Raw genomic sequence first — 288,358 nt, 5'->3', positions numbered from 1 at the left:
TTGTTCTCCACTAACTTAGACTCCGCATTGAATGCAGTTGATCTTCTTTGATCTTGTTAATCTGTGTATCCCGTTTCTCAGGGACTCTCTGTTGGGAAACATGTCAGCCAAAGAATCATAATTCATATATTAACACGTGTTGACTCTTCTTTGCAGCAGCCAAGTACGTATATAAGTTGGGGGGGGGGGAGGGAGTCGAGGTTCATAATAATTATGATGATGAAGCACAAATATCTCGTACCATATGCCATGTGTCGAAGCAGTTCGATTTCAAGCTGTCAACCGAGCTCCAGCTGAAGGGAGGGGGGAGGGGGGAGAGACGGAGAGAGACTCTGCAATGATGATGATGAAGCGCAAATACCTCTTGCCATTTGTCATGTTTTCATGTGTTTGACCATTTCAATTACATGCTGTCAGCTGGAGAGAGAGCGAGATAGAGGGTGAGAGAGTCCATGAGAGAGAGAGAGAGAGAGCGAGAGAGAGAGAGAGAGCGCATGCCGGAGGGAGTGCGAGTGACACATGTTGCACAGAGTGAGTGAGGGGAGACACATGGTAGGCCGACACAAAAAGAAAGAAAGAAGAAAGCGAGGGCAGAATTTCATGCGAGAGAAAGCTGGCAGCAGAGAGACAGAGGGGTTTATAGAGAGTGAGAGCAGTTAGGGGACAAGCACAGGGGTATCAACTATCTTTGACCCTCCATCGCCTCCTAAAAACCCACCCTGCCCCCAAACAGCCCACCCTGTGAGCCTCAGCACTGGTGCGTCAAACGAGTCCTATTTATAACCTGTGGATGGATGAGGGAATCAGGTGGACTCCTCTCTAGAAACAGACAACACCAGACGTGTGTGTGTGTGTGTATGTGACAATGTAGAGATGTGTTGGGAGGGGTGGGATGGTACTATTAGTGCAACTGCAACCATGGGAACGCGGCGCTCTCACTGATCTGCTGTGTTAATGTATAAATGTGAGTAAAGAGTCTGACATTTTACTTTACAGTCGTTTCTCTTTCATGTCTAATTTGAAAACCCCCTTAAAGGATATTAATCTTATCTAAATAAGACTGCTTTAACTTTTTGTTCTATTTACTTTCTATCATTGGAAGTACACAGACACAATGGACATGTCTATAAATAAAATGCAAAGACGTTTAGAGTTGGGTTTCATTTCTTTTTTTCTTTCTTTTTTGTTAACAACATTAACACTGAACTATAGCATGACATGTGTTCCCTGATGATAAGAGAAGGACTTTTTATTTGATAACATGCATAATATAAAACTGCCTCCTTTTTTCCCACATCATGCAATTGTATTTCTCTTTGTCGAAACCTATTCCAATGCTGTATCAATGCACTCTAAGAAACCATATAGCATTACATGAAAAATATTAATTCAAAAATATTTAGAAACATTCACATGCAAAATCAAATGGATGTACAGTACACTTGCATTTTCTTTTTTTTTTTTTTTAAATGCAACAAACATATATTTGAAAAAATAAGAAATCCAGATACTTTACTTATAGGCTATACAAAGGTAGACTATGATCTATGTGAGTAGAAATCTTTAATTGAAGAAACCATCTATGTGGTACAGATTTTTACCTAACTGTGTCAAAATCAGATTCCATATAGAGTAATAATTGTCAGGACAAAAAACATCGGTGGGTGAAAAACACATTTACAATCAAATACCTTAAACTTCTTCTTTGAAATCAGACTTGATGATATGATCCAGATACTGATGGTGAAAAATCTTCAGGTTTATATATCTGGTTGTCTTCATAAGCTCATTAAGCGCCAACAGTATTTGAGACTGGAGGGATTTATTCAGTGGAGTGACATGTGCTGTTTGGGGTTGGTTGAAGACCAGTGTTGTTGCGTTTTTGATCATCTGCAGAGGTTTGACTGTGCATGCAGGACGACCTGCTAGTAAGAAGTTGCAGTAATCAATGCGTGATATGACAAGAGCTATGACACGATAGGGCAATAGCGAAAACACAAACTTTAATTTTTAGCTGGTCATCAGTGACACCAGGGTTCCAGGCAGACTTGGTTTCATTGATGGTCCAAGCTGGATATGGGTCTGTAGTTGTCCTCTGACTACTCAACACGTTTTTTACACCACAGGTCACACTTACTCATTCATACACTGATGGCAGAGGCTGCGATGTAGTATTTACTAATCATTCATACTCTTTCACATGCTGCTTACACAGCAGCAAGAGCAATTGGAGGTTAAGTGTCTTGCCCAAGGACACTTGGACATGTTGCTGCAGGAGCTGGGGATTGAAACCCCAAACTTCTAGTAGAGAGTCGACCGACTCTACCACTCAGACACAGCCACTCCATGACCTAGGAGATCAGTCTTCATTGATAGGTTGAGTTGGCAAACATTAATCCGTTCATATTTTAAAGCTGATCACATCATCTCCAGTTCCTCTTTCCCTGTCTCCTTGGTTTCCATAATTATCAGTGTGTGTGTGTGTGTGTGTGTGTGTGTGTGTGTGTGTGTGTGTGTGTGTCTGTGTGTGTGTCAAGGGGCCGAGGTGAAAGGCTAAACCTGTGCTAACACTGGACGGCTAATAGGCTCATCCATCATGCAGGAAATGAGACAGGCTGTGCCCTGCTCCCTCTCTCCTTCCTATGCTATGTCTCCCTCAGCCAACTTTTTAGCCCAGACAGTCACACACTTACTGGCAAAATAACTGCAAAGTTCTCCACCAGGGTATCCTTTCTTTATTATTCTAAGTGAACAAGGGAGCCCTTCAGAGTCAACGTAATTTATCCAGTGTCTCATTTCGGATAAAAAAGTTCAGAAATGAAGCAATAAGGAGTGAGAAGGTCGTTGTGGTTAGAAACCTCCAAACCTCAGGCCTTCCTGAGTGTCCTGAACGTGTAAGAGAGGCCAGCGGGTCATGAGGAGGCCCATTCAGTTCTGGCTTCATTTTGACATGGGTAAAAACATAGATCCATCAGTAAGACCATTCACAAACCCTTGCATTCTTACATTTTGTTCCCTTCTTAATATGCTGGCTTGTAGGTTTAGAAAATGTTATGACCTGAAGAAGCTGGCACAACAACGTCTTAACAAACATTGTTTTTGTTCCAAGAGATACCAGATGTTTTCAGTCAAGAGCTTATCAATATTCAGAAATATAGCGTTTATTTCATATACTTCATATATAAGCTGTATAACATAAATTACATTTGATACATATTAACTTTTTAAAGCTCCAGTAGTCTTCAGCTGGTTATAATACAGACTAAAATAAATACACATGTTGCAGAGAAGATTTACCTTTTCTATAAGATTATATTTATATTTAGTTTTGGTTTGATGTCTGTACACGCTGAGGCAGGGTAGCTGTCAGGCTAGGCAATAAACAGATTGCAGCCAAAACACCTTAATCTTTTTTTCTCACATGTACTGGACAAAGCAAGTAGACCCACAGTGCCCTCTTTTCCCCAGGAAGCGCCAAAATTGACACAAACCAAAGGTTCCTCAGGAGCTTTGATGCTGCTCTTTTATGTTGTGATGTCCTACAGGTAGCTCAGTATCATGGTTTGAACTACGTTAAAGTTGTTTCACTTTTCGACCAGGACAGTGCTTAACATCTACTGTATGTAAAAGCCTACACTGTGTATTGTAGAGAAGGGTACCTCATACTAGCCACCCAACAAAATAAAAATATATAAATATACAACATGTTCTTAGGATGGCATCTTAAAGTTTGTTTTCAAATCACATTTTGATTGATGACCTTGACTCAGCAAGTGTTGAAACGCTGCAAAGGAAAAGTTGTAAATGTAGAATAGTGGCGAGCATTAGCAAGCTAGTTAACACTTTTGGAACGTTAGCTAGCTAGCCTAGCTTACACTTGTCCTGTGCTGCTAATGTGCTGCTCCAGTTATAATGAATGTTGAAAAGAAAAAGATGTTTTGAAAAACTAGCAGTAAGCTATAACCGATGCCTAATTGGCAAACATGAAGTCAACATGGCTTAGAATTACTCGAAGTCAGTCACGCCATATGGAATTTAACAATAAGTCTATTAGCCACAATCAGCATTCAAATGTAAGTCAATAGTGTTTAGGAGACACTCAGTGGGCCTCATTCACCAAAACCTTCTTTAGAAGAGAAGTTCTTCTTAAGAAGACTCTCCATCAGATTCATCAACGTGTTCTTAAATGACCAAATTACTCGCAGCTGTGTTTTTATCTCCTTGTGTTCGTAAATTGAAAAAGCATGCATGTTGTTCCTAATTGGCATAGGTAACCCCCCACTAATGCCCATAAAAGGGCATGAGTACAGAGGCTGGCAGCAAAAAAAAAACAAGGTTTTGGAGATGCCTGACGGAGCACTGAAAACGACGTCAGCGGAGCACCGGACACCTAACAGAGAAGAAAGTTTATCAGCTGTGAAATGCAGGTAACAAAATAGTGTAATGTAACTATTCTATTATACAACTGTGGTGTTAAATGAAATGCAATAACCAGTCATTCTGCTCGGGTAGGTCAGCACTCAAATGTGCGTAAGAGTTCTCTTGAGTGTTTGTAAATTCTGTTCTAAGAACAAATCACACATAAGAAAACATTGGTGAATCCCAGAATCTTCTTAAAAAGTTTGTAAGTAGGATTTAAGAACAAATGTGTTCTTAAGAACGGTTGGTGAATGAGGCCCAGTGTCCTAAAGCTACGACAGCTAACCAAGTTTTTATCCACCTGCTGAGGGAACAAGTTTGCATATTGAAAAGGAATGGAGAGGAAATTAAGAAAAAAGAGCTAAAGTTTGTAACGCGTGACTCAGAAAGTTATGTATCCATAAAAGATAAATGCACTGAAACTGATTTGGCGGATTAAAACATCATATACATACACTGAAGAGACAGCAACATTAGATCTAACTGGATTCATGAGGAGACAGTAACCTTTTTTTAGATCCTCTTCCTGGGCTCTCTTTCTCTGCTATATGAAACTCTACTGGACAATATATGCCATCCCTTTCTCAATTTAACTGAACGTGAACACTGATCCACTTTGACATGGGAGAAAATATAAACAGACACTTTAATACCATTACATTTTATTTACACATACAATAAGGAGAATTTGCTGCTTACATTAAGCTTGATTAGTCACTAGTCTAATTTATATTTGTGTTTCACAAGCAAACATGTGCAGGAAACATAGTTTACAGATAGACAGACATGCAAACAAAATATCACACACTCTCAAACACATACTCACACACACACATTAACACACCTTTTGATGGTAAAAGGCGTCTTTGATTTTGTCCCAAGTGCTTTACCCAGAAGTCTGTATGTTTTCCTAAAAGCAGGAAAATCATAAAAAGTCTCAGTTCCTAAATTACTGTCACTCAAAGACTTTCTTTCTCCTTCTCTCTCTCTCTCCTCCCGTCTCCGTTCACCTCTCCTCCTCCTCGCCAGCCCCACAGTCTCCGACCCTTTCCTGCTTCCACCAGCAGCAATGGGGGCTTTCTCTTGTTTCCTGGTGCTGGCGCTGCTGGATAAACACACAACCTCCCCCTCATATAAAGGCTCAATTCTTCTCCATCATGTTTAAATATGGATACAAAGAGAAACTTGTATGATAATTTTTGGCATATGGTGGTGGTTGGGGTCAGGGGTGGTGGTGTGTGTGAGTGTGTGTGGTAGTGCGTGTGTGTGCGTGTGTGTGTATGTGTATAAGAAGGGTGGAGGGGAGGGGGTGCAGGCTAGACAGAGTTCTGCCTTGTTCTGATACTTGTCTAAGATTTCAAGGTTTTTTGTTTTGTTTTATGCAAGACCAGACCGATGCCATCTGATGGAGTGGGTGAGTCTGTGTTCGAGCGTGCCTGAAAATGTGAGCTTCAACAAACGGCTGGCTCCCTCCAGTCGAACACGCTGATATGATAAGTGTTGGCGGGGTGTGTTGCAGCATAAAGCAGCACTGTTATGGAATTTGGGTGGCATGTGGAAACACACAGAGAGGCCACAGATTAAACAAAGGCTTAATTGCAAAAAGCTCAAATGAAGGAGATCTCCTCTCCGATGGTGGGCTGTCTGGTCCCTTGAGCACGCAGCCATCTTTCATCTTTGATTCTGCGATGCAGTAATGGAAATGGAGACAGATTCTGGCTCCTGGGTTGGAACATGCCGGAGATGACAGAGATACCCTGGATGATACTGATGGCCTGCTGATAGCCTGTAGATCACCTTACTGCCTCGCTGCCAGCAGCAGTGCAGCCGGTTAATACAGGCCCCTGTGGAGCGTGATGTTACCCTCTGTGGATGCTTCAGAGGCCACAGCTTACAGCAAAGTAGCTTAAAAATACAGTTGTATACAGAAGATGTTTGCTATGAAATGTTCTTTCTTTAAAGTATAAAAAGCATTACTTTAACAAGACATATTTATAAAGAATATATAGTGAAAGTTATAACTAGCCCTTAATTGGACAGCTTTTGCAATGCTGTGAATACATATTAAGATTTTAGCTAATAAATCCACTTCCCTGTCTCTCGTTGTTGTTTTATTATAGTTTAAAAACGGTGCGCGTCCTGTTTGAGTACAGGGAGGACCATCGGCTACATGGTGCCGGGCTTCTCCAGGCGTACCGAGGGATGCTCTCATTGAATCCCCGCTCAGGTCGGGATGTGGGGGGAGAGAGACGGGGAGGTGGATTTAATTAAACACCACCGGAGCAGCGTTTCGCCGGGGCTCTGCCCCACACACAAACACGACTTTATAACATGTAGCGGGGAAAAAACACACAACTTTGTGAAATGAGGTCTCATTGACCGGTAGCTTTGTTAAGTTGGTTGCCCGGCTACTGACACCGTTGCCCGGCTTTAGTACGGGACCTCCGTTCACCAGGATTTTGAACTCGTCAGGCCCGGGGCAGAGGGCTCTCCGTGGGTGAAGTGTCAGTGTTTGATGACAGGGAGTAATGTTAAACTGTAGCAAAGAGATGAGCAGCGAGTTCAACACAGACTCCGGGGATGGCGAAAGCACAAAGTGTCAGGCTGGGAAAGCGGGTGCAGAGGGATGAGTAGGAGCTGGAGCTCATATCCCCAGAGCTAGCACTAGCTCCAGGCATCCCGGGGCTACAGCCACAGACCCACACTCAGCTCTCGTCCCCGATGTCAAAATCCCGGTCGGACTCGCTTTAATCTCTGCGTTTCATTAACATTGATGTTATTCTATAATAATACTTTATTCAAGTTAAACATTAGGGGTGTAATTATTCACAGAGGTCATGGTTTGGTTCGTACCTCGGTTTTGGGGTCACAGTTCAGGACGAGTTCAGTTCAATGGGATAAAAGCACCAAAAAATCCCAGATGCATATTTCTAGAAGATTGGCACATCTGGGTGATGCTGTCTGATATTCATAAACGCGTTTGATGTGTTTACAATTACATACACAAGTGAAATAAAAATGCAGGCGGGTCTTAGACACTGTGTCATCTTGCTACTGTATATTACTATTCTTCTTTGTGTGTTTGTTTTGTCTTTGTTTGTTGTTTAGAAGCAGTTAGTAAACAGTTTCGCACATTGCCACTGGATTGGAGCGTATATGCTGCCATGTTTACAATGTTACAATTCACTTAGCAGACGCTTTTATCCAAAGCGACGTACATCAGAGAGTAAGTACAACACTAATGCATTCATACACCGCCACCGAAGCAGCGGGAACAATGAGGGGTTACGTGTCTTGCCCAAGGACACATTGGACATGTTGCTCAGCTGGGGATCGAACCCTGGACCTGTCGGTTGAAAGGCGATGACCAACTGAGCCACAGCCGGCCAGTAGTCTGGCTAATGAAAGTAATGAAACGATATGCTTTATTTTACTGTACAATGTTGAGGGAACTATATCGTTTTTTAAGTTAAGAAATGCTAAGTTTAGCATCTCTAGAGCATGTTACACTGCAGCTGTGTCATTGGTCAAACGTTGGTGGCCTGTGGGCTGAGTGAATGTAGGCCGAAGGATCAGCAAATCAAGGGGGTGTGCGCCATGACAGCTGTCACTCATTTACTCTGTGGAAGTGAATCTAAGGGGATGCTGCAGTGCTTTGGCTGCAAACAAAATGTACAACCTGTTGAAAGTAATTTGAAGATTCATTTTCTCATCTTTTTAAGAAATTGAGTGCTCAGCCCTGCTAGCCCATTTATACCAGCCATCCCTGGTAGACTTTCTTCATGACAAACACAAATACCGTTACACCCCGATGGACAGTGTACCTTGTACCAGTGTTTAAGATATTATGGTTCTAGTATGTCAGCAGATCTATTTTGCTTCAAAGGTTTAAGGACAATATATAATTTGATGACCTCTGGGAATGCAACCAATCATCCATCAGATAGGAGTCAGCTCCAGGATTCCTCCGGTGCGCTTCTAGTGATAAACGGGATGAGGTGTGATTTAAGTTGGATTTGAAGAGTGACACTGGGAGTAGGTGGAGTGTTTAGGTAGCTGAAAATAAATGGTCTGATGTGGATTATTCTTTAGAGTCATAATGACGGCAATGCACGGTGAAAACGGTGGAGAATACAAAGTCCTCTTTGTGAGAAGAGGGACTATTTGAATCATCACAGCGTCACTTTATGATTTGCACATTATTATATTAGGGGGATAATGAATATTTGTGCACATGGAATTATATATCTGAACTGGTTCGGGGTGTTTTTGCACCACTGTGAGGTATACCTGTGATGATTGGCAGACCTGCACAGAGGTAATAAAGCAGCTCATTCTTCTGTCCGTCAGAACATAGAGGGTACATTCACCAGCCGCCAACCGGCACAGCTTACTCTGAGGAGGACATATAAAAGTTCTGTTTCTTTTGTAATTGCCCCAAAAGCCTGTTTGATCTTTTAATCCAATCACCTTGTACCCCCTGTCTCTTTAAATGAAAAACACATATTTCAGCTAGGACTTATTCCAATGAGAAAGTTTGTGTTTCTGTGGAATAAGAAAGAAGTCCAAATCAAATCGAGGATAGTTACTCTTGTTGGTTTCAAGGGGAACTATTGACCATCACAGCTACACTTGGATCATTTTACAAGATTTCCAACCAGATAAAACCTTCCAAACTCAACAAAGCAGACTTTATTCATGCATTTACTGAGCATGGATTGTTGATTTTTTTCCCCCACACAAACTATAATCTACCTGCTAGCGGCCTTGCTACGTTAATCTTTGTGCTTGTTTAACAAATAGCAAGCAGCGATTCTCCACTCTCCACTTATGATGTCTTTCTCTTGGGTGGCTTGTCTGAGCAGTGACCTTTCATAACATTTTGAACTCATTCACATTTAATCAGGTGTAATTACATCCATACAGCACAATGCAGAGAAAGGATGTATTTTTCACTTCTATATGTGTTGTACACAGTATGTGTTGGGTCACCTTATGCCCTCATCTAACACAAAGGCAGGGGGGATTAGCAGACGTACTGCAGGCAGGATGATGTGAGATAAAGCGCCCCCATGCCAAAATGTACACCACAAACTGATCTCAGAGATAATAAAGATCTTACACTCTGATGGTCAGGTTTCCAGTCGGTAACTCTGACTCATAACAAACTCCTCGGTGCAGCGGGCATGAAAGAAATACTCTGAATGATTCTGACATGTGGAGGAGTGAGAGATATGGTCGGAGTAAAAAGGCAGGAAGAAAACAGACAAGGCTCGTAGTGTTTCCAGCAAGGCGCATTTGACATTTTTTGTTGCTTGTTTGGTATGGCGGGATGTGTACATAAACACAAGTCATGACTCTGTAGCTTGTTTCAACCCTTCCCCGTCTTCCCCTGCACATTAGACTAGGAGAGCTGCAAAAAAAAGAAAGATCAATTAGTAAAATAAACACACTTTACAACCATCAGTTTGATTTTCTTTTGCTAATATTACTTAATTATTTCAATATGTGTGGTTAAAAACTAAATCATTGTAGCCTGGAAAGTATCATCTTTCAATCATTCATTTGTTTAGAAGAAAAGATATTTGCATTTTAATGGTGATGCACTTTTAAATATGATGCTGTGTGTGGAGACGAACTATCAATAAAAACAACGAAAAACAAAATACATAACTACACCTAGTGTCCTTTTGAACAACAGGCAGGCTGTTATAGATCTATGGCCTAAATGAATAATACAATAAGTGTGTCTGCAAGGCTCTGTCTGCTCTGAGGTTGTCGAACTGTATTGCACATGTTAGCTAAAAATAATGATCACACATTGACAGTATAGTTTATTCAAAGGTATGAGGATAAAACAAAATAAAAATGTTTCCTCAGTTGAATATGTCAGGCTACTTCTGTTGATTCAGTTTATAATGAAATCCCTTAAAAGAGATGAGATTGTTTTTTGTGTTGCCTGTTATTTCTCCCTCTACACATGAAATATAGCTACGTGAAACTTCACCAGAATATGACTGCTTTTATATTGCCAAATAAGCACTTAAACTTCAGTTTGTTTGCTAACTCAGACAACTTAAGGCATCCTTACTGATATCCTTAGTGATATCTGATGCTGGCTCTTCCAACTCGTTTCCAGTTAAAAATCAGTGCAACCTTTCTTATTTTAGAAGAAGTGTTGCATCAGAAATTGCATTTAGTTACAGAAGCTAGTAGACCTGCATCTGGCTTGGATGTGGCAATTTCACTTTGGCTATTGTTCAAGTCAGGCCTCAGACTCTTGAACTGCAAGTTTGTCATTTGCAATAAGTTCATTATCAGCACTGTAACAGGCATCTATACTTTATGTTACTAACTTGGGAAGAGGCATGCAAAATCACTCAGAAGTTAACATTAACAGTTAGCATTACATCATAAAACCAGTAATCGTATCATTCATGCAGAACTCAACTTCACCCATGAACATTACTTAGTCTGCTGTCCTGTTGCATGCTTGGAGGCCTCTATACTTGGCTTGTTGCTACATTTCATTGTATCCTCCTCGTCTATATATCACTTGCATGCTAAACTCACTATATGTATTTTATAGATTTTCTGGCTTTTGGCTTTAAAAGGAAGTTAATATTCATTAAACCTGGGTTAACTGAGGTCAAAGCAGTACACTTTATACACTGCAAGAGATCTCCTTTTTTAAGCATATGGACGAACACATTCTGCTCCCTCACAGTGCACATGTTGTCTCAGCATGTCAGTGCAGTGATATGATTTTGGGAAAGCAGCCACTGCGTAGCGCATAAATCAGCCAGAGCTTAGCCTGTCAACATTTAATAATGTACTTTACTGTGTTCTTGATCCTGTAAATCCGCAGCCAGCATTGCACACTCTCCCAGCCTGAACGAGGATGAGCTGAAATATTGATTGCTCGTACTTCTCTACATAAATCCTGTTAACAAGAATGCTTCATCTCTCACAGCTGTTGGAGAACTTTGGGTCTGCAGGAATGAGAAAAACATTAATATTGTATGTGAATCTCTAAAAGCCATGTTCTCTGAAAGAGATATTTTCTACATTGAGAGATAGAGGGGAATGAAAGACAGTTAGTGCATATAAGGCATTATAACTTTTTGGCTTGGCTTCAGATTGAGTTAAAAGTTGAGAGCGCTCACTCCCCTTCAGATTAAAGAGTCTTTCTCTCCAGGTTAAGCAGACATGAGCTATGATACATGTTCACCAACCAGAGAGTTTAAGCTTCCTTGGGTGTCATTGTTCTGGCCTGTTGATTTACAGCACGTGTCTGAACCGTTTCCTGTGGCCTGAAGAGCCCAGACTATGTGGTTTAGGGGTGCTTTTGACCAATCAGAAGCCAGAGCAGTCCAGGTCAAGCTGGCGACGTGGTTCCAAAGGGAGGCATACTGAAGTCTAATAAAGATTGCGCGTGTTGGAGAGCAGAGAGGCCCCGATCCATTGGGGGGACTCAATCTGTCATGACCCATCAGTGAAGCCTTAAAGCACAGCAATAGCTCTATTCGTCACTGGAGAAGTGTTTGTTGCTGAACAGGCCTGAGCTGCTGCTTCCTCTATACTGCAAAAACACAACATGCATGCAATGAGCCAACACGCCTGTTCTGTTCTGGCATGGTTTAGCACTAAATGACAAGAGAAGTTGACTGACAAACGCGGTGCATTACAGATTGTATGTTTCACTCTACTTCACCTGGTGAGAAACATCCCTTAGGCTGCATTTATGTAAAAATGTTTTAAAAGATAAAGCTGGAAGTATATTCACAACTATCACTACTATAACTGTAAGTAATTATATTTGAAAAAAATAATAAAATATTCCATAGAAATTGATTTATTGAGTCAGGCTGCATTCATGAAACAATAACTGTGGTCACATCTGAAATAGATGGCTCACTATTCTTTCCCTCCACACTAAAATATCAATGATCAATTAAAAGTTTGTCAGCAAATTGCTTCCTCACCTAAGCTGTTAATATTTTAAATGTTACAAAACAGTGAACATATCATCACAACTAATCAAGAGTAACTAGTAATCGGGCACCATTTGAGATTCTTGTGGTGTTAAGGGGACTCAAGAGGAGAACCTCTGGTAATCCCAGACAACTTTTTTTGGGTTTCTAGTGTAGCCAACGATTCACACTCATTTTTGTTTCCAGGCTGAACAGCAAACTGAGAGAGGGGAAAAATGGATGTGGAATTAAGAGAGGATGTAAGACGGAATTGTTCTTTGCACTTGTTTGCAAATATCATTGCTTAAGAAGCTTGTTGTAAGATCATTGCTGACAGGACTCTGCATTACAACTGATGCGATCGGCCTCTTTTGACTTCCACACAGTCTGTTTTCTTCAGTGCACAACCCAACTGTACTAAAGGAACATGGGCACCCCGTCATGCATGATGAATACCTCTGAGTCGAGAAAAAAGGCAATCACACACGGCAGTATTCACAACCTGAACCAACCCAACGCAAACTGCTATTAAACAACAATAGAAGAAGCAGACACAACAAAACATGTGAAGAATAACAGTAATCTACGATAGCAAGATGACATGTCGGAGGAAGAAGACCTGCCTTCTTTAAATCAGTTGTGTGTGGGGAAACTTTTGGTACACATTGGCCATGTCCCAAATAAAGGGCTGCGTCCTTCCGAGTGCGCATTTGAAGGCTGATTTTGTCACAGTGGTGTGGTGGAGACTGTCACATTGCGCAGGCTCTTTCAAATGTGGCCGACAAATGCAACAAAATCAAACTTCTTTCCTTGATCAAAGAAGGCTCCAACCGATGCATCCTCTCGTTCTTGAAGTTGAGGACAGTGGTCTGGTCTTCATCAATCTACATTTGAGGATGAATCGTTTGGTGATAGTAATCAGGGCATTTTGCTTAAGTCCATTCAGGTGCTGCTGTTGAAGTTGCTAGGCGACATGGGGTGGTGCTTAACAGGGTAAGGGGGACAGTTGGTGAAGCAAATGGGAAATCCTCCGTAGACTAGACTAGACCCGACTCATTTCAGTTCGGCCTGAGTGGTCTACACAGCCTACGAATGCCACCATTCGTCTGTGTAGACCTTTGTGTCCTTCTTGGGTTGGGTCCTTGGAAGGATGCCACCTCCGAAATGAGACATAAAAAAAAAACCTCTGGACTTGAGAGCAGAGAGGGATGAAGACATGACCGAAGCTAATACATTTTTAAGGTTAAGCAGACATTAGCAGTGGAGGTCCAGTGTGTGGTCCTTCACAGGAGCGCAGATTGATAAAAAAAAAAACGTTGCATCCACTGTTCACCAGCAACAGATGGATGGACCTCTTGTGTTACTTAAAGCTTTGTGACCGCACACTTCAGAAATCCTAAATAAAGTATGTTACTCCTAAAGGCACATACTTGTCTTATATTTTAAGTTGTACTTATTGTATATTTTCAAATCTGGAGATATTATTCATTTCTGTGTTGCTTTTTTATTTTGCACAATTATTTAGTTTAACCTCTCTTTTTTGTTAAATGCTGAACCAACTATCACAGGTGGTTCTAAAAGAGACTTGATAATAAAAACTCTAACTTGCACTACTGCCTGTTCAAAATAAATATATAGAGGTACGAACCGAACCATGACCTCTGTGAACTGTTAGCACTAACCCTTAGTGCTTTGACATCGGAGCATGGTGAAAGAGCTGCACAGAGGTTCACTTCAGATGTGATTTGTATTTTCCTCGGCCAGGTTGTCTGGGGTCGCCTCTACAGATCTGAGTTAAAATGGCATTTTGTTTGGCTTAAGTGGTTTCTAAAATGGATTAGTTCACATTTAGAGGCATGTTGTCAGATTCGGGCTAAACGTAGAAGACAGACTCAGGCTAGCGCTGCTCTCCCCACAGTGGGACGATTCGAGCCTCCAGGAGCTGACAGGTAGTGTTTGTGCTCCAGCCACTCAGCCGAGCCAAATCAAACTCAGTCACTGTGCCGCATTTTCAGAGGGGCCAACAGAAACAAGAGAGCAATGAGGTGAGTCAGTGTTTCTTTGGACTGAAGGTCGGTATCTGATACATTAATCTTTTCTTTTTTCATTTTGATTATCTAAATGTATCTGAGTTGAATTTTAATGCTGCACAACATACACATTTACAGTTTTACTGTCTTCTAGTCACTCTACAGTCACTGTTCAGTTATGTGTAAATGCAGTGCCTGTTGTGTTTGCAGACTGGTCAGGAGGACAGAAACACCGTCAGAGAGTGAGATAAGGGACTTGGGGGCTAAATTCAGATAAACAAGTGAGACTTTGGACCATAGTCTGGCAACATCATACACCTACTAGTACCTAGAGCTACACTGAGTACAGGATTTTGACAAGCCTTAATCACTTAAAGTGATCCAATGTCCCTTTAATGGTTGTCGAGAATCATTCTAGATAAATATGTATCCACTTACCAGCTTTTCAACATGCAGTATCTTCCATTAGTTTTTTTTTTATCACATGACCACTAGCTTAAAGTATTTCAACTTTAACTGAACTTTAAGGTCACATTTTATTTTCACAATTTTCAGCTAACATTCAAATGATATCACAGCTTAAAGTTCACTAGAATCTTCATTACCTTTCACGTTGACTTCACTTTAACTCAGCACTTACTCATGAAAGGACACTCCAGCTTCACCAAGATCTTCACCGAAGCTTCAAGTGAAATCTTCATCTTTCCTCCCTTCAAGGCAAGGCAAGGCAAGTTTATTTATACAGCACATTTCAACAACAAGGCAATTCAAAGTGCTTCACACAAGACATCAAAAGCATCATGACAGAGGAAAGAAAAGAAACATTAAAATAGAAAATAAAAAAATCACTGAAATTATTAAATCTGAAAATATGTTCAAATAAAAATAATTCAAATTAAATTAATTGAAATAAATAAACTAAAAATATAAAACGAGTTAAAAGTTACAGTGTAGATTTAAAGTTTAAAACCTTATTAAAGCTGTTTAATGAAAGGCAGCTGTAAACAGGTGTGTCTTCAACCTCGATTTAAAAGAGCTGAGAGTTTCAGCAGATCTGCAGTTTTCTGGGAGTTTGTTCCAGATATAAGGAGCATAGAAACTGAACGCTGCTTCTCCGTGTTTGGTTCTGACTCTGGGGACAGAGAGCAAACCTGTCCCAGACGACCTAAGCGGTCTGGATGGTTCGTAGTTAATAAGGAGGTCACTAATGAATTTTGGCTCTAAACCATTAAGTGCTTTATAAACCAGCAGCAGGATTTTAAAGTCTATTCTCTGACAGACTGGGAGCCAGTGTAAAGACCTCAGAACTGGACTGATGTGATCCATTTTCTTGGTCTTGGTGAGGACTCTAGCAGCAGCATTCTGGATCAACTGCAGTTGTCTGACTGATTTTTTTAGGTAAACCTGTAAAGACACTGTTACAGTAATCACGACAACTGAAGATAAAAGCATGGACAAGCTTTTCCAGGTCATAAGTCCTCTAATTCTTGATATGTTCTTCATGTGATAGTAGGCTCATTTTGTAATTGTCTTAATGTGGCTTTTAAAATTGAGGTCTGAGTCCATCACTACGCCCAGATTTCTTGCCTGGTCTGTGGTTTTCAGTCTTACTGACTGAAGCTGATTGCTGACTCTTAGTCGCTCCTCCTTTGCTCCAAAAACAACAACCTCAGTTTTGTCTTTGTTTAGCTGGAGAAAATTTTTGCACATCCACTCATTGATTTTCTCTATGCATTTACCCAGGGCTTTTATGGGACCATGGTTGCCTGGCAACATTGTAATATATATTTGTGTGTCGTCTGCGTAGTTATGATAACTTATTTTATTGTTTTTTATAATCTGAGCTAGTGGGAGGATGTAGACGTTAAACAGAAGAGGCCCCAGGATGGAACCTTGGGGAACTCCACAAGTAATTTTTGTTTGCTAAGATTTTAAGTTACCTAGAGTCACGAAGAAGTCCCTGTCCTTGAAGTAGGATTCAAACCAGTTTAGTGCTGTGCCAGAAACTCCCACTGTCTGTGTTTAAACGGATGTCATTAAACACTTTAACCAGAGCTGTCTCAGTGCTGTGATTTTGTCTAAAACTTGACTGGAAGACATCAAAACAGTCGCTCAAACCTTCCTAACCTTCCCTTTCGCAACTGTCCACGACTGTGTCCCTCTAGATACAGGGGTTGAAGAGGCACTTTGCAGGAGAGGTAATGCAGGCCGGCCGGTCTCATCACATTTCTCAGCTCGCTGTGCTCTGCCTGTTATCCGTCCTCCCATTTCCCAGAGAAATTATTTCTTCTTTGGCTTAGCACCAAGACAGTTCCAAGGAGGACAACCATTCGTAGACTTATTAGACAATACAGAGCCCACCTTTGTCTTTGTAGAGGTCTCTGTGCTCCTTAGCCTGTGTTAGCTTGCTCTTGTCCACTATTCTGAGTTAGTGGTAATGTGGTGTCATTCCCGCACAGTCCATTCAGTTCCACATTCACTTCTAGGCGATTCATATTTGTCTCCAGCACTGCAATTTTCTGAAGAAGTTTGTGGTAATCGTCCTTGGAGAAGGGAGGCATCTTGTTGCTGATTAGCTTATAGCTGTGTACAGCGGCACAGGCTTGTGCTCTTGTCAGGCCACAGTCGTGTAGCGATGCAGGTCAAAATTTTTTAAAAAATATGGCTAAAGACCTCCTGTATCTATCAAAAAATACAGTCCTGAGGATTTGGAAATGTCCAGGACCGGCTGTCGATTAAATTAGATTTAGAAAAAGGAAGATATCAGCAAAAGAATGTAAGCAAAGCAGAGAGCAAGAAGAAAAGCGTCTGCACTGTAAGAAAGCAGGAAGCAATAACAACTGAAAATGAGAATTTACTTTTAAAATTTTCTCAAATGTCACTCAAATAAAAAACCCTAACACATAAACTTACTGCAGCAGCTTTCAGTAGTAGTTCCTACCAGCCGTCTTTGATGTAACATCTGGGGTTTCCATGGCAATGATAAACATGTCGTGTCTGTCATGGCAGCTCTGTCATGGCAGCCGCCACGCAAGACAGGGCCTGTTACAACTGTAAAATTAAGGATTTCCCTGGCTTCGATAACTGTTGATAAAATATTAGAGGTAATGTAAGTACTCAACAACAAAAAATATATAATATAGGTTTAGTCCATTTTTTAAATGAATTTAGATATTTTAGTGTCTGATAGTGTATTCTACGTCTGATACCTTTAACTAAAGTGTAAAGTTAATTTTCCTCTCTTATACACGAGCTGAAGAAATGTAAAACCAACTCTTAAGAATGTTGTTTTCCATTTAAAGTGTTGCTGATACCGGGCGTAAAGACATGCCTTTCCTCTCTGCAACTCACCCTGCCACTCAATGCTGTCCACCATCATACAGCTGTGTGACCCAGACTGTGGAAATGTCAAACCAGTGCAGCTTACGGCCTCTGTAAGGGACACACACCTCTCTGTTACACACTCTCTACCACAGATGCCAGTCAGGGAAGAGCGGGCCTCACTAATACATGCTAATACATTCAGAGTGGAGCATATGCCACCGACCGCACATTTCTCCATAGCTTCATTCATACTGTACATTGATGCTTATATTTGAAACATTTAACCTTTTAGTCTTGATATCAGTGTTAAGTACAATGAGTGATCTGGCCTCCCTCGTTGTGATTGGTCCAATGGCCACACCTCTGAAGCACATGAACGCCCTCATGAAGCATATTTACAAAGGATTACCTCAATGATCTGCGATAAAGTGCTCAACTGTTTTCCACGCAGTGCTCTCATGGCCACAAGGGCATTAGAGACGGATGAAAACGGGGAGAGAAAGAGAGGGAGGGGGACAGAAATAGTAAGTGTGCAAGATGGACACAGACATTGAGAAGGAAAAAAACAGAGGTGGAAATACGGCCTGGCAGAAGGAGAAATGAGCGATGTCAAAAGCGACAGACTGCGAGTGTGAGATGGCCGAGAGGGAGAGTGAGAGAAGGAGGGGAACAAAGAGCATATTGTCAGTGCTGGGTGCTAATCGTCCCCTCTTAGGCTGCCAGAGACAACAGGTGAGAGCAGTTTGACTCCCTGCAGGCTCCACAAGGCTTTCAGGGCTGTGTGTGTGTGTGTGTGTGTGTGTGTGTGTGTGTGTGTGTGTGCGCGTGCGCGCACAGAGGCCAGAGGACCTCGGGAGAACTCTGCCAATGCCAACGCAAACAGCAAATGAAGAGTGAGGGCCGCACCATCAAAGGGGTCTTTCAAACATGCAATGGGCTGTGTATAAAAATATGTGTGTGTGTGTGTGTGTGTGTGTGTGTGTGTGTGTGTTCGTGTGTGTGTTATATGTAAGTGCAGAAGTGTATTGTGCAGAAGTGTATTGTGCTATTTGTACGTGTATTCTGTCTATACACCATCTTCCAAGAAATTCTTCATGTCCTCTCCTCAAAGGTAATAACAGTTCCTGTTCAAAGCAACTAAGAGGACGCTGCATCCAACATGGAAAAGAAAAGAGACACTTTGATGTTTACAACAGTGTGTCGGCTCATTATGTGTTAACAATCTGACAAAGCATGTGACCCAAAGCAGCTGTTTGCAGAACGGTCACCTGTAGAAGGCTTGAAGTGGCTGCAGGATTTCAAGCAGGAGACACTTTGATGGAAAAGCAAGGTGGGTTGTTATTGTTCATGTTTTAACTATCTGAAGAGGTACAAGAAGTCATCTTCTCATAGACCACATTGTAATGGTAACATGCCATATTGCCAGAACATGAGCTTTTACTTGATGAGTGTATACTATTGGTGGTGCAGATCTGGAACTGTGTATGCAGTTACAGACAGAAGACTAAGATACAAATGAACACATGGTTAGTCTGTAATACGAGCGTTAGTGTATAGAGGTTTTTTTATTTGTTTTTTAATTTTAAATCCAAAATGTATTTAAAACCAAAATTTTCCTTGAAAATCTGATCTTTATGATTGGTTAAATTCCAGACATTTCCTTGACTCATTAGTGATGGTATCTATCAAAGTACATGATGTGCTACTGTATGACACAGCACTGCATGTAAGGACATAGAAAGAAATATATTCATTTCTATAGTTACTCTGTAAAGGAAGTCATTGTGCATAACAAGTACTTTTATTTTTAATACTTGTAAATACTTGCAAACACATTGAAGGGACATGTTAAAAATGTGTAAAAGAGTATTTTTAGATAGTGGTATTCATACTCTTACTAAAGGATCAAACCCCTTGCCTTCACAACAATTGTTCACCCACACAGGTGTTCCCACTCATGCTTCCTGATCACCTGGAGTATGTAGTATGACTTAGTCGGTGGTTATTTTGCAGTTTGCAAACAACAGCCCAGCTGACGGTAAAAGCTGCTACAGTTCAGCATCCACTTACAGTCTGAAAAAAAGCTGGTTTCATTTGATTTGAATGGTTTTTAGAATCAAAAGACATTATTGGTTGTATCTTTGTGTGGTTCTGTTTGGTCTGATTGGCATTATTTCCCCTGTTACGATGGCCATTGCCGTCCGAAAACGAATCTCTGACCTTGCCCTTTAAATTGTGGGAAACAGTACTAGAGGAACACTGGTCTGATGCATACTGTACATTTTTTCCGAATCAGTATGACATCCGAATATTTTTGGCACACAGCAGACTTGCATTAGTTCTCAAACTGCATACTGCATACTCCATTTTGGCCAAATCAGTACGTACTAGTAGTATAGTCGGTGGTTTTGGATACAGCCCCTGTTATCATTCTTTTTCAAACCCAGAGTGTACTGACATCAGGTAAATCCAAGCACAGCAGCATCCAGCTTCCTGTCTGGAGGTTTAATTAGCCATAGTTATTGAAAACGCCTATGAGAGTGTGCAGGTGTTTGATTAAAGGCGGTTGGAAGAACCATCATAATTTCATGAAGATTCATTTAAATTAAAATAAATATTCCTTTCACAGCAGAATTAGTGAGCGCTCAGTTGGAAGGCACATTTAGGACACAGGCTTTGCACCTCTGAAAATGCAGGAATATGTGTTGGTTTGCTGGTGATGTACAAGAGAGAAAAAAACTGAACCCTATCATTTTAGGAGCACTAATGAACATTTTCTATTGTGTCTGTGGTGGGTTTGAAGACTTATGGATGTGTGAGTGGAAAAGAGTTACAGTGGAAAAGTGTGCAGAGCTCTGTTGTGCAGAGCATGCAGAGTTAATTCTGCATGCAGGGATAAACAAATGTACCGGAGCCACAGCAGACCATGTCAAGAAACATCTGGGGGCAGTGTGTGTGTGTGTGTGTGTGTGTATTCATGCTGGTATTCTTGCATTAGTGAGTGGGAGACCACATCCTCATGATGATCACAAGATCAGGCCCATTAATCCATCATGCGTTACATGTGAGTATAAAACGTCATTCACTGCAGATAAAAATAAGGGTGATAAGGTTACAGTGTGGAGTTTTTAGATATGTGCCGCGGAAGTATTCGCAACTGAAGTTATGGCCGTCAGTTTACTGGTCAGGCAACTTGAGCTCAGTTGAGTTTTAAATGCCAAGAGATGGCCTGCAGCAAGAAAGAGCCTTAAATTAGTACTGCCTGTCAAAACAAGATGTAGTACCTCAGAGGAGGACGCACTGTTCACCTACTGTCTATAAACTCTATTTTCCATCTTGGAATTGACATTATCAATCCCTTTTTGCTATAAAGCACACAATATTGAACTATAAGAAAGGTTTATTTTTGGTTTTGGCCTTTGGAACAAAATAATGACGTAACAACATTTAGAGGGAACATGAAAGGAAAATCCTTTCACAGATGTTTGCTAAGCTGAAATATATCACCAGCAGCCAATGTTTTGAGATGAGCTTTAATAGGCTATGTTAATCTGTTTCATATATATACCTCCATATTCCTCTTCCTCTAGTGGGAAGAACAGTTGGGTTTTGGTACCGGGAAGCATCTGCAGTGCTTTGCTTTTTTCAAAAGCCACGCTTTTCTGTTTGTTGCCCTTGATTTCTTAACTTTAGATAGATACTTTCTTAATTTGCGCAATCAATGCTTGAGACATCTTGAGAGAGTCGAAATAAAAATATATGTAGACATGTTTTGTTATCTGACATTTTTGGTGATTGTGTGTCCCCTTTAGTTATTGCAAATAAAAAAAAATGTATTCAATGATTGGTTGATTTTAAGTGTCTTGCATCAACTGGTGCCATACTTACACTAAAGAGCAACAACACCTATCTGATCACTATGCAGCTCTACAATTTCAGCACATTTTAAAAAGGTTACATATCAGAAGAATCGTGTTATGCAGATGATGCAGTGTTCTCTGTGTTAACTGTGCAAGACAAAAATCAACTCATCACCCATAAAACAAAATATCTAATAGCTATTTTAAGATATTCTTCATATCTAGGGCGAAAAGAAATGTTTACATTTGTGCCTCACCATTTTTTTCAACCGATTTACCAAACTGAAAGTCAGTCTCACAAACGTCTAACCCAACTATCCACGGAAATACTGTACCTAAACTCTTCCATCTGAAGCAGCTCCTTCTCATTCACCTGGGACAATTCAGAAACCCAGAAACGTTACATCATCTCAAAACAGCAGAGAAGCCAGGCTTTGACGCCAGACGCTAAACTGACTTTTCTAATTATAATCAATTAAACAAGGGAACAAGTTGCATCCTTGGATGAGTCTTAATGTTTTCCATAAATACACCTCTTCCTCTTTGCTCTGCAGGGACAAATTGAGTCATGGAGCGAGGGGTACCTGTGAGGAAATAGTACGTATTGGACATTGTATAAAGAGTAGTTAGGTTGTCTCTTTCAGTGTTGAAGACACCTGACCCTTGTCTCTCAACAAAAAAACAGCAGGTTCAGACACATCTTAAAGTGTATTATCCATTAGCATCTGTGCATCAACACACCCCAGATGTCCAGGGATGGAGGGATAGGAGCAAATTAAGTCCCACAACTTCACACAGACAGTGATATTGAGAGTATGAAATGCAGCGACAGACTAGCATAGGCAGGTTTCAGACTCTCAGATCATACACACTAACAGCAGAGATGGTCTTGGATTCTAGCCAGACGTCCTGCCACGCCAACTGTCAGTCATATTACACCGCTAACAAAGAATGCAATAAGTACCAGCTAATTAAATCAAACTGGATACACTCTTAGAAACCAATACCTCCTTACAGCTTAGATTTCTGTTTTTGTGTCACAGACAGCCAACGCTGTGGAAAAGATCGCTATTATACCTGCTGCTGCGCACTTCACTCATTTACTGAATACACACACATACACACCCACACACACACACAAACAAACCCAGATGGTGAAACCCGTTCGGTCAGTGACCCTGAGGCAGCATGTTGTACTGTAATCAAAGTACATTAACACATGCACCACAACTTTCCTCCATAGTTCAGGATGAGGGGCTGTAAAGTGTTTCCCTGATAGTATTCTGTATCATCATATCCCTCTGCCTTCGTTTGATGTGCTGATCTTCAATCAGCCTGCAGTTGAGGGCTGAGAAACATCAGAAAGCTTTACACTGCAGCCAACTCGGGTTTCAGGATGCTGTAACTTTTTGAACTTTAAGCTGTTTCCTTGGGACTGTCTACCAAGGGAAAAGAACTTTATTCCTGGTGACAGGTGACCGGAGTGATGTGGCATTGAGCTGATCTTGGAAATGGGTAAACTCTGAACATTAATGGGAGAGATTGCACTTTGGTGTAGTTCCAGACTAATGAACGGATTGAATTGCATCCATTCAGACGTCTGGAAAAGGACAAGCTTATAGGCCTTTTGTCTATATACTGCAGTCTCAAAAATCAGTAGAAAGTACTCAACACATTATGTGAATGAAATACACAATTGATTTTAAACTTATGAAAAGATAGTTGACAAAAAATCAGTTAATGAATTGTTACAAAAGAAAGTATAGGCCATCGTATGAATGACTATGACTTTAAAATAACAATCAGTCTTTGGTTCAATTAAACTTTATGTAGAAATACACATCATGAGAGATTAACTTGTTATGACATTTAAAGTCTTGAAGCATAATTTTAAATCATGTTCTTTCTGTAAAGCCAAAAAGATCATAAACTGAAGGAAACATCTTAGTTGATGTTGTTCATATTGTAGATTCCTCTGCAAATCTGCATTTAATCAAGTCATCAACATCCAAATGATATATACTCACTGGCAGTGGAAGGGGTCTGAGGTCTGGGTGCCATGGAAACTGCCCATTGGACCTCAGTGGGGAGGAACATCATGCACACACACGCTCTGTTTCTGTTGGACCGCCCGACAGGAATTTACTTATTTGTGGAAATGTTAAGAATTCAAGCAATGAACCTTAGAAATTTGAACGTTACCCAAAAAACACACACTTCCCCAGGAGTAGTGCGATCACTCTGGCAGCTCGGTATGATGACAGTCGGATCCTAAACTGAAACATAATTTGAATGAGCTATTTTATTAGTTAAAATGGGATGAAAGATGTCCAGGGAAAAAAAAATCAAACATTATAACAGATTTTGGCACTTCAAAATAAAAGCCTCTAAGTATATAATATAATGTGCAACGGTCCTCGTCCTCCTTCAATCTCTCTCCCACATGGCTGCTCTCACTTTCTCTCAGTAGACAATGGCCTCTCTGTCTCCACTGTTTAACCACTCTCTCACCTATCCTAAACACTCACACACACTTCTGCAGACACACCTTTGTGCACACACAAAGGCTTACATTGACACAAATCAGCATTTTTGTAATGTTTAGATCCATGGAAACAAATGCAGACACACATCTATGCACACACAGATAAATGCAGGCACACACAGCCAAAGAAGTGAAAAAGCTGGGATATCGCTGGTGTGGTACCGTCCTGAGGATGCCGGGGCAGAGCTGAAGTGTGGCACATGTCTTTGATGTGAATCCAGAGCATGGGCATGTAACAAACGCAGATACCAAATTACACCCTAGCCTGCTTTGATCTCTAAAACCCCCATACTTCTACAGCAGTAATAAGATTGTGTGTGTGTGTATGTGTGTGTGTGCATGAAACAAACTTCTTTAAAGTGTCTGGAGCTTGTCTTCACTCACATAATAAAAACACAAATCTACACTTCTTCTAAATGCATGCATATCTGTATGTCCGCATGCAAAAGTGCAAATGTGCAGTGATTTTTGCAGTCTGTTTGTGTATGCGTGTTTGGTTGCTGAGTGGCTGCAGTGTGTGTATCAGAGGACAGAAGTTGAAGCGTTGGGCCATGGGGGAACTAGACCCTGGCAGAGGCTTGTAGGCGCCTGGTAAAAACATGTTCTTGGAGACCTTGTCTTGTCGTCACGTCATCCACAGTGGACTCCCCACTCTGCCTTCACAGCCGACGATGATCGAGTTGCGTCTTGGATTTCCGTCTGAACTAGCCTCTAATCTCATGATAGTCAAGCGTGAACGGAACCACTTCTCAGCCCTGTAAGGTTGGCCTCTCACAGGAATTAGCACAACACATGTTTATGTGTCCCTCATTACCTAAAAGTGTTTGAGGTTTTGGAGTGAGACACCAAGTGAAGGATGATACACTCTGAATCAAATATTGAGGTTACATAATGCAGTAGCAATAAATGTAGTGCGGTTACAGCACAGTTAAAGAGTCAAGCTCCTTCCTACTCACGCTGTTTGGATATATTTTGATGGATGATACATCTGCGGAGAGATGAGCAACAAGAGGATAATCAAAGTAACTGCATCACTGCTATGCTTTAACTTTGAATGTCATCACCATGATGACTTATTTGTTAAAAATTATCACCACAGCAGTGAAGCACAAGGCATTGCTTTAAAGTTTAATAGAAAAGAGCAAAAACACATTGTGAAAAGATCTGAATGAGGCAACAAAGTATCACAAAGTATGGACGCCTAAAGAGGACATGCATCCATTCATTATATTTACACTATTTTGGTAACAAGTAATTAAAGCCTCCTGTGGACAGCTAAAACACTAATTGGTGCTTGTTTTCTTGAGGATCTCGACTTATTTATCTTGAGTTGCAAAAGCTTACCATATTAGTGTGGCCAATGGCAGTATGGTATGATGTGGCCTGCCCTATCACAGTGAGCAGCCACTCTTTTTGTTATCTGGACTCTCAGAAAAATATCCTTTTATCAGGAGACAATAATCTCATCTATCTTTAAAAAGATAAAAAAGATAAATAATCTGTTACAGTGAGAAAACCAGTGAGTTAATGAAATAACTAAGTTGAGATCTTGAGAAAACAACCAAAAAGTGCTCCTTATCACGTGAAAACAGAGTAAACAGAATGTTTGGATACATGTCTGCTTGGAGCTAAGTAGCAAACCATATAAAAACATCCCTACAGTGCAAAACTGTCACATTATACATAATGTTAAGTCATCATAGCAAAACCCCCCTGAATGTTAAAATGATCTTTGGCACTGACAATCCAGCTTTGTATGTACAGTAAGATTTGAGTAAAATATGACACATATGGATAACTTAAGAATAGCAGGCTGGAGGAAAACAAAGGTTAAAAATGACAAATACACATAAGACACATTTGGTATTACAGATTTTAGATTTGTGTTTGCAAAGTTCCTGGTTTGAGTCTGACAAGAGGTCATGTTACCCACCTTCTATCTCCTACTCATGACCTCTCTACCTCACCAAAAAAACATAATGAAAAAGAAAATAAATTAAATCTCCTTTGTTTCTTTAAGTAGAGTTCAAATATCTCTAATCACTGTCATCAACTACTGTATAAGAATAATCAATTATACAGAATCCATTCACAACAGTATGGATATTGTACAATAACAAACATTGATGTTGTTTTTTGTGGCCATGTTTTAAGTTGACAACTTGTCTTTCTGAGACTGGCTTGTAAACACTGGGTGATGGGGGGGGGGGTGTTAAAAGGGGGGTTAGTTTTGCATTGCTTAAGCTGAAAATTCAATGGGTGACTTTTTTTAATTTAGTGGAAAAACAATGTGTGTACGACAAACAGTCTCCCTGCATCCCCTTGTTAAACCTGAACGAGTCATCCAGTGCTTATAAATACCAGAGGAGCTGCACAGCCAAGTCGACGGGGAGGATGAAGAGCGCTGCAGGAGGCTCAATGCACTTCATGGGTGTCTGGCGGCACTTAGTGGTGAAAGTCTGCCACTGATAGACATTCAGTGTGCAGCACAGAGGTCATAGAAGCAGAAGGCATTCATGGCATTACTGTAAAGAGTTCAATCTATCTAACCAATGTGGCACGTTGGTGCAAATATTGAAGATAATCCTGCTGCTGTTTAAAGACATGCAGCCATTGGGGAGCTTACTTACAAACACATGTAAACACTATGGCCTGCCAAAATGGCTGAGTGATGTAATGGAAACTATGAATGTGCTATCTCACCAGGAGTAGAGGGAAAAGTATATAGCAGCAGTTGCAGAACATTATCAATGTTTTACCATCCATTACCATTTTGAGACTGAAAACATAAAAGTCAAGATGTATTTTAACATTGAGGCAGATGTCTCATTTAGTTTTGCTGTAGCACCAAAAACAATATGATGTTGTTTTTTTAAGAGATAGACACGTATAATTCCTGTTTGGTCACACAAAACTTTCAGATGACGGAAAAGATAGCAGCAGTTTAAAAGACTTACTTGAGGCACTTGTTTTAGTATTTGGAAGTAATTAGGAATGTGAATGCTCACAAAATGATGCACATCCTTGATTTCCAGTCGCTCTCATAACCATGACCATTTCGTTCCTGGCTGTTCAGTTCGTCAAACACTCCAGTGTCAATCATCTCCTTCTGCCACTGGATGGCGACGGCGCCCGTGTTGAACTCCTTGAAGAATTTCATGTCCTTGGAATCAAACAAAATGTCCTCGATATCAGAGGTTTCCCTGAGCTTGTGTGCATCCTTGGCATAGACGATGTCGGGTTTTGGCATCCATGGGGCTTCCAGTACCCCGGCCTCCAGACGGTGGAGATTGATGCTCTTGAAAAATGAATGGTTTCGTGGGTCATCGCCACTTCTAGATGGAAACAAACAGATATACAATGATTAAACAAAGATTTAGAATGATGGTTTCTTTCAAGGGAGAAAACATTGTTTTCAACTTCCCAACACTGGCGGTCATTAAACTCATAAAAACTAACAGGGAAATATTATTTTCCTAAAACATATGCAAGGCTCTTCTTTAAAAGAATCACCTTAAACTGCAGGTCCAGCAATCAGTTTTACAAGCGCTCACTGACTACATCATCAACTTCACAAAATCTATTAATAAACAGATGACTAAAAAAGAAGATCCAATATATCCAATCTCCAATTATTACCTCCACTCAACTTCAACATGAGTAAGATTCTGATCATGGAATATCACAAACGAGGCACTGAATTTCCCTTGAATTTGAATTTCCCTCGGGATCAATAAAGTATCTATCTATCTATCTATGTACATGAGACTGTATGCTATAGTCAGCATGGCTGTGTTTTTTTCATGAGCACAAGGCTACAGGCCAAGTGCTGAAGGTGCAGAGCAGCTGATATTCAGCTGCATATTCTTGAGTGTTCTTTTACAGAACATTTTTACATTTATTGCGCAACATCTGAAAAAAGAGTATTTCTTTATTCAATTTACTTTTGAATAACACACAGAATTAATTAAAACACACCTGTTTAAGCGCAAAGGGCAGTGGAAATGTGCAAGAAAAAATGATTTGGTGTTACAGTGAGCGTTAAAAGGTCTTGAAGAGGTCAGCAAACAAGTTTCCTTAGAGGAACACTTAACAGCGGTAGATTGTCCCTCAGATGAAGAGCCCTGTTAGAAAGGGTATGGTACGACGCAACATCTTGTATCTTATTGTTTTGATCGTATTGCATTGTCTCACATCGTGCATCGCATCATGTCCCATCAAAACGTATTGCATCACACAGTATCGCTCTGTACCGGTCTGTAACGTACCATATCGTATTGTACTGAAACGCTGCGGTTGGTTTGGTTTCATTCAATACCGTATTGTAATCTTGGTCCTGTACCATACTTAGATTGCAGAACAAGTTGCCAAGGAGGATTCAATTGTTCTGAAGGACTAGTTTCAAGACATATAAACCAACTTGTACCATCTTACATAAGCATACTTGAGGAAAAAACTGTTTTGCTTACCGGCACCCCAGACGATGTGCCACCTTCTTCTTAAGAAAGCGACTGATGATATCCTTTGTGGTATCGTCAAAGAGTTTTTGTTCAAACTTGCACTCATCATCAAGTGTGCGACGAGTCACCTCCTCTTTCTGCACCTTTTCTCTAAAGTCTTTGAAAGGCAAACGGGCGGCAACCATCTCATACATGCTGCAGCCGAGGGCCCACCAGTCCACAGACATGCGGTAGTTCTCCTGCCTCAGAATCTCAGGAGCCATGTAACCAGTTGTACCAGCCTGTTGACACACAAGGGGGAGCCAGTAAGAGGAGTGAGGGGCAGTTCACAGAGACATAAGCCCTCTCCTGTGGTGCACGAGTTGCATCATTTGTACAAATGTGAAATGTGAATTTCATAATACTCATGACCCTCCTAAGAAAGAGAGTTAAAAATGAATAAATTAACGTTTCATCTCTTCTCTTTTCTCAAAGACCAAACAGTCATCTAGTCTGGTAAATAAATCAGTTTTTGATTTTTACGTAATTTCAGTTATCTAGAACAGACTGGACCAACAATCCACATTACAAACAAAATTACATAATGAAACATGAAGACAAAAATAGAGAAGGAGAAATTTGGTCTACACAATAAGACACTGTTAATACTGCATTTATTGCCCTCAACCAGGTCCGTCATCTGACAAATGAGACATCATTGTTCACTTTGTATCCCCTGTCATGTGAGTGGAGGCCAGCTGTACATCTCCTGACTCATCTATTGGACAGACATGTCGGGGCCATATCTGGTATTAGTAAGCATTGCTTAACCGGCTGAAGCTAACATGCTCATGGTCAGCTTCCTTTCACCTCTTAGCTGGTGCAGCATCCAACCGGGGGGGGGGGGGGGGGGGGGAGGGGGCTGGGGGTCAGGCACCTTATAATAAGATTTATTTAGGTCCCACAGGTTTTTGCTCAGCCAGCTTATCTATTCCTGGTAAGCTACTTGTAGAGGTGGGCCTCCCATAGAAAATGCAATTGTACCGGGTCCAGAATTTTGTCCAATGTCTAATGGTGTATGAACATTATGCACGGTGTAGTTGCATTAAATACAGAGCAAATCTTGTCTCTTGAGGGTAACAACCAAGTTGCTTTGTTCCCAAAACTTAAGGTACGATCAGGTGTACCAAAAAATATCTGGAGATTTTGTAAGGTCGAACAAACCACAAAGAGGCGTTGCAGAGTGCAAGGCCGTACAAAAGTCTGACAGTGAGAATTGTAGGCTAATCTAAGGTCACGGCCACAACACTAACCTTCTGGCAGATCGTCTTGCTCTTTGGCAGCTCCACAGCCAATCCGAGATCTGACAGCCGACACTGTCCTTTGGCATCAAGCAGCACGTTCTCGGGCTTCATATCCCTGTACACGATGTTCATCGCGTGCAGGTGGAGAATCCCAGTGGTTATTTGGGCTGAGTAGTAAATGACACGGTCAAGGCGAATACCCCACTCCCCAAGCTCATAGATATGGAACTTGAGGTCTCCTCCATTCATGAGATCCATGACCAGGCACAGGTGGTTCTTGCTGTCGTAAGCGTAGGCCAAGTTAACGATGAAGAGACTGTTGACCTTCTCCAGGATGTGCTTCTCCAGGAGAGCAAACCTCTCGCCGCCTTTCTTCTTCAGGCGCCTCTTGTCAAGCTTCTTGCAGGCATACATCTGGCCTGTGTGTTTCACCTGCATTGCACACACCTGCAAGACAGAGCTACGTTACTTTAGAGTTTAAATCTGTCAAACACATGCTTTTTCCTCTGTCAGTACTGGTAGTTACTGGTTCATTTAGCAGTTCAAAGAGAGATGTACAAGTCAGTCATATAGTCATCTACAGTATGTACATTTCACAGAGCTTAAGATTCAACATGAGCCTCCAATATCTCATAGAGAGTTTCAACTGAGGCTATAGCAGCAAGACCCTTGCATTACACTTAGCTTTGAGTGCCCTTGAATTTAGCCCTTCCATTCATGTCAGAGAAAGTGTGTTGTTTTAAATTTTAAAGTTTCTGATGAACAATGACTTGTAAGTCCATTAAGAAATCTGAAATTTTAATTCCCATCACAAGCTGAGTTTACATTACCTACCTCACCAAAGCCTCCTCTTCCCAAAGTCCGAAACTCGTAAAAATATTTGTCACTTATTTTCTGCTTCTCGTGCTCCTTCCACTGCAAGAACCTGTAAAAATAGGGGCTTTTCAGATACTCTGAGAAAGGTCTCCCCTTCAGAAAGTCCCTTGTGGCTTCTCTAATCTGGCCCATCACCACCTCATTGAAGTTCTTCTCTGATAACTTCTTTTGTTTCTCAGCTGCCTCTCCTGTGAGGTAGGAGAGAAAACTTTTCGACTCTGGTTGACAGAACTTAGCGAGGATGCTCTGTTTGACCTTCTCTCTGGTTTCATCTTCAGTAAAGCTCCAGTTATTGAGCTCCTCCAGAAACTCAATGGCGGCCAAATACTGCGGGTTAGTGGCCCGGATGAACTGCTGGAACAAATTTCTTCCGATTGGCTGTTGCTCACACAGAGATTCGTACTTCCGTCCCACTTCCACTCGCAGAGCAGAGGTCCTCTTTGGTTTTGGCAACGTCATGGAGAGTCTCAGCTTCCTCAGCTCATTGCTGTCTACATGCTGAGCATTCAGGTAAGCTGTGCTGGCCACAAGGTTGTCCAGTCTCATCAGGTCATCCACATTGGATGAATTCTGTGAAACAGCCAACATTAGGGCAGTCATATCTGCTACTGACCACCTACAGCACCTGCATCCAGAACATCTTCTACCTTTTGTTCCACATCTCTCTGAGCATTACAAGTCCCTCCGTTCTGAGGGATAACCAAGTGTCTGTGCACGCTTATTCGTAGACAGGACTAAGGGAAAGCAACTTATGTGGTTTGAACTTAAGAGGCTTTCGGCTCATCTATTTATAGGAGACGCAAAGTGCCTGTGTGCAGTACTGTAACTGTGCAGCCAGCATTACATGATGAGGTGGCAGATCATGACCTTAACAAGGTATGGTTGATTGTAGCCTGTTGTGAGATAAGAGGAACCTGAGAGAGTGTGTTCTAAGTATGTGCAGGATGCAGATAAGTGTTCACATTGTAAGGCTTATTACAGGGGAGATAAAGGTTCAGTATGAATTTCTTAATTTTGCAAACTAAAATTAAAAAAATTCTGAGCCTTTCTACTTAGTATACGGCTGCTCACCACAACATATTTTATATTTGGAGCCATATTTGTTTTAAAACTTCATCTTGATTCACTTGAACATCACAGTTGGCATTGAATGCACCCTCCTCCCAATATATTTATATTGTAAAAAGCAAAGCTGTGACTGAAGAACCAAAGTTGTATCATTTATGCCGCAGTTTGAAGTGTTGATGGTAACCTCACTTAGAACAATTCTTCTAAAGGTAAAGAGTACCTCATCAGCCTTACAGTTACCATTAACTGAAATCAACCTCTCTGACATAACGAGTAATCATCTCTGAATGAGTGGCTACCGATGAGTCAACAAACAGAAGTATTTATGTTTCATTAGCAGCTAACTGTAAAGACCAATGAAAGCTGCAGTGATAAGTAGGTTAATCTTTTGATCCGTCATCAGGACACAATGTGAAAAGTTATCAAACATTTGATAAAAACAAATTATCTGGTGACATCACCTTGCTTACAGGTACTGAGACAGGTTTTTTTTTTTCAGTTTTCACTTAGGTGCAGCTGTGAAATCTGTTATGTAGGCTCCACACATCGTTTGATAAAATTGGTAGCCGAGAAATCTACAGGCTATTTCACGTTGGACTTTAAGTCTCTGTCTTCACTTGCATTGAAAACTAACAGAAATGGAATCCAAACATGAGTGCAGATGATTTAATGAACAGACGTTTTTTGTGAACATGGACACATTGGATAGTGTTTCGGATGAGTAGTTGTCAAATGTGCATTTATTTTTTCACCTTGTTACATTTATCAACAATTTTGAATTGAAATCCTCAAAAAAGTGGCAAAACTTTCCTTTGAATGCAAAGACCGGATCATTTTAAATAGATGGTAGCTTATTGTATGCTGTGATAGACATTAATGTCCAGTTAATGTTGGAGTCACAGAAACCAGACAAAGGGACTGATTCTTGTTCACCTCCCCCACGTTAGGAAGTAGTTTGAAGCTGCGACCTTCCAGTCATTAGCCTCATGACTAAGTGAATTATCCCGATCAGTCTTTACCACTTACACTATTCCCTGACAAGAGAACAGTGCTCAGCAGTTTTCTGGAGGACACTGAGCTCTCCTGTAAAGATTCTGAAACATACCCATCACACTTACACCCAGGAAAGACAAACAATATGAACTGAAAAAAATGTTGTTTCAATTCTGGCGGGACTTGATCATTTCAGAAAGTGGCTTTCTAAACCAGGTAAAGTCTTGTTTTCTGAGATTTCTGAAGTAAAAAATAGTAAAATAACTCACCCTGTAAAATGGCCTACTTTAACATATATATTATAGATATTTATATATTCAAATTTCAATCCTAATTTATTCCATTCAAAGCAGCTTTGGAAGTTTTTCATGGGAGAGGACAGAACAGTATTATTTCCACAAATTACTAGAAGAAAAAACAACCTGTTTGCCACTATACTCATTTCTTTATTTTTAAAAAGACAGCCACATATTCAATATGTGTTTAACAGCACCACAGATAATTATGTGAAGCTCACGAGACCAAACACTGAAACAAAGTTCATCCTTCTCTTTGAGACTCTCGATCCCTTCCAGCCTCCTCAAACTATCCGTAACAACTGGTCTGCACTGCTTTCATTTTTAGTCCATTGTCCTCCTTTGACAACCGGGACTACTGGAACATGCAATCATAAATAGGAGGACTGTTGTCAATGGCCAAGTTGCTCTGCACACTGTAGTGATCACTGTACAGTCCGTCATCACTTTTAGGTGAATGCAGGTGCGGTCTGAGAATCAGACAGCCTGGAGTCGATGTTTATTTGCCGATTCTCTGAACCACCCAGTCCTGCTGGCAGAGGGGGCAGCGATTGTTCTGCTTCACCCAAAGGGACATGCAGCAGTTATGGAAGGAGTGGTTGCATTCTCCCCAAACAACTGAGAAAAGATGCAGATAAAGAAACACGGTGAGAGACAACAAATTAATTCCTGCAGGGATGAGATAAGGTTACTGCAATATGAGAGTACGTATAAATAGTTTCAATTATGATTATTTCCTCTCAACAGATCAATTGCTTCCGAATGTCCAAAGGAATAGATTTAAGCTAAGTGGCGACCGAGCATTTTCAGTTTGCTTTTTGGCTGTGCTTGAGAGTTGGTTATTATCCCCTTTTCCTTCCTATTTGTCTTAATAATAATAATAATAATAATAATAATAATAATTCCTCAAAGACACTTAACAAGGAATAACAACAAAAACAGTTGAAAGTTGAGATTGTTATGGTTGTAGGCAATGTTGAAGAGGTGAGTTTTTAGGGATTTCTTGAAGGAAGTCAGTGTGACTCTAATGATTTTTGGGAGTGAGGTTCAGAGGGTGGGAGCGGCAATGGAGAAGGCCATGTCCCCCCAGGACTGATGGTTTGCATCAGCAGACCTGAGAGTGCGGGTGGGAGTGTGCCGGTGGAGGAGCTCAGACAGGTAGGGGAGAGCCAGGCTATGGAGGGCTTTGTAGGTGAGGATGAGGAGTTGGAAGTGGAGATACGCTGGAGGATGGGGAGCCAGTGGAGGTCATGAAGGACGGGGGTGATGTGGTCATGGGTGCGGGAATGTGTGAGAAGATAAGCAGCGGAGTTTTAGATATATTGCCTTTTCCTGAGTGTTTTGGATGATGAACACTTTTTTATTTTTCATGTCCTACTGTTTCTGCATTGGTGTGTGTTTTTATTATTTTTTAAGTGTGACTGTACAGCACTTTGTTCAACTTTTTGTTGTTTTTAAATGTGCTTCATAAATAAATATGGATTGGATTATTTTTTATATAGTTAAAATGTATCAGTGTTTAATTATTTCTTACGAGCACAATCATTGGCACCTATGACATGCTTTCATGCAGTCAAACTTTCTGTTAATAGTTTTCAGCCATGATAAATAAGCAGGATTTTTTACTCTATTGTAATTAAACTACACGAAATTGTTTATGAACACAGTAAACAAATAAATGTAAATGTAAACAAGTGTCATTATTCTACAGAAATCCTTTACACATTAAAACAGAAGAGACATGTTATTTATGACTCTAAATAATGGAGCTGAAATGATTTCCATCTCCTTCCAGTGTGATAAGCTGACTGTGACGGTGTTAATGTGTTTGACAGCTTCGACTAACAAGCTTATGAATGTTAGCCTGTAGGATAAACATGATGTGTGATATACTGGTCAAACTGGGCTTGTTTCTTCTCACCAACACAGTCCTCTTGTTTGTTTTCCGCCTGACATCGGAGGCAAGCGTCTGCAAATAAAAAAAAAATACGTTACAGAAGCACCGTGCAGGAGATTTAGGCCAGTGATGGTATTATTAGCCATGTTAGCTACATTAGCCGGTATCTGAGCGAAGCTAGCCGACTATCGCCGTCTGTTCCCCGGACTCACCCATGACTTGTACCCGGCAGATGGCACAAGTGTCACACTCGACGTCCCAGCTCCACATAGCGACAGCGTTCCACTTCTTTAGGGAAAACATTTTGTCCCCGCCGGACTTTGAGCCTGAGGAAGTGTTGTGAGAGAGAGAGACTAAACCCGGCTCGTCACCGTCATCCATCTCTGCTGCACAGGTCGGAGGTAAAGTTAGCCGCGCAAGCTAAGCTAAACAAAATGGATGAACTGGGCTAGGCGATGCTAAATGCTTAAATGGTTTACGTCTCCATGACGACAATGGAGGGCGCTGTTTCCCAGCTTTTGTCTGTGGGAAATCATAGAGCAGGGTTGGGGCAACTTTGGTCACAGCAAGGGCCACACTCATTTAATTCTCACTGCCAAAGGGCCAAATTGCAGTAAACAAAAACGATCAATTATGAATCAATTATAAAAAAAATCAATTATCAATGATCAATTATGTCTCAAATTTAACTCAACATATGCCAGTGATCAAATATTATCATGGACGTATTTCTGGTTTTCATGATTTCATGGCAGATTTTGTCACATTTTCTTCATGTTTCCAATTCATTGATATGTAAAAATTGACCTGAGGGCCACAATGAGGGTTGATGGGGGCCGCCAGTTGCCCACCCCTGTCATAGACAATTATTAAATGAATAAATCAATGAATTTATAAACGAATGAAGGTTACACTAACTAGGCTAACTTTTCAAAAGTACAATCGGTTTACTGCACATTGCACATATTGCACAAGTTTACTTTTTCTTTACATTTTATTTTATTTTATTTACCATTTTGTACCTTTTGCACAATTTGGAATTTATTACTGTAAATATTATTTATCTTATTTTACCTCATTTTATTTGATCTATTTTACCTTATCTTATTTTACCTTATTTTGGTTGTATTGCACCGTGGGATGGAGACAAACGCAATTTCGATTCCACTGTATGTCTGGCATATTTTGAAATTGACAATAAAGTTGACTTTGACTTTGACTTTGAAGTTGGCCTAGGCTAAATAAACAATCAGAAATATATCGGCATATATATCCATATTTTTTAATTATTGTAAAATTATAGAAAATTACTACACACTTGTGTTTGTTTCCATGTATATTTTATGCAAGGTTTTTCTTGCCAAATTAAGCCAAAACATACGGTCAAGTTAAGACAAAAGGTTCAAAATGAAAGTCTAACAATTTTTATTTTTAAAAATGACATAAAGGAATTACAAACAAGCGATTAAAAATGTGATTAATCGTGTTGAACTATTGAAGGGTAAGTATTACTGATTGGCAGCCCTTACATAATAATATAGGCATATTAAAGCATTAAGTTCAAAAGGTGTAAAGTATTGAAGAAATGAGTGTTGCTCAAGAAGTGCAGAGTTGAGGAAATAAAGCAAAAGTGTACAAACAGCACAATACTGAACAGTATAGATGTTGCACATGCAGAGTACTGCACAGTAAGCTCATCGGAAAACAATTTGATATGATGTGAATTTTAATTTATTTCAAATCCTCATTAATGTGGTGTTCAGCTGTGTTTGCTCCTATACATTTACATTCTCCATAAGTCAAACAAGTAAGCCTCCAGCTGGATATATGGATGTGCCGCAATGAGACACAAGTCACGCATCTGCAAAAATGTATCACAAAGGAGATAACATTCATATTTCATATGATTTATAAGCATATAATTTAAACAAACCCACGTGTTCATGCATAGGGCATAGATACAGAACATGTGAGTTAAATCTTTTAATTCCATCTTCAAATCTTATACATAACTTTTTATTACTTTGAACTCAACATATAATGTAGGCCTATAGGATTGTTAGCCAATAAATGTGCTGACCTTCCAGTGTCTTGATGCATGTCAGACTCAGGATCAGATAAGAGTGAGTGCACTTGGAGGTGCTAAGAGTATGTTTTGCAGCTTCCAGGAAGATTTCTTAGTGTTTGTATGCATGTTTTATGGTTAGGCCTACAGGCTCGAAAGATGGTTGCTCCAAAGTAGTTTTTTAAACAAAACAAAGAAACATAAGACTTTAAAGATGACTTCATGCATCAATACAAACAGCCATATCAGAGAGATGAAAAGAAAAAATTGAATCGATTATTTTATTCACATTTCCTTCTACTGATTTAAAAAAATGTTGTAATCATATATAAGTTTCAAGCTTGCAGGTGTGCTCACTGAAGGGATACATGGATACCACTCTTTAAAAGCACTGGATGCCTTCAACAGGGTTGATTAAAGATTTCTCTTATCTCAGTTTGTCCACCGATCTTCCTGCTCCATAAAAATAACTTGTATAGTACATTTTCATTGACTCTTAAAATGGTATAATATATAGACTTTCCTGTTGATGTCCAGCTGTGTGTTGAGAAATGAATGATACCAGTGGTTAGGGGTGGTTACAGAGAACAAGATGCACTCATTCTTATGACTTTGAGCTGCCCCACTTCTCAAGCAAACCTGTGCTCTTTTGAATAATTTCAGATTTAAAATCAGCTGCAAATACTATCCTACAGTTCAGACAGTATGCTCTTCTAAAAATGACATATGATACTAGAGAGATTAAACAAAACAGAAACGTTACGTCAAAGTTTAAAAAACACAGAGTTAAAAGTAGGGCATTTTGAATACTTGCTTGCATGAAACTGTCATGTCATTTCAGACCTATACACAGCATCCTAATCAACTTTGACGTTGCTCTCGACATGATACTGGATGTCTGCTCCACCATGCTATCGCCCTTGATTGTCGTCTTGGTTATTTGCTCTGTCCTCAAATGAGCATACATTGTCTGATCTACACATAGACTGGTCACGTAGAAATATCCTTTGGTTGAGCCCTCACTGATACTCACTTCCTCAGCTCTGCCTGGAGTTCAAAAGCAATATCTGTAGATGAAAGAGATGTTCAGTAAGACCATGAGCCACCACATCAACCATCCATTGTGCCATTGGGCTGCTCCCATGGGGCATGTCCCCTTTTTTTCCTAACCATTCCCTGGAACTATACATCCATGGAATGGTTCATGTGCGACACACTGGCAGCAGACATCCTCTAGCCTTCCTCTTCTTCTCCTCTGTCAAAATCATGAGCCTTCTTCCACTCTTCACCCCATGAAGTCACTGTCTTCTTGCACGCCCCCTCACTGTCTACTTGTCAGATTGGCTTGTGTGTTCAGCCTAGTTATCAAGTTTGACCCTGTTAATGCCCTTCCTGCTGTACCTGTGTTTGATCCAATCTATCTGTTTCCCAGAAACACACATTTCAGATTTTCAATGATGTTGTGATATTCTGACCCCTGGCTTCCTTTCCAGTAAACTAAACATGATTGCATAATGACATTTTCAGTGTCTGTCAGAGACACTAAAGTAGAATCTGGTCACAAAACAAAAAATTAAATTAAATTAAAACTGCAAGCGGGGATGAAGGGCCCTCGCACCCCTGTGCATGTCGGGGTGTGTTGCGACCGCGGGAGTGCAGCAGCAGTGGAACGTGGCTAAGCAGCAGGCCGTGCAGTTCGATTTGTGTAAAAGTCGTACTATGGTATGCTGAAATAGGCAGCGTAATGAAGATCACAGAATTTTTTGACGTAGAGCAGTTCAGGATGGCACTGTCATGATAGCTATGAAATTTGGAGAAAATTGAGCATTGTATATAGGATGTAGTACTTACTCTTTGCAGTAGGGGGCGCTATGGTTGAAGTTGACTATTGTTATGTCAATGTGTTCAGAGGCGAACCCTGATCATACATGTGAAATTTCAATCAGATCAGACAAAGTATATAGGATGTAGTACTTATTCTTTGCAGTAGGGGGCACTATGGTTAAAGTTGACTATTGTTATGTCAATGTATTCAGAGGCCAACCCTGATCATACCTGGGAAATTTTAAGCAGATCCGACAAAGTATGTATGATGTAGTACTTAGTCCTTGCATTAGGAGGCGCTATGGTTAAACTTTATTATTGTTTTGTGTCACTGTGTTCAGAGGCCAACCCTGATCATACCTATGTCATTTCAAGAAGATCAGACAAAGTATATAAGAGTTACAGCCACTTCCTGTTTGATGGCGATGTGATTTGTGGACTTCCTGTTGAGTTTTGGGCATGGGTTGAAGAGGCTTTTTTGTAGGTTTTGTCATGTTGGAAATGCATAGTAAAATTCAGAATTGTAGGTTCAACGTGCTGCGGGGGCTGAATATTTGAAATATTGTAGGGGGCGCCACTGAGCCAGTAAGCCACGCCCACTCACTTAAACGGTTTAAGATGTTTGACTTTACTACCAGGATTATATGTATGAAATTTGGGGACAGTACGACTATGTTAAGCCCGTGAAAAAACGACTTCCTGTTTGATGGCGAGTGACGCGTCCGTACGGCGAGAGCGTTGGACGTAGGCGTTTGAGCTTGTAAGTGTTGTATGGCCAAGGTGGTAGCATGGTCCACACCAATTTTGAGGGGAAAATGAGCTACCGTGTAGCAATGGCTAATGCTAATTGAGAAGAAGTAACTTCCTGTTGTCAACAGGTGGCGCTGTGACTAATCAAAAAATGTCAATCATGGATGTGTTCAGGGCGGGTCCCGTATCATGCATGAGAAATTTTAATATGATTGAACACTAGATGGCAGAGAGATAAGCATTTACTTTTTTGGCAACTTGCCAAAATGCTCCAAAAAGTTCAAACGCACGCCACGGCCACGCCCTTTGACGAAATAACGTGCAGAGCACAACGAGATATGTTGAGCCTGTGTAGAACGCACTGACACTGAGATTGCGCCGATCGGATGAGCGCCCTCGGACAAGTGCGTTCAAATAGGAAGGCTGAAATCGGTGATTTTGGGCCGTTATTGTGAAATTCAACGTTAATTTGTGGACTTCCTGTCGGGTTTTTTGAAACGCTGCAAGAGGATTTTTTGTCCGTCCCGAGAAGCTTAATATGCGTACCAATTTTCGTGAGTGTACGTGAAAAAACCCTTTATGGGGAGGCCATTTTCAAAATTTCAAGGGGGCGCCACTGAGCCATTTTGCAAACTCCGTTTACGAAACCACCAAAATATCAAATTTTTCACCAGACCTGATGACCGTGGAAAGTTTGGTGAGTTTTCGGACACGTTCAGGCCCTCAAAAGTGGCCGCAAAGTGGCGTAAGAAAAATAAGGAGGATAAAAATAATAATCACTAGGGTTTGAAGAGGGTCCTCGCATGGTTCGTGCTCGGGCCCTAATAAACCTTTTTAGCTTCCTGTTTCTGAAATGTTAATTAAGTTTAAATTAAATTAAATTGAACATTAATTTGTGAACTAGGATGGACCAGAAAATACAAGAATTGACAGGATAATGGCCTTTTAACTTTGCTTCTGCTTTGTTTCCAAATAGTGAGGCCCTGTGTAGAAGGTCTCCTACAGGCTGTTTATGCCAAATTAACATGTTTAGGGCGCTGCCACTGCTGGGAGCAAGTATAGAAAAATACATTTCACAGGTAACTGGAGGAACTTGAGGTGTAGAGGATCCCAGCAAACAGCTCACTTCAATAACCTTTGAAATCAAAAATTGCAGATATTTGCCTTTAAATTGTATTTATTTATTTTTATTTATTTCAATAAATGTGCCTTTGTCCTGTTTCATTCAGTTCTATCCAGGTATTTTTTATATAATCATTTTCAAAAATTGCTGATACTGAGCATGGCATGGTAGGTTTTTTTTTTCCCCAACACAATAATGCTAACACGTGCTAACACAACACAGAGGTGGTTCTCGTGTGCTAGCTTTCTTCTAATGTGCTTACAAGACATAAGGGATTGGAAATGTCTTGTGATATTGGTCTGATGTGTAAAATAGATATACGAATAAAGCACAGACAAACATGTATTTGTGACTTCTTGATTTACGAATGAAGTGTCAAATGTTTATAATTTGAAAAAAAAAACAACGAAAAAAACGCTGATTTTTTCCACATCCTGAAACGTCAGGAGTGTTTTGACAGCAGTAGACACTTACATTTCCGACCGTCCTTGAACGCAGCAACCTTGAACGTAGCATAGGATCTTCACGCACTTTACTGAAGTGCGCCTCCATCCACACGCGCACATGCAGTAGTAGTAGAAACCTGTGATACAGCTCCTAGGAAAACTTTGTAAGCCTGATCAGAAAGCAGAACTGGTTGCAGACTTGAAGCTGTCGGACTCGTGGAAATTGGTGTTTTGGATTTGCCATGACTGCAAGGATTCAGGGAGCAGCCGGCCGGGACAAACCCGAACCAAAGAGCCGTGAAACAGGTAAGTTATAAACTGGAAGCAGGGATATATCTTTTTTAATTTTTTTTTTTATTGAAGACAGTGTTGCTGGATTAATCTTACAAATGCAGACAAGATCGTTTTATTATTCAAGGCATACTTCTTAAGTTTATGAGGCCTACATATAAATTACGTTTGTTTGTATGTATGTCTATCTCATTAGATGTAGCAGAGTGCTTACATTTCACTGAAGGCGAAATGTTTTCCCATGATGGTGACATCGCCTATTAGTGTTGTTCATGACTGAATGATAGTTTGGAGAATGGAATAATGCATTTTCTTTCTTTTATAATTAGGTAAGGTTAGAGAGTCAGGTGACCTGATGACTGAAAGGTGTCTATGTGTCTGATGCTCTGTTTAGATGTTTTAAATGAAGAGTTTAACCTCAGTCTCAGGGAATGTGAGGGCTGCATTCACAGAAGCTTTCTTCCTGAATGTCATGGAAATAATACATGAATTTACTTCAGTCAACAACAATTTGTAGGGAATAAATGTGTCATGGGATATGTGTTGTGTGTACTTGGAAACGTTTTTATCTACAAACTTTACAACTACAAACTTTTATTGACATATATTGTGGGTTTATATGTAATATTAGTAAATGATGGTTAAAAGCTAAAGTTTATTTACATTGAATACACAGAAGCAGTGGAACCAATTCCATTTATTAGAGTTGATCTGAACAAGATGGCGACATTGAGTTGGGATCATTGTTTTTTTTTTTTTAATGAAATTAAGCACAGTTAGATTAAATCAGTTTAAATCAGGTTTCTTTTTTTGACCCTGAGATCAAACTAGAAATACACAGGCAGGCAGGGAGGCGGCTGCTAAGGAGCTCCAATCCGGCAAGCATGTGGTCTTGTGTTTTCTTTGTCCTGCTCTGTGTCATATAACACTGATATATGATGCAAGGACTGACCATATGACTCTATGGTTTCTCTCTTCTCTTTTTGCTGCAGAGATGATGGTGCGAGCCAGGAGAGCTCTGTATTTGGTATTGGGAATGCTAAGTCTCTCCCTGCTGCTGGTGGTGCTGGGAGTCTACACGACGACCAGAACAGAGAGCCTGAATGTGACTGGCTACACCTCTGGAGTTATTGTGAGTTGTTTATTTGACCCATAATGATCATCTTCTGAGTAAGAAAAAGCTAAATGACATATATAGGATTAGAAAAACAAGACTTGTTGTTTGAAACCAAATCAAATCATCCTCCAGCATGTGATATCCATCATGAAGATGATATCCTTTAGTTGCACTCCTCCGGCCAAACATTTTGCTTTACCCAAAAGATATCGGACGTGCAGGACTTTAAATTGATGACTGGCGGTTCTTTGCAGCAGTCATGATCATTTCATACATTGATTACACTGAAAACTGGAGTCAGAGAGAAGATAATGGTTCTTCTGGAATTACTGTCAAATTATATGCATGGAAATCAGTACTGGAAGCATCAGCTGCGAGATCTTGGTCATGCATTCATGACTCACTTTATATCCATCAACCACCTTTAATAACACTATACAACATAATACTGTGTGCTTTAACATTTTCCACCAAGAGATCTTCTTTAAAAACCGTCAAATGCTATTATTATTTGTTCTTTCCTTCGAAAACAAACCATATCATAACAAAGCCTCACAGCTCTTGTGTAAATTGACCACAGGTTTTGTTTTGTCGAACACTTATCGTGTTTCTTTTGTGATGCTCTCTTCAGCTAACCCTTGGATCATTCCTGGGACTTCTTGGACTCCGGCTGGAAGAAAACCGCAAACAGCTGGTATTATCGTCTGCTCTGCTTGTATCTCTTTTATCTCACACAGTCATACACACGCATACACCTACAGTATATCCCAGATCATAATTTTTCCTCATGTTTTCTCTGTGCACACCCAGTCCCCAATCCGCCAAGATATGGGTGTACTTTGGCAAAGAGAGCGATACAGAATATAAGAGTGGTGATCTGCGACTTGAAGCTGTAGCAGACATCTTGTGGCTTCCTGAACTCCGAACATCCTCAACACATAATAGTTGATTCAATTCTTTGAGTTGAGTTTACAAACACAAATGATAACCTCATCATTTTGCATCATCAATGAAAGCTATTAAGTGACTCAACTGTAATTTCAGACTTGGGTATGTACATTCTGACTCATCATGTGGAATTGTTAGCTGAATGTATTTTGAATGCGATGGCCATTTTTGTTAAATTCATTTATAGGGCATCATACAGGTTAGTACAGACTTGAAAAACATTGCTGACAGTTTATGTAGAGAGATTTTGGACACAGCCTGCATGTCGAAACAATAGGCAGGGAGCTTTATGAAGAGTAATACTCATTTAAACATTTAAAGAGTGTGAAGCCTGGTGTCTTTAAAAACCTAAAGGATTGATTAAGCAGTGTGCTCACCTGCTTTAATGTCAGCAGCCATGTTTATTATCACTAGCTAACAAGCTACCTAGCACACTACCTGGGGTAGTAATCAAAACTTTACTTTTTACACAACAATCCTTACAATGTTTTGTTGGGTGAGAGCAACTGGCACATTAACATGATTTCCTAATTGTATTAAAGCTCAAATCTATTGCAGACATGCTTATTTTTGTACTCGTGTCCATGATTATTGGGTTGGGAACTTCCCCAGTCAACATAATCTGAGTTAGCAGAATAATTGCTAATCACACTGGTTAGTCCTCTTCTTTTTAAAAACGTATTAAGCTAAAGAGAGAAAGTCATTATATATAGAATAGTTATTCGGTGTAGTGAAATGTTGGGTGCCTTATGATCATTGGCCTAAACTTAACTGAGCTAAAAGACTGAATCGTTTTGCTCAATGTCAGAATGCCACCATTTCAAAATGTATACAACTTTCACAGGATCTCCTTTTGAAACGAGTCAGTCAAAAACACAGAATTTTTTCAGCCAACTTTAGTAACGTTTGCCAAATTAGCTAAATAGCCACAGCTGATAATCTCTTCCTAGGAAAGTTGTCATTTCAAGTGTGGTAGTGTTCTGTCTGAAGACCAGGAACAATAAAAAGAAAAACACGAAGGGTTTTTTGGGGGGTATCTCGCCGATGTATGAACTGCATCTGTGCCGTGTTAGAACAAAAAGCTTGACAAATAAAGAGTAACTTGGCTAGGTTCATCAGTAGAAGAGTAACTTTGGGCTCATCAGTAGAAGAGTAACTTTAGTTTCATCGGTAGAAGAGTAACTTTGGTTTCATCGGTAGAAGAGTAACTTTGGTTTCATCAGTAGAAGAGTAACTTTGGTTTCATCAGTAGAAGAGTAACTTTGGGCTCATCAGTATACACAGTTTTTAAAATGCAAAAGACTTGACAGCTGCCACATAAAGGAGCCAATATATGAACATTTAACATGTAGTATTTTTAGACTAAAGTAAACAAGATTTGTGTGTTTTTGTTATTTTGATTTCAATTTAGCAGCAGGTTCACTGTTTTAGATCATCTAGACACTACAGTAAGCCTCGGCAGTATCAATACTTTTCATTTCAATCTGCTTCCCTGTCCTTTAACATACATTCCTTTGTCTGAAGTATCACTCTATGACTCATCCCAGTGTTATTTCAACTTTGTAAAGCAGAGATTTTCCTCTGAGAGAAGTACAACAAAGAGCCATAAAAAATAAGTACGTTAGCCAGATGTAACTTATAGTATGACTGTTCACATAATGAGAACAGGAAATGGAGTATATCTGATTAGATCCACTCAGGTTATTGTTGACACAATCCCACAGATATCATGATAATCAAAAACATTACTCAACAAACTGTCCGACAGTTAATGAGTCATTTGTGTCAGATGTCATGTCTGGGGTTAATATTTAGGGTTCTGATAGAGATGTTCTATCTTTCCTTTTCTCTTTACTAATATGGTAATATTATATACAGTGCCTATTGGCCAGATATTTCCCCTTCAACAAATAAAATAACAAAATCCAAGAGATTGTCAAGATGCCAAAGCAGCTTCAAGCTAATGAATATTATCTGAAGGTGCAGTTCATATTAGAATACTCATGCCTATTACCTCATCCTTAAGTGATATGCTATCAAAATATTCCCAGTAAACGTTAAATACATCAGATAATCCCAATAATGAGGGGCATAAGGGCATTTGCGAACAAGACTTCCCATTTATGGAATTCTTGGATAGAGCAAATTTTGCTTGGAAGTTGTGTTGTGTTTTTATTGATTTAATTTGTGAGATAAGCCTCGTGATAAGAATTTCAAATGTCAGAAAAGAAAGAAGACAGATCCAGTAATGTTTGAAAGAGGAAGATTAATTTAACTTCATTTTCATTATGAGGTGCTGATGACATTTTCCCAAGACGTTTGGAGTTAGGAATGTGATTAATGCATAGCAAGAAAGAAGAAAAGATTCACTGTGAGCCTATACAGACTCTCAGCTCTGCACAGTGAGTGGCTTGAATTTAAAATGATCTTGCTTTGATTGATCCCAAGCCATCTGATAGAGACATTGTTTAAAATAAAAGAAACATATCATATTACTGTTCTGAGACTGATATCAAGCATTCAGAGAATTTTTTACCTGAACTTACCTGACCTACAGAACCCTGAATGCTCATGAATTGGGATATTTCCTTTTGTCAGCACTGTGAACATTTTCAACTATTAAAGTAAGATGACATGAACACAATTGAATACACATGCATTTATAAATGCAAAATTGAAATGATAAAGTCTACATAAGTAAAAAGCAAACAAAATCCTGTGCAGGAGAGGTAGTACGGCTATACCAACATACTGGAAATACTGGGAGAAAAGAATGAATACTAGGTAATATTTTCTTTACACTTTCATTTTATAGTAGTATTACTTAATATTCAAATATGTCCCACATGTATCATAAATAAAAGAAATCGAAAAATTCAAACATTATTCTCTTTAGTTTAAAAGGCCACATATAATGCAAAATGCAAAGACTTATATGTGAAGTCCATCCTCTCTGTCTTCTGCCTGCTCCACGTTTCAGAAAATGTGTACTCAATCAGGCCGTTTGGAGATTCCCCTTCATGACATCACAAAGGGCAGTAACCCCTCCGCCAGGTGGGTGACACTCCCACAGCTAGGTCTTTGTTCTACCATCTGAGTCTGCCTTTCCACTGTTAACTATTGGGCATGGAACAAGAAAGCCCAAACCACATGCATTTCCAGAGGGGCGTGGTCAGACACAGTTTTTTTGCATTTAAAGCTACAGACACAGAAACAGCCTGTCCTGAGCAGGGCTGAAATAGAGGGGGTTATAGGCATGATAAAATACAGGATCAGAGTGGATTTTTAGCAACAAAAAAAATGTAACAGACATGTTTGGTGGCGCTCTGAGACTTATTGAAACTAATAGCTTCACATGTTTGAGACAGTACCAGTTCAAAACAATCTCTGCTCAGGGCCTGACTGGCAAAACTTTAAATATCTCTGTCATTTCTGTATGTAAATTCACTCATTTATACTTTTTTTTTGTCTTCCTCCAGCTGACGGCTGCAATTGTATTCTTGAGCTTTGGGATCATCACCTCATTTCTGTGTCTTTTGATTGATGGCGCCTGTATTGCCATTAATATGGTGAGTTCCCTGAACTTTATGCACATCAACACCAGAAACGATTGTAAATAAAACAAAGTAGTCACAGTAAAAATAAAGCACTATGTGGGTTGACTGATCCACTATGACAGCCTCTGGGACTGCCATTTGTGCCAAGATCAATCTGTTTTGCCCCCCATTTAAAGTTTAATAGTCATAAGTAAAATGAGCAATATGTAATGAACTAAAATTGGTGCTGCAGTCCAAATTCAAAACATTGGGGAGAGCTGACCCCCTCCCTCCTCTGTGGGTTTAGCCAGTTCTGCATCAGTCTTCAAACCTTTCTGTGCTCTAATCTCACCCGCTTCCATCATTGCAACACCTGTTGGTTTGCCGTGATAACTGCCTAATTTCTGGTAAACTGAGGGGCGTCCAAAACCGCTGTGTGGGGTTGCCTTAAAACCGCCTATTTCTCTGGTCAAAACAAAAAAGAACATACCGGACCGGATTCTAAACTTAAGGAGGACATACCGGCTGAGAAGCCAGCACAAATAAGTCCACTCATCTGTCAACAGACAGTCACTGAGTGGGATTGATGTTGCTGATATAGACAGCAAGCTGCCTCCCTAAATACATTGAATAGCTTGAAAAAGCAAAGATACATTCCTTTTTTCTAACCTTTTTTTTGACCTGAGCTTACAGTTTTTGTTTTGCAATTGTTCAACATATTGATTATCTTACAAGCCGCCAGGCAACAATCAGCGACTCCAGAAAAATTGTGAGGAAAGCAAGGTCAGTCTAGGACAGCACTGACCATCATCTCTGGAAGGAATTTGTTCTTCTCCCTTCTAGTCGGAGGTACAGGCTGCCCAGGGCTACGAGCAACAGATGCACATTTTAGTATGTTTTAGTGCAATTCATTCACTTAATCTTCCTTCAACCTTGGCTGCACTATAGCACCAGTGGAATTTTTAACTAAGAGTTACATTTACTTATCTTGGTTGGATTCCATCAGGTTGTGTTGCACTGTCCTACGTCTTTTTATACGTTGTGTTTGTGTTTTTACCAACTGCTATAAAAAACACATTTCCCTTCCAGGGACAATAAAGGTCTGAACTGAAGTGAACTGAACTCCAGGAGGTTTCTGTGCCTGGCCAAGAAATAACTAAAACCACAATTAATTTTTTAAATGTTTAATACAAATTTAAAAAAAACACTGTTAATTTCTGAACTTCAGATCTTCCATTTTGATGAACTATATTTTATCCATTAAATGATATTGTTCTGTTAGGGTTAACCATTTACATGTATCAGCTTTCTATACAATAGGAGCAGACAAGTGAGCCATCTGTATATTCATGCCAGGAGTTAATTAGCGGGGAATGACTCTGCGTCTGATTCCATGCATACTGAGAGAATGATGAAATAAGAAAATAAGGTGAAGGAATCATACTGTCACCTTAAACTGTGGGCCTGTCAACAGATTTTTCATAATGTGCTAAGGAAGAAGGAAGTATCTTTAATAAAGAGGGTTTGGAGCTTTTATGGCACCAAGCCTCTCCTTTGAAAGATGAGATGATTTAATGTATAATGATAACGCCTTTGTACTAATAGTATACAAAGAGTTATGGATGAAGGCCTGCCTTTATAAATAAATCCTCAAAGAGATGATGTAGTGTTAAACCTTGAATTCTTCCTCTGAGTCTATTCATTGTCGTAATTTATGATGAAAGGTTAAAGCTACACCTCTTCTTTCCTCAGTTCAATTAAACCCAGATAAGGAAACATAAATCACTTCTTCTACGACTCTGAACCGGTTTGTACCATATAACATATTTTATAGTCATGGTATTAGAATAGGGGCAATGGTTTATCAAACATAGTTAAATCACTATGTGAAGAATTCAGTTCTGTAGGATGTAGCATGGTGGTGCAGTGGTTTGCGCTGGTGCCTCACAGCGAGGATGGAGCATTTGTGTGCTGGAGGTGTTGTTGTAGAAATTCTCTGGGTTTAGTTTGGGCCATGGTAGGGGCCCTATGTGAGATCTTTTCATGGGGCCCGGAGTTCCTGGCAACGCCCCTGGACCAGGGTGTACCCTCTCACCCAATGACAGCTGGGATCTGCCCTCCGTGACCCCGAACGGGAAAAGCAGTATACTGTAGATAATAGATGGATGAATTTCTTTATATTTGCCAGCTCATTTAAAAGGGGTCGCTTTTCACAAAGATGTAATACAGAGCGTAACATCTTTACCAGTGTTCTTTGACATTTACCACAGAACAGAAAATTGAAAGTTATTTTTACAAATTTAAAGGAGCCATTAACAACCCTATGTTCACAGTTTGTGGCTCACCGCTAAAAACAAACTCAACACTCACATCAGTGTGATTTATTATCCTTCTCCACATGTGGCCATCTGGAATATCTTCAGTAATAAATAACAAGTCACTGTGACATTTTTAAAACTCTACTCTTGATATTGATAGATGGCTGATTGAAGGTTTTCTACCATTAAACCCTATAGGCTGATATTTCTTCATGTTTTAACTTTATCCAGGACATGCGTCCTCTGACAGCAGGCAGATGCCAGTATTACAGCAGTGGTGGAAGTTACATCTATGAGAACTTCTACACCCCAGTGAGTAACAATGTACTTGTGTGTGCAAGGAAACAATACAGTCCAGCTTTTTTTAAATTCAAGTCGGCTATAATCCTATTTTGTCTTTAAAGAAACACACCTTTTATGATAGTTTTCTACCCCAGCTAAAGTTATTGTTGTTGAACTTGTTCAGGTTGTGATTCGATTTTGGACTTTTGTTTTAGGTGTCGTGTTGGAATCTAAAGGATTCTTGTACCATGACGGTACGGAGTGGGACCTGCTACTGCTGTGATCTGTATAACTGTGCCAAGTGAGACAAAAAACAATATCCTATGAAATCCTTTAATCATAATGTGACCCCACTATGTCCAAAACCAACTCACACCTGCTAAAAAAATAATAATGCTAAAAATATCACTTCAGACTTTTTCTGTTCATTGATTCGTTTTCCTAATTAACAAATGATGTTTGATTCTAAATAAATGCTGATGTCGTTTTGTCCTGCAGTGGAGGCTACCTCAGCAACTTCTATGAGTTTGTTGGAGTTGAAAGCTGTGAGGAAGTTTTCACTTTGTACATTTTGATTTGGACTCTGGTCAGCCTGAACCTCCTGGCCTTCTTCACTGGAATCCTCACCACAGCAGTGTTGGGCAGCATCAAAGGCATGGTAGGACACGCATAACCAGACACAAACGCATAATGATAAAGGTCCATATTGTATATGGATCTGCTACATCAGATTACTTCCCTGTGCAGTTTTTTTTAAATGCAGGGACTCTTTTGGTAAATACATGATCTGTATGAGGATATAATGTGAACTGACTCTACAGGCCTGTTAGGTTAAGATCTTTCCCACATAATCAGATGATAACATCAAAAGTCCAAAAGAGAGGCTTTGTGTTTTTCCTACCAAATAAACCTGATGTAGTACTTGATGAACATAAAAAGCTGGATTTAGTGACCGAATTTTTTAACTCACCAACTCACCAATATGCAGGTTGCTGTATATTTCACAATTTATTACGTGTCACGCTCAGTTTCCCAGAGATGTTGCTGATTCGACTGGTAAATTAAAACACAAAGTGACATATAAAGCAGTTTTCTTTCCCTCAAAAGGGACTCAGTGATCTTCGGTTGCATCCTGGTATTTTATTCAATTTGACCCATTTACTAGAAAGCCTTGTCAGAACACCATAAATACTTGGTCTTCAGTCAGCGTGATTATCACACACACTTTTGGTTGGATGTCTGAAAGAATCAGTCATGCCATAATCAGGAACACTCAGGTTCTTATGTTCTCATGTTCGTTTTAGTCCACTAATATTATTCATGTGGTTTAAGCATTTCTTACATTGTGTCTTAAGTGAAAACGATAAACACAACAACAAAAGTTTTTATTTTTAGAATAACATTTTATTGGTGAAAATACATGAAAACAATAGTGACACTAACAACAAAACCATAAGTAGGAAAAAAAAAACAGAACATAAAAGACACCAAGGAATGTGTACCACTAAAAATGTTCATTTGATTTATTCTGTTCCCTTCTGTTCCCTTCTGACCTTTAAATCCATTATTTGTTTTGTCCAGGACATTTCATACCCTTATTATTCTACTCAGACAAAATGGTTTTTTTTGCAGGAAAGCAGAACATAAAACAAGATCTGATTGGATTATGCAGGGCGCTGGTTTAGCTCAGAGCATGTGCCCCCTGTACCGAGGCTACAGACTCTAAACATAGATCACTCTAAACCTCTTTCGCTTTACATAACCTAACTCCAATGTAAAGACTGCTTTACATGTTAGTGTTGAGATGTTACAACTAACAGCTGACCTTGTCCGATCCCCAGAGCAGCTTGACGTGTCTCATTTAGTTGATAAGAAAACTTCTTCATTACCAATGTGTCATTTTTTTGTTGTTGTCTGCAGAGTCCATAGAGCGTTATGCTGCCAGACATCCAGCTAACTTAAACGCTGCAGTGAGACTGCCAGCAGACCACACAGCTTCCTGAATCTCTCTGCATGCTGCCAGAATGACTCTATTTCATCTCATGCAGAAAGTCTCCTTTCTGTAAATAATCCGCAACAATTAAGAGACTTCTTGAAATATTACACTTCTCCTTACATCGTGAGTTTAACTGTAGGAGTATATTCAGATTTTTCTCGTACAGTCTTACACTGAATACGATTTAACTCTACCAGTCAGTTAATAAAGGAGTCCCTGGAGATTACAGATCTGTAGAAGTTGGAAACTGTGTGTAAATTGTTAATCTCATATTAACAAAATACCTATTAAGTTGTAATTTGTCACGTAATGTGTTTTTTTTTTTTTTTAAATATTTATTTTTGGGCTTTTTGTGCCTTTAATGGAGAGATAGGACCGTGGATAGAGTCGGGAATCAGGGAGAGAAAGAGAGGGGAATGACATGCGGGAAAGGAGCCACAGGTGGGATTTTGATCCTGGGCCGCCCGCTTAGAGGACTATGGCCTCCATACACGGGGGCGCGTGCACATAACAACATAATGTGTGTTTATCGCCCTGCCCCCATCCGACTGCAGTCAATTACATAAAAAATGGAAGTTACCAGGTTGTAAAATTGATAGATTTCTCACATCTGGTCAGTTCTGCTGTCACCTTTACTTCACATCTGTCTTTTTTTTTCGGTCTCCTTAATCTTCTTTCATCTCAAAATGGAAAAACAGTTTTCTTACACATGTCCATACAAAACCCCAGTTATCATAAAGCAAAATTTGACATAGCGTGTAATCAAAGTAAAGTGAGACGTGAGCTTTATGTTGCATGACTAAAAACAAGCAAATCTGTCAAACTGTCCTGATGAAGCAGGTTTTCCCGACTCCCTCTTCTGAAATCACAACTACATAAGTACGTTATTTAAACAAACTTAAGTTTTGATTATTTAATCTGGACATTTACAGTCTAACATTTAAATATCCACGTTTGTTTTAGAAGTATCGTTCTATCATTATTCTTTGGAGAGCTTCAAACAGCAGAGCCTTCTCTGCTAAACTAACTGTAGAAATGTGTGTTATTGTTTCCCGTCCCTGACTGAACTACAAATGTTGGTCGCTCTGTGCAGTTTTCAGTTATCCAAACACACATTCAGATTTGTTTGGATCACAGCTATACATGGAAGTTGTTATTAGAGGGATTCCAAATAGCTCAATCCTCCTTTTTGACAATCTGTAATGATTGTTCACGGTGCAGATTTTCCATTTTCATGGCCAAAAGAGGTTGTAATCAGTGTTCTGATAGTTTAAGACCTTCTTAATCATCAATGTAAACATTTGTATTGGCTGAATGTCAGTGTTTTATTAGTGTGAGCACTTTAATCATCAGAGCATCGTACTCATAGTAATATGTGTGTGTGTTTGTGTGTGTGCATGTGTGTGTCTGTTTGTGTGTACTGTCTGTTTCAGAGGAGTAGCAGCCCTGTGACCGAGCCTTCTGAGAGCACAACATCTTCCCCTACAGCTCCTCTGCTGACTGACGCCAACACACACACAGCCTACCAACTCCACCCAGTGAGTGTGCGATGAACACACACACATGCTCACACACACACACACACACATGCACACACACACACACACACGCACACACACATGCACGCACACACTTTGAAAACATACCTCTACATCTGGTTTCTCTCTCTGTCTTCAACTCTGCACTTTAATCTTTCCATCTCACTGTCATACAAAACAAAAACACACACCTCTTCTCCACAGACATACATAAACACCCTTTAATATTCACACTGTTGATGAATGAAAGATAAGAGATAAGATAATCCTTTATTTATCCTACAATGGGGAAATTTACAGTGTTACAGCAGCAAAGAGCAAAGATTGTGAACACAATACAATTTAAATATAAAAAGAAAACAAGAAAATAGATAATTAATAAAAATAAAAAATAGATCAGCTATTTGACAAAAGTGTAGTCCGTAATATTAAGTGTTACACAGACATGTGACATAAAGTGTAACATGTTATTGCACAAAGTGGTTTGATAAACATAATATAACATTAATATAACATTATTATTGCACAATGTCAGAGTGAATTGTCCAGTTGTGTGTGTGTTTTGTGATCTACTGGGAGCAGGCTTGGTTAAACAGTCTGACTGCAGCAGGAAGGAAGGACCTGCGGAAAACCATGTAAACCGGGAAATAAGTTACATCTACTCATTTGACTGTACATTTTAATTCAGCGTCCCTTTGCTCACCATGGCCTGGTATTCATTTCTGCTGAGTCTGAACTAAAGAGTTTCTAAAACATCTAATAGAGACTAATCAGTAAGTCAAACACATGTGAAGGAAAATGAAGTAATGCTAAATAAGATAACATAGGTTTTTTTTTATGTTTCTTCACTTGTCCATGTAGTTACTGTTATCCAAAGATAAGAACGTCCAACAAGAAATGCCTAAGCATCTTAAATTATAAACATAAAGGTTTGGACAAAATTTAGATAAGTTGATTACATACAGTTCGGTCTGGTTTTAGCTGATTCAAATCAAAGCTAATTCTTTTCCACAGGAGGTTTCTGTCTCTTTGTTGTATTTCAAAAAGGTTCCCGGGATTTTAGGTTCCTCCTAATGCACAGGGGACTGAGAGGAAATGTTGCTGCCTATTATTCAATGTTATTTACTCTCCTATAAGCCTTTTAAAGCGTTCAGAAGTTATTGCTAATGATTAACTAACATTCCATAATTTTGCTGCTGCATTAAATGTTAAACTGGCAAATAACTAAAAGTCATTATAAAGCATAAGAGGAAACACGATACACCTGCCCCTTTTCTACAAAACAGTGGTTTCAGTTTTATGTGAGAACAAACACTCTTGTCATTTGTTATAAATTGTGACAGATTGCAGTATTAGGTATGCACACACCAACATTTCTGCCGTCAACTTTTTTTTCTTCTTCTGTGTTTTATTGTCCAGGGAGCCATGATGTATTTCCCTCCAGCAGAAGAGACGGCTGCAACACAAAGTAATACTTCATCATCACCGCTCCACACAGAGTCCCACACGTTTCCCTTCGCCCCGCTTACCAGCCTGCTGCCTCACAAAGTCCAGGGTCTCGCTGCCTGAGTCCCACCACCATCAGCCACCAAAACAACATGCGCAAGAAACATCAGAACGGGATAAACAGATGCTTCCCTAATGTCATCATCCGTAATGTTGTTGTAAGGAAAGGGTAGAGAACACCGTGGACCACTAAAAGAAAAATACATTGGTCTGCATATTTTGCAGAAATCTACATTATTTTTAATCCAAAAGCAGAAGTTTTAAGCTTCACAGAAAGTGCTTCTTGCTACTTTTTATTGTATGAAAGATATACAAACAACATGAAGGTCTTGTGTCGTAAAATGTTTGTAAGTTAAATGTTCTGTAGTATAAAAGTATGGACTGTATATAAGAGGACTTGTAGGCTGTAACATTTGAGAAACATTACACAAGAGTTAACACCACATGTGAACATAAATGAAATGCACCATAAAATGTGTCAATAGCGTGACGTCCAAGCAGCAAAACTGTTGTTGTGGTTCTTCTGAAATGTTCTTTGATATATGACCAACAAGGCCCCTCAAACATGTGATTAACATCCATATGTGTCGTGTATATTTGTAATAACTGATGTCCTGTGAGATTTATTTGACACGTATGACTATCATTCACTGTTATCATACAGAAACAGAGTAAGGACGGTGACAGGAGGATTAAAGTGATGAATTAGTAACGGAAAGATAAACAGACAGTGGTTTGAACTTCAACTGATCATGATAAGACACAAGTCTTTTTTTTATTACAATCATTAAACAGGTTTGTTTAATAAATGACAAATCAAACCACATTTGTACAAATGATTATTTTATTTTTTTAAATTAATTTTTTACTTTATTTAGATAGGACAGAATTCTTGAAGTCATCATATATGGGAGGTAAAATGAGTTAAGAATGTTTCTCATTTTGCAAAAGGATTGGTTGAATGTGTTGTCAGTAAATTTAGACCACTAACAAGAAAGTTAACTCAATATAACGACATCTATTAATGTAGGCCTTGATTCCTGTAATGTAACCTCTCTGGCTTCAACTATAAAATATTAACAACATCAAATGGTTTACAGTTTGTACTTCTTGATTTTATTTCAGCATTCATGCAGAGTTTGGTTAATGCAGATGTGCCATCTTTCAGAATATATGAGATTATATGAGATACTCTAGTTTTAGATGGAAAAATATCCACTTCAAGTTGTTTTCTGCAGCATAGTTCACTTCAAGTTTATGTGGAAGTATATGAGGCAGGAAGCAGCTCATGGCAAAGCTTGTGGAGTGTGAGGAGGGTCTGGCAACATAAATGTTGGCAAAAACAAGAAGGACTGACAAAACGCCAGCTCTGTGGGTATTACAGGGAATATTTCTCTGTATAACAACTCAGACCAAAGTCCTGACCTCCAGTTAAAGATTACGATGCTGCATTTATATTCATCCATAAACATGTTGACTTCAAAATACAAGTTGTAATATTTTGAAGCAGTCAGAAAAAAGGAATCACTTAGTTAAAAACATACACGTAAAAATATCTGTATTTTTTAAAAGCTGCTTTGATGAAGCGCAGGCTGCCTGTAGCGGTTAGGTCACTCCCCATGTATGGAGACTTTAGTCCTCCAAGTGGGCGGTGCGGGTTCAAGTCCAACCAGTGGTTCCTTTCCTGAATGTCTTAACCCACTCTCTCCCCCTAATTTCCTACTCTACCCAGTGTCCTATCAAATAAAGGCTAAAGGCTCAAAATAAACCTTCAAATAAAAAAGCTACTTTAATGCCTTTATAGGACTAAACATTTTAGAACTGTAATGTTATAAAGATCTGAAGATGAAGCAAAATGTTAGCTTTTCTCGCAGCTCTGTTAGGCTGTATCATAGGAATTATTACAGTCGATGATCTGTTAACATTGTGTTACTTTGATCTAGAAGTTAAAAGGACAGCATGCTAAGATAATGTTGTCATGCTAATGTTTAGCAGGTAATATGTTCAACCTTAATTTTGATTCTTGTTCCTGTCATTTGGGACTAAATGCAAGGCAGCGGAGTTTGATACAAACATTAATTGTTCTGAGATTAAGTCATAACCCAAGTCACCAAAAAAACGTTTACATGATTGTGTTGCTAGTATGCTATGGAGCTACCAAAGTTATAAGGCTACTATTCATCCTGCGGGGAGTTCACTGTCAGTATTAAATGCATCCTATAGCTGTTTAGACAGCTTACTTAAAAACTTGATCGTCAGATTGCAGGTGGCCCTTGTGGAAAAGTCAGGGAACCATAAAGTATTTAGGAGCCTGACTCTTTGGACCATGAAAAACCCAGGACAAAATGTCAGCCACCAATGATATCCTGTCGATAAAGACATCTATACGGTAACTAGCTTTAGCATGAAGATCCCACCATGGAAACAAAGAGCACAACAAAGCAAGAAAACAAAGAGGCCACAAGACTAAAAATCGTTTACATGTCCTAGGGTTAAAACTGCCCACAGAAAAGGAGCTACATAGTTTAAGCTCAAGCAGCTGGCTATATTCAATCAACTGCCAGGAAAACATAAAGCTATGGTCAAATGACAACAGAAAAATCCAGTGGTCTCAGCTGAAGAACAGCCAGGCTGCCAATTATAAGTTTGGTGAACATTTCTCTCTGGAGGGAGTCTATTGACTGCAGACAGTCACAGCAGTCCTATAATATAAATTAAAGAGGGTTAGACGGCCTCACAGTTCTATAGATTAAAGTCAAAATATGCCTGTGGTTTGACCGAAATGTGATGACTGTGTTTCCAAACCTATAAAATGTTCCAGAAATGGCCAGGACCCTGAGGTTCAGATACAAGTCATGTCTGAAGAAGGTGTGTAGAATTTACATGACTGGATAGAAAAGTAAACAAATTGCGTTAGATATAGGCTTGACTACATCTTCATGATCAAGGATACCTTTATGTAATCTCTTGGAGGGTTCCTTTTCTTAAACTGGGGAAACTGAATCAGTTTGCTGGCTGACATTTTACTTCAGTTCAATACATATACATATTCACACATGGCATCAAAAGTAGGGCTTATAAACTTGATGTCCAGGAGGATTAAAAAGCCTATTTTACACAGCCTGTTCAAAACTGTAACACTGTCTATCCAGAGACTGAAAGGTGGGAGAAAGTCATTCCACCACTGAGCCACCAGCAGAGGTCAAAGAACATGAGTTAAAGAGGCAAACAACAGAGCAACGCTCTCCTAAAATGTCTCGTCTCCTTTTTATTTCACTTATCCTGGGAATACCGGTTGCTGTATTTTGTGTCACTTCTAATGTTTCAGTATAAAACAGTACATTTTGGTCCTGTTATTTCCGTTTCCATCTGTATTAAAAAGGAAATAATCTTCAGAAAAGGTAAAGGGGTAATAATGGATTTGAAGTGTCTAAAAATGTAAATTCTGGTTGGTGTTATTTGTTTTGGATTTTGAAAATTAAAAAAAATCAGGGAATCAAAAAAGACCAAGTACTTTGAGTTTTCTGTTGTATCTTTCATCACTAGAAGTACACTGATTTACACAAGTCTGCGTGTTTATAGCCCTGTTTCCACCAAGCAGTCCAGTGTGGCTCAGTACAGTTTGGCAACTAAGTGTAACCCGAAGAAGAAGAATGCGACACTCTTGAGAAATCCATGAGATATTTGAACATACCATGTTTTTTCCTATAATTGTAAGCTTGCCCTCAACCTCATGTACTCTTGGAATCTTAGGGTACCGTAAGCATTCTAGGAGCACAATGTTGTAGAGGTGTAATGGAGCTATGAGCTTTTTAACATATGATAGTAGTGTATGTATGACCTGTGTGAGAAGAAGGATTTTATATTATATTCTAGGTTTTATAGGAAGCCAGTTCAGATAAGCTTATAGCAGAGATATGGTCTCTCTAAGTTCTTCTCGATACTCAAGCTGTTGCCTTTTACAAGCGCTGTCTCTGTGTTATGGTGGACTCTAAATCATGATGGATGGATTTTGACAGATAACAGATTTATTAGGGAACATTTCTGGAAAAACGAGAACCTGTTGGGCTTTGGAACTAATTTTTGGATATGTTATGAGCTCAAACATGATCCTACTGTGTGGGGCCAGGGGACATACATTTTTTTAAATCTCTGGTAGAAGAACATTCCTGAGTGCACAGTATGGACTTTAAACACGCCATGTGACCAAAAAGCAGCACACATTCAACTTTTAATCATTTTTGAGTGTCTGTTTTCCTTCATAGATCAAGCTTTGTAGTTCTGAAAAAGAAAGACATCTCATGCTGTGGTATTTCTGACCCTCAAAATACAAATATTTTTCCATTACATAATCTTTAAAAGCTGTTAACCTCCTAAAAGAAGAAAAGACAGCTTCCTTGGACTAGGTTTTGACATATATTGATGACATATAACAGATGAAAAAAATTCATGGCACTAAGCTAATGCCAGAGGAGGCGACACAAGGTTAGCCTACTTGCGCAAAGCGTAGAAATAGTTGGCACAATCACCTGTCAATTGTAGAAATTATGTTTATTTCACTTTTTTTTGTACAGTTCAAAAAGTAGAAAATTCTATATCAATTTGTGAGCCTTAAATTAGCTTGTAGATGGATTTGGCTACTTTTCGACAGAGCTAGCTGTTTCCCTGTTTCCAGTGTTTGAGCTAAAGCTTAGCTCACTGGCTGCTACCAAACTAGAGAGTGCTCTCATCTAGCCTACCTCAAGGCAGGAAAGTCAAGAGTTTATTTCCCAGAAATATTTATTTTAAATAGTACAAAGAAACCCCACGTAGGGGAAAGAGGCCCAGTGTGTTAACATTATAGTGTCATTGATCACAGTAGGAGTGCTTTCCTTCTCACAGGAGGTAATCGTTAAAGAGGTCAGGGTCGGGAGCCAGACAACACCCTGCAGCTGCTTAACAAATAACAAATTTGGAACATAAAATAGACTTCAACTTAGTGCATAAAGCATAAAAATGCATTAAAGCATGTGGGTATTAAATTGAAACTGAATATAAAGGAAATCATGTCAAATACCAAGAGACAGATGAGGTGAGAGTTAATGTTCTTTGCACAAGAACAAACCACTCTCTAAGGTCTTTGGCGCTTTCAACACTTACCCTATAGATGTAAAAACAAGCATTACTGCATATAGTGCACTGTTCTACCCAATGGGTTACCACTAATCCAACATCAACAAACCTCAAATTCTCTCCTGCTGCTGTGTTACTCCTTGTCAAAATATGAATCACTAAAAAAGTACTTTAAAACCATGTTTAACATTTCACTGGTTGAGTACACTTGACAAAGTCAGCAGCTTGCTTTGTGGTCAGAATTACCACCCATGATGGTAGGCCTATGACAACCTGTCAGAACGCAGTTTGAAAGCATGAATGTTCTTATTGTGTATCTTTTACGTAACATATAATTCATCACTTTATCGACAGAAGACTATTTTTTACTGGCGCTCTGTTTGGTGATAGTATTGTACACCATTGTCCTGAATATATTCCTATTTGTGTTTTAAATTAAATGTCAACATTTATAAGAGATACTTTTTATTTTATTAAAAAAAAAAAAAAAAAAAAATACTTTGTCTGGAGAAATTTGACCTATCAATGCTAGCACAGATACTGCACATATAGGAGAGGCACTGTTTAAGAGTTTATTGTAGAATGTTTCTGATGGACACAAAAAAGACCATGTATGAAAAATAAAATATTTAATGTATATAAAAAACAGACATTGTACTCGAGCAGTAGAGACATTCAGAAGAGTTGAATTGAAGATGTGTCGTTACCATGCACCGTCTGCATTTAACATCCAATGAAGTACAAACAGACTGTTTAAAGTCCTCATGCTCTGTCCTAAAACTCTTACAGAACAGATTGAAGATGATTGGCAGCAAGAAAAAAAAAGATTGTTTTGCAATATAGTGTACCTCAAATTAATTTACAGAAGCTTATGGTTCTTTGAATGTTGGGTTACAGACTCTGGAAATCAACTTTTTTCCCTCCTGCATCAAAATGCAATTTTCTTATTTCCGTCTTTTATTTGATGTGCTCAGGAAACACACATCAGGTATCTTGTGTACTACCATGATTGTTGTTCATCTCAAATTTCAAAGCAACATGTACCTTTAGGTTTAGTAAAATTATGATTGGAAACTGGCCACAGTCCATTATTCATAGTGAAGCAGACTGCTGTCGTAAATAGCATGACAACTGATACACTTTCCACATGCGCCTCATCCACATCCTGCCCAGAGATGTTTTTGTTTTAGTGCAGTCATGGGAAAGCAAATGGAAAATTCCCTTATAACAAATAGAGAAAACCTCAATTTATTGACAAGTGAACCAAAATAAAAAAAAATAAAAAACTTTCTTACAAAAATGTGCACACTAAAAAAATGAAATCAACCACAAGTGTACTGGCCCTTTTTAAATCTAGCAATGGAGTTGACATGCAAGCTGACAGTGTATATTAAACAATAACTGCACGCTGTGATCCCTTAAGAATTACATCGGTGTATTGTTGAAACTTGGTCCAGAGTAATTTAGTTATCAACCCAGTCCAACAGATAACTTTTGACAAGCGTTAACAAAGTTCCTTGAATAATGCTCGCCTGTGAATCAACATTTTACAGTTTGTATTTGGCTCTGATTGGACAGTTCATTCACTGCATGTGCAAGTGGACATGTGCCAGCCGCAGCTCATCACACAAAATATTCATGTCTGTGACACAGCGTTTTCAGATTTCAACAAGTGGCGATTTGGCAGCAGCTACAACCATGTACAAAAGAGGAAACCACTAGGGGACAAAAAACACAAGCAGCCAGAAACCAAAAAATCAACAAAGTACCGTACCAGTATAGCAACACATTAAAACAGTGTTAAAAAAAAAAAAAAAGATACAAAAATGGGTTTCCTCGAAAAACATTTAGTTAAATAAACAGGACATGCATGTTAGAAATAGAGATGGACCAAGAACAAAACTTCTGAAAACAACTTATTTCCACAAGCAAAGGAGAATACACGGTTAACCCTGCACATTATTAGCATCACAAGTTCAACGTTTGCTTTTAAATTAAATTCAAGTTTCTTTTGAGTCTTTGCAACACTTCATTGTTCAGATGGGGGGGGAGGGGGGGGGGTAAGGGAACATAAAAGGAGACTGAACCTACATCTGATTGGTAATTGGATTCCTTTAGAGCATAATAAAAAAATACAGTCTACTGATTTATCTTAAAATCAACTAACTGACAAATGATCTGAATTTGCTGGTTGGAACTCCATAAACTGGAAAAAAGAGAATTTTCTTTTGAAAACTAATTAAAGACATGAGGTATGGACATGTTATAAAGTCTTTTGTGTTCCAGAGCTGATCAGCTTTTGTCAGATCTGAGTGTAGGGATCATGTGTTTCTTTAAGAGCGGGGCATAATGAGTGATTCTTTTATTGTTAATTTTAAATACAGACTTTCCTGACAGTGCTGGCAGTGGAGAGCTGCATCCGTGGAAACGTTAAAAAATATATATCTTTTAAACTCACTGCCCCATATGAAACTGATTCTTTAAAACCATAAAGTACAACAGCTTGAGCTGCTGAGTGCTGCTGGTTTCATAATAAAAGCAAAACAAAAGGGACATACTGTGTTTGTCGGGGGCCGTGATTGTCTGGACTAAATCAGAGATGAGGAGGTGTTCATTTGTTATTCAAATTGATTCCTGTCAACGTTCCCTTCATCATCATTTTTTTTTTTTTTTTTTTTTACAAAAGCCACTATAGATATGTTGTGATGCTCTCAACATAACAGCACAGATCAGAAGTACACCGTACCATACGATTCACAATCAAAGGGAAATACGACTCCACACCACAATCATGTGCTATCAGGACTCCAAACCTGACACATGCAGTCTGCTTGCCTTAAGTCACTAAAAATTAAAGGATATGTTAGCAAAAACATCAACAGAAACCAAATATATATATCATTTGTCTCCATTTTTAAAACACTTGTATTCAAAATACATGTATTTTTTTCAAGTCATATCTATGAAAATGTCTTTGGTTGAGAAAAATATCTTAAAATCTACAGGCTATAAATGTTATTGTACAGGATCTGAACAAAACATGTACTTACGATCATGTAACTGATCGAAATGGGGAAAGCTGATACCACGTATCTATTCATTTCTATTTGGAGTGTTCCAAATATTTAAAGTGCTTCTGCATTATTCCCTCAGCATTTCATGTGAAAGAAACATCCATCAAAGTAAGGCAGATTGGTTTTTATCTACTCAAGTGTCCCCTGAAAATATATCTACATTTTTGTTCAGAAGAGGGGGGACACTTCAATAGTAGAGAGAGATAAAAGGGGCACAAGTGGAGGGCGATCCTCTAGAGAGATGATGATTATTATTAATCAACTTGAAGGACAGACATCGGAGCAAAAAAGCCGTTAGAGAGAGATTTGGGAGAGCGTCATCACAGCTGTCGATATAAAACTGGGTGAATTAAAAACAATAGCAGCCTATTCACACACCATCTAATGATGCCTTCATAACACAGCTGGAGACATAAGGAGGACATAAGTTAGGACAAGGAAAGAGTGTCTTTATACAAAAGGGAGGGGGGGGGGGCAAAGAAAACAACAAATACCAAGAGTTTCTTCACGAACAGCGACACTAGATAAGATCACAAGCCCTGTTTTTAGGCCGTCACTGCTGTAGTGGACTGGTGATGTCTGGAGGTCAGGGTGTATTGTTTGTTTTTTGATTGGGGCACCTATTGGGTGTTCCAGCTGGTTGGCCCAGGGCTCCTTTAGGTCAGCTTCTGGTATCTCCAATTCAGGCCACACCTTCCTGTCCTGGTTAGGAGGTTTTCCCTACAATGGGATTGTCCCTGAAACAGAAAAGATGACAAAGATGAGCCCCTGTGAGTGGGAGCTTGGTCTGAGTGCTACGTGTTAATGTCACATGGACTTACAGACTCCCGTATTTCGCTGTTGTGTCACTTCTGATGATATGCTGCCTCTGAAGTTCCTCCATGACGTTTCGGAGCTGTTTGAGTGTCTGAAAGGTTTCTTTGGGTTCCTGAATAGTGAACTTGGAGTAGTCATCCTGATCCCGCTGAGGGCCCTGGTACACTGCCATGCTGGCACATGCATCTGCAGACAGGAAACACAACATTACGACTTAAGGTCAGGTTATATTGGAGCTGAACTCAACATGTCTGACCACTTTGAAAACAGAAAAGTTTCTCTCTTTGTAAACTTTCTGCTTCTGAGTACGTCCTGCTTAGAGCTGAAACTTATAACCAACTGAAAGTTACACCCTGTGCACCAGTTGCACCATTTGAGTTTCACCTGGGTGAAACCTAGACTGGAGCAGGCGCAAGTTAGAAAATCAGACTACAAACACAGGTAACAAAAACAGAAATAAGACATAGCATGATTATCGAAAAAGCATTATGACGAGGAGATAGTTACCCATGATCAGACAAACTCTGGAAATGTACTCAGTGAGCCGATCCAAAGGTTTTGTTTTAGCCGAACAAGCCCTGTTCAAATGAAAGAGCCCTCCTCTTAACTACAGCATGCATCTGTAAGGGTTGGTTAAAGTGGGAAAATTATCCCAGAGGGATAACCACAAACAAACAACAAATAAGACAAACAACAAGGCTCTCTTTTCTAAATAAAAACAAGACTAGAAGCAAAACCACCGCTGCCAAGCAGCTGACAAGAAACCAGATTAAAGGGGAGACCCCTGAACAGCTGAGACACAAAGGCCATCAGGTGTTTACAAAGAAACAAAAAGGCAGGGTCAGAAATTCCCAGCACCAACAAACTACACTTGTAGATCTGCTAGAAACTGAAGTAAACACACAGATGAAAGTCAAGTGGTGCTTATGCAAAATCACACACTTCTGGACAACACATGAAACACAGAGATAACCTCTCACTATCTCTGATGGTGAGACAATGAGCCAGCAAGGAGCGCTGCAACTCAAGGGAATATAACCTTAACACACCTGGACCAAATCAGGACCACACACACACATCTGACACTGCACTGAGATGATCACCTCCCCACACTCAGCGAGTGACCAGAGTGATCTCCCTCACAGTGTCGGACAGAAACGCAGCACTGTCCTCGGCCTGTAGGTGCTGAATGTGACTCAAACAATTTTTCTCTATCATTATGTCATGATTATTAATTTAAAGAAAACCGTGATGCAGGTTATTATCCGTATCCTAAAAACTAGGGCTACTCGTTTGTGATTGACAACACTCAGAAATTCAAGACAGTGCAGCAAAGCGGACATGAAGGGCATCACAAAGTAAGAGGGGAGAGATGATGTTCATTGGACAACAACATGTCAGGTCATAAGAAGCGTTTCCTTAGCTCAACGCAGCATCTTTACTTCATCCACCTTAAAAACACATGAGCTCATGTGTTGGTGTTGTTCAGTTTTGCACTCGGATCGTTACATTCTGCATACAACTCTATCGCTATCAGTAAAAATGATCTTTCATGTCCGTGTTTGTTTTATCAACATAAACCACTAACTAATGACGTTATTTGGACGGGAGATTTTAGACAGGATGGAAATGTGTTACATGGCAACCCTCACCTCTCCGTGAACCTTCATGTGGACGCGCATGATAAGTCGAGGTGCAGCTACAACGGTTCTCAGTTAGACTGCAGATTTAAGTCATGAAGTCGGCTGTAGCTTTGTCGGGACGGAAGGGAAAAGACCTTTTTTTTTTTTTACGCCCAGCTGGTGCACTCGGCTCCTGTTGTTCACATAACAATAGACTAGTTGAGAGGAAAATACATAAAACAACAGAGCTGAGAGAGAAGTTCAAACTCCGGCTGGTTTTTCACCTCCACACAGCGGGCCTAACGCTGCGTGAAGAGGGTGGGAAGTTGGCTTGTCTGAAAGAAACTGTTGGAGGTTGAGGAGGAGGTGAGAGGGTTTCTAAAGCTAATCAGAAGACCCACAAACACTTCTGACAAAGTAAACCGGCCCCTGAAATCTACTGTGCTCTGTGACTTCTTGCTCCAAGTCTGTTTTTCTATTGAACCCTAAACCTGATATTGGTCCATACAAACATACATTAATTAAGGGACTACCTCAAATTAAGGGACTACCTCAAAAGTGCTTGTAGTCTTAAACTATGTACACAACATTGTTTGATAAATGTAGGCAGTCATTGTTTTAACTTGGAATCCAACATGCTGTATACTCATGCATGCTTGTAAAAATCATTGTTAATGGTCATGATCTCCTAAAATGATGTTACGCTCAAAGAATCCACAAATAGTGCTGGGAACATTTAGTGACAAGAAGAGCTGCCAGCATGTCCTTACCCTCTAATAAACAGACTTCATAAATAAACACTGACCCTCCATGTTCTGTAGTTTGGTATCATTTGACGAAAGGAGGGAGAAAACTCTCTCAGTTTCCCGGTCACAGTCGATGTCCAGCTGCAGGTTGGCCAGCACGGTGCTGAAAGAGAAGAGAGGTAAAGTGTTACTCAGGAGGGAAGTCAGGATGTTATAATTCCTTTTGTTCTGAATGAAAACACAGATCTAGCAGAGCCACAAGGGTATTTTCTGACATTCCATGTATTCTAAAAAAAAATTACAAAGAGTAAAAATGATACGTAAAACAATCATCTCGAGCTTTTTAACAAATAGAGTAAAACAGTGACTACAAATGAACTGAATAGTTCTCTCTAGATGTGGGATTAAAGGAATACAACTAACCACACAAACAAGTCTGGGTTTTCCTATCAATCAAAGTGTTTTATAAAATATGCTGAGTTTTAAGCACATCTAGCTAAGCAACAGTGTCTCCTGCTGCTCTGCTGTCTGCATGTCGGAGACACACACCAACACACACGGGAACGCCAGCTATGAAATATACCTGTTTGACTTTAGTGCAATGGAACACAGTCTATGATCCGTACAGACCACGTCTTTATGAACGTTTCACGTGCGTTTCCATACATAGAGTCGCATCAAATTTTCTTAATTCATTAATTTCACCTTTTATCTCAAAAAAATAAAAGGGGGGGAAAATATATTTTTGATAAGTTCTCCATTTCCTGATGTGATAAAATGTTCCATGACTTCTATCTGTGATCTGACCCAATGGAACGCATCGTAAAATACAGAATTCAGAAAAAATCGAATAAAACGTAATTTGGGAAAAAATAAAACAGATTTCATCGGGCTCTAATCATTATGGTTGGACAAATTTACCCTGCTGGCAGGATTTAAAAAAGCGGTGAACAGTTTTATTAAGTGTTTATAATGTGGGCTTATTTCTCACAAAACAGCAGAACCACAATTGAACACTCTAGAGATGGCATATTCCTCATCCTGGTGATGACGATGGTGTGGGCTGAGACTCACGTTGTGCAGGGCTTACAGCCTGCTGCATTGTTACTCTGGTTTTTGCAGCACTGCCAGGCTCCGCTGCTGTAGTTTGATGGGTGGAAGGTGGCCAGGCGTCCCTCGTTGCAGCGGCTGACCTGGCCCAGGACCTCCAACCACTCACTGGCCTCCACACAGTTTCCTGCTTGTACATACAGAGGCTTCTCAGAGTGGACCACCTGAAACATCTGGCAACAAGAGGAACACGAGCATCTTATGAGCCAAGCCATCAGCACTCATTATTTACAAGGTTATTTCCAGGACACTTCCCCCAGTTTGATTACACTTTCATTAAATAGGATGTGATGCTATTGAATCATTCGTTTACTTCTACTTGGGAGTCCGGCTCTTGGACTGAAGTTATTATCAGAAAAAGGCTCCACTCTAAAGGTGATAACTGGGTGTCTCAGAGAACTGGCTTACATTTTTGCGGTTAAAGGCACTTTCATCCAGTTTCTCCACCGCCTGGATATTCTTGACATTGATGGTGCAGAGGGCATCTTTCCCTAGAAAGCAGAGGTGAAATACATCATGAGAAGACCCATACGTAGTGACAAAAGAACAAACAGCCTGCATGTTATTCTGTGTGTTTGCATTAATATTGTGTTTCTTGTAAAGTTATAAATATAGGGAGGTGTGAGGGAGAAACTAAATACATGTTGAATAATGTAAGCAACAGTCGGAGTTCTTTTTCTGTTCAAACCTACAGGTTCCTGTTACCTCCCATTGTGAAAGTAGTTGCTGCTGTGGGCTTCTAAGTATTCTTCTCACAGACTAGATGGCAGGTTTGCACTCTTAAGGAAACCAGAAATTTCTTCAATCACTGTCAAAATATTGACATTGTGTCTACTGCCGGCAAGCCAAAATGTAATCCTAATGCATCACTCAGGTAGATACCGTACATTTGATGGTGATAAAGAGATTGAAACTATTAAGATCAAACCTTTATTGATTATAGAATAAGCGTTAATATGTGTTATAGAATAAGTGTTTCTGGAAGTCATCAGATAGTGACACAACTGACTGACTACAGACAGACTGTTACACTAAGTACACCTCTCACATAACAGTCTGTCACCTTTTCCTGAGGAGATGGTGCTAGTATTAAAGCTTTGAGAAATGTGTGATGATAAATGTTGTCTAAGTAAACCTACTTGTGACACATTACTTTATAAGTTTGGATAAAATAGCCCATAACTCCTAAAAGTCACATGTGCAGTTTGAAGAAACTCCTTGCCTTGATTTTTCCCCACATATTAAATATTTTGTTTAACAACTTTGGACAAATAATTCCAATCCAATCAATAACTTGGCACATTCACTGTGTGGGAAAATGGCTTAACTCTGGTGCCATCTAGTGACGGGGAATGGTACTTTATAGTAATTTCATTGAGCCCTCTTCTGTTAGGTTTGGGGCGACTGGTTCTGGATGAGAGTATTTATGTTTGGAGTATATGATGGTATTAAATCAGTCTCACCTTTGTGTTTGTGGTAGGAGAGCTCCCTGTTGGTCACTCGGAGCCACCTCTTCTTAAAGTTTTTCTTTCCAAGGCGTTTCCTCCCCTGGGCACGTTTCTGTACTTCCCTAAAAAGGACACCAACAAACATGCATGATTGCGACCATGCTATTTCAAACTTCACTACATAGATAAGGCTCCAAAGAATGTATCTACACTGATTCTTTATCTGTCAGTGTTCAAGTAGTATACACGTCCTTCAAGTGTGCGGGCCCAGGTTTTAGTCCGACCCATGAATTCTTTCCTCCATGTCATTCCCCAATCTCTCTCTCTCCTCGATATCCAACTCTATCCACTATCCTCTCACATAAAGACAAGCACAATAGTAAAGTATTCCTAAGTTGCAGAAGCTTTAGCTCTGGTTCACTGATCTCACTGAATATGTGTTCAATGAAGCAATAAGTTCCTCTACAAAAAGACAAAAACTGTTTTCTGTAAATGTTCCCAGCAGGCTTTTTTGCTGCTACTTCCTTTAACACTATTCCCTGCAGCTTCTCTTAGAATGTATCCTAAAACATTTGAATTGTTCACTCATCCTGGTTCGACTCTTAATGGTCCCTCACCCCTCCTTTAGAACCACAGCGTCCTCCAGCCGGCTGGACTCCTTGCTGACGTTGGAGGAGATCTCATCGAGAAACTGGAAACAAAAGTGACTGTTATTACCGTGTATACATTTGACATGATAAAGAAACATTGTGTGGATGTTTGGGTATAACAAGGAGTACCTTTTTAACTTTCTCAATGCACTTGTCTTCTTGGAATGATTTGAAAAAGTCATACATGTAGCTTTCTTTGAAACTTGACTGCAAAGAGAGGAAAAAAAGTTTGACAATTTTTACGACAGTTTCAAAAACACTACGTTTTAGTCACTGTAGACTTTGAAGAAGAACATTAGGTATGTTACATCAAAGTATTGAGTATGGCTTTGTTAATAAGTACGGTAATGATGATTCTTCAGAAGAAGTGACACACTAATCTTCCTTTACTAAATAGTCACCATAAATCTTACCAGTTTTTTGGACAAACTACCCCAGCTGCCCAGAGTCTGGATTGTTTTTGAGATGAGCGTGAGTGTTCGGGATATGTCAGGATCCTAGAGTTCAAAGAAAAGGGACGATGACGACAAAGTGTGAGTTAGCCTTGCACTGTACTGTATCTATGAAATGGTGGATTTCGGAGCTGGGGAATAACACTTACGGGATGGTGGGGACGGAGCTGGAACGAATGTGGAGTAAGGACAGCGACAGCAAACAACCGCAGGAACACAAAGCTGCTAACAGCTGAGTATTGAACATGTGGGTCAGCTGTTCAGAGAAGAAAAACATACCAACAAATGAGTATGGCTTTCTAAACCTGACCTATTCAATCAGCAACACGACTTAACAATCAAACTGAAAGATGAAACTCTTTTAATCACGTAGGCAACTAAGCTACTGTAATGAAGAAGGGAACTTGTCTCACTAATTGGCAGCCTTTTGAACAGGCTCCAGCATTTACCTGGGAAACGTTTACAGGCCAAGTGTCTCAGTGACCTGAAGACATCACACATAAGTGGGGGACAGCTGGAGCTGGACTGGGTGATGGAGGAAAACACTTTCTGCACATAACCCTGAAGGTTCTCCTGCAGGGGTACACCAAGAAACAGGTGTAATATATTACATACATTTGATCAAGAGAAGGAATTATGATCACTGAAACCAAAAAATGAAACAAATGATGTGCTTAAAAGTCAGGTCTGTAAACGGCGGGTTAAAATGAGGTGAGAACATTTACCTTGTTGACCTCCACGTTGTCCCCTTCCTTTAGTTTAATAGGGTCTATCTCACATGTCTTGTTGGATTCACAAATCTATGAAAAACATTCAGAAGGGAAAGGGACAAAAAATAAGGGTCAGGCCAAACATTTAAATACGAAATAAGCAAAGACGTAAGGAGGGCAACAAAGACAACAAGTAAGTCCAATTATTCAATAAGAAATTGAATTAAGAGCAGAAGGACATTGTTTCAAACTGTTTGGAAAGTAAATCCTGTCAGAACTCCAGACCTACATACAGTATGACATCTGCACACCCACACCTTGCTTGCTGTTAAGGTGAAGTTTTCCATTCTGACTTCAGTGATTCATGAACACTTTGGCATCTGCACTGCATGTGTGTGTGTGTGTGTGTGAGTGTGTGTGTCCTTGTTACTCATACCTCATCTATTACAGGCTTGAGTGTAACCGCCAGGTAATTCTTTCCCACAATCTTCATCATGTCGTCAATGCAGCGTGTCGCCAGTGAGTTGCCACGGAATATAGTGTTAGCCTCCCTTTATGGACAAAGAAATAAAACCAACACAACAATTTCACTGTTTTGAACACATTTCCATACGATCATTTCAGTGTTTGACAGTCCCGCCCGATTATTGAAGAAAAAGAACATCTGTATTTTTTTATGGCCTACATCTTATTTTTGTAATTATTTCCATCATTCCTTCTCCTGTTTCAGCATCTGGATATGACATTAAACACAATCCTACTTTCAGACGCAGGAGGGAGAAGTGACACTGTTAGACTGCGTTTTAACTTTATCATAATGCTAATAAACTTCATATGAGCATTCTTGATAAGCACTCTTTGAATATGAATTGTATTTAGGATTTGCTGTTTCATATTTAAAAGGTCAGAAGTGATGACTGAAAGGGATTCTTTTAGTATGAGCCTATGCTAAGTCTTTCATGCAAACCATTTTCATTATGGCTGAACTTTGGTTACATTATCATAGGATCAAGGTATTATGTCACGAGTACAACATCAAATAAAGAGAAGCAACATTGTGGGTCATGACATTTGTCTGGAGGCATTTTCACATCTACTTCCTCCTGTGTACATGCGCTGCACTGTTTGGGTGCACATGTGAGTACTCACTGAGTGTTGTCCAGCTCCAGCGCTGCCACAGCAGAGACAAAAGGCACAAAGCGATTGTGGTGAAGCAGCAGTCGAACCATGGGCAGAACAGCCTCGTATCGCTCTCTGTTGATGTCCCCCAAGATGTGTGCTGCTGATGCTGAGATAGGCTGCAGAGGCAAAGACGAGAGAAGCAGGAGGAGCGGAAGTGAGAGGAGTACATGGAAAAAAAGAAGACGGCATGCAGCTGCTCAATTCCATGATCCAAACATGTAGGAAATATTCTGAGTATTTCCCTGATGCCCCAGTATGATTTAACTTGGATTTTGTAATTTCCTGAACTACAAACGTTAAAACCTAAAATAGGCTTTCCCTCTAGGATTTCTTTCAACCTGAGCTGCTGTCATACCTTCACATCTGGGGATTTGAGCAGCAGGTTGCAGAGTGGTGTGTAGCAGGCAGATGGCAGCACTGTGTCTTCTATGTAGGTCAGCTTCAAACGCAAGGATCCCAAATCATCAGACTTGGACTTGCTGCCATTCCCTTTGGGCTGGAGGAGATACCTGTTTGACCACAGATGGACAGACGCTCTATAAATGTGCTGTTGAAAGACCTGCAAAACATCCTCAAGGCATTAATAATCACTGTTTACTTGTTGCTTACTTGTATTTATATTAGTAGAACATTAAGTCATTATAAATCTTTTTATGCCTATAAATTATTTATTTTGCACGACAAGCCTATTATGAAAATAATAAATGTTTTAAATGACTGACTTTCTATCCATATACAGTAGAGTGTTGAAGTATAAATATAATTAATTAATGCTTTATAAGTCCAACAATAAGCCTTTATGCCATCAATAAACATGCTAATAAGTACATACCAGTTTTTATTTTTTAAAGAGATTTTTGGCCATATTTGCACGTTTTGGATATGACAGCTGAAGAGAGACAGGTAATGTTTGGAGAGGAGAGTGGGGGATGACATGCAGCAAAGGGCAGAGGTCAGATTTCAACCCACGGCCAATGCAATGAGGACTGTAGCCTCTGTACATGAGACGTGCAACATGACCGCTAGGCTATCTGTTTCCGATGAGCACTTTATGTAGTGAATAAATCAGAGAGATACAAGCTTATAAATAGATGTCTATAAAATACAGCAGTGTTTACTGTGTGTAATGAATCATTTGCATAAAAGCACCTAGAGGATGTTTCCCTGCTCTCAAATGTCAGATAAAGCCACACAAACAGCTCTAGAGAACTTAATAACTCTCATTTCAAACTCAAGTTTTTTAATAATTCACTTTGCTTTATAGAAAATATCTTCTATTTCTGCTGCATGCATGTCTCACTTACAGCCAACAGGTGGAGCAAAACACACACTGACTAAATGCAGTGCTTTGAGAGCTGCAGGTGAATGCTGCAGGCCTGTGCGTCGTACACTGATCTGTAATCATGATACACAAGTACTGTGATGCTTCTCTGAAGATGACAACAGATCACCTGTGCTGATTGCATGAAGCTGAACAGTTTTTTTTAACGTGTGTAACATGGATAATTTCCAGCATAAACACAGGACATGAGGTACTGCCACCATGCAAAAAGCCACCCACGCACTGCGCTCACAGCCCTCATGTACTAACAGATTGCTATCTGGCGTAATCCCACATCACCTACACTGACGCAGAACGAGGAGAAACCCACACAAGGGACAAACTGCTCCTACCTGCTGAATAGGAAGATTTCTCAAATCTATGCTGCACAAAAAAAGACTTCTTAATTACAGGCTTCATTAGGTAACACCTGAGTTCAAGACAGAGATGCATCACAGAGGACTCCAGAGCAACGAGCTCTACCTAATCATGCAGCTAAGAGGAAGACATCACAGTGACAATGTCTGTCTTAGTATTGTTTATTGCAAACAGCATTCATCGATTTAAAGTCTGTCAGAAAACAACAAGAAAGGCCAGGATGTCATCATTATTCCTTACAGTATGTTTTTATGTTTTCTACAGTTGAATAAGCTCTACTTCTGTTTTGACAAAAGAACAGGGATGCATCTTCTTATTTGATCTTAAAGTCACATTTCTCTAAACGGGCACATTGCACTGCTGCCAGCTTATGTACTGAATTCAAAATATGGTCAAAATGATGGGTTGGGCATAAATGACTGTAATGTATCACTCTACTTCAACAATGTTTTACTTTGATGTTAGAAAGTGTATCATTCACATTTTGAAACACTATAGGCTTGGTTGTTGGATAAGAAAAATAATTACATACACATTTTAGTCATACAATAAGGACTCATTAAACACTGAAACATGTATGTTAACGCTTGATACCTACTGCTAACACAGCTACAACAAAGTGAATACAGCAGACTGTAGGTGTGTGTTAATGCCTGTGTTTCGAGTTGACTGAGGTAGGCCTGAGGAAATTATGAAAATCATGTGAAAGGAGAAGAAACAAATGACCTGTTTGTATTTGTTTGAAGCAAATGATTTGACCACACCCAAATAATGTCCCTTTTTTCATTTGAACCTCCTTGTGGACGGTAATATGGGATTCCTTACCAGGCTTTGTGGATGTGGTCGTTTCGCAGGATCTTGACGTGGACCCGTGTCTCTCCCAGAAACACATCCTGAGCCAGATTCTCATTGTTCCATAAATCCACTCTGCAAATGTAGAGGAGGGGAAACTGATATAAGTGTCTCATCTGTAAATAAACATCATCATCTTACATCAAACCACATGTGTATGTTCTGCACAAACACATACACAATCAATTACTTTTTGGTAAAAGGAGGAAACATACATTTTATTTCTAAGTGGTGCTTACCTGCTCCATGTGTAAAAGCCAATACAATAACCGTGCACTGAAACCACCTCAAATCCAAACCTCAAAACCATGCAGGAGTGTTTACCTTAGACTCTGTCTAGTCTTACCCAGTGAGCTATCAGTCCACTCTGACGGAAGCCCCACATATCCTTAACCAGAAAGCAGGGCTCTCTATCAGCAGTCAGAACACACCAGATCTAAATTCACTTCTTTATCCTCAAAATTAGTCATTATTCATCTTCTCTCAAAACTATATTTAGGAAAGCAGGGACGGTGGTCACAGAAAGTGAAACACATAGATGAGGGAGAAAATAAAAACTCACTTGATCTCAAGTTTCTCGATGTCCTCTTCCTCCACTTGGAAATGAGACTTTTTAGAGTAGCTGCTGGACCGTGTGACCTGAGCATGAACATGACGAGACTTGTTAAGGCACCAAGTCATTCAACTGTGATTTAACTTAAAGCCCATTTTATTTTAAATCATGTGACACGACAGCCAAATGTGCAGGTGCAGAATTTACCTCAAAGAAGAAAGTCTCTTCAAAATGAGGGTTGCTGGTTTTCTTCTTTACCTTTGTCTTCTTCTGGTCCGACCTGAGGAGACACATTACAAACACTCTCAAACTCTTGCTTCTTTCATACAGGTGGTGAAAGGCTGTTGATTCATCACTACAAACAACATTGTCATTAGATATAATGTGATTACAGCTTATTTTACAGCTGCTTTAACATTTAAAGAACCGGTTGGTTTGTCTGTTGCTTTCAAATCTGAATTCTTGATACACTTTGTGCCTTGACGTGTAACTTATGATCCTCAGATGTAGTCTTAACGGATGTTACAGGTTCAGGATACTTAACAGAAATTTAAGCCTGAGACAAAAAGCCTTGAACAGTGAGAAATATATCAGTCTAAACATTTTCAAAAAGAACCATTTTATTAAAAGCTGAACGTTTACCCAGCATATATACAGGATAATGTTAAGTTAAAGGGTATTGTGACGTGCACTAAATAACTGTTTGCTTATTGGGGCGCTGGTGGCGCATTGGTTGGTGCGCGCGCCCCATGTGTAGAGGCTGTGGTCCTCCAGGCGGACGGCCCGGGTTTGAATCCGACCTGTGGCTTCTTTCCCACATGTCATTCCCAACTCTCTCTCTCCCTGATTTCTGACTCTGTCCGCTGTCCTATCTCTACAATAAAGGCACAAAACGCCGAAAAATACATCTTATTTACAACTTGTTCTTATTTCTGCACATGTAAACAATAAGTTAATACTAAATAACGCTTATTAAAATAAGGAGGTTGGGAAAACGGCATAATGCTTTTCCAAAATAGGAGTCTCCATTTTATGTTGAAATATTATGAAGAAAAGTCATGCTAAAAAGTAGCAAACAAGCCATTTCTACACCAAAACCAAGAGTATAACAGTTGTATTGTTTTGTGTGTGTGTGTGTGTGTGTGTGTGTGGCTCTCGTAGTTACCTGGCAGGTCCAACGAGTGACACAGTGGCATATGGGTCACAGTTCTGTCCACTGATCAAAGGCAGTCCCTGGCACTCGATTATCCTAGAGGGCGCAAAGACAGAGGGAGGAACACTGTTAATACAAACAACGTGTTGGTACATGAAATGGACTGAAGATTGAGAAATTAACTTTTAAAGTTGTGATATTTTTAAGAATTATTAGAGGTTGAACATATTTCTTATTAACATAATTATCACAATCCACCATTCAAAATGAGTGTGTGAAGCCCATCATCTAAAAAAGTGATATCGCTGTGCTATTAATCCTCTTTTTACTTAGGATATTACATCTCTGTATTACAATGGGAAAATAGAATTTCAGAAACAATTCAGGTTTCTGAACAACACATTTTAAGACCTCAATGAGTCAAATTCCCACACAGCCAAATACACACAACTACAGACACACACATAAAATGCACTTTAATGTTGCAATAATTCTTAACTACTGCTGTACTTTAATCACTTTTACCCAAATCTGAAATTGGATCCAGAAGGTTAACATACAACACCTTTAAACAGTGGAGGTGGTGTGTCTATGGATATATAGTAAAACAGTAAGAGTGGTGCTTGCAGACTTCATGTAGGAGAAGTGCTTTGCCCTCATGTTTGGCTCGTTGCATACAGGGGCCACTGCTTTTTTCAAAGGTGTTTCAGGTGACAACAAACAGACACTGTTGGCACCCTAAACAGGATGTGGCTGCTAAGAAGAAGTCACCAGAGACTAAGAATGAATTTGGGCTGTCACTAAGTGAGGCCAGAGGGAGAAACCAAGCAGAGCCAATGTCAGGATGTTTATGTATCATCTTCCAGGCCGTCATGACAATATTCCCTATAGTCTCCTTTGTATCTCTTAACTCAGCTCCATCTCACTCATCTCATCACTGAACAACAGGGGGCCGTTTCAGAAAGAAGCTTCAACAAACTCTGTCTACCCCCGATCTCTGAGTTGATTTACCCTTAGATGGGAAAATTAGTTTCCAGTTCCAGAACAGCTGATTTGAGTTTGTTCATTTAACTCTCAGTAGGTTCACTAAGTATTCAGCATGACTATAAAAAGCCAACATTAATGGAGCCTCGATTCTACAATGCACCATGAAAACGGGTGACAAAAAAAGACGTCCTCATACTTTAATCCTCTTGAAATATATGTTCTAATGTGGACATACATCAAGTATGAACACAAAAAAAGTGGTGTTGGAGAAAACTTCTGCTTGAGTCAAATGTGTAAATTTGAATGTAGTCTATTTATTATGTATTCACATTTATAATATTTCAGGTAAAAAACTGGTGGAATGATGTTGAACCTAAAATGTGTTTTCATTTAGGTGCAATCCAGCGTGAGAAAAGCGAACTAGAACAAACTAGGCTAATGGTAGTACCTTACTTTTATCATATCTGACATATTAAAGAACAAGTAAATATCATTGAGTGGCTACTTCAATGTGCGTTAGCTTTATGCCCAACATAATTCTGTATTCACACTAATAAATGTCTCCTCCCTTATGTCCTGTTAACTTCATTAATTAGGCCTCATCTGATGTGAATGTAACTCCCTGATTAGTAAAGCAGCCCGTTCATCCCAGAGGCTTCTCGACTAATGGACATACAATGTTCAACAAGAAAAGTATGTTTTATATAGTATGCCTCACAGATACTATTATGACAACCTGGATTTTAAACACACGTGTGTGATAAGGACTCAATGGATGAATGAATGAAATGAAACAGTGTTTCTGGTTCTGTAAATTGGAGGAGACGGAGAGAAACTCTGGCTTCGTTGAAGTAAACCTGCTCCCGACCAGGTTAGGGTTACAGACTCAGTAACCATAGTAACAGACTAAGGACCTGATTTACTAAGCTCCCAAGTAAAGAGTACCACACAAGGCGCGACACTCGGCACATTGTTGCGCACCAGACAGCTGGCCAACGCTGTGTCTGATCAGACATAAATGCACAGTAAAGAGGTATCAAAGACGGGGGTACAAGCAGTGGTTAGGTACCCCCATCCAAGCGTCCTAGGGAGTAGCAGCAGGGGGCTATAGAGGGGGGAAACGAGTGCATTATGGAGAGGAGCGCACCGGAGGGCACGAGCTAGGGGAGAGACGCACAACCCGAGAAAAAGGTAATCCCAGTTTAAGATTAAATGTTCGTGAAAAGAGGGAAATAGGAAAACATTGATGTCAATGCTGAAAGTCTTTAGAATGCAGAGGCTGTGGATGTTCAGTTTTGTTTAAATAGGCAACAATAGCCTGCAGTGTAATCATGCTGTCATATACATGTGTGGGAAATAACGCGATCTTTATGCCTTCTTTGATTGTGCCTGTGTCTCCTCCTACAATAACAGCAGCCTGTTGTGAGTAACACTGGTCTCCTGGGTTAGCACGTTCTTTTCAAAGTTGTTAAATTCAGACACCGTCACAATCACTGCAATTTTTGCCAGGCTTGGTAAATCTCAATGCTTGTACTAACTTAACTTCTTTGCATTTTCTCCTCCCAGTATTTTGCACGTTAGGGCAGAAACGCCCCATATTGAATATACATTAAGGCAAACGTACTAAATGGACAATGCGTGTTGTTTTGCTCGTATGAAAGACGCAATCAGATAGATCAGATAGCACTTTTTTTGCTGGTGGTATCAAGTTTGCACACGTTTTAAGACACGCAAACCATTAGTAAATCTGGCCCTAAGAGCTAAAGTTACCTCTCTTCCTGGTATGGGCTTTAGTTTACCCTCTTTCTCAGGTTTGAGTTCCTTCCTGAAACGGAAAGCCCAGAGTTTCCCTCATTTCAGGGTCAACAGACTCTCTGTTTGTACTAAACCTGCTTTCTGAAACGGGCCTCAGAATGACTAGAGGTGTGCAACAATAAGCTTGACAGCCTTGATTTAAAATGTGCTTCTTCCTCTGGTCAGGATCATACAGGAAAAACAAAAACAAAAGAGCCTGTAGTGTTCATCATCTATGCATGTTGAGAGAGCCGAACACAACATCTAAGTGACAGTGAATGACGGCAGCAGAAAACCACAGTGGTTGCAGTGTGAGAAGCAAAGGCTTCCTGCTCAGATGCCATCACTTCCTCCCCATCACGCTGCTGTCCAAGTATGAATGGAGAGATGCAAAGCAGCTTGCGCTCTGACAAACACGTTTACTTGAATGTGCACTCTGTGACACCAACCTCTATCCTAAATGAACAGCACATCCTCCTATGTATAATCTGAAAAAAGAAAAGGCCACGTTTCTTAAAAATCTTTTCTTTTCAATATTATGAAAATATTACATCAAGTGGTTGGGGTTGATCATTGACTGGAACTCCATAAATAGCTGTCCAAATAAATGCTGGCTGCAAGTTACTGCGTGTTGTGAGAATTATTATCTTTCTAAGCAGCAGGTAGATAGCTAAGTGCAGGTAAAGTGTATCAACTCGACAAAAAAAATGATTTTTTTTAAGGATAGTATTTGGACTTGGACCTCAAAGGCTAAGGTAAGAAAAAAAAAAGCAGTTTGCAAATCCGTTCCCACAATTTATAAGATTTGACATCTGTGGCCACAGTTTTGAGCACACAGATTAAGTCATCTTGGTGGAGGTGTGAGGTTTAGCTTGAAGTAGCAATGGAAGTTAACTTTCTAACAAGCTTTACATTATTCCTTTCTTTGAACAGTTAACTATGTTAATATAGTACTAGGCAAAGTACTAGTACAAGAAATATGTTTTTAAAAAGAAAAGAAAAATCATGCCTCTACACCATAAAACATATATACAACTATTTTTTCTCAGTGATTGCACTTTAAACTAAAAATAACAGCATAAAAATATTGTTATTATACGTGAAATAAAGCTTGTGAAACGTTTGTCCTGTTTTGTGATTTTTAAGGACGACAAACCTTTAAGCTGTTCCAGACAGGAAGGTGTGATGTTTCAACAAACCACACAAATGACAGAAAACAGAACCTGATTGATACATGTCTTAATTAATCTTTATTTATATTATATCCTGCTGGTATATATAGTTTTTAAGAGTGAAATATAATTGAGGGTGAATGAGGATTCAAACATTATGTCCAATGTCTTCCGTTCACCTCTCTTTACTTTTCCTCTTTCAATATTTTAGATCAGGCTCATTCCTTAGAGGAGTAGTTTGTTTTTTTTCTACTCATGAGGTATATGGGAAAATATTTATACCTGATCCTCTAATTTAAAGGACTTTGGTTTCAACTTGTTTGCTTTAAATGGACTGATTTATTAATAAATATTCCCTGGCTCAAAAGACAATCTTTATTATCAGGCCTCACTGGACTGAAAGCCAGATTATGTTGGTACTCACCGGACCAGTAAGTGTTGTCCCACTGAGCCGTTTTCTGTGATCACTTCATTCAATCGCATCTCCAAATGAACCTTCCCCTAGTCAACACAAAAAAGAGAAGATTCAAATCACAAGACGATGGACCACGCCACAGCCCAAATACAACGTTTGTAGTGGAACCTTAAGTTAATAAAGGAACAACAACAACATACAAATCTGTACTGTATCACATGTTTGTGAGAAATGTAACCCTTCTCTACATTATTAAGGGACATATTCTGTTTTAATACATTTATGTTAAACAATTTTGTGCTTTTTTTCTCAGTGACTTCATTTCTCTTAATGTCATTTTCAAAGTTCTGTCTCTTCATTCTTTAGTTAAGGTTGATCTGAGGCCCAGCTAAATCTCAAGTAACATGTCGTTTTATGTTAATGGAGGCAATATGGGTGACAGGAGCCACAGCAGCTGTGAATTCTGTCATCACTGAAAGAGATCTTTGGGGTTCGGATGTGGTGAAGGCTGCAGGTCTCGCCTTCGGATGTGTTAGAAAAAAGAAAATGGGAGAGAGAGAGAGAGAGAGAGAAAGAGAGATAGAGAGACATAGAGAGCAAGAAAGAGAGAGCTAAACAAAACGCCCACATACTTGCACTCTGTCTCTGCAATTCAGCACTTGGCTGAGCTGGCGAGGAGATCTTTCTGATGCAAGATAGGCCTTTGAGCCAATACAATCCTCATACATTGCAAGGATCCAAATAAGCAAACATCCTCAGCAAATTAACACTCACATTAAAACTAGATGTCCTCACCTTTGGGTAATACAAATGTCCAAGAGATATATTGTTTCTAAGGACATTGCATGTTAACTGGAATGTGAGCTAACACTATTTACAGGCTACACACACATCCTGTTTGACTGCCAACCAAGCAAGAGAGGCTGTACTATAACACCTCCATCACTTACAGTACTGATGTAGCTCTGCAGCTGAAAGTGTCTACTTGTGAGTGAATCAGTGTAGCAGCAAATACCCAGAATAGTCTGGCGTGGGCTAATGGCAGCTAAAGTCAACATGTTAGCTACAGCAGCAGAGAAGTGATAGAGCGCCATGCTTTCTACTGGAAAAAGCAAACAACAAAACTATCCGATCAAAGAAATACATATGTTTGGTAGAAACTAGATTGGCATGGTTCACCATCAGACCATTTTCTTCATTTTAACTGCAAATTCATCTATCAAATAATGCACAGAAACTCAATGACATAAGTCGTGCAAACCGCAAGGAGTACTGTTCTCTTATCAGAATATGTCCTCTTCAGACTTTGGACGGGCGAAGTGGTTTAAAAAAACAATGACAAACTAGATTAAGGCAGTATGCAAAATCTAAGTTACCATCTTGTGTGCAGTCATAATAATCAGCAGCATAAGCAGTTAGATAAACCTGGACTCGTTTTTTTATTTAGAAGTTTAAAAATCTTAATGACTGTGATGAAGCTGCTTCATTTCAATAACAGTATTTGTTACCCCTCATCAGGGACATGATGACAACTTCAGAAATACTGGACTGAACACAGCACTGTGTATAGGAGTTTGTTTGTCAAAGTTTGCAGCTACAGACTACAGCAGGATGTTACTTTACGGACAATACATTTCTAATTGATGTCATTCATAACCACCAAGTGATACCCGCATGATAAACGAGACTTGTCTCTGTGAGAAAGCGAAAAAAACTTGCTTAGAAATATATTTTAATAGACTGAATATACCTCCATCTGTATAGTGAATGATAAGCGGATCCCGTGCTACCTGAACAATGAGGGGTGATCCGAAGGGAGCATCCAACAACATCCGGAGCTGCTGTTGGATCTCACAAACAGACGCAGGAGGATTTTAATCAATTTGGTTGTTTTTTAACAACCGCATTGAAGAGGGAGGGCGTGTGTTGTTCAGATGGCCGCTTTAACTATGAAGTGGTGCAGGAAACACTGAAGATGTCTCAGAAATACTTGACTACTTTTATGTCTTGGTGTCAAAAGAAAGAAAAAAAATAATTCCTGCATATTGAATTTCATGTGCCTGTGACTACAGTGCTGCACACCGACATCCAGTTTTCAATGGGGGGCTAACAGATGCAGCCAATCAATAAAATTGATTGTATAAGTTCTAAATAATTATCACTATGAAAATCATATATAAACATTGAAATTTCAAAGAACTTACCTGGACTTCTGAGTTAGGATCTACTGGATGAAGGCTTAACCAGTGCTCTTTTCCACTGTAATTACACAGGTCATCCTTTCGTATTGACACCTTGCCTGTAGAGAAACAAACACAAAAATATATAGAACACAACTCGTCTACTCAGATGGAAAAAATGCTCGTGCAACACTTTTGTACTCAATGCAACTTACCGACGGGGAGGTCTCGTTGGAAAACGCTCTTGGCGTAAACGTAGAAGGATAAACACTGAAAAGGGCGTGGGATCTCAAAGTAGAAGTCCTCTCCATAGAAAGGGCTGTAAACAAAGGCAAAGATTTCAAGGTTGCATTTGGGTGGGGGGACAGTGTGTCAAAATATGTGCCTTGTGCCTTCTAGTGTTTTGTGATAGCAGTGACCAGATTAGTGGTGTTAGCCTGACGACCAACTTCTCTTTGATTCGTCTGTGAAAAATTCTATTCTGGAAAACAGCAATCTGCTAAAAATCATATTTATTTTATTTTGTATGACTGAGTTTGAAATTATGAATCAAGTTCAATGCATTTTAATGAAAAGCATATTTGGATAAGTTTTAAGCTCAAGATTACTCCTTTTCAAACATGTAAAGTCAACATGTAAATACACATTTCTGTTGCATTATGCATTATTCTCTTGTTTCTTTTGTTTGTCTTGGAAAAAAAAAAAGGAACATGTTCAAAATAAAGACTTCAGTCAATCAATACCCTGATCTATTATCAGGTTATTTCTATCTAAATTACAATACACATTTTGATAGTTACTGAAGAGTGAACACAGTGAAGACTCTCTGCATCACTATAACCTCTATACATGAAACAGGGCCTGAACAAGGTGTAAGCCCTTTCCAAAAAGCTGTGATCCATTCAGGTAAGGAATGGAAGCCAGGTTGTATATTGCTACTTCGCACACATTTTAATGTAACTACCGGTAATGCAACTTTGAGGAACTTTTGGTTTGAGTGAATCTTTTAGGACCCTGTAGAAAAGGCCTTTGGTCATATGTCTTTGCTGATCCTGTCCTCTGTACATGTGTAAAAACTGTTTTCTGATAAAAGAGTTTCACCATGCATTCTTTTAAAAGTCAAACTTATCCCTCATCAGGAAACTTTGCCTCAACTGACACTGACCCAATGGCAGAGGTTACAGGCATTAATTAAAAGACATAAAGAAATAGTCTTTCAGTATATCAGTATTTTTTTCAGTCAGCTTATTCAAGATTCCTCACAGAAGCTTCAATATATAATGTTTATAATAGATCTTAGTCATTACAAACATTTAAGCCAAAAGTGTTGTTTTAACTTGTGCTTGTAATGAGCTAAAAAAAAAATACCCCATTACTATTCCATCAAGAACAATGTAATTTTCAAAAAGATCTAGAGTGTGAAATGGCTGCACATTTGTACCACCTGCATGCACAGATTGCGTATATGAGCAAAGTCTTGAAATAAAGCCAGTGACAGCTCTTGCACAACTGTGCATATGCTCATTGTCTGTGACAGTTACAGTGCAGGCCAAGTTTGCATTAAAAACAAAAATGTGCATTGACCTATCATCACCTATTGTGCTTAGATCACCCCAGGGTGAGTGTACCACTGAGCTGACCATTCTGGCACAATGTGCAGTAATCACTGTGATTACTTAAGACATAAGTACTGCAGTGACACTCGTGTGTATTGCTGTTGGTATTGCAAGAGAACAACGCCAACGCAGCATGTAGACACTTGCAGATTTTTGTTTTGTTTGTGACCTCCTGCTGTGACCTTCTATTTGCTTTCTAATCTCCACCTGGCCAACAAGCTCCTGGATTTTCATGTAAAGATAAAAAAATTAATATTCTGTGTATTTCGCATGGTTGTTAAAGAGTCACTGTAAACGGCAATATTTCAGCTGCATAATTTATGCATTGACATTCATGACGTGTTTTGCATCGAGCATTTGTTGTTGTTTGCGGGTTCACAGTCATAAATTTCAAGGCCGACTATGATTGCTTAAGGGAACTTAACAAGCCATATTTCAGCTCTTTTGACAAAACAGTGTTTAGACTTTAAAGCTTCTATGAGGAACTTTAATTTGTGTCAATTTTGGCGCCTCCTGTGGCCAAACCAGTATGCCTTTTCGTTTTGCTAATCTTGTACTATGAATCTGCTTTGAAAATGAAAACAAAAGCTGTTTTCACATATGCACTCCTGAATGCTCCGGAGATTCTCCTGACCTGGCTGTTCACATATGCTCCTCACAGCTGGAGACTATCCCTGTCATACAGGAGGGGGGTGTCTCCTGAGGTAAGACGTGACGGAAAAAAAAAGACGCAGAAGTAGTGCACAAAGCAACAGAGTCCGTTATACAATGTTATAATGAGAGTATTTGCCTTTATATCAATGCTACGTGCAGTTCAACGGAATCACACTTTCAACAAAAGAGCGAAGAACAACATACTGACGAACAGAAAACGTAATATAGCCGTTAATTAGGTGGAAGGAGATCGTAGCGGTCTCGTGCATACACTCTATGCACTGACTTCAGTCACAGTATATAAACGTCACTCCCCATTCCCATTGGCTCAAACTGAATTCTTCAGAGAATATCCTGCTGGTTTCTCACATTAGCTCACTAGAAGTAGGAATACTAGGGGTCTGGCAGGAGAAACTCCTGGTGAAGTCTGAATGAAAAATGTAGCTGTTTGTGTTCAATCATACAGTTCCTCTGGCAAATAGAAGGAGTTTTTCAAGAGTCTTCTGCAAGTAGGAAAGCCCTAACAGTATGCGTTCACTAACTTTGTATGACACCCACCTGGCAGAAGCGGTTTCAAACTGTTCTATATAGAAATTATCAGTCTTGTTCTGGTGGTCTTGTTTGCTATCGTAGGTCACATAGAAGCATCAATATTAATTTCAGTCAGTTTTATAACCAGCTAAAATCTCCCCACAGGAGCTATAAATATGGATCATACACATTAACAGCTTGTTCCTCCAACACCAATTTCTGCTGCTCTATCAGATCTATATATTCTTTTATTTACGTACACCTCAGGTATGCATGTATTACTGACAGTGACTCACAGCTGATCACAGCCTTTGAAAGTCAATACAGTCTATTGTTTTTTTCATTTATTAATTTATTTTATACAGTCTTTGATTGCTGCCAATAGATTAAAAAGTCATGTGAGTAATGCCCTCAGTTTCATGAAGTAGATCTAATACAGCCGATATTATTGGGTCAATATGGGTCTATGATATCAGGTTTTTCCCCCCAATGTATACCAATATTAAAGGTTATTAAAAAAACAAAATGTGGAATACAAAAAAACACTGCTCTGGGTAATTTAAAAAGGTGTCTTCAAGTAGTTTGTCAAGCAGAGTGTACTCGAACATGTGGGTTTAAAATACTGTCCGCACTGTCAGCAGCAAATGTAACAGAGTATCACTTCTGGCCAGACATTGGTCCACAATATAATTGGTTGACAATGATTACCATTGTTAAATGTTCTCTAAAATTTGGTGCACATCCACAAGGTTTACTTTTCATTCCAGCACAGAAATTCAACACATACAAATATTAGGGTCAAAGGGTCACTGAATGTATTTTACAACCTTGATCTCTGCTGTCCACTACACACTATGAAATCCTAAACACTTAACCCTTCATGTTTTTGGTCTTAACATAACAATGTTAATACTGCAGTGCAAGACTGCATTAATGGCTTTGTTTTATTTAAGACAACAACTGTTGAATCGGGTGTTGTGCTAACAAACATGTTTAAAATTATCATATTTGAGCACAACTACCACAAGAGAAGACGCTGTTAATTTACCAGCAAATTGAACTGTACAAGCAGACGGTGGACATCACAGGGTGTCCTTATTACTCATCGGGGCTGTGGGAAATGTTCTTGTTATGTGTGTCACCTCTACCGTCCATGCTCTAAAACCTCTCTTTTCATTTCCTAAGTACGCAGTTAATTAGAAAATCATAAAAATGGCTTGAAACTGAAATAAAAAAAGAAACTGTACATGAATTGTGAGCTTGGAATACTAAAAGCTAGAGTGACAAAAATATCTGAGAAAAAGAAATAGATCTGCAGATTTATTTCTTCTGGCAACCTCATACTTTACATTGTCTGGTAATTTCCAACCAGACAAGAGAGAATGGCATGAATGAAAGGTGATCAATGATTTAAAAAAATATCTGATATGTTCAATTTCTTAAATGAACTAAATTAGTTATTTAAATGAATATTCAACTCATATTTCTTCTTGTACAGGGTTTTGTTAAATGTGTAATATCATTGCATTAAACATCAGTTTGATTATAGTTTAACAATATTAATCAAAAATGTGTTCAGGGATATAACCCAACCCTTTACAGGTAACATACAGATAACACAGTCACTATTATAATCACACCTGTTGGCACTGGGAAGGGTTTAAATTCACATAACAGTGTCATATTACTGTTGGAGGAAACCTGAGTATCAGTAAGAACATTCACATGGCTGACATGCAGCTTTCAATCAATGAACAGCACGTGCCAGAGCCCTATAACTGGCTGGTTTTCAGCACAGAACTGGCTGCCCTTTAGGATCTAGTGCATTGACAGAGAGCCCAAGCATCTGTGCCCCAAAGCCCTGCCAACCTAACTCCTCACAAGCAAGACAGTGAGCTAGACTGCTTGATCTGACATAGCTGAATGTAGGTTAAGCACTACTTCAATGTACTTGCTGCCTGCAGATGACCCACCTGTCCCCAAACAAACTAAACAGTGCTTGGACAGTTGTGGTAGATTAACTGTTTTTATGTTCAAGAAAAACTGCAACCATTCTCTTTTAATATTTTCAGTAGGTCTTATTATTTTTGGGGACAGAATAAATGTAGCACCAAACCACTGGACAGCTGGTACATTTATACAATTTTGACTTATGCAGTTGTAACCTCCTTATTAACACTTACATACAGTATATGTCCTCTAGATGACCTTTGTTTCTATTGTTACCTTTATTTTTTAATAATGTTACACTGTGAGACAGAGACAATTGACCACAAACTGTTTCAACATGCCTGCTTAATCCTAGGGATTATTTGTAATTAGAGGTTGCATACATCCTGTAAACCATTGAAAAAAGAAGCATGTACAACAGGCATGAGTCAAGCACTGTGAAAAAAAACATAGTGGTCCGATTATGAGTGATTATTAAGATGTGTTAAACCGAAGCTAAGGCAGATGAGAGTGACACAGAGAGAAAGGCAGGGGAGAGCGTAGGAGGACTCACTTCCTCACAAACTGTAAAATCCTTTTGAACAGCATCGAAATCAAGAGAGAAAAAAAACAGCTATTATGAAATACCTGGAGAAGGCAGGCCTATGTTTACAGTAAGATGTCCAATGATGTAAACAGAATACTAAAGCTTTCCTGGTGCCCACATCTTTCTCTGGATTGCTTGAGAACATAAAGTTACCATAAAAAAAGCGCGTTACAGTCTGAATGATGTTCCCCTGCACACAAACAGTTCTGAGTCACATATTAGCAGTTTATAAAATGTAATCAAAGGAATACATTTAGAAAAATAATTAATCAAAATCAATAATAATAATTGTCTGAGACAAAGTAAGGTTTAAATAGAAGACTTTAAGTACATCCAAATTGAACCCACTTTGTGTCCTAACAAGGAATTTTGCATAAGCACAAAACTAGCCACTTGAACAGCCATCGCTCTATTAGACAGGTTACATTTACAGGAGAATTTCATGTTGTATTGCTGCTTTTTCAGCTTCCCTCGCCTTTCATCGTTCTAAATTTGTGGCAATATAGGCAGAGTTTGACAAATAGTACAATCGTTCTACTAATCCTAATATACAGAATTATACAACTTTTTTATTTATTTGGTATACTTCCAATACTTCACTAACAAACCTGTTAGTGTACAACCAAAATCAGATATTGTCTAAATAAACTAGATAAACGAGATATAATAAAACATAAAGTCCCTTCTTGAGACAACTGCACCAACCTATTGTTAGATCATCCACCACCTTCAAAAAGGACTTTTGAACATCTTCATTATTATTGAGACTAATGGGATTTCATGTAGCTAAGGAATACTTTGTGTGATTGTTGTCTGTTCAATGCAACAACAAAATTATGATGTTTGGAAATGAAAGCAACATGAAAATGGACTCCATGCATGTGATGATGTGATGTGAGTTACTTGAGTAACATGCCTACCTGACGCTCTTGTCAAACACTTTTGTGCGAAACACCTCCTCCTGATCCAGACTTATGGTGCAAAAGGTGCAGAGATCCCTTTGTCGATTCGGACCTGAGACTGGACCCAGGTTCTTTGCTTCACCTGCAGCACAGAGAGAAAAACATCATCAAATAATAATAGACTTTCCTGAGTAAAATATTTCTATAATCATCAATTTATTGTAATAACTTGAAAATGTGTTGAATGTACAAAAATCTTTGACTCACAGATGACACATTTGAAACAAGTTATTACGGTATTTATAAAGATTTGACTAATAAAGAAATAACATGGGTTCATCGAAACATCTGATCTCCTAGAAGTTTTGACAACTTATATATTTAATCGTCAGATTTTGAAGTACGCTTCAATTGGACTTACACATCTCCTAAAAGCTTAAAATGTACGCGTTTGAATCAGCAGCAAGATGTTTAATATTAAGTAATGTATATTACAGTCAACACACAGAATATACTCTAACAATCACTATATTCATATTGATAATAGGAAAGGGACTCTTGCCAGTTTTCATGACAATCTGCAGAGCGGATGTAGCGAAAGAAGACTTGAGGCTCATATGTGGGTAAAAACATGAAACACTGACTTCCTCTGCGATGACAGAAGCGCTGATTCACAAATGACAAACACCTTTGTAACACACACAACACTTGCACACACTACCATTGCATCCATGGCAGACCCAGATTACACGCCATATAATTTTGTGCAACATGTACATTCTCAATCACTGAATCAAAGCCAGATAAGTTTAACTGGAATCTCCAGAATGGCTCAAGGCAGTCACTGCAAATACAACACTATCAATAACTTCACAAGTCTTGTGGATTAGAAAGTCAAAGATAGCAGTCTAAATTGATCCTCTGGCTCCAGTACCACCCTAAGCCCAGGTAGGGACCTAATTAAGAAAAGCCAAGTATGAGATCAGCTTTTAAACAGACTATTAATAAGGGTGTAAATTTAGCACTGCCAGTGAAAACAACCAGGTTGTCACTAAGCTTGGACTAGGATGACCCGGTGGGAGTAGAGCCAATATATGCACTTTGGCAGACCAACCCTACTGCAATCTCTTCTCGTTTTCCACTAAAAACAGAAGCTTGTCACCCTATGATAACCATGACATAAAGATCAGAGAACAGTCATACACAATACCTGTTTTAGCTAATGAACGCTCTGTTGTTTTAAAAAACTGAACATCTTGAAGGTGCTACAAGAATACATCTTCAAAGTTCGCAGAGTGCCACATTCACTGATGTAAGCTAGGAAAACAGAGTAAGTGTGAAGAAGGAAGAATGGAGTTTCGTAAGACTGCAAAGGGAGTAACATGCCATTAAAGTTCCTCTATTTTGTTCTGCTTGCCATTTTCTCATTAATTCATAGTAGTGAAACGGTTGTCTCCCTATTGTGTTCCTATGAATACAAGCTAGTTGCCCTACAGTATACATTACAGTAAGCCACATTTATAGCTTGTTATTATGGTCTACACTTTTAAGAATAAATCTTATCCCTTCATGTACACATTTGATTCATCAAACATAATTATAAAATTACTTCATAGTATTATTAATAATATTGGTTAAAGACAACTTTGGTGCAAGCTTATTTTATACATTTTCTTAGAATGAACTCCACTGAATTTTACCTTTCCAGCGTTGTTATATAGCAAGACCCCTGGGTCAAATGAGAGCCTAACCATACATAATAAACCATCTCAAACACCTAAAGAGAGGGCGATGCAGCAGCAGTGTACACTTTTGAAACATGATCCTTAAAATGCATGTATTGTATTGGCTTAAATTCTGAAAGGAGAGCAGCCACTCGTATCTTGAAAACAAATCAAAACAGCTGATAAGCACAGGGTGTGAATGAGGACGAGGATGCTGGCTTGTTTGGTATTTGTCTTTAATGCCAATGTTTCCGTTTGTAACATAATAGCTGAGGTGATTTGCTTGCAACGTACTTGCAGATTAAATTACAAAAAAAGACAGCTTTTAACCTTTGCATGTACCTGTAAATGATGATGTGTTAGCGAGCACAGACATACATGACTTGTTATTGTAGATATTTTATTTTATGTGATTAACTAAACGCCTTGAGAAGCTACCTTAAGGGAGATTTCCTTTGTGGCTTCATTAGATATATGCGTATTGTTAACCATGTATGTTGTCGCTTGAAAAAAAGGAGTATAGTCCAACATTAGAGATAAGATACCTGACTGTCAGATGCCTGCAGTGAGTAATGTTAAAGCTGAATAGATAGACTGAAACGCCTGGTTGTAGCTAGCTTACTTTCTCATCAACGTTGTAATGACTACATTGCAGCAGAAATTCCTAAATAAAAAAAACACGCATTTTGAGAGGGTTATCATTTCTAGTCAACATGGGGCATGTCGGCTGACGTTCAATGAGCCATGCTCTATGGACACAATAATCCACAACAAGCTAGTAGCAACATGTAGCATGCTAGGCTAACTTGACGTTCAGCAGCAGCAGCAGCAGCAGCAGCCGGAGAGGACCGACCAGATGAACTGGCTGCCTCTCCGCCTCTCCGCCTCTCTGCCTCCGCTGTCGACTGCTTGAAGGCACGCCGCGCCCCGCCGGGCTTCACAGTCGCTGCTCGCTCGCTCACCTCTCTCCCCCCAAAAAAAGTCTTGCCCCAGTCAAAACTTACATATTTTACCCCGCAGACTCTGTAAAATCCGAATTCTCGCGTCGTCCTCTTCCGCCATTGTCAGAGCTGAGCTGACTGCATTCAGCGCTGGTTTATCATATCCGTTTGTGAATGCAGGCAGAGTGAAGAAAAAAGCCAGTCCCACTGCCGCGTCACGCCAGGTCCTGTACACACTGCTGCCTTCAAGGAGAAATATGAAGCTTCCACCACAGTCAAGTGCCTTGCTTTAGCTAGAAGCTACTTCATTCTGCAGATGGTATGAGTTTTTTAGAGGATTTCAAGTCTCTCCGTGGTTGCTTATTATGCAACAAACAAAGCTGGCGCAGAGATAATACTTTAACTTGTGAGGTTAGCTTAGCTTAGCTAATCTTGGATACCATAGTAGGGCTTTAGGTTAACCCTGTCCGGTTAAAGACATGCGTGTTTGAGGGTGAGGCAGAGGTAAATCTTTCACCACCTGTGTGAATGAAGTACCACTGTTTAAAAACAAAAACAAGTAGCCTGTCTGAGGCTGAACAGGTTTATAAATGGGGGGAAGAAATGCAAAATTCAGTAAAAAAAACAAACTGTAAACAAGGCTATTTATATGACCAGGCTGGCCAGACTAATTTACTAGTTTTAGTTAAAGTAAGACATTGGAGTGTCTCTTAAACTGAGGAAAAATCTACAATGTTATGAATCTACTCTTTTTCGATTTACACAGCAGAGGTTTAGGGGATTTACTTATTCATTGGCCTACATGTAGGCTCTCAGTTAAATTGAGTAGAGTTCAGTTAAACATACACAGTTTTTTATAACCTTTTCATATTTACTTGAAATACAATCCCATTCCAATATCTACTTAAAAGTTAAGATAAAAGTGTGACTCACATCCTGTGTTCTCTCCCTCTCTTTCAAGGTGAAGCTGCTTTTGGCTGGGTCTGATCTTCATAGCTGATAGCAGGGAGCCTGAAAGGCCGATGAGGTATGCATTATAACTTCCATGAGCATTTTCTATTGGATATCTTAGTCTCCTATTAACACCTTGCACACACTAGATTACAAGACCTTCGGGCTGATTATATTGAATCTAGACATTTTACATGGTTATTCATTTAACTCAGAGGTGTGTGCATGTGTAACCAATTTAAAATAGCATAGTCTATAACAAATACTACGCATGTTAAACTCAAATAAAAAAATGTTTTATTGTAAAACAAGAATGAATCCTTGTCAGACCAGGTTACTTTTAGAAATTTTAATTGTTCTCTATGGCCATCTAAGGCATACATCTATATTTTTAATTAGTTGTTGAACCAGGCCTAAATTAGTAGTCATATCACAATAAATACATACATGTAATTTATCATTACCAAATCAAGTTTATGATCTGTGTGCATCTTATTTTGAAAAGAAGTACAAAATCAGCTATAGTAAAGTCCAACATTCAATTTGGAGTAGCCTGAATATTATCACATGAATTGCTGCTATCTATCTTAAATGACACACTACATTACAGTAGGGTAAAATCCATCCTACATTATCAGTGTATAGAGCAGTACCTTTTCCAAAAATGTTATGATCCATCTGTTACAACACAAGGCCAGTCTTAGAAAGAAGCAAGATATTAAACATCTGGAAATGTTGTCTTGAGGCCCAACTCTAAATAGAGATGCAGTTTGTGTGGAAGAATGAGGTAATTGACTTCTCAGATGGGCTGTAGGAGGAGCAAGTAAACTCCATGTGCCTTATGTGTGAGGTTTCCTTGGAGCAGGTTTTATACCAATATGGCCCTTCAAATATTTAAATGCAAAGTTTACCGCTTAAAAAAATCAATGTGTGTTGGTAAGTGATCACTCAGTGCTGTGAGTTAATACGCAAGTATTTTCTGTATTAGAGATAGATACAGATAGACTTAAGAAGGACACAATGTAACTGTTAGGATTATCAACATTTATTTAAATAGTTTGACATGTTTCATACATAAACATAAAAATAAGTAACTGAAATTGCAACGATGCTATGTGTTAATAGGAAATTAGAATAGTATCAATGGTGCTTAAAATTTAAATGGAATTATCAAAGTATTAAACCAACAGATCAGCATAGTCTCACTATAAAGTGCAAGTCAACATCTACTGTTAGTGACAGATTCAGAAATATGACCTTTTTAAAACTTGTTGTTTCTCCCAGACAAATTAAAAAAAAGTGAAGATGTTACTAAAGAAGATAACTTTCAGTTGTCCTTCACATCTTACCCATGTCCTGAAATTGCACATCGTACAAAGAAACATTTATAACAAACATGTATCTTCTTGAGGTTACAGTCCTGTCATAAGACTTTGACTTATGCATAGACAATGGACAAAATTACAGTCTGTGTCAGAAGGTCTTATAATGTCATCCCCAAAATGAAAGATGAAAAATCCCTCAGTAGTTGTGTTAAAGAGAAAAGAAATTAGTCTAAACCGATATAAGATTTTCACAAGTGTTGTCCTTTAAAAACATCTGGCTAAGCTCAGCTTTAAAGACAACATTACTACTTGTATATTTCCTCACCAAAGCATTGGCCTGAAGTCAACTTTCATTCACATTTTTTTGCCCATCGTTGCCCACAGTCTTCAATAATCTTTAAAAAAATGGCTCTTCTTTGCACACCCATTTCTCTGGCTTCTGTAAAGACATGTGGGCAGCTTTGGTTTCAGAGTCATTTGTTTTAAATAATTTACAAGACTTTTCATTTTGAAGATTTTTTCCCAGCCCGTTAAAAACATCTTCGTTGCTTTCTCTGTCAGAGGCTTGTTTCTTTGAGATGGGATGCATAGGATGCGGTGCATTGATCTTTTTTTTCTGCATTTTATGTGCTGCTTTCAAGGGTGTCAGGGAAAACACTTGGGCAATGTGAGGTGATTGTGGACTTTTAATGGTGGAATATGACATTTCTTGGTAGGCAGTCAAAGGCATAAAGCCAGTTGAGTCCTCAATTTTAGATTTAAAACTGTCAATCGAAAAATGGTCTCCCTCCACTCTTTCAGATTTGATGTCAGCGCCCCCTTGATTGTCTTCGACTTCTGTTTTTATGGTGTCTTCCTCATTTTCTTCGCGCTTGTATTTAGAACATGGTGTTGTGTTGTCAAAATTATATCCCTCCTTATTTGTCACCTGGTGTTTTTTTTCATGACTCCTCTTGGTGGCAAGGTAGAGGAAACGCTGAGGACAGAAGGAGCAGCGATACTTCTTCTCGGGGTTTGGGCTCCGTGGTGCATTGTCAAAGCAGGAGCCATTTTCCATACAGCTGTTGCAAATGTAATCACCACCGGCAGGTGCCTCACCAGGGGGACCTTGTTTACCACAGGTCCGGCAGAAGCATGGGTGGGAACCAATGACATGAGCCCTTAGACCAGTCTCTGTGATAAAAGAGCTGTCACAAATGTCACAGTTGTAGGCGGCCCTTGGGCTGGAGTTTCTGCTAAGGCTACGTTTCACTTCTCCACTACCACCTGAGACACTCTCTTCTGACAGTCTAATACTTCCACCAAGAGGGGCCTCACTCGCAGTACTTCTATCCACAGATGTTTCGGGGTACCGATGAAACAAAGATTTTCTGTGCTTTAATCTTAACTTCTTTCTCTTTTTTTTGGCTTTGTAAGAATAATATGGACGCCAAAGCATATCAGCTGTGTCAAGGTCATTGGGGTCATCGTATGTCTCTCGCTCTGTGGCGGCAGTGGCTCCAGGTCTGAGGCGCAGTCTGGGGCTCTCTGAGTTTTCCCGTATTTGAGTACACTGACTTGAGCTCTCCCCCTCATTCACTTCCCGAATTCTCCTTTTCTTTCTGGGAAAGAGCTTAGATCCTTTGATTCTGCGACGGATGATAGCTTCATTGCCTATTTTCACTGTAATTTGACAGAGTGGCATGGAAGAACCATCAACAGATGGACCTGGGCATACAGGTTTGGCAATATAGGTTTCTATTTTCCCTTCCACCGCTTTATCAAGCACTAGCTTCTCAGTGCTTGATTTCAGTATTTCTTTCGTCATATCCTCAACTCTTTTGGCAGAAGCTGATAGCTCAGCTAACTTTTTAACAGTGTTCAAAGAGTTTAAGAATGGCGCATTATGATCAATGTGCTCTGAAGTGTCTCTGTAACCAATTGCAGAAGGCTCTGTATCTGGTTGCAAAGAAAAGGTATTGTCAATATTCATGAAGGCTGGTCCTATGCTCCCACATTCTTTTCTCTTGCCTTTCTGAATTTCCAATTCACTGTTGAGACTTTGTTCAACGTTTTGGTCACATGGCTTGTCAAAGCTGATTCGAGGCATGACTGGTGCAACCATCGTTGTGGTTGCCATGAAGGTAAGAGGGAGTGAAACAGAATCAGGGGGACTGATCAGACCATTTTCTTCAAATGGAGGGATAAGAGAGCTACTCTCTAGTGGGGCTTGGTGCTCTTTTTCCTGACACTCTGAGTATGTCTGACTGTATGTTTTGTATTGTCTCTTTCTGAACTTCATAGGCAGAAGCCTGTAGAGTTTGATTGGATAAACACTGGCTTTCAGCCCTCCATTTGCGGATTTCTTCTTAACAGCTAGACTGGGATCGATGCCGTGGAAAGACTTCTGATGGTTCTTGAGGATATAGTATGTCATGAAAGTCTCTAGGCAAAAAATGCACTGATAGCGGCGTTCACCTGTGTGCCAGATTTCATGCTTGGTACGGTACTCTGCCAAGGCAAACACTTTATTACAATAATGGCAGGGATAGGCCCTCTGCCAGGAATGCACATTTTCATGCCGCTTCAGACTGGATAGGGTGATGTAGACCCGTTTACACACACTGCAGTTGTATCTCCTTTGACCACTTCCTGGTCTTGCTATCTTCTCGTCCTGTGGGGGCTCTGATTGGTCCAGTTGAAGGGGCTCTGGGGGCTCTGGGGTGGAGGAGTCAGCAGATGGCAGTTGTGTCACGATGCTCTCTATGTTTGGCATGTCTTCTGGAGGGAGGTCCAACTCTTTGGTAGGCATGTCAGTTGCATGTAGTTTAGGTGGCCCTTTTACAGCTTTTGGACAGGCCTGCTCATGGTTGCGCAAACGTTTGAGGTGTATAAATTTTCTGTGACAAAACTTGCAAAACAAATGACTGACAAAACGCTTTTTGTGAACCTCTGAGTGAATAGTCAGAAGAGCCTTATTTGTGAATATCTCTGGACAGTGCTCGCATCCGTATATTGAAACGCTGTCCTCTGTGTGAGGGGACAGGGGTGGTGGACCCAACTCCATTTGAGTATTGTCAATTGCTTTATTTAGCGCTGTATCAACATGTTTTTCTGACTCTGAAAAAAGTGGAGGTGGTGTTGAAACTGCAACAGGTGCTGCAGAAACACCATCAGCTAATTGTGGGGGTATTGTATTCGGTGTATCTGTTTGTGGGTCAGCTGGTGCTGGGAATAGACTTCTACCCAAATTGCCTCTCAGCCTGTGGCGCTTTTTAAGGGGGCCTGTGTTCCTGTACATGAGTTGCTTTGGCTGTGAGATTGCTGGCTTGCAGACCTTTTTGCTGTCACACTGATTGCTATCCTTGCTTTCAGTAGATTTGCTGACTGCGTATGAGTGCTCTGAGAGGGCATGTGTTGTTTCACTTGTCTGGCTGTGGAAGGACATGGTAGGACAAGGTGATGGGAGATGTCCCACATCTGGTGACTCCCTCTCCCCATTGTTTTGGACCAGTGGAGGGAAAAGATTGTTTCCAGGACACACCTCATTGATAGAGAAGGCATTGGTGATGCGTGGCCCTGTGGCACTGTCGATCTCCTCAGGCCTGGGAGCTTCCCTCTTTGTTTTCTTGGACACTGTGGCTGTGCTGTGATCTGTGGATTTAAGGATTTCATTCTGCCTTACTTGTTCTGAAAGCTTTTCTAAAAAAGGAATTCCGAGTCTTTTGCCAGCTGCCACTAGCCCCACTGTGTCCTCTGCGCCTTGTGGTATCACCTTCGAGCAGTAGATAAAGTTAAGGATACTGGCGAACACCTCAGACTTCAGGTCCATCAGCTCCAGCACTTGGTTTGAGCTCCATGTCTCAGGAGTTGTCAGAGCATTCCTGAAGTACCCGCTGCAGGCTGCCAGGATGTTCTTGTGAGCCCGAAACTTCACGTCCTCCACCACAATCGTAACATCACAGAAAAGACCCTGTGAGCGCTGCTCATTGAGTTTGCTGAGCACATTTTGAGGGTGAACGCTATCCATCAGGTTCTGAGTGCATGGGGACACCACTGTCATCTAAAAAAAAAGTAAGAAAAGAAACATTTACATCAGGTTGTTATAAAATGTGTTGATTCCTCAGTAGTATTGTTAAAAAGATGACGATTGGTGTACATTTTGTATTTGAAAATACTTGATCTATTCCAGTGTTTTAACACTAGATGGCAGTAATATCCTGACAGTTGAGCTCCAATACCAACAGTCTGGTCAACAGTTGTCCATCCTGCTTCATTAAAAAACCCCTATGAAGAGTATCAAACTCATCTTTTTCTCTTTGGAGTAGAAATATGACAGGACATGCAGTATTGTAATAAAAAGTGTATTGATTAATGTTATTTTATTGATATTCCGCAACAGTGAGCTATAAATATTTTTTGTCAACATGTGGGCCGATTTAATGATTTGAGTTTTACCTACTTTTGTAAAGTGTTTCAAGATAAGATTTGTTATGAATTGGCACTATACAAATAAAGATTGATTCATCAAGACTTAGAGTTTTGAGAAAATATGTATAGGAAAGCATTTTAGATACTATTATATAAATACATCTGAGGAATTTAGTTAAGAAAATTACTTGCGTGTCTAAAAGGTTACTATTCAGCTCCACTTGTAGTGTGAAGGTTGTCATTTAAAGGTCTTGGATAAGGGGTCATAATGTACTGTATGCTGGGTTTAAATCACATCCTTTTCATCTGCCCAATCATTTTCTCTGTGTTCAGTTACTGTTTTTTCATGGCAATTTTGTTTCTCATTTTATACATGGAATATTCAGCAACAAAAAAAAGGTAATTGGAAGAGAAAAGACGGCAGATCTCTAAATGCAATAGGAATATTGTCGATATTATTAACTCCAAAATTTAGGTTTGTGTAGCACACTCATTCATTGAGTGTGCTACACAGACAAGCGCTTGGCGTGGTTAAGTTTTCAGGACAGTCTCATTCTGCCTAAGGCCAAGGTTAATGTGATAATGACATGCAGATGCACTGATGACTCATCAGCTCCCTTCATCAGTTGTCAGTCAGTTGGCGTAAGACAAGTTGTTTCTTTTGTCGCATACAGTTTTTGCCATCACTAACTACAGTGTGCCAACTGCCAGAGAAGGGTAGCAAAAAACATTAGTCTGCTTATGTAAAGTAATTGACTTGCTTATAATATTGTGTACACTATCTCAATGGGACATGTCTTAGCCTTTAGTTGTTACAAACAGACTGCTGGCACTTTTTGTTGATTGCTGTCAAATCTGTACAGTGCTGTGAAGAAGAATGTCCCATTTGGGAATAAAGTCTTAAGTCAAAGCAGATTTGCAGTCAGACATGGAACAACATCACATCACTTTTTGAACTGATGAAGCAGCATTTTTAAATTTGTTTGATTTTGACAATAAACTAAAATAATCTGCAATGTGCAACTGTTCCAGGCAGTTTCAGTTCATTAATTTCTCCTTTGACAGAGGATGTATCACCGAGCATGATATTCTAACTGTGGCCTTCTCATACCAGAGTGAGTGTGGTTAGAGTCTAAACTGAGTCATTTAGCTTGCCTCATGTAACACGCTGTTTGTACCTGCTAGCTAAAACACTTAACTGCTCTTATAACTGATAGCATATCCCATGCATCAATGTTTTTTTTTAACAGTTTAACTTAGGCTCTTCGAGAGTTTAGAACTACATATTTATTATTTTTTTCTGTCATCATTTACAGTGACTCTAGCACTGGCTCATAATTCCCTTTCCCTGTAGATGTTTAGGCTAAACTGGAGGCAACAACACTGCTGTTTCGTTTCTCTCTCCTGTAAAAATCTTCCTTGTTCGACGTGCTGACTTCACACAAGTTTAATTTCACATGGTCAACATCAGAATTACTCTGTGGAAGTTATACACTTAACACTCAAGTTATATTAAATTAGCATTAGATGAAATAATGAATAATTTATCATTTTGACACCTCAATTTGTTTTGGTTTTGGCTCATTGTTGTCATTGCCATGAGGCAGTCTTTTGGAATTTCGTTTGATATTTTTTATATCAAAAGCAATGCATTTGTGTTGGGTTTTTAGCTGTGAAGTTGTTTCGGTAATTAATCAGTGATGGCATTTTATGTTAATTTGTACGCATATTTCCAGTTTTCCATTCATGCAACAAATACAACATGGCTGCCGATCTTGAAAGCCCCTCACACTGTTGAAAACACAACCAGCCTCCTGCCTTCTTTCTCAGACAGGCCTCCGTTGTCATGGCAACATGCTATGGCGCAGCACTTATTGGGATTCAGCTGGATGGCAAGTGACTGTATTAGCTGTCCGGGTATTCGGTTCCCTCTCTCCCGCAAGCATCCTGCCCTCTCGGAGAACCTGCAACATGCTGCAGTCTGCAGCGCAATCAAGATTCGCCTTTGTCTCCGCTTGTACATACTTTGTGTATGTTAGTGGTCCGTGCATCTTTGTCTGCAGTAGAAATGCTACTCAAAGGACTTTTCCATCTGATAACAGCGAGTGATGTGTTACTGCTTTTAGACTCATTTCTCAATGTGTGCTTGTTAGCGGAAACAGTTTTACACTTTTATCTAAAACACTTTCGTTTTTCAAAAGGTATATCGACTGTTGTGGATTAGTGCCACCACATGCTGAGCGGAAATGTCGACTTTGTCATCAGTGTGCTTGATTCTGCCACACCCAACCGTACTTTACCTTGAAAGCTTATGTGAAACATTCTTTTATGAATCAACGTCTAACATATAACCCCCCCACACTATACCACAAACCATGAAATGAGTAAAGCAAACAGACAATCTAGTCAAACAAAGAGCGAAATGTCAAAGCAAAGCCACACCATGCACCCTTGAAAGGTGTACTTCCGCAAAAAAATAAATAAAGGATTATAAATTGAGGGAAACCATGCAAAACGTACCTTAGTAAATCAGAGAAAGTGATGCAGGGCGAACGGGGAAAGGAGTCATGCAGTATCTCTTCTCTACGGCACTCAATTCTTTCCAACTATACATGAAATACAGTTTCGTGAGAGCAAGGCGAAAGTATTTTTTTTTTTTCTGTGATGGTCGCTGAAGAGCAGTGTTGTCAAAAGCAGAGCTTATTCTGACGTCTTTCTTCCTCTCCCTCCCTCTCTGTGTGCAGATGACTCCGGCTCCAACGTCCTTCGCCTCTATCCATGCAGCCCGGGTCCTGAGCTAGATCTGCCCTTCCCTCCTATGACTGTCCCTTTTCTGTCCTGCTACCCCTATAGGAATAACTCACTGTTTAAGCAGCGTGGAGCTAAACCTGAGCATAGGTCTGCCTTTGTGCTAGCTATGCAACTGAAGCATTCGCTCTGGAGCCACTCACAAGGAAACGACAACTTTTATTAAGCATGGCAGAGGGGCTGTGGGGAGAGCAGAGAGATGCTGGGTGCTACATCACACATCAGCTCTGCACTCGATGCCCCAGCCAGAGGAAACACTCAGCTGTAACGCTCAGAGCAGTGTAGAGTGAGGGGTACAAAAAAAAACTCTGTATTTAATCTCCTTACCATAACAACAACCAGATCCCGATGAATTCATACTGACCAAAGGAAAAATGCATAAAATTCTCTAGGTGAAATAACACCTTAAATGCTTAAACCATCTGTTTTTAATTCTCGTGAACACGCATTCTGTCTGTGCAGCGATATAAAACAGCACAGCTCCTCTTCCGTGCTCATGCAGTCACTGTGGTTAGGTAATGCAGAACCCGAGAGAAGATGGCAGTGGCTACTGTCCTAATGTGTATTGCAGTAGAAGACAGGATAAATGTTCATGGGTGCTTTTTCTCGCCATCGCAGTAAGCGTGCAGACTGCATGCGAGACTGAGGGGGAGAAAAGAGAGTCCTGCTATCAGTGGGGACTCTCTGTGTACCTATATGCAGGCTGCTGATTGATGCAAAAGCAGCAGATGCGTCAGCACTGCAGACTGCAGGGGGAGGGGAGGAAGCTGAACCCGACATAGCACTGTGAGCCTCTCACCAGCCTCTGAGGACGGAAGCCGCTCTTTTATTTACACAACCGAGTAAAGTCATGTGACCGTGTCTGTGCTATCGTCACACAGGCTGAATCCCACTTTAAACCATTTTCAAAGCCATTTCATTTAATGTATTGTTGACTTCAAAAGACAAAGCAGCAGGTGCTACAGTTTATCATTATGCATGCACTGACTCTTTGCCCTGAAGGGAGGAAACAGGCTATTCGTGGAGCGTTTTGGCTTTTGTCTCTTTAAAAATGAACTCAATGAACCTTTGAATCTTAGCTGTAGCTGTGTCGTTCTGTTCCCATTTTTGTGCTCAGAACATCACATAATGTTGTGGTTATGAATACACAATTGACCTCAGGGTCCGTCTTATATTCTTGGTGCTCAAATCAAGAACTGCTCACTTACAGACCACTACATTAACAAGCGGAGCAGTCAGTGTGTTAGTTCGTCGAGTAGTTAAATCTTAAAGCTTTTGTAAAATTTGCCTATAGTGTGACAATCAAAAGTAACAGAAAAAATGGTATAATAAAAGTGATGAGGAAACTGTAGCTTAGATGTGTTTTGTCTCAACTGTGGCAAAAAAAAATCTACATTTGGAAAATTAGGGTTTGAGCTAGCCTGGAGGTGAAAAAGGGGATAAATATGCAGCAACCTGCACAACTGACAGAGACGTAAAAAAAAAAAAAACTACACTATCTCCATATGGACAAAACATGTTGCAGTTGTATTTCAAGAAATACTTTGGTTGAAATATGTTAGGTTTTCTTCTTCGTACATCTGAAACCTGAACAACAAGGTTTTGTTTAAAAAGAATTAAAACAGTCTTTTAGTTTAAATCTCCATGATGATGTTGATAGTGGAACGACTTTTAAATCACAACATTCTTACTCATGGCTTCTTTGTACTGCCTAGGTCTCATCTTACCTTTGTCAATCCCTTGTTTTTTTACAGCATGTAATGTAAACCTTTTACACTAGGGGACTTAAATGTATCTCTGGTAAAATGTCTCATAGCTTTAGATCATTTTTAACTTCCCTATTGTTTAACATTAGCAGTCCATTTGTATCAGTGTTATTTGTTTTATACATTTTAGACGTGGAAACCATTATAAATGATAATAGATAGAGCTGTTCTGTTTTTATATATTTACATCACAAAACGATATCTGATCTGTCGGCCTCTTGTCCATTGACAGTTAGGATTAGCTCCAGACTCCCTGGAACACCCCAAGGTTAAGCATTACAGATATTAGATTGATTGATAAAACAGATATCCGGCTAACATTAAAAGAGCAAATGGAAAATATTACTTGGCTTTTATATTACTTCCTTAAACGGATTATAGAAGGTATGTTAGAGGAAGCATCTTGTCCCCTACCTTTGATATCACAGCTAGAATGCATTCTTAACCGCAGGACAAAGTTTATAGGCCTCTGTGCCTCTGATGCTCCGTAAGCGCAGCTGCGGCCTGAAGAGACACTGATCATCAGGGAGGCACAAACCGCAGTACAAGGCTGAGTAGGCCTCATCCTCATTCTCAAAGCATTTTACACTGCAAGCATACAAAGACACTCATCCCTGGTAGCACTTATGTTTCTGCCTCCACAAGCACTCACACTTTGAGTTGCCTACCAAAACGTCTCTGTGAGGAAGGTCTTGCTGTGCTCGTCTCCGCCGCTATAGAAGTCTCTGTGGTGTTTGTTTAGGAGGAGGTAAGGAGACACAGCTCCCTTTCTTCCTTTGGCCTAGATTAGGCCTTTACCATCTTCCCTCTTCACTGCTGTCTGGAAGTTGCCTGTGGACTATGGTTCTGGCAAGAGGTTCCCTGTTCCTGCTGTGCTGCCACTGCTGCGTCACTCCCGCTGCATCACTGACCCACAAAAGAGAGCTGGGAAGGAGGGGTGGTGCGGTGAATTTGTGGAGGCAAGGGATAAGCAGACAACAAACCGGCACCTCTTTGCTCTGCTCCGGCCAACAAACGGACGAGGCTTTCGCTCTGCCTCAGTTTGGGGCCTAGTTGCTGCTGTGGTATTCAGGAAGTGGGTCGGGAGACAGATCCTTTATTGTTACGTAATGAATATTTTTCCTCCCAGACAAGACTCAGCTGAGAAGGCGGTATCCAGTGTTCAGAGGCTAATAATAGGCCACAACACTGACCAGTCAGATCTGCTGGCTCTCATGTCAGATCTTTCCCACACCCAGAAATCCTTTTGACAGGAGTGTTTTTTAAATAATGAAGGGAGTTTTGCTGTGTATGTAGAGGGACCTGCTGGAAAACTTATTTTACCTCAGCCACTGAACACAGCATAGCTGAATGATTTATGTTGGTGTTTGTTTTGATGCCCTTTGATGAATTTAAAACATTAGAACAGCACTTTAGTACGTACCTGTTAACTGTTACTGACATTTATTGCACCATACGTTTTCACTGCTCCCCTAAGGAACCTTTTAAAAACAGAAAAAAAAATAGTGCATACCTTTGTCATACGCTACTGTATCTTGCTTGTGCAGTTTTCAGGTGAGGTAGGACCGGTGTGGAAGTTGCCCTTACAGATGTATTTGTATTAGGTTTCTATCCCGAGTCCTGTGCTACACTTTTTCAGCCTGGCTATGGTAACCAGGATTACAACACTTGTTTTGCACACGTTACCCTAGGGTTTTTATTTGCTCCATCCTCCTCCTCCCAGCATCTGACTTTGGTTTTCATTGCCATGTTGCTCCCTCTGGTGGCAACAGCAGAGAGAATGCAGCAGTAGAGAGCATAAACAAACCCATGTTGGCTTTGCGCAGAGACACCATTGAGTGCCCAGAGCCTTCAGCAGATGGCGCAAAACAGGGCACCGGCTAATGTAAACCGGAAGTAAAAGTTAAGATGGAGCACTTGTCCTAATATATCAGAGGGACTCGAGTGCTGCTAAACTGTTCATTATTTTATTATGAGCATTTAAAACGGTTTTCAAGAAGAAACAACATATTGTTTCACATAGTGTGCTTACAGTTTGATGATAATATCAATTGAACTATTTTCTACATTTAGAAATTACAAGTAGCCATATCTATCAATTGAATACTGCTGGTAATAATTGTGCAAAATCTTAACACACAGACGGTGAATGTATTTCTTCAGAGTAATATGAGCCATTTTTAAACAAATAGGATATTCTTTTGAAGACCACATAACACTCAGTCTAAACCTTACTGAAGCAAGAGTCCTTGTCCATCCACATTGCATGCAGCTGCATCATAGTTTGTTTAATGAAATGGTTTTGTTGCTTCACTTTTTCTGACTTCCAGTGGTGTGGAAAAAGGTAAAATAGATCTCCCTCCAGCCCATGGCATTTGCTAAGCCCTCCATGTCACTGGTGAACTCAGCACAGCGATTCCTCACAGTCTGCTCCCAAAACTTCTCAGAATTGCAGAGCTGGTTCAGTCCAATTAGAGCACAAGACAATAAAAATGACACTTGAGATTTATAGGTATATTTATCAGTGTGCAAAATGCATTTCTGAATAATTTTATAGGCTATAAGCAATTCTACTCTTTTTAAACTAAGCATATTGGGGGTCTCTTACCTTTCTGAATCTTTGTGAAGCTTGTGCCAGCATTGTTGTATCTTTTAGCTCGATGTGGGAAAGGATTCTCAGCAGTATGCCATCAGATAAACGCTCAAGGTAATCAACATTTCCTTGACAAAGTAATATTGCGTGTTCCAGGATCTTCTGTCCAAAAACTATACCAACTTGTTCTATAGATTAGGAGTGGAAACACAGCCTGGATGTCAAATATGAAAACACAACTAAAGTTTTGTTTTGTCAGACAAACTTGGTACTATAACACTCAAGCAATATGTTTTTTTTTAATAGGTTTTCAGTCTAACATAATGTAAACTGTAACATGCAACTAAGCCATCACAGAAAAATAATATAGCAATAAATCAAATTGAGGACATCTTACGCTGTATCTTTTTGTCATGTAGGAAACCTTGGTGGGGTGTCTTCAGCTCTTTGGGTGCAGCGCCTCTGGATCCAAGCCTCAAAGAAATCGTCCATGTTGTCAATATCACCTAATAAAGGAGAAAAATAAAGCCATAATGATTAAGATATTTCCCGGTGAACGCATTGACATGCATTTGAATCCATGTTGCTATTTGAAAACAGTGATGAAGTAGCATTTTTTTTTTTTTTTTAATCAATTTACTTTTACCTTATTAGTTAATTCAGTACAACATTCACTGAATGGTAAAGTCATAATGTTAGGAACACAAGGAACCACTTAAAAACCAGTTGTCCTAAAAAACTAAGCTACCTTCAGTCAGGGTAAATAATGATTTAAACAACAGCTAGGTACGCCGCTACATCAATAGAAACTCATGCAAATACTCTACCTCATTTTTGGTAACAACAAGTTGGAAAAAATCTTTAAGAGGAGGTGGACCCCGGTCACTGATTTCAAATAGTTGCTCCCCAAGCAAGGACGCCATTTTGGACGCAAAAACAATGTAACCATGACAACAATAGAGCATCTGAAATGACTATTTACTAAAACGGCAGGGATGTTATTTTGATTCGTTACCTTGGTGACAGCGATGAGAGGAAAAGGTAATACAGAATATCTAAATAAAATGTACAATATACAATTAAAATGATAAATAGATGAAGGGGGAGGGGGGGGCAAGAACCAGCGGGTTGATACAATATCTGTGAGATAATTTAGTCTTGATTTTATGGAATAAAGCTAGACTACATATTTGTCTAATTTAGATTAACACCCAGCACCTGCAGCGGTACTGTGGGTTATAAACAAGCAGATGACGAATTATCATATCACAAGTAAATAATCCCTCCGCGGATGAATCACGCGGATGTATCTTGCAGTTGTAGGCCCTCAGCTGATGTGAAAGTAGCAGAGAGAAAAGAGGAGCTGGTGCACTGTCTGTTACAACTACAACACTGGAACAAATAGGTAACAACATTATACAAAGGTAGAATTTTTGTGACATCTCAGACAACAGTCTCTTGGACCTCGGAGACTATTAAATGTCGAAATACATCGGAGGAATTATGAATCAGTGTTTCGAAAATACCTCGAATCCCGTTCCTGCTTTCCTGTTTTTTTGTGTCTAAAAGGTATCAGAGGCCATTTCTTTTTTGCTAGCTAGCGCTTTACTTGTTAGCTGATAACTGGATAACTTGTAAAAAATTATACAAAATTTGACAAAATCGTTCCTAAAGAGGGATCTTTTTTTGAGTTACAATGTAGTTGTTGTATGTCTAAAAAAAGCTCATAACAATTCTGTCGAGCTGGCAAAACCTCAGCCAGCGACAACAAGGCTTGCTAATGTTAAGTAGCTTGCATGCTAGTGTTAGCTGGTGAAGCTATAACGCTCTTGTTTGATTTGTCAACGCTTCACGTCAGATACGTGACTTCCCTGCAGTATTTAACTCGGTATTCATAAAGGTCAGTGGTTTACTGTCAATCCGACAACTACATTAACTTGAATTGTAACAATATCTTGTTTAGCTCACAGCCAGGTGTTTATTTTCGTCAGCTTGCTGTTTGCGAGTGAATGGTCATTGAAGGATCAGTCGCTATCTTATTTTGCTAAGCTAGCTTTAGCTTGTCTTTGTGGACAAGATGTGTGATATAGTGGGGGAGGAAAAAAAAAACATCTTAATGTTATTTATAATTTAATAAACGTTGAAAATGAAGTTCACACTTGTTGTTTTAAGTGTTTTTCTGCCTGGCTTTTTAATTATCTAACATGTTAAGTCAGTGCTGTAGTTTAGAGAGGCAGGCATTGGCCTTGAGTCAGAAAAACATTTGTGATCTTTACAGCTAACCTTTAGCTACTCTTGTATACTTAACACTTTGGTTGACAGTTTCTAAAAGTGTGATTGTGGATCTCCCGGGATTCACATGGATGTGACAGTTATCTGTCTTTGAATTGATCACATCAGCTGACTGTATATATGATGAGCCAACTTGCGGGCGAGATATGAATTTTTTTGTAATATAAACTTGGTCGTCAGTCAGACTCAGTGTGTCATGGCAGTCGGGATACCAGGTTAGCTTTCTGGTTACTGAAGCGAGCTAACTATTAAAAAAAACCCACTTTCGACGCTCCTGTCGCTGCTGCCATTTTCTATGTGTGGCTAACATCAGGTGAATGTAATCACTGTTTGTCAAGAAATCTGCTGTTCATCTCAACTCATTTTTCACCGTGTTTTTGTAGCGTTAGCTGCTCGGATTTGTCAGTGCGTTGTTTAGGGGAGCTAGGTTGACACACCGGTACGCTAACTACGCATTTCCATGTAATCACTGTTACGTTAGCCAGTTTACCGTAGACCACCGTCCCCCTTGGTGTGAGAGAAATAGCCTTTAAGTGTTAAAATATTCATCATGTTTAGTGGTTACCAGCCTCGCTTGAGGGATTGGAGTTTTTTGTATGGATATGTATTCGCCTAAGCTGCTGTCAATATGTGTGGGTCTTGCTAGGGTACGAGTAGCTAAACATGCTAGTCGGTGGTGGTAGAGAAGTACGTCAGAAATATAGGCCTCTGTAAATCATAGGGCTCGAAATTGGATACTGACGTGGTTTTGGTAAGTTATACAGTCATTTAAAAAACAACACCGGGGATTTAGTTAAGGTGAGAATGATTTGCTGTGTTAAACTAATCTTATATACGCGAGTGTGTTGCACCAGTTGTCAGAATGAACGAATAAACAAAGACTAGGATGCACTGTCAGAGAAGGCCTAAAAAATGGCCCTGTGAGCTTGCCAAGTGTGGCGTATTTTAATGATCAATTATATCATGTGTGAAACTTCTACCAAATGAGTCGTTGAGTTATCCATCGTTTTTAAAAAGGCAATATAGTGTTAAGGGTGTTTCAGTGGGGTTGGTGCATGAGATTATGAAATCACCCTGTTCTGTGTGTCTGATGGAAAATATGTCAATCATTCATCTCATCATTTTCATCTCTTATTGTCATTGCCTCACTAGTGTTTTGTAAAGATTATACTTTATAATATTGACATTTTCGTCCATGTGACTACTTAAACAACATAACTACCAGAACTACAAGCCCTGTTGCTCAGGACTTGCCATATTATATATATGTGTGTATATATATATATATATATATATATATATATATATTTTTTTTTTTTTTTTAAAGAGTGAAATGGAAGTTCATATGGTTTGTTAGTGATGCAGTCTACACATTTTAGATTTATTTTGGTTTGTCTGTGATATTGCTTGTTTCTAAATTAATTATTTGTGTTGATACAGTCTTAAAGATATTATAATGTTGTTTAGGAAGACAAAAATTAAATTTTTTGTTATTGGATTAAGAAATGCCAGTTGCCATTAGTGTCAAATAGTTCAAAGTAAAAGTAGTATATTTTAATTTTTTCCAGCCTATGGTTTCGGTTGGATGATTAATAATAGCTTTGCAGTATTAGCACATTTTTGCCAGAACAATACAACATTCATGATTATTGAACCTCTATATGAAATGCTATCTTTCACATCCCTTAAAATTATAAATTGGTACACGTAGTAAAAGCTAATAATATAAAGGTCATGCAATGTTAAACTCTTAGTGTACTGCACGAGTAAACATTTCATTGTGTTCATTATTTGAAGGCAGCATGTAGCCTTGATAAACCTATTATACTCTGGAAACATGGGAGGAAGTAATGACTAATCTAATGATTTCTTTTGATTATAGAAATCTACTGTGTATATTTAAAGTTTATAAAATGACTTGAATTTATAGCCCATTGTATTTGACTGTATCTCCAGAGATGTCTGGTTCAAGCTCATGCTCGTCCTGGCAGAAGAGTTTTGTCCTTAAACAGGTTGTAGTGTTGGCAATAGACCTAGTCAGTGGTTTTCTGTTGAGAGTTTTTGATTCGATAAAGTACAGTCGTATATTAAATAATAAGAACTTCACGACCCAGATTATCCCAAACGTGCATGAAGGATGAGCTTACGTTTTATCGGACGACAGCTGTCACATGCAGCACTGAAACCTTTATTTAGACATTGACAGCCCAGTTGTTAATAGATCATCAACAAAAAGTTCACTATTTTATTTTGTCAATATTCTAATATGGCTCATTTTTTTTTTTTTTTTTTTTTTTTTTTTTTAGTGAATGGTAGTGTCTAGAAAGGGTATGTCCCTTCAGGAGAGAGGTGCCAATGTCCAACCGGCCTAATTCCAATCCAGGGGGGTCACTGCGCCGTTCACAGAGGAACACTGCTGCGGCCCAGCCACAAGACCAAACTGTCGCGGGAAGGTGAGTCTACTTTCACACTTCCTGTCCAGTATTAGCAGAAAGGTCTCAATCTAATGTAGAGACATTAATCATAGTTTGCTGGTATCTCTTGTAAATCTGAATTTGAACTGAAACCGGAATGGTTATACTGACCTCTTTGATCAAAGGGAAAGCTAATCCTGTCTTCTCTTATCATAGTCAAATGGTGATTAACTCTTTATTTTAAGCTGTTTTTCTTGCTACTCCTTAAGTGTTAATGATTACAGGGAATGCAAAGACTTTCAGCCAAAAATCATTTGGGGATTGATTATGTGACTAAATTACAGAAACCAACACTGTCACTTGCTCTTTAATTTTCAACCTTACAGGTTGCAGTCAGAGCAGGTAAAACATAAAGCAAATTCCCCTCCTGAAAGTAGAAGACCTAATTCTAAGGCTTCCAAAGCCACTGCCAGCACAGCCACTGGCCAGTCCAGAGGGCACAGCTCAAGAAGGTACCCCTCCTCTCTACTTGGTGCTTATTGTGTGTGCTTATGTGTATGAAGGGTTTATAATTAATAAGAACAATTCACACCTAACAATATACACATATATATTATTTGGGTTTTGTTCTGACTGAATGTGTACAATTAATATGGCGTTTATTATTCATCCGTTTTTCGCACTTTGAGTAGTTTTCTAAGATGGTGTTTGTTTTCCTTCTTTCGCCTGGGCAGAAGCGGCCTCTCTCTATCTGTGGCTTCAGTTGTGTTACAAGACGAGCCAGAGGCAGCAGGGACATCCGAACAAGAGCGACCAGGCCAACAGTCAAAGAGTGAAGGCACCCGAGGACTGAAGAGAAGTGAAGCTCCTGACCAAATTAGTACCTTTAGACCGACGCCTGCCAAGAAGCCCAAGTCGCTCCCACCACCCAGAGACAATACCTCAGAGACCAAGAAAGGCCCAACCAAGTCTAAGAAGAAATCATTTGCTGCAGAACCGCCTGCTTTGTCAGGTCGAAGTCAGAGCAAGAAGAGCGGGGCCAGTGGGGCCTCACCAATCCAGAAACGGAAGAAAGCGGACTCTCTCCCCGGTCTAAGTAGCACCGCTGGGTCCCTCCCAAATCGTACCGAGGGCAAAACAGCAAAACCCACCAAGCTGGCGTCTAAATCGGCCGCCTCAGCCAAAGCTGGGTGTAGCAACGTGACAGACTCCTCCTCCTCTGCCTCCACCTCTTCCTCTTCCTCCACAACAGGCACCAACAGTGCCACTACGCAGGGTGCCCGAGTCAAACAGGGAAAAGATCAGACCAAGGCACGACGCTCTCGCTCAGCCTCAAGTCCCTCCCCACGTCGCAGTACCCGTGACAAGGAGCAGGCAAAAACTACCAGCTCTTCAAAATTTGAGTGGGCAGCACGCTTCAACCCCAAAGTCAATCTGCCAAAACCCAAATTGTCCTTACCTGGATCCTCCAAAACTGAGACATCCAAGCCTGGGCCGTCAGGATTACAAGCTAAACTAGCAAGTGAGTATCATTAGTTTTTGGAGCTTCTCAATTCATAGATATTAGAAATAGAAAGCCTTAATCTAACCCAAAATCTGAGCTTGAACATTTCTCTTTTGCCGCCTAGGTAATATTTTAGTACTGATAAGTAATACTTGATTTATTTATAAAGTATTTTATGTGATTCATATTCTAGTGCAAATAATCTTGTTTCAGTTATGGTAACTGTTGAGTTTGGCAAGGCAAGCATCTTCAGTTGCATTTTCTCTAGGTTTGTAGTTGTATGAACAGGGATATAGTCCCTATTAAAGCTTCACTGCATTATTTTCATGTTTGGATGGAGGTTACTCCTCTGGTGCGAAATGTCACTGGACCCATGATCTGAGCAGTATCCCAGAATAAGTTACAAAACCTCACTCTTCTGTAGGACTGAACATTTTTGCTTGGACCAAATGTAATCAAGGCTCAATTGTTTACTCATGACCATTGTATGTCTGAAGTTTAGATTCGCTGAGTGGATGTTTTAGCTTCCATGAAATTATATATTTTGAGATGAGGAATTGTTAGCAGAAGGTAGCAAGCATGCAGCTTACAAACTTTTTATACTTAACTTTAGAGGTTTTAAGGGCACTATTTTACTAAAATGGTGCAAATGAAAGGCAGGTAAATAAGGATAATTTTACAGTAAATATAGGGAGGAATTTTGGAAACAGCCAAAGCCGTTATGCAGTCTTCTGAGTTACTCATTTGATGTTAATTTATTGAGTATAAATACATTTGAAGACACACTGCTTGCAATAAAGCGAGTATGTCTTGACAAGCTTATCTGGTTCACATGAGAGGGTGGCCTTCACCGAACTGGTGAACTGGCTCAGATGTCAGACTAAGCACTAGTAGCCTGAAACTGGAGAATAGCAAAATGCTGGTTGCTCCGTTGTCAGTATGAAGCAAACTACTGGGTTGTAGTTGTTATGATTCTATTATTTTAAACTTTGATACATGGCAGGTAAATATAAGATGGTCAAAACTCTTCTTATACCTTGTGCTGGGCGATATATTGTGAAGCTCAATTCGATCGATATTTAATTAATGCTTGATATGGAAAAGGGAACATCGATTTTATTTTTTAAACTACTTCAAAGTTTTCTTGCGATATTTCGTTGCTCCGCGAGATTTCCGCGGCAGTGCTTATTGCGCGAAGACGAAAGGGCGGAGGAGACTCCACTCCTGCCACTGAGTAGCCTCGCTATTGTAAGCGACCAACACGGAGGAGAAAGATGCGAGCGAGGCCGAGTTACTTCCAAAAAAAGGGCACATAATGCAGGGCTCGACATTATAACTGGCCTGCTGGCCGGATGAATGATTGACAGAGTCCGGGCCAGCTGATTGCACGTTCAGCTGGCGGCTTCACTGCTGTCCTTCCCGCGAGTGCGCTCGCTACACTCGAATTGTACACTCGCACACAGATTTTAGCGCAAGTTTTCTCTGATTAAAAAAAACACGTTTGGTAAAACGGTGGTCAGGCCAGTGATCTTTATTTTTTATACAGTGGAGATTCAGTTTTATAGGCTACATTTATAAACTTTAATACGATAAATATCAAGTCATATCGACATTAGGCAAAAAAATATTGTGATATCAAATTTAGGCCATATCGCCCAGCACTACTTATACCAGTGCAAAATAAAGCAAAACTGCTATTCACACAAAATAGCCTGTTTTTGTTGTAGCAAACCTGCACAGTGCTGGTCTGAGAAGTTACTGCATATGTTATGGATTTTAAGTGCGGTATAAGGCCCTGTGTCCACATAGCGTTTGTTCTGTGCACCAGTGTCTTTTTTTCAATGAGGAGAGAGCGTTCGCCGCAGTCAGTGGCCGCCTGGAGATAAAGCACATTGAGCCATGTGAGATTTTTGTGTTTATTTGCCGTCACTGCATGCACTACAACGTACGATACGCAGTTAGTCACCAGCTAATGATAAAGCAAACAACTAGTGTTAATATAGTATGATCCGGTTTTAATTTGGGCTTTGTTTCTGTGTGTCTGCGTCACAACGGCTCTAACCAGCTTGATTTGTCACAGAGATATACAACTCAGTAGCCACAATGAGAAAATCAGTGCTATTGTCACTTTATCCGACAAGGAGTGATCAGTCAGCCGTACAGCGTCTCTATCTCAGTCTGTCTCTCTCGTGCGGTCAGGTGCTAGTGAGCTGCTTTGATGATGAGGCTCTGTCTGTCACGGAAACTTTTTCGCAATCCCTCAATTTATCAAATCAAGATTCTGTTAAAACAACAAAATAATATCACTGCTGCACTGCATGGACTGGGCTGCCTAAAAAATGACTTCATAGAAATTATTCACATTCTGAGTTACGTCCAAGTTCACTGTTTTTTATTTTATTTTATTTTTTACCATTCTGGCAAGTGCACAATACGAAAATCATTATTAAAGTTAAAAAAGTCACATATTAGAGGTGGAGTCAGTAGCATTTTCCGTGGCAGATTTTTAACACAATATTCCAACTGGGCCCCTCCTCCTGGGCTCAAAATTCCCAGAAGCACACACTAATTGCAGTAGTGTGTAAACTTAGTGCTTGTACCTACACTGCAACTTACCGCATGCTAGCACAGGTTAACCGCCGGTGTTTGGCACCTGCCTGTCCAACAGAAAGCAGGCCCATGTCAGTCAAATAGCTGGTTGAATCGCATCCAATCGCTCATTTGTATCCTGTCCTAAACTCACCTGTGCGATGTCATTGGCTGTGGCTCCCCGCCCAGAAATGTTGTGTGTTTCTGGGCAGGTACACAATTTTTCGTCACACACTTAAGGAGGCCCATAAGTAATGATTGAGCGGCATTTCTTTTGTATGAGTCTATATTTGATCTTTTAGGGAGAAAGCTACTGACTCATTAACTAAACACAGGTTACTCGTACAGACCCCAGCATTATAAATTCTGCAGTGCTGAATTTATAATGCTGGGGGGTTGACACTTTTTTTTGTTCAATGTCAATAACATCCCTGATAAATAGTTATTATTAGTTAACACACGTGACGTGGGGCAGGATAAAGCTTTGGCTGCATTCAAACAGAATCCTATACTTCCTGTAGGGTTGTGCTGAGGTTTTATATTCGTACTACAGAATAACATTTTTAATTTCTCTTATGCTATGTTATTTTCTATGCAACATTGCCCCCTCACTCTCACTCACCCTTAGCTGCTGCTGCTCTCTTGATAACGTCACAGGCTTGAGTAGAAACTTCAGTACTTTTGAAACTGATTGAAAATTAACAGTGTGTCTTTTTAAACCTGTGGTATCAAAAATCAAGTTTCAAAGCCTAAGACAACCTTAGAGCAAATAGTAAGGAGGACAATTTAAAGAGGCAAATTCAGAAAGACTTATAGTGTAGAATTTTATTGTGGTTGTGCAGATTTAAAGTCTGATGACTTGTCTTTTGATCTAATTGTTTCCCTCAAAAAACAGTGAATGAAGAGCATTTCTATCTGCTCAGTTTGTTTGTTATGATGCTGTCATTTAAGTATTGAGGTAGCCTTAATTTCTCCCTTTTAAGATGGTGTCCTTAAATTGTGTCAGTAGTAAGGATGTCGTATTAGCATAGTATTCAAAATGTTATCTCTTCCAATGTCTCAACATCACCACATAAAGCTAGCTTGGTTACTTTTCGGCTACTACACATTTTCTTATCAAATTAGTATCACCAATTAGTTCTTATCCACAATAAATCTGTAATACCAGCCATGCTGCCGTCAGTGTACATTAAGTTACGACATTAAAGGAAAGACTTGAGAGACGTAATAACAGCTGATCCTTCATCACAGCATTGCATGGAAGAATTAATCATCCAATCATACTCTGTGATGTTGGGTGCACAAAGTCGATTGTAGTCTTTGTGTCACGATTTTTGACTCCCAATTTCCACATACTCCGTTGGCGCGGCGGTCCTTATGTTACACGGTTTTGCTCCGTCGAAAGGTGCACGCCCTGCCCCACTAGGTACGTTTTCTGAAACGTGAGCACGTTGTTCTATGCTGTCCAGCTTGATGCGCAATCCGCCCAAATAGACTTGCAGTGTGTTTGAAATGTAGCAGGTTGAAGTCTCGCTGCTGGCACTCTCCGGACACAGACCGGGGCGCTCGCTGTGGAAACACAATCATTGACTAGAGTGGCAGCAAATGGCGGCATAGCGCTACTAATATGGTGTTGGTTACCTCAAGGAGTTCCAGAGAATGTTGTCTAGATCATGTAAGGATGTCAGGTCATGCCAGGATGATTGAGCCCAAGTTTGGAGGAAGGCAATGTATTACATACACATTGACAAACAGAGGAACGAAGGTAAAGAAGATAGGGAAATGCAAGTTCTAGGAAAGTTGGCTTTGAGTTGAAACAAAAAAACTATGATTTTAAATTTGGCAAACCACACAAGAAGAACCAAATCTAGCTCTATTTACCTTATGATCAGCAAAATGTTTTTCAGTTCTTATATAGCATTGAGGGTTGACTGTCCTGTAGTGACAGAAGAGGAACCTTTTCAGGACAACAGGCCAGCTACACAGAGATAAGACATTAGAAGTTTAGTGTGTGTGTGTGGCCAAGTGAAAAGTGAACGTGAGCTGTTAAGGTCAATGTTGGGTCAGCCAGCTCTGGGTAGGTGGGGGGGTGGGGACTGGTGGGCTCTCTGCCATGGGTCTCAGGCCTAAATGGAGAGACCCCTCCTAAGTTGGCTTAGCTTGTAGGCCCACCAGCTGACCGGGGGTATGTTTGAGGGCAGGGAAGGACTCGTAAGCTGCTTCTGTCCAAAGGGAAGAACTGTACCTCTCCTTCTATTTCTTTTTTTCAGTTAGCCTCTTTCAATACACATAGGATTGGCTATTTTCAGTTATAATGGTGAGTTTGCATATACAGCTTTTGTTCCAGTGATTGTTTGGCTTTGCATTTGATTACGTGGAATCAATAGTGTAACTGCAACCTTGATAAAGGAAAATGTTTTCAAATGCATAGACTGGTTGTAGATAATTGTAGATAATGAATCTCTCTAATTTGTTCTTCGCTTTTAAAAAGTTTATTTTAGTGCTACATAGACATGAGTCACAGATCTAACATGAAGGTTGTTCTGTCATAGGGCCATGGTTTGGTTACTATTAATACCCATCCAGTCAGTGGTGGCAACACTAGAGCCTTTAGTAAATTTGAAATGTATCACAGGGTAACACTCGGCATTAATATGATAAATACTTCACCAACTATAAGATATTCAACACATGAAACAGCACTAATCTTTTATGGGTGATATCTTTTTTTTGTGATGCCATAATCAAAAAGATACTTATGAAGTTTGCTCTCAGAGATCTCTGAAACTTGCTGTTGATGCAAATTATAGTAGGAATAGCTTGGTGATGCCAGTGTCTTGTCATCTAGCCTTTAAGTCAAATATCACAGAATTGATTTCCAGTGTCAGTGCATTGTCCACTGTTGGTTTATATGTCACTTTATTTCCACCTAGGTTTGAGGAAATCCACTAAGAAGCGCAGCGAGTCTCCTCCAGCAGAGCTCCCCAGCTTTCGGCGGAGCACACGCCAGAAGACCACGGGCTCCTGTGCCAGCACCAGGTACAAAACACATTCATGACTGTAGTGTAAATAATAACGGCTTGGAAAAGAACATGAAACTATGTACTCTAAGTTTTTATAATTTCAAGAGTTGATTTACCATAAAATCCGGTATATAAGGCGCACTTTTAATACCTATTTTTTCGTCTTAAAAGTTGGCTGCGTCTTATACACTGGTGCGACCAAAATACTGAAACACGCGCCTTCATTGCAGCGGGTGCAGCAGCCCCTATCACTGCGACCTGACGTGATTAAAAACCCATCCCCATTCATTGTGTATTGAAAGCTGAGTGCACGCTGTGCTGGGAAAGACGGCGACACAGACCAGTCTGGCTGCACAACTTTTATCACATCTTTTCTCCCTCACAAGGTCATAATCATACATTTACAGAAAACAGTGGTAATTGTTCCGTAAATAAACCTTGTGGAGTGTTCTTTTGATTGAAAGAGTCCAATATTAAAGAGTGACCAGCGGAGTCGGGCAGCGCGACTTGCAAGCTAGGAGTCCGTGCCTCACAACTTTCCCTGCAGCAGGCTGAGAGCTCAACTACCGTACTGTAGCTAGTAGGAGCGCAAACTCCCGAAAGAGAAAAAAGACGGGACTTTAAGAGCGACACAGCTGCACAGAAAATGCACATTGTAGACATTGCTGAACACGATATAAATCGTCACGCAGGAAAACAGTTTAAGCTTTTTTTTCTCTCAAAGAGACCTTAAAAACAGGGTGCGATTTATATTCCAGAATTTTTACGGTAATTTAAGAAATGCCTCTAAGTAATTGAGCATTTAGCAGCCCCACTTTCTATTGCCTCTAAAATGTCTAAAACTGAACGATAGTAACAGTAGAAGTGGTTGTTGAGCTGTAGTTTTAGATCATGTTTACACAACAATGATGTCATACAAAAACTGCAAACCTTTTGTTGCATTTTGGCTGTGAGTGTACACAACAATGGCGTTTTGGTAGCCTGAAAATGGAAGGTTGTAAAAGCGAGTCCCAGAGTGTAAACTTTTGAAGACAGCACCAAATTCCTCAACGTGTAAACTGCTTAAACGCCATTCTTTATGAAAACGGAGACCTCGCGCACATGCCAATTACGGGCCATGTGTGAGTACACTCTTTGAACATGCGATATGATACACTTTATTGTCCCTTGGGGAAATTTGTTTTCGACTCAGAGTGCTGTACACATTGAGCTGTTCCTCAGTAGTATTAATAAATAAAACCATCCACATGTAAACAGAGCAGCACAAACCAAAGAAACACAAAAACATGCAGAACTAACACATTTGCACATGACCCATATTGCACAAGAGGAAAGATAAAAAGGATAACAAAATACAAGAACACATAGCAACATATAAGAACACCATGATACTATTGCACAACCTATACAGCATTAAGAAACATTATTACTTATTAATTTAATCGATGTGGGTACAAAAGACGTTTTTAAATGATGTAGTTTGCAATGGGGGACCCTGTGTCGTCTGTCAGATGGTAAAAGCTCATTCTCAAAGTGGAGGACGTGAGAAGGGTCAGACAGCACTCTCTGTGTTTGCCTGAGAACAGACGGCTCATATATTAACTGTAGGCAGAGGTTTTCAGTCTCTCACTCTCCATAACCTTCATGGCATCCTGCACTAGACAAGCAAGCTTAGATTGAATTGAACAGAGAGATTACTGTATCACACACGCTGACATCCCGTACCTAAGGATGTCTCCAACACAACCTGATGAAACGAAAACATGATCTGATGGTCAGCACCATAAACCCTGATTCTACGTAAATAATCTCCTCTTTGCTGTAAACATGAACACAAATGATCAACATGACTTTTCCAGCTGAACAGGTTAAATAAGACTATACTAAGATATGTGTTTTTTTGTGTGTCATGAATTAATTGTTGTTTTTTTGTCATACGCATTAAGTTTCCGTTGAGTAGTTAAAAGCGAGTAGGTGGACTACGATAACAATGGCGCAGTCCCGAGTTCTGTATGGAAAAATGTCGACTGTTATGACTCCCAGTCGACATTTTCTTGAAGTTGACTCGCTTCATTGTTAAGGTTCACTTGGAGTAACAACCCCACATCATTGTTCGTCCACACAAATGTTCATTCTTCAGCCATTTTGTTTGTTTACACCTCTCCACTCTGTGGAAGGACAAGTATGTGCGAATGCGTGTGTTCTTCCATTAGGAAGTAACAGCGCCAACTACTGGCCTGGCACATGTATTACAGCGTTTTTTGTTGTTTATGCGGAGCCTTGTGTACGGCCGTTGTTCTGAAAACACGATCATCTTATCATGGAACTTTTTTCATAGACTGCTTTTGTTTTAGCTTGATGTTCTAGATAAACTGGTGGGTCGGTGGTGAATTGTCTTATTGAGGTTTTCATTACTTTTGCTAAAATGTCCTTTAAATAATTTGCCAAGCTGATACAGAAGTTTAGAACCCTGCACAGATGCCTTCCACTTCAGTAGCTTGCTGTCTTTGCTTGTACATTATTGTGAAAGTGGGGGAAAAAAACAAATAAAAATCTTCACAGGGAACCTCCAACCTTTGTTTGGTCCCTTTAGTCAAGGTGAAGAGCAAGTGAAGGCTGCAAGCTCTACATACTGGCCTTTTATTTGTTTTCTATACGATGAAAGAATTTTGACTTTTGGCTTTTTTAGTGGAACAATGCTTCAGGATGAGTTTCCATGCAAGACAAAAAATATGCTTCACTTTGATCTCCTCTGGACGGATCTTATAATGTGCTACCTAATCTGATGAGGCTATCTTACACAACAAGATATTGGTACACACATACACATCCTTTATCATTGTCATTGGCCCTGAGTTGACGTGGTTGTCATAACGATTGTTTAATAAGTATATTCCATCATTCAACATATTAGCTGTATGGGCAGTAACCTGAAATCCACCGTTGAATCTGAATAAAGCTATAAAGGGAGACTATCTGGACAGTATTAATCAGAATGGGTTAAAACGTTCATGTTGATGGTGGCAGGAAAACTACTGTCACCAATTATCTACTTTTTGATCCCCTTCTGTCCACCTGATCATGGGGGCGTTAACAACCCTTACCTACATGGCTAACAGTACACCCCCTGGCGACAAACCTTTTTAGAGCTGAAAGTTTCTCAGTGCAACAAAGAATTCATAAATTTGTATCTAGCATGGATAAATATCCAGAGCAGCCACTGCTGTGTAGTCATTTAACTTGTGGTAAGTAATAATGTAGAATGCTCTGAACTTTTGTGCTGTGATTACTCAGCTCTCACTCTGTTGATCTGTTTTTCGTCTAACAGTCGGCGGGGCTCAGGCCTGGGCAAGCGCGGGGCAGCCGACGCTCGCCGACAGGAGAAAATGGCCGACTCTGACAACAACCAGGATGGGGCCAACTCATCAGCCGCTCGCACTGATGAGGCATCACAAGGAGCTTCAGGTACCAATCATGCCAGTTTTTCAAATTCTTGATTGACAGTAGAACATCTGTCATCTGCAGCCAGCCTCGTCCACACTTGTCTAACCTGCAGCAGTGAGGAGGGATTGCTGGTGAAAACTTTAAAAAACACAGATTGGGTCATTTTGGTGACAGTGATAAACTTCACTCTAATAAAGGAGAAATAGTGTTTCCATTTATTCAGTCTATATACTGATCAGCTGCTCTGATTAACTACTTTCACAAAGGATGCAACAGACTCTCTGTGTGTTTCACATGTTGATATCTGATTTGAGTTCCATGAGCAACCAAACTGAAACATCATTATAACTGAGATTAGAATTGCCTTTCAAACCATCTCAAAATTTCCTTTGAGGAGGTGTAATGGTTAGATTGCGCTGAATGAACGTAGGCAATAGTCCTCAAAGCAGGTAGCCCTGGTTCAAGTCTTACCTGCATGTCCATGTCCAGCATGTCATTCCCCCTCTCTCCCCTATTTCCTTCTCTATTCATGGTCCTGTCTATAAAAACACTCTAATAAATCTTGTAAAAATAATTACTTCACTAACTTTCCTTAATATGATTTCATGATTGAACTAACTTCTGTAAATGGATTTTTAGGGATTTCCCAGCAACATTATTTCTTTCTTCAGTGTTTAACTTTTACTTTCAATGTTGACCTAACTCTGTTTCTGTCTCCAGCTTCAAGCTCAGTTGCTGGAGCAGTGGGCATGACCACCTCTGGAGAGAGTGAGTCTGATGACTCTGAAATGGGAAGACTTCAAGGTATACTCATATTGCCCCCCCCCCCACCCCCCCAATTCAAAGTAAATTATTTGTATTTCTCTGAATAGTGTATAAAAAAAATGATGATTCCCTTTACTTTATCTGAATGTATTAAGAGTTCATAAACAGTTTCTCTTTTGCTTTATCTGAATTTTCTTTTCTTTTCCTCAAGCCTTACTGGAGGCCAGGGGTCTCCCCCCACATCTTTTTGGGCCCCTAGGACCCCGCATGTCGCAGCTGTTCCACAGGACCATTGGAAGTGGAGCCAGTAAGTACAGCCTTCTTACCCTTGCATCCACGGTCTTAGAGCTCAAGTTCTAAACATTTTTCTCCTTATTTCAAGGCTCCAAGGCTCAGCAGCTGCTTCAGGGTCTGCAGGCCACAGGCGACGAGTCTCAGCAGCTCCAAGCTGCCATTGAGATGTGCCAGCTGCTGGTGATGGGCAACGAGGAAACACTCGGGGGATTCCCTGTGAAGAGTGTGGTGCCTGCTTTGGTCAGTCTCATGTTGTTTAATGAGGAACTTCAAACATTATACTCTGTATGTGTATTAGTTTCTGCTCTCCTACACATGAGGTGTAGGCATCAAGTGTAAACCACATTTTGTTCTTACTTCATTTCTCAAGTCAATTTGATTCTATAATTGTGCTCTCACCTTTCTTCCACAGATTACACTGTTACAAATGGAGCATAATTTTGATATTGTGAGTATTATTAACTGTTTCTTATTGTCAGTGTAATAGCATTTTTTTTATCCATTATTGTTTTTATAATAACACTGCTTTTGTTCTCTGCATTCAGATGAATCATGCCTCTCGGGCTCTCACATATATGATGGAGGCGCTCCCTCGATCCTCTGCTGTGGTGGTCGATGCTATTCCTGTCTTCCTGGAGAAGGTAAGGCACAGTGACCCTAATCACTTGTTTATTCGAGAGAGCAGCCTTTTGATGTGCTGATGCCATGTTTTGAACCTTCTCCTCTGCAGCTTCAGGTGATCCAGTTCATTGACGTAGCAGAGCAGGCCCTGACTGCCCTTGAGATGCTGTCAAGGCGACACAGCAAAGCCATTTTGCAGGCTGTAAGTGTTCCCAATGTCTTATCCTGTAATCGCTTCATCTCTGTTTGCCGCAATCAATAACTTACAAGAACTTTTCCATTTCATCCCTCACAGGGTGGGCTCGCCGACTGCCTCCTCTATCTAGAGTTCTTCAGCATCAATGCTCAGAGGAATGCCTTGGCCATTGCAGCCAACTGCTGCCAGAGCATAACTCCAGACGAGTTCCACTTTGTTGCTGATTCTCTGCCACTGTTGACTCAGAGACTCACACATCAGGTTTGTTCTGCCATGTTAGTTCAACACGTTCGACTTACTGAATTTCCTCTGAGACTGATGCACATTGCAGTTATGAAGTAAATCATAAATATATGCATAAAATTAAGGACAAAATGTCAAATTTATTACAAATTTGCTAGGTTTCACTTTTTTTTTTTTTTTAAAGTCAATGACTCATTTATGAATTAGACTTATTTACGGGTGTTTTATGCTGTATTTGGAGAGGACAATGGATAGAGTAGAAAACCAGGGAGAGAGAGGGGGGGATCAATGACGTGGGAAACATCCCACTGGTAGGACTTGATCCTGGCCCACCTGCTTAGTGGACTATATCCTCTGTACATGGGATGGAACGCAACCACTAGGCCAATGGCGCCCCATAAATCGTCAATGATGAGGGGAAGACCTTTGTTGGATGTGAACTGGGAAAAAAACAGCTAGCCATAAAAGCATTCTTAATATAAAAATGATACAATCAAACTGAATTACAGTTCTCAAACAATAGTGCATATTTTGAACTTCATGATATCTGTCTAAGGAGAACATTTTTTTTCTTTAAGGCCCTCTGTCTGAACACATTCATACATCTGTAGGAATGAAAGAGGTGACAGTAGTAGATCAGTGGTTACCTTTAGGTGGGCACCCACTCAGGGAAACATGGTTTTAAACAAAGAACAAACCTTTAAGGAGAAATGGATCCTCCTCTTAGCCAGATGATCAATGTTTCACTTTGAACTTGTCAACTATGTCAATAGATGTGTCTGGTAGATGCTACATGTTTACCTCTCTGAATGTCTGCATTACTTTTACTGACCTTTATGCTTTAAATACTCTTTGGTTTACTAACTCATATATGTTATGTAACTTTCTTTCAGGATAAAAAATCTGTTGAAAGCACTTGTCTCTGTTTCGCCCGACTGGTGGACAACTTTCAACATGAAGAGGTTTGTAGCACAAGTTTTAATTCAAGCTACAACACATATTCTCTGTTGTATTTTCTGTTTCTGCATTGTTTGCTCTTCCTTCGACATCCAACTGCATATCTGATGTGGAGGTATGTGTCTGTTTGAATCTCCAGAATTTGCTGCAGGAGGTTGCATCACGAGACCTGTTGACCAACATTCAGCAGCTGCTTGTAGTAACTCCTCCTGTTCTCAGCTCGGGGATGTTTATCATGGTTGTGCGCATGTTTTCTCTTATGTGCTCTAATTGCCCCTGCCTGGCAGTCCAGCTTATGAAGCAGAGTAAGTACACACACACACACACACACACACACAGGGCGCACACCGTGCCACTCCATTATTACTTGTCCTCCCATACTGTTAGAAAAACGTGAATGCTTTTATACTTCATGTCTTTATTGTAAATGGTGTTCTGTAGAATAAAAAACCCTCCTAGGTGCAGCCAGATGATTTTTAGAATTGCTTTGCTGCTGATTATTTAGCTGCTTATTGATGTAATTGTACCAAATTCCCCTCTCAGCTTGATAACAACAGCTATCACCTGTTTGTATTTTTGTGAGGGTTCACATTTTTAAATATAACTCATGGCATAATTCACATCAAAACTTTTTTTTACTGCCAAATCTTCACTGCAATGTTGACCATCTAAACCGGCTCTTATCCAGACCTAGGTTTAATTAAATGAGAGTTCCAGATACAGAGCTCAGCTTTTCTGGCCTTTTCAGTAGTGAGCTCAGTGGCCAGGAAGGTCAGAGACCTATGAATTGGTCAGAAATCGTCACACATGATGCTACTGGCTACTCTACTAGCCAATCACATACTTTCCATAGGCCAGGCATTGCTGATTGTGATATTACAGAGACCCACAGATGAGTCAGCAGACAGAAACGTTTCAGAAACACAGTGGGAGAAAGGAAGTACCGTAAAATCCGAAATTTAAGTCGCACTGGTATATAAGACACAGTCTGATTTTGGAGGTCTCCTTGTGTTCAGCGAAGTCCACTACCTGCAGTTTCTGTACAGCTCTGTAGCTCTGTTGGTTCTGTCTGTTTTAGCTTTGTGGTGTTTGCACTCCGAAGTACAGTAGTTGAGCTCTCAGCCTACGGTGAAGTTGTGATGTGCAGACGCACAGCCCCAGAATCATATTGCCCACCTCCGCCGTCACTTGTTTATACTAGTATATTGGTTGCACCCGTGTTTAAGAGGCAGCACACTTTTTCGATGAAAAATGGGTATTAATGTGTGTCTTATACACCTGGGTTTTACGGTGAATCAGGAAAAAGTAGACAGAGCTTTAAAATTAGAAAAGTTGACAGAGAAAGAAAAGAGCTTTTTAATCGAGAATTGACAGACTCTCATTTGTTCTTTCTTTCTAAAACCACTATGCCTATTTTGTGCCAAAACACTTATGATTATTAAATGCAGTGATGTCAAGCATCACTACGAAACCAAGCACACTGTAAGCAATCATACCAACTCATAACCGATCTGACGACACAGAAAATGAATATGATCGATCCACCAGAATCCTGACTCTGAATCCATTCACTGACCAACAACGTGCAAACAATGGTCCCTTAAAGTTTCTTTAATTTGGGTCAACATAAAAACTGACAGATATTTAAAATGCAGGCTGAGTGAAAGCTCAGTCACCTCACTAAACAAGAGAAAGTGTGATTATAAGAGTGATGGAAAGAGAGAAACAGGTGTACAAAGCTGTTCAATTTAAATTTGAGCTGTGATAATAAACATTGCTGTTATTGAATGTTTCTTAAGAACTGGACTGAATCACATAAGTTAGATGTTTAGAAGTTCATGGTCTGATTTATGATTTCCATACTTTTATTAAAAAATGTACTTTAGTCTTATGGAATGCTTCAGCAGTTTTGATGTAACACTTTGTGTTGAAACAGAGAAACTAACACAAGTTTTTTCTTCCTTCTTGACCTCTTCTAAACAGATATAGCAGAAACTCTGCGGTTCCTCCTGTGTGGTGCATCAAATGGAAGTTGCCAGGAGCAGATTGATCTGGTACCCCGCAGCCCCCAGGAGCTCTATGAACTCACCTCTCTCATATGGTAACATCTCTAAGGATCCTCTCTGTTCTGTAACAATTAGGTCAACATCACAAGATTAACACAAAAAAATATGATTTTTATTTCACAAACTCTTATTTATGGCCAGACTTGGATACCTGGGGGGAAAAAAAAGAAATTGTCCTCTGAACATTGTACATGCAACTCTTCTTAAACATATTCTGCCACTCTGAACACACAACACATTTTATGGCTCTAAAACAATGACTCAGATGTTACTTCTTCATTCTGACCTTGAGGATGGAATACATTTCAATAGAATATGGATTAAAGATGACATTGTAGTTTACACCGTGCTCTTCTTCTTCCAGTGAGCTGATGCCCTGCCTGCCCAGAGAGGGCATCTTTGCAGTTGATGTGATGCTGAAGAAGGGCAGTGCCCAGACGACAGAGGGAGCGATCTGGCAGTGGAGGGATGACCGCGGACTGTGGCATCCTTACAACCGCATTGACAGCCGAATTATTGAGGTACAAAGGCATCACAATACAATATACTACAATACATATCAACTGCAAACTGTTAAGTTAGATCCAGCTATGACTTCTTGTCACAATACATAATGACTGTTTAAAGGATGAGTGATGGACTAAATCTGTAAAAATATTGCGATGCATTTTTTTGACAACATTCAGTCTATCTACAGTGTGTCAGCATCTCCCCAAACACTTAGACACAGTCATACATGGCTTATCTATATGACTCTGACGTTATGTGTATTTGGTGATTATCCTGCCCTGCAGACAGCCCACCAGAATGGGGAGGATGAGATTAGTTTGTCAACCCTTGGCCGTGTGTACACAATTGACTTCAACTCTATGCAGCAGATCAATGAAGACACAGGAACAGCACGCGGTATCCAGAGGAAACCAAATCCTCTTGCCAACCCCAATCCAGGTAATACAAGTATAAGACTAGAAGGGGAACCAGAAACATTGTTTTTTTCCCCCTTTAATGCAGAGATTACGGCTTAACATGACGAGAAGCAGTTTGTCTGTCACGGCATCTTTTCTAATCAAATCCATTTTTACACCTTATGTGTTCAATACAGCCTCTCTTTTCACCGACTGCTGTACACCTGATCTCTCCCTCTGTCTGTCTGCAGGGAGTCACCAAGAGGTTCGTCGAGAAGATGCACGAGCCCAGTTGATGAAGGAGGACCCCGAGCTGGCAAAGTGCTTTATCAAAACTCTCTTTGGGGTCTTGTATGAGGTGTACAGCTCATCCGCCGGCCCTGCTGTCAGACACAAGTGCCTTAGAGCCATCCTCAGGATCATCTACTTTGCTGACGCAGAGCTGCTGAAGGATGTACTGAGGAATCATGCTGTGTCCAGGTAACAGTGCCTCGCCTGACAGATACTTCTAACCTTACTGAGAGTTATCAGAAGGTTAATTTAGAGGAAGCCATTACTGTTAAGTGTCAGTTTCTGAGTTCCAGTAAATTGATTGTTACTTTTGTTTTGATTCCTTCTGCAGTCACATTGCCTCCATGCTATCCAGCCAGGACCTGAAGATTGTAGTGGGTTCTCTACAGATGGCTGAGATCCTTATGCAGAAGCTGCCGGATGTCTTCAGTGTCTATTTCAGAAGAGAAGGTAGCATATAAACTCAGGAAGAACGTGTGTCCTAACGTGCCTCCTCATCAGAGTAGATCACTTGAAGTTATTTCAAGTTTGAACATGAGCATGCTAGAGTGCAGGACAAACACGCTTGGAAGATGACCCGTCTTGATGAGCTAGGCCGTCTTCTAAGGGTCATTTCCTTACAGAGAGCACTGCATGTTAAACAGCAACTATTTGAATATATGATGGCGAAAACCATAAGGTTATTGCTGAAGGAAAATAAATATTTCTACTAAACTTTTTGGCACAGTTTTTGTGCTTTTAAACATTTGTGACTTTTTATTTTATTTTTGGAGCGTTTATTTGTCCTGCATTTTCGTCTGTTGCCAATCACATCCCTGTAATTTGCGATGTCTGTTTCCGCCCTGTTTTCAAGGTGTGATGCACCAGGTGAAGAACCTCTCCGAGGCTGAGAGCTTTCTGGTCACTAGTCCCCCAAAGGCTTGCCCTAGTGGTACAGCCAGTCTTTGCACCACCACCATCAGCACTGCATCCACCACATCTGCTAATAATGCAACTCCTGATCTGGGCTCACCCAGCTTCCAGCACAGCATGGATGACTCCCTGGACCTCAGCCCACAGGGGTAAGTGTGGGGCCTTGTAATGCTGGGCAAAATGTCATGCTGAAACTGTGCTAAGAAAGCAAACCACGGTCGCCTCTCTGTGTTGAACCATCTAAAAACTGATGGAGCTAATTCTGACCTTCTGACAGTTTGCTTCACAAACTCTATAGAAACTAGAAACTAAAGAGCAAAACATACTAGACATTTTTTTTGACTGCTCATTTAGGTACTTTGATTTATGTATGTTAATTGTTTTTATGTTGTATTTCTTTGCCAAGCAGCATATTAATTATTATTTCTTACTCCAACAAGGCGGTTGAGTGATGTCCTAAAGAGGAAGCGGCTACCTAAAAGAGGGCCCAGAAGGCCCAAATACTCTCCCCCAAGAGATGATGATAAAGGAGACAATCAGGGTGAGTTACGGTGTTACAATCAAAAGTATTATCTCCAGTGTTCACACAAGTCTAGCAGCAGATCCAATATTGCATTCTGTTATATTTGGTAAAGGGAATTGTTCAGCATTAATATCTCTCTTCTTGTTAGCTTGAAGCACTTCTGTACTGTCATGAGTTGAAATGGCTCTTTGTGGTCTTGGATCTGTTCTAAGCTCACAGGTTATTGTACTAACCTACCTCTTTTGTTCTTTATAGCCAAGAGCCCTACCAGTACCCAGTCACCAAAATCTTCCTTCTTGGCCAGTCTTAATCCCAAAACTTGGGGCAAACTGGGTGCCCAGACAAACAACGCCAACTCAGAACCCTCACGCACAGCCGGAGTGAGCGGCCTGGCGAGGGCACCTCCCAAGGACTCGATATCAAATAACAGGTACAGTGTGATTGATGTTGAGAGTCAGAAGCACACTGGTCAGTTACTTGCTGTGGTGTGAATGTAGTAGCTACTGTTTGTAATCAGTGGTACCTTTTTTTTCTGTTACTCATTTTTAGAGACAAAATTAAGGCCTGGATCAAAGAACAGGCAAGTAAGTTTGTGGAGCGCTACTTCAACTCTGAAACTGTGGACGGAAGCAACCCTGCACTGAATGTACTCCAGAGACTTTGCACAGCCACTGAGCAGCTGAACCTGCAGGTAAAACTTACCATTCAATATTACTGAACACCTATCTTCAAATTAAAAACTTCTGGACTCATTTAAGAGGTGTTCCTTAAAGTTGAGTTTGTAATTGATAAGAGTTACAGTTTGGTAAATAAAAGAGAGACAAATAGAGAAAACAAATGAGTTAGATAAGCTGGGTTCAGCAAACATTTTAGTGATGTAACTCCCAGCACTGCGACCTTTCTCTGATGGTTTATCTTGTTCCAATATCCCAGGTGGACGGTGGTATGGAGTGCTTGGTGGAGATCTCCAGTATTGTATCAGAATCTGATGTGTCGTCATTTGAGATACAGCACAGTGGGCTGGTCAAGCAGCTTCTGTTATACCTGACCTCCCACAGCGACCGGGACTTGCTCACCCGGGATGTGCGGCTCAAGAGGTTCCTCCACGTGTTCGCTGGCTGTCCGGTGAGGGACTCAAACATGTTATTTTACATGACATTTTCAAATAGTTACAATCTTTGGAAGTTGAGCATTTTCAGAATTTAACCTTCTTTTTTTTTTTTTTATACCCTTTGGTCTGAAGGTTCCAGGAGTGGAGCCCGTGGGGCGTCTGGACCCAGCAGAGAATGGACCTTACCTGGCACTGGTGCACAAAATGAACAGCTGTCTCAGCCAAATGGAGCAGTTTCCTGTCAAAGTGCATGATTTCCCCAGTGGTAATGGCAATGGCAGCAGGTCAGTAGGTTCATATTGATAAAAATGACCATAGACATGTTTTTTTGAATATATTTCCTAACACTTAACTGAACCAATTTGTCTCTTCAGGGGCTCTCAGGCACTGAAGTTCTTCAACACGCACCAGCTCAAGTGTCAGCTGCAGAGACACCCAGATTGCACTAATGTTAAACAGTGGAAAGGCGGCCCTGTGAAGATAGACCCCCTGGCCCTCGTGCAAGCCATCGAGAGATATCTTGTTGTCAGAGGTGAGGGACTGTTAAACAAATGATGGGCCTCTTTTAATAAAGATGGGACCACCAGCAGCTCCTGTTAAATGAAGATTTACATCAGGGCTGTTCAGTGTTTCTCTATTTTGCTGTGACATTAACATTAAATCTTGACTTTCAAGGGTACGGCCGAATCCGAGAGGAGGATGAAGACAGTGACGATGACGGTTCAGATGATGAAATAGATGAATCACTGGTATGTCATTTCAATCATGCCAGATAATCCTCATCTTTGAATCTGTACATACTTCTGCCCCGTTGTCACTCAATATCAATAAACTGTACATGTAATACTCATACTGTATGTTTTGTTTACCCAGGCGGCACAGTTCTTGAATTCTGGCAGTGTGCGTCACAGACTACAGTTCTACATTGGTGACCACCTGCTACCGTACAACATGACGGTATACCAGGCTGTGCGGCAGTACAGCCTTCAGGCAGAAGAGGAAAGGGAGTCGACAGATGATGAGGCAAACCCACTTGGGCGAGCTGGCATCTGGACCAAAACGCACACAATTTGGTAAAAATCCACATCTTTTTCTAAACCTTATGTACACAGAATAGTTCTCTTTTTTTATGTTCTGCTTTCACCTTCACTGACTTTTTCATTGTTGAATCTCATAAGTTCATCTATGAAGGGTCAGTTAAGAAACTTTATCCACATTTAAAGGTTCATTTTGTCACGAGGGAAAAGAAGCATTGCTCCTGGTTTACCAGGTGATGGACATCAAGCACTCGTACAGAGACAATGTGGTGTAGGGGTGTTGAAAATAATAATTTAATTGCATCGCGATGCAGACTTGAAGATTAATGCATCGATGCAGGGACAGGACGTAATCCATGCTGAAGAGGGTTGGAAAAAAGCATCTGCTAACCGATAAATGCGGTTATTTAGCGCAGCTTTGAGTGAGTTTGTTTTGCATATTGGCCACTGTGGGGATTAAAGGAAAGTAACGTAGGCTAACAGAGGGATTTGTGACAAAACAACGTAAATTGAGTCCCAGTCCTGTGCTTGCTGACTGTATGAGCAGAGGCAGTTGGTCCTGTATGCTCAGACCACAGTGCTCCGCTGCAGCCTGAAACGGCATGACTCTGTGTCTCTTTAGCCGACCGCAGCACGGGTTAGCATCTTCATAACCGCTTAAGGTGTGTTTAAACTGATGCCTCGCTGTCTTAAGTCCAGGATAACTAAAAGAAGGGGGCTGTGGCCATGATTCATGATCAAGAGCGGCTGTAAACACAGTTGAATTTTCATCGAGAATCACCACTAATAAGTACACCTCTGCTAAAGCTGCGTTCGATACACGATAAATACATTCTATTTCCAACAAGTTCTTCACAATAAAAGCCCCTGGCCTATCTGTAGTTATAGTGCTTTTAATGTGAAACATTCATATAAGGAAATTGAATGTTAGTAGCAACTTCTCGTCTGAAATAAAAAGGACAGAAACGAAACTAACCCTGAACAAAGCTCATAATAATTTATTTATTTGAACTTATATTGAGAAGGACATTGCGGTCTAAAGCACTTCATACAAAATTAGTTCATATTTCTGACCGTTTGTGTCTGTTTAAGAAAAAGTAGCCATGTGTAGTAATATAGAAAATTGAGGATGCATCGTGATGTCGAATCGAATCTTTGACTGGATAATCGTAATGGAATCGTGAGACCAGTGAGGATGCACAACTCTAATGTGGTGTCTTGTTTTCTGGCAGGTATAAGCCTGTGAGAGAGGACGAGGAAGGCAGCAAAGACGCTGTGGGAGGAAAGAGGGGCAGAGCCCAGACCGCTCCCACCAAAACCTCACCTCGCAACGCCAAGAAGCAGGACGAGCTGTGGCATGGTGGGAATTTTTTTTAAATTTCTTAGAACGAATGCTTCCTCAAACTTAAATGAGTTGTACACATGTATCTGTTACACAGCAGCTGTTGCAGTAAGGGTACAAGTTGTCCTTGTGTGGCTATTTTACCATCGGAATCTGTTCAGTCCTCCTCATTACACCCCCTGTTCACTCCCTTCCAGATGGTGTGTGTCCCAGTGTCCTCAATCCCTTAGAGACATACCTCACTTCGGAGCCACCGGAGACTATAACCTTTGATGACCCCTCTTTGGAGGTCAACCTGCTGCTGAGAGTCATGCACTCCATCAGTAGATACTGGTTCTACTTGTACGAAGTAAGTGTCTTTCCTTAAGCGTAACACGAGAGAGAAAGTTTGTTTCTGTCAAAGATTTCTTCATCTCTGACTTCACAGCTAAAGTTATGGACTCTCTTGAAAACTGAAATCATGGACTTTAAAATGGCTTCAGTAATTGTATGAAAAAAAGTCATCCTGATCTAAAGCTTCCTCTCAATGCATTGTTCAAGGCCTACATGCAATCAGTTTAGTTTATAGTTTCATGACATTAACTAAAGAATTAACATATTTTGTCTGTTTTGCAGAATGCTGTGTGTAAGGAAATAATCCCCAACAGTGAGTTTATAAACAGTAAGCTGACAGCCAAAGCTAATCGTCAGCTGCAAGACCCGCTGGTCATCATGACAGGGAACATTCCCACTTGGCTCATTGAGCTTGGAAAGACCTGGTAAGTGTTTCATACTTTTAGCTTAAAGAGGAACAAGAATCCAACCTGTATACTAAAACATCCATACTGCGGTTGGTATCTTTGAAAAGTATGGTTTGGTTCTCACGTGATTTTCTCTCTCTCTCTGCAGCCCCTTCTTCTTCCCCTTTGACACCCGGCAAATGTTATTTTATGTAACTGCCTTTGATCGCGACAGAGCCATGCAACGCCTGCTGGATACAAACCCAGAGATCAACCAATCAGATTCTCAGGACAGCAGAGTCGCACCACGTCTCGACAGGAAGAAGGTGCAGCATGTTGCCATGTTAAACTAGAGTATACATAGTCGTCAGTAAATCTGTCATCAGCTTCAATTTGACTGGAATTTGAAACAATATTTAATCTTCTCTTTCTTTTTGTGTTTACATTCAGATAACATTTAATCTCGATTAAACTTATTTTTCATCCATTATTTTCTTTCCTTTCTCCTTCTTTCAGAGGACGATAAACCGCGATGAGCTGCTAAAACAGGCCGAGTCTGTGATGCAAGACCTCGGCAGCTCCAGGGCAATGTTGGAGATTCAGTACGAGAACGAGGTACTTTGAGCTTTTTAATGCATCTTCATCTGCAATCAATCAATCTTCAATCAATCTGTATTTGTTTATTAGTGCAGGTCATGATCTTAAAACATAATCATGCTACAAATCTATTGTTCTTTTTTTACCTTTCATCAGGTGGGCACGGGTCTTGGCCCCACTCTTGAGTTTTACGCTCTGGTGTCTCAGGAGCTCCAGCGGGCCGACCTCGGCCTGTGGAGGGGTGAAGAGGTCACACTGGCCAACCCTAAAGGTACCACATTTGTCTCCTCAGCTTTAAACCCCCCGATTAACGTAGCACGTCATGTTGGCTTTTCGTGCTCATATCCCTTTTCCTTAATTAATGTGGTTTTGATGGTGGTTGGAATTCATTAATGTTTGATGGTGTAGTAAATATATCTGACTTGCTCTCATGGTACTTGTGTCTCTGCCCAAACAGGAAGCCAAGAGGCAACTAAGTACATGTTCAGCTCCAGAGGACTGTTTGCTGTTCCCTTCGGCAGGACAACCAAACCAGCACACATAGCCAAAATCAAAATGAAGTTCCGTTTCTTAGGAAAGCTTATGGCCAAAGCCATTATGGACTTCAGACTGGTAACAGCATTATCTCTGTTTATACACTCGTTTGTTCAGCTGAGCATTAATGCTCTTCTGCCAGGAGGAAATTAATGTTATTAAGAGAAAACATTTTCATTTCCTGATTATTTTTTTAACCACTTTCTCCTGCTCCTTTCCCAGCTGGACCTGCCCCTGGGCCTACCATTTTATAAGTGGATGCTACGGCATGAGATGTCTATAAGCTCCCACGACCTGGTGAACATTGACCCCGGTGTGGCCAAGTCCATCCAGCACCTGGAAGACATAATCCGCCAGAAGAAGAGGCTGGAACAGGACCGATCACAGGTGAAGCACAGCACAGGGGACATCCATGTTCCTGGGGTAATTTGTCACTTGAATAGCACGTCTCCTTCACTGTTTCTCCACTTGTCTCTATTGCTCTTTTCAGAATGTTTCCATACAAGTGCTGTGATTAAGCTCAGCTGTTATTACGTCTTTGTACATTCATATTGATTCCAGGATAATGTTTTATTCCTGTCCCAGTCTGTAAATTCACATTGCATTCCGGCATTGCGGAAGCACGGCACAGCGGGAGCTCCACGTACACACACAGTCAGACATGTACACACACACAGCGCTGTGCTCCCCTGCTGATCCAATGATTTCTCTGTTACTACCTCCGTAGATAGTACAGAGGGGGGATCACTTTGTCCCCTCAATTTTCCTCTGCAACATTCAGATTGAAGTAGAAACATAAATATCGCGCTTTGAAACGGCTGTCTGGATAGGGCTTATGATATCAATTGTTTTTTTCTGTAACAGACGAGGGAAACTCTACAGCAAGCATTAGAGAGCCTGAACATGAACGGCTGCTCAGTGGAGGACCTGGGCTTGGACTTCACCCTCCCAGGATTCCCAAACATTGAGCTGAAAAAGGGCGGCAAAGACGTCCCAGTCACAATCTACAACCTGGAGGAGTACCTCAGGGTATGTAAAACCTGTTTTCTGTTTCATAACATACGTCTGTGTATGTGGGGTTGCTCTTAAGGTGAACTTTTTCTTTTTGTCTTCCTCCAGCTGGTGGTGTACTGGACTCTGAATGAAGGAGTATCCAGACAGTTTGAGTCCTTTAGGGAAGGCTTCGAGTCGGTCTTCCCCCTGCATCACCTGCAGTATTTCTATCCAGAGGAGGTAAGCCCGTTTCCTGATTCTTTTCACTCAATCCTGTCTTTTTACAGTACGATGCATTCAATAAAAGTATCAGCAGCTACATTTACTCTGAACCAGTCATTCTAAATTCAAATAAATGTGTCTACAAACCAGTAGAATTTAACCACATACATTTTTTTTAAGTTTGCCTGTTCCTTTAAATGTCTGATTATGTATTCGTCCAACTCGTAGACAATGAATTATGAGTGTCCCTTTTGTTCTCTTCCTGAATCTTGTTTCATCTGTCCTCCCTGCTGCAGCTGGATCAGTTGCTGTGTGGCAGTAAATCAGAGACGTGGGACGTCAAGACGCTGATGGAGTGCTGTCGACCGGACCACGGCTACACACATGACAGGTGAGTAGGTCAGACCATGACAGAAAGGGAAAGGTCATCTTACTAATTACTACAGAGACGCTCATAGACTCTAAAGTCATGTAGCTTTAGTCAAGCGGTGACCTGCACTGAGTCTTAGTGACCATCTAGTTACCTTCTGTGAAGTGCTGGGGCTTTAAGGCTTCATTTCACCACCAACTTACCCACCATCAAAAATTCAGTTTAATTCAGTGTGCAGTCAAATGAAATACATGACACTATGTAGATGTAAGTAAAAGTTGAACACATTTGATGCTCATTCTATCTTGTGTCTTTGCAGCCGTGCCGTGCGGTTCCTGTTTGAGGTGTTGAGCAGCTTCGATGCTGAGCAGCAGAGACTCTTCCTTCAGTTTGTCACAGGGAGCCCCAGACTGCCTGTTGGAGGTGAGTCATCTCATTTAAACGACCCATCAAAGACGGTCATATGGAAACATTACTAAAAAGCAGGAGACACACAGAAGATCCTTGACTTATGATCATCTATAAACCAAGTTAGAGATTTAATGGATGTGACTTTTATGAATATTAAACAGATGAACTTAGGATGCAGGTGTTGTTACATTTAAATTAGGTTATTTGTTTGTGGAGTTAAAATGTTGATATCTGCTATGCTCTGATCTGTGCTCTCAATATTTTCATGCATTTTGTCCTATACCAGTAACATGCCTGAAATATTTATCTGAAACAAAAATAGTGTTCTATATGTCTGCCTGACACCTTGTGTTTTCTCTCAGGTTTCCGGAGCCTCAATCCCCCTCTGACTATTGTGAGGAAGACCTTCGAGTCAACAGAGAACCCGGACGACTTTCTCCCCTCAGTCATGACCTGTGTCAACTACCTGAAGCTGCCTGACTACTCCAGCATAGAGACCATGCGAGAGAAACTGTTGATTGCGGCCCGCGAGGGCCAGCAGTCCTTCCACCTTTCCTGATCTCTCCACATCTCACATTAAAATGCCTTCTACAGCGACTGATGAAATCATGACTTCCTTCTTAGTTTTTTTGTAATCACATACATTAAGGCTCATGTACAGCCTTCTTGTTAGAGAAAGCAGCTTGCAGAAAAATTAAGACTTTAAATATATATTTGCTGCCCCTGTCTCTCAAAAAAGTATAAAAAAAAAACAAAAAATGGAAGGGTGTTCCATGACTCACAGAACTTAAAATATTAAAAAAAAGAGAGAGTCAAACTTATATCAGTAGTTGAGTAATGTTAAAAAAAGATGAAAACATCTGGGTGACATTTTAAATTGCATTGCTATGTGATATTTAAAAAAGGGACGTCTCCTCTCCAGAGTGGTGGACAGCGTCACTGGGTGTAGGGGAGGACTGGGCTGGGAGGGAGGGAGGGAGGGGGGTGGGGTCCATCGAGCAAGCTAGGTTTACTTTAGCTCCAAAGATCATTTGTACAGACAAATTTGCAGACTTTGCTCATTCTACACATTTGATAGAATAGCTCTTAGTTCTCATGTCTCTGCCCCTCAGTTCGTCTGTTTGCATTTTCTTCTGTATTATATTGGCCCCAGTTTGTGTGTTGCATTTTGGTTCGGCTTTTCTTCCCCCCTGTGTGTCTTTTTGCTTCAAGTTGTGGAAACGAGAGTTGCAGTTGGTTGAATGCGGGTAGTGATGAGCGCATATTATCTTCTTTCTTTTCTTTTTTTTTTCCACCCCTCTACCCGAGTTGAGATTGTGTTCTGGCCTCCTTTATTCTAGAGAGCTTCAGCTCAAACGAAGAGTTGTAACCAATGTGTTGATCAGGTAAATTTGTTTTGCTCTTCTTTTGATAGAGTTTAGTGTCTTTCTGTTGGGCCCTACCTGATGTGTAGGGTTATCTTGGTAGACCAAGCTCTGAGCAACCCTCAACACATAATGTAGCTGGGCACAAAATATGGCTGGTCGCATTTTATCGTTTCATGGCCAGATAGCATTTCAAGTTCATTTATGGAATAAAGTTTATATGCAGTTTCACACCCTGTTTGAGGTGAGAATGTCTGCTTTACTTTTTTTTTTTTTTTTTTTTTTTTTTTTAATTTTCTATATTGTCTTTATTTCTTGCTGTAGTTGATTATTATTATTTTTTCTTTGCACTGCTGGCTTGGAACAAACCGTGGTGTGCACCTGCAGTCTAAGGCCAGGGGAGGGCGCCACTGTATGTTCTCCTGGCCCAATCGTTCATGTGCTGGTTTCTAAGATCTGCAATAATTTACTGCATCAGGTTCATGTTTTTACCTGAACATAAATAAAGTAACTGTTTGACTCATCTTTGTTCATTGTTTTATTTACCCATCCTTCCATCTATTTGCCTGTGTTTCTCATGCTGTCACTAACTATTACTATGCTATGAACGTATGTCCTCTGTGAGAGTGGCTGAATCATTCGTTACCCTCTCATTGTAAATGACAGAAAACCTGCTGAGTTTAGCGGATGCACCAAATGTCTCCCTACATGTTGTGTTCCTCTGCTTCAAGCTGACTTCAGGGGAGTCGACTGACAGATTCACTGCACCATAGAAGGAGTCATTATGGAAATGAGGAAAGTTGAGGCAGGAGTTCAAAGCCGATATCTCACAAACAACCTCCAGGGGTTTGATAAAGATCAAACTGAAAAACAGCCCTCTTTGAATCTTGAAGTTACATCATCAAATAATTAGAGGTTGTGCAATTTACACAACATGAGGATTCTCAAACTGTAGGTCAAAGGAGGGCCAAAGTCTCAGATCCTTCATATGAAGGATATGGATTTTTGTCTGAGTTTGCTTTTCTCGGTGGAAACAATTCATGTATCAGTTATTAAATTTGAGTTATACACTAAGCAAACAGACATGCATCCATAAAATATATTTACTCCTTTTCCTTGATGAAGTCATTTCTTGTTGTTTTCTAGAGATCTCATCTTATGTGTCTTCGTCCGCAGAGTCATAAAAACACAAAACAAACACTGATATTGACTTAACTTACCTCACAGGTGTGGGCAATGGCAGCATGGTATGCCGTTATCCGTCCATCACAGTGACCAGCTTATTGTTTTGATTTCTAGATCGCCTGAAAATGATCTGACCATCATAAGAAAACAAGCTTTTAAATGAATCAGTGAGATAAGTCGAAATCTAGAAAAAAACAATTTGAAAATCTCTCGTTAACAGGGGAAAAGGGAGTGAGTAAAATGTATGGCTGTCCTCTCAGGATGTCAATGATACACTATGTCATAATCAAAGGGAATTTCAGTTCAGATCCCACCTTTAAGTAAAACTTTGGAGCTTTTCAGAGACAATGTCCTGATTTTCAGTGCCTGGTCTTAATGATTGGCCATGACATTTTGAAGTTCCTTTTAATAGAACGGTCAGGTTTATAAGATCAGCTTCAAACATGCCACAAATGTAAGAGATTAGGGACAAAGTCCGCCATTCTTGTGTTTCCCTAAAATAAAAGAATCCCATGTTTTATTGAAGCTTGAATGACCTTAAGGCAGCCCACATGAAAGAACGTACAGTATGTTTCCTCCACCGAAAGAGTGTTTCATGTTTATTTCAGGTCAAATTTGTGCAGAAAAAGGGACACCTAATTAATCCCTCATCTCATGCATTGAGGGCTTCTATGTTCCAGTTCGTTATTTAAAGGTGTAATCACAAGGCCTTATCCTGAATATGTGAAGTTACCAGTACTAGTGACCAGTTCATGTAAAATGTAAAATCAGTGTACTGCCCCTTTTTTAGGTTGAGTGTCCTTGATAAACCACTGAGCTGTGATTTGTTGAAAAGCTAAATAAATACTCGATGGCTACCCACTGCAGGATTTCTAAGAAGATCTAAGATGTTGTGCCTCCTAGAAAAAGCACATCAACTTTGAAGTGTATGACAGCCGCATCCATGTACTCACTGTGTTAAGTATTCTGAATCATTTTGTACACCAGCATGAGTCTGCTTGTTTTTCAGACTTGGGAGCGCATCACCTCCCCTGTGGTAACAGCGCCTGTTATCATTGGGAAACAGCTAATCTTATAGCAAAGCTGATGAGGATATTCTCCACCAAACACCTCCCCAACACCTCCTATTCTTCCTCTTTCTTCACAGACTTCACCCCCACCCCCCCCCCCCCCCCCCTTCCCTCCCTCCTGTAAAGCTTGGCTCCAAGGAGAGGTTATTGATGATGAGACTCCTAATGAGGAGGGTGGAGAGGTGCTCTCCTTCTCCGCACTATGTGTACGTGTGAGTGAGAAAAGCCAGGGAAAGAGAATGGGAGTGTGTGTGTGAGAAGGTGCCTGTTGGAGGGTGTGTGTATGGAGAGGGGGGGGGGGGAGTGTCGTCAGCGTTCACCGTCACTGTGACTCGGAGACATTAGAGCACCCTCCCCTTCTCCAGCATCCTTACCTTCAGCCAGTCTGCTCTCAGTCGTTCTGCCTGCATACAGCTCTCCTCTCTCTCTCTCTCTCTCAAACACACACACACACACACTCACCTCAGCTGCTGTACGAGCGGCGGCTCCCTGAGCTCTGAGGAAGGAAGAAGAAAGACTCGCACATTAACAATACAGAAAAGAGAAGGAGAATAATCTGAGTATGAGGGTCAGGATGAGGTTGAGTGCGTGTGATCCCACGCAGACTGTCGCACGGAGCTTCACACCGTCCCTGCTTCTCCTTCTCCTGCTGTTCCTCAGCAGCAGCAGCAGCAGCAGTATCGGGGCCGTCCCCTCTCCCTTCCAGCTGGCACCGGACACCCCAGCCCCAGCTGAGCCCACCCCGACCCAGACCAACCCTCGTCAGGACCCCTGTGAAGGGAGACCCTGCCTTAACGGGGGCTTCTGCCTGGCCCTCCCCTCTGCCGGCAGGCCAGAGGACACCTGGGAGTACACCTGCACCTGCAGCCAGGGCTTCACCGGACAGAACTGTGAGGTAAGGACATGTTTTACTACTTCATCTTCTGGGTTTTTTTACGTTTTTGTGTGAGAAGCCTTTGCTCGTATCTGATCTTAGTCCTTAGATTTTGCTTGAGTGAGCAGAAGACTGAGAGTAGATAAAATGGTTGTTTGCATTTTCCTCTGTTGTTCAGGTTCATCAGGCATAACTGCAGCATACAGAGGAGTCTGGTTTTTGTTGTGTTCTTTAATATGCAAGTCGGAAAACGGGTAACAGTTTTTGATTCTGAAAGGAATGTTTGAGGTGTTTCTTTTTGTCTTGTGACGAGCGTTTAAGAGTAAGTTTTTCAGATGAGATGTCACTCCTCCTATCTGTCGTCTTCATGATGTTTAAACAAACAGCTCGCTCTGGATGATGTGTTTGAGAAACCATGCAGCTTATCTGTTTCCATACAGTAGCTGATGGTGTGTGTGTGTGTGTGTGTGTGTGTGTGTGTGTGTGTGTTTGCTCCCTACTGTTGGATGTGATTCTTCTTAAAGGGATCATGTGCTGTCAATGAGACATCGGAGACAAGTGCTGCGTTGCTGTGGCAACAGGAGGGGAGAGCGGCAGCAGTGAGATGTGAGCGAAGACTATGGATGTGTGCTTGTGTGGTTTTTGTGTGTGTGTGTGTGTGTGTGTGTGTGTGTGTGTGTGTGTGTGTGTGTGTGTGTGTGATCATGTACTGTGTGAGTTTTTAGGTATTTTTGACACATCACTTTTCACTATGTGTTATGATGACATGTTCTAAAGTTAAGAATTACACATCTGAAGAATCCAAAAGGAGTACGAAGTGTTCAATATTTATATCTATGATTGTGAGTCCTTCGTCTAGTGTTCTGAGACAAAAAAACCTCAAATGTGTGAGAATCTGATAACATCTGAGATTCTGATGATTGGGCCAAAGGAAATCTGCATTCATTAGTGGAAACATCTGGACAGTCATGAATAAGAAACATGTTGTTCTGTTGGAGGCTCCACATCTCTTATTCTTAAAGTAACTAGCCTCCATCATGGTGAAGAAACTTCCTGACCAATGTTACCTGTCTCTTTGAACATCAAAATATTTACAGGCAAATTTTTGTACTTATGCTTTGATAAGCCCCCGATCTATCCTGTCCGAAATCAAGTGAATTGTTATGGCTTTCGACTACTTCTACCTTTCTACCTATCTTCTACTTTGCAAAATTTAGATTGGACTGCACATTTAAAATTTTCCTCTCAACTCATTCTGACTCCCAGGTGTGTCTGTGCTCTTCACAGCCAAATTTAAGATCAAGAGCCCCTAAATTTCCAGCGCAGTGCCTCGAAAAAGTGCCTGAATACTGCAGTTATTATCTCATAAGACGTGAACATATTTGAACAGTTGTATTAAATCTTTAGATTGGGTTTTATACTTCTTTGGGAGATGATTTAAATGATTGATTGTGTTCAAGAAAGGTCAATGATGATGTCTCATAGAGATAAACGTCCCTGAACTTGACCTCTACACATTTCTTCGTCCTCCTTTTTACACTTCTATCCCTCCAAGGACATTTGAAGCAGTGAAGCGGCCCTCTTTTCTTTTAATTTAGCACTTTATTGATCTCCACATAAACCTGCTCTTCTGCTAGATTGCATAGAATTCATTTGAGCTTTACGATAAATGAACTGTGGCAGAGCCTCTTTAGCAATAGGCTCACTGTGCAGCTAGGCCTGTGAGTCATGCAGGGGTGAGAGAGAACATCCGGCAGCAGCACAGAGGATAAATGAGTCTGCTGCAGCATCACAGAGGGAAACAACGGCAAGGTGACTGTGTGAGTTTTAGCAGAATCACCAACAGGTGGCAGCCATGCCTCCTCTTATGTTTACATGATATGCATACACTGTGCTTGCTTATCTTGTGTTTGCACACAGCGGATATATGACAGTGGATGGTTTCTACAGGACTGGAGATATTTAGCGGAGCATGTAGCCACAGCTAGGATAACTGTCTCCTTGGCTGTCCTGGTTTCATGTCTCAGAATAGAAAGCAGCTGCAGTTTGTTTCCTCTGCAGCCTGCTTCACTGCACACAAACCACAGAGGACTGTGTTGTCGCACAGCCCTGAGCTGAGGCCGGACAATACACGTGCAGGGAAAATGTTCTGTTTTTCACGCTATAGGAGGAGAATAAAAACATTTCTCCTTGAGCACACTGCAAAGATTTTCTTCAACTGAGACACCCTGATAAAAACAACATCCATTCACTCGGCTCTAACCCTTTTTATGTGCCAAATTTCAGGTCCAGCACGGACCCAGTGCAGAGCCTGAGGGGGGAATCATTGATTTCTGACACGCTCCGCTCTCACTGGCTGTTTCTTCTCCATGGAAACTGTAGCATCAGTCAATTGAGATTTGGTAAATGACCTGATTGGCTGAGCATATTGCTGGTTTGTTTCCTCTGTCCTCTGCATGCGTCACAACATTGTCCAGCAAGGAGGAGAGACAGGAGGAAGGATATCGGTGGAAGGAAGTATGAGTTGGGGAAGAAAAGACAAGATGAAAGAGAGAGAGATGGGGAGAAAGCACAATGAGGATGAGTAAACGATTTCTATAAATCAAGTAAAGACCTGGTTTTGGAGCTTAGAAAAGAAGAACTGTTATACACCAGTGTCATGTTCTCACCCTCTCACCCTCACTCTTCTTTTATCTCAAAGTCTGTGTCAAACCTGCAGAGCCTTTTCTCAAAGCAGGATTAGCACAAAACCCAAGCTGTGTCTTTAAAAGTAAATTTGAACAGTAGGTTTAGGATTAAAACGCGGCCATGCCTGTTGATTTCGGGATATTTCACAACATTTCTTAAATTATCTGACAAGGTTGCTAATCCTGCTTTGTGACTCACCCCCCTGTGGCTGTGTTTTCACTCTGCAGGAATCAAAGCAGCCTAATTCGAACCACAGCCGTGGGCACCAGGAGGAAAAACAAACCCTGAAATACTCTTCTAACTGGATGAGTTTTAGTATAAGCCTGCACCTTTTCCTGGATGGCAGCCTGTAAGCTGTCCTGTTGGAATTCACTGGCCTTTCTCTGAGTTATTAGTTTCTCAGCCTCTTGCTTATTCATTATTAAAAGGCCTGTTGTGTGCCCTGATGGATTTGGTAACTTGCTGTACAACACAATGGGGCTGTGGTAGCACAAAACAGCCGTCCATCATGAAGTCCTCTGAGCCTTTGCTGCGTTACTCAGCCATTCAGTGATATGAAAGCACTGGTTTATGACTGCATTTCCAGACTGGAGCTTACAGCCCCAACTTTATGAACACAGGAAGTTTTTAAAAAAAAAATATTTTGCAGTTATTTGGAGAGCTGGTGTGGGACCGGAGGTGGTGAAAGATGGGATATCTCTAAGAAGCACAGAAATAATTTAGCTGTTTCTGCAGATAGTTCTGCCTGGATTTAATAAGCTCACACAGAGCAGGTCAGAGCTGTTCAGGCTTTCAGGCTTCTTTTTAAAAATAAATCTTTGTGATGATGTTTTTAGATCTCATCACCTTTCCTTCTTCAAACATGTAAAGCTGCTTTCACACCCTCAAGGTCTCCTGTTTCACTGATTTTTTGCACATTATTTAAATGTTTTGGCTTGACTCGGATTTTCAAAAACGTCCCTCTTGTTTTGTAATTATTCACATTACATTTCTTCACGTGTGGAAATTAAGATAAGACGATTGATAACACTCTTGTGTCTTTAGGGTAAGACTTAAGCAGCTTATGAACTTCACACAATCGGTTAAAGGGAAATAATGAGTCTGGCTTAGCCCAAGGGTTACCATTCTGTCCATTGGCTCCTCTTAATGTATTTGTTGTTTTGAAAAATGTTTCAAGTCTAAATGTTAACAGTAGTATTTTTGAAAAAGGCTTTTTAATATTTGAAAGCTCCTTTGAGGAGTTTTTAACAGGTTATGAAACAGACTGAAATGAATACTTACACCTTTTTAAGATCGACGAAAACAACGAGACCATCAGCATTAAGATTAGGAGTGGGAATCTTTGGGTGTCTCACGATTCGATTTGATTTCAATTCTTTGGGTCATGATTCGATTTAGAATCTATTTTCGATTCAAAACTATTCTAGATTCATGGATCCATGGATTCAAAGTCTATTTTTTAATTAGTTCATACTTCAGGCTCTACTCCAGTCATCTGTGAGAAAGTGCCTGAATTTCTTGCTGCTCCATTTATTCTACTGAGTGAAATAGCTAGCTTTAGCACTTAGCAGGGAGTGACTGATTAACCAAAATGAATGAATTCAAAATCTCAGAAGATAAGAATCTCTATTTTTACATAAAATGATTTGTCTCCCCACATATAATTAAGATCCATCTAATCTTTAGGTAGGCTATTTGAAATGCCTGAAACCTCAGCTGCTTTAGATGTCAGAACAGACAATTCACAGAAGGCTGAAACATCTTTTTTTGACATTTCCCACAGCAAAGATACTCAAAGAGTTATACATCTGACTGTTAAAATAAATAAGGATGCCATTTTTTTGGCAAGAAAAAGAAAAGAATGAAAAACGTAAACATGTAGGATGAATTCAGGTAAGAGACAAGAGGCACTGCTTTGTCCACAGGGGGCACTAAAGTCAACACAAGACATAAGTTAGCCATAGGAGCTTTAAGGGAATAGGACTGTCTTGACCAGATACAATGATGTCCTGACATCTCCACTGGTTTGTTGACAACTCAGTAAAAGTAACATCAGACTTAAGGAAGTCAACAATTTCAGCTTCCAGTTAGCATATTAGCATTCTGAGATTTTTACCTCTTGGACTAGCCGCCAGTTACCCGCTGCTCTCAGTCTTAGCTAGGCTTAGTTAAAATAAGCAAACTGGCACATGGCTTAAGCTTCATATTTGACGTGTTTCATGATTCATATCTTATTTGTAGTAAAAGGTATACACATTTTCTATTGTGCTTTTGCTCAGTCTTGTGCCTGATTACTGCAGTCAATGCAATGAGTTAGTACTTTGGCCACTTTCTTTCCATATCTGCTGTTTAAGGTCTACATGCTATTCTCAGTTAACCTTAGTGACCTTAGCTTCATACTGTGCAAACATGCCAGAAATATGAATCTTCTCATCTATAGAAAAACAGCCTTTAATGTCATCTAAAGAATCAATGTCTATGTTAGAAGATGTGTGTTTACTCATTCAGTTTAATTCACATTTTATTTGACTTCTAGAGAGCGATCATTCGTTTCACATGCTGTTTCAATGTTTTATGTATTCGGCCAAAGTGATAACTTGTTGTAAAATGATGAAGATTCACGACCGCTTCATTCTTGACATAGCTGATTTGTAGCTAAAGGAACAAGATTTTTCAAACCTGACAGATTATTTTTATGTTCACAAGACTCTGTGAACATAATCCTTACGGATGTTAATTAGATGTCAGGTCGGGAATGTAGTGAGAAAATAAAATGTATTTGCATCTTCGACTTTTGCACTTGTAATAAGAGACAGTTCGTAGAACGGTGGAGTAAAAAGTGATGAGTCATTCATTAAAGACCAAATGTGTTTTCTTTTCCAGTTTGTCTGCATAGCAGTAGCAATAAAAGAAACATACACTTCCTGACAGGACTCAAAGCCGAGTCTTATAGCTGTTTCATTATCATTGTGAAAAGGGTTAGTCTCTCTCTCTCTCTCTCTCTCTCTCTCTCTCTCTCTCTCTCTCTGTGTTTGTGTGGTGGAGGGCAGCCCTTGTCTCCCATGGCCATTCACTTTGCTGCAGCAGATACAGCCTGACCCGCATCCAATTAGGCCTAGCTCAAAGCTCATCACCAGCCTTTGGTGTCTTTTGATATCCCATGCTTGTTAGTCAGAGGGAAGATCCAAGCTAAGAGGAATATGTTTTTTATGCACCGCGCGCGCGTGTGTGTGTGTGTGTATGTGTGTGTGTGTGTGTGTGTGTGTGTGTGTGTGTGTGTGTGTGTGTGCGTGCATGTGTTTGAATGGACCCCCCCCCATCATCTCCTTCCAGAGGGACTTTGTTTTATTGCTCTATTTGCTGAAGCACTTCTGTAGAACTCAGCGGTCAGTGAATTGTGTGGATCGTCCTTACTGCTCAGCATGATGACAAGCAAATTCAGCTCTTTCCTTTAGGTAGGCTTGTTGTGGAATCTAGTATGGCTGTAAGCAAGGTTTGTTTTTCTTTATTATCAGCTACTATTATTAAAAAAAATCTGATTTAAAACAATATAAAGCAGAGGAAAAAAAGGCAAAATGTTCTTTTAGACACAAAGAAGAAAAAACATAAATGATCCTCTCTTGGAGTGCTGCTGATTACAGCAGGAAGAGACAGAGAATGAAGAAAAACTGTGAGCAGACTAATTGTGAAATCCAATTACTTAGCACAATGACCACTAATTTGCTATTACTCTGTCAGTACAGTGTTGGATCCTGTTGGGTTGGTTCAGCACAAAGTGAATCAGAGGATAATTTTAAGTCTTCTTGTAGGATTTACCGGCGGAGTATAAATGATTTTTAACAAAAGCAAGTCATGTGATATCTGCTGTACCGTGGCTCGTTGTAACTGCAGGACTGGCACAGAGATAAAATATGACGGGACAGCTTAAGCAGCACTTAAGATGGTCTTAAACTTGGCCTTGTCTATTCACTTACAGTATATGATTGCTTTTGCAGTCAATAATCAGGATAGGGAAAAAGGCAGATTTTTGTGTGCAAAATTAGATTACAATCCCTCTATTTAGTCCACACTTACTGGTATATGTATTGATAAATATGAGTAATAATACACATAACTTTGCTTTATGGCTCCTTGCTTTGTCTTTCAGTGGCTCCACTTTTCTTTTTCTAAATAAAGAGATCAAAGTGTTTTGGTCACAGCTGCAATGAAACCATTTCTCTCAATGTTGCACTAAAATTAAGTCACAGTACAGTCACTGGCAAGGATAATGAAAACAATATAGAGCTGCACCAGCCGCCCCTAGAGACCACACTGGTCTCTAGGCTGCATAATGTGAATTGAGAGAATGTTGACATTCCGATGTGAGATCATTTCACTAAAAGAAAATCGCTCTGAAATATTCAGAAGTTGTGTTGGATTAAAATCATACATTTTGGTCTGGCAGTGATAAAAGAGAAAGCTCAACCAATTAACAAAATAGAGAGAGTTGGTCAATTGGTGCACTTTTCCAAGTCATCTTTAAAAACAGACAGTAGCAGCAATCAGTAGTAAAATGTTGCATCTTCTGCTAAGGAAACATTTAAATCCTCCGTTAATCAGTTACTTGATGGTTTGACGTAAGCAGGGATGTTACTTTGGTTACACGCCGCTTAGAACACTGCTGCGTCCTTTGATACGGCAGCTATCCATCAGCTAAAAAGATATACTCTTCCGAGCTATTATCACTGAGCGTTCACTGCTACTCATGTTGCTGTCCTTAGATGTTTTGAAGCAGAGCTTTCTGCCTTTGAACAGAAGGGCTTGAGGCCAATCCCTTTTGGTCATTTCCATATCACACATCACCTGGCCTTTTGATGTGTGTGCAGTGTGAAGAGGGGCTGGTATTATGGTGGGATAAAACATGGGAGATGGTCTGCAAGAGAATGAGCGACTAAATATGCGGGTGATGCCTGCTATCATCTATGAACCAGCTAAAAGTCATAAATTGGGTTTCGTATCCGTTGATGACCTTGCCCATGTTAATTGCTCGGTATAGCAATTGCAATTTGATCTTCATGTCAATACTTTTGGTTTAGTTTTTATGAAATAACTCAAAAGGATTTTTGTAAAACATGAAGAAAAAAAAAAGTCCCCAGAAAAAGAATCCTACACGCTATGGGGATCATTTTGAATGTCCCCTTAGGGCTACCGAGGTTAACATTTGCTGTCAGAAATGAATACCTCCACTTTGTGAAGGGCTGCATAAAACTTAGCCTTGTAACACAAGTTTCCCTCAGGAATCATTTCACTGTCAACGTTTGACTTTGTCCAACCCTAAGTTTACTCATGAGATGAGATTCTAATTAACCTTAGCCGTGGCCTACTTTATGTCAACTAACAAGCGCTAACATGCTAACACAATAAACTGTGAGCATCATAAACATTTTACCTGCTAACAGTAGCATCCTAGCTATGCCAAAATGTGAACAAGCTGGCTTGCTGAAATTAGCATATAGCTCAATTTAAGCACCACTCAGCCATAGCTCAGATAGCTTCTATGTATCAATACTATTGAACTCATGTCTAACTAGTAAAGTCCACTGTATTACAAATCACATTTACCCACTACCACTCCTGAAATATAAATGTTCTCTGCATTAATTAACAACGGGTCAGCTAGCTGAAGTCAAAAGTACAAAACAGCAGAGAATGCATTTTGAAGACCTCTAAGACTCTGCTAGCAAGAGTTTTAAAACGTTTTAAAGTCTGGCTAATGTTTCATCTCTGCTTCCCTCTGTTTCTCGTGTTTCCTTAAATAGTCTAATCACTTGCCACATTTTTCATGCCCTCCTGACTGCTCACATATCTGCAGCCCATATTTCTTCTTTTATCACCACCACTCATCATGAAAAGGGCTCTTAGCTCCGTGTCACTGGATTTCTTAATTTTCCTGGAGTCTGGTCGTGAAACTTCCCCCTCTGTCCTGGATAGAGAAGAAGTCATTACATTTCCTCCGATGGTTTAGTTTAGGTGGGTTTGTGTTTTATTGCTTTTTGTCTGCCCTCGTTGTTATTTATATCTTTAATGGAGCAGCGAGTCACCATCAGCGGTGTAATGTCAGAAAGGGCAGAGTAGCTCTTACTCAGCAGCAATTCACCCGAATAATAACCCTCTGCTATGACACCTTCATTGTACGGTCGCTTCTAATGACTTCTCCTGTTGTTGTAGCTGTCAACATAATGAGCATGTGTGGCAGGAGGGAGCTCTGTGTGTGTTAGAGGTCGAAATTATGAACTCGCTTATTTGCGTAATATTCATCTTTACACGTCACAGATTTCATGTTTTTTTTTTTTTTCTCGGGACAAGCCCCACAACTGCATCACAGTACCAAGTGCACTTTAATATGTACAAACAGCAAATTAACTATCACCATTCATTCAATGCAACACTCAGCACTGATTCGGACTGTATTCTGCTTAATTAGATGTTCAGTATGTCCAAGCTGTTCATTCATTTCAGTAAAAAACAAACCAAAAACAAGCAGTGCACATAAGGTTAATAACTCAGCAGCCTAATTATACCTGACTTCACAGAATATGATTCTGTGGCTCATTATTGTCTTGGAGTAACAGTCCACTGACTTGAAATTATTTTGTTCATTTGTACTTACATTAACTAAACTATTTGTTTGTGTGTGTGTGTTTATGTCCGACAATGCTTCAGCATTCTCTGTGTCCTGTGTGTGTGTGTGTGTGTGTGTGCGTGTGTTAGTTATCTGTGCATGTTTGAATATACCTGAACAGGGGTTTATACTGTATAGAAATGTATTTTTGTGTCAAATTTGGTGAGTGTGAATGTTTTTGTCATGTCAGCCCTGTGATTGAGTACTGCAGGTCTCACCTAATGACAGCTGTAGCCAGTGATTGGCTCCAGCCTACTGTGACCCTGAATGGGGTAAGCAGTATAGATAATAGATGGATGGATGGTTAGGTTAAAGGCCTAAGTCAGGTCATGAAATATATTCTAAAGATAAAAGAGGGCACAAAAATCTAATGGAAAAATATGCAAGCTATTTGGGCTCAACACACCGTAACTTAAAATAAACGGACAAATAGTGAAAATGCAAGAACGTGTCTTTATCTGTATGACAGCATATGCACAGAAATGAGTTAAAATGCTGCTGAGTAAAAAACAACAACAAAAAACAACAACAACAGCAACAACAACAAAAATCTAAACACAACCAAAATTAGTAACACACTGCAAGAGGCATGAACGACAATTATGACACTCAGAAAGTGTAGATTGAGCTTGCAGGGAACAGACTTCAACACAACACACAGCAGAGTCAGCTTGTGTATCATCCTCGGCTCTGTTGCCCTCCTTCCTTCATTCCAGAAGACGGTGACTCAGTAACAGATGCCGCACTGACTCCTGCTGTCTCCTCCTCAGTCCAACACAACTTGTCAGTTAAGTTGTTCTGACAGTATGGTATTTAATGACGCCAACTGGGAGACAAGCCAGTGTGCTGCGGAGTGTGTGTGTGTGTGTGTGTGTGTGTGTGTGTGAACATCATCTCACCATTAAAATGGCAGCTTAATAAAAAAAAAAATCCCTTTAGGACCAGTAGAACACCTCCAACAGAGAGTGAAGCAGGGTGCAGGCAGCAGCCTCGGGCATCAGACACACAGATTAGCTGGTATTAACAGCAGGGCCTGTCTGCTGCTTGATAGGAGAGGCGATGTGGAAAATTTGGCAGTCTGTTGGGGATTGTGCTGGAAATGATTTATTTGTTAAATAAATATTCAACTTGAAAAGATAAAAATGGTAAAAGTGTAAGTGTACCTGAAACTGGGCTTTGTAAAATAAATTCAGACTGTAGTATTACAAGGGAGGGATTAACAGGAACACACACAAAATGGTTCAAAATGGTTCAAAATTTTAAGTACATATAAACTTCATTGCATAAATCTATTAAAAAACATTTGTATAAATTGAATGCCTATGCCTACCACTAAACATGAAATTGGTCTTTACAGAATTTGCATTGTATATAAAGCATTATGTCACATGGTGTATATAAACACTAGAGCAGATGCTTTCTTCCAAGTTCCACTATTTCACATCGTTTTGATCATTTTATTCAATATTCCAGATCAGTATATCAAGATTTGTATAATAAAGGTTCTCTTTTTGTGCGGCTGTGACTCAGAGTGGGCTGCCTCTCAACTGTAAGGTTGAGGGTTCGATCCCCAGCTCCTGCAGCCACATATCTGATGTGTTCTTGTGCAAGACACTGAACCCCAAGTTGCTACAGCTGCTTCTGCTATAGTGTGGATGTGTATGAATGGGTTTATGGTCTCACTACATAGCAGCCTCTTCCATCAGGGTGTGAATGGGTCGATGTGACATGCGGTGTGAAAGCGCTTTGAATAGTCAGAAGACTAGAAAAGTGCTATACAAGCTTAAGTCCATTTACCATTTTTAAATGACATTACACTGACCTCCATTTGTCTCCCTAGTGTTGTCACAGGAGGCATTCTGATTTAAGGGAATATATAAAGTGATTTTTCTTGACAAAAGTGTTGAGTATGTACGATGAGGTTTAACATTTCACATTGTTTCTCTGTTCAGAAGTGAAGTCAGTGAACTTAAGTATGTAGGGGAACAGCTGAGCTCTCAGTGGGAAGGAATGGATTGTGTCTGCTCCGTCTCCTGCTGAGTCATCTGCCTCCGACACAGCTCACCTCTGATACATCCATCATCGGTGATCAGCAGTCAGTCCCTGTTTAGCAGTGGGAGGTTTTACACATTTGTGAGATATTATTTACTTTAGAAATGTCCACAACATTTTACAGGAGTATTGGAAATTTAAAAAAAGCACATCAATACTTCTTGTTGTGTGTGTTTGGCAAATATTAGAATATAGGTGAAACATGTGTGCTTGTGCATGTTTGACCATGAAGACTCAACAGATCTAACCAGGTCTTTTGACTGATTTCCATGTACACTGTGCCTTACATGTACCTCAAAGAAAGCTTGGGGAAACAGAGACAAGGATGAACTATTAATAGTGTTAAATCTTTCTTTCATTTGTACGATATCTACAATGATAACAAAATATTTACATGTTGAAACATTGACCTAAAACTGCCCACAATGAGGCTACTTATAAAAAATTATATAAGGCAGTTTAAATTAATTAGGATCCAGATCTGCTCTCCTGAATGGTCCCTTATCATGACCATGGCCACTGTAGATTACTTTGAGTCAATCCAACATCCTGCACATGGAAATACTTACAAGACCACCGAATGTGTTTAAACACCCAATGAATGCATTATGAAACCTTGTTTAAATAACGTTACAAAAAAGGCTAGCATTTTCAGGAAACTATGAGGCCTCTGTTAAGAAAATAAAATGTATCATTGTGATGTGTTTTCGGAGAACACGTTCAGAAGGCACCACTAGGGCTCGGGCTGAGTGCCTCAGACAGAGCTGGAAATAAAGTACATGTTTTGACACTTTTCTTCCTTTATAATGTTACCACATCTCTGTTCTGGGTCACGTTTGTTATTGTTGTTTACGATCATCCTTCCTGTCCTCCTCTTGTCACTGTTGAACATGGTGTGTAGGCGGTGTAACAGATCGCTCTCAGCTGGTCAAAAGCTCCTCAAACAGAGAGAGAAGCTGCGCCTGAGCTTTTTAAAGCACGTTCTTCCTCTCGGCGATAAAACAGCAGGAGGAGTAGGAGAGTGACGATACATGTCCGGTGTCATCTCCCACTGTAGGACCTAGTTTTCATTGCTTTGCCCCCTTTCCTCTTCTGAGGTCTCCATGGCAACAGAGCGATGACGATGGGAGCCAAAAGATCAACAGGTGAAGAGAACATAACACAGAGGAGAAAATGTCAGCGCTGCTTCCTGTGTGCCTCATGAGGGTTGTTTTTTTTTTTTAAATCCAGAAAGGGAACAGAACAAACTATGTGGCCTTCATTATGCTCTCTGAGCAGTCAGAAGGAGTAATGACATACTTCCAATGTTTTTCCTCTGTATGAAACAGGTCAACAGAGTTATTCCTGTGCTCAATAACCCACCCGCTGTTGGCTGACTTCCTGGGATGCAGGTGAAGCATGTGGTGATAACACACACATCTGATTTTTATGCGACAAAGAGAACAGCATGTTCCACCGTTTCCGTGACTAATTCCCAGAGGCAGCAGGACCAGCTATAGACCCATTTATAGCCCGACAGGAAGCAGAGAGGGATTTTGGGTTATTTTAACATCTGCTTCATACGTACTTAAAAAAAAAAATCAAATTTGACCTAAAAATCACGCGCTCAGATTTCAAAGGTTGAAAATGAAAACCTCAAGACACATCAGGTCTTCTGTCATTCCAGCAACCGTTTAATCATGTCAGCAGTAGGTGTCACTTTTTTTTTTTTATCAAACTATTCTTATCTTGTTTTGAAGGAACCCTTTTTGTAAGTAGGTCACAGCAAACAGCGAGCTCGTAGATCGGAGCACAGAACGACAACCATCTCCACCAGCTGAGGCCTGAGTGAGAGACGGAGCTTTACATTTTAGAGTTTTTCCCCAGCAGTGACATTTATACCAGAATTCATCCTTTGGACACACACATGTTGCACATTTAAAGCATCTAAACCGGTGACAGTTATTTGCTTTTATGTATAATAAGTAATGTTCCTGCTTCTCTGTAAGTCAGAGCACAGTGGGAAGCAACTTTCTCTGCAGAAAGTAATGATGAAACAACGTGTCACACAGAGAGACAGCTTAAAAATCAGGAGGAGGGCTTCCATTCAAACCATTAAGTCCTCTGTTTCCCACAGGGAGACTGCATCTGATTTAATGGTTTACAGAAAGCGGCAGACAGGTACTACACAACACACCTGCTGCTGAACCACTGGTTTCATGTCCATGATATGTTGTGTATAAGTGCTGTTTGCACACACCAGTGCACTGTAGGACTGTAAGACATAAAGACAAAACTACTGTGGTTGATAAACTCCTGTCACTGTCTAATAAACATTATACAAACATTATACATAGAAGCCATAAGATGGAACATTCTATGATTTAAATGCTACCCTTTAGCTATAATTTCTTAATAAAGCCTTTCCGCCATCTGTTAATGTAGATGTTTAGGTTCTACCAAGCGGCAACCTCCGGTGTTGAAAGATGAACCTGCAGTTCATCAATTGTCCACTTGAGCCATGGCTCCAAGAGACCCTGAAGCCACACACACACGTCCATTTGAAAATGCCAGTTTTCACAGCAGAAATAAATGTTTACAGCCTGGTTCAAAAAACAGAATTGGTCTGAATTGTGAAATGTCTTCATTGGCACACGCTGTACAAGCGGTAGATTTGTTTAAATTGCTCATCTGTTTTGATTTCATGAAGGATAAGAGTTTTGATAATAAGGCGTGTGGCTGACCTGACTAATGGGCCCCTGCTCCTGCTCTTAGCCTGGTGTTGGGTTGACTGAAAGTTAGGTTGAGACAGCATTACCAGCATGGCGACAGCCATCGACAGGCTTCCAAAGCCCCCTTCAGTAACTAATTGGCGACGTCACTTAAGCTTTGTCTATGTTTATTTACAATCCACCATACGTCATGACAATTAAAACCACAAATAACAGAGCATCTTTGGACAAGACCCCTGTACATTTTTGTGTTTTCAGTGTAGTCTTGTTGAGTTTGTTGTTTGTTAAGTGGAGCTGCTGTCAAATAATGTCGGTGTGTTAGTCACCTGGTTGAGGAGCTTGACTGAGGGAAGAAAACATGATTGGAAAATTGTAAACTTGTGCCCAAAAGACTCAAGTTGTGTTCCTACATTTTCCTTCTATAACAACCAGGCAGACATGTTAAAGTTATTGATATACTGTCATGTGATCAGACATGTAAGTTCAGTCAAAGATCATTGGATGACAAGGTTTATGTGTTGCAGTGACACCTTCAGTACGGATCTTTATAGATTTAAAAACCGCTTCGTTATAGTACTGGATTGAAAGAAAGTACGAAAGTACAGCTAGCAATATACATGCAAAGCAATCATGATAGAAGTCTTTTGTTATATTTGTTACATTCAATAGAGTAAAGATTATGTAGACCTAATTTCTGTTAAAAACATGAACTTGTTGCAGGATGTCTCAGTTTGTTACTTTCATGTTTACATTTCCAGTGAGACAGAAAAGATAATTGGAATATAAGTGATATAGTATGATAGTATCGAACTAGGAAACAAATACAGAAAATGACATTGTTTTAACAATAGTGTTCTTTTCTCTCATTGTCAGTCCTTTTCTTAAAATTACCAATTTTACTGGGGTAAACATGAGGACTTCATCTTTGTTTTGCAGTGTGTGTTTGAGTCATATATTCTCATATCCTGATAGCTTCCCAAGAGGATAACTCATCTATACTTTCTCCAAAAACAAACACAGTAACTCCCAGAGTCAATGCTTTAAGATTGCTGGTCCATTGTCACATTGCATGTCCTGTGTATGCAGCAATGTTGCTTTGAGCTAAAAGAACGAGGAGAAATATGCTGAGTACGGATGAAGTCTTTCACTCTTCTCAAAAGTACCAAATATTTCAAACCATGTAGTCAGTTTTACACTGACTCAAGGCCAATGAAGGACTGTACAGTTTTGGATCGTCCTCACTGGAGAAATGATTCATCAAGCAGACAGTCGATCTGTCATTTTGGTGAGAGAAAGCTGCATACAGAAGAAGTAGTACCAAACAAAAAACACTTTATCTGTCAGTGCATCTGCTGCAAGAGCAGCTTCTGATGAATTCACAAAGAGCCTGAGCGCTCCAGATTTGTTTAAGTGCCTGTCTGATAGGATAAGAAGACAGACAACTGTGTCCCGGCCCTCAAGATGAGACACTTGCGTCCCCTGCAGCCCCATAGGTAAAAATAGAGACATGAAGCACCTCCTCCTCTCACTTAGTATTCTCCTTACTTCTCTCCTTCTCCTCCTACACCTCAACGTCTCCGTATATTTTAGCCATTGGCAGAGTGAGGAGGTATTGGTCTTGTGAAGGACGGTATGTGGCAATCATGGGCGGTAATTTAATGTAATGTGTTTGATGACAGCACAGGGACCCTTGTGGGAGCGGCGGCTTTTGAGTGGCAGATTTCAGTGCCAAAAAGACTGAAGCTCCAATAAAATATGTAAAGATGTCCTCTGATGTAAAATATATGATTTGGATGGAAACTCATCTGCGTAAAGGGCAGTTTCACCTCATTAGCATGTATCCCCCCTCTCTCTTTCCCCTGCTCCTACATTTACATCTATTTATGCATCAAAGCCAGATTGAAATTTATCAAGGTGCTACGGCGTGTTTGTCGGGCTTCATGGATCCAAAATTTGAAAGAGGAGTTGCTCTTTGATGCCACGGGGCCAGGAAGTGATGAGGAAGTTTGAGAGAGAGAGAGAGAGAGAGGGAGGGAGGGAGGGAGGGATGGAAGACGCTTTGATGTGCAGAAATAGAAAACATTAAAGGCTCTCCGTCTAAAACACACACTTTCTAGCTACCACACAAGCTTAGCCCTGTGTAACTGGATGCTAAAACGGACTACAACTGGATGACCATCAAGCAGATGGTTTTGATTGCAGATTATTCATCCCAGAATTATTGTGATTTTTGGAAAACGTGAGGCCTACTTTGCCTAAGAGGACATTAAAATCTATGCAGCTAATTTTTTGGAGTAAGAATAAATATCTGCACCATTCCCTTTTTTTTCCCCCAGATAGTGGATGAGTATCGTGTATTTGCACGTTTTCTGTCCTGCTTGCAGACAAAAAGACATCAGCTCATCATATCAGTACTCATAAAGAGGCTTCATATGGCTCAATCTGATCCAGTAATGTGGACAGCAATATTGAATAAATGCTAGAGGAGAGTTTGTTTTGGGGACATAAATTATTCCTCTAAATGCTTTTACAGTGTGCTTAAAGTACCCTCGAGCAGGGCTGTTTAGCTGTATCAGCAGGCGACTCTTTAGGAGTCAGCCAACAAGGGTAGCACATCTTTCCCCTTCTGCACTCCCTCAGCCTCTGCTGTGAATAATCATGTGCTTTAATGAGGCTGCACGAAAGGCTGCACAAACTTTAAAGGAGATGATCATCTGAAACATGCTAAAACGTTTCTCGCCTGTGTCCAGTCGTCTCATAAGGCTGCTGGTGACAAGAACACAAGACAGAGGTTAAAAGTATCTTCAATAAATATCATAATATCAACCATGCCTACATGACTACTTATATGTGCAAGGAGTTCCTCTTAAGTCGTGTACATATGTATGCAATTCCCTGGAAATGACTGTCCTCACAACTGTTGCACACATGCTGGCACCCAAGGACAGAGTACACTACAACTACATGTTGATGGCAACAAAGTAATCAATAGTGATAATCATTGCTGCCAGCTGCCAGTTCCTCAAATTTTCCCAGAGCATTGAAATGCCTTTAGTTCATGATACTGAAACTTTGACCCGCTCTGGTCCTTCTGCTCTTTTCTTCTTCTATTTTCCTTTTAAGATTGCGAGTCTCTGCTGTCACTATGCATTTGGACTTTTACATTGATTACACATTTTGAATAACGTTACGGCATTGAGGCATGATGCGTATACAAGCAGCAGGAACTTTACAAACACACACTCAGACATGCACACACACACACACACACACACACACACACACACACACACACACACACACACACACACACACACACACACACACACACACACAACATTTTTCTCCACTGCTGGCTCCAGTGCCTTACAGTGATCCTGTCTCCCCCTGTAAGGCTCTCTGTTATACCTACAGTATGATGCCAACGGTGACAGCGATGGGATGACTTGTTCCCACCATTAAACCTCTGTGACATTCACTCTGAATGTAAGAAGTTACAACAGCGGTCAAATACTGCCTTGAACTGGCAAAATAAATGCCTCTGTTTGCTTGACAGAAAATGAACACTTGACATTTCACAAAGTGAATCCCTCATACAGTCAGAAGATGATAAAGGTTGTGCAAATACACACTGATCATTTTTTTTTTACGATTTGTCTTAGTTTCCTGCCAAGTTTGTTTGTGTTTGCTGGTTTTGTAGCTAAAAGGATAAAAAAATATATTATTATTAATAATAATACTACTACTACTACTAATAATAATAATGATAATAATAATAATGATAATAATAATGCCTTTCACGAAACCCAATCACATATATTACCTTTCCTTATCTAACTTTTCTCACAATTGGTATTTATCAACAATTCTTTTTTTTTTTAAGTTATTTTTGGGCCTTTTTTTACCTTTATTGGATGGGACAGCTGGAGAGGAAATGTTGGGTGGAGAGAGTGGGGGATGACACTGGCCAAGGTCAGATTTGAACCCACAGCCGCTGCTGCGACGATGACTACAGCCTCTGTACATTGGGCGTGTGACATATTCGTTAGGCTACTGGCGCTCCCAACAATTCTATGTAATCAATTAATTAAATTGACTTTGATTTGGACAAATGCATATGGTACCTCCCAATTATTCTTAATGCGTTGTCTGTATTTCCTGACAATACTGTTGAAATCATGGGAATCATTTTTAAAGTTTATGATCGCTACAAAGATTGCGAGTCACATAATCAGAAGGCAGTTAGCTTAAAATATGATGTTGACCTATAATCACCTCATTGAGATGTTTCAATTCCAACTTACTGAAGAACTGGACGTTTACATACCAAGCAGACACTTCATTTGGAGTTGTGTTGCATTATAGTGGGCTAGAAAAAACAAATCAATAATCAAAGAGATGGAAAAAAGCCTTCATCAAGCCGAAGGAGAAAACAGACCCATGAGAAGATTTTCTGTGGGATTGTTATAAGAACGACCTAAAAGTAGTAATACAATCCATTGGAAAGCTGGTAACTGCAGCTTTCAGATGTTTTTTTTCTATCAGCTGTTTGTGGTGTCTGTGAGATTTGCACCTCTTCCTGCTTTAGATCTTCCTCACAATCATCTCTGAGGTTTCAGGTCTGACAGCTGACAACTCTTTAAAGAGCTGAACTTCAAGCTCAAACTGGTTCAAAACAAACGCGACTTCTGAAGACTTCTGTCTTTAAACTACATTAAAGAGATGCTAACTGAGTGGAAACCGACTTTATTTTTTTATTGAAGAGAGGAAAACATGGCGTGTTTACTGAAGGAGATCAATACAGTAAAGAGCCGTTGTATTGACAGCATGGTGTTAAGAATGGAAGAATCCATTTCTCCTGCTGGTGCACTGAAGAAACCAGTCCAAAATATTGAATTAGTTGAAAAGAAACAATCTGGGCATGCAGATATTTTCTCTGTCATTTTCTAACTGTATCCTTTTCAGATTGAACTTTTATTACAGTACAATGGACGACACTAACAAATTAACAATGACTTCTCATTCCTAGTTTCCAAATGGGAATCATTAAAGATTCTACTGATCTTACTTGTTACATGATGAAAGGGTCACTAAAAAAAAATCTATATTTGTTCAGGTTCTTTGTCTTTGCTATTTCTTAAAGAAGATTTTTTATTAACAAAAAACGTTTTAGATGTGAAGAGCTGTCAGCTCTGGTGTCACTCGACAGCTGTCACTCACTTCGCGGTTGATGTTTTGATTTATATCTGTCTGCTTTGTACCAGACACAGGACTGAGGAGTGTTTATTTCACACTGTTGAGTTTTGTTTTCTTTAAACTATCACTAGTCTTCTTCTGTTGGTTTCCCCATAACTAAATCATTATCGACTAAGTTTCATTATGAAACACAATTATTCAATTTCGCTCCCAGATTAAGATGTTGTCGAGTGGAAGTAGCAGAATGTTCGGCAGCACTTTGAGTCCAAGACAAATTTCCCCAATGGGCATATAAAATGTATGGTATTAGAAAGATGAGGGATTTCTGTGTCCAAAAAACATGTTTTTAAATAACTGTAAAAAGTGTATGCGGCAAAAAAGCTGCAAGAAAAATAATTAAGCTATCAAGTAATAATACCATTTTTTTTACAATCATCCTCCAATGGAAAAAGTCTGCAGCTGAGTGTCTAAAACGTTGAAGTTGTGACTGTGCTGACAGCAAACATGACAAGGCTGGATCATGAGTATTTTCATGCTGGATGGTTTTCTGACTGATGGGAGCAATACATCATAACAACAATGATGTCTTGCTGACAGACTGGCTAGACTGGATATTGCTGAAATGCTTAACCAGAAGCTGGAAACACTGCATTAGAAGGTGTCTGAAAAATATCGAGTCGATGCGGTTGACTGCATAAGACAATGATTGTGAAGGTAATACCTTAAAAAAAAACATGAAATGTGTCATGACGTTCAATTATTTCTACACGGGGCAAACACCTCAAACATCCGCTTTTCCTGTTCAGTGGTGTTGAACCGAGCCAATCCAAGAGGAAAATCTGAACTATGAGTTCTAGCCAGACAATCAATTAGTTTATACAGACAAACCTTTTTTTTTCTTAAAACTTACCTGAACTTTAGTATAGCTGGCCTATGATTTGATTTGAGTGGAGAAATGCAAAGAATTGGAGGACATCGTACAAACAAACATTTATGTTTCAATCATTTCAGCATATAGGGAACCATCACACTGTACTCATGTGATCTCATACATAAAAAATAAATCATATTAAATTACATCTAATCATTGTAAACTTCCAATGAAAAAAAATCTAAATTAATTATTCGTACTGTAATGCAGATTAGCTAAAGCTAGCCTTCATGTTACACATTTATTTATACCAGAAAATGTTCTTCCAAATTTTGTCTTTGATAAATTACAATAGCCAATCTTAAAAAAAAAACATAAAAAACATTTGAAAATATTTAGTGACAGTCAGTTTAAGACGGTCAAATCATTATGGCTGAAACAAAGCCAGCACGTCTCCTCAGCTGAAAGTTGGTGTCGCTAACGAGCTAGCATAAACAGATGGCCTCTTCTATACAAAAACACAGCTAGCTAGCTGCAACAAAGCTGTGTTAGCATTCAGTCTGAGTCGAGTTTATGTTCACAGGACTACGTAAATCCAACATGAACTATTTGTCTTTTTTAGCTACCAACCCTTTGAATAATGTTTTAAGTGAATGTAACAATAACAAGACAGTCTTTGCTAGCTACAGAGCTTTTTTTATTCAACCCATGGGAATTTACGAGCTAATTTGTCGTAATGGTAAATATATTGTGGTTCTTTTTGTTTGGATTTGTGTGGGCCATCGAACCATTACATTTGGAAAGGTTTTGTCGTATTTTTCGGCTATAAATTTGTTTTCTAACTCATGAAATTTTAAATGTGAAGCTTTTATGTTCAAGTGAAGGCTTTTTGTAAGGATGCAAACCTTACAGCCTGAAGTCAATCTATTAATCTTTTTCAAGAATTAAGCGTGGGTAAGTTAGCATTCAAGGAGGGTTTGCTTGAACTTTCAGGTGGCTCCCTAAAGATGGAAATAGATTGTGACCTGTCATACAGGTATAGTACATCTGTTCAATACGTTCTCACAATAAAATTATAAATACCAAGATAGTGGAATACAGCTGGCTTTAACACCAACAATGTATTTCTTTAGAGTCTTGAACATTAGCCCACTGTTATTCACAGGGTATACACAATTAATAACTTGCCACAAGATCCTAAAATAGTCAAAGAATCTGTGACTCATCAAGTCTTTCACTTTTATTTGACATTTAGGCAGTTACTCAGCTGGTTTTACACCAGACTTTTGTATTATGAAAATGAGCAGAGATTAGACTCCCCTGTAAAAATGTTGATCCTCTTGCTGGCAAGGCCTGAGAACAAAAGCATCACTTTCCTGCCAAGGATGGAAAAGCTCGACAGGGTCTTGCATCATGATGTGAGAATTACACAAAACGCATCAAAAGAAGCTTATTCCTTTGACAAGCTTGTAGTCATGTAACAGGAGGAGACATTTTGATGGTCTACAAGAACCAATAAAAAACAGACCAGTCCTTTTACGTTTTGATTTTGTCTTATTTTGGAGGTTTCAACTATTTCCTGGGACTAAATATCTGGACACAACACCCTGTACTTACAAACCATCTGATAGTGATATAAAAGTTGATGAATTTTCTGCAGTAGTCATTCAGTTTATGATGTACCAGAAGCAATTTTCATGGTCTTTTCCAAGTATTTACACGATATCTGAATCTTTCTTGCTTCTTCTTCATATAATGAGTTCGCAACCTGGGGCTCAAACCTCATGAGAGCAGACTGTAGAGAGTTCTGCAGGGGGGAAATGGCTCTATTGAGGGATGATTTTCAAGTATTATTTTGTCACTATCATGAATTAAATATTTTGTTTGAGCTGAATTGCGGGTGCTCATTATGCACTGCACAGTTGAGATCAAAATTACTGCTGGCTATATGAAAGTTTCATTTAGTTCATCCAGTTAATTGCTGTGTGATTGATGATATAATTATACAGCATTTGTTCCCTGGTTGTATAGTCACATATAGTCCTAGTTGTGATTCCCAAACTGTGGTGATGCAGTGTGTTTCACAGCTGTCTGTGGAACGATAAAAGGTAAATGTATCTAGTGACCCATTCACACCACATTCACACACTATGCTATGCTATGTAAAATTTATGAATTAATCCCATTTATACACTTTCACCAGCACTGATGCAGCAGCTGGAGCAATTTGGGGTTCAGGGTCTTGCAAAAGGACACTTTGACAGCAGCTGGGGATCTGACCTTCCGGTTGAGAGACAACCCACTCTTCCACTGAGCCACAGCCTTGGAGAATAATGGTGTATAGCTGTGAGTGTGTTGTAAGATGCATAGCCTGTGTGTTGTACAATTATCTCCAGCTTTACAATTCCTGATATTTGTTATTCTCCTCTGAGATTACGCAATGCAGAGACATGCTCTGTTTCTCTCTGTTGCCTTGAATTCAGCAAAAAAAAGGCAAAGGCTTGACTAATACATGCTCAGCCTTTAAAAAAAGATGGATCTAGATCAGATGCATCAATTTTTAACCACTTCTCTCATTAGTAAAACATGAAATATAAGACCCTGTTGAAGTTTCTGCTTATAGTCATTCTGCAGAGAGAGCTGCATATCATCATTGCCTGAAACTGATAAAGCTCCCGTTTTATTTTCCTCATTCTGGGTTTTGAGCCTTTAAAAAACTGATTGAATGAACTGACTGAATTTCAAGTGTATGTATATTTTCACTGGTGAAACTTTGTAATCAATTTGATGAATGTCTGTGTAGTCATAGTCAGTGCAACTTACTTTTTAAGAATGATGTCAGGTGATGCGTTCAAGTATTCCGATCAAAGTGTTTATATGTTTACAGTGTATCTACACATTGAGATGTTCAGGTTTTTAAAAAGCTTTACTTAAAAGCCCCACAGAATACAAAGTTATGTTGCAGGTTAGGCTGTTATGGTAAATGGACTTGAGCATGTATAGCGCTTTTCTAGTCTTCTGACTACTCAAAGCGCTGTTTTACACCGCATGTCACACCTGCCCATTCACACACTGATGGTAGAGGAAGGCTAAGGAAAGTGACCATCAGTATATTGACAAAAAAATTAACAAACCTTTAATATTTATGAAATCTGTGATCAAATTAGATCAAACATGGATACTGTATATTTCCAAAGGTTAAATCTAATGTAAAGAAACAGGGCTGACAGAAGCTGTTTCGCAGCATCTCCACCTTTGTCCTGTCAATGGATCTGATACGATCTTTATGTTGACTAAAGTTTGAGCAGACTCTTTAGTCAACTTAATGAGGAGTGTTCTATGAGAAAAACTAAATCTGCTGTTATCAGTGTAAGGAGGTGATGTCATTCCCTCCTATCAAGTATCTACATGTGTTATGAAGACATTTAGAAAGAGTAAAATGATTATTTAAATGATACAATGTCAAAGAAGCTTAAACAAATATTCACATTAAAGTTAAAGGCACACCCAGCACCTACAGTTTAAATACTCATCATTCAACCTGACTGCTATGGAACGACCCACACTGTGCTCTGCTTTAAGTCTCATTGAGTGTTCAGTGATATCAAAGCTGCAGCTTGGATTCAAACAAAAAGAAATGACTGAAGATTTTGGTCAGAGTTCAGACACTGCACGTGTACTGTGATCTGATCCGATCTGTGTCCCTACATCTCAGGAGGGCTTTGTTTCCTCTCTGGACTCCCACAGAGATACTTTGTTTGTGAGTGGTTTTTTTTTTTGATGATGGATGAATTAAGTGAATGTTATCTGCATGTACCCTCCCTCCACAGCGGGGGAATGTTATCACTCTGACTGAGTGGAGGCAGAATGATAAACAGCCCTGAAGAGGAGTAAGTGCTTTTTAAGATGGATCATCTCTCTGCAGCAAGATGAGACTCTTCGGGTAAATATCGATACTGTGTGAGCGAGGAACAGGTGGGGTGGGGGCATGAAAACACACACACATGCAAAGTGTGTATGGTACGGTGTGGTTAATACTCTCATGTCACCTAGCTACTGTAGCCATGGCAACAAATCTTGATCATCATAGGAGCTGTAGCCTATACAATTTGAGACAAACACACACTCTCACCTTTTTTTGTTCTTTGCGTGTGTGTGTTTGTTTGTGTGTGTTTCCCTTTCCATGTGTATGTGGTTTCACGCACGTGTGTGTGTGCTTGCATGTGTGTCTGTATGTCCGTTCTTGCACCTGTGAATATGTCATGTTTTCCACAGTGTTCACCCTAAAACAAAGCTAAAGAAAACTGTTTCATTTGTTTAAAACGTTTTAAGGTTGTTACAAGATGATAAGAATATTATGAGGAGTATGCAGTCAGATAAGGAGGAGGTCTGTCTATTTGATTTTGTATTTTTACCGAATGTTTTTTGATGTACTGATCCTTTACGGTCCCTTAGGGTAACTTTGTTGTTTTTCTTCATGTGTTTGTTTCAGTTTTTCTTTTTGTGCAGCCTGAGTCATCACTGTCCTTCACACTAACTCTGTGTGTGTGTGTGTGTGATTAGCTGAATGATCTGGCTATTAAAGTGAACCCCTGCAGTACTGTGATGGACTGCTCAGATGAATCATAAATGAGCCATAAACAGTGAGTGGCCGATAAACTGGTGAAATGGAGCACTCAGTTAACTGCTGTTATCAAATGGCTGATGGCATAAGGTCCATCAGGTTTGGAGGATCACAGGAGCTCAATGGAGCAAGCTGCTGCCTCTTTAGAGGAAACAGTCTTTTAGCTAAATGAACTTCTTAATATAAAATGTACAAAAGCAGTGACTGAAACAAAGAGCCAAATATTATACCAATCTTGTTGGTTTTTTTTTTGACTTAAAAATGATTTATGATTATGTAGCTAGAATCCAACAGGATCCACTCCTCTGGGAAGAATTCATCCAGGTGTCTACTGCTTCAGGGTAACGCTAAGGAAAACATATAATACCCAAACACTTCATTCAAAGCCTTGTCAATATTTTCTTTATAGTGCCTGATAAAGAGCTTTAAAGTGTCACTGAAAGACCTCTTTACGTTTTCATTTGATACGTGATGAGTAAAAAGTGTCAACAGGCAGATGAACATTTTTTTTTTGTTGGTATGCAAAGACTCTTTATGACCTTTTTTTTAATTTTTCAAGACAACAGACAAAACACGAAACTCAAAACAACAGGAAAGACGTTGACATTGAGTAAAGGCCAGATAATAGAACATGTTCATGTTTAACATGCGTGCAGGCTCATGTTGCACATTAAAAATACATTAGTGTTACTGCATGTGTGATGGTATGATGTCGCTGTGTTCGTGTGTGTGTCAGTGTGTGTAATTGGCTCTCTGGTAAAGGCTATGGGGGTAGGGGGTGAGAAGAGTGGAGAGAAAAAGACAGAAAAAAATGGGAAAAAAGGCACAAAAAAACATGTGATGTTTTATAATTAGCCCAAACTGTAAAATTATCCCAAACTGTTCAAAAGGTACCAAACATCTTTACGTTTAGCTATATATTACACTCGTAAAGATGATGTTAGAAAACTCAAAATTCACATAGCCACCTCTGTCAAATATAGCTGACCGGCTAAACCCAGCTTTAGTTTGTGCACACAGAGCCGTGCACTTTTCTCCTTGGCTACACTGGAACACCCTAATACCTCCAGATATTGATCTTTCCTGATGGATCACACTGCTCGGCCATGGAAAGGCAACAAACAAGATTGTTTCTTTTAGTTTTTTTTTAAGTCTTATATACAGCTCATGCCTGTAGCATTTTTTTCTGAAGAATCACAAGTTGTTGAGTAGAAAAATCAACGTCCTGCTACTTTGTTTTTCCTCACTGCATCACTATCGAATAAAGCCCTCAGTTTATCATCACCTCCCACTTACGCCGTAATATCAGGCTAATTTACCGCTTTCACCTTCTGCAGGCTGCAATATTACCCAGCTCATCTTCGGGATAAAGTGATATAACTGAGCTAGCAGGCTGTTTGTAACATGTTTTTTATCTGTGTGGAGAAATTATTCATTAAGAGAAGGCAGCTTCAGATCCGCTGAGCTGGATTTACTGTAATGACTTGCTCAAGGGTACTTCTGTCAGTCTTCCTATCTTAAGTTTCTCATTATAAGTTTGACTTATTAATCACTCGCTCAAACCCAAACCGACTTCTTTTTAATGTTTCACACATGTGATCACAACACTTAAATGTATGTTTATTTTCAATATATCTGTTAATGTGTAGGCTTTTTTCCTACTTGATGAAATTGCCCAAACCCAAACATTGTAATTTCCATTAAGTCTCTCTTAAGGATGATAATTTTGTACATGTTTTTGAGTTGAAATTAAGGTTTCACTTTAGCTTAATTTCATAGAACAGAGAGCGTTTGCATTCCTCTTTAAAATAATGTGCGACTTTTTGATCCAGTAGATGTCGCCCTTGAGCACCTGCATGAAACCAAAACAAACGGCTGTTTGGCGACACCTCATCTATTCTGAAGCCTCCTATCTCCTCCAGCAGCACACCACTAACCCCTCTCCACTTACCTCCACACCATAATTTAACACAATTAAGTGCAAGCGGTGGATAAAATTGTTCTTTGTTTGAGCTGCAATTGCCTGTGGCCTGCATTCTTGTGTTAGAAGGCTAATGTTAGCACACTCTAGTTAGCTCGTAGCTATTACACCTAAACTGACACAGAATGACCGTGATCTAAACACACTTATGTGACATCCAAATCAGCAGTGAGTAGACTATGTTATTCTTCTTTTCTCTAGTCCTTGACTAAAACATCTTTATACGCAAGGCCGTCCGGTCCATGTAAACATGATGTAAACACAGTTCCTACAACAGTACAGCTGCTGGAACTCACGCTTTTCATTCGTTGTAGCCAGTCATGACTCAGAAAGACATTTAAATAGGACATACTTGATTTCTGCTATATTTATGTGTAAAATGTTGCACTCTCTTCCTTCAACACTACAGTTCAGTGACATCAAACCGAATTGCAATAACATTTCCTTTCCTGCCAAGGTGCCAGTAAAATCCTTAAAAACATGACACCACTTTATCGGAACATCTCTGTTAATTATCAGAGGATGTCAGGTTGTCAGCTGCACAGCCTATCTCACTTTGCTTGCTTGATGTTGCACAGAATTAATGGAAGGTGCACATGAACTCAACAAAAGACTTCTACAGTAGATGCAATAAAAAAAGTGCACGTCTTGCTCTAACTGTATGTTAGTGCTTACTTGCCATTTGTGTGCATCTAACTTTTTTGCCTTCTTTATTTATGTGTTACAATGTGGACAATAAAGCAACCTGAGTCTCATGTTTAATGATGATGTTCTAAATGGATAAACCATACAGCTGAGATTCAATACTCTGTTCTTTTTTTGTGAGTTTGTTTCTCTGTTATACATTACTTTCAACTCCTTCATGAAATCAGTAAGGACACAATGTTCAGAGATGCATATCAACGTATTCACCGACATTCATTTGTCTGCCTACATCAGTTAATGTACGTATGTGTGCTATGTCTACAGTAACAGTCTCCTACAGCCCCACCACCAGGTTAAATTGATGATGCCAATAGATTAAGTGGCATTGTTGCTTCCCTCCATCTGGCTGTATTGATCCTGCCTCCTCAGGGTGGCCATCCCAAATTAGCAAATGGATCACAGCACCTTGTGAAGCAATTCATCTGGCCCTGGAGGATATCTTCTTTCTGTTTGTTGGTCCATGTGGGAATAAAGATAAAGGGACTAATGTGGGTTATAATCAGCTGCTTAGAAGACACTGATTCAAATGGTTTGCCAGAGCCCGGGGCAAATGAGCTGTTAAGTGCCAGGGGAATAACGAACAACATCATACAGGAAAATTGGTCTAAATGAATGAATACAAATGACATTAAGAAGCTGAAACGGTGATGTTCTCTGACATTGCATCAAGTTTTAAATTAGGGCAACACTATAAAACCAGATGTGTAAATGCTCAGGGTAAACTGGGCTGGGCATTATGTGAAGACATCAATCTCAAATTAGATTGACATTCATCATCATTCAAGCATTTCAGGTATAGATTAACTAATATGAGCCAAGTATTGTATTGTATGGAAGGGTTTCACATTGACGGTATTATATCATAAAATATTGTATCGTTCAGTGCTGTATCATATTGTATAATGTCAGGCTGTGTTCTGCCATGCCGTGTTGTTTCATATCATCCGGTGCAACTGTATTGAATTATATTGTATTGTGTCATATCCGACTGTCTCTTATCGTATCGCATTGTATTTCATTGTATCGCATCATATTGCATTGTTTTACATTGTATTGCATCGTATCACTATTGAGGCTCAGTGGTAAATTCCATCGTCTCCCAACTGGAAGGTCAGCGGTTCCTAAAGCCACATGTCGATGTCTCCTTGGGAAAGACTCTTAACCCCATATTGCTGCCGCGTTAACAGCGTGTGAATATGTATGCAGCCCTTGTGAGTGTGGTGTGAATGAGTGAAAGTGTGACTGGCTGCGTAAAAAGCACTTTGAGTAGTCATAAGACTAGAAAAGCACTATGCAAGCTTACATGAGTTTACCATTTACCACCATGTCATAATGTGTCCCTCTTTGCACATGCTTCCACAGTAATGACAAATTGACACACAGATGACCCACATTAGACCATGATTGTGCTAGGCCTGCAAAAGTGGCAATTGCTTAACAACATCATTTGAAGTTATAATTTAATTGAGAGAAGCCACCAAAACATGACATCTTATTGGACAACCAAGCAATCAATTACATTGAGATTCAGAATTTGATGATGCAACAAATCTTTTTTAACTTAATCATGAAAAGGCCGATGAATTCTAAGACTCCAAGGTGACCTCTCCAACAACCTATCCCAAACCTTATATAAATACATTTACATAATACAGTAAAAATTACGTAATATACAGTAAGACAATATTTGACATTTTGTTCAACAACCAATTTTCTGACATATTAGTTGCAGTTAAACCAGAATCATTTTTTAATTAACCAAGGCAAATTAAAGCACTCCTTGAAAAGTGGTCAGGTAGAGTGAAAAGCAGGTCAGCAAAACACATAAAACATCAACAGCTAATTTACTTTTTAAAGAGTGTGACAATCATTGTTACGAGGATAAGTGTGCCAAATTCAATCAAGTATATCCTCTGAAAATAACTCTGTGAGTCATGACTGTCTACAATGGGTGTAACACCCGAGTCCCACTGTCTGTGAAGCTTTTCGAGTTTTCCGAGTCATATCTTCAGTTTGTTTACATCGCCGGGACGACCGGCCGACTCATCCCCTCGCATATAAAAGTTGTTTAATTGAGGGACTAGGGACTTGAGAGACTGTTGTGCTGGTCCTCTTTTTTGTGAGCAGGCTCTGTGTCCAGCCTGGCTTGACAATGTTTGGATGAAGAGAAATCCGTACTGACAGAGAAAAAAGGTCATGGGCTGAACTTTAATGATATCTCTAATAGAGACAAGCACAAACGTGTTGCTATTCTATCAAAAAAGGTTGATAAAAGCAATCCCTGGTGCTGTTCGAGTGGAGATTAGAGCAGCTGACTGTGTACGGGGTCTGCTGGGTACTGTTGGTCGTGCTCTCTCAGAGCAGAGAGAAAGTTTGATAGAGGCATCGCATGTAAAAACCTGAGAGAGATTAACACTAATGAGGTGTGACTCGGTTGTGGAGAGAGCGGACTGTTAATGATGCTCTGTTGTTCTGTCTCTCACTGTCTCTCTCTCCCCCAAACACACATATGAAGACTACAATTTTATGCACATGGGGGGGGGGATACAATCCTTCTGTTCACCCATCCAGCTTGTTTTTTGTTTTTCTCTGGATTTCATTAAAACTATTATCCAAAACATTCAAATTGGACAGAGCTGGAGCTACAGATACATGAGAATGCTTCAGCGAACTTGCCAAAAAATGATAAGCAGCAAAATTAAAGTTGTTCTTTAGGCCTTGAAGGGTTCTGAAAGCCAAGCGAGAGCTAACATGGTGTCACGCAGTAAGCGCACAAGCTAGACTTTGTCCTCTTTCACCTTCAGCATCTGTACTGGAATGTTTGCCTGCAAATATGATAAATTATTGATGGGGGAAGCCAGCATGAAGGAGGCTGTCAAGGTGCATTTTTCTTAGCTGGATGACAGGAGAAACCTTGTTCAAAAATACAAGTGTGTGTTTGGGAGCAGGTAAACTGTATGTATGTTCATTGTGCAGTGTGTGAGAGAGCCCTGCAACAGTTTATTAGGTGTCAAATGTAATGAAATAGAAAAGAGGTGGTGTAAAAAAGAGGAGGCTGAGTCAGAGAGCAATAAAAGAACAGCTGAGCAGAATAAAGTGCAATGATCACTGAGAGTTGGGACTACTTTTATGTCTGTACATTGCTTTGAGGGACTTTTTCTAGAGCCCATTTACAACAAAGCTGAATCATACGTTGACACTTTGAGCTTTCACTGTAAAAATGCTAAAAACTGGAGAAAAATAGATGCTGATATTCCGGTTGTCATAAAATGTTTCTGCTTATTCTCGCCTTGTTTTTATTCTTGTCTCTCTCTCTCTCTGTCTCAGTTTTTCACAGACCCATGTGCCAGCAGTCCCTGTCTCCATGGAAACTGCAGCCTGAGTGAGGATGGGAAGGAGGGGGAGCCGACATACACCTGCGAGTGCACCGAAGGCTACGAGGGGGAGAGGTGTGATCAAATCTTATTGGACCTGCCGGCCGCAGACTGGGACCCCGCCACCCCCTCCGCTCCCGAACTAGCCACCCCTGCCGCCTCCACCACCACGGCCGCCACTCAGCCGCCACAACCAACCACAGTCCCCTCCACCACCACGTCGGCACCTCCCACCCTGCAGCCATGGCAACCTAAAGCTGGGCAGAGGCTGCTGGTGGTGCAGTGGGAGGCAGACAGGGTGAGATAACTTACACTTCGAATTTAAGCTCCTCAAAGATTTCATCTTTAAAATGTGTAAAGAAAAACATTGGTGTGTGTGTGTGTGTGTGTGTGTGTGTGTGTGTGTGTGTGTGTGTTTGTGTTTCAGGTGACGGAGGGTCTGCACTGTGTGAGCCCTGAGCTGTGTGAGCTGACATCAGGCACTCTGACTTTATCTCTGGAGGTGCCTGAAGAGACGGCTGTTAAGTAAGAGTAACATTAAGTGCCTCTTGTGACTGACTGCCTGTAAAGCAGGGCCGGATTAACAAGATGGGAGGCCTGCGGTCAAGTTCAGCTGTGGGCCTCCATTCTGTTGCCGTTAACAAAACATTTAGTTTATGTTTTCACACCAGACCAAATCGAACAAATCCAGTGGTGTCGTACAGGGTACACGCAGTTTTAGAGATGTCGCTGTTGTTCTGTTCTAACAGACAGTAACCTCAGGCGAGTTGTCTTGTGTGTGCGTGAACGAGTGTTTGTGATGTGTTTCATTCAATCATCTCACTCCCTAGGTGCGCAACTAATTTAGCCAGCTAGCTAATTAGCAATACGGAATAATGCAATGAAAATGTAGCTTTTAATTTTAAAACATCAGAAGATCAGCTGCTATAGAGAGTGAAGTAACTATGGATCAAAGTTAGCTAGTAGCGTCAGCCGTAGCTTCTGTAGTCAGCAGCAAATGGGTATCTACAGAGAAATCTCTGTAACATGCGACTCATAGCGCTAGTTTAGACACTATGGGCACTACTCCTGAAACACCTCAGCAATTGCTGTTTTATAGTGTTACGATGCGGTGTGTAAAACAAGGGCGGTGGACCCAAGTACGGAAACCAAAAACTATTCATTTAAAATAAAGATCAAAATTCCAAAACACGAAAAAACAAGGAGCCACGAGGAAGCACAAGAGACACTAGCAAACCGACGACTAAACTGACATACGACCAACCACATACCACAAACACATAGAAAGAACTGACACAGGCGGGAAGAAACACAGAGACTAAATAGACACAGGGGTAATCAAACACAGGTGAGACTAACAAGACACAGGTGAGGACAATCAGGGCAATCACACTGGGAAACACACAGGCGGGAATACAAGAAACACAGAGGACAACTACAAACTAAATCATGAAACACTAAAAACACACAGAACTCAAAAAAGAACAAAACACACTAGAACAAGAAGAAACACTAAACACAAAAAAAACAAATCATGACATATAGGGCTGCTAAGGGTACCACTCAAATATTAGATTGACAGGACTAGTCAACAAGGTAACCATGAAAATAGATGCACAGGCACACAACGTGAACATGATGTATAGCTTAATAAATGTGACCCTTCCTCCCCACAGTCATTTTAAACAATAGCAGTGCAGGGTTCTTCTTGGTCCGATGCAGAAGTGAAGTGTTTGCTCAAAGATTTGGGCAGATGTGATCCACGACTATCTCGTATAATGACGTGATGATGTATACATAAGAGGTAACCATGCTCAGCTGGGCCTGCAGCGATGTGAGTGAAGGCCAGCAGGGGGACTTTGGGAGGGGGGGGGGGGGGGGGGGGGGGGCAACCTTGCTTTGGCACAGTATGGGGCAACTGGGCCTAGTGTGAGTTTACTGAGTAGTACAAATCATGTACGCATATTACTGACTAGCTGAAATGATTCCGGTATTCAAAGTCCATCCATTTCAATATGTGTTTATGGGTGCATGATCCCCGCAAATGTGCATTTGAAGAAATTTCCATAAACTAATTGCATCACAGTATGAACATGAGGGCCCCGAGGCTGTTGCTCGTTTTGTTCCTTTTGTTATCGAACTAGAACAATCCTTCAACAACATGCCTCATGTACGCTTGAAAATGTCCCATGGTTATACATTTCTACATTGACTTAACACCAGTCAAGCGAAGTATCATGTAAGTACATTGACTCGGGTACTTCATTTTCTTTTCTTTTGAGGTAAATGTACTACAGTAATTCAACTTTTTACCGGTTTTAAACTTGACTGCAATTAATTTGAACTTGACTGCAATTCAATGTCAAATAACACAATGCTTATAACAAAATATAATCAATAGATACATTTTGGTGTTCTTGAATATGAGATAAGATAAAGGGGAAAATTCAAACTTGCATTAAAAGAAGGAGAATCTGCTCTGATTCGTCCGATGTTTATTTTTCAATTCATACATGTGAAGATATTTTCCATTTTAGTGTTAAGTAAGGACACACATTGGGCACACACCCTGAATCTCATCTAAAAACTGCAGTAATTAACAAATCCAGCCTGCTGTCTGTATGCTAATTAACATAAATAACAACAAAGCCTGCTGTACTGTATATTGTCTGCATAATCACCATAAAGAAACAACTCAAACAGAACCTTCTTTGCGCAGCATTTTAAAACTGCTTACTTGACATAAAGTGACTTTTGTTCTTAACATTACACAGCTTGCAGCTTCTGTAACTAATAACCTTTTTAAATCTCTTCATGACCCACCTTTGGAGCATAACACATTTTATTACCTGTGTTATAAAACTCCAGGTGTATCTTATCGTTTATAAGCACGTTTCTCATAAACAGCATTACAAAGGAAGTCTAAATAAGGGGTCAATGAATAATGCAGAAGCAGTGGTCAAGGTGATCGTATGATGCCCTTGATGTTGGCCCTCATTAAAGACGACAGGCACGGCTTGAGGCCTTGATCACGATCACAGACTGTGAGCTGCGAGTTAATCAACTGCTGCTGCTTTGTTTTCATACAGTATAATTACACCTGAACACACGCACAGATGAAGCCAGTAAAGGACACTTTAAATGTACAATACATGCAGTGCTGTGAAATGAAGCAGCAATCGGAAAGTGACATAAATTTAGAGAGGCTGATGATGGAGTAAATAATAATAAAGCCAAGCTTGTTTCTCTGCTAGTCTCACTCCAGTTCGGTGCAGAACTGCTGGTTCTAAAGTGCTGTATGTCTGTTTTCACACTCGCAGGTCCCACTGTGCAGTTATTTCTCATCTAGATCTCCACAGTAACATGGGAAAGCTTTCAATATCAGGGCTGTCTTGGCAAAATCATATTACAAAAAGAAAGCAGTTACCCACATTTTGTTTGTGGAATTAGTATACCTCTATATCAATAAGTTATAAAGTATGGATCATACGCTATTAATCTGCCCATTCCTATCAAACACATTGTCATGTTTCAGCTTGAATCAGAAATAGTTTGTTGCTTGGTCAGAGAAGAAAATCAATCCTGCTTGCAATAGTTGCCCTTCCACTTTCTTTCTATTGCGGTCACTAGATAGCTTTCACCTACAGGCTCAGCTCACCTTCAACATCAACATTTTAAGACAGCCATCAGGCAGATCCACCTACACTCCCCCTCCCTCGTGAAAACGACCTAAAATATGTCATTTTCTATCCTTAACCATGCCCTGCAGCCTTTTCTAAAGTTGGCTCATCCAGTTTTCTCAATCATGGCTCTGAATGTTACCTTTTAAAAAAAACTATTTGCATTAAACATAATTGAGTTAAATACACACGTGATGCATAATCAATTTTAAAACTTCTCGTTTAAAGGATTTCCAATCACAGCCTTTACATGAAAAGAGCCATAGAGGAAAAATATTATTCTTTTTTATTTGTACAAGCTTCCATTTCAACATATGCATTCAGGCCAGGGCTGAGATGATTATGACTGGTTAGGTATTATTACTTTTTGTACAAGAGTTATTTTTTTTCACGTGTAGGAGTGAGGGGAATAATAAGAAGCATTAACCCGTGAGGTGCCTTCCTGAAGCTGTTCAGCATCTCTCATACAAACTGAGCCTGATGCTGCAGGTTTCACTCCAGCCTTCTGTGTCTCTTTCTTGATGACTCAGCGTGGTAACTCAGCTAAGCTCTGGTGTTTGCCGTCTTCTCAGCAGGAAGGACGCTTCATGGGACGTTTAATGTCCCTGGCTGGAGACAGGTCAAAAAAATGTGTTGTTCTCACTCTTACTCATGTTCATTTGTGGAAAAAATGAAGGGCATCACCTTTCAAAGTTATGAAAACTACTTGCTGGTTTTTGAAATGTTAATGTGTATAGGATTAACCAGCATTTGGTGAAAGTTGAGAATAAACTGCTGTGCATACTTTCACACACCCTGCTTTTGCGTTCATACATTGCTCTGTTAAAACAGCCATTTTCTTAATTTCTTAGTCTTGTTTTTCTCTACTTTGTGTGATTTGTGTGAGCGTCTTGACCAAAACTCTTGATCACACTGACTGAATGTCACATGTCTGACCATGAGGGTCACAGTGTTTTCACAGGAAGTGACATAACACTCTTGAGTCAGACCATCGGGCAGCCATTACTCATCAGACCTGATGATGCCGAAATGAAGAAACAGATGGGAGAAGTCTCTTCTTTAATAATCAATTCTGGGTTCAAACACTGGACAGGTCCTTCAATAAGACACTGCTGGCCACATGAGATGAGAGTAGGGAGATATCTTCAAAGCCATTTACACTAGTTAGTAGAGCTGTTGATATCATAATTTTGTTGCCTGTTAAGATACATCAAATATTGGATGTAAAAAAGGGATCTTTCCAATTTGTGCAAACCTGTGGTTCAGGAGAGGACTGTAGACAACAATTAAACTCTTCATCCCTCTCTTTCTCCCCACCCTTCATCCCTTCCTCCTTCACTTTATCTCAACAATTAGGGTGGTGGTGAATGCCAGTGGAGCTCCAGTAATGTGGCGTGTGAACGAAGAGGGTTTCCTGCGTTCCTCCATTTTAAACGGCACTACGATGTGGTTCCTGCAGGCCCACGATGGACTGGTGGTGCCGGACCACTTGCTGCCCCTGGGACAGAACTACTTCCTCAGTAAGATGCTTCAAATCTCCTGATGTATTGTTTCCTTCTTAAGACTAAAATTGCCTCCACTGTCTGCGACAGAATTAAGTGCAACTCGTATATTTCATATAACACTTTAATTTAATATGTAGGTATTTTACAAATTAGATATATTGTGCTATGAAGCTGCCTGTGTTTGTTTACTGTGCGCAAGTTCTTTCTCCCAGGATGCTACTGTGCTGACGTTAGCATAACCCTTCTGAATATAAGTTAAGATAAAGCTCACTCACTTGTTGTCAGCTGGGTCACACACAGGAACGAGTAACGGATGCATTAAAATGTCAAAAAGTAACTGTAATGGAATATTTATTGTTGGATCTAGAAAATAACTTATTCATTACTAGTTACTACAAATAGTTGTAGTTACAGTAACGCATGGTCCCAAAACTGACTGACACATAGCCATGCTGACATAGTTGGTATTTAAGTGGAGCCGGTAAAGTTAAAAAAAAAAGGTGTGATTTTTGGATTATATTTAGGAAAAATGCTGTCAAGGTAAAATAAACACTGTACTGCATTGTCTATTGCATGTAACTCAGAGGTGTGTACTGACTTAATGTTTTGGACAATTGAAAATTTGATCATTTAATTGTATTTAAAGTCCACATAGAGAGAGAATACACAAAAATGATTTACATTAAATTAAGACTGTGCGCTATTTTACACATCAATACAGCAGTGTAAATGTCTACAAAGAGTGACAGGACTGAGTCCAGAGTCAAGACGTGTTTACATCATGTTTACATGGACAGGAAGGCCTTGGGTATGAAGCTGTTTTAGTCAAGGACTAGAGAAAAAAGAATAACATAGTCTACTCAGTGCTTATTTGGATGTCACGTAACTGTCTTTAGATCTCGGTCATTCTGTGTCAATTTATGTGCAATGTGAAGCTACGAGCTAACTAGAGGGTGCTAACATTAGCCTGCTAACACAACAGTGCAGGCCACAGCCAATTGCAGCTTGAGCAAAGGACAATTTTGTCCGCCACTTGCGCTAAATGGTGCTTAATTATGGTGCGTTCTAATTGATAACTCCTGTATGCGAACGCGAGTGGAGAGGGGGTAGAGGTGTGTCGCTGGAGGAGAGCAGAGGCTTCAAAACAGCAATTTGTTTTGGTTTAAAAAAGTTGCACATTCTTCCTTTAAGTCTCTGTCAAAAGGAAGTTGGTTTGGTTTGACTTGGTAGCAACAACATCATAAAAACACCAAGATAATCAGTAGTGACTGAAAATGCATCCATGAAAAGTATCAAACTTTAATGGGCCGTACATCAGTATTGACCAGAGTGTAGCCTCAAACCATGAATGAAAATTGAACAAAATACATTTTAAAGGTAAGTCACTTAATCATGTTTCATCTTAAATTTCAGTCTTCATCAGCTCACGATTTTATGAGATTAAATGTATCAATTTAGCTATGCTTTTAATATCTCTGTATTTATCATTTTTGTTTTTGTTGATCCAACAAGCATAGAGAAGTTCAATAAGACACATAAAAAAAATCCCCCAATCCAAATAGCTCATTTAAATCTGAGCCAAAAACATCAGAGGATTAATGAGTTTAAATGCATTTTATTTATAGACTTTATCCCTGATGTGTCATTGGGGAGAATTGCATAATATTTGCATATTTGAGTGAGAAATTAGTATTTGCATATTGGGAAAAAAAATGATATTTATGCGGATACTCCATCTGTGCTAATACTGAGCTTCACACACATACATTTTTTGAAAGAGTGGGGGGTAATTGCGGTCTCACCCTTTGACTGAAGGGCTGTCTGACCTCTGTGTGTGCTCAACATACCTGATGCTGTTTCACCACGCTGTCGGTCGGTCTGATGACCTTGACGTGTCTGCTAACTCGGTGGCGATGCAGCCTCTGTTTCGCCTGAGAGAGGAAGAGAGACCGGGGAGTTGACATTGGGGAGTTAAGTCAGAGGGGAGGAAGCATGATGGAGGACGGGAGAGAGGAAGAGTTAGATAAGAAGGGAGGGACGCTGAAAAGAAGAGGTGCATTATAGAAAAGGATTAGAGGAAGGACAGAGGATGCAGAAGAAGGAAAGAGTGAAGGTCAAACTGCAAGAGGATGATGAAGATACAGAGTGTCAGTAAAGGGGGAGGGATTAAAGGAGCGGTGACTCTGCAGGTCTAACATCTGATGTCATCGACTGACGATCACCTGGTCAGGGGTGACAGAAAATCACGAGATGTTGCATAGACCTTCTGGTTGGAGGAGAAAAATGCATCGTCGATGGCTCGTCATAGATGTGCTCACAGCTCATTGGCCCAGATCAGGCTCTAAAAAATGGCAGCTGATATACACAATGAAGCTATTTTTATCCAAGTGCTTCTGAACCTGTCAGCTTTGATTGAAGACATAATAAGAGGTGTACTGAACTTTCAGACCCCTGGAGACAAAACAGAGAGGCAAACACTCTATTTATACTAATAGGAAGTGCTGCTTACGTCACATCGTTTCTCAGCACTTTTAGTTACATTGGGGCTAATTGTTTTTGATTATATTGTATCGTATTTTTTTCTGCTGCAAGGTAAGGAATCCTAAAGCATTCTGTCTGTACACATTTGTTAACAGGACTTAGATTCTATAGCCATGCTACAGGCTTTTGGTGCTGATTTAAGGATGACGTTAGATAAATGCTAGATAAATGCCAACAGGACATGATGACACTGGGGTTATCCTCATCTTGAAATTTACTAGTTAGCACTAAACATCACTATTAAGGGAATCGACACAAGGCGTAGACAATGATGGAATTGTTATCAGCCTTCCCAACACTGTATTGAAAGTACAATCACAAAGAGTGAAAGTACAAATGTGTAGCGATGGCTTCACTCTGCTGTAAACTCATAATGTAAAAAGTGATAGAAGTGTAAAAATGTAGAAGGGTGGAAATGGAATGGGAGTTGGGCAGCTGTGGCTCAGTTGGTAGAGTCGGTCGTCTCACAACTGGAAGGTTGTGGGTTCGATCTCAAGCTCCTGCAGCAACATGTCCGATGTGTCCTTAGGGAAAACACCCTCAACTGATCCCACTGCTTCATCTGTTGGAGGTGTGACATGCGGTGCAAAAGCGCTTGAGTAGTCAGAAGACTAGAATAGCACTATACAAGCTCAAGTCCATTTCCCATTTAGTTGGAAACCAGGTAAATTAGACTTTGTTGTAAGTAACCAGTCATTAGAAATGACTTACTTGTAAAACATTAGACTCATAAAGTTGATATCGGAGTTATTTGTTGGTATGAACTGAATAGATCTTGAGTCATGTGCAGAGAGCAGTGGGGACTGCGGGGCTCTTAAATCAATGTTACAATGTACAGTAGAGAGCTCTCTGGTAATGACTGATTGTAATTAGTAATAGATGATGGAAACGTCAATTAAACACACCTTACTTAACACAAAGAATAACTGATGGGAATTGTATTTCATCAATAGGTGTCTAGTCATAAACCAAACTAGAGAACAAACTTAAAACATGGATAGATGAACTACATTCAACCCCTTTACAGGGAGAATGTGCAACATGTCACACATCAGAAATCAAGTATATCCAATATAAATATCTCTCTGAGTCATGTCTGTCTACAATGAAGCAGATGCGCGAGTCCTGCTGCCTGTGTTGTTGTCGGAGCCATGTTTACATGGACGGGTCGACTGGCTCCTCCCCTTGCGTATAAAAGCAGTTTTAGTCAAGGATAGAGAAAAGAAGAATAACATACTCACTGCTTATTTAGATGTCACATAAGCGTTTTAGATCAAGTGTCAATATTATGCAACGTGAAGCTACGAGCTAACTAAATTCTCTAACTAAATACCCCTCTAACACAATAATGCAGGCCACTGGCAATTGCAGCTCAGGCCAGGGACAATTTTGTCTCCCGCTTGGGGTTGACTCCTTAGCTCAAACGTGAGTGGAGAGGGGTTGGAGGAGTGTCGATGGAGGATAGCGAAGGCTTCTGTATGGCAGAAATGTGGCCAAACAGCAGTTTGTTTTGGTTTCATGCAGGTGCTCAAGGGCGACATCTACTGGAAATAGTTGCACATTTCTTTCTTTAAGGGTGTTATAAAGATACCCTGGATCTTGATTAAATATACCCAAATATTGTTCCTTACAATAATTGTCAACACAATTTCTCAAAATATGAACCTCATGTCGCGATAGACAAGAACGTTTGGCGAAAATGAGTCATGTGAGTTATTCCACTGGGAACTATGAATGTTTGCATTCTTAACTCATACAGATTGTTATGGTAGTGCTGAGCCATTCAATGACATTGAGTCTTTGAGTCTCTGAATACAAAGGCTTCTTTCATATAAAAAAAAAAAAAAATCTCACCTCTCTTTTTCTGTGGTAGGTGTGCTGCACGTTGGCAACCCTACCGCCCCGGAGGTCACCATGCGTCTCAACCTGACGGTGAAGGCCAGCAGCTGTGTGGAGCCTGGCAGCAGCTTCAGCGACCCTCAGTGCTCTGGGAAAGGCAAATGCATCACACATCCCTCTGAGGTGATAAATATCACACGTTTTTTTTTTCTTCTTATCAAGACAGCGCTTAAACTTTGTGAAAGAAGGAGGAGAGAGATCCTGCAGTATTTTATGACGATGATGCTTCTTTTTGCTGTTTTTAACATTTTTCCACTGTAACAGCAATTTAAAAAAGCAAAACTAGACTAAAGTTTTTATTATTGTGTCCAAATATTATCACTGCAGCTGCATTATTGCATCCACACCTGCAATCATCATTTGAATAATTTCCACAATTGTAGCAAGAGCTGCTCATTGTTGGCATGGTGTACATAGCACAATAGCAAACAAAGAACAATAGCCTGACCATTACAGAACAACACAATGCAATGTACAGCAGCTGACTGCAATGAACAAAAGCTAATATGTTTGAGTGGTATCGGGCAGACAGTGTTTTTCATTATGTGTTGCTGCAGCTGAAGTAAAAGGAGGCATTTGAGAGCTGCTGGTCCCTTTCACATTTGCAGAAACCATTGCATGGCTTCTCTTTTTAAACTCCATTTTTCATTATTATTTTATCTCTCACTGTTTTCAGAAAACAAAACCATGCTCCCACTGCTTGTTACTGCATTGTTATGTTTCTGAATTAGTTTACAATCTTCTGTCTCATTATTTCTGTTTCACAAGTTTTTCTTCCTCTGCGTTCTGGCTCCCATTGCTTCACCTTCAAGGCTCATTGATTTGATGTGTGGAGTTTGTGTGTGACTCTGTGTTTATTCGTGTGTGTGTGTGTGGTTTTTTTTTTCTTCCTACAGAGCACTTTCTTTTGCGAGTGTGAGGACGGCTACACTGGAATCTTCTGTGAGGAATTCGATGCCTGCCACCACAGACCCTGTCACAACAATGGCACCTGCACAGATGTCAGACAGGGGGAAGGAGGACGCAACTTCACATGTGCCTGCCCTCCCGGTGTGTATGCTATGAGTGCATTGTGGTGATAACACTTTATGAGGCTCAGTCTGACTGTGTGGTTTGTTGGAGTTTGCACATCCAGAAAGTGGGATTCTTACTCGTTGTTTTAGAAAATCTCTGAATGAGGAGAAATGGCATGTTGAACTTAGATTTTGTCACATGTATTTAAGAACTGGGTTTTGAAGTGAGGGCCTCTGGTAGGAAGATAAATGTCGGAGGTGACCACCGATTGCCTGTCAAGTCTTATTAGGGTGCTAACAAGCCCTGTGTGTGCAGTTAATAAGAAACAGCATTGAAAAAAATAGTTGATCAAGTTGACTTAAAGGGCAGTTTGTGTACATGGATGACTTGTTCGTATATTTCTGTGTCTCTCTATTACGATTCTTATTAGCTTTTCAAACCTGCTTTTTTCTTTTATGTGGTGCACAAAAAAAATAAAAATATTTATTTAAGAAATGAAAGTAATTAAAAATATGAATATTTTTCCTCCATAACTTCATAGTTTGATCAAATATTATCACAAAACTCTATCTTGACCCATTATTGTCATGGAGATTATCTTTTTTTTTTTGCTTTGTGAAGCTTCAACAGATCACTTTAGTGGCAAATCAAAAACCAAAAATGTACTTGATTCCAAACTGTGTGTCTCTTAGGATATGAAGGGGAGCGCTGCCAGCTGCTGGTCGACCACTGCGTCTCTCAGCCCTGCAAGAACGGAGCTACCTGTTTCAGCAGCCTGGCCGGACCCAGGTGCTACTGCCCCGAAGGTAGGAGCCCAGTCACTGCACACTAGAACCAATCTGCCTGTTTAGTTCATGTTCATGTGAATCTTTAGGAATAATTCAGACTACAATGAATGCATGGTTTTTGTGCCTGCAGTGAAATGGGCTCTTTTTTCACTTATACGACAATAGGATGTCAACGCCATCCTTTCCACAAACAGTCCATAAAAAAACAAAAGAACAAGAAGAACAATTTAAAAAAAAGTGACTTTTTCCTGCAATGATGTCTGGTTCCAGTTAAAATACTCTGTACTTCTGCTCGCTGTTTAACAGTATCTGTGCCACTGAGATGCTTAATTTAAACTTTCCTCCTCTGGTCTAATTAGTCTTCATAGCCTCAGCGACCTGCATCCGACTCCCAGGAGAAATCTGTGACTGCAAAACTTCTGCAGAAACAGCACTTCTCAATCAAAGCACCGAGTTTGGCATTAATGCCGTGTACCAACAATAGTGTTCACAGAGACTATGAACACACACACACACACACACACACACACACACACACACACACACACACACACACACACACACACACACACTGAAATACAGGGTAAATAAAGGCTAACAGTGGACCTTAACCACATAAATAAACAGTGATGAATGTAAAATCTTAGAGGAAGCCTGTTTTCATGCTTCCAGGTCCCAGCAGTCAGCTCATTCTTGAACTGGAGGAGGTGTCAATCACACTGACTCCTGTTAATCTGCAGCAGACAGAAAAAAAACAGGTCTCCAACGAGGAAAGGAATTCATAATCCACTACTTGTGTGTTTATTTTCATTAAAATAAGAGAGGAGAGGTGAGAGCGGCGGTGAGCTCCGTGCCGCCACCTCTTAATTAGTGTGGAGAGATTTTGTGGAGAGGGTGCTTTTTAAAAAATTTAGCAGCTTATTAGATAATCCTCAGTCTGGAGAACTTTGACTTATGGACAAATTACCTCGGTGTGTTTATGTAAGAGTTTCAGCAGAGCAATTCAATACACCAGGTCAGTTTTTATGTTTAATTAATTGTTGTTTAGCTTATTTAAAAAGGACACATAAGAAAATGATGTCAGACATCACACACATCGACCACGTAACCACAGATATTACTCACAGATTACTTTTGGACACTTTAGAAATACATGACAATGATGAATGAACCATTTAGCTGCTTCAATTTCAGGGTTATGGTGTTCTGTATATTGGCTCTCTTATCACACTGTTGTAAATAACATGGTCACTTGATAATAAGTTATTTTTAGGTCCACTTTTTCTATATTGGATAGGACAGCTGAAGAGAGATAGAAATAATGAGAGGAGAGAGTGCAGCAAAGAACCAAGGTCAGACTCAAACCCCATAAGCCGCTGCTACGAGGACTAGAGCCTCTGTACAGGCAGCTCACGTCATAACCGCTATGCTATCTGGAACCCATGGACACTCTTTTTCATTTTTTCAGTATAACCTTTAGTTTGTAACCTTCATAAGCATAACTGTCAGCTGTGGTATCATTCAGAAAAGGAAACATTAGCGAAAATGATTTCCCTAAAATACAATAAATGGCATTTAAGCATTAAAGCAGTGAGAAAATGATGCAATTAATGTGCAATATAAAGCAAATTTAATAATTTGTTTACCGGAGTAAAATGGGGAAATCCATAGAAGAAGATGTCTCAGTATCAGTCGCACTGTTGAACAAATTATTACTCCATAACCATTGCACAATGCTGAACAATACTCACTCGCTCCTGCAAGAAAGAAAAGCACTGATTAAACAAGCTTTGCCTTTTTTCTTGACTCTTTTAGACTGACACATTTAGCACTATGTTCGGTGACTTGGCCCAGATGAAGATTTATATTATATTATTCTATTTAGGACAAACACTGTGTTATTAATTAAGAAAACTTTTGACCATGATGAGGTTTGTTAATTCAGTGATAAATCCTACTAAATGACAGAAACATTTTGTGTGTGATGTGTTAGAGGAGCACAGAGAGATGGAAGAGAGATGAGCATCAATACTAATGAACATATCACGGATGATTTCAATGAGTCTTTGTATACACACCATATGGACGAATAATCAAAAAGTGAAAGTGTTTTCTTTTTTCCGTAACAAATGTCCAAGACAGCAAGTTTCAGAAAGATTTTATCTTGTAATAAAAAACACTTTATCGTTGGTAAAGGAACATCAGCACACTCCAACTGCTGGTGAAATACACATATTTACTGTTTTGCATACTGATAAGAGCTCAGCCAGCACCTACTCTCCTATCATCATAAATCAAAGTTTTCTCAAGAAGCAAATAAGTGATGGATGCAGTGACAGCTTAAGCAGATGTTATCAGAGACGTGTGAAGTCTGTGATCACTCTGCCAACGATGAGAGCGGAGTGTTTGTGCTCCGTTATAATACACATATTCACCCTGAAGGGAAAGAAGGTAATATTTCTGCTCTTCTTCATTTCCCTCTCAGCAGCATTTCTCAAAAACTGTTACATTTCCAGAGAGAGATGAATATAATTTGATCCCAGGCAGAGTTTTTTTTAGAAATAAGGGCCATATAAGCAAAATCAAAGAGTTAATTTTTCGACATAAAAGGATTAATCATAGCCATAAAGCAATCATGGTAAAATTCTGTCCTACATATGTTATCTCTATTTATAGATTTTGCATTAAAAATGCAGACTGAATGTCGGACAGGATTTCAATATCGGAGGCGTTCTACTGTCAGTCTGTAGTACAGACAATATATACTAATATATGAGCGGGCATCAGCTGTACACAGGAGAATAGTCCAGATGAGAGCAAAAGGGGCGTGATGCATCAGCTGTATGCCATCCACGAAGCCATCAGCAAAAAAAACATAGATTTAGCCATAATCAATGTTTATTTGTGATGACAACTCATTACAAAACCTTAGCAAACAACTAGAATATCTCCCCATGTCCATGGTTATCAGTTGCAATACACTGTTGAGAGCTCTTTACTTCACTTCACTATGTTAACCATATAGGCTACTGTTGGTGGAATTTTAAAACATATTAAAACTCTTGATAATAAAATCAGACATTTAGAAAAGTGTCTGCTCTGGCTGCTTACTAGTTTTTACCCTCACACTTTCAGTTCAACATGAGGTGATGAAGAAGTCAGATTCTCCATGAACGCCGTCAGAAATACAAATTTCACAGATGTGCTCAAGTTAATCTCACCCTCTGACTCCTCAACGGAGACGAACCAAAGTCATGCTAACTTTTTTCTAATGCACACAGACTCACTTTATCTTCCTCTCTCTCACACACACTCAGACACACACTTCTATGCACTGACAGGAGACAAATTGTGAATGTCGTTACTGCGACTGCCGCCAGTCAGTTCCAGCAGGGCGGGGGAGTGCCAGCGCTGGCTAAATTTAAACTGTGAACCGCCTTTAATGTTGGCAGGTTTGAATGCCAGCAAGCAGCAGGAGGGAACAGGCTCCTCTTTGTTAGCCAGGTCGTGTGTCATAACGTTTGAGCATCTTTAGATCAGTAATAAACAAATAAACAGGTAACAGAGGAAGACAGTGAAATAAGTTGAGATGAAGGTGTGAACGCTCAAACACAGAGCAAAAAAGTTCAACACAGTGGAAAGCAAAGGGATTTAACCATGACAGAACAAATAGAAATCACAACGTTAAATTCATGCAGGATGCTGTAGAAGTGTATGCGTGGGCTCGCATCTGTGTGTGCAAGCGTGTAATTGCAAGGGGCAAGGGCAAAGGAGATGAGGGGGCTTGGAAGGAGGTAAGAAAGCAAAAAAAGAAAGGAGAGAATGAAGCAGATCACGGCATCAGAAAAAGAGAGGAGGAAGGAGAGAGCTGTGGGTGAGATTGTCCTCCTAATGGCTGCCGTTCTTCCTGTCTCTCTGCGGCTGAATGATAAATGCTCTGCTCGCACGGCCACGTAAAGTCTTGCAGATCAATAGCTGCTTGTGAGGGATCTCTTCATTAGCTCAATGGAGTGTGCACTCTGGTGCAGTCAGCACATGGATTTACGAAGGTGGAACTGTAAATCAAACGGATCCTGTACACATTTATACAGGGACGTATATGCATGTGCAGTCTTCTGCGGTACAATGCCTGATCTCACGGGAGACTGGAGGAGAAGAGGTGGAGAAAAAGAGGGAGAAAGTTATTTTTAGATAAGGTGGATAGGTGAGAGAAGCAGAGACGAGCTAATGAGAGGAGGTGAAGCGGAAACCAGAGACTTAAACATTCAACTCCATGGGTCTACACAAAGAGCTCAGACACCAGGCATGAAAGAAGCAACAGCATGCTCCAACATAAATGCTGATATAACACAATAGTCACACTTACCTTTCAACAGCAACAATTCATTAACTGTTATGCTGCTTTCAGCTTTTTTGTCTCCAATGAGGAGGAGTAAGAGGGGATAAAAGAACAAACAATTCATGTCATGTACTGTATGTAGGGATATTATAGGTTATGACAGAACCAAACCAATTGCTGTCTTCTTCTCTGAATTTTATCTTTGATTAATGCTGTCACTTAAAAAAGGCTTTAAAGCACAGTTCCTCAGTCTTGGAGAAATCCTTTTTTTTTCAAAGCTGTTTTTTCCTCAGAGTTAGATTTGATACAAAGTATCTTTGAATACTCTCTTGTGCAATTTGGGATATTAATTAAAACAATGTTAAGTTCCAGAGGCCCTCATCAGTTTAAGGTTCCTGTGTGAAGTGCTAACGAGACAGTGTGCAGGAGTTTTTCGTTTTAAGATAGTTTAGGCCAGTGCATCTCAACTGGTGTGTCGGGACTCGGGACCCAAAAGCGGGTCGCAGAGCAATTTCAGTTGGTCGCGAAAGTGTGCCTAGCAGAAAAATGCTGTGAAGAAGCACTTTTTGTTTCATTCAGTTTCTTTGTTCGATCATTGGAAAATATAAGACATTTTTCATGAAGGAGTTGTTGGTGGGTCCTGAGGCTCGACCAGTTGAGAACCACTGGTTTAGGCCATGGTTTCCTGCCACACACCTGAGTGCTACACACGTAGGTCTTTAGGTTTGAGAAAGTTATGCTCTCTGAAGTCAGATTGAAAGGTCTATAATCCTCTTGTGTGTCTGTTTTAAGATCGAAGACGGTTGTTATTTTATTTTAGCATGAAGACTTTGAGCATTACGAAACAGCTAGCCTAGTTGCACCTACAGTAACTCCGCCTAAAGGGATGTCTTTGTATTTTTATTTCGTCATGAATTAAACAGAAGAAGTGATCGAATTTGTTATTTTCTAACAAAAAAGACTTACAATTTGCTGTCAACTGTTTCCAGTCTTTTTCTAAGCTAAGCTAATAGCCTCCTAGCTCTGGTCATATCTATAGCCTATTAGAGAAAATGAAAGAGTATCAATATTTTCATCTAATTGTGAGCAGCTTTGTGCTTTAGTGTTATTTCTATAATGTACAGCTCTTCCTTTCAGACCTTGATTGACCTCGGTTATGAACAATACCTACGGACTTCAGAAAAAATAGTCAGCATGTCAGATTGCACACATCGGCAGATCTTTCATTTTGAAATGATTGCTTAAGAACGATAATCTGTGTTGAATTCTTAAAAATCACTCAAAGGTTGATAGTTTTGTAAAAACTATTTATCATATGTAATATGCCTTTATATATTTCATTAGAGACTGTTTTGCATTTCTAGACAGAATTGTGTTTCTTGCTTAGAGAAAAACAACTTCTGTCATCCCGTGGTACCTTCCAAAACCTCTAATTATCCACGCTGCACAACATTGAACTTGAGTGGAAACCATTAGCATACTGCAGCTAATTTTGTGTCAGAAATTTGTGTATGCAAGTCCCTGATGCTGTGTCACGAGATGTAATTAAGATACCACACCAACAAAGCAAACTGAGAAATTCAGTGAAAACAAAAACAATGGCTGCGTGGTATCAAGTACAAGTGCAAGGATGATGCATAAACACATACACTCTTCTAAAACGGAAAAGGAGTAGTCACAATGAGTAAGATAGGTTTTTTGTATTGATCCTTTAAAACTGATTTCAATTCCCCCATAAGCAGCTCGGAGACTTGAGTGCATTACTCTAGAAGCAACGGGAGTGTACCGTGTTCTGTTCTTACTGCTGAGAGAAACATCTGTGATATCAATATATTGAGGGTGTTGGCTGTAACGTCGGACAGACACATTTAGGCCTACAAACCAAATTCCCCCAAAAGTTGCAGCATGGAAACCTTCACATTTGTGAAGGAATTATAATGCTGAACCATATTAACAGGTTTTGCATCAACATGATGCTGCCAAATAAATACGTTTTCTTTTAGGGAAGGCCTTGTTCATTTCACCAAGACAATGCCAAACCATTTGCTAACATCAAATTCAAAATTGGCATAAAATACCCCTAAAACGATGACATTTATCAGTTTTAACATTTGATATGGTGTCTTTGTGGTATTTTTAATCAAATAGGGTTTCAATGTTTTTCAAATCATCACATTTTGCTTGTTATTTACATTTTCCACTATGTACCAATAGTTTAGGAATTGGAGAAACCAGCCATATTAGGGATTTCAGTATAAAAGCCAACCATTAGGGAAATCTTCAGTCTTACAGAGATGGCCAATGAGCAGCAGCATACAGAGAACAATGATATAGGAGACTGCAAAAGCCAGTAGTACAGTGTATAGCACAAAGAGGTGTCGTATCCAACTTCTCTGGATACTGGACAGGTGCATTCTAGAAGGAAATGTACTCTCTGAAAATGATTTAAGTCATACTTTTATGTAGATGGAGCATGCATATCACCTTACATGTTTACAGGTTTTTTTTGTGCTCTAAATCCAAATACACTCAAATCCTACATCAGCCGATTTGCATTAAGAGAGGGTCCTAGTGGGCGGGAGATGAGGTGCAATTTCATGGTAAAATAGATGTCACACTCTGCATTGCACATCCTGATTTGTAATAACAAATCAACCGCTGTATCACTCTGCTCAACTATAGTTGAAGGAAGGTTAATTTGAAGCGTGGAAATGGAAAGAAAACTGACTTTGCCTTCAGAATTGTCAGATTGCCTGCACTTGCACCTCAGCTTTGAGCTCTTAGTGTTTAATTTTTGTTTCTAGCCAGTGACTCTTGCACATGACGATCCTCCTCTCCTAACATTTCCCATCCTTGTTTCTATCTCATCCTCTTGTAGGATACCAGGGTGCTACGTGTGAGCTAAAGGTGGACCCGTGTGCCTGCAGCCCCTGTCACAATAACGGGACGTGCTACGCCCAGGGCCCTGGCCCCCTGGGGTTCGGCTGCAGCTGCACAGCAGGTTTCACTGGTCCAACATGTGCCCAGCTGGTGGACTTCTGTGCCCTTAACCCATGCGCCCACGGGGTCTGCCGCAGTGTAGGCAACAGCTACAGGTGTCTGTGTGTCCCAGGTAAGCTGTCAGTGATTGATGTTGCTGCTGATGTCATTATACTGTAGGCATCAAAGGTAAAGTTTAGACAAAAACATTCAGTGCTGGGAAGGATCACCACGATTTAGTCATTGTACAATAGTATCCAAACAATAAACAAGTGCATGTGTAATTTAAAATTAGTTTTACCAAATCCTCGTATCTTTAAGGAAAACTTTGGAAAATTCCAAAAGTTTTGTCTCACTTGCTGAAGGATTTCGTTAAGGTTATGAGCCCCCCTTTGCCACAACACAGAAGCAACACAGAAGAGCCAGTCATCCCCTTTTTTTGTGTCACTTGCAGTCATCTTAGGGACTTATTTAGAGACATGCTTCTCACACACATAACCCTCAATCACACACATGCACAAACAGGACCTCTGGACATGCATTAATGGAGAGATGTCAGAGTTGGGCTGCTACACACTGCTTTGCAGGGAGCATGCCAGAGCGGTTGGGGGTTCGGTACTTTGCTCAAGGGCTCCTCGGCAGCATGCTGGAAGTGACCTGGCACCTCTCCAGAGGTGTGAACCAGCGACCCTCCAGTTCCAAACCCAAGTCCCTATGGACTGGGCTACGGCCGCCTGCAAATGACTCAATTTGTGCTTCAGAACCTATTGACCCAGACAATGTTAAAGCCTCAGGGAGTGACGGCTTTCTGAGGCTTCCAGTGTAGCCATCAGTTAGAAATAAAGCACTGTCAGCCAAGGCTTATATTTCCATATGTTGCTATTGTTTATTGTCTAAAGAGCAACTTGAGGATCCAGTATGAAATTTGTGTTTCAAAACAACATCTAAGAGAGCATTGCTAGCTGTACTCTCAGCTACATATTAAAAACCAAATCGTTGTACATGACTCTCAGTGGGTTCTGGTATCACAGACGATGGCATTCTGACCATTATGCTCCCCACACTGTCTGCTTTCCTGCACACAGCCAATGTCCGCTAAATTGAAGCGGACGATACTACTCGTACTTCAAACAGAAACCAGAATGCTGACGATGCCAAAATCTCGTCCTGTGCCTACAGATGCTGCATATTTATGCAGAATCAGTCAGTAGAGATTAGAGAGAAAATGATAAAAATAGACATTTTAAATAGACTCACTGTTTAAAGCTAATCAACACCTAATCAGGAGTCTAAAAAAATAACAGGAAATGACAAGGCTGCCTTTTTGTGTGTTGAAACTGTTGAATTGGAGCAATGGGCCAATGGGCTTTCCATTGCCGAAAGATACCTAATACATATACAATATTATTCTGCATCTTTCATCACTCTAGAACTGACTTTTCACCAAGTACTTGAAACTCAATAATGATTTAAAGGACGGAGAGTTTAGCATTGGGTTGGACTCAGGGTAGCAGTAAAAATTGTCCGGCTGAATGATGAGTTATTTTTAGACTGCATGATGGTGGTGCTGGGGCTGATGCCTCAGTGATGAACCCAATTGAGTGGAATGATGACTTATCATTATCCTCTGTCTTGCAATCACCTTGCTAGGATGGTGAGAGAGATGAGTTTCTCAGTGGCCCATAAACATAATTTAACACTTTGCCTCTTCTGCTTCCTACTCATACTGTCTGTCAGTCAGACGTATAAACTGCTCGGCATCTTTAACTCTTATTGTGACTTCCATTAATACCTGGCTTTACATCTGCTCCTTATGACGTATGGCTTTGACCAAGACAAAAAATATCAAAATATTTGGTCTTTATAGTTTTGCAGGTTGTGTTGCACTCATGGATGATGATTTGGAGTGATGTTTCAAGCCATGACAATAGTTACCAAAATGTTTGAACCATAGGGGGAATTGCTTGGAGTTGGTAATCCCACGATTTGTAATTTGCTTCATTTTTTATTTAAATTAATTCACTGCCACTGTGTCCAGGCAGGCAGAACAACGAGTCGTCCGTTGGTTTTCAATTATTCAGATATCGACCTCTTTCTTTTCACCTTTCTTCTCTTTATTTTTTTTTCTCATTTTGCATTCTCCTCCTATGTTTCCTTCTGCTCCTTCCTTTGTCCTTCCTCGTCTTTATCTTGCTGCACTTAATTTTCCTCTCATGTTCAAATGTATGGTTGCCATGGTGAAGCAGTTGCCCTACAAGATTGTGTCTGTATGTGCCTCCTGGTATATTCTCAATGTCTGTGGTTATGCTGGTATAGAGCACATGCTGCCAGCCAATCAAGTGTCTCTACTCAGGCAGCCCTGTTTAATGAGATTGGTGAAATTGGCGCAATTAACATGGCAGACACATGTGTTTGTGAGAAACTGTGAATACACAGACACAAGCACCCACACACACACACACACACATGAATGTTCGTTGCCAAATTTGACCTTTTCTCCACCTCATTAGAATGCCAGCTGGTGTACAAGTGTGTGTATAAACGCTCTTCCAATACATTAGCTTGTTAGCTTGCCTGCTCTGTATGAGTGTGTAATGTGTGTAGGGGTTTGTTTAAATGCCTGCTGGCTACTTGAAAGAAGGCTGCTGGGGAGATGATATGTAGAAGGATCCCTCCTCCACATTCCTGTAATCCAGCTCACACCAGAGGCAGGAAGCCCACAGAAAACAGGCAGTCTTGGAAAGGCACTTGACATTTCACTGGCATTTCACAAAGGGGACCCCAGAGCCTCTAACTCGGCTCCTCATTAAATCCCCATCCCTTCTTCCTCAAACACACGTCAGCCGTGGCCCAGGGAGGGTTTTTAAAAAACTTTCTCTGCACTGGGACACAATGTAGTGTGTGTGGAGCTAATGAAAACGGATTGCTCCTCGAGTCAGGAAAGACAGTGGTCCTCTGATGAGTTTGGATGTCAGTGGTAAATGCTGGCACATTTCGATGAAGAGCAGGGGTTCAGTAAGGAATTCAACTAGGTTTTTTTCAGCCTAATTACTAAAGACTTAAATGGACAGTCAAGTATGAGACATATTAAGATGAATATACGCTGAATTTAAACATAAGATTACATTCACTCTATTTCGAAGACTTCATCTGTGTTTCTAAAGTAACTGTATCCATGCTAAAAAGCTTTATTCCCCGTATTATGCCTCAGTGCACAGCTGCCATCCTATGGAAGACCCAGAGTACTGCATGCCGTTTCAGTGCTTTCTTTGCCCAATCCCATTCAAACACTAATGCAGAATAGTGGATTTCCTTGTTTTCATACACTTATGTATCAGAAAAGTAATCTTTTATAAGTGACTAATATTTTTATCTTATTGCTGTTGTGTATAGGCAAATGCAATGCGATGTGTTATTTTATTGTAAGATCCTGTGTTGACTACTATTCTGAATCATTTTTTCAGTAATAGATATTTTGAATACCCATAATGTTAATGTCATATATATGTGTAGTCTACTTTACAAGTTACTTGATTATATTTCCCCCTGCTTGACATCAGTATTATGGGGGTAGACCTGAAGTTTAAAAAAAAGTATGACTTGTAGTGTCTCACTATCATTTGCATCTACATTATGAATGAGGAAGACACTTGATGCTACACTCTCTGCTGATATTTTTTTAAATTTTGAAGCTGAATGACATTAAACCCATCAGGAGAGGCACAGTTTTAACAAGTATGTGATTTGTGATTATGACCAGCATTGAGATCAGCCAGTTTCGAAGGAAAATCCAGATCAGGTGCTGGCTAAACTTCTTATACAAGAACTTTCTGTTCACTAATAGTCACATTCATCCAGTACTCTTGCCAGAGTATTAATCCAAAATTCCTACCCCTAACTCTCTTGACGCATAAACATGGCTACATACACATGCAGAGTGTTCTGCCCTTGATGTGTTTTATATGTTAAAGGACAAAGTTTCATTGTCGTTTGAATAAAAGGTTATTGTTCCTTTATTTTGAAATCTGTGATGACACAGGAAGTAGGGAACAGGAAGTAGAAAGTGTGTAAACAGAGAAGGAGCATGGTGGTGTCTGTATGGGTTTCCATGTTGAATCCAAAGTCATCCTTGGTGTGTATCCTTCAGAAAGCAATGGCTGTAAGTCTAACTTGTTGTTTACATGTTTGATAGTCTATATTGATATATTTTATGTACATTTATTCTAAGTTTATAGGAGTTTAATGTAAATTTACACTCTACTATTGTTTCAAAGTCAACTACTAAATGCAGCTTGTATTTTCTTTTCTAGTTTCACTCCGATTCATTGTCATCTTGTCTACTTTGAAGAAGTAATTAAAGGAGCAAGCGCGCTCACTTCCTGGCTCTTGAAAAGGAGTTTGGCTGGCTGTTTATTTATGTTAACACTTGGGAAGTACAACACATAGAAAGAACAGTACAGTGAAAAGCCAGATTATCAGAGGAATTCATCAGTTGCAGTTATGGAAACCCAAGCAAAAGATAAAGATGAAAAGGCATCATCAGTGTCGAGCTCGAAGCACACATTGTCTTCTAAAAGTTTAGTCGCCAGCGCTGCTGCAAAGGCCAGGGCTAAGGCAGAAGCTGCCCGCACCAGAGTTACCTTTGCACAAAAGGAGCTAGAATTGAAAAAACAAAGAGCCAAATTAGATTTGGAAAAAGCTTCATTACAAGCAGACTTGGAAGCCTTAGAAATGGAGAAAGCAGCAGCTGCTGCCATCGCAGAGGCTGAAGTTTTAGAGGCCGCAGCAGGTGCAGACCGTGAGGATATGCTCAGCGCCAGGAGCGGCATCTCACCACAGCTATTAAGAGAGAAAACAGAGGCATACCTGGAACAGCAGGCTCACGTCAGCTTTGACCCTACCATGCTCTCTCCTGATGTACCTCTCCCTCGCCTTTTTAAGGGGACACCGCCAACCCCTGTATTAAGCCCTGCATACAACTTTAATGTCTCCCCAACTATACCAAGGAACACACAGCAGAGTGAGTACTTACCATCAGCAGAGCACACCAGCTCACACCCTCAACCTTCCTTTAAAGCTTATCAGGAGCCAGGCTCCTCTTTATTCAGGCAGAGAAGCTATCCGGAGCATTTTCCAAGGAATGACACACAAGATTCTCAGATTACTCCAGCTGCTAACATGATAGACTTTGCTAAATATCTTGCCCGCAGAGAGTTGGTAACAACAGGGCTTACTAAATTTGATGACCAGCCTGAGAGCTTCAGAGCATGGCAGTCCTCCTTTCTTAATGCCACTCAGGGCTTAGAGCTAACAGCCAGTGAGGAGTTGGATCTCCTTGTAAAATGGCTAGGAAAGGAGTCATGTGAACATATTAAAAGAATACGAGCTGTTCATGTCACCAACCCTGTAGCTGCACTTCAGTTGTCCTGGAAAAGACTCCGAGAGTGCTACGCCACCCCTGAAGTGATAGAGAGCGCTTTATTCAAGCGGCTCGACAATTTTCCACATCTCACTTCAAGAGAAAATATTAAGCTAAGAGAACTTAGCGATCTGCTCATGGAGTTACTCTCAGCTAAAAAGGATGGGTACCTTCCTGGACTCAGTTACCTCGACACGCCTCGAGGAGTTAACCCCATCGTTGAGAAACTGCCTCTGAATTTGCAAGAGAAATGGATCTCTGCTGGTTCACACTACAAAGAACAGCACAAGGTTTGCTTTCCTCCTTTCTCTTTTTTCGCTGACTTTGTCTGGAGCCAGGCGAAAGCCAGAAATGATCCTAGCTTTGTCTTGTCTAATAGCACCCGCTCTTATTGCCGCAATGAAAGGCCCACAGCAAGACATGATGGTGTGAAGACAGCTGTATCTGTCCAGAAAACGGATGTGCTAGCGGCAACAGACCCAAGCTCAAGGTATAAACAAGGGACAGACCAGAAAAATAGTACAGATCCAGCTAAGTACTGTCCACTTCACAATAAGTCTCATCCCTTGGAAAAATGTAGAGCCTTCAGAATGAAGCCACTAATAGAACGAAAGAAATTACTGAAGGAAAACAGACGTTGTTTCAAGTGTTGCTCTGCCACTCATTTGGCCAGAGAATGTCCAGCTGAGCTGAAATGCAACGAGTGCAAAAGTAATCAACACTGCACACCCATGCATCCAGACATGACCCTCTCACCTGCAACTTCCTCTGTTGCAGAGCCGGATGCCGAGCAGCAGAATATCTCTCCCCCAGAGGTAACTTCAAGGTGCACTGAAGTATGTGGAGAAGGTCTCCCAACACGATCTTGTGCAAAGATATGCTTAGTGCAGGTTTTCCCCCAAGGACAACGAGAACGCTCAGTCAAATTGTACGCTATCCTCGATGACCAAAGCAATCGTTCGTTGGCCAGGTCTGAGTTTTTCCAGCTCTTTGATGTTCGCGGTAGCCTGTCACCTTACCTGATGAGGACCTGTGCCGGAACAACTGAAATGACTGGTAGAAAGGCAGTTGGTTTCCAGATAGAAGCATTAAATGGTGAAGTGTGTTTAGACTTGCCTCCTCTCATTGAATGCAACGACATTATGAGTAACAGATCAGAAATCCCATCACCAGAGGTTGCTCTTTCCCATGCTCACTTGAGACCTGTGGCACCTAACATACCAGAGATTGATCCTGAAGCGCAGATCTTAATCTTACTGGGAAGAGACCTCATACGTGTTCACAAGGTAAGACAGCAGATAAATGGACCCCACAACGCACCCTTTGCACAGCGTCTGGATCTAGGCTGGGTGATAGTGGGTGAGGTTTGTATCGACAGTGCACACAAACCCACTGTATCTGTGTTTAAGACTAATGTGCTGCAGAACGGACGTCCTTCTCTTCTGACGCCATGTCAAAATCACATCTGTATTAAAGAGAAAGCAAGCTACGGCGGGGAGCACAGGTGCTGTACCACCACCCATCTATCCAGCTATCCTGCCAAAGATAAACTTGGACAAGATGTGTTTGCAAGAACAGACAGCGATAACAAACTTGCTCTATCTTTCGAGGATGAGACCTTTCTTGAGATCATGAGAGAAGAGTTCCAGAGAGACGATCAAAACAGCTGGATAGCTCCCCTACCATTTAGATCACCCAGACCACGCCTTCCAAACAATCGTGCTCAAGCCCTCTCCCGCCTACACTCCTTGCAACGCACGCTGCACAAAAATCTGGAAATGAAAGAGCAGTTTGTTGCCTTCATGGTGAAGCTCTTTGAAAATGGACATGCAGAGGAAGCGCCCCCTCTCCAAGAAAACGAAGAGTGCTGGTACCTACCCATATTTGGGGTGTACCACCCACAAAAGCCAGGTCAAATACGTGTTGTTTTTGACTCAAGTGCTCAAGAACACGGCATCTCCCTCAACAGTGTCCTGCTCTCAGGCCCTGACCTAAATAACTCCCTCCTTGGAGTGCTGCTCAGGTTCAGAAAGGACGTTGTTGCTTTGACAGCTGACATTCAGCAAATGTTCTATGGTTTTTTGGTCAGAGAAGACCACAGAAACTACCTAAGATTTCTTTGGCACAAGGATAATGATCTGACAAAGGAGGTAGCAGAGTACCGGATGCGAGTGCATGTTTTCGGGAACAGCCCATCACCTGCAGTGGCCATATATGGCCTTCGAAGAGCTGCCCAAGAAGGTGAGCCAAAGTATGGCTCTGACTCGCGCCACTTTGTCGAAAGACACTTTTATGTAGATGACGGGCTCATCTCTCTTCCGGCTGAGGCTGACGCAATCGATCTACTCAAGCGCACTCAAGCTTCACTGGCAGATTCAAATCTGAAACTGCACAAAATCGCTTCCAACAGCATCAAAGTAATGCAAGCCTTTGCCCCTGGAGACCTTGCTGCTGGTCTAAAGGATTTAGGCTTTGATGAAGAAGCTCTGCCTGTACAAAGAAGTCTTGGTTTGTGTTGGAACATAGACTCTGACACCTTCACATTCAAAGTATCAGTCAGCGACAAGCCGTTCACGCGACGTGGAGTGCTATCTACTGTCAATAGCCTCTTCGACCCACTAGGCTTGGTTGCGCCAGTGACCATCCGAGGACGAGCTCTACTCAGAGAACTTTCAACTGAAGTTCATGACTGGGACTCCGAACTTCCTGCAGATAACTTTGATAAATGGGAAACGTGGAAGAAATCACTACAGGATTTGAGCAGCCTACATCTTCCACGTCCATACATACATCAGTCCCTCTCCAATGCCACATGCACTGAGTTGTGTCTGTTCTCTGATGCTTCTAACTGGGCTATAGGAGCAGTAGCTTACCTGAGGGTCATTACAACAGATGGTCAGTGCAAAGTTGGCTTCGTGCTTGGAAAAGCAAAGCTAGCTCCTCAACCAGAGCCCACAATACCTCGCCTAGAACTGTGCGGAGCTGTATTGGCTGTTGAAATGGCTGAACTAATTCTCGATGAACTTGACCACAAGCCAGATGCTGTGAAGTTTTATTGTGACAGTAAGGTTGTCCTTGGATATATTTACAATGAATCCAAGCGATTTTTTGTATATGTGCACAATCGTGTTCACCGTATACGCCGGACAACTTCTCCTCAACAGTGGCACTACGTGCCTTCAGATCAGAATCCAGCTGATCTGGCCACCAGGTCTGTACCTGCATCACGGCTCGCTGACAGCATGTGGTTTACAGGACCAGGGTTCCTTCACAAAACGACACAACCTGAAACACCTAAAACCTTTAAGCTGGTTGATCCTGAAACAGATGTAGATTTAAGACCACAGCTGACCATCCTTGCTACTAACATAAGTGATGGTGAACTTACATCAGAACGGTTTCAGCGCTTCTCCACTTGGGAGTCTCTGCTAAGAGCAGTGTCTTTCTTAATCCACCAGACTCTTTCGCACAAGTCAAACCCATCAGATACGTGTAAAGGGTGGCATCAGTGCAGTAACCCTCGCACACCAGAGGAGCTGGAAGCAGCAAAACTTGTCATACTCAAGTCTGTCCAAAGGGATGCTTATTCAGAGGAGTACGCTGCACTACAAGCAAACAAAGTGATCTCAAGATCTAGTGCAATCCTGGATCTTGATCCTTTCTTGTGTAATGGTCTTTTGCGGATCGGAGGACGTCTGAGGCATGCATCAATCAAACCTGAGGTGAAAAATCCGATCATACTGCCAAAGCAAAATCATGTCACAAGATTGCTGGTGAGTCATTACCATACAAAGGTGAAACACCAAGGGCGGCAGTTCACAGAGGGAGCAATCAGGGCGGCTGGTTTGTGGATTGTTGCTGGCAAGAGGCTGATAAGTTCAGTCCTTCAACATTGTGTCATGTGTCGCAAGCTGAGGGGAAGGCTTGAAACCCAAAAGATGGCTGACCTCCCTCCAGAACGCCTGAGCTCATCCCCACCATTCACTTATGTGGGATTGGATGTTTTTGGTCCATGGACTGTGGTCACCCGACGCACAAGAGGTGGAGCAGCTCAAAGTAAGCGATGGGCTATCCTTTTTACATGCATGAGTACTAGAGCTGTGCATCTAGAAGTTATAGAATCGTTGGACACAGCCGGTTGCATCAACGCCCTACGAAGGTTTTTCGCCTTGAGAGGACCAGCAAAGCAGCTGAGATCAGATAGAGGCACAAACTTTGTTGGAGCAAGTTTCGAACTGGGCATGACACGAGATAATCCAGGTCAGATCACCATTCTTAAGTTCCTTCATGACAACGGTTGTAAATGGGAGTTCAACCCCCCGCATGCATCTCACATGGGGGGTGCCTGGGAACGCATGATTGGTGTAACCCGACGGATACTTGACTCCATGTTTCTCCAAACCAGACATACTCACCTGACTCATGAAGTGCTCAGTACCTTGATGGCAGAGGTATCTGCTATCATTAACGCAAGACCATTGGTGCCTGTCTCCTGTGATCCCTCTTCACCAATGTTGCTGACACCTGCCATGCTTCTAACTCAAAAACCAGGTGTTCCTGCTCCAGCTGGCAGCTTCGACGAGAAGAATCTTTTCAAGTGTCAGTGGAGAAAAGTTCAAGCACTAGCAAACGAGTTCTGGTCCAGGTGGAGAACTGAATATCTCCACACTCTTCAACCAAGACGCAAGTGGCATACAGTATGTCGGAACCTGCAGGTTGGAGACATTGTGTTACTTAAACAAAGCCAGGCCCCTCGCAATGAGTGGCCAATGGGTCTGGTAACCTCCACCTTCCCGAGCAGTGATGGCAAGGTCCGCAAAATCGAGGTCAGGACAACATCACAAGGCAAAATAAAGACATTCTTAAGGCCCATTTCTGAGGTTGTCGTGCTCCTGCCAGAAGACAGTCACGGATCAAATATGGACAGCTAGATCTTGTGTGACATCTGTAAGTGCCAGACGGGGAGTGTTCTGCCCTTGATGTGTTTTATATGTTAAAGGACAAAGTTTCATTGTCGTTTGAATAAAAGGTTATTGTTCCTTTATTTTGAAATCTGTGATGACACAGGAAGTAGGGAACAGGAAGTAGAAAGTGTGTAAACAGAGAAGGAGCATGGTGGTGTCTGTATGGGTTTCCATGTTGAATCCAAAGTCATCCTTGGTGTGTATCCTTCAGAAAGCAATGGCTGTAAGTCTAACTTGTTGTTTACATGTTTGATAGTCTATATTGATATATTTTATGTACATTTATTCTAAGTTTATAGGAGTTTAATGTAAATTTACACTCTACTATTGTTTCAAAGTCAACTACTAAATGCAGCTTGTATTTTCTTTTCTAGTTTCACTCCGATTCATTGTCATCTTGTCTACTTTGAAGAAGTAATTAAAGGAGCAAGCGCGCTCACTTCCTGGCTCTTGAAAAGGAGTTTGGCTGGCTGTTTATTTATGTTAACACTTGGGAAGTACAACACATAGAAAGAACAGTACACAGAGAGTAGGAGAAAGTTCAGATTTTGACATTTACTGATATTTATAATGCTTGAAGTATATTCTTCAGGTTGTTTTACAATCGTATATACACAACAAATGTTATGTCAGATGCAGATTTTGGAAAAAGAGTGAGGCTGCAAAACAATGAAGTGGTAAAGTTTGTCATGGTAGTTGTTTATGTGAGTCCTTAGTCACGATTTCCCAAATAAATGCAATAAATTGATCCAAATAAGACACTTAATGAAAAAGAAAAAAATTACAATGTTGAAATTCATTACACAGAATTTATGGAAAAGACAAATTATTGTGTTCCTGGCTGAATGAAACATTCTGTAAAGCTTTTTAAAGAGGACATATTATACCCCTTTTCCACCTTTTAAAACAGTCCCCTGTGGTCTAAATGAAACATCTGTGCTGTGCTTTGGTCAAAATATAACATGAATCAAGCACCAGAGGAGGTTTGTGACCCTGTATAAACCAGCTCTCTCAGAACGCTCCGTTTTGGTGTGTGTGTCTCTTTAAATGCAGTGAGACCCCCCTGAGTTTTCCCGGTAGACATCACTCTTTCACTAGCGAGAAAAAAAAAAAGGCTGACCTGCGCAAAAGTTTTGCTCTGTGCTTGGGATGGAGTCCATGGATGGAGATACCAGGGGAGGGGATTTCTTATCCAGAATCTCACTGTGACGTCAGAAGGAGAGCAAATTTGAAACAGAGCCTTTTTCTCTGTTATTTATGCATCTTATGCAGACCAAAGAAAACGGACTGGATGGTTTATTTCACTTTTTTGTGGGTTGGTAGACACTCAGGTTACCCAAATATATGTTCAAACACACTGCAAAAGTGGATTTTTCATAATATGTCAATATTTTAACATATGTGTGAATTAATATTTGTTTTTAATGTAAATGTGAAATTCTTTGTTTACTCTAACCTTATTCTCTACTATGTGTTTGTCCCATAAAGGCTACCATGGCTTGTACTGTGAGGAGGAATATAATGAGTGTCTCTCAGCCCCCTGCCAAAACTACGCCACCTGCAGGGATCTCATCAATGCATATGAGTGTGTCTGCACTCCCCAGTTTGAAGGTACCTATATGTGTATGTGATTATATTCAAGTGATGCAGGAACATATCTGTAAAAAATCGTTCCCACAAAGAGGGCACTTTATGTTACATTTTCACAGGACACATTTTGTGTGTGTGTGTGTGTGCGTGTGTGCAGGCAGACACTGTGAAATCTACAAGGATCCATGCCTTAAGCTGCACTGCCAGAATGGAGGCCGCTGTGAGAGTGCCGGACTCAACACTTCCTGTGCCTGCCCACCAGGATTCAAGGGTAAGCAGTGGAACCATGATAAGTGTAAACGGCAGTAGACAGCATGCATAATGGGTCATATGACAACACTGTGCGGCTGGGAGATAAGACAATGCCAGTAATATACTGTATCATATTCAAATAGGCTATCTGCTGTTTATGCTGTGTAGTGTTTAAAACAGCTAGGAACTCCTAGTTTGCTGCATTTGTTCAAATTTTAAAAACCCTGATGATCTGTCCACTTAGGAGAGAAATGTGAGGTTGACATCAATGAGTGCGAATGCAACCCTTGTTACCATGGAGGCACCTGCGTTGACCAATCAAATGGCTACACCTGTCACTGTCAACCTGGGTGGGTTGGGCCCAGCTGTGAGATCCGTAAGTCAGCCTGTCAGAACACTTCTGTTCAGCTATTCATCTAAAAATCAGAAGGAAGGAAGCCTCATGCCTCTGTGTGTGTGTGTGTGTGTGTGTGTGTGTGTGTGTGTGTGTGTGTCCGTGTGTTTATCAGACCTGCAGTGGAAGCCAGCACACACTGAGGACACCCTGACCAACATGCCCCGCCACTCCCTGTACATCATCATCGGAGCGCTGTGTGTGGCCTTTGTCCTCATGCTCATCATTCTTATCGTGGGAATCTGTCGCATCAGCCGCATCGAATACCAGGGTTCGTCCCGCCACGCCTACCAGGAGTTCTACAATTGCCGCAGCATCGACAGCGAGTTCAGCAACGCCATCGCCTCCATCAGGCATGCCAGGTCAGTGACAGGATTTAGTAATGATGAATGGAATGACATTGACAAAGAGCGTAAACACAAAGAGTGTTACAGAATTTTGCGGTAGGACTGGGCCAGCTGAAGTCTACTGACCCCTGAGGGCTCAGGTAATAATTATATAATAAAAAGCAAATCATTTTTTGTGCAATCTTTTTCATCAGATTTGGCAAGAAGTCCAGGCCTGCCATGTATGACGCCACTCCCATTGCCTATGAAGACTACAGTCCTGATGACAAGCCGTTGGTGACCCTCATCAAGACGAAGGATTTGTAAAACACAACTCTCCCAGCAAATCACAAGCTGAACACACACACACACACACACACACACACACACACACACACACACACACACACATGCATATATAAAGAAAGTAACTATAAATCTTAGTATTTCGTAAGAAAAAATAACAAATAGCAGCAAAACATAATTGAATGTAAAGAGGAGAAAAAAATCCAAAACATACTTTAAAAAAAAGAAAGAATTTGATACTCTTATTTTCCTGTCAGAGTCCACAATAAGGCTTTCTTGTAGCATAAGAGCTTTCTTTGCATCACTTAAGTTATTGATTTTGAGTAACACTACCAGTAACCTCTGCTGTTCCAGAGTGATGACTTTAGTCGTCAACAGACTGCCTGTTGACGGGGGCCAGCAACCCAGGAGCCCAAAATTGCTCACTGTATACTCAGCGAACAGTGCTGACAGCAGTCCTCACAGGTGTTGTAGAAATAGGTGCGCTCCTCTCGGTGCATACACTGTATCTTTTTCTATATATAAAAAAAACATTCTGCAGTAGGTTGCCTTACTCTGTGCATGGTTAGATTTGATGTTCTATCTGCGTTCATTTCAAATCCTTTGTAATTGGTTGTTGTTGTTTTTTTTAAATTGCAGTCATATTTTTCTCTGTCAAGATTGTGCCAAATATTTTCGTTTGGGTAATTTGTGATTATAGATCAGTTACATACATGTATAAAGTACTTGTCACTGATTTTTTTTTCCATTTTAAAACACATATTGTCCTGTTCTTTACATGCACGCTTCTCAATGGTGTATGAATAGAAAAGAAAGTTGGTTACCTGGAGTACTGTAACCCTACCATCCTACTGTCTGTATTTCAGTGATACTTAGGATAATAGGTGGGTATGTTTCTCAATGCACAGAAAAATAGTTGGTTTTACTCAGTGTACCTGTGTATGCCGGTGTACTAATTCACCTCTAGTATCGACAGTGTTGAGTAGTTTCTGGACGAGCGTTTCCTTGCTGAAGCGGCCTCCTGCCAGCTTTGTGTTGGAGTGGAGACAGGGTGGGAGGAAAATGCAAGGGATGATATCTCCTCCAGAATTCATGTGCTTCTGTGTCCTGCCAATGGAAAACTCTCTGTGCAGCTGTGTATTTCCTCTCAAGGTCAAGCGATGTTTTATCAATAGGCTCGGCTAACCTTCAGACTTTCTTTTCTCCTTCTCTCTTTTTAAACACAACAACCACAACGACCACATGATTACCTATTATCTATGTTGAATGATGTAAACAATAAAGATTGAAGTGAACACAACGCAGACGTCGAGTTGTTCCTCATGTGATTTTAGGTTGTCTAAACATTTGCATTAAAAAAAGACTTCTGGTCAGACATTCCGAATTTGGCTAGTCATTGTAAAAAAAAAAAAACTTACTGGGTTTGATACCACACCGCAGTCACACTAGGTAAAACACAAGTATCAAGTTCAGGCCACTGTTTATCCATGTACAGAGCTGTTTACTGTTTTTCAAATTCTAGTAGGCTGTGAAAAGCAGTTGCATGGATTTTACCAGATGACTTGCAACCTTAAAGGAGGATTTGAAATCTTAAAGCTCCTGTGAGGAATTTTTTTTTACTGGTTATGAAACAGAATCAAATGTCTCGTTGTGACCTGCAAATGAGACCATCAGGGCCAAGATTTGTAAATTCTATATTGTAACTTATTTTAAGGCTCATATCAACTGTCGCTAGGTCAGTGTCAGACCGAGTGAGTTCCAGCTCTGCCAAAACAGTCTTTGTTGACATTTACCAATGGCTAAGATACAGAAAGGGATACGTTTGACTGTTAAAAGACAGCAGGGTGGGATTTTTCATCATAAAACACTACTTTCGCATTTGCAGGAAAAAATCTGCCAAAGGTTGACCCAAACCCTGTCCACAGGAGTCGCTGCAATTGTTGCAAACCATAATTTTATCGGTTTTATCATTATCTTCTGCAAAAATACACATCAATTGGAATGCTGTTGACCTCCTCAGTCATTAACAAATGATCTGCAAGCAGCCCAGATTTGGATCCCAGTTAGACATAATGGTCGGTACAGTCATCTTTGTTCTTGCATTGGTGCACAGACTCGGAAATATGTAATTAAAATGATTCAAGAAAATAGAGCCCCTTATTCCACAATTTGTAATGTAACAACACCAATATCAAATATAGATTCATTTATTATCTAAAATATGTAACGGACCAACACAAAATGACCCTTAATTTTGCAGTGCATGATGGATGTTGGAGAGCTGGTGGTTTTCTGCATGGTTTTCTGTATTATTGATTAATCAAAAGCAGGGTTGGAGTCTGAGATATTCACCACCCATTGCTGTGAAAATCCTGCCGAGTGGCCGCTTGAAGCTGGCTGCATTCAATAAAGGCAGAAATTAACATGTTTACAGCCTGGTTAGCTTGCCTTGCTTGGAACACACTGTACAGGGGGGGGATTTTTTTCATAACTCATCCATTTTGATTCGATGAAGGATAAGCATTATTCACAATATGGTGCGTAGCTGACCTGATTGACAGACGGGCGTGGCGTAACAGCATGTCAAGAGGCTTAGAGCTCAGCTCCAGCTCTTTGGCTGTCATTAGGGTTAACTGAAAGTTATGTTGAGACAGCATTTCCAGCATAGCAACAGCCATCGATGGGACTCCAAAGCCCCCTGCAGTAACAGATGAATGATGTCATTCAGGCTTAACATTTACAGTCTCTATGTGTGAAACCCATAGCTAGGATCAGGTGCAACAAATTAGCCTCAGAGGTCCCGTGATTTATTAAATAGAGTCTGTCTGTGTTCAATTTAACGTTTATATAAAAACACCTGCTCACTAAAGGCCTCAGAGACTGTTAAAAAAAAAGTACTAATCCCCCAGCAACATGAAGACTCAGGTGTCCTTCAAAAGGCCGTTGATAAACTTGACTGCCCTCCGTCCAAGCTGACAGACCCAGCAAGGAGAGTGTTAGTCAGAAAAGCAACAGATGCTAATGATGACTTCGTAATGGACGGAATGATCAACAGCTCAGGTGGGAGAATCTGGCCACAAACAAACTTCACAAATCAGGCCTTCGTGGAAAAGTGTCTAAGAGATTCATTTTAAAGTTTGCCACAAGCCATATAAGAGGAAAAATGACTCTTGTCAGATGAGATGAATATTTAACTTTTTGGGACTCAAATTTAGTTTTGAACTTGTGCAAACAATTATGTGTGGAAGGAAATCGAACTCTGCACAACACATCGGTAACAACATCCCAGCAGCAAATGATTATAGCCCAAGCAAGCTTAATCCCCAAAGTCCAGTTTGTTTGACTAGTGTGAGTGCTCCATACCGTGCTGAAGCATGGTACACTTCTTCGGCCCTGGCACGGGTGGAAAAGGTGAGCTTCGGCACGGTACAGTTTCTCATGCACGAGCACAAGCACGGGTACCCTAAGCGGCAAGCCTTAAGGATTATGGACAACATAGATGGAGCTAAAAAAAAGCAACTCTTGAATCACCAAGAATCTTGATACTCAGGTAGATGTTTAACTTCCAGCAGTACAATAACTCTAAGTATGACGACCTCCTCATGAGTGGCTTAAGTCAAAGAATGTTAATACTTCAGAATGCCCAGTCAAAGCACAGACCTCAATCCAATTAAGAATCTGTGGCATGAGTTTTAACTTGTTGCTCATAAACTTACTCCATCCACTCTGACTGAGCCGATGCTATTTTACCGAGAACAATGGGGGAAAAAATGCATACAGACTTAACTGTTATGGGGTGAAATGTGATTTTACAAATAACCTAATTACTTTGGGAGTTACAACAAGTATGAAGCAACTTCAAAGCATGCTTGTTGTCTAAATGATATGGAAACAAAGCCTAATAAAACCAAGTTAATTTGCAGTTTACAGTAATAATACAAATGTAAAAACAGTCAAAGGAAGGGACATACTTCTTAGAAACTGCAGCTTTCCCAAATTCTCTATAACTTTTATGGCATTTTAAAGTTTGCACACGTCACAACCAATAGAGACATAATTGTCACCTTCATAGGAATTATGCCTTATATTCCTTTACCGCCCCCCCAGAACTTGAAACAATAGCATGCCGCAGTAAGTCTTGGGTTAAAAATGATTACATTGTTTTGAAAAAAGAAAACCCTCATGAAAACAAGTTTAAAATAGAAGACTTCTGTGCAGAGTCAGTTTTTCCGCAATGTCCCAAGGTCCTACACCCTCCAGACAGACGCGTGAGCCGTGGGAAAGACCTTTTATGAAGTGTAAGTAGAGTGAACGCCCTCAGTGACCTCAGGCTTTGTCCAGATGTTCCTCATGTAAACATCTCTAAATACACACTTCAACTGCCAAGCCGTGTCACTCAGCACACCTACAAATATTATGTTTGTACGCAAACATTACTCCCAATATATGGCAGGGGCACCAGCTGTTATTGATTGCTCTCCTTTGGTGATGGTCTGCTTTGGAGGTCCCGTGCCTGACCTTTGTCCTCTCTGGGTCCTGGAGGGTCAGAGTGTGTGAGGTTTGGTGTTACACAAGTCAGAAACAGAGTTTCTCTATCTCATTCAATGCCTCAACTTGATAAAATGAGCTTCTTATACTGAGATAGAAGCTGTTGTTTGGTTACAGTACAGAAAATGTATCACATTTCAGAGAAAACGATACTGTTAGTACCCAATAGTTAAAAATATTCACAGTTTTCCCACCAATCTTATTTCAAAACCGTCACACGGACTGAATGCTTTTGGTACAACTTGCTTTCGGAAAGCTTAAAAGATCAAATGTTTAGGCACGACTGGAGCAATTCACCAGATAATTTGTCCTTAGCTGGCTTTGTGAAACTTGGAAACACATAAACACATTTTCATTTACTCTAGCCACATAACACATTGCAATGACATTTATATTTGGTTTTTAAACGATCATTTCCATTTTAACTGCATTCCTGAGCTGGCTGGCTACTCTGGTCTGGATGACTAATCTTGACTAAGACCTTGATTTCTGTGCTTTATATCATTACAGATGCCTTTTAGTGTCCAGATGTTAAGCTCATTCACTTTTATGTTAATATGAAATGAATACAAAAATTGGGTACTGATGTTTGACAAAAACAGACTAAGTAGCTTAATTATTTTAGAATATTTTCAGTCCTTTTCTTAAAGTAAGAGTTGAGTTGAGAACATTACATTTTAAACCATTTCTGAGCAGAGGAACAAACTGTAAACACTGACATTACTTATAAAGCTTTCACTTAACACAAAAATAAACCTGCTTGTAAATCAAGCAAACACAGAGAATCCCACCAGTTATTTAGATTCATGTTTATGAACCCACAACTACAATAATGTCAGCCCAGTAGACCTTTACAATCGCTTTTACATGTACACATCCGTACATAGACACATCCGTCTGTTTTCATCAACTAGTGGCCCTCATCTGATGTTTAGTCTTTTAATAAGAAATAGTTGAGCTACAAAACTAAAACTATTAAAGAAGATGCTTACTGACCTTGAAGCAAATGCTACTGCAGAGTCAGGTGACAACCCTTTCTGATGTATTAATTCAAGCAACTCTATTACAAATTATTGTCATTTGGTCTTTATATGATAATACTGATAAGTGGAGGGTTAACATACGTTGAAAAAAGAGAATATAAAGTTTGTAATTAGAAAATAGGATTCAACTATTGTGGGTGTTTGAATAACAGCATTTGCCTGGCTACTTAATACATCACACTTTACACACTGACACTGTTTACATTATTCTCTATTCTATATTTTGTATATTCAAATATTTATTTTAACATTTTACATTATATTTCTATTTTACTGTATATATGTGTATTAGCAATTTGAGTGTTATTGCATGGCCTTGCTGAACAGTATTTTACATTTCACTGCACATCTGTATGAGCATGTGACAAATAAAAATCTTGAATCTTGAATCTTGAATCTTGAATATGCACTTGCCTAAGTGTTATGTCTTGGATGCTAAAGCAGCAAGCGTCATGCTCCTCTTCACGATACAAATAAGACTGTCTGATACAAATAAGTAAAACAAAAAAAAAAGTGTACTACTGCACAGGATCATGGAGACATCATGCTATTAAAAAAAGCTGCAGGTGTAGAGTTTCTAGAAGCAAAACACGCAGTTCAGTGGTAACCCGTTTTCATAAAGTCCGTGAACGCAGCACCAAGAGCCGTCCAGCCGCAGGGAGCAGGTAACTCCACCTGCTGGTGGCTCTAATAACTACAGCCAGGCAGGCGGAGCAAACACACCATTCACTACCGACCAGTCCAGATTGAAGGAGGACGGAGAGGCAAGCCGTGGAAACGAACAGATGTGAACTGGACTACGAATAGACAACAAGCAGCAGTCAAGACAGAAAACCTTCGAGCCTGCTAACATGTGGCAACCCGCGTCGGAGCGACTGCAGGTAAGAGACGGGCGGATGTGAGCCTTCATTGTCGACATGGCAGCAGTAAATAAAGGGTTCAGACGTGGTAACTGTTAGTGAAACCAGCCGTGCTGTGCAGAGCTGGAGCCTGGAGAGACTTGCAGATATTGTGTTAGCACCTTCGGATGTTATTAGCCGTCTGTTAAATGTTAGAAACCAACGCAAAAACGATTGTTTGCTCACAGCTGTTTCCAAATGATTCCCTTTGTGGTGATACGTTTAAATGCACCTCTTCACGGTACGCCAGCCCAGTGCAACAATGTGTTCCACTGAATTCTTGTATCAATCTATCACTGGACATGTTCTGTATGTCAAAGGCACGCATATTCAAGTTGTGTAAAATAGCTAATTTGGGCCACAGGCCTTTTTCACCCCACACTCTCATAATCACGCTAACGTAATGAGTGTATGTGCAGGCCCTTTCCTCCTGTTGTCACTTTGTTTTCTCTTCATTTTGTCACGCCACAATGAAATCTCCTGTGTGAAATCGTTAAAAAAAAAAAAAAAAAAGAAGCAGGTTATGGTCCGTAACCTGTCTCCTGTGACCTGTTAAAAGACAGAGGAACAAACACCGTGAATGACACGTAGTTTGATATCTAAGGGGCAAACCGTGCACCGAGCCTGGCTTCACGTCTCCTTCAGACGTAATGCTCTCCAGATGTCGGCCTGCGGATTGCCTGCCAAGTGAACTTGCACAATCCCTCTTTCTGCCCAGGCGTCAAGAAGATGGAATCACGAATTATTAAAACCGAGAGTTCCGGTGTAGCCTACAGATGTGAAGTGAGCCTGGGCCTCTGTAGCCTTTATGTCCCCATGATGCATAGGCTACACATCTGCATGACTCTTTGATTTAGGCCCTATACACGTAACCACCATCAGACATAAACTATAACCAATGTATGTCCTTTTCTATATAAGCTGTTGATCAAGGCTTGTTCACTGCACCGGGAGAGCTCTGGGCCACCCTGCTTCACATTCATGCTCAACAAGTGTCACAAAGTCACCAAATATCCGATTCCCCCCCCCCCCCCTGACTCCTTAAATAAGAGAATTTGCAAATAGTGCACAGTGAATAGACCTAAGTCTTTCAAGCACAGCACTTTGAAAACTGACCGACACTAAAGAGAATGACCTGGTTGACATATTTTTTTTGCCAATGTAGTTTTCCATCAAAGCCGATGATAATTTGGTGCCCAAAACAGAACCAAATAACTTGTAAGTAATGTGGATCATTATGTCCATTTAAGCTTATGGGAGTGCATTCAGCTAATCCTTCAGTCTGTGTGTGGATGTACAGATTTTTCCCTATGGCTGTCATACAAGGGAAACATGTCGCCTTTTTTTTTTTTTTTAATTCTGAAAGTTTGGCAAATGGTGCATGGAATGAATCGGCCCAGATATGCAGGGAGTGATCTTAAAGACCAGCTTACTTACTGGGGAGAGAGTGACTTGGGTCATGGTTTTTACTGAGGGGAGCTTTCCATAGTCGCAGAAGCAACAAAGTAACATCAGTGTTCCCTCAGCTAGACCTTTCAAGGAGCTACAGAAAGCCTGCTTTAAAAACAGGGGTCATGGAGTTAAGAATACATGGATACTTTTAATCTGTCAATGTAACGCAGAAGTTATCGCTATTGGAAAATTCTGACTTTCTGATAGAGTACATGTCGACTGCCAAGGATTGCAATGTGTTAGCTGACTAGCTAATTTATCCCTACATGACGTTGCACTGAGTGTTCTTTTTTTTTTATATATCAAGGCTTGTCAGTCCAAATACTTTCTCGAGGTAAAATGTAACATTTGCACATTACATAAGACACAGCATTGTGCTCCACGCACACAATCAAACTTTGAGTTGTTTTTTCTGAAGAATACGTTTGAACACCTGTGAGTTGACGGAAGTTAGAAGGTAGAAGAAGAGAGTGTGCAAACTCATCTGGAACTGGCAGTGTGTGACTGTGCAGGTTTTTTAATAGCTAGTGAGGAAAACAGTTAATTAGTCTCGTCAAAACTGAACACTACCAGTTTTTCTTGATTTTGACATGACAATGGCCTGTCTTGATGGGACACTTTCCATAGGGGTCGTATTTGACTCTGATCTTTTATAATGCAAAAGTCTTGAGTTGACTTGAGAATTATTGCTCACACGTTTGAAACATGGAAACTTCATCCTTCCATAGGATTTGTAGGAGGAAAAAAAATCTGTTTTTGGTGTTGAGAGAAATCTTTATTTGTGATAACTGACACTTGGCACAGACGAGCTTACGACCGGCCGAGGCACGAAGGTAATAAAGAATCTGGCATGTTTCAGCCTTTCTTTTTGACTTGGGGGGGGGGGGGGGGGGGGGTTCAGGTGCTGAACCTGGGGTTAATAGCAGAAACACTCATGTATCACCCATTGGTCAACATCATTTAACAGATTAAAATAGTGTAAGAAGACTGCAAATCTTTTCGAATGAAACATGGTTACAGAACTATTGCAATACCAGCCAATTTTCTGCTTTGTAACCATGGCAACGACCATCCTTTTGACTGGTATCCTCACCTCTTCTATTCAAGTCAGGGCTGGTCTGGTTTTCTAGAGTGTACGGTAGCTGATCTAGAACGTACTTGTGTTTGCTTCCATCTATTATGTATTTTTTGTTCGATATGGCAGCCGTTTATGTTATCCGCATTTGTGCTGTCCTCAGTTGCCATGGCAACACCTGATGTCTTGCTGCATTTTTGTCTCACACTCGAGCGGATAGAAGAGGGGGAGAAAAGATAGAAGGACTTATGTGTGTGTGGGGGGAGAATACAGGTCACTTCACAGAAGGAAAGCTGCATACATTGACAGTCTGAAGTGTGTTGTGATTCTGTGTGTCAGCTCTGCATCACGCTTATTTTTTTTCCTCTTCCTGTGCCTGCATCTTTCCCGCTGTGTTTCCTCCATGCCTTCTTTCTCTCGCTGACCACATATACCTAAATCACTTCTGGGTTGCCCCTCCTTCCCATGCAGAGGCCATGTGAGTTCAGCGACACATTACACAATGAGCAGCGTTCTGGGTCTGGATGCACATCCACAGATATTTAGACAGGCTACCAGTTGTCAAGCATGAATACACACACAACAACATGCTTCCTTTTGGCTACCAATCTTGTTTTTTCTCCGTCAGCAGCTCTTTCTTTAGTCGCCGTTTCCCCTTATGACACTTAAATGTATGTGACACTGACAAACCGGGGCTGAGCTTTTAAGGAAATGTGGACCTAACAGTGTAGAAATAGTCATCTGAGGTCACACCCGGTGAGAACCAGCTGCTGCCTTTGCATCTTTACTTTGTGAATGTCTGTCTTCATTTGTTTCCAGACTTTTGGCTTGCCTTTCTGTCTGAGGTTGCTTTGTGGCCACAGCTATATTGTTGGGACTGTGGCCCCGGTGGCAAAAGGGATCCACTAGCAGACTGGCAGAAAATTTCCCATGGTTCCCTTGGCACATTGTCTTTTTTTTTTTTTTTTTTTTCAACCAGCACAGATCTGCCTCTTGTGAACAAATGGCTTTTGGCTCAGTGGTTTCAGGATTTGTCTCTTTGTATTTGATGAATGGGCATAACTATCTGTTTGCAGAAGTTGTCATTTTTTTTAAGGATTTCCAAAGAATTTGCATTTGACAGAGACAGTTATTCCTCCAATTCATCAATGTAAGTGTGTCTGTTTTTTTGTACAAAATCTTGGTCATTATCCTAGGTAGATTATTTGATTCATTTTAGGTTATGAAGTCTAGGGCCAGTATCATGGCTTCCACCGGAATTGACATTAGGTTTCAAAAGTTGTCCAACATCTTCCAACCTTCATCAGCATGGCATTTATACCTGAGAATTTATCGTACTACCGTGTGGTTGGGGGGTTCCATTGCTTGGCCATTATTGCTATTGAGTTTTATATTGTACACATTTTTCTACTTGACAGTGGGGAAATAAAGTGACACATATAGAAACCAGCCATGTGCTTGACAGTGGACTGTGTTTTTTGTCGATAGGAGGTCGTTACCATGTGCTCTGGCTCCATGTACACTATTTAAAATGTGGCTGTGGGTTTATTGTTTATGTCAAAGTGCTGTTGATGTTTTTACTATCAGACAGAGATTACCTCCCCCAGGCTCTGAGGTTAGGGTACTTTAATACCCACTTCCTCCTGTGTAGTAGTAACCCACCAATCACAGCATCCGCTCGTGTGCCTTCTCCCTTCTACACGCCATAGTGCTCCAATCAGGGTTCAGCAAAGCAGATTTTTCTCTGTGTAGGGACCTCCCACAGTCCATTCAGACTTATTTCCTCTCGTAAACTGTCCCAGGAACAGAGGAGGAGGTTGTAAACACGTAGAGGGACAACTGATGTTGAAGTTAAGACTGCCCAGTTTTTACCGTGCTGGGAATAAAAGGGGTTCATCCTACGAGTGGAGTGAAGAAGTTACTGCCACCACATGGCAGTAACCAACCTCCTCCTCCTCCTCCTCTACCTGTAGACCACATCATCATTATCATCAGGACGGAGGCTGAAGGAAGGATGTTTGTATGAAAGACATCTGACATACAAACAGGGACAGGAGGGAGCTGGATGCTCGTCCTGAAAAGTGAAGACGTTGTTTGGACAGACATGGCATGTTGGTTGGAGACATTTTTAAGGGCAAATTCACTTGATGTGTGTCTGTAGCCGATGTGCTGTTTACTCTCTCACAAAGTTATTCAATTCTCCGCCACTCATTCAAGAAAACATCCTTGTTGTTTATGTGGTGATGTGGTTTGTTGCTTGTGGTTATAAGCTTTATATTAGTCTCCCACTTTGAACGTACCCTCTGGACTTTTTTGACCACTTAAACAGAATTTGACACTGTGTCCGTAAGTGAGTCACAATTTGGTCAATGTCTCGTAAACACTCAACAAAACAAGAGCTCATGGGCCAATTCATTCATGCTAATGGTTTTCTACCATTGCACTGCTTTATAAATGTAGTAATGTATCAGATAAAGACCAGGAAGAAGACGGACAGAAAGCAAACATGAATGTGAACGACGCAGGCTCCTAGCTCAGAAAATACATTATTGTTAGTATTTAAACATACACAAACTTGTGTGGTTTAAATTAAATGTAAACAGAACTTCATAAAAAAAGGAAAACTCAACAGGATATGTCAAAGTTTTCTAAAGTAGTCAGTTTTTGTTTTGTCGCTCCTGGAATGTAGACCCCAGTCTAAGAGAAAGTTGTACTAAGTTAGGTGCAGGAACCAAAACCACAGAACAGGTTAATTCCCAATGTTATTAGGAGTTATTTTTTCACAGCTAACTGTCACAATGATATCTTTCCTTTAGTTTATAGTAATGCACGGTTCAGTGAGCATGATCCTGAAACCGTTTCTGATTCTACATTTAAACGTGGTTGGTGACTATTTGTCTTTTTTAAAATTGAAAAGCTTGATTTGCAGAACAGATGTCCTGATAGCACGCAGCCTACTGTATGACATCTGGTACAGGGCTCTGCGCAGCCCTTCATGCTGGAGCCTGCTATGTGTGTGTGTGTGTGTGTAGGGGGGGTGGTGTGTGTATGCAGATGTGCCAAATGTTGCTCACAAACTTTTTTTGGTCTTTAACTCTGTGATTTTCAGTTTTTTACATCAATAACCACATTTTGAGTTCTCAAGATGAAGCAGTAGCCGTCTATGTATCCAAAGGTTGACTTTTTCTTTGTATTATCACGCGTTTTAGACACGGATCATCTGTCTGTGGTTTCTTAACAGTATTTCCAGCTGCTTTCTTTTGTTTCGTCACAAGCACATCCCTATAACCTCTATTTTGTGTGTGTCAGGAGGCGTGTCAGAAGGTCCGTTTTTACCCTGTTGTGCAGTTACTTACCATGAGATTGACCTGAGAACCTCTCTCCTGTAAGAATGCTCCCTCAGGGGGCTGAAAGTTTAACTTACCATCTGTGACCTGTTAAGCTCATCACTGCAGGAGGCAAACTGGTTGGAGACACTCTCGCTAGCCTGTCTGCTTGATTTCTCACGGACGTGATCGTTCAGGTGTTTACCTGGACTGTTGTAAATGTGGAAGTTAGAGTGGAGACCCATTGAAATCTTGGCATGTGTACTCATCTTGATGACACTTGTGTTCCCTGCAGTAATCAAAGACATACTTGGGAAGCAGCAGTTCAGAACTGACTGGGAGCAACTGTCTGCGGAACAGGTCCTCGGTTTTTGAAGATTACCTTTCTCAAAAAAACAGCTACATTTTTTAAATAGCTTAGGACAAAGTGTTACAGAAAGAACTCATTTGAAGCAAAAACATATCTTGTGGGCATAGAGATCCATAAAACACAAATGAATGAATAGTTGTAAAAGTTACATTGTACTTTCGGGGTTCTAAATGTTCAGCCAAGTTCTTCTTTTTTTTTTGTAACTTATTTTCACTCTAAATATGCTTTTCACTGGCAGCAGTGACTCACTGCTGATGTTTTAGCATCTGTTCATGCTACTCAACATGTAGACCACTTAATGTTTTAGTTAAATTAATGTGATAAAGGGCTTATAAACAACCAAATAGTTTGACTAAATTTACTGCAAAACTCACTTAATGAAGAATGTAGTTAAGTCATACTGAATTTTCGTGGAAACGATAAAACAGAAGTAATAAAAACACATGTTCACTGGAACAGAAAGAATGATAGTCGAACTAAAGTATAAACATATACCTTTTTTATTCACATGCAATACATGACATCTATTCCTCATAAGATATGAGAACTGTTAGAAATGTGAATCTGAGATGAACGTGTTAACCAGCCTAACATGTTAGTGCAGCCAACCAACAGACTGGGATCATTAAACAGCACTGGGATCAGTGTTTTGATCCAGTGTAAGAGCAACAGAGTATAAATGCTGCATAATAATTGGCTCCACTAAAGGAACATTCAGTACAAACATATATAGACTCAACTTTGGGGTACCGTACTTACTAAAACATTCGCTCCCCTCAAACATGAAAAGAGCCACACACAGCCACAATGTACATTACAGTAACTTTGTCACAGAATGGTAAGGCTAGCATTAGCACTGAAATGCTAAAGTTTGTCTTCCATCTTCCAGTTAATGCCCCCCCTTGACCTTTTCAGTAACTACACCCAGGGATTGTGGGGTTGGGGTTGTATTATAGGAAACGGTAAGCAGTTACTTTAAATGTGAAACATGTCAGTTAGATTATCTAGTTCATGCAACGATGTTGGTTCATACAGACAGCACAGGGGACTGTATTGAGGGCTTTTAGCCAGCCAGGGCATTGATCAGATCATCAGACATTCATAAATATTACACATGCTGCGGCTTTAACAAAACTCTAAAATTGACATCACGTGTGTCGAGATCAAGCCACTAAATGACAGCTCAATCTTACAACAAGGCTGCGTTTCACACTGCTGAAAGGGTGGCATTGTTTGGAGATTTGAGGTTTTTCTTGTGACAGCAGCCATTGTTAAGCATTAAAGTCTGAAGTGTAGACAAAACCCTTGGCTGAAACCAGCTCAATTCCGACCGAACCAGAACTGCTCTGTGGTGGAGACAGAAAACCTACCTGGGTCCAAGTGAGAGTCAGAAATAGAATCAATAACAGCAGTTACTGAATGAGGAGACTCTTGGGATGTAAGAAATTCAAAAAACATTCAAGTGCAGTGAAAATATTATGAATAGAATTCCAACGAAAGTCCAGTAGTGGCCTCCGCTGAGGCCTTTTGCTCCTGGTGGGGGGCGAAGGAGTCGGGGAGCCCCCCCCCCCCCCCTTCTCCGTACCAGGGCCAACCGCAGGAATGTGAGCTGCTGTCAGGAAGCAGTAAAGTGCTGACGCGGAGGTCAGCGAGCGTTTACACACATGTGGCTTTACTTTCACAACTCCATCTTCCTTTTTTCTTCTTTTTCTCCTTCATCTGCTCCTTGCTCTTTTCTCTTGCCTTATCTTTCTTTTTTGGAGACACCTCCTCCTCCTCCTCCTTTCTTCCGTCTTTTCCTTCTTTTCCCTCTGAACATGAAGGCTCACTCTTGAAGGTGTGTCTGGTGTTTCAATGGTCCTCAGTCTGCAGGTCATTGTGTTGTGTGTTGCAGGACCACATAATATGATTTGAACAAGATATATATATATATATATATATATATATATATTTTAAGCTGCGTTGTATTTGTTTTTGGCATATTTCACAGATGCTGTTAACACGTATTTGTAAAAAGACCCAAAGAATTTCATATTTGTATGCAGAAGGTGAAGACAGCAATAAACAGGAAGCAATTTCAAACCCCAAAACTATCAAAAATGTACTTATCCAAGCCATCGTGTTATCATGAATAGGTTAGTGGTACTAAAGTTAAGCAGCTATTTTGAAGGCACATGACTGCTTTTTCAGTCGGATTATCAAAGACGTATAATCGGCTCCAAGAAGGCAAACCCACATTCTCAGGAACATAAGAACACTCAACAGTTTCTTGAATGGGAAACATTACCCGATGCAGTGGTGTTGAATTGTAGGAACAGAGACAGACCCTTTCTATTGTAGTTGATTGAGGTTGATCTACTTGGCTATACCAACAAACCGGCACTGAAGATAGATGATGCACAGTGTTGGCAGGATGTACTGTTCTCATTGCACTGAAAAATGTTGACCATCTGCTGCATAAAAAGAAAAAGTGGACATTGTACACGTCCAACATGGAAAACAGCTTAGCTGCTCAACAGAGAAAATAAAAAACAGCAACTTAAAAATGATCTCAGACATATTCAAGACTTACATGAGACCAGATGATCAGGAGAGTTTAGTATAGAGCCTATAGACCTATAAAGATGCAGATACCGGGACAACACTCTCAGAGTAGGGGGGAAAGCAAATTTTGAGTTAACATGAAATAATAACTTCTCTATGTTAAAGGGCCAGATTTACTAAGATCCCAATTAAAGAGTACTAAATTGCGTGTTCGTTTCAACAAATTGCACGTTTGGTTGGTGGGTGTTTTGCGGGTGATCTACTAAGAAAATTTGTGTGAATGACACCAAGTGCAAACCTTGTGGAGGCGGTACTATTTAAGTTAGGTTTTTGCGTGTTCTACTGGTTTACGTCATGGAGAGTTTGGACAGAAAGCAGGACGACTGCAAGCGCAAAATGGGTATAAACGGAAGAGGCATTAAACATACAGTATTTTCGAGTTATAGCAGATAGAACTGAATATTACAAAAAGAAAATTTGGCTTACAAGAAAACCTCGGCATTAAACAGGGCCTCTCTTTTCTTCCCTCCATCTTTTGAAGATGAATTGTCATACATTGAGCAGGAGGTGCGAGCTGTCTCCTCTGTGGCGCTCAGGTGCGAAACTCTGCACATTGTTGCGCACACGACAGGTGGCCAGCGCTGTGTCTGATCGGACATAAATGCTCTGGCAAGTGGTATCGAAGACGGGGGTACAAACAGAGGTGAGGTCCCCCCATCCAAGCGTAGCGGCAGCGGGCTGTAGAGGGAGGAGACGCGCGCCATGGAGAGGAGCGCAGCCCGAGAAAAAGGAAATCCCCAGTTTAAAATATAATGTTGGCGAAAAGAGGGAAATAGGAAGAAATAAATGTCAATGTTGAAATTCTTCAGAATGCTGAGGCTGTGAATGTTCAATTTTGTTGGCTATACATAGGCATAACATGTGTGGGGAATAAAGTGATCTTTATGCCTTCTTTGACTGTGCCTGTGTCTCCTCCTACAATAACAGCAGCCTGTTGTGAGTAACACTGGTCTCCTGGGTTAGCACGTTCTTTTCAAAGTTGTTAAATTCAGACACCGTCACAATCACTGCAATTTTTGCCAGGTTTGGTAAATCTCAATGCGTGTACTAACTTAACTTCTTTGCATTTTCTCCTCCCAGTATTTCGCACGTTAGGGCAGAAACGCCCCATGTTGCATATTCATTAAGGCAAACGTACTAAATGGACAATGCTTTTTTGTTTTGCTCGTATGAAAGACGCAATCCTCACTGCGTGCCGTTAGTAGATCAGATAGCACTTTTTTTTGCTGGTGGTATCAAGTTTGCACACGTTTTAAGACACGCAAACCTTTAGTAAATCTGGCCCAAAGTGTTTTCTTGGGGTGCCTGATAGCCTAGCCCCCAATGTGCAGAGACTATAGTCCTCATAGCAGCGGCTGTGGGTTCGAATCCAGCCTCGGCCCTTTGCTGCCTGTCATCCACTACTCTCGCCCCCAAATGTTTTCCTGTCTCTCTTCAGCTATCCTATCCAATTATAAAGGCAAAAATGACCCAAAAAAGTTTTATTGTTAGAATATAACTTAATTGAACAATAATCAAAAATATAATATGAATTGTCAGGTAATATGAGTGTGGATCTGAGTCTGCTCAGCTGTGATTCTCTTTTTCATAGCTGCATAACATATGCATAACAATGTATGTTATCTGAATAATATGAACCTTTTCAGCCTGGTGGTATTGGTAGAAAGATATATTAGTCAGGATCTAATATTTAAATACACTTTTTAGATATATATGAAAAAGTGGGTCAGTTATGCATGGATATTGTTTAGACATTTTAGTTGAAAGCACAAGAGAAAAAGTCTGGGCATCAATAAAGTCATTATTATTCAAACTTTGGGGAACATGACTACACAAAAATGTCAGTTCATAAAGCAGTTTTTGTGGTCTTTCAGGCTGGACTCTACGAGTGTATTCAGCTGTCATCAGGACACACAACTGTAACAACTATTCATCATGATGAATACCTCTGTTCAAAGCTAGAAATTAAGAATTAAAGCGGAGTCAGTCACATGTAATAGTTTTATCCCATGATGCAACTGTAGCTATTTGCCTATAGAATGATCAAAGTTTTTACTTTGGTCTGAAAAACTGCAATGAAACAAACAAACAAAAAGAATCATATAATATCACATCTGCAGGGGTTGTACTGCTCACAAATGCGATTTCCCATGTATTAGAAATGACAGTGTTAGTGTGTTGTATGGTCTTTGATTATGGAGAAAGACTGCGCACACACACACACACACACACACACTCACACTCACTCCCCAGCATGCGTGCCATATGCCCTGTGTTTTTTCATTTGTTGCGAAATTTTGTCTCGACTGTTTTTAAGAAGCCCAGAAATTCCAGAGGGCCAGATTCAGCATGTGGTTCTGCTCGGCGTCAGGAAACACTGGCGGTAGACTGGAGTGTGAGAGCAGGCGGCTCTACTCTCTTGTTTTGACGGAGGAGGCAGCGAGGTCAGAGCTCCCTTCATCTGCTGCTCACATTCCACCTTCAGCCGAATCAACCTCTCACACCGTCTCACTTTCGTTCGTCTTCAGTTTTCACCATCAATGTTTTTAGTTTGGACAGTTCTATTCATACTGATAGGATTTTACGCTCATACAAGATTATAATGTGATTTCTATTGTTAGTGTTTTAAAATAGTGGGACCAATGAAAGTGGAGCAGCATTGTTTTCTACCAACATTAATAGTAATTATATGTTTCTAGAGGCACAAGCTTCATTCCTATAGACAATCCAAAGTGCTGATGTCGTGGAGGCGACGCTCTAAGCCTTCAGCAGAGTTACTAAGGAAACGGCAAATGCTGACTAGAAAGCTTAAGGTACAGTCTCTAACTGATGACATTTATCCTTAAGTTGTTTTTTTTTCTTTTTCTTTCCATCAGCACTTCCAGACCATGCTGAAGACCAAGCTCAATGTGCTGACGCTGAGAAAGGAGCCGTTGCCCACGGTGATCTTCCACGAGCCCGAGGCCATCGAGCTGTGCTCCACCACACCGCTCACAAAGAACAGGCCCCATGCTGGATACAAGGTATGATCACATGAACTGAATAATCCATAAATCCAACCCAGTAATTCTATAATAGCATTAATAGATCCATAATACAACACGGTTATTCATTCCCATTGTTCTTACCTCCAACACACACACAGAGTTTCTGGAGTCAGAATCCAATCCTTTAATAATTAGAATAAATCAGCGTATTTGGGCACATGATTCTTTTTGCATGGTTTCTGGCTTCTATTCTCCCTCGGCTGCGCTTAGGGTCAGATGAAAAGTTTGATCCAGTCTGTTTGACACGCAGCTTAATTCTCTCTCCTCTGTCCTCAAAACAGAAGAAAACAAACAGATTAAAATAGCAGCCAAGCTCTGTTATTACACATAACACTCCTCAACCAAGCAACCGAGTTTCTCTTTGTGTGTTTGCCTGCCTTGTGCGGCAGCATTGCAAGCATAACAAATAAACTAAAACAAATCTGGGCTCATGTGAGACAGCTCCAAGTGGCTGTGTCTGTATGAGGATTATGTTTTGTGTGTAAAATGTTGTTTTTGGTCTCTTTCAATGCACCATTAACAAGCATTTTCGATAAATGAATTGAACCTTTTTCCAACCTTACCTGACTGCACATAAACATCTCCTTTCTGGCAGCGGACTGAACATTTGAGGAAAAAAACTTGTCCTCCTTCAAATTTTTGCCAAGAAACACACATGTGGAACACACAGGCCCTGTGATTGTTGTTGATAACTGTGTTTGTTGGACCACTGTACAGAGGAGCTAAAGGAAAAACACACAGAAAAAGCCTTCAAACACACACATCACATATACACACATACAGTATAGTTATATACTATGTATGTGTAAACATCCTCACAACATAAGGCGGCTAAGCGACCAAAAGTGCTGATTCCAAATCAGAACTTCCCTCCCCCTTAAAAATTCCTAAAGTAAAAACATGAAGTGAAAGTCAGTGCGACAGCCTTTATTGGCGGAGCAGACTGGTTCAGTCTGGCTGAGAGAGAAACACACATGCAGAGAAACACGTCAGCCAGCAGGATTTCACTAGCTCCAAACCACAAGTGTCAAATAGTGTCTTGTGCAACTTCTGTGGACAAAAACACATTTTGTTGTTATAATAATTCAATATTTTACCTGATATGAAGAGTTCTTAATTGGTTACAAACAATCTCAAGTAAATATGAATTCCTCCAAATGACCTATTCAGGCAGTAAACTCAAATATTGACTGAATAGTTATTTTAATGGCATCATCCACTTGCTGGATAGAATTCAGTCAAAGCGCTTTACAGCTTGCAGGCAGAAAGAGCCTTTATTATCTTTTCCCCTACTAAGTTCCATATTGACAAGTACTTAAGTTCAAGTTAAAGCAAGAATGAAAAGATGTTTCTTTAAAGATTTCCTCGTATACAGGTTACATGGCAGGATCCCTAAAGAGAAAAACACATCTCTGTGTCTGCAGAGATCAACTAAATCTACACAAAAGGATTATTCCCTCATAGCTGCTTTAACCCTTTAATGGTTTGTGTATCCTGGGGGATACAGATATTTGACAGGCTGTGGGTTGGAGGGGCATTAAGTGGGTGGACTAAATGAAACACTGGCTGGAGGGTTGGGTCAAGTGTCATCGACTGTGTTATTTTAGTCCAGATACAATAGAGAACAGCAATTAATTAATTTGCTTAAAATATGTTTTGAAACATTTCGGCCCATTTAAGGGTTAAAATACAGAATATGATGCGCGTCATAGATTAGGCTGTTATGCTGTGATCTTTAGATGGGAAAGAAAATCAGTGATGGCAGCTGACAGATGATAGATTTGTTTAGAATAAGAAAAACATTCCTGATGATGTGACATTGTCAAGCTGTTACATTATTTATTGTTGCACCTGTTACACATCTCCTCCTGCTCATTTTTATGCCTCCTAGAAGCAGCTGTTATCCTGCCAGACACAATAAAATCCAGCACGATCCCTCCTGTCTTGTAAACGCCACAGTTAAATTGTCTTGTGACTGTATCTATTTTCAGTGCTCGGACAATTAAATCTGTACAGACATTCAATTGTGCAGAGTTACAACACAAGACGTCGAATCTTTCACATTCTTGTCAGTACTGCAACAGTTAAATTACAACATGTCTGTTAAGAATTTGACATTATGTCATGGTACCAACAAAATGCTCCTTCACTTTTCATTGTTTATGAATGGGATAAATGGATACTGATCGACACTTTACATGGCAGCCTCTGCTGTCAAGTCCATTTACTGACATTTGATGATTTTCGACCCACACTTTTCTCTCCCCCACCCACACTTTGTTGTTGAATGGGAGAAATTAAGAAACAGGCCGCAACTATATTGTCAAAAACAAACTTCCAAAAGCTTGATATCACTGTGATAACTGCTGTAAACCATGAGCCTATAACATAAGACATCTTTGAAAGAGGGGAAAATCTAAAGTTGGCAGATTTTTTACTTCATATTTCACTTCATCACCAGCTTCTGACTCATGTGCATCCCAGTGTTCAGTGATTAACAACGTATTTCACATCTCACTATTAGTCTTTGATTTTCCAGTCATGCACTGGAAGCTTTTTTGGCCATGATAACCCCCCCCTAATATTCCGACAGCAAAGACACGCCAAAGATCTAAGCTGCTGCTTATCCAATATAAACACTGTAATGATGCACAGTTGTTTATCAGGAATAGAAGTAGAAACGACATGCAGCCGTGTCTTGCTTCACACTCTCACTGCCATGATAGAAAATAAATATTGATGTATCACTTAGGTGCACTCTGCACACGGCTATACTTGGTATCCATCTCTGTCTAGTGTGAATCCCAGCATCCTCTCTCCACCCGCTCCTCCTCTGTCCTCGCTGCTCTTTCCAGCAGTACTGAGGATGCCAAAGCCGTGTTGCCATGGATACCACTACAGCTATTCAGCAGAATACCAGCCACACAAGACATTCATTTCCCTCGTCTGTCTGCAAACTCCCTATTTGCAAGTCTGTCTGCCTCGCCGCCTGCATCTGTTGGCTTGTGTAAGTTTGTGTCTGAGTCACTACCTACCTGTCTGCATATCTGTCTGCCCACCTGTTTCAGCACCCAATACTAGACCGTGACATTATACTAGAAGTGACTTTATTTTCTTTTCAATGCAGAAAAACTGAAGAAACAATGGTCTTTCTGAGCTCCTTCAAGCCTCCCTGCTTGGCTTTTATATTCCACAATACAATACACTACCATTTATTATCCTCCTGGAAGGTTTTATATTCCCCGTCTTTCATTTCTCCTTCTCTGCGCTCTCTCCCAGCCCCCAGTTGTGCTCCCAGTTTACATGCAGGCAGGAAGGCTGGCTGCGGGCTGCTGTCTGTCTGCCAAAGCTAACAGCTAGCATGGATGAAAGGCCACCTCTCATTGCCCTGCCTGGCCTGGTGCTCTCAAAGCAGTCCACTTCACATCCATTGAGAAAATGTGTTTGATGCTCTATGCAGCAGCCCTGTCAGCTCCACAGTCATACTCCATGACAATGGTGAAATGACTCTGGGGGCTGCTCAAAATTACTTACTCATGTTTTTGTTGGCATTCAAATCAATACGTCTTTTGTTTCCGAGAGTATAAAAAGAATTGAATCCACCTTTCTGTTAATTTCTTTCTGCTTTATAAATGAAGCTTCTTGGGTATGTAAACCTCCATACATTGAATGAGCACACAAGTGTCTGATTCAGGTCCTAGTTTTACGTTTGTAGCAGCCCAGAAGTGAGTCAGTGAGTAAACTTTAGACTTTAAAAAGGGATTCACATGGATGTGGAGTGGAAACTGACTAATCTATACCAAGAAACTCCCTCCAACAAAATACTGTAAAAATAACAATATTTAAAATAGTTGAGAGCTGTTTTACAACAATCATCTAGCCTTCGGAAAATGCAAAGGAAATGTTTTAATAGTAATAAATCTTTACATAACTAGCTCCTATTTTCTATAGTTAAAGGCCAACACTTTCTTTGTTTAATGCCACACAGATACTTAGGAAACACAAGGCTACAGGTGGCGGTTAGCTGGCATCACAAAGACTAAAAGAGAGAAAGAGACAGTTAGCCTGGCTTTGTCAAAAGATAAGATAATCCCTCTCAAACAGCATCTGAGAAGCTCACTTACTAACATAACACTTCTTAATCTGCCCCAAAAAGATTAGAAATAAAAAAAAGTTATTGTTGTTGGATCGATTGGAGGTAACTTTCTTTGATAACCTAAGAAAACCAACTCCTAGCTGTAGCGTCATATTGAACATACAAATGTTAAGGTGGTATGATCCTTTTAATAAAAAGCAAGTATGTGTATTTCCTTAAATCTTTTTGTGTAGCTTCAAAGGTATATTTTTTGGCTCTTTACTTAAATGTTGAGCTCACATTCCGATCACTTAGTTTCTGGATTTTACGCTTACGGATTTGTTTTGATCACGAGTGAAGAAAAGGAGTGTGAAGAAAAAGAATACTCTCAATTTGGGATTTGTGTCTGAAGTACAATTAACAGGCGATAAGCTAATAAGCGTGACAGAACATGACTTAAAGTTCTTTTTATTCACAGTAGAATTCAAAGTAGGTAAAGTACAAGTTAAAATATCAAGTGATGACTGAGTAGCGTTTAGCTGCTTCAGTTTCTTGAAAGATTTCTCTCCTACAATAAAAACCAAACCAGTGAGAACGTGTGATTCTCCCTCTCTGACGTCATTCACAGCAGCCATGCTGGTCCTACCATGTCTGTCTTTATCTAATCTGTCAGCAGAGAGGCTTTGTGTCTCTCTGTACTTGGTATTCTAATGTCAGTCAGTGTGCTGGATGTACTCTCACGTCTTCTCCAGTGAACAGAGAACAAAACGCACAGTGATGACATTAACAGCAACCTCCAGGCTGAGATGACCAGTGCTCCCAGTTCCCTTCTGGATGTATGACTGCTTTTGTCTAATGGAGCCTTTGTGTTTCTGCCTCTATATGTGTTTGTATTTATACAGTAAGCATGAGCTTGCTTTGTTTATTCTGATGATGAACAACCATTATTATCTTCCATAATTTAGAAAGAAACACCAGTGAGTTTACACATTACAATCAAATGAAAGTCTTTGGGAATACGACTGCATACGTGGAAAAAAAAAAGTTGTTTAAAGTCTTTTGTTGCTCTATACAGGGAGCTGTGCAAAGTAAGATTCCCTCATGTGATGTCACTTAAGCTCTATAAGTTTTTAAAATGAAAAAAGCTGAAGGTGTGAAGTAATTATAAGTGAACAGTCCTCTCTAGCCCCCACATCATTACTGGCCATTGCAACACACACAGATCCCCATAAGAAACTGTCACAGCTTATACTGCATTGTGGGTAATGTAGGGACAAAACCATTCTTTTTGAGAAGAAAGAAAAATATGTGTAACAATAAAGACAAACCCTTGGTTATGCTGCATCAAAACGCCAACAGGCCATGTAATGAATCAATGAATTAAGTAAAGAATGTTTACGGTACTTTTCTTAAACAGTATTTAGAGTTTTGCATGTGTTTGTTGTTTTGTTTGTTTGTTTGAATGGGAACAGGAGAGGAGAGGAGAGGTGTTGAGGCACAGTGTGGATTCTGGTGGAGGTTAAGTTGTGTGTTGTCTGTATTGGCACAGCTACTCGTCAGTGGAGGAGCCAGAGTGGGCAGCAGTTCAGGACTTCCCTCAAATCTGCTGATTGACCCAGGCTGTTCGGCATTACTCTCTGGAAAGTGAGATCAAATGCTGATTAAAGTGTAGGCCTTATCTTTCACATTCACGTCTATATGTGTAATCTCTACACTGCCCTACAAAGGCAAAAGACCTTAACTCGCCAGAGTGTAGAACTGAGATGAATGACTTTAAAGTATTTTTGTTGTCCAGCCAAATGAGTTGCAGGCAGAATATTGGAAATGTGGCAATTTATCTATCTTTTCAGGTTGTTAATGTACATAAAAATCTTGAGGTCAAACATGACCTTTGACCCTTATTTGGAAGTTAAAGGCTTTATATGCGATTTTTTTGATCCAGTAGATGTCGCCCTTGAGCACCAGCATGAAACCAAAACAACTCACGGTGCATTGTGGGTTAGCATGCTAATGCTAGCGATCTTTATTATGCTCGTATCTTCACACTGCATGTAAATTTACCCAAAATAAGCGTGATCTAGAAACACAGTTAAGCAGTGAGTACAGTGTGTTTTTCTTCTTTTCTCTAGTCCCTCAATTAAACAACTTTTATTCGCGAGGGGAGGAGTCAGCCGTCGGGCCGGCTATGTCAACATACAGAAAAAAAACTCTGAAAGCATCACAGACAGTGGGACTCGGATGTTACACCCATTGTAGACAGTCATTACTCACAGAGTTATTTTCAGAGGATATACTTGATTTTTATTATATTTAAGTGTGAAAAATCACATATAAAGCCTTTAAGGTACTCTGCCGCTGCATTGCCTGTACAATAATAAGGGGTCATGCCAAGGCAAAAGGCATTAACTTCCATTTGATATCACCCTTGGTTGCTGATCACTATATTAAATCAGTATATGATAATAATGATAACATATACATGAAATCTAGTGATCATGGCATAATTAAGTGCTTGATGACAGATATTAAAACAAAGGCATAACACCTTAACTCCACTGCAGTGAAACAGTAACTTCACTTTGATCCACAGTAAAACAAAGGCAGAAGACCTTAACTCAGTTTGAGCATTCCTGAATGCTGCAGTTCAAAGGCAAAGACCCTGATGAGTGAAGTTACTGGACTCTGTCTTGGTTTCTCCAGGGCTTTTGGAAGTTAAGGCACATACAACCTCCTAGTTTCTCAAAAGAACAACACAATTGACTCAAGATATTTGTCCACATGATAAAGCACATCTGTAATGTTCCAAAAATGACAAAAACTCATTTTTGAAAAAATTGAAGTTACTGCCTTTTGCCTTTGTAGGGCAGTATAGAAGAATGCACTCTGCCTCTTAGACTTATTTTATATATTTGAACAAACCATTGAATGTGAATGGGATCTAGATGAACCACAGCATTTTCTTCAGGCTGATCTTGATGTAAGTATTTGTATAATCCTTAACCAAATAGCATCTGATCCTATTCTATATCCTTTTGAATTTGCGTTGCAAATTTCACATGTTTAGACCATACGGTAATTTGTGGCCAGATATTTTAAATAGTACTAGCACCCGTGTCACTGGGGAGCAAATGTGTTAATGTGTTGCTCAGCTAACGCAAATGTCTTTACCATTTTTGGAATTTGGACATTTTTGCCTATGGGAAGCTGAAGTGATGGGATTGGGAATGTAAAAGCTCCTTTCATATACACTGAGGTGCTACTGTCCTGACTAACGAAACACTCAGTCTCTGTTTAGTATTGACACACACACACACACACACAAACAGGCATATACACACACACACACACAAACAGGCATATACACACAGCCCTTGGGGGGAAAAAAAGAAGGCATCCATCCCTGCATGTCGTGGCAAGCAAAGCCAGCTGTACTGTGCTGATTCAATAAGTTAAGAGGAATGTTAACAACCTCCTCAGGAATGCTGAATTCTCTAGAAGTGGATTCCCAGTAATGTTGGGGGATCCAGACACAGGGGCCCAGTGAGGGAGAAAGCCAGGACAGTCTCCGTCTCTGTTAGCGGGACGCTTATGTTTCATCTATGGGACATGCTGGATCCTTTTCACACGGGACTCGTTAACTTTTTCAGAACTTCCATATTTGCCAGGTTAGAAAATCTGCCCCATATATTACTTTACATTTACTTTAGATTCAACTCTATATGGATTACTTAATGGAAGAGGTCAACATTATAAGAAATACTTACATTCACCTTTCTTGCAGAGAGGTAGATGAGATGCTACTCTGATTCCTAAACACCAAATACAAACCTATTACTTGGAGACAGGCTGAGATTATCAGGCTTTTATTAACTTTGGACAGCTTTTTTTCCAATTATTATGCTATGCTAAGGTCTCTAGCTGCTAGCTGTAGCAACATATTAGAGGCGCACTGATTGACCATCTGGTGACTGTAATCAGCCGATCATTAGATCACATGATTCGCTGATTGGCCGATCCTCTCAAACCGTACTAAGAATCACAAAAATGAGCCACAAGTTTCAAGCACAGCGACACAAAATCTAGAGAGACAGCCGCACACAAACAGGCTCATACGTTGGCAATGTGGCTGCTATACTGTAGGTGCTCATCTTGGGGGGGATCAACCCAATCACTGAACTTAATCATGACTAGTTCATATGAGACAGCTGTCACGCTTTGTGTCACTGTGAGAAGAGATTGCAGACAGATTTGTATTTAATAGACAATACATTAACAGTTTTATAAAAACTTTTATTATGAACATAAAATTGAATTTTCATTAAAGAAGAGTTACATTTTCTTTTCTTTTTTTTGCTGTTAGTCATAGTTTTTAGTTAGTCAAGAAAATTGGAATCAGCCAAAATCGGAATCAGCAGGTGAACAATCACAGTACCTCTAATATTTCCCAGACAGACATGGTAACAGTTTCATTCTTGTTATTTAAGTGTTGTTGTGAAAATGATGATGCAAGTAGACAAAAAAACGTACATGGACAAAAACTTGGCATGATATGAACTTTGTGTCCATGTTTGATGTTTTATACTTTTTACACTTGTTTGTTGCACACGATCACCACAGCCACATACTAATCAGATATATTCCCATACAATCACCAGTGGAGATATAAGCAAACACAATGATGTTTTTATAAACCAAACACAAACAGTTGCTGTGTAACCACAGGGATGGCAAAAGAAAACAAGCACAGATAAAGATGTGTTTTGTCTGCACCACCACTTTGTCCTTGGACTGCTATCTGGGAAACTGTCCTGATGTTGAAACCCTGAGATCCGGAAGTGTTGGTGACTGTCTGCATCTTCACATCAGTTTACTCCCGGACTTGATCCAACAGGACAAAACATGACTCCCTCAAACACTGCCTCCTTGTTCTTCTCCCTCTTCCTGTCATTTTCTCTTTCTCCATGTTCCCAAGGCCTCTCCACAGGGACAGGTATCTAGTCTGTCCTCCTCCTCTTCTATGCATCCCCTCTGTTCCTTTCTCCGCTGATAGCTGAACCAGCTGTGGCTCCAGTGGTAGAAGCAGCTGCCCTAAGTCTACACCTCTCTCACACATATGCATGCCTGTGAGCTTACACACAAGTACAGGCTCTGTCCGCTACAGACAGACACATAGAAAGTGTGTTTTGTGTGTTGGTGGACCAGGATGTTCCTGTCTCTCTTCCCAGCGGCTCACTTGCCGGGCTGCGGATGTTTTTTCTGTCTCCCTCTGTGTCCTGGCCATTTTTCTTCTGTCCTTTTTGCATTCAATTACTTTCTTTCAGTTTTTCTCCCCCATCTTTTTACAACAATAAGCGTCTCCCCCTCCCTGCACCACTGTCTGTTTCTCCTTTTGTTATTCCATAATTGGGGTTCTTTCAGGCATTGTTGGTTTTAGGTCCAATGATTCATCAAAAAAAAGTTAAATGTTGAAATCTGTTTTCCTTATTTATCATTAAAAACAGAAAGCATTGTTACTGGAAAGTGCTTAAAAACGGTGGTTAAAGAGTGACTGGCAGAATGGAATCAGTACTGTAAGCCCTGAATGATGCTTTACATTTCTCCTGTTACCACCTTTTTAAGTCCCTTTAGTAAGCTTATTGAGCTGACTGCTGTTGGTGACCTTATACTTGTAGCATACAGATATTTGTGTAATCAGTCCCTTAATCAATAAGACCATATTTTCCAAAAATGTAAAGTTTTACTCAGACTTTTACAGATTAATGCTCAAGCTAGCAAGGCTAACAAAAACTACCTTCCTCCAGCTGTCCCCAGCCGTCATGTGACCTTCACCTTGCAGGTTGTAGCAGTCTGTGAAAGGAGGATAGACTGGAAACAATATCCTCCATAAAACCAAGAGACAGTAATCGTGGCCACATGTCTCACCACACATGTGGATGTTTAACAATGCTCCCCCCTCTCTTAGTCTTACTCACAAACACTTCCACTCCATTTCTTTGTTTTTCGCCCCATTACAAATCAGGTGTACTCACACTTTTAGTTTCAAGTATGCAGCAATAAAAGTGTTTGGATTTTAACTTTCTCCAAATTCCATCAGCCCGTCTCCATTTTTCCATCTATCCTTGCTCTGTTTCTCCCTTCCAGCATTCCTTCTTCGGAACCCCCTGGACTGTCTGTCATGCAACAGACTTTTATTTCTGTCTCCATATCACTTCATATGGAATCAATATTTTCAGTTTGCCCATAAAGAATTGTAAAGGGGGCTGAAGAAGTGAGAGCAAGACGGTAAAGGGGATGTGAGGATAGAGGAGATGTGATAAAGGAGAGAGAGGGTGAAGTGAAGAGGAGACAAGAACGTTTCACAGTAGAGGAGAAACACATGGAAAGTTGAGGCAAAAGGAGAGGGCTCCGAACATCTCTAGAATGATTTAGGCTGCCTGGCTGACCTGCCAGAACTGAGACGACTTGCGAGCAGGCTGCCAGAGTGGAGGACAGCAGATGTGTGTTCTGGTCTGGGGTAGATGGATGGATGTATCATTTCTATCCAGAAATACATTTAAAGAAAGTTAAAGTGATTTGCTGCACAAACACTGACTCATGCAGGCTGCTAAAGTTTGGCTTGGGAGATGAAGAAAACTTTCACTCCAAGATTCTCACGAGTTCCACCTGAGTCACGTTGCTTCTCCATCCAAAGAATTTGGACCTTTTGAGTCAGTGTGTCTCGTCGCTGTTCCAGTCATAACCTGTGATTTGTACTATGAAATACTGTCCTGACGTGCTGCTCACACACTCTCAAGAACACACAGTATCTGTTAGAAGTGACCCCCTCTTTGTCTGATTTAAGACACCCTGATTGGAACAGAATGGCTCAGGCTTCTGTTAAAAATCAAATGCAACTGGTTCAAGGCAACATAATTAATTTACAGGCATTCAGCTGGTGTCAGATGTTAGATCAAATTCTTTTCATGATAATCCATATTGTTCCATGGCTTCATGAAGTCTCATCTGTCTGTCTGTATCTCACAAACAAAAACAAGATTTACACACTGTGCCTCTCAACTGTGGCCTAAATGGCTTTTTTTTAAAACTATTATTCTACTTGTGGACTTCCATTTAAAATCTGTGGCTTATTTTAAGAAAGGAAGAAAGGAACTTTATGAAGGAAAAGTAATTAATACATTTTAAAATTCTCCTTTCCAAAAACAGTTGGAAGTCTGCTTCAATTCTGTTGATCATGTTTTCAGTTTAATCTTTGGCTGCTAAACATCTTTGCTTGATTTTGCAGCGTAGAACTTTGAATAGTGAGGACTGATGAACTCTACTAATCTTAATATTACTGTTCCACTACTTTCAGACAATCTAAATCATATTTTTCTATAAAGGACACCTCAGGTTTTACTTATTTAACATATTGTGATTTTTAAATTGAAGGTGGAAGCCTGTCCAGGTGTATTTTGAAAGACTCCAGTAGTATTGAGGACAGCTTCATTATCCTGAGTGTGAAGTAAAGTAAAAGCAACATCATAACAAAGAACCCTTTTGAAAGGTGAATTCTCTTTTTCAATTCATAACTCTTAAGCACAGATTTAGGTGGTTTTATATGTATTCATACCATTAACACCAGGTTTTTTTCAGCTGTCTTTCTTAGTTGTTTTCCCTTATTGTATAGGCCGTATTCCCACCGTGACCATGTTGCTGTGACATCACACTCATGGCGGGATGCTCAGGAGTTGTTATTCGGTCCTACTGTGATGTTACAGCTTTAAGTAAGAGTATGAAAGAGTCACAGATCTAAGCAACTGTTTTCACAGCTTCCTGATTGATAAGGAACTACACAGACAATGGATTCTGAAAATCCAGAGAGACATTGGGCCAGATTATGAGTTAAAAACAATGAATTAGGTACCATCAGATCATAGCTAACATTAGCATTCTGCCACTTCCTTCCTTCCTAATCCATTGTAGATATTAACGCTCATCTTGAACACATTTATATTAGCATGATGTAGTGTCTCTCTTCTAACTCAATTCAATTTTCATGTTACTGTATCGTCAATGCAGTGTATTGAAACAACACAGTTATATTATTTTTAAACTATTCACATCAAAATGTACTTTAGTGGCCTTAACATTGAAGATACGGTTAATTTTTAATTCAAGTTTGTTGACCAAAAATACAATGTTTACAGTACAGTTTTGGCATCAATGATACAGAAATGTGTAAATAGCAGTATAGCTTGAAAGAAGATCTGCACAAGTAACACTGTAAGCTTGAAGAAGATCCAGCAAGTTTGACCTCAGGCTTATAGAAATGTGTCTAAGATCTAGAATACATTTACGCCATTCCTATTGTATCTGTGATTCTAAAATGTAAACATCAGCAATGAAGCAGATGATTGTTAATGTTAACTGTGATCTGATGGCAGATTAAGGGTGATTAAACATTTTTTTAACTTATAATATGGACGGTTGTCTCTAAGTATCTAATGTCCGTGTAGTTTGTTATCAATCAGGAAGCTTTGCAATGAAACTAGTTGCTTTGACTTGAACCATGGCTTGAATCTGTAATATTATACAAGATAGAATATGTGGATAAAGTCTAATAAGGGTCTTTTAGGTTCCACAACTATGCATTCCTTGTGTTCATTACTTTAGTGATGGTATTTCTGCCTGTGGAGATGATAGTTCTACCTAAATGCCAAAGTTTCCAATATTTCCCTCAGATTTGATTTACACTTAAAAGCTATCCTATTGTTACAAATGTGGACACAACAACACAATGTTAACAGAGCGACCAGTCAACTATTACTGTGTTCAATAACTCAGAGTTTACATGTATGTTAACTTATATGTGAACTCCAGATTCTGTTTTGTATTAGGTATGTGTTTATGCTCAAACATTGATCTTTCCGAATGCAGACACTATATCCTTCCACAGACAACAGGTTAATACCAGGTGGAAAGGTTTGATCTGCATTTGAATCGTGTTGTAGTAGAGTCACCTTTTTTTTTTTTTTTTTCCATCTGTCCTACTTTCATTTTTTTCTTTTTCCATCTATCCCTCTTTTTTCTGCTCAACAATGTACCAGTTTTTCCTCTCCAGCTGCTGAACAATCACTAATATTTGCTCAGTCTGGTGACCTCCTAACTCTGCACTCTTGTCACTTATCTTTCTCTGCAACCTTCTACACACACACACAAACACCCACACACTTGCCTGATACATGTTTTTCTTTTCATCATTCTTCTTTTGGCATGCTTATTCCCTTCAGAGTTATTAACTATTAACAGGCCAGGTTAATAATCATTTCCTTCTCCCTTAATAGATCCAGATTTTTCCTCCTTTTTAGTTATTTATGTATGGTTTAATACAAACCTACATATGTTGAAATGTGAATCACATATGACCAGTTGGAAAAAAAACAACTCAACGAATGAAACATAAGTCTTTTTTAATCAGTCAGTGTAAATATTAAGCTGCTGCAACTCCTCACCATGCTGTCTTTGCCGACTCTTCGTCCCGAGCTGGTCACATGAATTAACCAGGAACATTAACTGGATTGCTTCCTGATTTTCTAACAGAGCAGAAGAACAGAGGCATTAGAGTCGACATGCATAGATTGAGAGAAAATGCTATGTGTTTTGGCCGGCTCCCAGCTGCTGTTAGAGAATTCAAACCTGGCCGAGCAGTCTGGTCGAGTTTATTCAACAAGAAAAGAAAGCAATCAGTAGAGACAAACGTAGTTTGAACAAGTAACTCGATATCAAAATACAAGTCAGAGAAAAGAAGTCTACAATGACTCTTTATTGCTGTTTGACATACAAACGGAACACTGTGAATGGTTGATGTTTCTTGGCGCGGTCTTTGGATTTGTTGGCTGGCTGAGTGACTGACCGCCTTTTGGCTTTGAGAAGGTGTCACTGTGGTTAAATAGCAAACCGCCCTGCCTCCAGGCTGCTCCTGCAGACCTGTGCTACTCAGCTGAATGATGGATCGGGTGCAACGGCTGTACATCCCACCCCGCGGTCACCACTAATGAAAAGCAGACATGACGAGGCAGCTGCTTTCACTGCCTCAATCCTTTACTGTTGCCATTGAGAAGACTGGGAAAGTCATGTTACGCTGCAGTTGGGGACCAGATAGTACACGTGCTACTTTTCTGAAAATTCTGCATACCATTTGTTGTTGTTCTTGGGATATCATTTGGCTGAAATATGCTGCTTCTTTTATGATTAAACATGGAAACAGCAATCCCACCCCTAAGTCTTGGCATTTAATGTAGAACTTATCTGCAACTATGCCACAAGTAGTAACATGTTACTAATCCTAAAATATCAAGTTACCATTTCCACTTTGGTTTCATATTAAACTAGTTTTTTAGAGGTGTTGACATGTGTTTGGTTATTTTGGACAGCCAGGCTAACTGAGTCTTTATGCTAAGCTAGGCTAACCATCTGGTGGCTCCAGCTCCGTACTTGACAGGGATACAAGTCTTTTGATCTCAGTTTTGTCTATCTATCACTGGACACATCTTTGAGTTCTATTTATCTTTAACTCTTTAAAGGATTTTCGTTTTTTTGGGGTACAAGAAAAAAAAGGTAGTGAATTATTTGCGTCAGCTTGCATGCCACCAGTTTTTACATTGGTGGTAAATGATTCAGCCCTACATTAGACTTAAATTCCTGTATGACTGAATGTTGGTGGACTGATGGAATGACTGGACTACTGTTCTATATGTTTCCTCTGAAAGATTCCTTTCAGTCAAAAGAAATCATAGCTGTGAAGGAGGCCAGGTAGACTTGACGGCTGCAGACTAAACAAAACTTTCAAAGAAAGAGAGGCAGTCAGATCATGTGAAGAGTAAACGGGATCCACACCTCTACTTTGTGTCACCCTTCAGGTTTCTACCTCAGTCTTACAGTGTTATCTGCTGGTCTTTAGGGTGGACCTCTGCTGTTGACAGAACGATGAACTATAAGTACTGGATGTGATTACATTCTCTTTAGGATAAAGAGTAATCGAGACCACGGACAAGGTTGACATTCGGAAGAAGGCAGTTAGCTATGAAAGCAAGCCACGTGTTCTAAGCAGTATATGATACATATCTCTTAAAAACTCACACTTATCTTTGCACTTGTGTTATCTCCCTCCATATGTGCCGCACGTTAGCCAGCTGTAATGAACTCTTGAGAGCAGAGCGTATTCCCCCCTCCCCATTATAAACACAGACAGGAGTGAAAACTCTTTGAGTGTTTGACTTGTAGCAGGCTCCTCCTCTGTGTATTTTTATAAAGCTATAAAGAACACCATGTTGAGAAAGCGCACAAGTCAACCATTATTCCCGGACTGCTCTCCAACTGGCCACGTTCCCATAGAAAACTCCAGCTTTGTTCACTTCTTAATTCTCTCTCTCTCTCTGATCTTATCCCTTTCTATCCCCTCAGTCTATCGCTCTCTTGGTATGCACTGTCATTACTATGGTATTCTACAGTCCTTGTTGCAGCCTCGGCTCAACATAGTGTTTTTTCTCCTTTTCTTTGGGAAATAACTTATGCCCAGCCTTTCAGCTTGTCAGCACACTTGCCACAGAAAATGAGAAAAAAAAGCCTCAAATCAGCCCTTCAGAGAGAAACAAACACCTCCAGTTTTTCAGGTCCATTACCCTAAAGATGTGTGCTGAACATGGAATTAATTAGTTCTCAAGGAAATGTAATTTTTCCAATTTGCTCCACATTCTTCAGCTCCCAGAACATTTAAAGACACATTTTTTTTTTAATGTAGAAAACTGCCTGAGGTGATCACAAATGGAAATGTTGTTTTTCATTTTGAATTTTCTCAAAAAGGAAAAGACATTTTTGATTTTTACATCTTTGACCAAGATTACTTATGCCACACATAACGACTCAGCATTTCTAGTTTCTTCATGAAAAAGTTGACATGCAGACATCAGTTTTGTCCAAAGTCTTATTGTAGATTTTTTTTTCTATTAAAACTAAAATAAAAATAAAAAAATCGCTCCATGACTCTAAGTGGTGCAGAATGCTTCAGCTTGAATTATAATTGGCACAAAGAGAGCTGTATGTCTTTCTCCTCCCCTCGCCAAACTACACAGACTCTGTTTGTCTCTGCATTGATTTTAATTGTATTTTGCTGATTTACATGCATTAAGGGGCAAAAAAAAAAATCTCACTGATTTGCTGACTTCCTATATGCTTGTGCGTTCCCTAACAGTGAGCTCTGCTGGTTGTTTCTAGATCTCCATTGATGTCAGAAGGTGAACTGGCTTTGCAGTTTAGGTCATAAGGCTATATTTGCAACAACTTATTTTAGAAATCTTGTAGAAAAAAGCCTGATTAGATTTTCAAAGTACGAACCTGTCTATTCTTTCAGCTTTTGTCATTTTTGTAAATGTATTTTATTGTCCCTGCGTCATCGACTGCATTTCTTGTTTCTACTTGTATTAATATTCTTGATTTTCCTCTTTTTCATTCCTGGTAACTTCTTAAAGAAGAGTGATTTAGAGATCATTCTAATGTAAGTCTCTTTCACTATGGCAATGGGCAGAGAAGTCCAACTCTATGTACAGATGTCTTTATTGTTTCCCGTTTAAAGCTGTCATTCTGCACATCTGGTGAAATTGTGGTTAATTTGTTGCCAGCTGCTTATGTGTATGTACATTTGTCATACGCTGCATTGTTGAAAAGTAAAGTCTAATAACACCTGTGTGTTTCTCGTCACCTACAGGTGGCCTACCTGGGTAAAGTGGCTATTTCTGGGACCCAGTTCCTGTCTGGCTGCACAGAGTCGGCAGTGGTGGGTTTGGTGGAGCGTCGTGCCCTTACCCAGCAACAAGGCACCTGCCCCGCAGGCAGCTCACTGCTGGAGATTCGGCCTTTCCAGGTGCGTCTTCACCACATGGATGGGCATGGCGAGGCCTCAGTAACTATGGACACCTACCAGGTGGCACGAATCGCCTACTGCACAGCCGACCACAGCGTCAGACCCAATGTCTTTGCCTGGATCTACCGGGAAATTAACGACGACCTGTCCTTCCAGATGGACTGCCACGCAGTGGAGTGTGAGAACAAGCTGGAGGCCAAGAAGCTTGCACACTCGATGATGGAGGCTTTCCGCAAGACTTTCCACAGTATGCGTAGCGATGGCCGCATCCACAAGAGCGGCTCGTCAGACGACTTTGCTGAGGACTCGTCCACCCCTGAAGACTTGACACCAGATGACGGTTGAACTGATACTCATCTAAACTCCTGATCCCCATCCTAAAGAGTCAGGGGTGACGGGAAGGATGGACTGATTACCCCCTCTCTCTCATTCTCCCTTACTATCACTTTCTCTTATCAATTCAGAACTAAATTACCTGACCCTGTGATCCATCACACCCAGGAAAATGAAGTAGCTATTAGATACTGTTAAGAAAAGATAGATGAAAGTATGAGTTACAAAAGACTGACATTTCCATACAGGGATAGCAAAGTGGTGCCACTTTGTATTAAAGGCCCTCAACAACCCACAGAGGCCTTTCAAGCACCTCTGTAAACGCCCTCAAGAGATTGATTCAACATTTCTATTTTCAACCACTGTTCAAAACAGACACACTGTTTGTGGTTATTAAGCTTTTTTTTTAAATCCAGGAAACAACAAACTGTGTCCCCTGTTCCTCTGACCCCAGCTCATGACAACCTGTTGCTTTTCTTGCCATATATAGGGATCCAGATGGAGTAGGCTTGTGACCTATCCGGGTTCCTAACCCAGAGTTTATGAGAATGTTGGAGCACATCAATTCTTTAAATGTTTAATTTCATGGATCTCTGTTAAAATGCCTTCGACCTCGGTAATAGCAAATGAGGATGTGAAAGAAAAGCAAAGCCTTTAAGCACTATTCATATCATCACTACCGTACCCAAGTCCAACCACCCAAAAGTGATTTGCCTGCATGGCTGGTACTCGTGTGGACTATGGAGCCAGAGCTTTTATCACTGTCTCTGTTTCATCGGTACTTACAGATTCTGAGTACGTGTAAGGCACCTGGGAGGTGCTACGTAGATTTTACATATTAAAAGTTCTCACTGGGCTGAAAGCCTGGACCTCTCTGTGACACCTTAATCATCTACATCTGACTTCAGTTTTGAGTAAACCAAAATTCAGGCTTGATTCTGCCTGTCAGATAATGTGCCTCACTTTCCTCTCACATTAGTTTGGTCTTTTACCCAGGTCTTAGCGTGTATGTGCGGCCACGTGTGTGTGCGCCTACCTTCTTTGTTTGTTTTTTCTGTGTGTGTGTGTGTGTAGGTGTAATTGCTTTCTTCTGTACTTTGTGTATATGAGTGTACACGTGAGTGCTTGCATCCCTGTGTGTGAAAGGAAAAAGGAGGAGGATGACTGTGGAGGGAGTATTGTACGATTAGCTGAAGGGGAAGAATTCTCATCGGCCTGGAAGGATCCAATTTTTTTTATGATTAAGGAAGCGTTTTAAAAATCAGACATGGTACTGTGACCATTTGCCACGTTTTAACTTTAGCCTGGAATGTGCCAGTCGCTGAGGTTGTAGGACCGTAAGAGCACGGTCGTCCATGGCGACGGCTGATGCGTCCTGAAGAACGTATGATGAGTCCACCGTGCTGTGAGCACCTTAAACCATGTCCATTCAGTCTCCCATGAGCTCCTCAAGCTGTCAGGGACAGTCAGTGGCCGGTTTCACTCTGCTCTGCTACTCCGCGTTGCCTCTTTTTGGAGTAACTGAGACTGAGGGGGGAATAAAACATGTCAGAGCTCCGCACTTCCATCTTTCCTAACTGGACTGGATTGAAAAGACTGGACGCTGTCAGTGTGATTCAAAGAGAACAATGAGGTGGCTCTGATTACACACACACACACACACACACACACACACACACACTCAAATATACACACGTAAAATTATACATATGTAAACACATATTGTATTTGATTCTTGCTCAATAAGCTTATGTAAATACATATGTATCACTTTCCAAATATTACAGCATTACTGTTGATAGCTATTTTAAATAAATACAAATGTTGAGAACATCATACGATACAGAATCAGTGTTATAAAGCCTACTGTGAATTATAAGATGAGAGCCTGATAGAGGTGGCTGTGTGTGTGTGTGTATGTGTGTGTGTGTGTGTGTGTGTGTGGGGAAAGGATTGTGTGTTGGTGATGAGGGGTGTGAATGGACAGGCCTGAGGGGGGGAATGTTTATAAAGCTGTAGATTACTGTGTCATGTCTGTCTGAAAGCTCAGACGCGCTTTAAATGTTCGAACAATGTTACCTTAAGTGTTTTCTATACAGTGTTTGCAAAGATCAAGAACTATTGCATATAAAGTATTTACCAAGACCAAGCGTGTAATGGTGTGGTCTGTTTTTTTTTTTGTTTTTTTTCTCAAAGAATGTCTTGTTTGTACTTGATTTTAACTTTTCAGTGGATTTCCCACTGTGGTTGCGTGTGGGAGGATAAATACAAAGCATGTTGTGTGTCAGAACAAACAGAATGTGTAACCAGATGATGCTCTCTGACAGGGAGCCAGGACAGATGTAAAGCAGAACCACACAGTCCTCCATACACACGTTACAGCATGACATGCAACTTTCCCTCAAACGATTCAATGCATCAAATCTGTTTGAATTGGACTTCAAGTCAAAAGCTTTTCATTCTGTTTTCTTGGATTATAAAAATCAAATGTAGGCCTATATATCGATGAGGAACCAATTATTTGACTCTTACATTGAGCTGCAGCCACAATGCTCTTAAACACAACTTTATTGTATTTCCAAGTGTGTTCCAGGTTGTAGTGTGACATCGCCTTTTGTCTGTGCTCTGAGGGAAGTTTTACTCTCCCATTCTTCACATTCCTCCGACTCCTCAGATCTTTCTTTTATTGTGTTGTTATTCTCCAGCCTCTGCGTGTGCCAGGACGCAGCAACCCCGTTTCTTTTTTCCCCTCTCTTCAAAGTCCCCACATCAGTAACAAGATAACTAGCTTCTCGCTCGCTTCTGTGGCTGGCGATCATTTTGCAGTTTAAGAGCTGCAAAGAATTGGAGGCAAAATGGATGCTGTGAAGAATGTTAATGTGGGTTGAATGTGAACACTGCCTCCCCCTGGAAAGACGAGCAACAGCTTTCTGTTTGAACATTTTTCAAAGACTTCTTTACATGTTGTCATGAACGGTCTGACTCTACATTATTACATGTATTACTTTGTGTAAGGCGTGAGACAAACAGATTTGATGAAGGTAAGGAATGGCAGACTTTTCAGCTTTTTCTTCCAGCAAATGGACATAACTATACATGACTGACATCCCTTTGTCATCCACAATCACTTGAGATAATTTGAGCACAATACTGATAATCGTCTCTGCACTAGAACTTTCATAACAGTGTCAACCTTCTGCCCTCTTCCCTCTCAGCTGGCTGCACTGTTTAGATGCCTCTTTGTCTTGTAGTTCCACAGTGTGCACCCCTCTCTCCGATTGCTCTTGTGTCTGTCTGACCCACTTCCATCAGAGCATCAGCACAGAGGGGCCCAGAAAGAGGCCACCTCCGACAGCCTGCATCTCTGCTCCACGGAGGCGTCAGTCAGCCTCACAATACCAGTCTTTTACTGCTCCAGCTGGCCACTCTTCCTCCTCCAAACCCCAGAACTGCCGGTCTGTCCATCCGCCAGTGGGCCCACATGCTCGGGGTTCTGCTTGGGAGGAGAGTTGTGCCAGTACTGGCTTCGAATCAGACTTCTCTTATTCACTCCCTACAGTATCACTGCCTTTGTTCCCTTTCTCTCCTGGCTGCTGCTCCCAAGCAGGGGGTACAGGCCTCATGGAGAGAGAGAGAGAGTGTGGTGAAGTACTGTAAACATATCTGTGTAATATGTGTGAAATGGACCAGGCATTGTACACATTCTTTCTGCCTCTGGCTCGAACAAAAAACACATTTCCATGATCTAATGTGCAAGGAGTTGTGTAGTTCAACACATTAAACAACATAAAGTGTTTTCTAATACTCAACACAGTTTGTGGACATAGTCAAATTTATATTCTGTTAATGCTGCAATTAAAGTGGTTGCCTAAATAAGACCATACATTTGTATTCAATTACCAGTGTTTGTTCATATAAACGAACTTGAGCTTTTATTGTGCTTTTCTAGTCTTCTGAAACTCAAAGCGCCTTTACGCCCCAGGTCACACTTTCCACCATTCACACACTGATGGCACTGATTGCTATGAAAAGTGTCCATCAGTATTAACAAATCCAAGACACATTCATTCCCACAGCGAGCACTCCAGAGCAGTATTTTTGGGGTTCAGTGCCTTGCTCAAGGGCACCTCGACAGTGCTCAGGAGGAGGGCTGGCACCTCTCCAGCTACCAAACCAATTCCGGACTTGGTCGGAATTGGTTGCCGCGACTTGAACCAGAGACCCTCCAGTTCCCAACCCAAGTTCCTACAGACTGAGATACTGCCGCCCCAAAGACAAAAAGACATTAAAGAGCACTTTCTGTGACACCTTACAGGTAGAGACAGAGCTCCACTTCCTGACATCATACCCAAAATATCAGGCAGTGAGAGAGGAATATTTCCCCCTAATAACACATGAAACATTTAAACTCTGAGTTTCACAACACAACAACACATGAAACTCTCTTATCTGCAGGGAGGAAAACCAAATTGTGAGATTAAAGCAGCAACATTGATCACAGCATGTCAGAACCTGATGACAACCAGTGGAAACTAATCACACACACACATATTCTCTGTACAATGAAAAGAAATGTATTTCAAACTCTAAAGCAGTGATGATAATGTATCGTCCAGACCCGAGGATAAATAAATAAAAAGACAGCCTCAGTTAGATTCTTTCTCTGTGACACACAAAGCATTTCCTGTGATCAGGTCCAGATTGTCTCTGATCCCTCCAGTTGGACTGCTCCCCGAAGCCTTCTTATGATTTAAGATTCCTGTCGAAATGAAATGTTGACTTGTACAAAGGGGGGGACTTAAGTTAACTGTCTGTTAACCTGAGCCAGGAGGATTCAGTGCACATTGCAATCCTAATACACTCACAATCACATACAGAGGAGATGCTGCCCAGAACCCCTGGGGGACAGGAAACGTCTGGACTGAGATCCAGTAGGAGGGATAAAAGTCTGAGAGAACAAGCTTCAACTGATCCTGGAGGATGAAGGTCAGTGGCTCTGTCTGCACAGTACTGTGCACTGTTATTGCTTATAGTTTAACACAAGTGGTCACCACTGAAAGAGTCGTGTTTAAGATATTCTAGAGGTACTGACCTAACGTGAAAATATCCATATTTTCAGGTGAAAATTCATGATTTTGACGAATGAATTAAAAAACTTCTCGATGTCAAAACGAATTGTGGTTATTTCACAATTAGGCTACTCTACCACCAAGAAGCTAAAGGGTTTTTTCTACATAAAAGTAATTGTTTTGCAATATAGGAAATAGGCTTACTGCCTTTATAGCTAAGATTGAGATGAAAGCATCTACACACCATGAACATGCCTCAGCGCTAAACATGTAGTGACTGTAGCAGCAGCAGGTTTGCTTAGCGCAGCACAAATTCTGGAAACTAAGGGGTCAAACAGCTAGTCCTGTATCTGTTCAAAATCAATGCTTTTCTAGCTCACAAAACAACATGATACATCTCATTTCCTTAACATGCTGCTGTTTTACATTTTATTAATCATTTCTGGCTGGATGCAATCACTTGTTAGCTAAGCAGCTAAGCTAAGCTAAACTGGATGTGGCTCTGACACATTACTGTAAGTAAAACAGTGGTTTATTTTCCTCGTGTCAAACTCCTCAAAAGTGAATAAGTGTGTTTCAAAAGTATGTTTTCTAAGTCTCCATGGAAGGCCTACTGTAGTTCTCCAATACAACACTTTGGATGTTCTTAGCTGTTATGTTATTTGTCTCTCTTTTTGTGTCATTGGCTCTTCTCTGCTCGTAAAATGATTCAGACTGTTAAGTGGCATAAAAGAAATGCAGGAAAGGATTAGGAGACATAGATGATAGCGGAGGAAAGTGTGAGGGAATGCATTTAGAGAGAGAGAGAGAGACAGAGAAAAAAAAAGGATGAATAGCAGAAGTAAAGACACACAGCTCGTCTGGTCGGGCATCTTGCACCCAGATGTTGAGGGAAGAGTTGGGTAATCCAGCTCTGTCACATCCTGCTCTTTGAGCCAAATCAAAGTCCAGAAAATAAACAATGGACCAAACTGCCTCATAGCTTGTGTGTGAGGTCATAGACACAAATAGAGAAGCCTGAAAAGACAAGAAAGCACGAGAGCCTTATAGAACCAAAGAACAAGTATCATGAAGCTGATGTTACTTTCTCTGACCACTTGGTGTCGTCGTAGCTCAGCGTTTAAAAGACAAGCGTTGTGCTTCATGTGAGAAGGAGGGCTTCACTTCAGAGATTGCATACAGTTGAACTGAATGATATAGCTGGCAACATAACCCTCACTTTGAGTAAAGATTTGTATTTATACTACTATAAGACAGAGTGGAAAAACTGGATTAAAGGGTTCATTTCTCTGCCTTTTTCCTCTGACATCATTACAACATGACCTCAACATGCTTCATCAAAGGTAGGCTTTAGGTAGAAAAAAAAAGAAATATATTGTCAAGACAGACATGGCCTGTTTGAAAAACATCGCTGTGAGGTAAATGTTAGAGGTGCTGAGAGGAGAATGAGGATTTGTTTTTCTCTCTTCTGAGTCTAACAGGGTTTCCTTATTGAAAATGTCAGGGATTCTGGATGGATGCTCCTTCACATTGCTTCCTTACCGTCATGTCAAAGCCTTTGAGAGGAGCACAAAGACAAGACCACTGAGCATTAAACACATAGCTTTGTGGCAGATCACGATACCACAGATGATCTGTTTTTTTATTTTTTTTTATCAAGATTTCAGCAAACAGTCACATCTGACCTACATAAAAAAGAAAGAAATAATATTCATTTCACTCTCATGCTGTCAATATTGAAAAATCTCTTATCTTAAAGGTTATTTCTTCCTTCGCTCTGCCTTTCTAAAGTAATGGACCACCTGTGTGGCTCTGCAGATTTTGATCCTGAAACCCAAAAGGCTCTGCAGGGTGCAGATGGATCTTATAGCAAATCTTCAAAACATCGCTGAGCATAGTTCAGACCTCCCAGCGCTGTGTTATCATTTCATCCTATGCTGTGTTTGAGTGTGTGGAAAGGATTCATAACCTTAATCCAAGATGGGAAAATTGGTTTTGTGTTCGTCATCAGTGATAGGATCATCATTTATTTAAGACTTACAGTAGATATCAAAGCAGGATATGACAGGCTTCATAGCAAAGTGGACTTAAAGCAGAGCAGGCCATATTGACACATTATTAACTGAAGAGCATATAGTAAGAATTTTCTAATCTTCAATCAAGTTGATGGAAATAATCCATTAAAAATCAACGTTGTCTCCCTTTGTATTATCTTAATTCAATTTTTAACATGTCTTGCCTTTTGAGTTAGACAAATATCTAATGACATGCAAAAATGTTTTCTAAAATCACCTATAAGTCAGGTGGAGTTCTGCATTGTTGCAAAAATATCCAGCTTTTTTCTTGTTGTAGAGTTTGCTGCTTTCATGCAGCAAAATAAAATAAATAAAATCCGGCTCATTTGAAAGCCTCAAAGAGAGTAATGACAGAAAACTCTGACAGGCGTAAACAGAACGGTGTTTGAAGAGTTGTGGAACAAAAATAAATAAATTATTACTGATTACCATCATCAGGCCAGAAGACAAAACGGATTTACAAATCGCCGGCACTCTGTTGTTGTATCAACTGCCAAATGCTTTGTGTTTACTGTGAGTGTTCGATGCTGCATCTGGACAACACTGTCATTACTGTCTGTGAAAAAAGAAATCTCTGAGGGACTGAACCATTGTATAGGCTGTTACAAAGCATAAAAAAAGAAAATCTTTTATCTTGATTTAAATGATAAAATTCTTTATCGCATTGGGCACCATACCACACTATAAATGTTATTTTAACTTGGAATATGAACTGTGATTCTGCTGTTCAGGAAAACCAATAATGAAAAAACCATGCACTGGAAGATATATTTATTTAAAGGTTTATACGCTCATTTAGCAGAGCAGAAGATTATTTTGAAAAGTTCGGATCTTTATTAGCCAGTAATACAGATGGCAACTGTTCTTCCTCATGATTTTTGTCTCTTCTTGAGATATATTTTGTATATTGTAACATTATTTCACCATACTTTTATCTCCAAGGCTCAAAAGAAGAGGTTACTACAACAGATGTCCCAAACTAGGGTTCATATTCATGTCTGAATGGCAACACCTGAGAGTCCCTCATTCTGCATCTCTCTGTTCTATTGACAAATATAGTAAAACAATAGCAAACGTATAATAATGGTACATCTTTGCATATTCCCACACAAAGATTCAGGCTATGCTAAGAGATGTCATAAAAGAAGAAAAAGAATGAGAGAGAGCTTGCTGGGGCATTTGACCCCAACAAGACCTGGTTAACAAACTTATTTCTGTCGGCTCCAAAGGCTGATGGGAGCCGAGCAGAGGGAGCTAATGTTAGCCAGGAGGCTAACACCAACCCTAATCAAATGCGCATATGTTGACACAATTAAATCATATCCTGGGAGGGCCCATTAACTGGACCTCAGGCGCCAAGCCATTTCTGCGGACAGGCATGCTATTGCTGTCCCTACGGTTACCCTTAAAATACATCCAAGCACAAGATCACACTTCACTACTAGAGTGTGTTCTCTTCAAATACTAATTAATTTTGAGCCGGCCATGTACAAAAGCTCCAGTCCTGGTTTCACTGGTTGCAGGATCTACTCCCGGTCCAGACTTAATATGGTGCATGTCTCTCTCTCTGCACTTTTCCTCTCTCTCTATAGCTGTCTTATCGAATAAAGATGAAAAAAGTCCAAATAATGATCTAAAAAAACTGTTTCATTTCTAGTTTTAAATGATCTAATTCAGGGTCCAGTTCTGCAGGTAAGGTATCAACAATTCATACCCAGAACAGACAATCCAGTTTGTCAATTGAGGATTTAACAAAAGGTCACTTACAATGTTGGTGAGATGCTCCTCATGTGTTCGTTACTTTAAGAGGAACAACAGGTCACTCTGCACCTGAGGAGTCTGGACTTTAAATAATGTATAAATTACTTTTTGATACATAGTCATAACACTTTTCTGGCTATAAGAGCAACACATGTTGTGTCATTCCAATCAGGACTGTTGTCGACTTACATGTCTCATAGTCTCATGTCTTCAACACAGTGCTAAAAGCTGCTGTCAGGATCCAGTGTTGACAGAAGTGAGTGACACTGATGCTGCCTCTTTGTGACTGATTACTTACTTTACTCTTCACCGTCTTCATTCGCTGTGACTGATGCTCGTTTGACTGCCTTCAGAGTGTTTCTTTGACACTGAAAACAATTCGAATGATTTGTCCGTTTGCCTCTGAGTTTTCATTCAAGTCGGCCCTGAATACAGTGGACGTGTAAGGCCGGGCAGCTCGGCGAGGGAGCATCACGGCCGATCCTCTCACATCCATCTGTTCAGGGTGAGGCCAGAGTGCAACACACTGACTCCTCTGTGATCAGGTAAAGGACGTCCACTGTCAGAACATACAGCCAAGCATCACATGTGAGTTCTGTCACATGTGATTACATTTCCCACTGTAGGTCAGGACATTTCTGACTCCTCTCTTCACTGCAGAGGGACTGAAAAGGTCAGAGGTCACTGCTTCCAGATAAAGGCGACAACTCAAACTCTGAGCTATTAAAATACAAAGAAGCAGGCTGGATTTACAACTTGAGGACCTTCACTGCTGTCAGTCTCAATGTACTCGACAATCTGACCTCAGGCCTACTGTATTTGCTGGTTACATACTCATACATTAGTCTTATGCAATAAGGATGCTGTACAACATGTGATTCATAATGTACATGAAAGGAAAGCACTCAGTCATTGAAGGTTCAAGTGTCATTGTAGTTGTGGAAGATGTACACATTTGACTTAGAGTAAACCCAATTTGTGCATGTTTGTCTGCTCTGTATGAAAAAAACGCAAAGGTAAAAGGAAGACTTTATCAGACAATATAAGATAAGATAAGATAAGGGGGGAAGGCCCAATATGTCACATGTGGTGACACATTTCATTAAATGTGAACTGGAGTCTGATGTGCGGACTCAGTCTTCCATTTGCAATAGTTACTTTGATTTATATCACTGTGCAATGGTTGTAGAGTTGGGCCACGATCCGTAGAATATTGATTCAGAAGAGCCCATTATCAAGAATGATCTAGCTTGAGTTTTCATATGTAAGTAAACATCTGTATAAGCTACAGATCATACAGGCTACTAAGGTTGTAACAGCATCTGTTACGACATCATTTTAGTGCGTGGACTTTTGACAATTAGGGCCCTAGTTTCAGGAACTGTGTTTATGCAACAGTGAATAAGTGTAACTTAACATGTGAACAATTACATCAGGACACAGTCAGTTTAATAAACTTAGTTAAAGATGTTAATTAGCCTGTAACATTTACTGTAACTTTTTTGTGATAAACACTTCTTCTTCTTCTCTACCTTACCAACACTTGTATCCGTAACAACTTGATGTTTTACTATGCAGACATCACACAAGGTTTCCTTTATCTGTGCATATCCTGTTTGGTCTGGTACAGTATGACAAGTTATACCAGGTAGGCTTTTATAATCCTGATTTTATTTATAATGGTCACAGCTGATGCAGTCATTTTAAGGCATGAGAAATGAAGTTCTCTGGTGTCTCCCAAAGAAGATCAACATCTCTGGTAAAACACATGACTATACAGAACAATCCAGCAGCCTGAAATATTATTTGCTGCAGTCTTTCCAGCTTCAGGTCCTCAGGTGGTGGGAGCTCTTTGCGGGTGATCTATCTTGTTAAAACTCTGCACATTGTGAAAATTCACAGCATCTCCTACCAGAGTGCAGCTGACTGAAAAATGAAGAGTGAAGAGAGAAAAGAGAAGAAAAAAAAAAGCCTCAGAAAACGCTGGGAGCTGAGCTGAGGCTCGCATTACTGAAATCCATCTGGCTCGGAGGGATGCGGCTCACTACTTCAGCCTGTTTGGTTGGCTCTGTCCGGGGATTCAGCCTTCAAATAAACAATAGACGTCCACTTACAGCCAATAAAATCACCCTGAGCTGGCTGTGTTTTTGAAAACCCGAGCCCTCTGTGATAACAGTGATTTGTTTGGACCAGAGGAACATGGTGCAGAGGTGTACACTCACTATGAGAAGAGGGTCGAAGCATAAGTGTCCATCAGGCTGATCGCTGATGAGTCGACATTGTGAAATTTCATCAGTCTGTTTCAACATTGTCTGAGATTATTTGCATCATTTGGCAAATTTTCGCCAAAGGACAAATTTAGAGAATTTGAAAACATGTTGAGACCAAATTTTTTTAGAAATGACAAACATGATCATGTTGATTTGGTCAAAACAATTTCTAACAATATTCCAGAACATAATAATTAATACTTGAAGTGAATCATCACTAGTACACACACTATGAAGGGCTCAGTTGAACGGTTTAACATCACCTCAGAATGGATTTATCTGTTCTCAATAATAAGAACATTATCATACATTTAATGGCATCCCTCCTTTTGCATATTGTTTGAACTTTTTTTCTTAAAGGGGACAAACACAATAAAGTAATGACTCTGGTTAATTGTGTTAATTTGTTACTGGTCAAACTATTGATTGAGTTTTTTCATTAGCTCCGTCTCTATTTACCCTGGAGGAGCCTTTAAATTGCATTGACTCTTTCTCAGGAGTGGAGCTTCTGTTCAGTAACCACCACTACTCCCTTAGAAAAAATGCTTTTAAATAATGTAACACATAATTTTACTGTAATGAGTGGATACCATAAGTGCACCTCCATCCATCTGTTTAGGTCAACATTGTAATCTTATAGTTTTGTATCTTATAGCCATATCTCTGTTTTTTTAGTTTTTAAACTTTGAATTCAACTCTAATTAGTCCTCCCATTAACCTGCTGTTCATGATTCATTCTGCTTGATGGCTGACAGATTCATTTACGTTTTTATTTGATCATGTAAATACAATAAGAGAGAAATTAATGAATAGAAAAAAGGATGAAAAGTAAAATTAACAACAGTTTCAATGCAAGATTTAACACAAAGTAAAAAGTAAACGTACAGCAAGGAATATGATAATACACTAAGAGATTCATATTTTAGTTATGGACAAAACATTTGTTTTAGAAACCTAATTGTCGAACCAGTTTCAATAGCTAAGAAAATGTCTCTCAACCTTTGCCTTTATCTATACCCTATCTTTTTTGTGCAACTTCTGCAATAAAATCACAGAGGTAAAAAGATTATTGCAGTGAAGTCACTGAGGAGGTCATCAGAGACTGTCTGCATATGTGTGAGACATTTAAATCTTAAAATATCCTTTACATTTTGTACATTTGCTAGTAACAACATGAAAAACGCACATTTCCAGGCCTATGGTGCTAAAGAAAGGTAAATAAAATAGCTCATTAGGATCAGTAAAAGAAGAAGCTGTTGCTTGAAAAAAAAAAAGACTCCAAATAGGCCAGGACACTTTATTGAGCCCATAACATGGATATGAGCTTTTAAAGCATTTTTCTAGTCTTCTGACTACTCAAAGCGCTTTAACACCGCAGGTCACACCTACACATTCACACACTGATTGCAGAGGCTGCTGTGTAGGCATCATCAGAAGTAACTAATCCCATTCATACACATTTATAAGCAGTTGACGAAGCAGCGGGAGCAACCTGGGGTTAAGTTTCTTGCCCAAGGACGCATTGGACTTGAAGCTGCTGCAGGAGCTGGAGATCGAACCCACAACATTCCAGTTGAGAGACAACCGCCTCTACCAACCGAGCCACAACCGCATCAAGCTTCTGACAGTTTTACATTCAAAAACACAAATTCACATTTTCTCGTCCATCGGTCAAGGATCAACAGGTTGTATTTTTAGACTTTTGTCCTGAAACGTTGGATGTCCTTGCAGAGTTGCAGTCGTTCATCTTGACATTAAACATGACTATTTAATGAGACACTGTCCTTGGACACATCTCCAGGCGTAACAGCTTGCCCAACACATGAATAAATAAGGCCTGGAAACTGCTGCAGGGGGGTAGACAATGATGGGGGAAATATAGAGGTAGCACTTGATCCAAATGGACTTTTCTCATGAATAATAATACGTCTATGTGGATCATTTAGGGTTTACAGGCAGAGACAAATCTCCCATCAAACAGGGGAGCCTTCTTCACCTCTGGAGGTAATAAAAGACTTCCACAGGCTTTAAGGCGGGCTAATCTAGGGCTTTGGATCGAGAGAAGTCCAATAACTACAAGAAGTTTTAGAAGCAGAGGTTTTGTTTGTGCTGCAAACTAGACTTTGGCTGTGTGTGAAATTACATCACAAGGATACTTTACTTAGACTACTGAATTTATCACAGAAGTGGATTTACTGTAGCCTGTGTAATATCATCTGTTGGTCTGTGGACTACTGACCTTGGAGCTTGATGTTTGGGAGTTTGCCCATCAGCATCCTGTTTGTTGGAGCCAGAAGTGACGATTTCTGGTCAACAGGGTGGAAGTGCATTGCCACCCTCCTACCAGGGTTAAGAAAAATAATCACAGGCATCCACACCTTTAAAGTCACCAGAAAGTGTTTGTCATGGTTAAAAATTCCACTGAGAATTGTGATAATTTTCTAATTGATTACTGATAACAGTTTGACATTATGGGGAATTTATCTGCTACCCGAAACATCCTACAGCTCCCCGCTGTGCCACAAGTCAGATAACTGGCTGCAGATTGTAGATATAATACTAGTGGTACAAACCAAGAAAGCAAATAAATTACTTTAAAACATCAAACTATGTCTTTATTGTCTTTCTCTTTTGCTGTTCAAACACTTCCCACTTCAATGTCAGATGCACTAAATAGAAATATTAAAAATTAAGCATGAGAAGAAAAGATGAAGGCAAACCATTGCTATCCAAATAAAATTTTTAAGGCCACAAAGATTTGTGCAATTTAAATTTATGAATTTACATAATAATGGGTTCTAATGTGTAAAGGCCACAGTTCACCGGTCATAAACTTAAACTAATATATCTGTGTGATTCCCTTCTTAGATTACAGCCAATCTACACTCCTCAGTCTCACTTTACTTATTTAATAATGTCATTCCTTCCCTCCCTCCTCCCCTCCTCCTGACCTTTTTCTCTGATTACATCACAATTCCCCATCAGGACTCTGACATTTTCTTTGCCTTCCCTCTGTGTTCATTACCGGCCTAGTGGGAGCAAACAACGACACAGGAGAGTTCAGATGCCAAAGATGGCACTTGGCCTGTGTTCCAACGGTGGCGGCATTGTTAAAGGAGAGAGGAAGCAGCCGTTTTGCCCTCTGGGTCTGTGAATCTCTCTGATGTGTCTCTTGAGGGAACACAGGATGACAGTAAGACATATAGAATACAAATCAGTGTATAGGAAAACAGCATGTAAATATGACAGGTAGATGTGTGCAACCTTTTATTGTCAGAGTGAGTCTGGATAATACAGAGTGAAGAGAGATTATTGGTATGAGCTATATATATATATATATATATATATATATATTTATATTTATATATGAACACATAATAAGTGAATATGTATTTTTATTTGTCTTGTTTTAAATGTAATATGTTGTGTTTTTATTGTATGTCTTTGCACAGGGCAACCAAAAAACAAGCTTCTTCCCTTTGCATGCAAAGGGTAAACAATGAAGTATTTTCTATCTTAAACATACATCACAACGACATTAAAGAAAATGTTGATTCAAGTTCAAAACCAATTGAAATGCACACTAACAGGGGATGCTGGTACAGGTAGTGGTAGTGGTTAGTGTGCACGCCCCATGTAAGGAGGCTGTTGTCCTCCAAGCGGGTGGCCCGGGTTTGAATCTGGCCCGTGGGTCCTTTCCTTCATGTCGTTCCCCACTCTCTCTCTCTCTCTCCCTGCTTTATGACTCTATCCACTGTCCTCTCAAATAAAGGCATAAAAAGCCCAAAAATCAATCTTAAAAAAAGCAGAACTACTCCTGTGAGGAACTTTCTGGTTTGTGTCCGTTTAGGGACCCCCAGTGTAGAAAAGTTGATGTCATGTCTCTTTGCTGATTGTGTCCTGTAGATGTGTAAGTAACCTAGTGTTTTCAGTATAAACAATCTTAACCTGCTCTCTTCTAACAATCAAACATATCACTCATTGTGAATCGGATATTGATGATAATAAAGGTGTGATAAAGATGACATTTAGGATGTTGATGACGATGTAAAAAAAAAACAACCTGTGTTTTGCCTGTATGAGCTGCTTGACAGCCCCCTTGTGTGTCTTATTTGATTTAAAGCTTTTACTCTTTACTTACTGAGGTTGGTTCTTCCTTTCTAGATCCTTGCTCATGTTGTACTGACTCCCAGATGTACATTGCTTTGGACAAAAGCGTCTGCTAAATGAATTGTAGAATCTTTACACACAAAAAGGAAAGAAAGCCGTTAGCCTACTCTAGCATGCTATCAATCGTCTGACACGGCAGCAGGGCTTCAAGACACTAAAATGTACAATAAATAATCCATCTTGTCACTGATGGTCTTTATTGCTTTTGTAGATCATAAAGAAGCATCATTGTAGATGTCAGCTTGTCGCATAAGCAGCAAAAACTCCTCAAAGGTGCTTAAAATAATGTAAATATTCAAAATTGAATGGATCTTCACAACAACAATTAAATAAGAATATGATCAAACAGTGTCGATTAGGGATTAAAAAAATGACTTTATATACATTTTGTACACTTTGTAGCCTCACAAGATCTAAAGCAAGGTTTGGAGTTCCACCATGAGAACCACTTCTGGTTGATTCTGAAGCATGAAAATACAAACACGGTGTGAAATGAGCCTCTTTCAGTGTGTGGCCTCGTTTTGAGCTGAATGTTAAAAGTAAAATTTCCACCCCAACAAGCCCTGAAATACCAATCTTTTTTCATATTTTCATATAGTGTGAGTGTTTAACAATATTACACCACTCAAATAGAACAATTAAATTCTAAAGCATTAAGCACACAGATTTTAAAACAAGGCTCGCTTGTCTGTGTGATAGAGGGATTTAGGATGGGAACCTAACCCTGTGTTGTGTTTGCAGGAAAGGTCTAGTCACTTAAAAGGAAAAGTGTGTCACATTTTTCACAATTTGACCCCTGTGTCAATGTGACAATCAGTTATAACACTTGGATGTTATAAATCTTAGAGTGGGGTCTTACATTTTTGATCAGTCTGTCGTATTTCTCATCTGGGATTTCCTCAGAGAGGTTTGTGCTGCATCTCCTCTCTCTGCAGACCACACAACAGGCTCAGCCAAGGTCACCCTGATGATGGGTTTTTTGATATGTTACAAGAAGGACAGGTCTGCTCTCCAGCTGAATTGCAAATGTGTTATTGGTAATGCAAATGTCTCAACCCATCGTGATCGTTTTTTTTTTCTTTAAAGCTACGGGGCTTTTTCATACTTATCTTTCCTTCCATGACCCATTCCCTGAAATGCTTAAAGTAATATCAACATAATTAAAAAATAAGTTATCACAAGTATGAGGCAAACACATTGTCTGTGTAAAGTAAATCAGATATGTGTTTTACGCTCAACCCAGAGTGCTTTCACACTTGCAGAAAACTCCTCAAACACTCCTGATATTTCCAGGAGTGTGAACGCAAACAGACACATTTTTCACTCAGACTTTACCCTGAGTTTCTCCTGCCAGTCCCTTGGTATGTTTTCCTCATTAAGTTAAGTGAGCTGATGTGAGAGCGCAGCAGGATATAATCAGGAGAAGTCACCTTGAGCCAATGGGAGGGAGGGAGTGACGTTTAAATCCTGGGGCCGATGCATTGTGCATAGACTGTCTGCATGCGACCGCTATGATCACCGTCCACGTAATTAAACGGCTTCATTTTGTTTTCTGTTCATCAGCTTGTTGTTCTCCACACTTTTGTGACATTGTGATTCCGACTAACTTCACATTGATATAATGCTTTGTGATAATATCTCATTATAGCAGCGTAAAGTGGACTTTGTTACTTCGTCCGACACTTCCGCAACCGTCTTTATACGCCATGTCTTGCCTCTGGAGACCCCCCGACCCCCCTCCTGTTCGAGTCTCCCTCTGTAGGTGCATATGTGAACAACCACATCAGGAGATTTTCAGGAGTAAGTCCTCCTGAAATTATCTAGATTTTTTTTTCAGAAGTGCATTATGTGAAAACAGCTCAATCCAGACAGACATGGTCAGGGAAAGAGTTTTGACTTTTAAAGGGTGTGAGGTAAATTCAGAAAGAACCACATATCTTGGGTCTGCTGCATATAAAATCATTTCAAGATTAGACTCCAGTCTGCATGACAAAGGATTCTTGGGCAAGACATTCTCAACGGCTTCGCCATTGGTGTGTGAATGTGATTAGATAAGATCCTGATAGGCAGCTTCAGCCATCAGTGTATAAAATGATGTGTGATTGGGGACGCCTCTTCACCAGTGTCATGATTGTCTGACAGATTGAAGGCGTAATTGAGTACTGTTTTTACCAAGTTAAGTCTTTACTCTCCAGGTTGTCCTGTGACATGGGCTGACAGTTTACACACCTGCTCCACCAGGTAACGTGTGATCTCTCCTGTCCTCCAGTTTCCAAAGAAGTTCCCCCCTTTCTCTCTTTTGGACCTGTTAAGTCTCCATCTGCAGAAGTTTTTCCTCTGTGTCCTACGATCCTCAAAACTATCCTTTTGCATCCACTGTGAATGGCATAAAAAAGGCTCATTGTTTAGTTTGGTTGTATTTGATGTGTCTTTCAAAGTTACTGCGCACTGAAAAGCTGATCAGTGCGCAGTAGGCAGAGAAAGATATGTGGTGCACCAAACTAGTGCTCAAACAAAGTGGCTTAGTTATACTAGTTATATCCAGTATACTTAGTAACACAATAACTTTGTGTTAATAGAGTGATCATTTGACTGAAATGTGAAGATAAAAATGTAATTGAACAGGTAAGTTTTCATTTTGTCTTAGCTCTGTCACTGAACTCGTGCACTTTGGATCCATGTTTAAGAAAAATGTCCTCTATTTATTTCTAACACTTAGGGATTTTGTGCACTGACTTGATACAAGAGCTACTGTACCACAGGCAAGGCTTATTTCTTATGCCCTGTGTGGCACATGATAAGAAATGGAAAGAGCTGATAGGCTGTGAGTCATGTCCAGAGAAAATACATGAGCTCAAAAAATCACTCACGTTCTCTCAGTCAGTTTTGTCGCTTTCCCTCTGTCACACTCACTCACACAAATTTAAAATGCCAACAGTGAACCTAGCTGTCAAAGGTCACTGAGTCATCATGTACGACAGACCTGAGAGAAATTATGCACAGCTGAGGTCTTTTAATGAAAAAATGTATAGGCTTAATGACAGGGAAAATAGTCACTGAAAATGACAAGGGCAGATACAGATTAGAGCACACGGTTGATTGCCTTGAATAATTGTGAAAGGATATGTTTTCCTGTGATGAGACTGAATGATTGATATATTCCACTTCTTATAATGTCAAGTACAAGGAACACAAGTTGGATCATGTTGCAGGTTAACATTCCTCTAAAATTATCTAAATTAATATGGAGATGCAAATTGTTATAGTGTTGCCTACAAAGCTGCACAAAGCTAAATACTAAAGAAAGTTTCCAAGGCTGATTTGCCTCCCTGTAACACACACCAATGTCATAATGGTAGATGTTTGTGACAGCCTAAGTAAAATAAAATTTACCAACACAATGCAGATGCTAGTAGTAGTAGTAGTAGTAGTAGTAGTAGTAGCAGTAGTTTATCATGTTAAAAATTTTATTGTAGCATAGCAGCATGTCATCATTTTCGAGCTAGCACCAAAACAATGCATATAAGATTAGGACCTCAAAAGGTAAAGAGACAGAATTTGCTGAGGTGACCTACAACAGACAGGAGAGCTAAAAATGACTACATCCTTAATTAGTATAACTTTAGAGCTTAATGTAATTAAACATGTAAGTTTAAAAAAAATCCTACCACCACAAAGTTGTTGTGAATTAAGTAAAGAGCTAATGATACCAGATCTGACTTTTGTATGAGGTTCTACACATGTTCAATTTTGATGTATAGTTAGGCATTTTTAATGCGGAGCCTTATGTAAGTTGAACTACTTTTGGAAGCTGCCTCTTGTGGCCCCTCAAGGAACTGCAGTTTTTGGCACTTCTGCATTTGCTTTATTTCTCAACCCTGTAGGTTGCTGTGTGTTTAAAGAGTCTGCAGGCACTTTCCACCTTGGAAAAAATTAATTAAAATATGAATTCCAGGATAATTTGAATTTGAAAATTGTTTATCTGATTCCAGGCTACCTTTTGACTGAAAGACATAGAGACTATTGTCATGTTGCCTTACAATATCCCTACCTCTCTGGCTCATGTGTTTCTGCAGAGCTTGGGTTCCAAATACTTATATTTGATCATTCATACAGCAAGAATATAAGAGGTGTTTCCACTGTATGTCACACTCCAAGGATATACAAAAGCCTCAATGTCCGAGTGAAGATGGCAAACTCAACACATGAAAAGCCCTCCATTTTCCAGCTGAGCGGTGCAGTTAGCCTTCTGACAGGCCAGTCATCCACTTGGTTAGAGAGAGTGGCTGAAAGCTGGAGGGGCAGACAGGGGGGTCTGGGGGGCTCTAGGAGAAAGACAGAAAAGTGACAAGAGAGACAGCGAGAGAAGAGGGACCTTAGCTGGCGGGTTAATGAAGTCCAACAATCCTTAAGGGCAGATTACTCATCTCTTAACGAGCTTGCTCCATCAACCTCGCCACCATCCCCCTCTCCTGTTGACTCCAACACCAGCTATCACAAGTGATTAGTGTTTATGAGTTTACAGCCCCAGGCACAGGTCTTTTGTTGAACTTCACTTGCACAGGGAAATTCTGTTAAAGCATTCAGGAAAAGACTTGGTACATTTTTTAAAATTATTATAGTCTTACATAACATATCATATAAATGTTTATCAGCGATGTTGAGGCTAGCTCTAATATAAAAAAAAAACAACTGTAAAAGATTTACACCAAGCTGAACAAATATATGATCATAAAAAGAAAATCATTTTATATCAATAAAAGATAATAATTTGAATAGTCAGTTTAATATAAATAGGAATTAATAGCAAGAAAATCAGGAAGATACTGTTTCATCTATGAAATGATGTAATTTTACCATAAAAGTCCAAGATTTATCATTGAATTTGATCCACATGTTTCATTCCTCAATTCATTGTTGCAGGAACCTAAATAAGAGAATACTGTTAGCTTTACTTTTTGTGTAGAGAGCAGAAATATGCTGGGAACTTAATATTAGTCTTAGCCCACATACCAATAGTCCGTGGGGTAATTGTCACATTTTATTAATGATCATATTCATTCTGGCTTTGTGTTGCTTTGTAGAAATGTATTGTGTATTTCCTGAATATGACAGACATGTCGTTTATTTGCTTATTTTTTTTCTGAACAGATTTTATATGAACAAATTCAAAAAACAAACAAAAAAAAAACTTTTAGAGCTGATGGTCCACTATTTTAACCTGACTTTATGAACAGAAAGTAAAATAAGTTTGAGACTAAAGATGTTTTGAGGCCTACTTGATGTAAAATTCTGTCAATAAAAGACAATTTTGATGCCATAAATGGTAAATGGACTTGATCTTGTATAGAACTTTTATAGTCTAATGAATACTCAAATCACTTTTACACCGCAGGTCACACCTATACCATGCACACCCACACTGATAGTATAGGCTACTATGTAAAGCGTCCATCAATATTAACTAATCCATTCATACACGTTCAAACAACAACAGCTAGAGCAAATTGGGGTCAAAGTGTCTTAGCCAAGGACATGCGGCTCCATGAGCTGGGGATCAAACCCCCAAGCTTCCGGTTGAGAGACTCCACCACTGACCCACCCCTGTGGCAAATAGCTCATAAGCCCCACCTTTGTAATGAGGCGGGCTATTTAAACAGTTTGTGCCCCACCCCTCTGTTTGTCCTACCACAGCTAATGTTAATGTAGCATCTCATAAGCTAGCACCTGGCTGTTAGCGTATCTTAAACATGAAGTGAGGGTTTGTCTTCTCATTCTGAATGGATTCATTCACCTGTAAGATAGAGGGGACAAAGTAAGTACCTGCTTGCCTCAGCTCTGGTCAGTATTGTTTGGTGTTCAGGTAGCCCAGCATCAAACTAAGCCCATGCTAAGTGGCTGCTAATTGTTTTGTTTGTGAACAGTCTCCTGTTCTTTTGACACCTGTTGGCACTGCTTCATATGGGCGTTGTTTGTGCTGTGGCTCTAAATGTTGCCTTTGTTTGTAGCCCTGTCTTGTGATGCTTTCATGCTGCTTTGTGTTGTGCTGAAATGTGAAAAGCCTTTGTTAATGATTTATTGGCTTTGTTTGTTTTTAGCTTATTGGCTCATTGCTCTCAAATTGTCAGAGGGTTATACGAACGGCTTCATACAAATTGAATCACATTGTCTAACACTCAACTTGTGTAGGCCGGTATAATTGTTTTCATATAATATTGGAATCATAGAACTAAAAAAGGGCTTTTTCAGTTAAAGAACATATTGTTAATTACTCACAAAGAAATGTTTCACCCAGATCCAATAGGTTTATGTAACAACTCGCTTCATATCAAAACTACATCTAAATAGATGAACTCCTATTCTATGCTGAAATCCAGTAATGTACTGATGATTGTCTTCTTGTCATACCATGTAACATTTCATAAGAAGACCATGTCTGCGCTACAACATGAGTTTTGGGTATTTCATTCTGCCTAACACTCCTCAAATGGGTTTAAGGTGCTTTGTTTGGAAGTGACCACATGTTGGCAGGAACCTGTAGTGCTGGAATGGATGATTTGCTTATTTCAGATTTTATATTATCCTGACACTGATTCCAATGGAATTGGGATTCTTTATTCTTAGAATTCTACAAAATTGTAATTATTTTTTCTTCGCTAACTGTGTCGCTGCCCAGCAACACACAGACATATTGATCAGAAATGGCTTTGTTCAACTAATAATTAGAAAATATATTTAGGCATGCTGAAAAATCCACTTGATATAGGCTGTAGAGAAGGACTTTGTTTCTTAGAAAATGTTCTTGCTATAAGTTTGTGCTTTTCTTGTGTTTGGTATGATTCCTAACACTACACAAATCCACCAGAATTTACAGAAATTCTGCAGCATCTGCTAAGTTTGTGGGGAAACTCTTGAAAGTTGCATCTTTACTTTGTTGTTCAAGCTTTCAAACTAGATGCAGGTATAGATACATTTCCTGCTGTGCAGTGACATACAAACTAAGGACGAAAGGAAACATGAATAGAGGCATGGATATGTATTTGTTTTTTATATTTATTTAAAGCAACAGACAGGTGTTCAAATGGGATTATTCTATTACTGTATTGATGCAACTGTGAAGGACACACATTTTTAAAACGCTGCAGCTTGTTATCTTCCAAGGAAGGCTAAATTCAACCTTCCACTGTCATTGACAAACTCAGATTTAAATACTTTCTCTGATACTTTAAAGTGATTTGGTCTCTCTGCTAGAAATGACTTTGGATGGTTGTGTGTGTATGTGTGTGTGCGTGCGTGTGCGTCATGCTTGGAGAGATCCTCTGTTCCCATGTGTCTTTCCTTCTTGATGTATTAATAATGAAGCATTATTCAAATATCCAACCAAACAGTATTTTATTTGCTTGCAGATTCTTTAATGCATTACACTAAAACTAGATTTCTGGAATCATGTTGTGCACTTGCGGGCATCCTTCCCCAAAAGAGCTATAGTGTGAATGCTTGTTACTGTGTTGCTCTGCAAGAGTCCATTTTTCTTTTGCATGGTACTGAAGACCTTACATATTCTGTCTGGAGTGATAGTTTGTCTTTTCGTGAACTTGTGCTGTGCTGCAGTGGTGGAAATCAATAGAAGAGATTCTGCTGGATTCAAAGAGAGTTTTATGAATTTAAAAATGCATACAAGCAGAAAAAAAGGAGATTCCCAGTTATATCAATACAGAAGAATGTCAGAACAGATAACATTATATTGGGCCAAATGTAATGAGAGATTTGGAAAGTGACAAAGGTGCTGGGTCCAATCAAATAGGCGCCGGTCGCAATCTGGTAGGTGCTAGATCTTGTTCCGACAGGATCCGGCACAAATTAAGCCCTGTGTCGGGGGGTCGTTCCCCAGCTCAGCCACGCTCTGCAGTCAGTGTGTGAATGGGTTTGAATGGGTAGTTGTGACGTGCGCTTTGAGTAGTCAGAAGACGAGAAAAGTGCTATACAAGCTCAAGTCCATATACCATTTGCCTGTTATTTAGTTGTCTGGAATGTTTGCATTATAATAACTTTTCTTACTAATTGCTTACTATCTGCCTCCGTCATGGTGATATCATTGCTGTACATTTACTGTGTAATCAAGATGGATTACCCCGAGGGGAAATTCTGTTTTATTTACACTCTTATTTAGAGACATGCTTCTCACACTCATAAGCCTGAATTACACACATGCATAGACAGAACCTGTGGACATGCATTATGGAGAGATGTCAGAGTGGGGCTGCTACACACTGCTACGGAGGGAGCGCGCCAGAGCTGTTGGGGGTTCATTGCCTTGCTCAAGGGCACCTCGACAGTACTCGGTAAGTGACCTGGCCCCTCTCCAGCCACCAGACCAACTTCCATACTTTGGTACGGTTTCCATACGGTTACCCTCCAGTTCCTTAGTCTCTACAGACGGAGCGGTTGCCTCCCTTAAGCTTATTAGAATAATTTGATCTATACCAGATGTGTGGCCGTGTCTTCAATGTATTTATCTGATAAATGGATGTATTCTATAATCACGTAAAAATAAAGGCTTCAACCACTCCTACATGTATCCATCTGGCCCGGTGTGAGTTGAAAGGTAGCAATAGGTGTAATTTGTCTTTTTTCACTGGGACCTGGTGCAAATTAGGCATATTAACTTGTGTGAATTGGTGGACTCTCCATCTTCGTAGTTAAGCCAAAATGTTCCCAAACCTGTGAGTTACAATTGGTTTTGCATACAGAGAAGCTGTATTGTTGCTTATCAAAAACTGAGACAGAAACTTGGTCTTTGAGCATTGCAGGATAACTTACAGTTGGTGGTTAAGTTTAGACTCTTTAATCTTGTTTTCACTAACAACTTCCACACATTGTGTTACTTCATAATGAAAAACATGAGGGGGTCCAGCCTTCTGAATATTTGCAAAAGCGATGCGGGGATAGCTTGCCAACTTCTTCAGTTGGCTTGTCCATGGAGTTGTTTTGCAGAATTTGATAACCAAGAAAGCTCTACCCACTGGTTCATACTTTTCTTTTGAGGAAGATGCAAAATAAGTTATTGCAAACCAAATCCTACTTTCATAAAGTTGTGAGAAATAAGCAAATGTTTAAAAAAAAAAAAAAACTGCCAATTTTTTTTTTTTTATGCTAATCATGACATGTATGCTTGCAACGATTTGACTGGACTTAAACTGTTCACTGTCAGCCATATTTTTGCGAGGTCCCAGTTTTGGGTTGACTGCACATAGTGCAAACACTGCTTCCATCCTTTATTATTGCCCTTTGCAAATAATAATAATTTTGATATAACGTAACTAAAAGGACACTAACAGTTGGGCCTGTTCCCCCCTCCTGCTGTGCACACCAGTGGTTTGTGAGTCCATGTTTTAAGACGTTATTGGGTCGGCTCTACTGAGAGCAGTGAAAAAGCCTCTGGAGCTGCAGCCCCACTGGAGTCTCCAACAGCAAGGTTCAGAGGCTTCCTAATAGGTCCAAAGACATCCTATAGGAAACTAACCTGGCATCCAAATTAGAAACAGTAGACCCTATTTACTGCAAAAAAAAATCCTAAATATTTTCAATGTGTGGTTGTATATTGAGGGACTGGCTGCATGATTAACAGAAAAGCCTTCGCTGGGTATATTTCTGTCTATGATGGATCTACTGTACATGTCTAATGTGACTTCCAGCCCTCCCATTAACATGTTACGATCATTTCCCTCGAGGGTGTGACTCATCCATGCACTTTGAAGAACTCGACCAGACATGCATGAACCCACTCAGGGCCACAGCCAAGGTCAAACACCAACGTATGCTCAGTTGACACTGACTCTGGCCCTGTCGTCCGTTTAAGCTGTATACGTCTTTTCATGTGATTGAACATGTAACCAAAAAGTTCCTGCTCAAAATGCTTTCTATAACACAAACCTCTACAGCGGTGCATGTGTATAAAGTGCATACATTACCATTAAGATGCATTGCCAACACACTAGAAAGTATAGCCAGTCTCTTGGCAGACTTTCACACAGCCTTCTTTATAAGAGCTTGCAGAATGTCGTCTCTCAGGAGATTGTTAGAACTATTGCTGACTGAGGTAAACTATCAACCGTATTAATTTTACAAACCAAATATTAACCCTTTTCCCAGTGATGATATCAGTGAATAATTTACAACTTATAGCAAAGGAGCATGCATTCACTTAATATCAACTATAGAATTTGTTTCTGTGCCTTTTTTTTTAAACTCTGTTGTATGTAATACATGTATACTTAGTTGTGTAGTGAAGGGTATATCCAGGTATTCTGATTCACACTATTCCTTGATTGACAGTATTCAGGATGCTGCAATTCCTAGGACGGTGAAGGGATGACCCTCCTACTCTGTCTCTAATTGTCTAGTACTTAAGTACTAGGAAGTACTTACTTGATATGCAAGAGGAGTCTTATGTCACTGTTAGTAACAGAGGCCGTTTATCCTCCGCTGGACGGGACACTTGGGGAAAAATTAAGAGTATGCCCACTTCACCACTGTGTATACTAGTATGTAGGCATTACAGAATGACAGTACTAGACCATTCATTTTCTTACATTCTACATGATTTGCTATATACTGCAAAAGTTTCACAGTCACCGATTTCTCCTCTGTCTCCTTTCCAACTCCCCTTTCTTTTATCCTCTTTGTCCAGTCTTTCTTTTCTAATGCCTTCTGTTGTTTTTTTCTCTGTCCCTCCCGGTTTTTCATCCTATTTCTCTCTCTCTCTTTCTTTCTTTCTTTTTTTTCTTTAGTTCTCCTCAAAGCAACTCTGGCTTGTTTTGCCTTTTGGCTTGTGCTCTTCAGAGGCTTATCATTTCACTGTAGGAGACTTCAGTGAGTGGAGAATTCACTTCTGTGTCCTCAGTGGGGTTCAAACATTGATGAAGGGATGATATTTCAGATGTAAAGCTTCTTCAACAGAGGCTTCTCATTTTCGTGTGTGTGACCTTAATTGAAAAATCATATTACATGAAAGTTGTTTGAGAAAATGTCTTTTTTATTTCTGTTTTCTTTTTGCCAGCAATCACACAAGCCTTCCTTGCAGGTTTTTGAGCTTTGCTTATAAAGAATAATATGCTTAATTATATCCAAGCATCCTTAATAATTAAAGGAGGGTTAAACATGTATCTATGTTGCATTCAAACTTGCATCATTTACATTCACCAAGCATTAATACCTAGACATCCATAGTATCAGTATCCTCACTGTGAGACTGTTTAAGCAGCTTTTAAAGATTTACTCAGCAGAAAAAAATACCAAAGCTATCTGGCCATGCCTGAGTCCAGACTGTCTTATCATCAGCCACTCAGAGAGCCAGTGCCTCAATGGATGGATGGATCATAACACACACTCCTAAAACTGTCCAATGATGAATGGCCCCAATTACGGCCTTGACCTTTTTCTTTTACTTTCTTTCCCCCTCCTGATTCCCTTCGAGGTCTTTCTGTTGGTGTGGTTACATTTCTGTGTCCTAAAGCCCTGCTCACTTTAAAAAAATGTTATGTCTGCTTGTCCCTTCTCTGTAGCTCTGATTGTTTTGATTTCTGTCTTTCTCCCTGTATGGCCGTACCCTTGATATGCCAAAGCTGCCATATTTGACATTAATTCAATTTCCCTTCACTGCATTTTACCTTTGGTGAACTTTTGAACAAAAAAGCAAATAAACCAAGAAGCTCTAAATCAGACCTTTTGCCTTGGCCCTCAGAAAATTGAGCAGATATTCCTGCAGTGAATGTGACTGTAAGTTGATGCAGGAACACAAGTTTAGGTGGTGCAAGAATAAAAGCCCTCACCCACCTACTCACAGACACAACGACAGTTCCAAATTGCAGTGCTTAGGGCTCGGCTGGGTGCTCCATCAAACACAATTGGCACTTGGCAAGCTGATGTGGGCTCATGCTGCACTGCTAACTCTTGCTGGCTGCTAGGTGTGGAGAAAACAACAAATACAGTAGAGAGTAGGCCAGTTTTTATATCTGATCATTCTCCCACCTGCATGCTAGTTTTCCTTTATAAATCTCAAGATTCAAAATTTTTATTTGTCACATGCTCATACAGATGTGCAGTGAAATGTAAAGGCTGCTCCGCAAGGCCATGCAATAACACTCAATTTGCTAATACACATATATACAGTAAAATAGAATATAATGTAACATTTAAAAAAGAAATATTTGAATATACAAAATATAGAATAATGTAAACAGTGTAAAGTGTCCAGGGTGTCAAAGTGCAATGTGCAGATTGGAATGTGTGGTGTGTGTGCATCATGTAATCACAGTTCTGTTTTGTTTTTAACTGAGGAGAGTGGAGTTAACAGTCCGGACAGCCTAAGGAAAGAAGCTCTTCCTGAGTCTTTCTGTGTTCGCCTTGATGTGTCGAAGGCGCCTGCCAGAGGGTAGCCACGTAAACAGTCCGTTACCTGTGTGGTGGGGATCACTCATGATCCTCTTTGCCCTGGCTGTGCTCCTCCTCGTGAAGATGTCCTGGAGGGTGGGGAGTGTTGTACCCATGGTACGCTCTGCTGACTTCAGCACCCTCTGCAGGGCTCTACGGTCACGTACAGTGCTGCTCCCGTACCACTGGGTGATGTTTCCAGTCAGCACACTCTCCACCACTCCGGAATAAAAAGTCTTCAGGACCTTCACAGAGACTTTGAATTTCCTCAGCTGTCTGAGGTGATAGAGGCGCTGCCTCGCCCTCTTCACCTGACTGTCTATGTGGGTTGTCCATGTTAAATCCTCAGAGATGTGCACCCCCAGATACTTGAAGCTGCACACCCTGTCCACCAGCGTCCCATCAATTCTCAGTAGGGTGTAATCCCTCTGCAGTCCTCTCCTGAAGTCCACAATCAGCTCCTTGGTTTTGCTGACGTTCAGGAGCAGGTTGTTGTCCTAGCACCCCTGTATACGTCTGCTCATCATTGTTGCTGATGCGACCAACAACCACCGAGTCATCTGCAAATTTCACGATGATGTTGGCGCTGCTTGTGGCCACACAGTCATGTGTGTACAGGGTGAAGAGCAGGGGGCTGAGGACACAGCCCTGTGGTGCTCCGGTGTTGAGGGTGCAGGGGCTGGAGGTGTGTCTGCCCACTTTGACCACCTGGGATCTGTTCGTCAGGAAGTCTAGGATCCAAGCACACAGGGAGGTGTTAAGTCTGAGGTTGATCAGCTTGGAATGGAGGTTGGTGGGGACTATGGTGTTGAAAGCTGAACTAAAATCAATGAACAGCAGTCTCACATAGTCCCCCTTCCTTCTGTCCAGATGGGTGAGGGTGGTGTGCAGTACCTGGGAGACAGCATAATCTGTGGATCTGTTCAGTCTGTATGCGAACTGAAGTGGATCCAGAGACTCAGGGAGCAAGGAGCAGATTTGCATCTTGATGAGTCTCTCAAAGCACTCTGAGGTGAGTGCTACTGGGCGATAGTCATTAAGGCAAGCTGGAGAGGCATTCTTTGGTACAGGGACAATAATGGTTTTTTTCAGGCATGTGGGGACCACAGACTGACTCAGGGAGAGGTTGAAGATGGTGTTAAACACTGGAGCTAACAGGTCGGCACAGGACTTCAGCACTCTGCCAGAAATACCATCTGGCCCGGCAGCCTTCCTGGTGTTTACCTTTTTCAGTGTCCTCCTCACGTCGTGCTCTGACACAGTGAGCGGGTGCGAGTGTGCCGCTCCGGCCTCGGAGATCCTGCTGGCTGCATCAGTTGGCATGCTAACGTTAGCGGTGCTAGCGTTAACCTCGAATCGCGCATAAAAGTCATTAAGTTCGTCAGCCAGAGCGGCGTCTGCACTCACCGAGACATGGGCTCTTTTCCTGTAGTCAGTAATTGTCTGCAGTCCTTGCCACAAGCTCCTTGAATCATGCTGCTGGAACTGTGATTCCACTTTGTCCCTGTACCTCCGCTTAGCGTCTTCCACTGCTCGTCTCAGTCTTTAAGATGCCGCTTTGTATTCCTCTGTCCTGCCGGTGAGAAGTGACGAGTTGTATGAAGCGGTCCGTTCGTTCACAGCGGTGCGGATAGATTTATCCACCCATGGCTTCTGGTTTGGGAAAAACCGGACAGACACCATAGGAACGGCATTGTCTACCAGCGTTGCATTGAAGTCCGTCACAACTTCCGTAAACTCGTCTACGTCACTCGAGCTGGATTGGAACATGCCCCAGTCGACGTCATCCAGAGCGTCTCGCAGCGTAGCCTCTGATTGGTCGTTCCAGCGCCTAACCTGCCTCGTCACCACCTTTTCAAGTACAATAGTCTGTTTGTACCTTGGCAAAAGGTAAATGGCGGAATGGTCTCTTGTTGGTCATAAAACAAACTCCTCCACCCTTTGACTTGCCAGATTCCTCCGTCCTGTCCTTGCGAAACACAGAGAACGAGTCCGATGGCATGATGGCTTGATACAGCACCACAGGAGTGAGCCATGTTTCCGTCAGGCAGATGATGTTACAGTCCCTCATGTCCCGTTGGTATTTTACCCGACCCCTCAGATCATCCATCTTGTTATCCAGGGACTGGACGTTGGCAAGAAGGATGCTTGGCAGGGGTGGGCGGTGGTCCTGAGTTCTTAGCCTGTTTCGGACACCACCTCGTCTTCCGCGGTGCTTTTTCCTCCTCCGCCCATTGTTCCCGTCCTGTGTTGTGTTACGCAGGAGTTCGACCGGCAACCACTGATCATCGTTGTAACAACTGGAAACTGTGTTTGTGACCAGTCTCTTTATGTCCAAAAGCGGATTTCGGTCATAAGTTATCTTTGCTGAAAGAGCTGATGTAAAAAAGTTCACAAAAACAACATAAACATCTGACTGTCCAGGCCCTCTTTTTCATTTACCTTATCCACAAGGTAAGGTAAAGCTCCTCTCATTCACCCACAAAGTTAACCATTCATCAATATTACCGTTCCATTTATCCATCCATCACCTGTAGCTCACTGCTTTCATCTCCTCAATATCGATGCAGAATGTGAACTAGAGGCTGATGAGCTAGTTGCGGACGTTGAAACCATTTGGGTCACTAGCAATCAAAGTACTGCTAGTGTGACCATTAAAAAGTGTGAGTCTTATAAAGTGACACCGTGTTACAGCAGCATGTGCATGCTGCTAGCTCTCAGAGCCAAAAAACATTTAGCAAATTAGGAAAATGTGCAGTGATATCACAGCCGACTTGAAATGTGTTGCTGAGCAGGGGGTCAGGTCGCTGGAGGAAAGTCTTCTTCACGAGTGTGAGAACTCTCTAATAGGAAACTGTCTGAGTGTTTCTCATTAAAGAGCCCATATTATGCCCTTTTTGGGGTTCGTATATTTAATCTATGTACCTACTTTTGTACATTCACAATAGCTAAAGTCCGAAAAAAGTGTCTGTTTTCATGTACTGCTCCTCCTTGCTCCCTCTCCGCTCTGAGTCCGTCAGCTGCACTCTGTTGAGCCCCCACTGTTAGACCCCACGTGGGCCAAGTCTGCTCTGATTGGTCTGCCAATCCGCTCTGTCGTTATTGGTCAGTTGCTCAGCAAGGTTCTCTGAAATGTCCCGCCTCTTTTACCATATTGGGAATGCAGCCACTGGCTCCGTCCGAGGAGAGCATTAACATTAGCACCTTAGCACTACTGTGTTACCGCAGGCTATGGCATATCGTGGGCGTGCTACAGAAGTTAACGGGCGTGCAACATGAGCTGCTGGGCTTGCCACAATGAGCCAATGGGCTTAGATCAGTGATCTCACACTGACAATGACGTCGGACTGACACATTTTTATCGAGGGGGGCTAGAACCGAGCGTTACATGCAGCTAATGCTACAGCTAACAGGAGGACGTAGGAGAAGCCGCGTTTCCGCAGACTTTGAATTTTTGCACATAGATGTGCCTAAACATGCACAGGACACTTGGAAAACACACTAAAGACCATATAAAACCAGAAAAAGCATAATATGGGACCTTTAAGGGAGGGTGGGCAAGACAAGGCAATTAATAAAACTGTGACTAAGAAAAAATCTGGATTTTTTTTTTTCCTTTTGTTTCCGATATTAAAAACAAGCACATGTGCCTGAAATACACATTACACATGTCCTGGCCTAGGCTAGGTCACTGCTGCTGTGGCCCTAAAAACATCCGAATTGCTCTTTTGGATTGATACAGGAACTTCTAGAACCTTCTCTACCTTGGTCTGCTCTTGCCTTGGGCGTCATTATGACTTTATATAACACTGTCTATGTTCCCAGCTGCCTCTTTGTGCTGCTGATGCTCCTCACCTTCTCCTCCCTCAGTGTCCCATTGTCCCTATCTCTGTTCCTTCTTTCTCCTCACTTCCCAAGTTGTTACTCCTATAACTTTTCTTCCTGTGAGTCGTGTGTGTGTGTGTGTGTGTGTGTGTGGGGGGGGGGGGTCCCTTAAGGTAGAAGAAGACTGATAGTCTGATAGATTTTTGTAAGAGAAAAAAGACTGCATGGAGCAGGGCATGGAGCAGATGAACTGGATGATGGGGTCGAGGGCTGTTTTGGCCTGAGTGTGGCTGTTTCAACAGTTTCCTGTCCTCAGATTGCTAAAAGTCATGTTCATACAAAAGACAGGAGATAAAGAGCTCATCTTTGAACCGGAGTGTCTCTGGTGAGAGAGGATCAATCACATATCAAACAAATCTTAATGGACCTGTCTGGTTAGATAAAGGTAGAATAAAATGAAAACAACAGAACAACACAACCTTTGTGTTGACACATGCTCCCATTTGGATTAGTCAGATAAGAGCGCCCTCAGCTGTGTTCCTTTTTGGAAAAACATTGCTTTCTGACTGAACCCCTGCACTGCTTACGATGAGGCCAGATTTAAAAGATGATGCATCCACCCAAAGTCCCCTGAGCTTTGTTTGAACCTAGGACTGGCTTGTTATGGTTGGCACTGTTCTTTTGAGAGTTAGTGTGCAATTACTGGTCCTATGCTGTTTGGAGGAAAGTCCTTATCAAAGCATGATAGTGATAGAAAGAGAACATATTTAGTCCAGTCAGTGAACATAACTTAGTTCCCCAATGAAAAAAAGCCAAATTGAATATATTTTATGTCTTGTAGGTGTTTGGTGTTGGAAGTGTTCTGGTTTCTGTTGTCTAGGTGGTATTGTCCAACCAAGTTTCAGTTGGTTGAAATCAGGAAAAAAGCAATATCAGGAGCAAATAAGACACACAATGGCAGTAATGCAAACTTTTAACATATGGCTTTTGTCTTTAGGAAAATGTGGTATTTTATTAAATCATTAAGGAATAGCATAGTGGCACCGTTTTGAATCCAGTCACGATGATGTCACTTCCAGACCAATAATTTTAATGTCTCAAGTGGCTAGTCAGGCTGCGAAAAGACCAGGGCCTCGAATAGGAAGCTTTGGCCTCGATGTCGTTCATTGATTATCCAAATATCTGAATAGTTAAAAAAGCTGATTGAGTCTGAAATTGTGCAGGCAAAGGTTTCAAACATGAATACAAATATAAAACTCATACAACACTATCATCATTCTTTATTATGCCACATGGGTTGAAATTGTCGTAAATTTGATGGTTTGGGTTGGGATTACTGGGTTGTACTGGAATCATGGTTGAAATCAAATCGCATATCTTCTTAATCTTAGACCCAGTACCTATAGATTTTAACATGTCAATGTTTTGTTTCATGGCAGAGTAATTATAACGTATAGCTTTCAGTGACATGTGGGTTTTTTATGTGTGCTGTTTTTCAAGCTAGTTTTTCATTGTGTCGTGGGAATAGATGTATCCAATGTTTGAGTGGGGCACAATAAGGCTCCAAAATGACACCCTATCATTGTTGAGCCTTGGCACCTTTCAACCCAGTCTGACCTGCTCACAATAACTGTCACTGCAGAAAGCCGGTGTCAGGGTGCAATGGATTTAAGTGTTCAAGTAGTTAGGAAGTGTAGAGCTCAGTCCTCCAGGTCAAAAGAGGTGAAAGTGCAACCAAGGCCAACAAGGTGCTCTTTTGCCCAATTAATCTCCCCACATCATGGCAAGGAAGTCCAGATAACTTGCACACAGTATTACTCATCCAGGAAAGGAATGTTTTTATGTATGCTCAGCATACATCAACAATAACAGACGGTTTATATTTTTGTCATCTTATATTTTCCCCAAAACATACACAGTAAATGTGTAAAAGGCATTTATTCCTCCTTACCTCTGGCTATGTCTTGTTTGTGTGTGTGCTTGTGTTTGTGTGTGTTTGTGTGTGTGCTTGTGTGTTTGTGTGTGTGTGTGAATAAATCTATATGATGGATTATAGCTGCTGGATTTATGATGTTGCAGAGGAGACTCTGAGTAGCACACACAGAATGAATAACTATTTAAATGATTTATTTTTTTCCACTTGGAGCACTTTGAAGTTGCAGAACTCATTCTGCTTGATTGACCCTGTAATTAGCATTAGCAGTGGCAGTTGCTGACTTTCATTCTGGTGAAATCAATTTTTGTGAACCCTTTGAATAAAATATTGAAACTAGAGGCAAAATTAAGCAAGAAACTGTGTGTTTTTGATTGCATTGGTAAAATGTTGCAAATTAAGGAAGGCTTTTTGTTGCAGCAGCTGAGGTTCTCTTATTGCCCAGAAAACCCAGCTGCTCCTATGCCGAGCATATGTGTTAGTTGTGGGTAGCCTCCGGGTATTTGTGTGTGTTTGTATGACTGACCTGACTTTACACTCTCCACATGCCCCCCAAGTCTATCACTGTTGATAAAAAATGTGCCCTTAGTCCACAGCCCTGGTTGAACAAGGGTTGAAAATATTCCTGGCTTCTGTCTCTTGGGAAATAAGATTCATAAATATCACAGGAACCTACGGGTTCTCATGCCCACCCACAAAGAGAATACAAACAAATATCCAGAAATATTATTATTAAAGTTTAAGAATCAGCTCATAGTTTTGTACTCAAACAGCATCAGGGCTAGAGTCATTTTATTCCAACAGAGTCCTGCGCTGGTCAAATAAAGCCCTCAAGGACAGGTTGATGTTTGTTGTCGGACAGCAGAGTACTGTCAGTTAGGGTAGTCCTTTAATTTTCCGACCAGGTGACCTTCAAGACAAAAAGGCGTGCCTCTGCACACTTCATGTGATCACCTTTCTAAAAGCATTAGAAACATTTGGCTTGTTGTCAAGGTGTGGGCTTGTTGTCTGTCCTTGGCTGGCCTCTGTACCAAGGACTAGTCCTGTTAACAGCTCATCATACGGCCCATAATCTACTTAAAGCTTCATGTTGTGTGTGTATATACAGTAAGTGTGCGTGAGTGCAGGAGATTTTTTGTTTTCATTAGGAAGAGAGCAGGACAATTGAATAAAGTGTTGTTTCCACCCTGAGGTTGTGTCCAAAACTGCATTTCATACTTATTACACTAGATATGACATATGTGAGAAATGCCCGGATCTATACTAGGTTGGCCAGAATTTTTAAGTAGGAAACAAAAGCACACTGGTCATACTAAACCGCCCCCAATATGCTTTTTGGTTCTCAGATTAACCAATGGCAGAGCTCGCCAATCAGCCAACTAGTGGCATACAATTGAAAGTAACCGTTCTGTAGTATGTTTAATATGTTTTCAAATAATGTTAATATGATTACATAGTTGTATTAACAATGAACTGATGCATATTGTTGTTGAATTCTATTTACAGAGCAACAGTTGCACTAGTTTGATGCTAGGTTATCCAACGTACCTCGAACTGAAAATGTGTTGCATGACCCGTAATTTTGTATTTTGCTTGTGGCACATTAAGAGTTGGGTTGGTAGGCAGTATGCTAGCGTGTGGTTTTTGGACACAGCTTGAGTGTTTGTCTGCACGTGAAGCTTAGAAGATTTGTTTTCATGTTGTGCCTCCATAGCAAAACTGTAACGTAATGTAAAATCCCACATTGGGAACCGTTATTACTCCATTGTTGGGTTTAATGTAAAAGAACAAAAGTGTCTTGTTCGGGTCAGATTCACAGTATGAGACTGTGGTATGAGACCATGGTATGAAACCAGTGAGCTTGCACTCTTCAAAACTTCCTCTTAACATGTCGAAACCTTGAGTAGAACCATCGACTGTAAATATAAATGGACGAAGCATGAGTGACATCAGCCAGCAGGAGAATCCGGAGGCTCATCAACAGCAGCCACCATGCAGGAAATCCTCTCTCAGCCTAACTCTCGAGTCAATCTAACAACAGGCTGAGAGCTGGAGCTGAGGTGGGTTTTAAGCCTCTTGACAAATCATTACCTCACGCCCACCTGTCAATCATGTCAGCTATGCGCCTAACTATGGATAACACTTTTAGTTCTCAAAATCAAAATGGAGCCGTTTCACCCTCCATACAGTGTGTGCCAGTGATGACAATAACTAATCAGACATATTTTGTTTTTTTTGTACCAGGCTGTAAACATGTTTATTTATGCGGTAAAACAGCTTTTTTGCCTGTTGTGTGTATGTGACTTCCAGTGTCCCTGAAGCAAGCCTCAAGCAGACACTCGAGGAACTGCAGGATTTTTCACTTCCGCATTAGTTTCATTTTTCAAGACTGGAGGTTGCCGCTTGAGTAGAACCGATTCATTGGCAAACAGCAATGACTGAGGGGGAAGAAACATTCGAGATATAGAGTGAGAGAGAGACAGTAAGAGAGAGATGAAAGGAGACAAACAAACAGACTGACAGACAGACAGACAGACAGACTTACATCACTACAAACTTTTGCTAGATTGCACAAATGAATTGAACCATCAGACTAGAGATGGATGAGTTAAATCACATCTGAGGATCTGTTGAAGCATAGATGCTCAGAAATGTCATCAGGCAGAGTTAAGGCCTGTCTTATTGCATGTTCCATTAATCATTAACTTTGCCAAGGGCGGAGGAGTATAACTTACAGAGAAACACGAAACTGAAAGGCTCCTTGTCTAGACCACAAATAGCTTGACTTGACAGTTTGCCCTCACCACCTACACTTCTCAGTCTCAGATAGAAAATGAAGGCTCAATGTGGGCACTTATTTGCCTCTTAATTAGTGGTATACCAAGGTGATTAATAATTAGTACCTCCATGGCGAGAAAGGTTGCGTAACATCAGCCATCAGGGAATTTATGTGAGGAGTTCATGTGCCTCCTCCTATAAGATAAGGTGTGGTTCCTGATTATTCAAGTAAAAAAACAGTTTTACATGGGGGAACAAATTTGCTCTAGTGCTCAATCGGTGTGTAACATGATTGCATGGTAATATGGATTCTTCTTAACAGGTCGACACCACTTAACAAATCCTGCTGTTTTCTGTATCCAAACTCCCCAGTGAACATTTGCTGCCTAGCACCCACTCCACTCAGCAGGGATTAGGCACACTACAACACACAAGACAAATACGGTCTATCCTGAGCCTTGTAGGGTGTAGGTTGTAGGGATTGAAGCAGCAGGTGAGCAGGAACTGATTCTTATAAAAGTACCATTTGCAAAGAAAGAGAGAGAGGGGGGGGGGGGGGGGGGGGGAGCAGTCCTACCTCTCTCTCTACAAAGGCGATGTGGATGTGATCGACCCTCATGAGTGTGGTGAGTGCTTTTGGCCGTCTTGTGATAATACCTGTTGCTGTCTGATGTTCTTCCTCTGTGGATGTCAACAATAGTGTGGGAGGTGAAGGGAAGTAAATGCCTTTCATAGTTACGTGTGTCTGGTGTGTGTTTGAGTATATCAAAGGTCTGTGTAATCAATGCTGCAATTACTTGTGTGCTTCTTGCAGTAGCGGCTTTGCAGCAAAGCGGTTTAATTTGAAATATTCAGTCAACCTTGAATCACTCTAATGCTTGACATGAGTCTTCTGTTGCCATATGCTGCATTAAACATCTTGGTTCATATTTGCTGGGTCGCAAAAATTGCTCATTGTGCAGAAGGTCTCAAATGTATCAAAGTGCAGGATTTAGTTAGTGCTCTATGTCTTGCCACGGTGTCAGTGAATTCATTTATTCGTCAGAAATTGTGTTTTTTTTCTGTTATCTTGTAATGCTGTGTGACTGCACAGTAGCTGCTTGGGTGCAGGGCTTGTAAGACCTGGGAGCACTCATCAGTCTAGACTCATACTCTCCTTCAGTTTCAGTCTTTGTGATAAATGTGGACCTTTGGAAGCGGGATTGGCAGCAATCAAAATATGAATGGCCCTGGTACATCACAAACTCCAATTTCAATCAGACAACATGACATTTACTCCCATTTCAAGGAGAGATAATTTCATGTTTCATGTGACAAATCTGGGCTGCAGGACACTTTAAATCATCATGCTTCCCATTTTAAGTGTGATTAACCACAATGTTGTAATCAATATAGGATCTATAATCTGATTGTGTTGGTTTGCTGTCTAGCGTTTGATCATAAGCTTTATCCACATTCAGTAAAACTTTTTCTCTCCATCTTCCACGGTTGCTTTGTGTCACTTAAGCATTTTATTGTAGTGCCCTGCTTTGGAGTTGGCAAGTTAATGGGCATACAAAGCTCAGGCGCAATTCCATTCAATATACAAAAGTAAGGTTTGATTCTGTATTTATTCTAAGACCGCATGGACTGCACAACGTTAATGGAAAAGCCTGTCGACGCTTGACAGCATTAAATTGTCTTTGATGACAGGACAGCTTAAAGAAGATCTCTATAAACAAACAAGCCTGAGAGTCGACAGCTGTGCTATTAGCTCTGTGGGGATGTATTCTGTGTCAGCTGAAGACTAGCATGGCGATAGTATTTACAATATCCACCATGATTACCTTCCTAGCATATAGCCTATTAGCTTGCTGGCATTTACTAATTGGCATTAGCACAAAATACAGCTCAGGCTGATGGGAATGTCATTGTTTTTAAGTGTTTGGTGACCAACTAGGGTAGTGGAAATTTGGATTACAAGATTGTACTAGAAACTCAGAAGATCGGCAGAGTTATGTGTGGGCCAAAATATCATGGAACACCATTCAATGCTTGTTGATTTGTTTCCCTGAAAACCAGTGTCAACCCAATATTACCAGAGGGAATTATCAAAGTCATAAAGATTGATCCTCCAGGGATCGTGAATATCAGTGCAAAATTGGTTTAAAATCCATCCAATTCTTGAGGTAATATTTCACCCAAAAAACACAGTGGACACCATGGTGACTCAGGAAAATTTATGCTCTGCAGACGATGACTTGTGGTCCAAAATGACATGGTGTGAGTCATCAAATAGTGTCACATTTGAGTTTAGAATAAATTGCTGTACCGTATAATCCCACATTGTCATCCCTAGAGCAACATGGCTAGCATGGGAAACATTAGCTGCATTTTTAATGGTTTCCAATCAGTTAGCATAGCATATATATAACACTATCATATTTAACTAAAAAGAGATACCATTTGTTCTAACTGGGATATGCTATTATTTTTGTACTTATACCATTACCATCTAGTATGAAATGGGGACAGTGTACAGTATGTTACTGCTGGGGCCTTGACAGTGGGGACGTGTGACCTGAGAGGAGAGTGGATTGAATGTTTGTATGGTTGATGACTGCTGTAAGAGGAATTATAGGGGAGCTAACTGGATTAGTGTAAGGCGGTTTAGCTGGCTTCTTGCAGCTATAGAGGAGGAGACTCTGACACTGGCTTCTTTTTTTTTTTTTTTTTAAGTCTGATGATTTTGTCTTTTTCACTTAAAAGAATATTTAAGATGTTCAGTTGAGGTGGTCAAATTATTTATATTCTGCAAGCCTGTTTAATCAAATAGTCATCATCTCCAGAATCATTAAATATTGTACAAAGATTGTAATAAGGGAAGCTTCAAAGCCGGATTCTGAAAGAACATCCAAAAAAAAAAAAAAAGAGTAGCATGATGATAAGGCTTGAAATGTTTGCAGAATTTCAATGTTTTAAACATTTGTACTTGTGTGTTTGAAGACAGAGTGTGGAAAGAATTCTTGGATTATTTACAAGTAACAGATTTTATTTATTTAGGCCTATTTTTTTTGGGGGGGGGGGGGGGGGGCTTTTTATGCCTTTATTTGAGAGGCAGGACAGTGGGTAGAGTGCAGAATGGCGTGTGGGAAAGGAGTCACATGCTGGATTCATACCTGGGCCCCCTACTTTGAGGACAATGTCCTCTGAACATGGGGCACACTGAGAAGAAAGAGGATTTCTGAAGGGAAAAAAATAACAGACTGTGATTAGGTTTTAATCTACAGCAACTTCAAGAGGAAGTGTTCTATTAATTAAAGTTCCCAAAGGCCAGAGGTTCAGTATTCAATAGTGTTTCTGTGGTGTTTATCCAGGCAGGGACTGCTTTATTTGCTGCCTCACTGCTTCTGTAGTGAGACTTCTTTGCTGAGGCAAAAACAGCAACAACAAACCCAGAAACATGATAATCTGACAACTCAACAGGAAAATTACAGAAATTGACTTCAATTTTTATTTAAAGTTTGAGTAAAAGAAGGTTATTTCTCTTGAGATATAAAGACCTTGCCATGAATTTCATATTTGTGAATTTGCCATATATGTTTAAATAATTCATAAATGAAGACTGAGTAAGCGAGGAATATGTTTTGTTGGGTCTTCTTTGAATGTAACTTTTTGGGGGGATTACATGGTTCATTTTTGTGATTAAGGTTGAATTATTTATACAGAATTAAACAGATTATATCAAATAAAACATTTGGGCTGAGCAGCCAGCATCAAACCAATATGTATTTATGTAGCGCGATTATTCTTAACTTCTTGAGTAAAATTCCCGGGTTCTTGTTGTGGGAAATAACATTTAGGAAATAATGAAAGGTCAATGGACCTTTTAGATACAACTGATGGTTCCATGCCCAAAGTCAGTGTAACCGTTTCTGTTATCCTTGTTTTCATGAAGTCCAAAGTTTCACTGTATGACATGCTTGGGGTGTTCAGTTCGCCTCAGCCTCACTTCAATGGCTAAGCCTTGGCTTTTAAGTATAATGATCCTGCTTATTTGAAATAGAGCATGCTTTCCCCGCTGCGTTAAATTAAGTTAATGTGTCTGTCAGTGAAGCCATCTGTCACTGCGTAAAGCTTCAACTTGTCAACTGCTGTTTATGTTGTCATAATTCATACTCCCGTCTTCAAATCTATAACTGTCAGAAAGACCTCAATCAAGTTTGAATTCCCTGCTCTTACTTAAAGGCAACATGTCTTTTACAGTTTTTGAATCTATAATAAAACACCAACTTCTCGAGGTGACGCTGCAGTACAAATGTAACCATAACAAACTGGTGTACTTCATTGCTTAAAGTTGAATTTGTTACGCATCCACTCCTCTTTGATTTGGTTATTGTGCTCCGACCTAAGTCCAACCCAACACAACAGAGAAATCAGTCAATACTTCGACCTTTTCTGTGAGCAACCACAACATGATTTTACATTGAAAATGCTGCAGGAGTATTGCATTCGGCTGAAGTGTGAAGCCTTGCTTGCCAACATGCTCCGTGCAGCTTTTTCTTCTTGTTCTGTTTCTCCCTGCATTATTAAAGCTTGATCTGCTGTCAAAAAAAAAAGTTGTGTTCTTGTATTGTATGGAGGCATAGATGGTCAACAACTATAGATAAAGTGATGACAACTAGATTGTTCATGTAAAGCAATGCACATTGTTTTAGGTGAAATTGACTCTGATAACAGAGCTCAGTGATTTTGCCTGTGACCTACAAATACACATTTTACACCAAACATGGAGATTGGCCAGCCCACACAGATGAGGATAGACAGAACAGTGTGTGTAACCTAATCAAAGATTCCTAAAGCTTAACATAGCTGATGACGAAGGCTAAATGACGAAGGGCCTACGTCACTTCCCGACTAAAATCTCTCTCCCCTCCTTCTTTTCTTTATCTCTGGCTCTATAACTATTAGTTGCTCTAATCTTCACAGGAAGCACTAATGTGCATGTAGCCCTGGTACAATTATAGAGCAGGGAAATTACTGAGTAGGCCAATAACATGCCAGTGCACAGAGTAATATAATGCCCCTCGCACATCTCAGGAACAATGAGTTAATAATAGTTAGGAAACAATGGCATCAACATCATCGGTCCACCCTCTCTGTCCAATCTGTGCTGCATCGCTCTCTTTTTGTTTTCAACAATGGAGGATTATAACAACAGAGCTCAATATCAAAAGGACTCTTTTCATCTCTGTCCTGTGTTGTCTCGCTCTGTTTTCTGTGTTCAACTGTTGCTATCAGTGGCTGAACCCTTCATCTGATTTCTCTCTGTCCTCTCTTTCTGGTTACTTGTCTTTATCCCTTTCTCTTCCTCGCAAACACACACTCACACTGTTAACAATCTTGGACAGGAAAGGGGGGGGGGGGGGGGGAATGTGGGGTACTGAATAATTCAAAGCCCTGCCAGAAAGTCTCACCATCAATAAATACAAACGTATGAGCCTCCGTCCACAAGTTTTTATTTATAGACTTTACGGGACGAGTACAAAGGCCACTGCTCAGATTATTTGCTTTGTGCTCTTGGTGTGTAAATAAGACATTTTGACCAGTAGCCAAGGGGAAGCTCAAGGCAACCTTTAGTGTTCCTAAAAAAAAAAAAAAAAAAAAAAAAAGACTGTGAGGGGTTATCGGTGTTAATCATGAGTAAAATGCTGTGACTGCACTGCATCAGTCATCGGTCATGCATTTGAACAATAATATGCAATTTATTTACTTTAAAGGAGCAATATGTAACTCTGACACCTAGCGTTTAAAATGGGTACTGCAGTCTAAATTCAAAACACTGGAGAGAGTTGCTCCCCCTGTCCCCTCCTCCCTAGAACTGATGTGCGTGCAAGTTGTGGACAGTGAAGCTTCAGAGTTTTAACCAGCTCTGGATCGGTCTTGAAACCTTTCTGCATTCTAACCTCTCTCCATTTCTTAAAAGCATCTCCAATATTTATCCTAGTTTTACCACCTTTCTGGTCATGGAGCTTATTAGAAAATGCCAAGGCTTTTTAGGTCGGGGAGAAATCTGAATCAGTTCGCTTGCACACTTTCATCGCTGCTACATCTGTTGGTTGGCTGTTAGCCTGCAAACCGACGGGCGTCCATTACAAATACAGACCATTCTGCACCAGAATCAAAACTTAAGAGGAGGACATACTGTTGACAGAGAAGCCAGCACTTCCACATAGCATGTTTCCTCAATGTGTGATGATATAAGGTCATTTTAAGATTTAATTCAGTACATTTCTTAAATAATGGTAAAAGGGCTGCAAGGCAGTGTTTATTATACTCGTATGGCTATAGTAGTAGTAGTCTAGTCTTTGTTCCCTCTTATATCCCTCTCTCACACATTCTCTAGTTTAAGAGAAACAGGCTTCAGTTGGCACCTCACCTGTCAACATCAGCTGGAATTGTGACAAGTAACTCTGGATTACAATTTTGAACCAAAACCAAAGCAGCTTTAGGGGAACATTGGCACCTTGATGGTCAGTGAACGATTGTTTCAGGATTCTGGTGGATTTGTTTTGATTGTACTCTCAGTTTTCTCTGTCTCCTGAGTGATTTGAGCTGATATGATTGCTCAAAATCTGTGTTCTGTGTCTTATAAAGATGCTTTACATTGCTACAATTAATGATCAAAATAAACCTGGGTACGGATAGGACGGAACCTAAGTCTGGATCCGGTCTGCGGTCTGCCATTTTCTGATGCACTTTCTTTCTTACAACATGAATTCTTTTAGATATTATGGCGCTTGACCATTTAATTTGTATCCTAGATATTATCGGAGCTTATGTGCGAAGATGCTTTCAAAGAAATCTGGTCTCTCTCCTGGTTCCTGTTAGTACACTTTAAGCAGCATTCTGGATCAAATGTTTGAGCTTGTTTGAAACATCATGAATGGCCTACCTGGTAGGTCATAGCAAAATGCTTTGTATGGCCTCTAGCCAGTCACATCATGTAGTGTTTATTAGGGAAGAGGTGGTGAGGAAAACTCAATGATACCAAACTTCACTGTATAAACTTTAGAACACACAGGATTCACTGGAAAGACTGAACATTACTCGAATCAGTATTTTTAGTAACCACCCTGAGGTCAGTTTTAAAAAAAATCTACCAATAGTGACAGCAGAACTGTTCAGCACGCTCACCAAACTGGTGACTTTGTTCTTCTCTCTTGGGTGTAACACTGCTCTTATGCGCAGAGGACATTTCTATTTGGCTGTTAGATCCCCTGAGGTTTATTTGGCTGAATACCAAACAAAAACAAATCCACTGGACTGCACCACTTTGACAACTCTGCCCCCTCCTTCTGTGATTATCTGTGTGTGTGTGTTTAACAGCCAGTGACAGATAAACTGCAGACCAACTGAGATAAGCAGAACTCCAGATACTTACAAAAAAAAGAAGATGCTGTTGCTATTTGAGATGATAGCCCACGTAATGCATAAACATGTGCCGGGTTTGTTTTCAAAGAAATAAAACGTTTCTAATGTTTATTCAAAAACTGGATTCCAACAGTTTTTTTTTTTTAATCTCCATTTCAGTTCACAAATGAGCTTCTCAGTTTGGCTGATCATGCCATTCTTGTCATGTGCTCTCAGACGATTCAGAAACATAAATTTACACATATTTGACATTTAAAAAAGACTTATCAGTTTATGAGTTATGAGTTTCACAGGCAGGAACTGGAGAAAATATACATTTTTTTTATTGTTCTATTTGAATTGATTCGAGCGAAATTTACCCCCCAAAAATAAAGGGCCATGATATAGGAAGCTTTTTGGCAGCAATTAAAAAGGAGGCACTCTCTCATCTCTCTCGTGATGCAATGGTCAGTGCAATCTATTTCTATCTAGCTATTTGAATCGAAAATCTATGGCTGCCTCTCCTTTTGAGTGGGCAGTCAACACCTTCAGGAATTTCCTTGTGTTTTGAAAGAAAATGAACCTTCTCTTTTATTTTTTTTGTATTATTAATCACCAGGGGAAATTAGTGTTCACACTCACACTCAGAGACATGCTACTCACATTAGACACACACACACACACATGCATAAACAGGTCCTATATGGTCATGTGCTAATGAAAAGATGTCAGATTGAGGAGGCTGCACACAGGGAGTGCCTCGGAGCTGTTGGGCGTTCTGGGCTTGGCACCTTGGAAGTACTCGGGAAGTGAACTGACACCTCTCCAACAACCAGACCGATTTGCATACTTACTTGGACTTGATCAGACGACCCTCCTTTTCCCAACCCAAGTCTCTACATTTGAGCTACTTCCACCTAAATGCTAAATGCTAGCTGTTTTGCTGGATAAAGTAAGCTTTACTGCGTACTGCTTATGGAATAGTGTATATTGGGCTGTGTGATGGCAAAAACTGTGCTCACAATCATTTTGTTATATCAATATTACTATTTATCAGATTATAATTTCATTTTTCGTGTTATTAATATCCTTATTTTGTTGGGACCTAGAACAAAACTTGATATATACTTTATTTACATGGGCATATCATATACACTTCACTCTTGCATGAATGATCGTTTTTAAAAGCTCCTCTCACACTCAGTTTGAAACTTTTCCAGAAGACCTTTTCTCTCTTCACTGAACTGCTTAATTTTGTCGTGAAGTTAATGGTGACATCAGTAAGTTTTGCATGTTTTGTGGGACCAGGGTGGACATTTAACCAGTATGGAATTTTTTTTGTCCCTGAAGAGTGCACTGCTCGATGTTGGTCTGTGACCGGAAAACAAGGTGAGGTGAGTCACCTCCCACACATGTACCAGCCACAGGAGCTTAGAAAATTTCTTTGACAGCCATATTGATTTTTTTTTGTTTTGACAAACGTCTTGCTAGATTTGGTTTAGATGTGTGGTTAGCTAAAGCTTTTACTCCGCTATTGATTTTCGGATTACTTATCAGTTAATCCATATATGTCAACTGACAAAGCGACACAACAAACCAATTAGATTATGTGAAGGTCCAACTCAATTAATTTGACCGCATCCTCCAGGGTGCAAGAGAAAACTGTTTTTAATGCCATACAGTATGTGGTCTATTCCGAGGTTCGTGTGATTTTAACCCAATATCTTGTCTGAATGTGAACACGTTTCCTGGCAACAGGGGAGGAAAGTGAAAGGGTGCCTTCAGAGGTGAAATGGTCCCTCACAGGACCATCCATCATATGCTCAACCACAGATGGGCAGTTGTGACTTTTCCATGTATGTCAGTAGCATATGTTGGTGTGTTTTTTGTTGTGTATATGTCAGTGTGTTTGGATATGCTTGCTGGGGCATTCCACAGAGTCCAGGGGACAGGAGGTTGTGCAGGATGCTGTCAGGACAGCGATGACAATCCACCACTGTGAGCAGCAGTTTGATAGCGGACATTCTCCAGAGTGCAGCTGACTGGACGGGCAGGAGTAAACAGGATTCCCAGTCCAGGCATGCTAATCAGGCTTCAGCCTTAATTGTGTTCAGAATGACATTGTGTGTGTGTATCTGGACACATTCTTCATGTGGCGTCATAACCCCAAAATTAGATGTTGTCGAAGTCTGTTCTGCAAATAATCAATCCCATTGGCTCAAATGTTTATTTGATACACAAATCAGCATTTTGTTGAAATAGGTAAATACATATAAACAGAATGGTAAAATATTATTTTGTTGTATTGATTGCATTAACACTGTGAAAATTGACCTATTTGCTTGGATGGATAACATGTATTTTTCATAAAATCTAAACTTTATAATAAACTTCAGCCCCTGTACAGTGTGTGCCCATGAGTACAATATCTAATCAGACCAATATCTTTTTTGAACTAGGCTGTAAACTTGTCAATTCTGCTGTAAAAACTGGCATTTTTATTTGCAATCTGCAAATGTAAGCATGCTCAGCTAACTAGCTTACTGCCTAAAACGTAAGCGTGACCTTGAAATGCTCCCTCAAAGGTCATTATAGTATTTGGGGTTTCAGGCAATAAGAAACGAAGTTCATAATATAACACACACTTTTTTTTACCATACTCCCAGGGTGACCTACCCTTAAGTGCTGTTACCAAATGAATCATTTTGTATCACTGAGTTTCAGGTTGAATAACTTCAAAACATTTATTATCTGACAAATTCTTATCCATTTGCTGCTTCTAAATGGTCAGTGACTGAAAAGATGATACAAAGAGATAATCCAGAAGGACAAACAACATATTGGGTCTCACTTAATGATGCTTGTTGTCAACCCCTTTGTTGCAAAGTTGTCTAGTTTTCAAAGCCGCTTTATAAAACCACTTAGGTTATATTTGACCTTGATAACCCATTAACTCCTGTCAGTCATCAGCAAATGTGAGAAATTAGCTGCTTACATTGTTTCAAAGTGTTTCTCAATACATTAGAAAAGAGCTCTGTCCTGGACTCCAGCAAACACAAATGAGAAAATTAGCAGTCAAACACACTGGTATCAACACACTTTCTCTTGTAATGTGATGATTTATAAGAATGAAAGATGAAAGAAGAATATAGTTGGATGTTTGTCCTTGGTACAAGCACTTAGTTTTCAGGGTGGCGGTGGGGGCGTCGAAGGGATGTGAGAGCTTACATTGAATTGTATTTCTTTCACTGTTATGAGCAAACAGCCTAACAAGGAAAAAGATCAACAACCTGGGACATTTAAGCTTCAAAATAAAGTCCGTCTGAAGCATCATATAGTTTGTCTGACCATGTGTTTGTCTACCTTATCAAGTGTAACTTTATTATAAAGGGAGCTTCGGCTGATAAAGGCCATTTTTATTTAACAATTAAGAAAAAAAGTTCCACTAATATTATAGAAAATGGAATATGTCAGTGACACAGCTTGAACGACATGATAAGACATAGCACAGGAGGATTTAAGACTTAGCTGTAATAAGATTTAGTGGCTGACAATTTTTCATGTTGCTTTGTGTTGCCAAATATTTTCACCAATAAGAGAAGGATTCACCCAGAAATGTTGTCAGCATATTGCCGTCTGCCTGTTTACCCCCGTTCTTCTGTGCCTCTCTGTGGAATAAAGAGTGGTGATTCATCCTGGGTCACTGCTCCTGTCCCCTTGTCTGTCTATGACTTCCTCCCCAGAGTCGACAGGAATGAAGGGAAGCGCTAAAGAGTGACAGAGTGGCAGGGTGAGAAAAAGAGAGAGAAGAAGGGAGTGGTAAAACGGAGGGAGGAAAAGGTGAGAAGGTGAGAAGAGGGAGACATGAAGGCATAAGGAAAGGTAGCAGAGACAGAGGGAGGAGGAGAGATGTCCCTGTAGTAATCCTGTTAGTGTGGGGGAGATCGTGTTGGTGCTTTGCTGCTGTCACTCTGAACAGGTTTTCTTCCCTGCTCTCTGTAAAATTGTTACATACGTTATATTTCCTTTAATTGAATCCTTTGCAGTTTTAACTATTTGCCTGTTCTTTACAAGCAGGTGCTTCAGTGCTGTTTCTCTCTGTATAGCAGCAGGACATTAAAGTAACGGTGCTTGCTCATGGTGAAAGAATAAGGCCACTTTTTAGGGAGTTTTAGGATCCATGTTATTTAATATTTGGTTCAGATGTCAGCTCGTTAGTCAGTCTACTCAAGTAAACAAGGACAGTTTTCATAACCATTTAGGTAGAGAAAAGGCCAAACATGCTTTAAGGACCTGCTGCTTTTCTCGGTTAAAATATTAATAGATGTATTTCTTTGAGTGTAAGCACTATTTGTGAAACAAAACAGTACAATTTGAGCTGTCACTTTATGTATGGAGCTTTTTTTTGTGTGTCTGTGTGTAAAGGTAGTTATGAAAACAAAACAATAACAACAAAGTTGTTTTAAGGCTGTATTTTTTTTAAGGAAATGTAATAAAAAAGAACATTAAATTTAACGCATGTTGAAGACTAACATTCAGTCACTGCTCCTTGGTAGACAAGGTTAGGATGGGGTTACTACCAGGCAGTTATAAATTCAAGTTAGCGTCTTTGCAGTTGTCATTGTTCACAAAGTTCACAAACCAAATTATCCACAGATGTCTTCCCTTCTCCAAAACAAACTGACCAAGTATTTCAAATCATTAAAAAAAAATCAAAAAAATCAACGTTTCTCAGAAACTCCTGGCAGCATATCAGGAGGGGCTTGAGCTGGGCTGCTAGTGCTTGTTTTTGGTCAGGATTCCTGCAGCGTTCATTATTCACAGCCGTGTCCACTCAAAAAGAAAAACACACACCTCATCATTTTAAGTGGCTAAAATACTGAATCAAGCAGCTTTAACATTAAGAGGTTGGCTTTCTGATGCTCCTCAAAAGGGCTTTTGGCACTGAATGCTGAGCTACCGCTAACCTTAGCCCAGTTCAGGTAAGGTATCTTTATTTGTACCCGTAGGTAGATTTGGTTAACAGTGAGTGAGTCGGCCTCCTTTTACACACAAATGACAGCACAGAACAAAACATGATAAAGTGACAACAGGGCTCAATACTAAAGTAAAAAGCCAGGTTGCTTTTCTTCTTGTCAATGTCAGATGAAGAAAATCTTTACCTGGTTAAATAGCAAGGAAAATAAGCACGGTGACATGACCTTCAATATTCAGAAAGATCTCTGGCTGTAGCTCATGATGTGATTGAGTGGGCTGGAAAATTAGTTTGGTTTGTCACCGAACAGTAAAAGGAACAAATAACTGATTAGGGGCTTCTGATTAAACGTGACAAAAGTCTAAGTATGGTACAGCCCTAGTGATGATTGACTCTTTGAGTGCACGTATGCTAATTGGTGTGTTGTATTAGGACAAACTTCAACAAATCTGAACATGTGGTTTAATAGAAAACTCCGGTGAGAGATACTGGATGAGCAAGTGTGCCACTCTGAAGTGTTCATCTTGTTGTTTTATTAAACAGCTTCTCATCAGAGTAGAAAGAGGGGCGAGGCTTGCTCTCTGACAGCAGCAGAGGGAGAAGATATCAGATGACCAGGTCATGCTCATAAATCAAATCCCTCACCACAACTCAACCACTGCAAGGCATTCAATAGCAGTGTACACTCGGCGCCATTTTCAGAAGCATTGTAAAGTATTATTCCGAGATACAGCTTTATGTTCTTATTGTGTTGGCCCTTTTCTCTTTGTCTTTCTGTTCTTTTCCTGCTTAATGTTATTTGTCTGTGCTAAGTTATCCACTAAAAAGGGCCGTGTTTGTGCAAATGATCATTTGAAGAGTTGGCAGTGTCACTCAGAGGAGAAAGACAAATGTATTTTCAGATAAGAGTGGATGCATTAGCCTGAATCCCGGCAGTGGGTGTTCTTGGATGAGTGTGGCCTTATCATAGCCGACCAAGGAGCCCCTGGATCCCCTGGCTCATCACCCAGCAGCCGATTACCTTCCCCCTGAA

The 288,358-nt window shown here is 40.3% G+C and overlaps 9 protein-coding genes and 1 long non-coding RNA gene across 24 annotated transcripts; 5 read left to right on the top strand and 5 right to left on the bottom strand.

The window, feature by feature from the left end:
* Positions 1 to 24,470: 24,470 nt before the first annotated feature.
* grk7b (G protein-coupled receptor kinase 7b) lies at positions 24,471 to 31,462 on the bottom strand. Its single transcript, XM_061046326.1, has 4 exons — positions 30,729 to 31,462; positions 29,904 to 30,341; positions 28,621 to 28,892; positions 24,471 to 27,486 (listed from the first exon to the last, which is right to left on the bottom strand). The coding sequence occupies exons 1-4, from the start codon at positions 31,368 to 31,370 to the stop codon at positions 27,156 to 27,158; spliced, it is 1,683 nt and encodes a 560-aa protein (XP_060902309.1). The 5' UTR covers positions 31,371 to 31,462; the 3' UTR covers positions 24,471 to 27,155.
* Positions 31,463 to 33,256: 1,794 nt separating this feature from the next.
* Positions 33,257 to 35,483, bottom strand: rnf7 (ring finger protein 7). Its single transcript, XM_061046325.1, has 3 exons — positions 35,237 to 35,483; positions 35,049 to 35,096; positions 33,257 to 33,745 (listed from the first exon to the last, which is right to left on the bottom strand). Exons 1-3 carry the CDS (start codon positions 35,403 to 35,405, stop codon positions 33,627 to 33,629), a joined length of 336 nt encoding a protein of 111 aa, XP_060902308.1. The 5' UTR covers positions 35,406 to 35,483; the 3' UTR covers positions 33,257 to 33,626.
* A 5,793-nt stretch (positions 35,484 to 41,276) lies between these two features.
* On the top strand, positions 41,277 to 55,854 carry LOC132980277 (transmembrane protein 255B). 2 transcript variants are annotated; one of them, XM_061046322.1, is made up of 9 exons: positions 41,280 to 41,538; positions 42,516 to 42,655; positions 43,272 to 43,334; positions 47,068 to 47,157; positions 49,674 to 49,754; positions 49,940 to 50,025; positions 50,223 to 50,382; positions 53,154 to 53,258; positions 54,678 to 55,854. In XM_061046322.1, exons 1-9 carry the CDS (start codon positions 41,475 to 41,477, stop codon positions 54,825 to 54,827), a joined length of 939 nt encoding a protein of 312 aa, XP_060902305.1. In that variant the 5' UTR covers positions 41,280 to 41,474; the 3' UTR covers positions 54,828 to 55,854. The 2 variants fall into 2 exon arrangements, with proteins under 2 accessions (XP_060902307.1, XP_060902305.1); XM_061046324.1 differs by lacking the exon at positions 53,154 to 53,258 and having other exon boundaries at positions 41,277 to 41,538.
* Positions 55,855 to 60,434: 4,580 nt separating this feature from the next.
* Positions 60,435 to 91,607, bottom strand: rasa2 (RAS p21 protein activator 2). Its single transcript, XM_061046320.1, has 24 exons — positions 91,459 to 91,607; positions 88,749 to 88,872; positions 82,707 to 82,810; positions 82,516 to 82,610; positions 80,321 to 80,397; positions 75,956 to 76,039; positions 74,998 to 75,070; positions 74,800 to 74,876; positions 74,211 to 74,312; positions 72,042 to 72,195; positions 71,654 to 71,802; positions 70,941 to 71,055; positions 70,520 to 70,594; positions 70,244 to 70,367; positions 69,944 to 70,050; positions 69,756 to 69,839; positions 69,472 to 69,549; positions 69,310 to 69,383; positions 68,708 to 68,814; positions 67,653 to 67,735; positions 67,209 to 67,417; positions 66,194 to 66,297; positions 63,772 to 63,952; positions 60,435 to 63,687 (listed from the first exon to the last, which is right to left on the bottom strand). Exons 1-24 carry the CDS (start codon positions 91,514 to 91,516, stop codon positions 63,657 to 63,659), a joined length of 2,469 nt encoding a protein of 822 aa, XP_060902303.1. The 5' UTR covers positions 91,517 to 91,607; the 3' UTR covers positions 60,435 to 63,656.
* Positions 91,608 to 91,614: 7 nt separating this feature from the next.
* LOC132980276 (uncharacterized) lies at positions 91,615 to 102,997 on the top strand. Its single transcript, XR_009674152.1, has 3 exons — positions 91,615 to 91,714; positions 92,357 to 92,422; positions 100,826 to 102,997. It is a non-coding gene; the product is annotated as an uncharacterized LOC132980276 (long non-coding RNA).
* zbtb38 (zinc finger and BTB domain containing 38) lies at positions 93,370 to 104,304 on the bottom strand. 4 transcript variants are annotated; one of them, XM_061046316.1, is made up of 2 exons: positions 104,169 to 104,304; positions 93,370 to 97,713 (listed from the first exon to the last, which is right to left on the bottom strand). In XM_061046316.1, the coding sequence occupies exons 1-2, from the start codon at positions 104,175 to 104,177 to the stop codon at positions 94,069 to 94,071; spliced, it is 3,654 nt and encodes a 1,217-aa protein (XP_060902299.1). In that variant the 5' UTR covers positions 104,178 to 104,304; the 3' UTR covers positions 93,370 to 94,068. The 4 variants fall into 4 exon arrangements, with proteins under 4 accessions (XP_060902299.1, XP_060902302.1, XP_060902301.1 ...); XM_061046319.1 differs by lacking the exon at positions 104,169 to 104,304 and adding an exon at positions 103,070 to 103,936; XM_061046318.1 differs by lacking the exon at positions 104,169 to 104,304 and adding an exon at positions 103,324 to 103,936.
* Positions 104,305 to 104,942: 638 nt separating this feature from the next.
* Positions 104,943 to 106,183, bottom strand: fbxo36a (F-box protein 36a). The gene is made up of 4 exons (XM_061046321.1): positions 106,076 to 106,183; positions 105,646 to 105,754; positions 105,264 to 105,436; positions 104,943 to 105,112 (listed from the first exon to the last, which is right to left on the bottom strand). Exons 1-4 carry the CDS (start codon positions 106,169 to 106,171, stop codon positions 104,966 to 104,968), a joined length of 525 nt encoding a protein of 174 aa, XP_060902304.1. The 5' UTR covers positions 106,172 to 106,183; the 3' UTR covers positions 104,943 to 104,965.
* Positions 106,184 to 106,559: 376 nt separating this feature from the next.
* trip12 (thyroid hormone receptor interactor 12) lies at positions 106,560 to 137,510 on the top strand. Of its 10 annotated transcripts, none has more exons than XM_061046311.1 (42): positions 106,560 to 106,653; positions 109,847 to 109,993; positions 110,341 to 110,466; positions 110,689 to 111,476; positions 116,981 to 117,086; positions 120,399 to 120,535; positions 121,235 to 121,318; positions 121,491 to 121,586; positions 121,662 to 121,813; positions 121,986 to 122,021; positions 122,119 to 122,214; positions 122,304 to 122,396; positions 122,490 to 122,651; positions 123,527 to 123,595; positions 123,730 to 123,895; positions 125,574 to 125,691; positions 126,021 to 126,177; positions 126,535 to 126,604; positions 126,813 to 127,041; positions 127,184 to 127,302; positions 127,706 to 127,913; positions 128,205 to 128,305; positions 128,543 to 128,717; positions 128,837 to 128,978; positions 129,221 to 129,412; positions 129,531 to 129,682; positions 129,773 to 129,930; positions 130,074 to 130,147; positions 130,272 to 130,471; positions 131,668 to 131,795; positions 131,975 to 132,126; positions 132,393 to 132,535; positions 132,666 to 132,822; positions 133,013 to 133,111; positions 133,250 to 133,364; positions 133,551 to 133,705; positions 133,850 to 134,050; positions 134,492 to 134,656; positions 134,747 to 134,860; positions 135,139 to 135,233; positions 135,532 to 135,635; positions 135,986 to 137,510. In XM_061046311.1, exons 2-42 carry the CDS (start codon positions 109,896 to 109,898, stop codon positions 136,180 to 136,182), a joined length of 6,129 nt encoding a protein of 2,042 aa, XP_060902294.1. In that variant the 5' UTR covers positions 106,560 to 106,653; positions 109,847 to 109,895; the 3' UTR covers positions 136,183 to 137,510. The 10 variants fall into 10 exon arrangements, with proteins under 10 accessions (XP_060902294.1, XP_060902292.1, XP_060902291.1 ...); XM_061046309.1 differs by having other exon boundaries at positions 126,532 to 126,604; XM_061046308.1 differs by having other exon boundaries at positions 126,451 to 126,604; positions 133,850 to 134,014.
* Positions 137,511 to 139,635: 2,125 nt separating this feature from the next.
* On the top strand, positions 139,636 to 204,275 carry dner (delta/notch-like EGF repeat containing). Its single transcript, XM_061046304.1, has 13 exons — positions 139,636 to 140,137; positions 170,933 to 171,277; positions 171,407 to 171,504; positions 176,016 to 176,179; positions 180,579 to 180,727; positions 181,501 to 181,654; positions 182,311 to 182,424; positions 189,624 to 189,857; positions 201,596 to 201,718; positions 201,855 to 201,968; positions 202,194 to 202,325; positions 202,459 to 202,705; positions 202,885 to 204,275. Exons 1-13 carry the CDS (start codon positions 139,805 to 139,807, stop codon positions 202,994 to 202,996), a joined length of 2,319 nt encoding a protein of 772 aa, XP_060902287.1. The 5' UTR covers positions 139,636 to 139,804; the 3' UTR covers positions 202,997 to 204,275.
* A 4,996-nt stretch (positions 204,276 to 209,271) lies between these two features.
* On the top strand, positions 209,272 to 240,794 carry pid1 (phosphotyrosine interaction domain containing 1). Of its 2 annotated transcripts, XM_061046303.1 has the most exons (4): positions 209,292 to 209,447; positions 220,610 to 220,736; positions 221,169 to 221,315; positions 238,157 to 240,794. In XM_061046303.1, the coding sequence occupies exons 3-4, from the start codon at positions 221,181 to 221,183 to the stop codon at positions 238,655 to 238,657; spliced, it is 636 nt and encodes a 211-aa protein (XP_060902286.1). In that variant the 5' UTR covers positions 209,292 to 209,447; positions 220,610 to 220,736; positions 221,169 to 221,180; the 3' UTR covers positions 238,658 to 240,794. The 2 variants fall into 2 exon arrangements, with proteins under 2 accessions (XP_060902285.1, XP_060902286.1); XM_061046302.1 differs by lacking the exon at positions 220,610 to 220,736 and having other exon boundaries at positions 209,272 to 209,447.
* Positions 240,795 to 288,358: the final 47,564 nt, after the last annotated feature.

The sequence above is a fragment of the Labrus mixtus genome, chromosome 9, assembly GCF_963584025.1.
Source record: "Labrus mixtus chromosome 9, fLabMix1.1, whole genome shotgun sequence".
Classification (NCBI taxonomy): domain Eukaryota; kingdom Metazoa; phylum Chordata; class Actinopteri; order Labriformes; family Labridae; genus Labrus; species Labrus mixtus.
Note: the sequence above shows the minus strand (reverse complement) of the source record. Positions and strands in the feature narration are given on the sequence as shown.

Coding starts and splice junctions, on each gene's coding strand:
- grk7b (XM_061046326.1), bottom strand. CDS start 31,370: ATGACTGCCCTAATGTTGGCTGTTTCACAGAATTCATCCAATGTGGAT. Junction 30,342..30,728: donor GAAGAGGAGGCTTTGGTGAG/GTAGGTAATGTA, acceptor TCTGTCTTGCAG/GTGTGTGCAATGCAGGTGAA. Junction 28,893..29,903: donor GCAAGACGATCTGCCAGAAG/GTTAGTGTTGTG, acceptor GTGTGTCAACAG/GCTGGTACAACTGGTTACAT.
- rnf7 (XM_061046325.1), bottom strand. CDS start 35,405: ATGGATGACGGTGACGAGCCGGGTTTAGTCTCTCTCTCTCACAACACT. Junction 35,097..35,236: donor CTGCCGGGTACAAGTCATGG/GTGAGTCCGGGG, acceptor TTTTATTTGCAG/ACGCTTGCCTCCGATGTCAG. Junction 33,746..35,048: donor CAAACAAGAGGACTGTGTTG/GTGAGAAGAAAC, acceptor ATCTTTTCTCAG/TTGTTTGGGGAGAATGCAAC.
- LOC132980277 (XM_061046322.1), top strand. CDS start 41,475: ATGACTGCAAGGATTCAGGGAGCAGCCGGCCGGGACAAACCCGAACCA. Junction 47,158..49,673: donor CCTGTATTGCCATTAATATG/GTGAGTTCCCTG, acceptor AACTTTATCCAG/GACATGCGTCCTCTGACAGC. Junction 50,383..53,153: donor TGGGCAGCATCAAAGGCATG/GTAGGACACGCA, acceptor TGTCTGTTTCAG/AGGAGTAGCAGCCCTGTGAC.
- rasa2 (XM_061046320.1), bottom strand. CDS start 91,516: ATGGCGGAAGAGGACGACGCGAGAATTCGGATTTTACAGAGTCTGCGG. Junction 76,040..80,320: donor GGACAACACTTACTGGTCCG/GTGAGTACCAAC, acceptor TGCGCCCTCTAG/GATAATCGAGTGCCAGGGAC. Junction 67,736..68,707: donor CTCCTACCACAAACACAAAG/GTGAGACTGATT, acceptor TCTGCTTTCTAG/GGAAAGATGCCCTCTGCACC.
- fbxo36a (XM_061046321.1), bottom strand. CDS start 106,171: ATGGCGTCCTTGCTTGGGGAGCAACTATTTGAAATCAGTGACCGGGGT. Junction 105,755..106,075: donor TTGTTGTTACCAAAAATGAG/GTAGAGTATTTG, acceptor CTCCTTTATTAG/GTGATATTGACAACATGGAC. Junction 105,437..105,645: donor ACATGACAAAAAGATACAGC/GTAAGATGTCCT, acceptor CCTAATCTATAG/AACAAGTTGGTATAGTTTTT.
- trip12 (XM_061046305.1), top strand. CDS start 109,896: ATGTCCAACCGGCCTAATTCCAATCCAGGGGGGTCACTGCGCCGTTCA. Junction 128,718..128,836: donor GACTCGATATCAAATAACAG/GTACAGTGTGAT, acceptor ACTCATTTTTAG/AGACAAAATTAAGGCCTGGA. Junction 133,706..133,849: donor CCATTATGGACTTCAGACTG/GTAACAGCATTA, acceptor CTCCTTTCCCAG/CTGGACCTGCCCCTGGGCCT.
- dner (XM_061046304.1), top strand. CDS start 139,805: ATGAGGGTCAGGATGAGGTTGAGTGCGTGTGATCCCACGCAGACTGTC. Junction 171,505..176,015: donor CCTGAAGAGACGGCTGTTAA/GTAAGAGTAACA, acceptor CTCAACAATTAG/GGTGGTGGTGAATGCCAGTG. Junction 176,180..180,578: donor GGGACAGAACTACTTCCTCA/GTAAGATGCTTC, acceptor TTTCTGTGGTAG/GTGTGCTGCACGTTGGCAAC.
- pid1 (XM_061046302.1), top strand. CDS start 209,418: ATGTGGCAACCCGCGTCGGAGCGACTGCAG. Junction 209,448..221,168: donor CCGCGTCGGAGCGACTGCAG/GTAAGAGACGGG, acceptor TCTTTCCATCAG/CACTTCCAGACCATGCTGAA. Junction 221,316..238,156: donor GGCCCCATGCTGGATACAAG/GTATGATCACAT, acceptor CGTCACCTACAG/GTGGCCTACCTGGGTAAAGT.